The 253,085-nt window shown below is 31.4% G+C and overlaps 30 protein-coding genes, 1 non-coding gene and 1 pseudogene across 45 annotated transcripts; 16 read left to right on the forward strand and 16 right to left on the reverse strand.

Moving 5' to 3' along the window:
• Window positions 1-3,985: 3,985 nt before the first annotated feature.
• Window positions 3,986-9,848, forward strand: Bma-hsp-43 (Uncharacterized protein; the record flags this gene model as incomplete). 3 transcript variants are annotated; one of them, XM_043075109.1, is made up of 7 exons in its annotated part: window positions 3,986-4,126; window positions 7,409-7,486; window positions 7,948-8,133; window positions 8,334-8,483; window positions 8,839-8,974; window positions 9,168-9,347; window positions 9,646-9,848. In XM_043075109.1, the coding sequence occupies 7 exons, from the start codon at window positions 3,986-3,988 to the stop codon at window positions 9,846-9,848; spliced, it is 1,074 nt and encodes a 357-aa protein (XP_042931043.1). The 3 variants fall into 3 exon arrangements, with proteins under 3 accessions (XP_042931043.1, XP_001897871.1, XP_001897872.2); XM_001897837.2 differs by lacking the exon at window positions 3,986-4,126 and having other exon boundaries at window positions 7,466-7,486; XM_001897836.1 differs by lacking the exons at window positions 7,409-7,486; window positions 7,948-8,133; window positions 8,334-8,483; ... (1 more) ...; window positions 9,168-9,347; window positions 9,646-9,848 and having other exon boundaries at window positions 3,986-4,177.
• Window positions 9,849-11,091: 1,243 nt separating this feature from the next.
• Bm9503 (Uncharacterized protein) lies at window positions 11,092-14,897 on the reverse strand (the record flags this gene model as incomplete). Its single annotated transcript, XM_001897838.2, has 12 exons — window positions 11,092-11,199; window positions 11,365-11,415; window positions 11,596-11,661; window positions 11,841-11,945; window positions 12,248-12,415; window positions 12,525-12,613; window positions 12,750-12,909; window positions 13,014-13,135; window positions 13,323-13,451; window positions 13,597-13,719; window positions 14,501-14,635; window positions 14,741-14,897. The coding sequence occupies 12 exons, from the start codon at window positions 14,895-14,897 to the stop codon at window positions 11,092-11,094; spliced, it is 1,413 nt and encodes a 470-aa protein (XP_001897873.2).
• A 2,529-nt stretch (window positions 14,898-17,426) lies between these two features.
• Bm3378 (Uncharacterized protein) lies at window positions 17,427-21,232 on the forward strand (the record flags this gene model as incomplete). Of its 2 annotated transcripts, none has more annotated exons than XM_043075110.1 (12): window positions 17,427-17,470; window positions 17,676-17,756; window positions 18,187-18,367; window positions 18,598-18,692; window positions 18,765-18,897; window positions 18,965-19,132; window positions 19,290-19,427; window positions 19,729-19,824; window positions 19,893-20,064; window positions 20,244-20,378; window positions 20,534-20,763; window positions 21,071-21,232. In XM_043075110.1, the coding sequence occupies 12 exons, from the start codon at window positions 17,427-17,429 to the stop codon at window positions 21,230-21,232; spliced, it is 1,635 nt and encodes a 544-aa protein (XP_042931044.1). The 2 variants fall into 2 exon arrangements, with proteins under 2 accessions (XP_042931044.1, XP_001897874.2); XM_001897839.2 differs by having other exon boundaries at window positions 19,893-20,016.
• Window positions 21,233-23,059: 1,827 nt separating this feature from the next.
• Window positions 23,060-24,191, reverse strand: Bma-dpy-8.2 (Uncharacterized protein; the record flags this gene model as incomplete). Its single annotated transcript, XM_043075111.1, has 5 exons — window positions 23,060-23,205; window positions 23,325-23,513; window positions 23,629-23,801; window positions 23,882-24,062; window positions 24,128-24,191. The coding sequence occupies 5 exons, from the start codon at window positions 24,189-24,191 to the stop codon at window positions 23,060-23,062; spliced, it is 753 nt and encodes a 250-aa protein (XP_042931045.1).
• Window positions 24,192-30,834: 6,643 nt separating this feature from the next.
• Bma-fax-1 (Uncharacterized protein) lies at window positions 30,835-35,379 on the forward strand (the record flags this gene model as incomplete). Its single annotated transcript, XM_001897841.1, has 10 exons — window positions 30,835-30,958; window positions 31,125-31,350; window positions 31,633-31,784; window positions 31,965-32,135; window positions 32,204-32,291; window positions 32,626-32,740; window positions 32,832-32,975; window positions 33,088-33,298; window positions 34,899-34,995; window positions 35,247-35,379. The coding sequence occupies 10 exons, from the start codon at window positions 30,835-30,837 to the stop codon at window positions 35,377-35,379; spliced, it is 1,461 nt and encodes a 486-aa protein (XP_001897876.1).
• Window positions 35,380-37,378: 1,999 nt separating this feature from the next.
• Bma-lyst-1 (Uncharacterized protein) lies at window positions 37,379-61,743 on the reverse strand (the record flags this gene model as incomplete). Its single annotated transcript, XM_043075112.1, has 59 exons — window positions 37,379-37,505; window positions 37,705-37,776; window positions 38,047-38,200; window positions 38,508-38,745; window positions 38,862-38,957; window positions 39,285-39,419; window positions 39,695-39,880; window positions 40,074-40,247; window positions 40,355-40,511; window positions 40,803-41,004; window positions 41,291-41,514; window positions 42,029-42,157; window positions 42,535-42,656; window positions 42,894-43,046; window positions 43,314-43,490; window positions 43,777-43,980; window positions 44,357-44,482; window positions 44,756-44,898; window positions 45,302-45,449; window positions 45,598-45,690; window positions 45,874-46,044; window positions 46,218-46,417; window positions 46,722-46,880; window positions 47,324-47,481; window positions 47,608-47,703; window positions 47,819-47,919; window positions 48,278-48,365; window positions 48,442-48,593; window positions 48,759-48,922; window positions 49,431-49,533; window positions 49,772-49,923; window positions 50,204-50,293; window positions 50,481-50,703; window positions 50,938-51,049; window positions 51,341-51,462; window positions 51,582-51,755; window positions 52,000-52,198; window positions 52,408-52,621; window positions 52,896-53,052; window positions 53,302-53,391; window positions 53,670-53,757; window positions 54,112-54,275; window positions 54,419-54,571; window positions 54,880-55,047; window positions 55,181-55,363; window positions 56,029-56,195; window positions 56,475-56,634; window positions 56,808-56,925; window positions 57,173-57,359; window positions 57,872-57,984; window positions 58,115-58,285; window positions 58,549-58,643; window positions 59,009-59,093; window positions 59,456-59,556; window positions 59,701-59,855; window positions 60,047-60,211; window positions 60,582-60,660; window positions 60,832-61,034; window positions 61,482-61,743. 59 exons carry the CDS (start codon window positions 61,741-61,743, stop codon window positions 37,379-37,381), a joined length of 8,802 nt encoding a protein of 2,933 aa, XP_042931046.1.
• Window positions 61,744-62,209: 466 nt separating this feature from the next.
• On the forward strand, window positions 62,210-64,019 carry Bm5863 (Uncharacterized protein; the record flags this gene model as incomplete). The annotated part of the gene is made up of 5 exons (XM_043075113.1): window positions 62,210-62,342; window positions 62,728-62,998; window positions 63,109-63,210; window positions 63,464-63,778; window positions 63,971-64,019. The coding sequence occupies 5 exons, from the start codon at window positions 62,210-62,212 to the stop codon at window positions 64,017-64,019; spliced, it is 870 nt and encodes a 289-aa protein (XP_042931047.1).
• A 17,887-nt stretch (window positions 64,020-81,906) lies between these two features.
• On the forward strand, window positions 81,907-88,250 carry Bma-mbl-1 (Uncharacterized protein; the record flags this gene model as incomplete). 2 transcript variants are annotated; one of them, XM_043075114.1, is made up of 6 exons in its annotated part: window positions 81,907-82,020; window positions 82,615-82,737; window positions 83,837-84,238; window positions 86,212-86,532; window positions 87,025-87,184; window positions 88,222-88,250. In XM_043075114.1, the coding sequence occupies 6 exons, from the start codon at window positions 81,907-81,909 to the stop codon at window positions 88,248-88,250; spliced, it is 1,149 nt and encodes a 382-aa protein (XP_042931048.1). The 2 variants fall into 2 exon arrangements, with proteins under 2 accessions (XP_042931048.1, XP_042931049.1); XM_043075115.1 differs by lacking the exon at window positions 86,212-86,532.
• Window positions 88,251-94,247: 5,997 nt separating this feature from the next.
• On the reverse strand, window positions 94,248-96,108 carry Bm4403 (Uncharacterized protein; the record flags this gene model as incomplete). The annotated part of the gene is made up of 6 exons (XM_001897847.1): window positions 94,248-94,302; window positions 94,476-94,657; window positions 94,781-94,889; window positions 95,089-95,248; window positions 95,602-95,768; window positions 96,029-96,108. The coding sequence occupies 6 exons, from the start codon at window positions 96,106-96,108 to the stop codon at window positions 94,248-94,250; spliced, it is 753 nt and encodes a 250-aa protein (XP_001897882.1).
• Window positions 96,109-97,101: 993 nt separating this feature from the next.
• Bm4603 (Uncharacterized protein) lies at window positions 97,102-100,325 on the forward strand (the record flags this gene model as incomplete). 2 transcript variants are annotated; one of them, XM_043075117.1, is made up of 8 exons in its annotated part: window positions 97,102-97,215; window positions 97,369-97,505; window positions 97,733-97,887; window positions 98,261-98,444; window positions 98,701-98,852; window positions 99,017-99,176; window positions 99,621-99,785; window positions 100,085-100,325. In XM_043075117.1, 8 exons carry the CDS (start codon window positions 97,102-97,104, stop codon window positions 100,323-100,325), a joined length of 1,308 nt encoding a protein of 435 aa, XP_042931051.1. The 2 variants fall into 2 exon arrangements, with proteins under 2 accessions (XP_042931051.1, XP_042931050.1); XM_043075116.1 differs by having other exon boundaries at window positions 97,733-97,872.
• Window positions 100,326-107,086: 6,761 nt separating this feature from the next.
• On the reverse strand, window positions 107,087-107,941 carry Bm7214 (Uncharacterized protein; the record flags this gene model as incomplete). Its single annotated transcript, XM_001897849.1, has 2 exons — window positions 107,087-107,281; window positions 107,753-107,941. The coding sequence occupies 2 exons, from the start codon at window positions 107,939-107,941 to the stop codon at window positions 107,087-107,089; spliced, it is 384 nt and encodes a 127-aa protein (XP_001897884.1).
• Window positions 107,942-110,416: 2,475 nt separating this feature from the next.
• Bm2426 (Uncharacterized protein) lies at window positions 110,417-114,710 on the forward strand (the record flags this gene model as incomplete). Its single annotated transcript, XM_001897851.2, has 13 exons — window positions 110,417-110,518; window positions 110,708-110,884; window positions 111,192-111,292; window positions 111,579-111,657; window positions 111,782-111,862; window positions 111,989-112,066; window positions 112,262-112,337; window positions 112,889-113,055; window positions 113,452-113,540; window positions 113,902-113,980; window positions 114,079-114,204; window positions 114,309-114,383; window positions 114,570-114,710. The coding sequence occupies 13 exons, from the start codon at window positions 110,417-110,419 to the stop codon at window positions 114,708-114,710; spliced, it is 1,371 nt and encodes a 456-aa protein (XP_001897886.2).
• A 1,332-nt stretch (window positions 114,711-116,042) lies between these two features.
• On the reverse strand, window positions 116,043-119,341 carry Bm9506 (Uncharacterized protein; the record flags this gene model as incomplete). Its single annotated transcript, XM_001897853.2, has 9 exons — window positions 116,043-116,180; window positions 116,411-116,582; window positions 116,697-116,871; window positions 117,150-117,334; window positions 117,548-117,652; window positions 118,002-118,131; window positions 118,406-118,487; window positions 118,701-118,964; window positions 119,228-119,341. The coding sequence occupies 9 exons, from the start codon at window positions 119,339-119,341 to the stop codon at window positions 116,043-116,045; spliced, it is 1,365 nt and encodes a 454-aa protein (XP_001897888.2).
• A 1,764-nt stretch (window positions 119,342-121,105) lies between these two features.
• On the forward strand, window positions 121,106-123,288 carry Bm2117 (Uncharacterized protein; the record flags this gene model as incomplete). 2 transcript variants are annotated; one of them, XM_043075118.1, is made up of 7 exons in its annotated part: window positions 121,106-121,319; window positions 121,588-121,709; window positions 121,841-121,969; window positions 122,225-122,406; window positions 122,641-122,779; window positions 122,948-123,073; window positions 123,244-123,288. In XM_043075118.1, 7 exons carry the CDS (start codon window positions 121,106-121,108, stop codon window positions 123,286-123,288), a joined length of 957 nt encoding a protein of 318 aa, XP_042931052.1. The 2 variants fall into 2 exon arrangements, with proteins under 2 accessions (XP_042931052.1, XP_001897890.2); XM_001897855.2 differs by having other exon boundaries at window positions 122,225-122,382.
• Window positions 123,289-124,948: 1,660 nt separating this feature from the next.
• Bm13420 (Uncharacterized protein) lies at window positions 124,949-125,053 on the reverse strand (the record flags this gene model as incomplete). The annotated part of the gene is made up of 1 exon (XM_043075119.1): window positions 124,949-125,053. A coding segment is annotated over one exon (105 nt), but the record flags the coding sequence as incomplete, so codon positions are not given.
• A 2,454-nt stretch (window positions 125,054-127,507) lies between these two features.
• On the reverse strand, window positions 127,508-129,212 carry Bm9507 (Uncharacterized protein; the record flags this gene model as incomplete). Its single annotated transcript, XM_001897856.2, has 5 exons — window positions 127,508-127,572; window positions 127,736-127,837; window positions 128,011-128,157; window positions 128,733-128,869; window positions 129,121-129,212. The coding sequence occupies 5 exons, from the start codon at window positions 129,210-129,212 to the stop codon at window positions 127,508-127,510; spliced, it is 543 nt and encodes a 180-aa protein (XP_001897891.2).
• Window positions 129,213-133,198: 3,986 nt separating this feature from the next.
• Window positions 133,199-135,572, forward strand: Bm9508 (Uncharacterized protein; the record flags this gene model as incomplete). The annotated part of the gene is made up of 6 exons (XM_001897857.2): window positions 133,199-133,252; window positions 133,768-133,968; window positions 134,120-134,340; window positions 134,685-134,799; window positions 134,884-134,955; window positions 135,402-135,572. 6 exons carry the CDS (start codon window positions 133,199-133,201, stop codon window positions 135,570-135,572), a joined length of 834 nt encoding a protein of 277 aa, XP_001897892.2.
• A 200-nt stretch (window positions 135,573-135,772) lies between these two features.
• Bm385 (Uncharacterized protein) lies at window positions 135,773-136,183 on the reverse strand (the record flags this gene model as incomplete). The annotated part of the gene is made up of 2 exons (XM_043075120.1): window positions 135,773-135,872; window positions 136,137-136,183. 2 exons carry the CDS (start codon window positions 136,181-136,183, stop codon window positions 135,773-135,775), a joined length of 147 nt encoding a protein of 48 aa, XP_042931054.1.
• A 1,075-nt stretch (window positions 136,184-137,258) lies between these two features.
• Window positions 137,259-142,092, reverse strand: Bm4677 (Uncharacterized protein; the record flags this gene model as incomplete). The annotated part of the gene is made up of 9 exons (XM_001897858.2): window positions 137,259-137,408; window positions 137,832-137,972; window positions 138,041-138,238; window positions 138,370-138,570; window positions 138,836-138,979; window positions 139,404-139,526; window positions 139,624-139,855; window positions 140,860-141,109; window positions 141,945-142,092. 9 exons carry the CDS (start codon window positions 142,090-142,092, stop codon window positions 137,259-137,261), a joined length of 1,587 nt encoding a protein of 528 aa, XP_001897893.1.
• Window positions 142,093-146,529: 4,437 nt separating this feature from the next.
• On the reverse strand, window positions 146,530-159,355 carry Bm5068 (Uncharacterized protein; the record flags this gene model as incomplete). 4 transcript variants are annotated; one of them, XM_043075121.1, is made up of 18 exons in its annotated part: window positions 146,530-146,661; window positions 147,818-147,950; window positions 150,798-150,996; window positions 151,289-151,406; window positions 151,494-151,631; window positions 151,876-152,046; window positions 154,302-154,484; window positions 154,626-154,782; window positions 155,108-155,208; window positions 155,443-155,586; window positions 155,743-155,857; window positions 156,130-156,343; window positions 156,599-156,776; window positions 157,208-157,292; window positions 157,424-157,618; window positions 158,756-158,853; window positions 159,039-159,122; window positions 159,263-159,355. In XM_043075121.1, 18 exons carry the CDS (start codon window positions 159,353-159,355, stop codon window positions 146,530-146,532), a joined length of 2,538 nt encoding a protein of 845 aa, XP_042931055.1. The 4 variants fall into 4 exon arrangements, with proteins under 4 accessions (XP_042931055.1, XP_042931056.1, XP_042931057.1 ...); XM_043075122.1 differs by lacking the exon at window positions 159,039-159,122; XM_043075123.1 differs by lacking the exon at window positions 147,818-147,950 and having other exon boundaries at window positions 146,655-146,661.
• A 2,575-nt stretch (window positions 159,356-161,930) lies between these two features.
• On the forward strand, window positions 161,931-162,642 carry Bm3128 (Uncharacterized protein; the record flags this gene model as incomplete). Its single annotated transcript, XM_043075125.1, has 3 exons — window positions 161,931-162,087; window positions 162,275-162,379; window positions 162,545-162,642. 3 exons carry the CDS (start codon window positions 161,931-161,933, stop codon window positions 162,640-162,642), a joined length of 360 nt encoding a protein of 119 aa, XP_042931059.1.
• A 1,347-nt stretch (window positions 162,643-163,989) lies between these two features.
• On the forward strand, window positions 163,990-168,413 carry Bm18104 (Uncharacterized protein; the record flags this gene model as incomplete). The annotated part of the gene is made up of 12 exons (XM_043075126.1): window positions 163,990-164,175; window positions 164,410-164,550; window positions 164,777-164,944; window positions 165,155-165,280; window positions 165,475-165,625; window positions 166,014-166,134; window positions 166,294-166,459; window positions 166,799-166,975; window positions 167,099-167,248; window positions 167,377-167,548; window positions 167,764-168,026; window positions 168,210-168,413. 12 exons carry the CDS (start codon window positions 163,990-163,992, stop codon window positions 168,411-168,413), a joined length of 2,025 nt encoding a protein of 674 aa, XP_042931060.1.
• Window positions 168,414-168,802: 389 nt separating this feature from the next.
• On the forward strand, window positions 168,803-174,991 carry Bma-elpc-3 (Uncharacterized protein; the record flags this gene model as incomplete). Its single annotated transcript, XM_043075127.1, has 11 exons — window positions 168,803-168,994; window positions 169,413-169,521; window positions 169,949-170,124; window positions 170,527-170,643; window positions 170,850-171,029; window positions 171,446-171,685; window positions 172,051-172,248; window positions 172,597-172,701; window positions 172,773-172,838; window positions 174,068-174,261; window positions 174,943-174,991. The coding sequence occupies 11 exons, from the start codon at window positions 168,803-168,805 to the stop codon at window positions 174,989-174,991; spliced, it is 1,626 nt and encodes a 541-aa protein (XP_042931061.1).
• Window positions 174,992-177,215: 2,224 nt separating this feature from the next.
• Window positions 177,216-181,855, reverse strand: Bm2216 (Uncharacterized protein; the record flags this gene model as incomplete). Of its 2 annotated transcripts, none has more annotated exons than XM_043075128.1 (4): window positions 177,216-177,359; window positions 179,955-180,103; window positions 180,544-180,664; window positions 181,565-181,855. In XM_043075128.1, 4 exons carry the CDS (start codon window positions 181,853-181,855, stop codon window positions 177,216-177,218), a joined length of 705 nt encoding a protein of 234 aa, XP_042931062.1. The 2 variants fall into 2 exon arrangements, with proteins under 2 accessions (XP_042931062.1, XP_042931063.1); XM_043075129.1 differs by having other exon boundaries at window positions 181,565-181,798.
• Window positions 181,856-192,197: 10,342 nt separating this feature from the next.
• Bm9510 (Uncharacterized protein) lies at window positions 192,198-197,709 on the reverse strand (the record flags this gene model as incomplete). Its single annotated transcript, XM_001897864.1, has 14 exons — window positions 192,198-192,338; window positions 192,696-192,936; window positions 193,137-193,281; window positions 193,428-193,562; window positions 193,772-193,865; window positions 194,138-194,220; window positions 194,341-194,518; window positions 194,598-194,821; window positions 195,089-195,274; window positions 195,788-195,887; window positions 195,961-196,014; window positions 196,484-196,633; window positions 197,211-197,353; window positions 197,613-197,709. 14 exons carry the CDS (start codon window positions 197,707-197,709, stop codon window positions 192,198-192,200), a joined length of 1,971 nt encoding a protein of 656 aa, XP_001897899.1.
• A 12,648-nt stretch (window positions 197,710-210,357) lies between these two features.
• On the forward strand, window positions 210,358-215,523 carry Bm12502 (Uncharacterized protein; the record flags this gene model as incomplete). The annotated part of the gene is made up of 11 exons (XM_043075130.1): window positions 210,358-210,447; window positions 210,677-210,841; window positions 211,355-211,545; window positions 211,665-211,830; window positions 212,116-212,256; window positions 212,645-212,811; window positions 213,725-213,809; window positions 213,955-214,029; window positions 214,180-214,325; window positions 214,831-214,960; window positions 215,359-215,523. The coding sequence occupies 11 exons, from the start codon at window positions 210,358-210,360 to the stop codon at window positions 215,521-215,523; spliced, it is 1,521 nt and encodes a 506-aa protein (XP_042931064.1).
• A 5,131-nt stretch (window positions 215,524-220,654) lies between these two features.
• Window positions 220,655-230,918, forward strand: Bm4046 (Uncharacterized protein; the record flags this gene model as incomplete). Of its 4 annotated transcripts, none has more annotated exons than XM_043075131.1 (13): window positions 220,655-220,763; window positions 221,044-221,180; window positions 221,503-221,615; window positions 222,044-222,182; window positions 222,279-222,447; window positions 225,368-225,557; window positions 226,005-226,222; window positions 226,626-226,876; window positions 227,130-227,281; window positions 227,495-227,702; window positions 227,851-227,971; window positions 228,921-229,047; window positions 230,744-230,918. In XM_043075131.1, 13 exons carry the CDS (start codon window positions 220,655-220,657, stop codon window positions 230,916-230,918), a joined length of 2,109 nt encoding a protein of 702 aa, XP_042931065.1. The 4 variants fall into 4 exon arrangements, with proteins under 4 accessions (XP_042931065.1, XP_042931067.1, XP_042931066.1 ...); XM_043075133.1 differs by lacking the exon at window positions 230,744-230,918 and adding an exon at window positions 229,426-229,573 and having other exon boundaries at window positions 227,453-227,702; XM_043075132.1 differs by lacking the exon at window positions 230,744-230,918 and adding an exon at window positions 229,426-229,573.
• A 3,231-nt stretch (window positions 230,919-234,149) lies between these two features.
• Window positions 234,150-241,257, forward strand: Bm2419 (Uncharacterized protein; the record flags this gene model as incomplete). The annotated part of the gene is made up of 18 exons (XM_043075135.1): window positions 234,150-234,170; window positions 235,291-235,529; window positions 235,720-235,951; window positions 236,204-236,254; window positions 236,495-236,564; window positions 236,890-236,954; window positions 237,322-237,429; window positions 237,653-237,761; window positions 238,080-238,211; window positions 238,285-238,450; window positions 238,752-238,912; window positions 239,123-239,286; window positions 239,532-239,719; window positions 239,830-239,930; window positions 240,221-240,277; window positions 240,396-240,522; window positions 240,653-240,788; window positions 241,105-241,257. 18 exons carry the CDS (start codon window positions 234,150-234,152, stop codon window positions 241,255-241,257), a joined length of 2,280 nt encoding a protein of 759 aa, XP_042931069.1.
• A 4,686-nt stretch (window positions 241,258-245,943) lies between these two features.
• On the reverse strand, window positions 245,944-246,541 carry Bm4186 (Uncharacterized protein; the record flags this gene model as incomplete). Its single annotated transcript, XM_001897870.2, has 2 exons — window positions 245,944-246,366; window positions 246,476-246,541. 2 exons carry the CDS (start codon window positions 246,539-246,541, stop codon window positions 245,944-245,946), a joined length of 489 nt encoding a protein of 162 aa, XP_001897905.2.
• A 125-nt stretch (window positions 246,542-246,666) lies between these two features.
• Bm14768 lies at window positions 246,667-246,972 on the reverse strand (annotated as a pseudogene). Its single transcript has one exon. A coding segment is annotated over exon 1 (306 nt).
• Window positions 246,973-248,429: 1,457 nt separating this feature from the next.
• Bm15507 lies at window positions 248,430-248,536 on the reverse strand. Its single transcript, XR_006227903.1, has one exon. It is a non-coding gene; the product is annotated as a small nuclear RNA Bm15507 (small nuclear RNA).
• Window positions 248,537-250,140: 1,604 nt separating this feature from the next.
• Bm9512 (Uncharacterized protein) lies at window positions 250,141-250,905 on the forward strand (the record flags this gene model as incomplete). Its single annotated transcript, XM_001897872.1, has 3 exons — window positions 250,141-250,275; window positions 250,555-250,647; window positions 250,813-250,905. 3 exons carry the CDS (start codon window positions 250,141-250,143, stop codon window positions 250,903-250,905), a joined length of 321 nt encoding a protein of 106 aa, XP_001897907.1.
• Window positions 250,906-253,085: the final 2,180 nt, after the last annotated feature.

Raw genomic sequence — 253,085 nt, forward strand, 5'->3', positions numbered from 1 at the left:
CATTTCTGAAATGGATTGGCATTTATAGTAGAATGATTTATGTTTATACATTTCTACTGCATCGTACCTTTACAAAATGCGATCTAAATCGCAAAAAATGGTGAAATTTTTACTATCGTTGTATACATTCTGTTGAAATCATATACTTGTTTTTTTTTTTTTTAATTTACGACTAAACTACATTTTCTCCTATTTTCATAAATTCAAAATCCCTAATAAGAAAACTTTCTTTTTAAATCATGAGAATCACCTATTTTTTACAAGTAATAATAAATGCATTGCATCAAGCCTTGTACATGTAAATATTCATCAAAATTTGAGTTGTTGAAATTTCAATTCTAATAGAATAAATTCTTATATTTCGTCAAAATCAATATGATAATTAATAAATTTTATAAATTGTATTGTCCAAAATTATTTCACTTTGAATAATATTTTACCGGAAAATAATTTGATTTTAATTTGTTATAATTTTGGTCGTTCTGAAATGAAAGATATTGTTGCAATAATTCAAATTTTCAACAATCTCAACTTCTAACAATTTCTGTTCATTCTTAAATTCGGTAATATTTATTTTCAGTATGATACATAAACCTCATTTGATAGAAGACGAGAAAAGTGACGATGGTGGTAGATGACGGTGATGACAAATGCTCTGAGTCTGGTTGTCGCAGTTTCAATACAAATGCTTCTTAAAATCAATAGGAAACAGTTAAAGTTGGAACACTTTTTCATTTTTTCTTGAAATCATATATTTTGCTCAATCTTCTCCATTTCAATTCTCTGTTGGAAAGCTTTAAAGTACATTTAGAATCACATTTGTTATTACTCAACTAATTGCATGCCCTGTATTCTTGACTTCTTTTACCCAATAAGTTGAAACCTTGCTAAGGTAGACATTCAAAATTCCCACTGTATTTAGTTTAAAAGTCAATCTCTTATCACGTTTTCTTTTAAAGGTAGCAATCTGCAAATTTCTTCTCTTTAACTTTTCTCAGCTTAACTTTCTTTTATCTCATTATTCAGTCTTCACTTGAATAATCATCTTTATCACTTGGTCCTATTCGAAAGGCGAAGTTTGCTTATTTTGCAATTTGTTTAGTGAAAACTTTCTTTTAATTAATTGGTAAAAGTGAAATTTATTAGTAATAAACAAGGCAATATTGAAAATGAGTCGAATTACTTGTGATCATCTAAGAAACACATTGTAATCTCTCAGGACGGAGAAAGGGCGGAAATGGTGTAATTGATTGTTTCATATTCATATTTTATGGTCTGTTAATTCCGCCACATCTCATCACATAATTTATTCATCTAAATTGCATTTTATTAAAAAACTAAGTTGAGCATATGTGCTATTCTTTCGAAAGTTTCCTTTTCAATTAAAATTTGTTATGTTTCAAATGAATGAAATAGAGAAAGGCAGAAGTTGAACTGCGTCATTTATATCCTAAAGAAGTGTCCTTCATTATTTGTTAAAATTTCAATATTTGTCAAAATTGGAACTAAATTTTAAAATTACAAAGTTTTGAGGAGAAACGTGAGTGGATTAAAAAAATTAATATAGTAAATGGACGAATATTGAAAAAAAAAAAAAAAAAAACGCTATTATATCTTTTGATAAGATTTCGAAGTTTTGGGTTTTTTTTTGCATTTTTCAATTAGATTAAGTGTATTATAATATTCAATGAATCACTAGTAGTGTGTAATCTTCAGCTTCAATAATTTCGACAATGTAGAAGAGAGAAGGAGAGAGAGAAAGATGAATTGATGTATCATTTATTATGAAAATATTTCTAAAATATTATTTTGAGGGAGAAAGGAAGGAAACTTTCCCTCAGAACAATAATACTTTACATAGTTTATGTCATATCATACCAAAAATTTCAACACTTTAAGAAAATTTTTGGGAAAATCTTTAAAATAATTCCAAAATTGTTTTGACTGGAAATAAATGTAACCATTTTCCAGGAAATGAATGAGTCATCATAAATGCAAAAGTACAGCAATTGTAGGCGTAGAAAAATGAGATTTTTCTGTTGAAGAGCGTTTTATAGATTTTTCTAGAGCCCAATGAATCATCAGTTGTGAAGTCTAGAAATTACGAGAAATTTGAAAACTTGAATGGAGATGCTTTTCTTCTCGATGTTCTGTACTTTACTCTGTTCTATTATTCCAGTTACTCATTTGAGGAAAACGTATATAAATGACAAGGAAAAAGTGAAAGGACAAATAACGTAAGATTGTTCATCAAATTCCAAAAGACAATGTGGAATGATTAAGTGACAATTTGATAAGTTTATAGGCAAGTTTTCAGTCATCAGTTACTTTTATTAAGCCAATAGCTCGGAATACGTGCCAGTGAGAAGCTTTGGACTTTCGCTTATTTGACTATTTAGCAATAGAGGCAAGATTTTTATTTTAGTGCTAGCTAATACAGTAAGTACCTTATCAGGCCATTATGACGATAAGGTAGAAGAAAGCAAGTTAATCTTGAAAATAAGGCTAACATCACTTTTTGTCAAAAGAGCATTTGATATTGTCAATGCTTCATGTCTGACGTGTTACGTAATAAAATACGTCAGTTACTTGTTTAGGATGAAAAATTGATAATGCAACTTTGTAATTATTATACTATTTGCATTTTATCCTTTTGACTGGTTTTATTTGCTCTGTAACATTTATATTTTTCGTAAGGGAATATGCCCTATTTGTAGACCAAAGTTCAATTTTTTCCCAACCTGAAAGGATAACTGCTGAATTCCCTAAAATTAATGATAGCGACAATAACAGCAACAACAATGTATTTTACATTTAAAATTGTTTCAGTTTCATCGAAACATTTATATCTTTGTATCTTATTTCAAATTATCATTTAATACCTATTTTTAATCATCATAAAATTGTCATAAAAGTGAAAGTTCTTAAGTTCAAAAGTGATTTTTTTTTATCCAAAACGCTGCTATCATGTCAAAAAATTCATTGCATCTCTAAAACATCTCCAAATTTAGTAAATTTTAATTTTTGCTTTTATGTTGCGTTTATGTTATGTTGCTTTTTCTTAGATTTATAATATCTTCAGAACTTCCTTTTTTTTATACATCACTTCTAACATTAATATAAACAATGTTGATAATGATAGGTAATGTTCCATGGTAACACCTCATCAATTATGATTCATGCCCTTTGAATATAATGGAAAATTATGAGTAAATATTTCTGGAATCAACTTATACTGCAAATAATCACAAGTTTACTTTTACTTTTTTACTAGTATACATAGGTTATGATGATTGTTCTTTAAACTCTGCTCTCTCGGATTGCACTGATAAACAATACCTAATCGCTTCAATCTTTAACCTTCATTTTTAACCACAATAAATTCACAGAAAACAATTGATACTAAGACCATTCTTGAGGACCTGTTTTCATTTGCTACTTTCATATATTTGCAATAACTTTTGTATGGCACATTTCATTGAATACAATTCGTTATTATGGAAAAGGACATAAGAGAGAAAAGGAAGAGAAAAAGGAAAGACAGGAGAAAAAGGAGGAATTGATATAGAGGAAAAAGTGTGTCAACAGTATTTCCAATTTCCCATTTCCTGGAAGTTATTTTAACTTTTGCAAGCATCCTTTTTACCGTTTTCATCATATTTCGTTTCATTTTATAATTAATGGTGTCAAATATTCTAATCGGTACTCTTCTTCATTATTTATGACTTTGATACTAGTTGTTCACATCAATTTGTCACATAGTTTTGATTGTATTATTACTATCAACGGATGTAGTTGTCAAAAATAAAAATAAAAAAATAATAATAATCGGATTCATTATATTTCTCTAAATTTTAAAAGCAAAAATTAACTAATCTGAAGCGATGACAATGATAACTTAGTTTTTAAATTATGTGCTTTACGTATCGCATGATTAGTAATTATCAATAATTCTCTATTAATTTCCTGCAGCAGTTATAAGAAAATGACGCTCGTTGAAAATGAATGGCGAAATGATCGTACAATGAAGCGCTCTCGAGATTCATTCTGGGATAGCGATCGTTGGTACCGTGACTGGGATGACTGGCCATTGGACTGGCCTCGACCTGGTGAAGTTGTGCGACGTGTAAGCTCTTTACTTTTATTTCGAGTGAACATTTATTATCAGAAATATTAAATGAATTTGTAACTAAATGATTTTGATCATATGATAACAGCACTTTAATCTTTTCGTGTGCATGATGTCTTGTAGGCAAAATAATCTACTATGATCCTTGAAAGCTATCATGTGTTGTGCTTCTTGTACTTTAGGAAGTATTTTGTATAATGTGCAGGTATCGGTATTGTGTTTATTGTTGATTTCGTAGAAAGAAAGAGGGTAGATTTGTTTATTACGGGGAATCAGTGTCAAGTAATTAAGGAATTTAATGAGATTTATTTACTACATAAAACCAATTAAAGGATTTATTAAGTGAATAAAATGAACTATAGTATCAGATAGACAAACACCATCCCTTCAACATTAAGAAATGCAATTCGTAAAATTAAAGTTTAAAATAACATGATTTCTGTTTACAAAAGCGTCCACAAAAATTATTTGTTTTGTCTTTCTATATCTTAATAAACTTCCTCGATGATTGATTCTGTATAATTTTTGGAAATTTCTCCTGCAAAGTTTATTTAAATCCTATATTTGCTCATTCATATAATAAAATGCATGATTAATTGAAATGTAATAGAACTCGTCCCTTCCATCAGCCAACACTTCGTCCAGTGATACCACGAAAGAATTTACAAATAATAATTTCGTTTCATTCCTAAATAGAAAATATCAAATTCACAGTGCGCTTTTTGTTCCTGACATTCTTCTTCCTGTTTCAGTCCTTTTGTTATGCTTACAATTCATTATTGATTGATTCATTCATTCATTCATTTATTCATTTAGTCATCCAATCCTCCCACTTTTTACATTTTCCTTCTTCAAGCAAGGAATGAAAAAATATGTGAATAGCTCAAAGTTTTTTCTTCTTTTACAATCCTTACTTTTTCCCTGTTTTTTTCCATTTTTTTATATTATCCAATGTGTATTGAGTTTTTAAAAATTTTTCTTTACAACTACATTATGAGATAAAATTCTTGAAGATTAAATGCGGGAGACGAGATATTCATTGTTTATTATGTCATTATATCACAACACTTATATTTTGGGTTGAAGTATCAAAATCTGAGAAGAAAGGCAGAATGTAAAATTTCTTTCCAATGAAAATTGATTTATAGAAATGAAACAATAATTTATTTGAAATGTTTACAGTGCATTTAAATTTCATGTTGTTAATTCGAACATATTTCGAAACGAATTTTCAAAATGGAAGTAATGAAATTACAAAGTAAAAATTGATCTCATTTAATTATGTGTGATAACAGATGTAAGTCCTCGTTGAATTTTTTTTTTTTTTTTTTTTTTTTTTTTTTAGAAAATGATCGAAATTCGAAATTGATACAGTGTTAATGCAAAATCTCATTTTAAGAACTTTAGAGAGAATTAATATTATATCTTATAGTTTTAACAAATGACCTCGAAAAATAAACGCGCCATTTCAATGCGCTCAAAAAAACGATTTTTGTGATATACAAGCTTTTAAATGATTTTAATCATTAAAGTCTTTTTTATGCGAAATAGTTTTTCTTGATTAAATAACAAATTTTAGATAGTAATTTTAAATAACGAATAACCGATTAACAGACGGAACAACTTTATGTTATGACAAGTTTAATTTTCCAACTTTACTTTTTTTTTCCTTCCTTTTTTACAGACTCTCCCATTATCTAGCAATCATTACACTGGATTTAAAAATACTTCTTTTAAAGATATTTCAGGATCCCATAAAAATTAAAGTATCATTTATTGGAATCTATTCTTTTTCAATCATTTTGCCCTGTTTCTGAAACTTTTTTTTCTTTTTTTGGAAAAATCAAAAAAGAAACCAAAGTTTTATATAAGTATGATGTGAAATCAGTTTTGCTGAGAGCGGAAATAATCTCTTTTTTGTTGAAATATTCATATCATGGAAAGACAGGAGTGTTGTCTTTCTCTCTCTCTCTTTCTCTCTCTCCTTTAAATCAGTGGTTAAGTGAAACTTCCCGAAAATATTAAAATTGCATAGTTATATATATATATATATATATATATATATATATGCGCGTATACGTGGAAATTTGGACGGAAGAAACGTTCTATTAATTGGGAATATTATAATTGTCGCAGGATAGAAAGAGTAATGATGGTGACGGAGAAATAGATGATTGAGGGTCATTTAGTTTAAATGGGCGAGGAATATTTTGAACTCTTTCAAAATTTATTGTTATGTCTTTCACCTTCTGCTCCTTTCTTCTCTTACCTGTAATCTCCCCATAACTCCTCTTTACCTTTTTCATTATCTGATTCATCTCTTCTGATAAGTATTTCATAATATTTGCATGTTTTATTGCTATTTGCTAATTTTATTCTATTTCCATTTCTCATAATATTTCGGATGACTGGTTTTCGGATGCCAATTTACAGTGTTATGATTACGGATGTCTAACGACTCATTTACATTTTGTCCGCACGACAATTAGTTCATTTTTTGATTGTAGCAACAAATGACTTAATATACTTGAAAATTATTTCCGCACTTCTTAAATCAAAAGGTTGGAGTGCAACTTACTTAATATATTTTAATATATTTTAAACAAGTTACAATTACTACTTTCAACAATTACTGTCTTTCAAAAATGCGACTTTGATATACAAGTTGGAATAGAATTGACATTGAGGAATTAGGGGCATTCATTTAAATAAACTTCATGAATTAAAAATAGGACAGAAAGAAAAACCGGAATTGTCAAGAACAATTTGAAAGCATTAATTCTTTTCGAGTAAAATTACGCCACCTTTTAAAAAAAAATGAGAAGCTAATGAGTAAAGATAGAAATTTGGGGTTGCCATAAAATTTGAGAAAGAAAAGAAAAGCCAACGTGACATTATTTTTATGGTAAAATGGAATCAATCATTTACCGAATAGGAGGAAATAGCATTATTATTGTTATGTGATCAAATTCATACTATACGTGTGACAGATGTAGGAATAGTTGTAATCATTCACTAATTAGCACTTATGTATTGTATTCGTATATCAGATATATTTCCATTGGCAGGACATTTATATATAGATTTGTTTTAATTATTGTATTACTGTCATTAATTGTCACAGTGATAAGATATCAAAAATGGAAAATGATGTCACTGTTTGCTTCTTTTTTTTTTTATTTTACAGCTTATATACCTTTTCATTCATATATTTCACTGTGATATTTAAAATTTTCTGAACTGTTTATTTGCACATCGTCTTTGCAATATATTTTACAGTGGAGATCCGATTTTGATCGGGATGGCTTCTGGGATTGGCCATCAGATTGGCCTCGAATGGATGCTATAATGCCAAGGGTATGTTTAGTTGAAAGTTGAACGTGTTTCTTTTTTTGCTCACTGATTTGATAGCTTAATTTTTTATCAAGAATAAAAACTTGAAATATTCAAGAGCAGAAAAGGGAAAGCAAACTAAATATGTCACAACTATACATTTTACAATGAACTGTAACAGTTCCATCTCTTTAGTTACAACTGTTTTTAAATAAATAAAAGCCTTTCTTTTATTCCTTTTCCAACCACCTGCATACCGGTTGTGAAACCTGAACAATGTTGTAGATAGCACTTCAAAAAATTTTCATGGGGACAATCTCATGTTTACATCATATAATCAAAGTTTGATTTCTTCATGTGATGTCTCTTATATTTTGCTTCTTATAAATAATATGAAACAAAATGACTTAATGTGAACCTGAATCATTCTTTTGACATGACTGAGATATCGCGTTCGAAATTAATCAAATTCTTGAAATGTTCAGTTTTCCTCACGTCTCGATCATTTGGATCGAAATTGGCGTTCCGATCCATTTTGGCGTGATTTGTACCCACGCTGGGCAGAACCAATTTTCAAAGAAGGTATTGATATTCGTACCAATATCATTAATGATGCGTCACGTTTTGTCGTAGAAATTGACGCATATCAATTTCGACCGGAAGAGATACAGGTTTTCTTCTTGATTTCATTTGGATTTTTCGAAAAAATGAAGTTGTTTGTAATTCCTAAAATAAAAAAAAAGTAAAATTTGTTCCGAGTCCCCATATCTCAGTGGTGATAAATTGAAGTTTTAATAAGGAACCATATGAAAACCTTTAATTTTGTTTCTCGTATTCTAAAGCAATAGTTGAATGATATTGCATATTTGAGGTGAAAACAATAGATGATACGTTGTTGATCGAAGGTCGACATGAGGACGTTCGTGATCGTGATAATTTCACAAAGATGTACTTCGTGCGCAAGTATCAGCTACCGTTAGACGTAAATCCCATGGATATTTCAAGCACCATTGATAGTACAGTTAGTTTTGACGTGTATTATCATTTCGTCAAGCTGTTTATCATCAGTAATTCCCTCTTTGATTACAGTTATTATAGTGACCAATTCCTACCTGACTTTCTATGAATGATAACTAGTTTTCACAAGAATTTTCGCCCCAACTTCAAAATGCAAATGTTGAAACAAAGAAAAAAAAAACGTAAAAAAAGACAAAGATTATAAAAATTGAGAAATTTGTTACGACAGAATTAATGATAAGAAATATTCCAGGTAATGAATTTTAAAAGCAGCAAGCATTTTACGTTCATTTTAAAAAATTGACTTAAAATTTTATCGCTAATCAATAAAATAACACGTTTATCAGTGGCAGTTATAGGGTCGTCTATTTGTTGAAGCAAAAAAGCAGCCATCAATTCAAGGACGTGGACGTATAATTCCAGTAGAAGGATCGTCACGGCGTAGTGAAGTCCGCATGCCACGAAATGATACTACCCGAAGCCATGAAGATTCCGGTAGTTTTTATAATCCTATGTAGACTTCCTTAGATCTCGGTCACTAGTTCTCCGCATGGTGCGCATACGAGAACGTAAATGGGTAGGTCACAAAAAAAAGCACACACATCTGAGTTCTTCAATTTTTTCAAAACCTTAGACTGTCTTCGAGAAAAAAAGAATCCAGGAGTTTTTCAGTTTCCCTTTCTTATAGATTCATACGGATCGCGTGTGCAGCAGCAGTCAATACCTAGTCATCGTTCACACAGTTCCTATTCTTACCAGCATAGTCGGACAACTACCGGTGGCTCACCAAGCGGTACCTATCGCGAACATAGCATTCCAATCACTGAAACTGGAATGAATTCGCGAGCTGCCGAAAAAAAAGCATCTGGTCGCTACCTTTCAACGAATACAAATTGTTTTAATAGAAAAGCTTTCAACTTCAGTTTACTTACAAGAATTAATGATCCTGAGTATTTAAATTTAAATAGGGTAAAAGTAAATGTAGAGACGCTGGAGTGCTTACTTTCATTTCACCATGTCAGCTTATGCATTATGGAATTCAAAGATTATTTTCTATAGTTTATGAGTGAAACTAAGCAAATCCATTGTGAAACTCTTTCAAAAAATAGCTTAAAGTTGAAAAGGGAAATTACAGTAGATTTTGATCATGGTTGCTGAGATTTCAGAACAATTTCATTCTCACGAAAGACGTGAACGTGAAGAGTATCGCTCAGAATCCAAAAATGACTATCGCAGTCAATCATCTAGACAAGATAGCGGTTTCCAGGACAGTGGTTCTTTATCCGTCAAACAGGATGGTCCACGAAATAGTGATACGAATTCCAATAATGTTCGTAATGTTCCGATTCTTCGAAAAACATTTAAATAAATTACAATTCCTGGTCACTTTGGTGTAATATAATCGAAATTCTAGCACAAAAGGGAGGAATGTTATCTTTCGACGAATCACGATTCAGTGAGGTAATCAGTTAATAAGTAAATCAACTTTATCATAGTAAAAATATTCTCCACTTCGTTCGCTTCAGTCCAGTAAGCATTAAGGATAGTAACATCACTATAACCGATCGCTTATTCTCATAATTTTGCTAATTTTCATATAAACCAACCATAAGAAGCAACTGGAAAGATATATCGGAATATCAGAGGAAAAATTAAAACTGCACATAACAACCTGCTTATTTGTTTAACATGTCACATTGTCTTCAACATTATTAAAACAGCAGTGGACTTTTCACTTAATATGATGGTCCATTATTATAATGAATATAAAGAATGCTTGCTTTAATGCAATAAATATTTCTTTATTTAAACTGTACACTTAAAGAAACCTAACAATATCTATGCAATATCATCTTCCCCATCAGTACAACAAATTCAAATACCATTGCCTTGCATCTTTCATAATGGAAACCACACTCCCTGAACTACGATAAAATGGTATCAGTTTACGATTAACAATTATATTCAAAGTATTATGAAAAAAAGGAAAGTATGCAGTATATGATGCATATACCAAAGCTCGAATGACTTCATCAATACCTTTCTGAATGCAAATTACTAACTGCCAAATATGCCATGTCTTGGGAAATGCTGCATGAACTACCAGTCATATGATTATGGTATATTGCGAATCATTCATGGCACAAAGTTTTGAATATATAGATCGGTATAACACCTGATACATGGGCTACCATGATATATGCATTACATACAGATTAACTGTCTAGAAATGTTGAATATTTCAATAAACTATATCATATGCGATGCATCTTTTCTCGAGATATGAGTTATGACGTAATATCACAGTTCAGATTTATCTGCTCAAACTTATTATTTAACCAGGTCAGTTGGGAACAATATTTGTTCTTTCAGACTGAAACATAACGATAAATCTACCTTTTAAAAGGCAAACACACATAATTCTAGAAAAATAAACAACGTTAAGCTGATTTTTATATAATGAGGTATTCACATCAAGAAATAAAAGACCACAAAATATGCCAAAGTGAACAGCAGATCCTGTCCATACCCTCATCATAAGACACATGACTATCGTTTTCCCTACAACATAACATTATACGGTACTAACTATAATAGCCAGTACGTTCATTTTAAAGAAATTTTTGTGAAGAAGATGAAGCAAAGCGAGAATTAAGCTGCCCACAACGCTCCTTGATCGCATCCGCACTCAAATTCTCTGTTCGGCCAAAAGTATGATTCTGAAAAAAACATCAAACTGCTGATTCTAGAAATTAACTTCGAAGAAAAAAAGTTTAGTATTCTACAGCAAATTCAAAGTAACGACTTTACAATAGAAGCATATAAATAGCCACAGTAAAAAAAAAAAAAAAAAAAAAACAGAAAAACATTTTAAAACAACTCACATCTAAATCCTTATTTCGATCAAATGGCCGCCGTGTTGCTACAACCGTTCCCTAGAAAAATAACACCTTTGAGCACTAAAAAGGTTGAAAAAAAATTGTGTACCCTACTGAAATATGATGCCTTAATCAAGTAGCTCAATAGGTGGACACACTAATAAAACATAACACAATAGAATCACGGAATAAAAGAGAACTAAAATGCTATTTGTTGTAGTCATTAAAAAGCTGTACATTTTCGTCGGTCTCATGTTTTCTCTTTCTTTGGTAAACATCCACCAATGACTCTACACGATCTTTCTGCAAAAGAAAAAAGCCAATCGAAACGACAGCAAAATCGATGATCAAATAGATGTTCAAACAGTATAATATAAAAGGATCTTCTAAATTGAAAAAGTACTTTATAAAAATATCCACGGAAAAGATCTTGAAAAAAGCAAGCTAAATAAAAGAATGTATATTAGAAATCATAAACATACTCCCAAAGCTGCTGCAATTTGAGTCTGAATGGCATTAACATTCCTATTACGGTGTGCTTCAAAAGACAGTCCACTTGGCCCAGCACCAGATGGATCACCTTGCTCCTTCAAAATTAAATAAAAATTCAAGTAAGTTTGCCACTCAGTTAAAATGATCAAGAGAGAGACGAGAGAAAATAATTCTTTTCTTGCATATCCGCATGTAAAGAAACACGCAAAGGAAATTACAAATTTTTCATAAATTGACAAGAATTTCAGAGTAGAAAGACAATATATTCATAAGTAGCATAAAGAAAAGCAAATAAGACGATAGTCGTTTTAGTAAACTGTAAAGTAAACTCACTAATAAATATACGATTCACTCAATTCCAACAAAACAAAAGTTTTGATTTTTTTAAGAACGCAACCGTTATCAATCGCCTTTTCCTTTCAACTGGAGTTTCTGTCCAATCACGCTTCGCTTTTTCGGCTGTAGCAAAGTCTTCTCTTAATGAAAAAGTTTTTGATGATAAACCATAGGAACTGAAACACTTCGGTGGTTGCATCATCCATTCTGGCCGTTTGCATGCAGACCTCTGAAAGTCATAACCCGTCAAATTCGGTCAAAAAAGAAAACTATTATAACAAAACTTATTTTCAAAGTGAAAATTAATTTTCACTTTAACAGATAAAATCCATCATTACCTTACTCGTTTGTAGCATCTCTAGACGCACTAATCTCTCTGCATACTCATCGTCTCCATTGCCTTTTTGTTCCCAAGGAGGAACTGGACCTAAAGCACTTGACATTTCAGTTCACCACGAAAAATCTGACAAAATAATTATTAAAAAAACCTCGAAATTTAATTAGCACCGACTTAAAATCAAAAGAACTGTTTTGAACGGCACAATGGAAACAAAGACTCGAACCAAAAACACCACTCGTATCACCATTATCGTGACCACAAGTTTCATCATCAATAGGTACTTCAACGTCTAAGTCTTTCCCACCGGATGTAGATGGCTTATTTTGCAAATCGTAAGGTATCGCTGGGCCGTAGACATCTCTGCTGTCCTCTTCATCATCATTCTGAAGTTAGAATTACACTCAGAAAACTAAGAAAGAAGATATTATGCAATAAATTAAAAATAGAAAAGTTACCGAAAGCAGGTAAACAAAGATAAAAGACGAACTCCTAAATTAGCAACTGTTGGTAGCAGATCTGGCATTGATGGACCAATCATTCTTTTCAACGAGTAGCCTGCACTTGAAGAATGTGCTTCGCCAGGTTCCGGAGGAGGTAGTAAAAAACTTTCTGCAAAAAGAAATTATGCCAAACTGTGTGTAATCAGATGAATGGAATATAATAGCGAATAAGCTTGAGCTAAGGTAAACTGATTATTTAACAGCTGTGATGGAAACATATAAAAATATTTCCTTTGAAATCTGTAAATCGGCATTTTCAAATTCATGATCTAATTTCCACTACACAATGAAATTACCTCGTGAACGCTTTGTTTCTTCTTCCGGAAGCGAAGGTGCGAATATTTCCGACGAATTTGGTACGGTAGGGTCAAAAGAGGAAGACTGAGAGGATGAAGACGGAATATTGTTCGGCATTGAAAATTGGACTGTAAAACTAATTTACAGAATCTAGCAAGCCTTAAAATACTTACTAAGCTGAAATTTACGCTAAAAGCCACTACTGAATAAAAATAAGATAAATAATGAATAAAATACACAACAATGTATTAGTTGCGTTTTGGATTTACTTACGAAATGAGCACATATTTGGCATTGCAGATTGCGAATCGCCTTCATCGGGATCTTCTGGATCTCCAGGATCTTCCGGATCATCTTCTTCGCTGCTATTCGTAAAGCCGGGAGGTAAAGAAGGTCCTAAAAAGATTAGCTACAGAACGATCGAAGTGTGAACTTTTTCTATTCCAAGATTTCTCTTGTTGGAAAAACCGAATTATAATATGTCGAAATAAAATTGTATTAAATCCAAGGGACTAAAGACTATATTAGTTGAATATTCCTCTCACAAAAATATAAAACTGTTCCAGAATTCTGTACCGTAAGCAATCATTTGTTTTTGTTTTTTTTTCACTCATGTTTAGTTGTAGGGTTAGCTTATCTTCATTGTCTGGAATGTTACAGTTGTTAGTACAGAATATGTGCATTATTTAACATGATGAAAGTTCTAAGCCAAATCTACATGCACTGTAGATTTGGCTTAGAAGCTTTTCTAATCTAGCAGTCATTCTTATAAGCAACCGACATACTATTAAACCTAACTCCTACTATGTAAAGAGTAAAGATCATCCGATAGACAGTAATCATGTGCTTGTTGTAAACCAATGCCTACTAAATAAGGATTGAACCCTTTGTTTAGGCAAGCTTTTGAGGATCAACAGGCTTTAATTTGGTTGGCCATGCACCCTCATTTGTTTCTCTTCATTTATATCCTTTATTTGTTTTTCGTATTCATTTATTTCTTACGCTTCATCCTATACTCACAGATAATACCTATACGAATTATCAGTATATTGTCAACATGCATTAATCGTATAAAGTAGTTGTTACCGAATAAAATTCGTTACAACCGAGAAAACTATTCTAACAAATCCCTACGAATTGTCGACACTTTAAATTCATATTAGACAAAGATATGAACCGTATCGTTGTTGATCAGACGATGCTGTGGTTCCAAGTTCGTTCACACTGTTTGGTAATTGATCGAGATAATTACTCTGAGCAAGACGTACTTCATCCACATGCATTTGAATTTGTCTTGCTGTAGCACAAAATCCTTAAAAAAGTAGTTAGGAGCTCTGAACAAAGAAAAGCGAAGAAAAACCAAAAGTGTAGTTCGGTGAGCGCCTTACTGATTATTAAAAACGTAACAGAAATTAACCTGGTGGTGCGACAAGATCAAAGTTCCTCGAACGACAGCCTTGTTCATCAGTTTCGTGATCTGAACCACTGTTGTAATCTAGCTCTTCCGAACGATCAAATTCATCCCATGATGGCCCCTGTATCGTACAATCTGATGGCAAACGAGACGATGACATTCCTTAAAACGAAATAAAATTCCATTATGTATGCTGAACAATTACCGGAATTGGTGATAATCATTGTAATCACAGCAATAAATGTCTATTATGCCTTAGCCAATGAATTCCAACTTTTTTTAGTTCCCAATTAATTTTATCTCATGAACTAAAAAATTCTAGTAAATGTGTGCATATATAAAAACAGGGAAATAAGATAAAAAAAAAAAAAAAAAAAAAAAACAAAATGTGAAACAAAAACATATAAAAATAAAAACGGTAGAAGCAATGCGATTCTGACCTGTTATAACAGAAATATAAGACGAAAACTATCTTAAGAAGACCATAGATAACATCAACGAGTAATGATAAGCAATGTAATTCAAATGCAATTTTAGCTGGCTTATATAACGGCCTAGTTGTCAATATTTCCTTGAAAGGAAAATTTAAAAGAAACCAGCAAAACTGCAATAACAATAACAGTATCTTTTGGTTTGAGAAAATCTAAAGAAAATTTTCCGATAACCAAACTCCCAACCTATGTGGCGTACTCGGAGCTACTGCAATAAAATCCATGATTTAAAATAAATGTTCCCTGTGAATTCTTTCAAATTATAGGTTGAAAATAGCATATTTTCGAAAGTGTTCAAACACAACGTAGAGTTTAAGAGATAAAAAGAGAAGAAAATGTCGTACTACAAGGATTTAAGAAAATCATTGAAAATAATGTGATGTGAATGGGAAAATATTGCACACAAATATGCACAGAGATACTTTAAAAAGATTCCAGACAATGATAAGAATTATAAGACATAATAATCCAATTGATATATAGAAAGAATTGAAGCACCACCTCCAACCTTTATTTTATTAATATCTTGAGCAAAACGATTACACCTTGGATATTACTTAGATAACTTTGCACTTAAACATTCATCAAATTTCCAATCCTTTCCCTTGGTGATGCTAAATCAGAACACTACGAGACTAAGCGTGTCCACCCGAAACCCGCATTGTCCACATTCACTATTTCAGCCTTATGGAAAGAAATGGAAAGAACCCCTTCTTTTTTACAACTCACTTCAATATTACTTTTCCTGCGTACTTTTCCACTGGAAAGTAATATGAACCTTTTAGAACTGAAACGAATTAATAGTAGTGATAGTGACGAACTAACTCTGCGTGACTTACGGTGTGTACGAATGTCTTCGAGATTTCGTCATAAAATAGTGCTAAAATGGGTTACCTATTACGACCAGAAAGCATTTCATTCCCAGTTCATAACTAATTAATAAAGAAAACTGGTAGAAAGGATCACAAGTCTGCTGCACAGTCAAGGAAGGACAAAAGTGCGAAACCCCCAACAGGGGAAACTTCCCCTGTAACTCTGGGCCGTATAGGACGACCATTGAACTCAGTGCAACAAAGGTATCCCACAATGTGCGTTCACAATATTTCACTTCGGGTTTTTTTATACAAATTTTCTCTAATTCCGATAGCATTTCGATATATAATTCATACATTTCTCAAGTTGTGGTCATTCATTCCAATACTTTAAATGATTGTTAGGTAATATAAAACGGTTAATTTGAAGTTGCTTGATTTGCGCAACTAAATTTTTCTAATTTCTTTGATATGCTGAAGCGTTTGGATAATTGATTTTTGAGTTTGTAGTTGCTAAGTTATGACTTCAAATTTTATCGATATCGCCAATGATATGAGTCATTTCAACATAGTAGTGGTAGTTTTTGTAAAAATATTGAAGTGTTAGGCAAACAATTCCTTTGAACGGTGAAATTAAAAAACCAGTCTTTTCTCTTTATGCCATTACCAAATAGCTTATGATTGCAGCTTTCGTTTTTGACGAAGCAACAGTCAGAATAGAAAACAAAGGAAGGTTTGATGGGTGGAAGATGGAAAGGGAGAAACATTATGGATAAAGAGTAGGCAGCAGACGATTTAATTTAAAAATTGTTTACTACTGATGACAAATCATTGTTTTACTTGTCTCACACTGAGAGAGACAGGGAATGATAGATATATCTGGCTGTCTTTCATATTTATTTCTTTTTAGGTACTGCCTGAGAGGGAAATATTCTTGCTAACGTTCCTGATGACATTCTGCAGCACAATCTAAGTAGGTATCACCTCTTTCCTCTTACCGCTCGCTTCAATCGCTGACCTTCAGTTCTTTCCGATAGAATAACTCTTCCTGTGCCTTACATAGTTCGTTAATTAAAAGATACGCTATCATTCCGTTATTTTTTCATGTATAATATTTTGAATAAATTGTAGTATAAGAATTTCGCATTTAAACGTGGTGTTAAAATATATCTGTCGTTTAAAGCACTAATTGTTTACGTACCGTAAATGTGTAATGAAGTATTTTGAAGAAACGATTTGCACGAATTTGTTCGTTTGTATTTTTTGCGCATGGAATAAAATTGGCTTTACAGTAGTAGCTGTAACTTTATTCATCACAGTAGTCTGGGAAACTATTGTTTTCAGCAGGGAACTGTTTGAGAAATTGATGAAGATTGCAGGAGAGTGATGTCGCTGTATGATGAAGATCATTGCAACTCTGAAATATCCAGGTAGTCGCATTTCAGTTAATTTTTAGTTCGAATTCTCCAATATAAAGTTTGGTTTAATGAATAACACTTATTTGCTTTCTTTCTTGCTAATTCCAGGTTTCGTATTGTTCGAATTCAAATGAAATTTGAAAAGTTTCTGTAAGTGCTTAACCGTCGCAGTTAACTTACTGTTTAAAGTCCACTTTCATTTTTATCATTTTCATAGAGATCGGTTCAAATTGGATGCGATTTCACTGAATAAACCACCAGAAGAAGTATTCGATATTGTCGGGAAACTTGGCGAAGGGTCTGACTTCATATCTCTGGACTTTTTTAGGGCTTTATAATTATCTGCTAGGGAATATTACTTTTTGGTTTTCCATGTTAACTTCTTGTGCTTGATTTAAATTTTTAAACAAAATTATTAGCAAGAAAATGTTTTAGGAATTATTATTAGCTGTGTTTAAAAAAATGAGATTCTTGCAAGTCTATAATCTTTAATAAGCCAAAAGTAAAATTTTCAAGAGAAATATAAATTGTTTAAGCCTTAAAGGGGTTCTTACACGCTCTTTTTATAGCTGTCCAATTTATAAAAGTTACTTTTAATGCTTTAATATTTGCTTGTTTTATTTCACATACATTTATTTAAAATTCAAAATTTATGTCCAAATACATGTGTGTAAGAAGTATCAGTTAAAGTTGTTAAATGTTTTCATAGATTTGCAAGAGCTTTTCAGGTCGTATGGATCGGTACACAAAGCAATTCATAAGGAAACTGGACATGTGCTCGCAGTTAAGAAAGTGCCTGTGGATACGGATTTACAGGAAATTATCAAAGAGATTAGTATAATGCAACAGTGTGACAGTAAATATGTTGTTAAATACTACGGGTCATACTTCAAAAACTCCGACCTTTGGGTATATTTTTTTCATTATGTGTATATAGTTTATTTATTGTTGGTATTGTGGAAAGAAATGTAAAAAGCATTAGTGTAGATGAAGACTATTCAACTCTTTCTTTGAGGTGGCTGCTAATATCGGGCAGTATTTTCTATCGTATGAATTTAAATTACTGCTTCTTTTTAAATCATTTTTTGATAAGTGTCACGAATAATCTTTTATGATGTTTAAGAGTTCATATTTTAAAGATTGTTATGGAATATTGTGGCGCTGGTTCAGTTTCAGATATTATGAGGATTCGTAAAAAAACATTAAATGAAGCAGAAATTGGTGCTGTTACTAGGTGAGTAAGTTTCTGTAATTAGTCGGAACAATTTTTGATAACAGTTTCGGAGAAGGCTTTCTTTATTTTCAGGGATGTTCTGAAAGGTTTACGTTACTTGCATGATTTAAAGAAGATCCACCGAGATATCAAGGCTGGCAATATATTGCTGAATGCGGAAGGTCATGGAAAACTAGCAGACTTTGGTGTCGCTGGCCAGTTAACGGTATATCGTCGCGAAATAAAAGACGACTAATGAATTCAGAAGTTTCAATTTGACTGTTTCTTTGCAGGATACTATGGCTAAAAGAAACACTGTTATTGGAACACCGTTTTGGATGGCACCAGAAGTGATTCAAGAAATTGGTTATGATACAAAAGCCGACATTTGGTCACTTGGGATTACTGCCATGGAAATGGCTGAAGGTCGTCCACCACATGCTGATATTCATCCAATGAGGGTTTGTACTACGTGCTTAAAGCAGGAAATTATTTTTGTGATTGTAAAGATTTTACTAGTGTCATTTTTACCAAAATATAGATGTTATTGTTAGCTTGAAAATAATTCATAGGTTGCAATGTTTTATATCTGTAAACGTCTTTTTCTTATAACTTCAGGCAATTTTTATGATTCCAACAAAACCACCACCAACACTGAAACGTGAAGCCGACTGGTCACTAGATTTTGTGAATTTTGTTGGTCAGTGTTTGATCAAAAACCCTGACGAGAGAAAATCAGCCCATGATCTACTGGAGGTATGAAAATACGTCATGTCACAAAGGCAGCAATTAAAGAAATGTTAAGTTTATGAATTCTTTAGTAAATGTTGAAGGACTAGTTAAAAGTATTTTTTCAAGTATATCTGTTATCGTTTTACACCAGTTAATCTATTGTTCATTAAAAAATGAAGTACTTATTTTCGCTAGTTGTCTCTTAAAAAGATTTAGAACTTAGAGGTTTGGGATTTATTACGCTTGATAGCAACTGATTTGATTGCTGGATATTATTTTCGAAGATATTTATATGTGATTCTCATGAATTTCACGCTTTTTTAAGCATCCATTTGTGATTAACGCATCACCATCAACCGTTTTGTTGAATATGATTGATGAAGCTCGAAGCATCGCTGATTCTTCTGTTCAAGAATTCCAGGTGTTTTACTATTAAACTTTTGGTAGTCTTATTCTTTTAGTTACTTTTTTCATTTTCTGTTAATTCAGGAATGTGCTGACGAAGATGCAGGTGATTCCACTTTAATACATGAAAGAATACATGGTGATGAATCTAGTGAAGTGGAGGATATGACACTTATACGGCATGATATTCCATCAACACCAACCAGTGGTATATCACATGTCACTTATTTTTCTGCGATTTTGCTAGAAATTGTAGGTGGTTTTTACAAGTGTCATTTTGATGCGGATCTCGTCTTGTTTGAGTTGATGAACTTTCTTGACTACTTTATTTTTTACTTATTTTAAGCATGAGGAAACTTTGGAGGTAAAAGAAAGTATATTAGGATTTCAAAAGTTGTTCTATTTTGTTTGAATCTATGGAAAATTGAATTTCAGGAGAACCTTATAAAATGGTGTCTTCAGAAACAATTACGCAGCAGGTTAATTCAATGCGACTAACTGGTATTCGTCCTCCAGGTGATACAAGTTACGTGCATAACCCGCAAGAAGCAAATTCAGTAACTGAAGGAGGTATATTTTGCACTAGAAAGATTCTTAAATTAGATATCAGCTTGCTGAACCTTTACCGCATATTTCTCGTGGAATATCAGATAGACTCTTTTTCTGATTTATTGGTAGCTTAGAAAATAAACAAGATTTCATTAATCAGTGCTCATACTTTGCAGGAAAGTCACTGGAATTATCCAGTCATAAGATGCTCTACGTAAACCAGAAAATGGAAGAGCAAAAGAGGGATAAGAAAATTCCAATGAATGGTGGTATTTATTATGGTAATGGAGATATGGTGAATGGTATTGGTATGCCGCAAACATTCTTCAGTGCAGATTCATCTTGCGACACTTCATATATCGATCAACATTTTAATAAAGCATACCTAGATGGCGACTACAGTTTTGTTAGCGACTTTTAAATCTTAAAAGCAAGAAACGTCAAGTCGAGTAGATTTAAATATGGCATGAAGTCACATGCCATAATAAGGTTTTAATTTGCGAGAAAAATCTCGCTTTAAAAAGCAGCGACAAAATTCGATTTTGTTTCAGCTATGTTTTTAATCCACTCATTGCTGTAATGGCATCAAATGACATATACATGATGCTAAAGCCAATTATTTTTGTTCTAACAAATTTGCTTCAAAAAATAAATTTTGTTTTCCAATATCTGTATTTGTTTAAAAAGTTGGAGTATTTGTAAGAAGATTTTAGTTGGCTGAACTTCCACTGGAGGAATTAATGAGAAGAAAAGCAAATCTAGAAGCTGACATGGATGTGGAATTACGCGAGTTGCAAGCGCGCTATCAGACCAAAAGGCAGCCAATTTTGGATGCGATCGAAAATAAGAAAGCCAAAATAACTCAGTATAGATGAGTATGAGTTGTTGTCCTTACAGTTTAGACTGGCTGTTGCGGTTTTTATTGGGCAAATATTTTGTTTTTCGGTCTTTTCAGGTTTGTTCTTATGGCTTCTCATTTTTTGTAGCTTAATAATTTATCCTAAAAATATTGTACTACAATGAAGATTTTTCTGTTCATTATTATTAGCTTAAAGTTTAGTGCTACTGACTTTTTATTTATTCATCTTTCATAGCCATTATATATTTATTTATTTAGTTGAAGCTGATGTCTGATATGAATATGAGGTATAAAAAATAGATGGAATATTTGATTTTTTTTCCTATGTGAGTTGAGAACCTTGAAGATTTGTGGTTTAATAAACTGTCCCTTAAGATTTTGGGTTTTCTTTTTTGATTAATTTATTCCTTTCTTTTAACTATCGTGCTCTGAAATAAAATGGGTTGTAAAATTGATTTTTTCGCAATAAATTCCCTTATCCCAAAACGTTGTTTTTGCAACTTTTGACTGTCTAATCTTGACTAGTTCAAAATTTGTATTAGAAGAAAAGTTGAAAATGCTTGTTACACTGTGATGTTTTGACTTTTAAACGTTTGTAGTTCTTAGTAATGATTCGTTCAAAAAAATATGGAATATAATTTCTCTATTGAGCTAAAGTTAAACTCTTCTTGATATGTTTATAAAAGTTTATTTTTTAAAAAAGAATTGTACAATTCATTATCTTGTGTAAGGTTTTATGTTCTGTTCTATTTCCTGTTTTGTTATCAATAATTTGAATGAAGCACTTAAAGTATTTTTTTATGTTTGTACCATTAGAAATGGAACATATTTTGTTTTCTTTTTTTTTTTTTCTTGATTATTTAATATTTGTTTAAATGCATTTCCGATTCATTTTTTTCATTTGTGAAATGAATTGTAATATATAAATATATTGTGTTTAGTCATTTATTCTGTGTTTACATCTTTCACTATGCATCTCTGTCTATTTGTCTCTTTGATCATATTATTTGAATAGTACAATTTTCTGCGGTTTTTAGAATCTTTATTCTTTCAATTTGATCTTTACTCTGAACACAATTAGGAAAGGATAATTAAGCATGTCGAAATAACGAATAATTATTCGTTAAATGAAAAGAAAGTATAGTTACGTACTGATTAGTTTCATTATGGTACGTCAAAATTAGGATTGCTCTAATCTCCGGATGGATGCATGTGGCTTGTTTTAAGTTTTTCTGATTTATTTGATTTACAGAATGTCTTAGATCTATTTTATGTTTTAGGTAACAACGTACCGCAAAAATTTTGAATAATCAGGAACAGCTTCGAATCATGTATTTTTCAGTCTTGAACTCTCTTTCCAATTTCTTTTAAAAGATTGTTGATTTACTCTCTATGTGATTGCTTGATAAGAAATATTCATTTTATTCTTTCGTCTGCTCTTTGTGATTTCTTTCATAACAGTGCATCTAGAAATTTAATAGATATTTGGCTTTACGCTTCAAATTTATTGCAAGCGCTACATCAAAATTTACTATGTAGAAGTATCGCCCAATAATGTGACAGTTGTTATATTGAACAGGGTGGGAAGAAGAAAACAGCAATACATTTATTAGCTCAAATAAGTTCTGCTTCTTATAGTATATTTCACCTATATTACTAAAATTGGATGGAGAGATTTTAGTGGTTAATGATTTAATTTAGTTGTTACGTCTAAAGAACAAAAGGATATATCAAGATTTATTGAGCTTGTGTTATCGTGGGTATGTAAATTGTTAAAACCATACAGGGGAATATATTTTATGATGTGTGGATTTCTTTCTAATTTCGATCTAATTGCAGTAATTCAAATCCATGCTTCAGGCCATATGTCTGATACAAATCCTTGTTTATTACTGTACTTGTCAGGAGTTTTTTCTTGCTCGGAATCGAGTGGAGGATTATAGATTTTGGAAATTCCGCAGTCTGATGGGCAGTATTCAGCTGGAGTACCTGAAATTAACATAGCAAATTGGGGATAGATTTGCTGACAATTTAGATCATGTGGTAGTAATTGAACTGATGAGACAACCGAATAAGTAATGATTACAATGTACTGGTATTTCGTTTACCTGGTTCACCGGGTGGTCCCCATGGTCCTTCGACCCCTCTGTGTCCTGGATTGCCGTACGGACCAACACGACCGGGGCTACCCGGATTACCGGATTCACCAGGCAGCTTTGAGAGTTTTCCTGGTATACCCATAGGACCCTTTGGACCTGTGGAACCTGCTGGCCCTTTTGCACCTTTAATTCCTTTACCTGAAGTTGATGGTTTGTAACTGTTGATACTTTGGAGTACTTGTTACATTCCAAACAAATGGATCGATGACCGATTATTATTAAAATGAGCAACGGAAATTATAAGTTTCCGAACCTGCAACAACTGAATCGCCTTCTGGTCCTCGAGGTCCTCGTTTTCCTTTTTCCCCACGCATTCCTTTAATCCCTGTCCTTCCAGCATTACCGTCCATCCCGGGCCTTCCATGTTCTCCTATTGTTCCCTTTGGTCCTGGTTCGCCCGTCCGTCCTCGTTCACCTTGTGAACCGCTGAAGTAAAATATCAAATTTGTTATTTTGTCAACTGGAAGGTGAATGAAATTTTTTTATGAATGTAAAAATGTGGTTACCGTTGTCCTGGTGGACCAGTTGGACAAAGAACACATGGAAGATCAGATTCCGGTTTCAAATGTATATCATAACCGTCCGTACCTGGCTTGCCCTGTTTTCCAGCGTTGCCAGGAAGACCATCTAATCCCGAAGGACCTGGTGGTCCAGGTGGCCCATACGGACATGCCAATGAATAGCATCCTGTTTTATGATATATTAGTAAAAACAATTAAACAGCTTTCTAAATGATAGGTTGAAAAGAAAACCCGCCTCGACATGTTCCACCATACCAGAATGATCGCACTGTCCGATAATACAGCAATTTGTCATGAAATCTCTGTGCATTTAAGTTCCTTAGATTGATCCATATTTCGTCTGTCTTCTCCTAATTTCGAATAATTAATAGTGATACAAAGATAATCAATGCAAAGATAAGTTATCATAAATTATAAAGTAAGATGAATGCGAAAGTTAATATGTTATATTTCTTATAGTAATAGCTTGATGATGGATGAGCCAACCTGGAATTTTTCTACCATCATTTGTGTCTCCATTGTTTCATTTTCAATTTTAGCCGTGAATATTGGAATAAAGGAAGTGATGCAAACTATTGTTAGAGTACTTATTACAACATTTCCGATTGCAACGAAACGAAATAAATCATTGTTATGCATTGTGATCTTTCAAAGAAAAGAGCAAAAGAATTAAATAGCAAACATCTTTTCTAAAAGTAATTAGGATCAGAATTCAAAACTGAATCACTGTAGTAAAGGAAGAAGGATCGATGAAATTACATCCGGAAATTTGTTTCATTTAAATGGAACCAGCTTTTTTCTTGATCCATTATTAAATGCTGCATTTAACATTACTTGAACATCGTTTAACATGGCGGATTAAAATGTAGTATAAAATCTTGGAGCATCTTAAATCATGTTGCTGCCAATTTAATGAGATGACTAAGAAAGGGATTTATTTATATGATATTAGGAACAAAACACTCCTCAAGCTCAGGAATTCTTTGACACTCCGACCATACTAAATGCTTTTCTTTTTTAATTTGAAATTCCGTGAGGGATTAGGCTTTTGACTCTCATCTAGCTCAGCTATTCTTCGTTTTTCTTCCTCTTTAAGCGTAGCAATCATTGATTCTCCCCTGTTGCTTTCATCGAAAAAATGGTGAATAAGATAGAAGGATCTTCATGTAAAATGAAAGAACGACATTACCAGTGTGCGGCATTAAGCGAAAAGTAGGCTTAGTTCATTTCTAGTTGACCCGAATACTCATTTTTCATTAATTGGGTCAGTCTTTACTGAACAATTTTCCATTTCTTTCTTTCTTAATTTCATTAATGTAATTTAGTGTCCTTGACATTGGTAAAATGGAATGAACAACAAATTAAAAATTCAAATATACAAATTTTTGCTATAGTGAGATATTCTAACAATATAAAAATGAATCAAATTTATAACGCTTTAAAGACAATGCAAATTCTGAAACAGATTTAATTTCAATTTTTTTAATAATTTTTACTCTAACTGCAAAAGAATTTATCAATAATGTTTGGTAAATGTGATTTTTTTATTAAATTTTATCAACTTATTTTTATAAACTACACCGTTTTTATTAATTTTACCATTTTTTTTTTTTTTTTTCAACCTTTTAAGATGCATTCAATAATTTAGCAAATTTAGATACACTCAAAAGCTAGGAATTCGTTAGTAATGAGTTTCGTCTCTGATGACACCAAAAAAAATATCGGTTTTCGAAGAATTTAGGGAAAATTTTTGATGCTGATATATTTCTAATTTTTAAATTTATCTTGAACTGTTCTTTTTGCAAAAACTACAGGAAATTTCGATTTTCATGAAGATGATAAAAACTGTTGAAAAAACTTAAAAATTAAAATGCAGTTACTTTTTTGCATTACGGAAATGACAAACTTTTTGATTTACTGTTTTTCAGAAAAGCCGTTCAAATTAAAATGTTTTCTCTCTATTGATCAATCATTCGCATTAGGAAATTGAATTTATATTAACATCTGCCAGTCGGTAAATAATGAGATTTTTAAAGTTGTAAAAAGGATTAAAGATACAAATCTAATTTTAGGGACAATTTACACTTCCTGAAAAAATTTCTTTTTTATATCATTCATTTTTAAAAACGATGTTTTTAACAGATGTGAAATTTTCGGTTGAGTATAATAGTTCTTGGATGAGTTCGAATTTAAAAATTGCTAATCGACATAAAGATTATTCTGTCCTTGTGTTTCCAAATGCGAAGAACTGATGCATTGAAGTTGATCGTTTTGAAACGCTAAAAGAACCGAGAAATTCTGACAAAAGTTAAAATTTTTTTATAAAACAAGTTGTCAAGGAATATATATATATTTTTTATATATCATTTTAACCAACTGAAAATCCTTTATTGTTTGAAAAAATCAAAAAATCGAAAATTTTCAATTAGATTAAGATTTTAATGATTTTTTCTGTTGATTTGTTTCACTGATAGATGAATAAGAATTCTTTTGGATAAACATTTGAATTTTGAAACCACTTGTTTTATGGTTGAAATGAATTTAAATTTTATGAATTTAAAATTGTCCAGCATTGCCAGATAAAATAACTTCAACATTGTGTACTATTATAATTTTTATTTGTAGCAACAAATTTAAAATCTCTTTTACTTATTTCATTATTTATTCATTAATGCTATCTCTTTATGATTCTGAACGTAAGTGTTGTTGTAAGGTTAATGTATCTATGAACTTATAATCTCTCATTTTACTATTTTTCAATCATTTCCGTTACCAGTATCACTCTTTATGTGAAGGTTATGCGTTTTTTTTTTTTTTTTTTTGGTGAAAATTGAACGAAGTGTTTTTCCAATTTTTTTAATAAATGATGTAATATGAATGTTAATAATCTAAATTATCAAAAAAGATACCGAAATATTTTAAATAATGAAAATAAAACAAAACATCAGTAAACATTATTTTTATTGCATGCTGCGTCTTTATTATTAGCATCTCTTCATCATTAATCATTTGAACAACCGTTATCGATAATAAATATTCAATTCTTATGCTGAAACCATGGTGTGTTAGTCTTACTATTATGTTACAACATATGTAAGTGTTTGTCAATCGGAGCAATTCATCGAGAATTCCGATAATTAATCATGAAAGAAGTTAATTGAAATACACAAAAGAGCATTCTCATGGGAAGGCTTAATATGTTGCATGTTCAAGCTTGTTGATTGAGCCACTCTGTTGACATTTCTTCTCTCAAACGATAATTTTAATAGTTCCAACTATTAATGATGATGATTATGATATTAATCCATGTGATGATAATGTGGCAAAATGATTGTAATCGTGATATACATTGATAATGAAATTTTTACAGCAGGAAATCTAATCAAAATCATATATATCTAAAGGCTGCATTCAATATGTAAATACGAAAATCGTACAAAATCATACAACACCAAAATGCTTCTAAGCAATTTGTTATCAGCAATGAGAATGATTGCTTTAATTATATTAAAGCAACAATGGAAATAGCAATGATAACAATAATTGAAATGATAACAGACAGACGAAGAAAATAAGGGTAATTATAGTATTATAGAATTATGGCAATATCCAAAATATTATTCCAGTTTCTATTATAAACATTGCAAACGATACGTTCAAGAGTAGTGATAGAGAGAGGAGATGATTACAGTCACGATATTAACTTCAAACCACCGCTGGTTACATTTTCAGAAATTGGTTTATCTCAATGCTTTCTTCTGCACCGATACACCTTCAAGTGGCATTTCATTAGTGTTAGCAATGGAAAATAATGTATCATCGTTGAAGGACCCATCTGTGGACTAATGATTCAATATTAATGCCCTTTGGTCAGCACAGCATTACAAATTGATTACAGAGGTAGAGATGAACTTTTTCAGGTGTTCTTGAGAGAGAAAGACTGTTCAAAAGGTTAACCAAGGTCATTTACGCTTCATTAAAACCATAAATTTTATTTCCAGATGTCCAGAAAAGATTAGATTTTCTTGAGTATTTGGTTAAAGTATTTAACATGCAAAAATTAAGCTGACGATTGGAGTTTAGGTATCTTAAAAGAAAATATAATATACACAAATCTTTCTAATCCTTTAAACCTTTCCATGGTACGCAATATTAGCATTTAAAAAGTAAACATTCAATTTGAGCTACTGAAATGGATAGGATATGAAATAAAATATCATCACTTCAGTATTTCTTAAATTCTATTGTTACGTTTGTTCTCTAATAATTTTTACGTTCTCATCAAAAAATTCCTCTCTCCGCCAAACACAATTGCTTAATTGGCCATCCTCTCATTTATTTCCAACAAAAGCAATTCCAATATACCAACACAACCAATTCATACATACCTATAATGCATTTATTGTCCTTTTGTTGATTATTTTGATGAAGATGAAAAAAACTTTTTTCGTTTTCCTACTGTAGAAAAGGAGGATTTTGATGGGATAATGGTAATGGCCCATGGTTAGTGCTGGTTATGTTGATTAGATCGTCTTGATAATGGATTTTGAAAGAAGAATGAATGGCTGTTGCTAAGTGGTAAGATATAGCAAAAACCACCTCTATTCGCCCATTAGCCTAGGCTCATCTCATAAGGCTGTTATATTACATGTCTATCGCTATCTAATATATAAATACATAAATAAATAAATATAAATATATGAGAAGTAATATACATGTATACTTATACAACGCATATGGGCTTTTTCAATTATCGACACTGCAAAAGCAATAAAATACTAATGCGATTTGTGCGCTCTTTCCATCCATCTTTGCTAATATCATTGAAACTGCCGAAATGACATAGACGACCATTTGATGATGATGATGGTGATAATGACGATGGTGATTATGATATAGAATATTGTTAATAACAACTGTAAATGTAAATAACGACATTTTGTCTAGTGATTACTGTGCAGTACCATAATAGTCAAATCAATCATTAATTGTAGAGCCACGTAATGAATTAAATGATTAACCTACATATTATGAGTAATCATGGTTTCGTACTCAAATATGATTTGATACCAACAAATATATGAAAGAAACCGCGAAGAATACTGGTAATGTGAAAAGGAAATTATCACTAATATTAAGTTTTTTGTTTCATCAGTCTTAGAGAATTTGCATTTTGAAAAGATTTTTAAAAATGGCATCACTTTATACTGATGACAACTTTATGTAAGTCCTTAGCAAAGAACCATTGGAAATTCCGGAGGAATTCTTTTCCTCCTTTTAAAATTTTCGAAAAGTTTCATCAAGCATCTTCCTTTGCACATCTATCGATTTGTGTACAGACTTATCCTTTGGTGATCGCTTGCAATTTGGGATAGCTCAGAGGAATAGGAAGCAGGGACAGAGGCATAAATTAAAGACGAGTGAGCATCAATTCATTCATCTATCTTTCGAGCATTCAAATAATGTAATTACCGGATGGACAACTTGACATCGCATTATTGTTGCCGATTGCTTACAAATACAAATGCACCGCTTGGCATAGAAATTATAGGTTTACCACAATTATTATCCATTCAATTTGCTGAAACTTAATGAATTTCTTACTTAATTACTGCAAATTTTGTTGCAATTAAGGGAATACAAATGCTTTGTGATAATGAAACCAACAATAAATTATACTTTATAATAATACATTGTACTTTGTAATACCTTATAATAGTTGTGTAAAACTGGAAATGATATTTAAAAAACAATTTAAAACTATTACAAACACTTCATCTATGATATTTTGCAGATGCACCTGTAAATATATTTTTCTTAATGCATGTAACCTAAAATGAATTCATAGCACTGTAAATTTTGATAAGCATGAGTATAAGTGATGTATCTTATACCATTCAATATTAGTAAATTTAGCTTTACTAATGATTTGACTCCGATAAATTTCATGTGAACTTAAAATTGCAATTCTTTGAGTTGAAGTCCTATAAACTAATTCTGTGCATAGGGAAGAAGTAAATTGTAGCTTAAGCCCAGCGTTTTGAAATGTATTATACGAGCTGATGAGGTGATTGATATTGAGCGCTGATCTACTCAACTGTATATTAGAAATTCTATTTAATCTCAAATTTTTTACTTAAGAAACTTGCAGACAAAAGGGCAATAATCCAAATTGAAAAAACTCAGCATAATAAGCAGTTTGTTAGTAATTCTTGTGTTTTAACCTATTCATCAGTGGAGCTGAATGTACTAAGTATAATCTTTGATTATAAAACGAAGTAGTTGCATTACGGTAGAAAAAGAAAAAAGATTTACTGTAAGTGTTCGCTCAATAAAATTGCATTTTGCTGCTAATAAGTCAAACTTACCTCAACGTCAAGTCTGGAAAATTTTTGATACCATTTGAAAAAAATAATTTTTTTATTCTGTCTTGCAGTAGCCTAATGTAGGCGCTTAGCCAAAGGCAAGGAGTGGTCATCCATTACTGACCTTTATCCCTTATGACAGCCAATAATATAGCAGTGGCCAGATGCAGTGCGTGCATAAGCATCATGCTTTCACTTCTGCTATGTCGACGTTACCACCTACCTTCACTCTCGAGCAATACCGCATGCTCTCTGCTTCTGCCTCGTGGCTCCTTACTTCTTCATGCTTGTTGCTCCTCAACCAAGCTATCCAGTTTTCTGCCATACTGTAGCATCGTTCGTCTCTATCGGTTCACTGTTGGAATTTCATTTGTCTTATTGGACTGATGCTGCTAGTACGACGACCTTCAACCTTTTATGCTTTAAAATTTATCATTCCTCGTATTCATCCTATCCGGTTTACCTGAATATCGCTAACTTCATCTTTGAATTCTTCCTAACTTTTCCTCCCAATTTCAATCTTTTCGAAAATTTGTTTTGAAATTTTGACATTTAAAACTTTTGCAAGTAATTATGAATACTTACAAATCAATAATACGGCAATCTTCTAATGAGCAGCTACAAGAACAACCACTAAATTTTTCAACTAATTCAACTAATGATATTACAATACCAGCAGCAACAACGCTTTGGCAAGGTATAAAATATGATTTGTCTTTGTTTTTCTTAGTGAAATTTATTCAAGGGAATGGAATTCATCTTAGCGATTATTCAGATCTAAGTAAGACCAAGTTCAAGAAAAAGTTATGGCTAATCAGTTTTCCTTTCAAACTGGAAGACATTTTATAGCAAAAATTTTCCAGAATTCGGTCAAGTTGAGAAACACAACTTCGATAATCAGTGTAACGTTGTAGCTTCCGGCATAAACACAACTTCAGTCCCGGTTCCACCAAGATCCCTGCTCACTTATCAACCCCCAATATTTATGGCACCAGGATTTTTGTCGTCATCTTATATGTCTTCATTTGCTGCAGCGGCCGCGATGTCAGCCGCAATGAATGCCGCAGTACATCGCCTTCCGCATCAGTTGTAAGTAATAAGCTTTGTAAAAGCATTTTAAATATATTAAAAAAATTTTCCTCGTAAAAGGTTTTCTAATGAAGGGAGTCAAAAAATTTCACCAAATTTATTTAAATGAATTTGGCTGAATTATTTTATGAATTTCAAACAATTTTGTAGGAATCAAAAAAAAAAAAAATTATTTTTTCAAAAGCTTGGTACAAAAATTAGCAAAAAACTGACCCTAAAATATCCTTCAAATTACAATTTCTTTTCAAAGTTGGATTTTACATATGAAAATTTCTCTTGAAGATCATCAATGAGTAATAGTGTGGTGGAATCAGACCCAGCAACGATTTCAGTAAATTCGTTCTGTTCGATGAATACAGCACAGAGTCCAGCACCAACATCGCCAGCACTTTCCTGTGCGGTTTGCGGTGATGTGTCTAGCGGAAAGCATTACGGTATTTCTTTTATTTTTTCACTTTTCTGGTTTTTCAACTGAATTTAGTTACAGATCTTTTCGAATATTTAGAGTATTAAGAAGTTCAAAACAATCATTTTCAATATCTTTTGATTTTTTCTAAATGTATTTACAAAAATGACTTAAATAAACCCTTAATGCTGCGTAATGTTATTTACAGGAATTCTGGCATGTAATGGTTGCAGTGGTTTCTTCAAGCGGAGTGTACGACGTCGACTAATTTACCGATGTCAGGCTGGTACCGGCTCCTGTATCGTTGATAAAGCACACCGTAATCAGTGTCAGGCTTGTAGGCTTAAAAAATGCCTCAGTAAAGGAATGAATAAAGATGGTATTTTTTTCTTCTAAATTATATTAAAAAGTATTTTTACATTAAAAAGTAACTAAAAGCATTTTTAGCTGTACAGAATGAGCGACAACCACGTAATACAGCTACAGTTCGTACTCAGAATGAGTCGGAATTTTCGACATCATCAAGTTTTTACAAGTAAGTAACTTTGCAACCTTCACATTAAACAACATATTTATTCACAGAATACAATAATCATCCTCCTTTTCCTGATAGATTTCTTCTACCAACTTTTGCAATCAATGAATTCAAATTTGTTAAATATTCACTTTTCGAGAAATTGCAAAAATGGATATTTGCTCGATTATTAAAAGTTGCTTGAAAATTAATCAAAATCATGGAGAGCTTGAGAATTGAAAAGATTTGCTGTACTTGCTTTTAACTTACTGACTTAGTACAGCTACACTTGCAGTGTTTAACTCAGTCTGGCTTTTTTAATACAATGTATTCGCTTAATTAGTAAGTATGATAGTACGGTAACAACGGCACTTTGTGTGAATGGCGAAATACCAGACTCCACTTCCGGTGTATTGATGGCAAAAGGTTCTTCTCCGATTAGTGATTCCGGTAAACAGGATTTCTCAGAGGTTAGTTTTTCAGACTAATTTTTGCATTTCGATGCGATTTTTCCTTCAAACCGAACTGATGAGGCACCTCAAATATTGGTTTTAAATTCAGATATTTGGTAGCGAAAAAATTGATGAAGTTAGACGTGGTGTTGAAAATGAAAATGTCCAAGAAGCTTCTACAAGACTTTTATTTTTGGCCATTAAATGGGCTAAAAATCTTCCATCATTTGCGTCACTGTCACTTCGTGATCAGGTAAAATGGGATTAATACTATTGAATAATATCATAGTTTTTATAATTTTTTGAGAAGAATGATAAGTTACTTTCTCTTTTCAAAATATTTCACTAATTTTTGTTTGCTATAGTTAAAATTGCTGAAAGAAAATTGGTGCGATCTTTTCCTCCTCAGTGTGTTCCAATGGTCACTTCCAATGGACAAATGTCCCTTGCTGAATACTTTGCAAACTGATCCGTCCAGTTTTCGTTATTTGAACGATTTATTCTTTCGGATTCGTAGTTATGGTATTGATCATGGCGAATTTGCTTGCTTAAAGGCCATAGTGTTGTTTAGGCCAGGTAAACTTTTTTCAAATATTTGTTGCATTATTAGATTTGCTTTTCTTCAAATTTCATTTCAATTCTAAATCCTTCAAGTCAAGCGAAATTGAAACGGTAGTGTCAAAATGCTATGACATATGGAAAGTTAAAATTAAATCTGTGTATTAAAGAGAAGTTAGTGCAATTCAAATTCCAATACTACTCAAGTTTTTTGAACTTGTTTAGTTTCTTCTCAAGTGTTTTTACTGCTGACACAAAGTTCAGTTGCTGTAAATTATGCATAAAAATTTCAAATTCTAAGAAACGAGAAGTTAAAAAAAATCAGGAATTCCTTTAAAGAAATCAATTTTTGAACTCTTTGAAAATGAATTGATCAGGAAAATTTTCTAATTTTTCGATGAAATTTCACTTCAACCCACTTCATTACAAGAAAAATATTTCCTACATCTTTAATTTGCAATAAGAAAATGTTTGTTAAAAAAGTTTTTTTAATTATAATAAGAATAAAGTTTGTTTTGAGCAAATAAGTATTTTATATATATTGAGAACATTTGGTTTTTTTATATTATCATTCACATCGGATATGTACGTCATCTACAATGTTTCTTTCAATGTTTATCAATTTTGTTTTTATGCAGCCAAAATGTTTACTTTTGGCTTGTTCGATTATTTTTAATACAAGTCTTCTTCTGTATACAATGCTTTTGCAATTGCTTTCAAATCATACAATATATAGCTCAAAATTCCTTTTATTATATTACCATTTTACATAGAAGGAACACTTCAACTTAACTATCTGACAAAAAAATCTCCTATATTCTTATTTCTAATAACAATAAGCATTTCTCTCTCATCTATAAGTAAACAACAAAATTAAAGTGTAATTAATTTAACGCTCAGAATTTGATTTTGAATTGATTCGGCTATAAGATGAGATGATGTCAGTTTCAACGGATGATTTAATATCCATTTAAGGATTGAATGAATAAAGAGGGAGGTGGGAGAAGAGGAAGACAAGGAACATAAGGGAGCCATTATAAGTGGCAAAATAATTGAGATGACGGCGGGAATGATGGCGGCCTAGGCTACAGTAAAAGAAAGGATGAAGTAAAAAGCTAATTAAATCTATTCTCTTCCATGCTGTCATCCCACCCCTATTTTACTGGATAACATCCTTTCTCTTTTCTTCAAAGGTTTGATTAAAATTGCTATCCTGTTCAGCCAACTCTTTTATCCTCTTAAAATGTAATGAGTTATTTTAATAAATGTTTAGTTTTTGAATTTTTTGGTTTTTTTGCAGTTAATTCATTTATTTACTGTCTTTTTTTTTTTTTTCACTAAATTCGTTGGCACACTTATTTTTAAAACTTTGCTAGTATTCGTCTTGTGAAATATTTGTTAAAATTACAGTAATATAGGAATATAAAACGATCATTAATGCTATCATTCTCAATTAAATTCATAAATTATTATCTCAAAATCCTATTTTATATACTTACGCAAACAACTTCACCTAAGTGCTGATTAAGTTTTGGATTAGGAAATTTCTGTGCTAGTTGGATTTTTCTGTTTTATAAATATTTTCTTAATATCTTGATTTAATCTATGAATACTTTAGAAACAAGAGGATTAAAGAATCTAGTTCAAATTGAAGATCTACAAGATCAAGCACAGCAAACACTGGCCAAACATACAATGAATTCATCACCAGCAAGGTCTTTCTTTTCTTATCTAAGTTTAGTTCATAAAGTTTGCATGAAAAATTTCTCACTTAAAATAAGTTTTTGTTTAAAAAGAAGGAACAAACATATCGTGCAATTATGTATGTATGAGTCAAGTTAGTTATGTTATTTACTAATATTACTTCATGCGTGTTATTTCAATACAACTATGCAGACACACACAGATACAGCAGTGGTGTTAAGACATGATACACTTGAATTTCGTTTAAAAATTGCTATTTCAGATTTGGCCGATTACTTCTTCTGTTACCACTCTTGCGAACTATAAGCGCTGAGAAAATTGAGCGAATGTTTTTCATGGCTACATTTGGAAACACATCAATCGATCAAATCATTTGTAAGATGTATAACGGATGAATGACTATGTTTTTTCAAATGAGTGCGTTTTTTAGATTATTTTTACTACTAAGGTTTTCTTTTTTTAATTGAAGACGGTAGTTTAGTTCACAAAGTTTTAATAGCATTTTTAATAGCGGAATTAAAAGTATTTCCTCGATTTTTGCAAGATTAGATTCATTATCAGCAACATTTACTATACCAATGTAATCAGCAAATGTTAAAATCATAAATCCTTTGGAAAATTGAAAATTGATCTTCCAAAATTCAGTAAACATTAATAGTGATTTCTTTTTCTGAGAGAGCATGATCAGCTTAAAATCGCAATTTATAAATTAAAAGTCGCTAATTATATTGTCAATAAAGTAAAGATGATTGACTGTTAAGAACATTTTTAAAAAAGTGGTAGTATGTGGCATGAATTTGAATGAGTGATGAATATGCAAATCGAATTTAAGCATTTGTCCACTTGTTCCATAGTATCCATCGTATTGTTAAAATAAAAAAAAACCGCAGGCAACAGAAGTGAAAGAAAAAGTAGGTTTGTAATGACAAGTTATGTACTCCATGCATCACTAATTCAATCATACTCAATTTCAACATTGGGAATGTGTCACGCAAATATAGAAATTAATTGAAAAGTGTGCGCCTATTGCATGATGCTATGTCGTTCGAAATCATCATAATAGAAGAGCTATAGCTTTTAATAGAAAAAGGTTTTTTCTCCCTCCCAATAAATCTCTTTCACTAATTATTAAGTGAATGTCATGGAAAGGCATTCCCCTATCACCTTAAATGTCATTGAGAATTAAGTTTCGGGAAAATGTTGTCAGAACATTTGCTATTTGAGCTTCAATATTCTAGCATCAATCGAGAACCTTATAGGAATTTTATTAATTTAAAATATCAAAGATAACCAACTTCCTTAACTGCTTGCCTTGGAAATTTTTTGTAACGTTTTATGATCTTAACATTACTACATGTGAATAAAATCAAATAAACTAAAGATCCCGAAAATAATAGAATTACCCTTTTATATTAGAAAAGCAGATGAGAAAAATTTGTGGAAATTTGATATGTCTTAATTTAACAAAATGGACTTGGGAGGACACTTTTTCAAAAATAAATTCCGAAATGAGATGTACGCCAGCTAACATATTTAAAATACTGAAGAGTTTATTATCTTGAATGCTACAAAATAAAACACAGAACTTTTCGGGTCAATTTCAGTAACAGAAAACAAAGAGACTGATTTGAATAATTCGAATGAACAATTAGGAAATATTAGCCACGCTCAAAACGTAACAATTTAATAAAAAGAACAATGGAAAAAATAAGGGAAGTACATAGTACAAGGAACAAATTTTTCATAAGTTGAGCGAGCTTCAGTTAAACCCAATAAACAAAAGAATAAATTTAACAAAAGAAAAAAGAATAGCACATCCTAAAAGAAATACCAGAGGAGATTAGAAATGAAGCAGTATCCATTTTCCAATTCACTGAAAAAAGAGATACCGCATAAAATGATTTGGTCTGTAACTATTTAACACCTCTATATTTTCTTTCTTTCATTTTAATTATGGAAAATTACAGTGGAACTAATATAATACTTATCGTATTTGTAAAATGAAAAAACCAAAAAAAGAGTCGTAATCTAACAAATGTATATAACATTTTAGGGATGGCACAGTTAATTAATCGGAATGCTACAACAGTAAAAACTAATTTAAATCACTGCAAAGATGGAATAATTTGGGAACAAGCAAAATGGAGTTGACAACAAAGTTGATGTTCCGAACCAGAATAGTAGATCATTATTTGTGGTAATAACGAAGAAAACTGTGGAGGTTACAGCACGTGTTAACTATCCAAATATTAACAGAAAAAGTAATTCGAACCGTAGCTATTTTTAGAAATAGTCAGTAAAATCAAAAAAAAAAAAAAAAAAAAAAAGAAAAAAAACTAATTTACAGTGAACAGGCAATTCATATTATCATAACATAAAGAGACCCAAAAAAGTTCACATATCGCTAATAATGCTCAGTGATGGTGGTCGTTTTGGCTGCAGATTTTCTCCTTGCCAGCACAATACCCGACCGGATGAGAAATTAACGAACAACCTCGTACATCGATTTGAAAAACTAATACTGAAAGAAAGAAACGACAGTAATGACAGCATTTATTTCACGTTCGTACTAAGTCTGCTATCTTATAATACGTATTTTAAACACAAATAGCAACCATCTTGGGAAAAAATGGAAATTTTAAAAGTTATCCGCACAATCATCAATTGGAAATTACAATTCAGATTTACACAATTTTTTAGAAAGAACTGCTCAAACAAACCTGACAACAGGTTCAAGAAACCGATAATCGACGATATCACGTACAAATTTCATTGTCCACATATCAAATATTCTTAAATTTTCTGGCAAATTGAAATAACTTTAATTGAAAAATTCAAAAGCGATGATCTAATGACATTAAACGATAATCCAAAAATCTTTAGATGTTAGTTTAATTTTGAAATCTTTTGAAAACAAAAATCTACCGCAGACCCAAAATATACTGATTTGCAGTGATTTATGAAATATTAACAAATAAATTAAATATATCCTGGGAAAAATGAGTATTTTAGCAGTTTTCCACTCCTATATACTGTTTAAAATAAAAAAAACCATTTCATACCTAATCACTCCATTTTGCATTCCCAGAAAAACACAATTTACGGCAGTTCCTTCCGAAATTGATGTCATAGCAATTGCAGTAACAACGATATCGGTATCGATGCTACCGATTTCTAACCCGTTGATAGTTTTCAGTGTTACATTGCTCCCATAACCTGCAGTTTTGTGCAACTACATAAAAACAACAGGACTAAACTCTTTAGTCCACAAAACGTATATTTTATTGTGTGTAATTATAATAATGGACAATGGTTGGCGGTGGTAAGCAAAACAGTTTACTTCATAAAAAGTGACGACATATAGTATGATCAAGACGAGGTTTTAACAGTCTCATTTATTAGTTAGGAAAAAAGTTCCTAAATAGCTATTACGAAAATCAAAATTTGGAACCCAAAGCCAAAATTTTTAAGCATAAAAATTAAGTAGAAATATTTTCAAATATACAAAACTGAAAAATTATACCGGAATAAGCCACGATAGCCACGTCACAACTAGTTCGACTTATACAAATGAACTGCACTTCTCTTCTATTACCCGGAACAAGAGTCCGAACATACGATAAACGATTTAGATCCCATATACAAATTTTACCCATGTCGCAACCACTAGCCGCAACAGCAAAATTACCACAAACTGCTAATGCACGTACTGCAGTATCGTGTGCATACAGCGTTTTTAGAAGTGCAAAATCTTTCACACCCTGTAAAGAAATAGCTATAAATGAGTAAAATATTTTTCACAATCTCACACCGAAATAGAGAAGAAAGGGAAGACACAAAAAAGGAAAAATAAAATCAAACAATTTAATGAACCTACAAATTCGCTTAATTGTATACGGTAAGTGAGTATAATACCACATGAAAGTCCTATAAACAGCAAATCAAATGAAACACAATAAGCTGTTGTCACCACCTGAAAATCAAATATTTCACATAAAAGAAAAGGATTAAATAAATTCATGTGCATTTCTACTTAAGTTTGTACAACTTAAGTCACATTAAGGTAAATGAAGGCAATATTCATTATAACTACGCCAAACAAATTAACTTAATCGTCAATTTCACTCAACTTGAAGTTTAACGCTAGATCTATAAAAGCTTAATTGAACTATACGAGAAAAAAATGAAATAAGCAGCTCCCTTCTTCCATGTTTTCCAAACACTTTATGCTATAAAATACAACATTTTAAGAGCCATAGTAAAATAAGGCACAGCTTTTATGACAAAAAAATCAACCTACATTATACGTATGGTAACTGGCCAAATCCCACCAAAGCTTCGGTTCATGAAGACGCAATCGAAGTATCCCATCATTATGTCGCCAAGTTACTAATCCATAACTGCAAAGGTTTCGCGGTCGAACTCCTTCCCCATACTAGAAGACAATTCTTCATGTTTTTAGTCGATCAAAATATTAACATAATGTGAGAAAATAAAGATAATATTTTTCTTCAGAACCTTATTTTATGTGTTCATATCATTAACAAGTTAAATTTACTAGTAGCCCCGTACTTCTGAAATTATAAGACTGATGCTTGATCTAATTAAGCATTGCCTTCCTGAAAGATTCACACATACAAAAGAAGTCACATTCATTGGATTATAATTACTATTAATTTTGAACTTTATAAACAAAAAATTATTTCAAACCTTATAAATAAAACATGTATTGCTCGGGAATGCAAAACAAGTTCCTTCTGAGAATGCAACAAGGCGGCCAGACCAATCACTACTCGGCAGTTTTTGATTTAGAACAACTGTTAAGTTTCCGAATTCGGTATCCGGACTCCCTATAAATTCACCCCATCTTATTCCTCTCACCGTGTCCAGTGGATTCTGCAAAAATATATCTAAGTTTTTTTTTTTTTTGAGTAAACTAGTGATACAGTAAATCAGCACCCAACGATGTTACTAAATAAGGACATCTAATTTTGGATAGCTTAAAGCTTTACTCAACAAAATATTCTAGGTTACCCAAATTCCCAGGCGGAATATAAAATTTTACAGTATCCCAAATTTAAAACTCTACCAATGAAATGCTGGGAATATTTTGATGCATTTTCCCACACAAAGGTGGAAGATGAGGTGAACGAAAAAGCTGTAATGGCATTTGTCCGTAGGTCTGTATCATAGTTCTTAGGGCGGAGATCGAAAGTTCGTCATATTCGTCGTTTAAGCCATGCACCGTATTCATCCTGTATGTCTATAACGTTTTCAGTTACGAACAAAACACTCTTCAGGAACACACCATCCTTACCATTTATGTCAGTAAAAAAAAGGAGAAATTAATCACAAGACTAAACAAAATACCGCGGGATGGAACACGTTGATTGCATCGATCGCAGCTTTCCCCGTTTGCTTATAGCCAAAAATTAGGTCGATCCAGTAATTCAGCGCTGATGAAACAAATGAAGATTCAAGTGCCTGTCGATGAATAAGCACAAATAAACGTGCTGATCCTTGACACCTAAAATGATCCCAAAAGATAATTAACACATATTTTGTATTAAGGTATCCTATTCGAGAGACAATGTACCGCAAGAGAGAAATTCTGAGATTTCAGGCCTATAAAATACTTTAGTACTATTTTTTTTTTTTTCATTTTGACAACCTTCCCGGTAGTTTGTCAAATAGTAGTTTGTCACGTGTTCAAACACTACGTATGGAGTACTGAATTTCCCTATGGCTCATTAATTTTTGAAATCTAACAGTCATAGTCGACATGAAAAATTCTTAAAATTTGTAATAAATTTGATACCATTTCGGCAGAATAACATCATCCACAATATCACCATTCTGACGCATTCCTAAATTTAGATTTTCCTTATTCATCAAGAAATCAGGCAAATAAAAGAATTCAGGAATAAGTTCCTTGAAATCAGTGGTTGAATCAAAGCTTGCCAAACGCCATGTGGTTTCAATTGAATTGAATAATCGATCAGCAATATCGAAATTGTTGTCTGTAAAATAACAACGATAATGAGTTTCCTTCTATTAATTTGGAGCATTTAACAGTCATTTTAAATGAACTTCCAACCCAAAACCTCGCCACTTCTCTGCAAATTCTAAAATTTCGTGCACTCCTCTGGTTATCAAAAACTTTAATCAAGTATTCGGTCGCGGGGATAAACTCCCTTTCATTAGTAGCGTAAAGCTTTTAGAACAAAAACATACGATTGCTGCCTCTGAAAATTTGGTTTCAGAAATTCCACATTCAAAAAAGGGCGAAAGTTGGGGATAATTTACCTTGATATTCTAGCGCAATGTCGGTAAATGGTGGCAATCTAACAAGATAATGTGCGACAATACCGATATTCGAGTAATGACTTCCATAATGATAAGGTCCAAACATGAATGGTGAACCGCAACCAGATACTGCTTGAACCTCCTCTCGAGCAAGATAACTGTATTTTCGGAGATAATGTTTCTCTAACCGTTTATCCTGAATTGCCATTGGGCGGCTTAAATCTCTGCAAAGACACAGTCTTGAGTAAGAGAAAAGTAATGACTTACAGACCACAATTAAATTTGCAATAATTTGCAACATTTCAGCTATAACACCATGACATTATGATATAATTACCGAAGACCCATTCAGTAATATAAATTGCTTTATGCACTTCATTATAGTTCTATTGACAAATAGCACTAACAGTAAGTTTAAGCAACAATCTATGAAACATATTACAATTACTATAAGACTAGAGTTCCACTTCTGCTTATTGCGTCTTGAATAAAAATTCTAAATATTCGTGGATAAAAAAGTTTATACTTATAAAAAAAAGTCTATATTTATACTTCGGTATGTAACCAAAATGTGTTGCAATGTTATATAAAAAACCAAATAAAACCTTCAAAGTTGCCTACTACTTACTCATTATAGCTATAATGTCAAGTGCGTCAAGCATCATCTTAGTAAAATAATTACCTTTTTAAATAGCAATGAACTTTCAAATGATCACGACTCTAAAAATTAAAATGAACCTAAATGAGATTGGATTAGTGAGATCCAATACAGTGGATTTATAATCCGAAAGAACAAATGGAAATACTGGGTACTGCATAAGATCATTATATGAACGACCAGCCAACTTGTTTAACTGCATCAGATACCTACAAGAAACGCAAGTGACAAAGCGAATGAAAGATTAAAGATGACAGAGTTTAAGTGAATTCAAAAATTCATTGTAATATACTCTAACTTACTTGATTATTTATTAAATCCACAAGTTAACTTTGAATATTAATAATATTTTACTTCGAAAAGATACTGTTGGTAAATAATAATACTTTCAAAACTGGTGAAATGAAACCATCGTAAACCAAATTAAGTCTTTACAAACTAAGTTTAAGCAATTCTGAATAAAATCGGACTTTTCCCAATAAAGAAATCAAACAGTGAGTTTGTAAGAAAACACAGTGAAACAGATTTTATAGAGAAGCTTAGTGGGAAAGAACAGTTTTTATTCTGTTCTGTAATAAAAACTAACTCAAAATTGGTGATCGCTCCCTCCCGCCATAACTGTGTGGCTGATTGTACAGATACATTCGAAAAACTGGACAATTTGCATAAATCGGATGAAAGTATTTGCAAACCAAACTGATCCCGCTTCTGAAACACAATTTTTTAGATTATGCGCACCCAACAGCTAAGTAGTACCTTGAAAAATATTTTTATATTATTATTTGTAATCAGAGAAATGAAAATGACCAGATGAAACAGTTAAAGAAGCAAAAATCACAACGACTATTAAAATAAATATTCCTTTTTCTTAACAAACAAAACTGATTTTAAGCAGAAAAATAATAAGAGTCATTAGGAAAATAGATAAATTAATTGAAAGCTGACCGCTTGATCTTCAAAAACAATAAGATAAGTTTGGCCATCTGACAAGAAAATTTCTAAAGCGGTATCTTTCAGAAGATGATGCCGCTTATAGATTTCGACCAAGTCTCCATAGCTCCATCGAATGAACAGTGTATTGGTACGACTTAACCTCTTCTGGAAGTGAAACTGTTCGATAAATTAGAATACCATCATTTGAAAAGCAAGAACACTAAAGAGCACATGCATAAATTAATTAGCAAAGCAATTATTTAAAGATATTTAAGAAGGAATTCAAGCAAGAATTTGTTTTGCTAATTAGTCGTTATAGAACAGCAGACATGGTAAAATTAAACATTCCACATGTTCTTACGCAATACTGTCAGTTTATCAAACAGATATTATATATATATTAAACATAAAATTAGCAAATGAAAAGCAAACCTGTACGGATCTTGTGTAATCACTGTGAAAGTAAAATCTTTTGTCGCCAGCAAGAATTTCACCGCTACTTTCAACTGTCGATCTCACAACCACAGCTGAGAGTGATAAAATGATGCGTTCACCAGGTACTAAACCATCTTCTAAGCTCAATTCATTTATGTTTCCTCTCAGATCGCTCTGCAAAAAATAATCACACGAATTTGGTGTATAAACTAATCTCTTAACTTTTTCGTAGTTAACTACATAGTTCAAAATGTTTTATAGCAATAAGTTATCTACTATTACACATATTAGTATTAAAATAATGTTAAAGTCTTTATCAATCAGGCAAATTGGAGGAGAATAAACCGTTTATTTTATCAGCTTAATTTTCACATCTTTTACCAGAACGGACGTTGGGATAATCACTTCAGATTTTTTATAGCTTTCTATTTCATGCCAACATTATTTGTTTTAAACTAACCAGTAAATGAAATAGAGGGGGAGATTTTTTCCGCTTTTTGATCTTGTTTATCGACTGTGGCCGCAAAAATTTTATGTCAAACGATAAATGTGAAGGCATCAATCTACGACGCTCCCTATTTGGTCCCTCTGTTGGGTCAAGTGCCCAACTCGATGGCCATGATTCTGCATCATAAAAAAGACCTTCCGGATGACAAAGCTCTGTCTGGAATATTGAATACTTTTATGAAACAGTGAATAAAAATTAATGCAATGATTTGAAAGATAAAGGACAATTAAGAATTCTGTGATATAATGAAATACAAGAACTTAAGTTTATGTCTTACATTAAATCTTCGTATGACAGTCTCTGTGACCCATTTTGTTTGGTAATTTAAAATAACATTTTATTAACAAACTCATTAGATCGGTAAATGTATGACACGAATTTATTATGTTTTAAGACAGTATGAGAAGAAATGACAAACTGTGTTTATTTAAGAAATGAGTGGGTCGACCTAGACAAGTTACCAAATATATACCATGCCTAATCAATCACAATCAACAAATACTGCTTAACATTAATTATCAAACAAAATTACCAATAAACCGTCTAAAAATACGTTAGCAGCCATATTTTTTAGTTCTGACTCTCGACAAGTTTTCATAAAGTTCTTTCGTAGCAAATTCTGATCTTCTACAACTCGACATGTCATTTGCATTGCTACCTATAATATATAATAATACAAAGCACAGCATAAACTTAAACATATGTGGCTATATACAAATGATTGAATTAGAAAAAAAAATAACATAGTGCAGAATGAGAAGCAGTATTCTATACTTAGCTTAATGCCATATTATAGTCGCCTCACACACGAGGGAAATTACTTTTTTATTTGGAAGCAGACATGTGAACATCTAATTAAGAACCTGATAGAACTATCTAAAAGTTAAACAACTTAATAATTCCAGAATAAATGAAAAAAAAACTTTAAAACCTCGCTTCGAATCTTTGTTTGTTGTTTCTCTTCAACAATAAAACGAATTGCTCTTTGTTGTACCCTCGTTAAAAATTTGTTACTATATTCCAGGTAACCATGAATAGCCAATGACTCATCCATATTCAAAGACATAAGTCGATCTAGAAACATAATTTGTAAGTCAAACATCTAAAATACTAGGCTAAACTATGTAAATACATGAAAAAAAAAAAAATTAATTTGTCTAATCCTAAGCCACACCATATTAATAATATAATAATGTCAACTTACTATCTTTCATGAATACATTAAAAAATCTAGCGCCAAATTAAGAGTGAACCATTTTACAACACTATTTTTAAAGCACTTTTTTCCATTCAGTATCCGTTCTAGCACTGTGGATAAACGCATCGATAAGTGAAGTAAGATTATTATAGCAGTTTATAAATTATTATAGCGGTCTCAAATTATAACAGTTTTCATTCTGTAAATTAGTGAACATCCTTCGAAGCGCATTTTACAATACCATTAAGCGATTTTGTAAAAAAAAAAAAAAACTAATACCAGCATCTAAAGTCGCTAGAGGAGATTCAATCTGTAATTTCCTTAAAAATCTAATTAGGTTTTCAATATCTTTTTGAACGTCCAAATCCTCGATAGTATTCAATAATGCTAATTCATGCAACGACAAGTTTAGCGCACACTGGTATTCCTTAAATAAATGTGTATGATCTTTGAAAAAAATTTTGTCGTATTTGAACAAAAACCATGAACTCTAATTTTGAAAATGATATCCATTTTTTTTCGATATTAATAATAAATATTCCAACATTCAAAAAAAAAAAAATTTCAAAGCTAACCAAATTGGCACCAAGAAGGGATTTTAGGTGATTTTTGTTTGACACTAACATCTTCACAATCATTAAACGTCTTTTCATTTCCCAGCTGTTTCCCTGAAAAAGTCGTTGCTAAAAAAATTTTGCCTTTTGGAGTGAAAAATATAAAAATCTCTTATCAAATATAAAAGAAAAAAAAAGATTAGGCAAAGAGATTCTCTCGTGCTTTTAATTTATTTCAAAGAATTATTTTTGAAAGTGATTTCAAGTTCTTTGACAATTTATAATGAGAAAACCAACATTTCTTCCTGTATTGGATGTAACGAAGCTCAATTTGCTAGCCTTTGTTGATGCCGGAAAAAGTACAAAAGCAATAAGTGGACCAAATAAATGTCCAATACGCTCACCACAGATATTCATCAATCGCTGTTTATTGTTGAGATGCTCAAAAGTTACTATTCGTGTGTCATTCTAAAAAGAAATGAATATCTATCATTAATAGGGGTAAGAAAAAGAAAAAATGAAATCGAAATTTCGAGCAAAAATAAGTGAGCTGTTATATGGGATGATGAATAAATAAGATAAAGCATAATTCAAACTTTTGAAATTTTCTAAAAAAATTAAATGAAATAGTGAAAACTTACTTGCTTACAAACTAGAGATAGGAATGACAGGAATATTTTAAATAATTTCATTTCTTGATTTGTAACAGCTTCAAGTGATTTCACTGGCATGCTAGTAAAAAAATGTGAAATCTCAGTGACACAAAATATCAGACGTTCCGCGCGTTCACCTATTGGAGGTAAGCGTTTGCTATAGCTATTTCTATAGAAGAATTTCCTGTCTGAAATGTCATAAAACGATTTTTTTTTTTTACTAAAATTCTGAGTTTCTTTGCCTACACCGCTGTATCTCCTATTTTTCAATGATTTCGTTGTCAAATTCTTGCCTAACTCTTTGATAAAAAGAATTTTTCCAGCTACCTGGAAAGAAAACAATAGGTTAAGCATTGTATAGTGGTCTAACTAATCTAATTCAAATGTTTTGTAAGTTACGACCGAAAATTAGAGTAAGAAAAAAATAGACATGTTCGCAGGTTGCGAAATTTCTATTAAGAGACATGCATTTTAAAATGGGAAATATACAACCTCGGAAATCAGCAATCGTTCCAACTACTGCAGAAAGCGTTTCGGACAGAAAATTACTGGTAGGCGCTATATCACTCTGCATTTCGTTATCCACTACATCATCAGCACTTTCTTCACCAGCAGCTAACAAGTCACTCATTGAATCCCAGTTTGACTTACCTTAAAAGTTGAGAAGAAAGAACAAATGTAACAGTTTGAACGTTTTTCTATGAGTTCCTGCCCCTACGAAAATTGTCTAAACTAAAAAAAAAAATGTCATAAATGACTTTTTACTGAGTCATGTTAGTTCGTTCAATAAAAGGTACTCTAAGTCGCATGGTAAAAAAGAAGATGCTATAGCTATCAAATGATGAGTGAAGAAATGTTTATAACGGAGACGTAGAGAAAGGTATGTAGAAAAGGTATCAATTTTTTCCTATTAGTATAGAAGCTTACTCAAATTTGAGAACGTGAAAATTGTTGGGCATTGCATTCGCTTCAGAATGTGAAATAAATTTCAACATATTGAGAATTTGACTATGCAGTACCAGGTTACTACTCTGTGCATAAAATGAAGTATGCCAAAAATAAAAATTTCCAAACGTCTCGAAAATAAAATTTACCATTACTTAGGTAGAATTCCTGTAGCACTGTGAACCATAGGCTATAAACACAGGTAAGACCTTGACGAGTGATTCTTTCTGATTGAATGTCCACGTTCAGGACTGCCATTTCCAGCAACCATAGCATCTCCTGACACATACTGTACAAATGTGAATTGCTGGAAAGATTTTTTTTACTGAATAACAATCAAAAAAAAAAAAAAAAAAAAAAAAAAGGAAAAATCTGAAAATTCCAAAGCAAAATAACGTAAATTCTTAAACTTTCGCAAACTTCAATATCCTACCGATAAGGCAAACATAAGCGTATAATTCTCCTCACGATACCAAACCAACATTCCATAAACGGAGCTGTTGCGCTTCCGTGAATCAAATCGGTTGTTCTACAGAAAAAATTTCAACATTAATCATGTTTGCACGCTAAGCAAAATTTTTCCTTACCATAAAAATTTGTCATTAGCATAAAATGATTTTTAAATGTAAAAATAGACGGCATACATGGGAGGAAGTGAAGCAATTCGCCTTAAAACGGATACAACAGTAGTGCATAATCCTGAGTTTATCATTGCTTGCATTAGCATTTCGTTTTCGTTGAATAACTAAAAGAATATTTTGGTAATAGACTGAAATATTTTAGGAAATTTATAATACCTCATAGCCTCATGCAACTGCACTCCTCTACAGGAAAGCAAGATTTCGGTACTTCAATTTTTTTCAAAGAATTCATACTGCATCCAAATTATAATCATCCCACGATACATAGGAGATGGATGGTTTAGTATCTCTCAACACTGTGACTAATATGGTGTTTTAAAACACAAAAGTTTCATGGAAACGTTCACTGAAGCGTAATAAAACGTAAAAACGATCAAATTAATAAAAAGTAAAAATGATCAAATTAACTGTTATCAACATGGATGAAATATTCCAGTACGTATGCAAGTTCGAATGACGAACGCTTTCCTCCCATAAAACAAATATTGCTTTCAGTGAGAGATACTTGAACTGATTCAGTTTTAAAAACGGAACATGATCTGAACCCAGCCTGAAATTAGCAAATTTTATTATAAGGCTAGGATCTATCCATTTCTCGCTACATTAACTCGATATCATGAACTTACTCATCGCTGAAACGAATTGGTTCTTCAAAAAGCAACGAGAACAGTGATGAGGCTATTTCATCTGTAATAGGATAACCCCTCATTTGGCTCGAAAGTAACTCAAATCCATCATTTTTTATGAAATCGGATCGCATTTCTGAATCTGCTCGAAGCTAAAACGGGTTGATAGCTTGAAAAATAAAATCCATACCTTTTTAAAGTCTAATTTACGTCTAATGAATTTTTTAGAATATTTATGCGACGAGTGACTCTAGAATTATGTTTCAGCAGAAAAACTAGCTGAGTTACATTTTTATGATGCAAGAAAGAAAAAATACCAAAATGTGTTTCAGTAAATTGAACACATGATCTCGAAACCGTTCATCAGACTGATTTGTTAATAGAACCACTACAGCTTGCCACGATATGCGCATGTTTACAAGTTCAGTAAAAGATGCATCTGGTGCATTCTGAACAACTAATGCTAACTGTTCCAAACATCCTGAAGATGTTTATTGTCTAGCAAAAAAAAAAAAAAAAAAAAAAAAAAAAACAAAAAAACAAAAAAAAAAAACAAGAAAAAATGGAATTAAAAAATTGTTACGAAGTAAAAAAGGACATTGCGGTCAAAATTGTAAAATTATTTCACATCTTCAAAATTATGAATGTGAATACAGTTGACAAAATAAAGTCGTAGCAACAGAAAAGAAGCACCCGTTATTTAATATAATATTATTGCAAGATAAGAAGTGAAAAATATGAGCCACTTTTGAACATTTTGCAAAATGAGAAACAACAATAATCCAGTAGCTAATATCAGGAAAGCACCCGTTATTTAATACAGATCATGGTTTGCTAGCTGTGCAACTCAAATCGGAAATGGATATATATATCAGCTCTCGAAAAACATATTAGGCACTACTATTCCACTTGAAAGTGACAGTGCTTCCAGAAACGTTTGTTAATCTTTCAGAAAAAGATACATTAGAAACTAAAAGGAGGAAACTTACTACAGCGAAGATCACAAAACCAATCGACTTTTTTCTCTTCCTTCATAACAGCATTTTCACTGCTTTCATATGATTCCCCTTTTGCTCTTCGAAGATTGCAAGCCTAAATTAACCCAATCAATTCAATAATATAATCACCACCTTAAACCATTTCAAAAAAAGAATTTGATTCAGTTCCAAATAATCTCTTCTATAATCTACAGCTTTGTAAAAATCCGGAAAAAATTTCCAAGGTCAGTGGGAAATTTTACTCCAGAAGCATGATAGATAATAAAAATACAGATGAGTTTCGAAAATATACCCGTTTGATATAAGAAAATACAACAAGAATTGACACTAACCAAATCCAGCACACCCTTCTTACAAACAGTGGTAGGGCATTTTGAATCAGCAGAATATTCATTATTTTGATTATCAACTAAACATACTGCATCATACATTTGCCGTAATTTTATTACCGAACGTTCTTTAGTCCAAACTTCGACAACACGATCTGCAATTATTATTTTGAAATAGTAAAAAGGAGAACTAATGTCACTATCTTGACCATTATTATTGCTGTGGCTGCTGATTCTTTACTGACTGTAGCCATTTTGAAAAATGTTGGAAAAAGAAATGAGTGAGATCTTTCATTTCTGAAGCAATTAAAAAATTTAGGATTTCTATAAATATTGAGAATTAGTTCTGGTAAAATGAAATGTAAATGAAAGCCCAAATTTGCATTAAGTTTATATCATAATGATGTTGTATGAGAACTAGCACAAAAAGCGAACTTTTCCCAAGTATGTTGCCATAATCTTTCAAACGACCCACCAAATCGGTATCCTTCAACAAATCAAATTTGCATTCCTCTTGTAATAATTCTGCAATCACATTTGGTTAAAACTGATAGGAATTTGATGAGTTACAATAGTTAGCCAAAACCAGAGTGAATTGGTCAAAAGTTGAAAACGAAATGAGTTTATTTGTCTCAACGATTGTAACGAATTATTTCCGCTTTTAAGTTACTTCTAAATTGTCTTCACAAAAATGAAGTAATGAATGATGGACCTTGCTGAAGCCATTGGAAATGATCAGTATGGCCATAGGTGATATAGGTGTAAGCAGCTGCATGAGAAAGGAATATAAAATTCCAAAGATGAATTATTCCTTCGGCTACTGCTAATGAACCTAGCATTATACGAATAATTGTTAATAGAGTATCAGTTAATGGTGTAACATCTTGCATCTCAATTCGGTAATTTTTATCATCTTGAAGCATTTCCAAAATGGCCTGAAATTAAGCTTAAGAAAGCTAATTTTGCTTGACCGACTTTATGACTGATATTATAATTTAAGAATAATTTTAAAATGTCGTGAATGTGAAGATTTTTTGAATATTGAATGAAATCGGTAAATTAGACCTTGTTGAAGATGTTACAAGGAATAACACTGTTCTCTTTATCTATTTCATTAAACATCGAAGTTAAAATTCTGTTACCTGAAAAAGTTTTTTGAGAAAACTGACTCGCTTCAGCTGCCCCCTACTGAATGCAGAACATTCTGCTGTTTCATCTGAGATGCAGTGAGCAATATCTTCTAATATAATACGCCATTGCAACATTCTTTCCCGGCCTCTCCTGCAAGTAAATCGTACAGTTTTTAATAAATCACAGTTTTAATTGTACTGTGGATAATATGACCACTGTAAAATTTAAACGTAATATATCAATTTCAGTTGGAATTAAGAATTATTAAAAAAGAATTATCGTAATTATATTCGATATCTGAGAATCACAAACAACCTCATAGCTAAACACCCAGCATAAAACATCAAGAAAAAAAAATTAGACCTTGCTGAAGATGTTACAAGGAATAAACTTAAAGACATTAGTAAATAAATAATAAAGATGCTAAAGAAAAAAATAAACCATATCCATGGAGCGCAAACCAAACGTACTACGAGCTCTGGATCAACAATGAACCATTGTTTCGATCTTCCACTTGAACATTTCATCCTGGGTGGTAATGAAATACATGTACTTCGAAATTCCTGAAATCTTACAGTTATTTGAAGAACCACATGTAAATCATCATTTTCTGTATCATTTGAAATAAGTGAATACCAATAATTTCAATTAAACTTTGTTAGCAACTGGATAATATGATTACCTCAAGCATTTGAGCACCGAGACAGGCAAGTGACGATGACAGACATCGTATTACGCAGTCATACACATTTGAAAAGGTATATTCGCTTGTGAAAGGACTAACTCGCCGTAGAAATTGGAATAACAGATGAAAGGTAATTGCCTGTTCATATGCACTGTGTTTTAGGTCAATAGCCTGGAATTTTTGGACAGATTTTAGAAAACACAAATTAAAAAAAAACCAGGACCGGAATTCTTCCAGTAAAGTGTTAAAAATTATGACGATGAAGCTGCATATTAAAAACTATAAGGAGAAAGATGTGCGAGTTTTATAGTTGTTGAGTTCAATCTAAACCAACATCAATTTTAGGAAGTCAATATGACATGTATAACTTGATATCATTCTTCACGATTCAACAATCGATAAAAGTAGAAGAAACCTCTGCAAACATAAAAAGAAAAAGATTTTGTGAACCAAGCGAAAGCCAGCAATCAGCGGTAGAGGTTTTCCCCAATCGCTTTACCATTGGACAATTCCATTCCAAGAGATGCCTTTCAGTTGAAGGTAAGGGATCAAGCTCCAATTTTTTCTTAGTGTTGTGTGAATAGCATTTTCGTTGCACATATGCCATTCGGTCTCTAAATAATCATTATTCAGAGATTTGTTCATCCACTCAGGAATTAAGTTTAAAAAAGTTTTTAGCCATATTACAAATCACGCTTTCATCTTACATGGTGTTATGACATCAACGCGTTAGAACGACGCTTATTTTGCACAGCGTAGAGAAATAAGCTTATACTACCAGATAAACAGGGACAAACAATAACTGAATTATATGAACAGACACCTTATAACAAAAAGAAAATCTTGCTGAAGGCAAGCAAATGCAGTTTCAACATCGGCAAAAAGCTTAAGAACGGCATTTTGTTGAACAAACAGATTTTGAGAGGACAAAAGAGACGTCAATCTCAACATCAGAGAACTGATATTACATGCTGCCAAAGAAATGCAATCACAGCCAAGGGCGCGTAAGATAAGCACTTGTGGAGCTTTCAGAGAACCTGAAAAAAGGTTAACTAACAGGCTATAGGATAATTTCATAAACAAATGTTAGGCCGAACTAGTCTTCATTTACTATTCCTCTGAATCTGTAACATAAGTAAACGCTGTGACTATGGCATCCAGCATTCTCAAATGAGGATTGTTGGACAACAAGATGTCATGCAAATAGAAAGGTTGGAAATTTACCTATATTACTAAAAAAGCTTAGAAATAGAATAAATAATATATAAAGTCCTAAGCTAAAAGTCAGTTACTTTATGTTCGCTACATTACCACGAAATGAAAGAATTGGTGATAATTCATAAAATGTTTCCGAGTAAACCAGATCTTTTTGCAATGCACCAAAGCCAAACACAAATGATAATTGTTCTAAAGATACTGCGCATTTATGTTTCACACGCATGATGAAACGCTGCGAATTAATCCAAACCTATAATCTGCAAAATCATAATGCGAAAAGCTAAACAATATGAATGAACAAGAAAAACATCAGATTAAGAATTCTTAACTAACTATTAAAGCGAGTCTGCTTTAAGGTGAAAGTCTAGAACCAAGCTCATTTGTTAGCTTTTTTTTGAATAAAAAAACTAACAAACTGCAGTGAAAAAAAACTGCATAAAATTCCATTGAATACAAAAGGAATTTTTCTATACTTTAAATGAAATAAAAAAAAACTAACATGCACTGAAAGCATCGAGTCAACGACAACCACTGACACTACAATATGGTTCCAGGCATCATCCGTCAATACTGATGGAAGACATCTTCTCTGCTTTACTTCACCGTTGAGAGTAATACTCAAAGATTACAGGATATTTATTATTAATCAGAAATAACATAATACAGGAATAAAGTTTTTAAGCAATGGATGTTAGGTGTTGGTGGAATAAGGATTTAAGTCTTATGGACATTCTCCTATCAATTTTAACGTACGTTATGCTTATTCAAGTACAGAAATTCCCCAGGTAAATTTACTGCCTAAAGATTTCACTCGCACAAAAAATGACATAACAGAAAAAAAAAAACTTTAGGTAAGCAATACCTCACATGTAAAGTGCGGCTATCGAATGACACTTGAAGCAGGAAACTCAAATTATTAGTATCCACTGAACAAACTGGATAAACCTGCTCTAAACTGCCAACAATTTCCTAAATCGATTTTCATCAACGATTTTTTATTGCAACAGAATATGTATAACTTTTTAGAAAGCAACTAGATTAAAAGAGCAATAAATGTTTGACACATATTTACACCATCTATTAGTATCTTAAGCATAAATTTAATAGAAGCATTTACAAAGGAATGTCGAACTAATCAATTCTGAGTTATTAGAAAGTAATATGACGAGACGGCTGGAAATCCAAATCATTATCATGAAGTGGGTCTGCAAAATTCAATATTAAAATCTGAATGTATCCCACCCTTTTCTTGCATTTCTGTGGCAACAACCAAAAAGAAACAGTAAGTCCATCGAATAAACATAATGACCAATCAAGAGCAAGTTTTGCAGCACAACATCCATCGAAAGAATCGTCTTCATGTTTACTGACTGCTAAATTGCTTAAAGATCCAGAAAATAATTTAGCATTATGCATGTCCTCAGTGTGTTCATTACAAAGTGAAGCACTCCATGATGGCGCCGATTTCCCTTTCTGAAATGTATTCAATTATCCAGCAATCTTTAGCGGCTGGCGTTTTGACTTAGTATAAACATGAATTAACTAATTTTCGAAAGAATAATTATTTTAATAAATTATAATAAAAGTATAAGTTCAGTATAAAAAGAGCATTCTACCCAATCACTTCCATCAAATTGTAAGTTATTTAGCACTGTTCCGTCGCAGTTAATTCTCATATGCGCATGGATTTTTTGTGGAAAAACATAGACATCTTTTGGTTCAACTTTTTCGTTTGGCAATAATCCCAATAAAACTTCTGTTAGCGCTACCTTCAAATTATTAGTAAAATTTGTTCCCAAAATGAAAATTTTTGAAAATTAAATTACATTAACATGTTGTCCACAAAACTTTGTCAATACATACTCATCATTTGCTGTTTTTTATCTTCGATGGATATAACACAGATCGTAATTCCGTAACTATTAAACAGTTGCGTTTTATTCAAACGAAGTAAATAAAGTGCTGTACAGATGTAACTAACATATTACTAAAATACTAAAAGCGCTCTGGTAGTTTCCTCTCCTTTATAGAAAAAATATACAAAAAAAGTTATTTTCTAAAACTTTGAATATGATACCTGCAAATAACGAGCATTCCTTACAATTGCAAAAACATTTCGTATATCTGACGGTGTAAGATTTGTAGAAATGAAATTAAAATAGAATGTAAGTGAAACCCGAAAACAGTTAGAAGACACTGATATTTCAGCTAGCGTCCGCAACAAATGCAAAATGAGACGATTTAGCTGTAAATCATTTTATAAGAGTACTTCCGCTAATTAATAAAGAAAATGACTAAAAATTTTCTAGTTGACAATCTCTGAAAAAACAAGATACAAGGCATATTGTGAAAAAAAAATTTGGTAAAGCATGGCTTACTTTACTAAAAAGAACGTTTTTATCAAATTGAGCATTTAACATTGCATGTTGAAGAGTACCACATATCTTGCGAATATAATACTCATTATTCGATGATACACTACGCTTAACTTGAATGTGCTTTTGAAGCAGTAATATTGAAACAACAGATAATTGCGAATAAAATTTATCAGCACCTAGAAACTGGGAAAATATGAGAAATGATTTATAAGTAATTATACTTTGATTTGCTTCACATCACAAATAACTAAAGATTAGGACATAATCTAAATTGAGTAAAACTTATCTGTTATTTTATTGAATTATAAAGCATGAGAATGGTTTTATATTCACTTTTTTAACATTTTTATATAAAGGCTATCAAGAAATGAAATAGTATAAGCTGAAACCACTGAAAATAAACAAGTTGTAAAAAAAGATATTTTGATATATAAATACCTAGTCAGAAATGAATCGTTCCTGTTATAGAAATTAGATACTTAATATAAAATTCAAATGAATTCAAAACCGACTTTTAACTGTATCAATAATAGATGATAGGTCTCTAGAGTGGTTACTCTGAATAGGTGAATACGTCTTGAGAAACAATACCCGTATAAAGCACTCTAACAACCGTATATTGGAAATGAACAGCTCATTATTCAGCAACTTGGATTGTATCCATTCCATTGGATTTTCCTAAATCTTTATTCAAATTATGGAAAATAAGTCACGTACAAACGAATTTCATACAAAACTAGACCTTGGTCTTTCTTTTCCACTTATTTTCTGAATATACTGCTCTTTAAATTTACCCAAACTGAGTCTGCAGAAAACAAAATTTATAGTATCTTCTGCAAAAAGTTCACCTCAGCCACATTTGTTGCAAAAACAATTCGTAATGATACACTAAATAGTTGACTTATCCGAAGCATGTGTGAGTCAACTTCATTGGGTGCTAGCATCCAATCCATAGTAATACAAACTAACGTTGAGCTATATTGTTTAGCGCATATCAGAAATCCAGATGGCAAAACTGCAAAAACTTTCTGAAGTTAATTTGTAAAGTACACTATATTCAACAATAACAATATCTGCAAATATGCAAAATAAGCATCGATGCATAAAATAATTCCACCTCATTCTCCAGCCACTGAACGACAGAATGAAAGATAACTGTTGAGTTAAATTACCATTTTACATAGAAATCCTCATATGTTCATATTAAAGGACAAAGTTTTACCAAATATAATATTTGATTTTCAAGATGTTTGAACTGTATTAATTTTTTCTCAATCAATAGTAACAGTTGAACCTTTCTCCGTGCAGTAAGACAGCAGAAGTAGTAGGAGATCAGCAACATGAAGCAGCGGAATTGCAAAATCAGTAATGCCAATTAACGTCCAGATATCCGGACTAGGATAAGTCAGTTCTCGAGAAAGTCGATCACTTATTGATTTTGCTAAATCTTCAACCTATAAAAAGATGATAAAATACTCCTAAATATGAAAATTTTTAAAATAAGAAAGCAAACTTCTAAAATAAAATTTGGAACGGCTGATAGAGAGAATGATATATGATGTCCTTGTAAAGAATGAATTTATAAAAAAGTGTAACTAAGAATATTGCCAGGACAAAAGACACCTACACTTTTGGAACTGATCAGATTACTTCCAACAATAATAGATCGTTTACAAATAATATATACAAGGTTGAATGATGCAGCAGATGTTTCAAGAAGTGCCATACACGGTAAAATCACATCACTGAAATTCAGCAAATTTTTTGCAAAGTTTATAATCAATATATGATCTACTACTCAACTGCAAATAAACACGTGAATCTTACGTACCCCAATATCACGTTAATTCAGAATGACCAGTGTCTGTTTAACTAGTGATGATGTTGTGCTTCTATTCTACGAATATTAAACAGTTTCTGGAATTTTTTTATACTAACAGAAAAAGCTTAAAGTAGGTATAATCTTGAAAGCAACTTTAAAATTAACTAGACCTAACAGCAAATTCGATAGCCTTTTGTCCGAATAAGTATTCAGCAAGAAAATCAGCCATCGCATCACAATGGATTGAGATATCGTTCAGTTTGGCACTGTCATTCCATTTTTTAGAAAGTGATGACTCATTTTTGAAACGATTTAAAATTGCCAGACAGATAATTTCTACATCTTGTACTAGCAGAACTGAAAGAAAAGAGAACTATTTCAACATATATTCTGGAAAAAATATTCCACTCCTGAACTTCAAATAAAAATGGAGATTCTGACCAAATAATTTTTCTATTGCGACGGTCATGTTAGTTACAATTTTTCGGACCTAAGCTTCGAACTTTCGAATATCGGCATATTGACCTATCTCGTTTCGGAAGTGGATTTTCTTCCGTCTTACTTAGTGGTGTTGATACCAAATATCACTCAGTTATATTGATATCTACTATTCCAGAAAATAAATAAGAATCTATTGGAAAGTAAAATGAGTTTTTCTATCTCAAATTATATCATTCGTACCCAGATGACTATTCGGATGAAGAAGGGAATAGAAATGTAAGAACTGGTATGCTTTTTGCATACCCTTTAATGTTTCAATAATTTTCACTTATTTTCATTGACTATTCTCTAAGTCATAAAAATTAATCTTAATTTGAAATAATTTGAGTGCTGAATTTTAATAAATAATCAGAATACTGAGAAATTACATGGACAAATTGACGAAAGCGTTTGTAAAAGACAAATAAATTTCGCTCCCTGAAAATTTCCAATTCGATTTTGTAATGATACTAGGAATGCGCTCGGCATTGCAGTAACAGTTCTGCAATAATACTTTTTAAAAAATATATTAAAAACCCATCTTTTTTAAATTAAAAAACAAGATAATGCTGTTTTCTCTCTATTTGACTGAATTAATAGATATAATCTCTTTTATTTGTTAAAAAATTTACCGTCTGTCAAAATTATGCTGCTGCTTAGCAATAATTTCTGCACATCGGTCAATAAAATTATCTAGTAGATGAGCTGAGAGGAATGTTGTAAAGACTGATTTAATACCTATGAAGGAATAATATTCATCCGGTAGAGAGAGAGCACAACTAAGAATTTCTGAGAGTACAGCTCTGTAAATAGCTTAATGTTCTCAAGTAAAATTTTTGAAACAACTTCAATTGTCAATTAGAAAATTATATTATGTTTCAAGTCCAGATTACAAAAGAAATTATATGCGTTCACAGAATTACATAAAGCTCAAATTTTTAGTTTATCAGATGCCATTAATAAATAAGAATTTTAGCAGCAGAAGCCTCTATCTAATTTTGCTTTACAAAAAAAAAAAAAAAAATAAATAAATAAGTAAAAAATAAAATAAAATAAAAAAACAAACTCTTCGGAACAGTTCGTTACGATTTCTGTAACGATGTCATGCACGAATTTATATGCACACTGCACATCAAAATAAGGAAATCGTTTGCCATTTTCCTATAAAATTCAATTCTATCAGAAAAAAACTACTGTCTCTGCTCTAAATACTGTTGCGAGAAGTTTCCATATACGCAAAGTGATTTGCCAAAACAGTACCATATCTTATGTAGTTTTTAACTCAATCTCTGCCTCATATTCATCCTTCTTGTGTTTTCCCTCCCTTTATCACTGTAATTTTTTATCTTTTTAATAAGTTCTGCAATTTTTTATTTTAAACTATCTGTACTATTTGAACAGTATTCGCTCCTAATTGTGATTTCTGGAGAAAAAAAAGGTTAGAAAAATAATAGGAGATAGAAACGAATGATTGTTAGGATAACAAGAAAAATTAAATAGCATAAAAAGAATAAAAACAATGTAACCTTAAAATCAAGTTTTGACTTCGGCAATGATTTCTTCAGCAAAGCAATTCGATTAGAATACTGTACAATATAATTGGAGAAATAGCTAATAATACTAACAACAAATGAAGAAGGGAGATATTCGATGAAAATAAATAATTCTCGTACTAATGAAATGAACTGTTCCTTTCTACACAGAAAAATAGAATTTGTTACACTCGAAAATATTCTTTTCGAAGCATGCTTTGATTTGAGAGACAACATAAGAATGTCAAACACTGTGATCAATAATCTGAAAGGAAGCTTTAATATCCACCATATTTTCAGAAGTTAAACATTTTTAAAAATTTGTAACTTTCCAAACGCAAAATCAAAGTCCTTTAAATTTTATAATTATATTTTTAAGACACTTCAAAAACATATTTGTCTTTACAGAAGCTGTGAAATATTACTAAAGTTGTACTTCACCTGTAATATTTTATGATTCCATCGAATAAGCTATAACAATCAGTGCGTAATTCAAAATTCATACTACTGGAACACATGTAAGCATTTATGTTATTAGCTATCTGAAACAAAGAATTTGCTCACTGTAATGTATTTAATTTACGCTCAAATTACAAAAAATAGCAAAGTTAGAACTTTGGTTTTGACATTTAAAACCGGACGCTACTTGAATGTATTACCCAAATCCTCAGTAAAAATATACAGACCTTTGCTGCACAACAAATAATGCATTCGATTACAACCCTTCGAAACGGAAAACCGGAGATATCAGATTCGCTGCGTAAAAAATTTGTCGAGCCTCTTAGAAGTAAAGACAGCATCACTTCCCAAGCAATAATAACTTGTTTATTTTTGCCAGTAACTATAAGATTCAAACAAAACAAAGAATGTGATTAAATTAGAGTTTTAATATCTTAAATTAATTTTGGAACTAGAAGAAATGCACCTTAGGTTGTTCCTTTTTTCCTTTCATTTGTGGAAAATCATTATATTAAACAAAATAACTGCACACTTACCTATTCTTGAAACTATCAGAAAATACAATGAACTAACTTGGAAAATCATGCGACAAAAGTTGCTTTACAACGAAACCATAGATACTACTGTCTTCAATCAATCGAGCGAATATTGACAACGAATGCGCAAAAGTTTCAAATTCAGATATTGCATCAGGCGAATGATCAACCATTTTATAATACATTATTTTCAGAGCCGAATCTTCAATGCAAAATAGTTTATTTCGACTTCTGGTCAAAACGAATAGGTAGGAATGGTGATGGTTTTTGTTCATGTGAAATATTACAATGCAAACTTTCTAGCTTTGAGCAATGTAGTATTTCTTCATCTTTTAGTCCTTTAAAAAGTTGTTGAAAGTAAGATTTCACGAAAGTTTTCTTATTTTAATTTTCTGTGATATGTAAACAACTAGGATCCCTCTAGTCCAAAAGATTTTGCTAAACACACGAAATATAAATAATTTTTCAACGTCTTGAATTGATCCTACTGAATTATTTTTATTCGCTTGTGCGCAAAAATTTCGCACACAAGCGGATAAAAAAAGCAATCGTTTACTACTTCACATAAATACCTTTAAGGATAGCTGCTGATTCCTGTTCCACTGTAAATTCATCCTGATCAAGGTGAAAAATGTTATCCCAGCCAACCATCTATAAAATGCATTTAATAAAGCATGGAACTGATCATAAAGTGAGATATGGACATCATGAAATTATGGTAGAATTTTTTCAATTAGAGAAGTTGTTAGTTCGTATTCTGCACTTTTTTTAATAGGAATTTCCTCGTTCAATAGCCAGAAAAAAAAAAAAACTGTGTCTTACAACACTTCGTTGTTTTCTTTTACAAAATTTATCATCCTTTTCATTTTCATTAATGTTTTCTTCTTCATTACAGCGTTCACACTGCAAGTTTGACAAGAGCTGTGCGTCACAAAAAGATATTTCAGCGAAGAGAGAAGACGATGGAAATTTCCCCAAATAATCAGCCAACTTCGCAGCTATTTCCTTGCTGTGTCCTTCTAATCCTGTAAAGACTCAACAAGTTTTGGAATGACTTACGATTCCCATAACGCTTCACTTATCTTCCGTTAGTGTAGTTTAATATCCCAACTCTTGAGGGAATGAATATACGTATCGTCCGAAACATTGTTGTTTGTACTTATACAAATGTGGAAAAGACTTTAAAGAAGTGAAGATGTAATATAGGTGAAAGTCAAATTTCAAAATGTTAAATTTCAAAACCATTCTGAATTTGTCCACACGTGTAAGTTCTACGTAACTAAAGTTAATGTCAATGTCATATGCACAAGTGTCATTTTTTGTACTTTAAGTATTCAAATATTATGCAACCGGTATTTATCTTTTATCTCCTGCTGCATAAAACACTTCTAGCAATTTATTGTTGAGATATTTTCCTTAAGACTTGATATGATCTTGCAAAATGAAACAATCTGATCATAGAAGGGACCAACCACAGCGTGGATTAAGTGGCAAACGTGCGACAATGGCGAGTAATAAGGTTGTGCGAGGTTCAACCACTTCATTTCTTTCTAGGCTATCTCTCAAGTACGCTAATAGTCCTGTTCGCCATCCCACATAAGCATTTAGCCCCAGCTGTTGCCATCGTTTACAGCCTTTCTCTTCTAGTTCTCGTTTTTTATTCCTCATCGCCATGTATGCATACACCTGTAATAAATCATCCTTTAATTCTGGTTCACAAGTCTCAATCACCATACAAACATTTTCAATGTTGTCATTGATTCATCTATGTTAGTAAGAACTGATCCATCTATGTCAGTAAGACTATTCCGCCTAAATCATAATGGAAAAAGTTTTAAGCACTGACACAGCTGATAGCTAATACCTATAAGTACACACGTACGTACTGTCATGCTTATAAGTCCATCCATACATGTGCAAGCAAAACATAGAGGACAAGGAAAATTAGTAATTTTTTGAACACCTCAAACAGGACGCTCCTTAAATTATTCTCCGGGCATTCCAATACTTCTGTTTTCATTTCTTTGAAGTTTCAAGTGCAAGTTACAATTTACTTGTTCATAAAGTCTTATATATCCACCCATACATGCCATACCTCATTTCTGTACATCCGAAATATTTGGTAGGGGGAGGAAATCTCGGTAATAATGCTACAGGTTGCCGTGCTTTAGGTAACAAACTGAATGCCCTCCGGAGGTCGATGGGTGGAAGAAAAAGCGTTTGTTGCGAACAGAATAAGGGAAAGAAGTGGCGGAAAATATTGTATGAACGACAACCGTTTGAAGATGAATACAGTGGTGGTAGTGAGTTTCTGAAGGAATTGAGAACGAATAGTGAGTTTACTCCAACTACTTCCTGTTCCTCTCTATCAGGATGTAGGTATTAAAATTTATTCGCTTTGCATCTAACCAATGTGATAATATAAAGATTTGACTACTGACGTTTTCAACATTATTTTGTTTCGTTTTAATCAGTTGATAGTTACTGATATAGTCTCCGGACAGGTAGATTTGGAAATATTTCCGAATTTAAATGTCAATTCACAGCAATCTATAAATCAGTATGGATAGGTTTCGTTGGAAGATGTTAACTATATAATTGGTCCGAGCTTTCCGAATTTTCAAATAATTTCTTTCAGCATTTCTGATCTCTTTTCTGCCTTCACTTAAATAATGTCCATGGAATTTATTTCTTTTTCTTGTCGAATTCTAATTTTAGTAACAGTGGTGGAATACTCATTTGTGGAAGCAGTATGCGGTGCCAGTCTTGTCATGCTTCACTCTAATGCTATTATATTTTATTATTTGGTGTTCGATTCCATCAAAAACAGTTCTATAAGTTTCGTCCAGCATTTTTCGTTGATATTTGCCATTGCCTTGATTCTGTACACTATCTATCTGTATATGATCAGACCGAGGAATCTTCAGGATCACTTCTACACTTTCATTACGCTTCTTTGTTTTGGCTATGTGTTGACACCCGTTATTAGGTTTGTTCTATTTTACCATTTGAAATTTATCCATCATTTTAGATATCATTAACAGATTTAGAAGTCTTCGTTTGTGCATAAAAAGCATAATTCGAAAAATTTTTCTTAAGGACATTGACGGATACAATTAGTACAGATACCATATACGCAATGTCTTTCATACTCTTTCTTACGAGCTTTGTTTTCCATGACTACGCGATGATTGCGCCACTGTAAGTCATACTCTCTTTTTTCTAATCAAATGATTGGGAAAATAAAAATTTGTTTGTACCATATGTCTCTAATAGTAAGCCAGTGAAATCAACACTTATTCAAATTAAACATGTATAGCTAATTTCTCCAAATTTTCACACAGAATTCATTGACATAAACACAAATGCTGCATCTTGCTATTGTTATTCCAAATTGTAGAAATCAAACGATTCTAGACTCAGAATTTACTAGAAAAAATTGATAACTTTGCAGGGTTTCAACGATATTATCGGTCAATCTTTCTTTAGCAGCTTCAGTTTGTTTGGTTTCACGGGTATCATCGAATGAATCTGCATTTAGTCTTCTGGCTCTTTCCATGCTTCTTTTTTCATACTGGCCACAAATGCGTAATATATTGTACAGGAAATGGTCAAAATCGTCGTTAATCCTGATCATTTTCTCTTCTCCTCTACTTTTCTGTGCACTACACCAGCTTTCCCATTCACTCAGTGTCCTTTACGTACTTGTGTTAGCATTTGTTCTCCTAATTTGCCCATCGATCTTGATGATCATGCAGCCCTGGAAAAGGTACGAGAGACTTCAAGGTTTTTGCATTTTACCTTAGAATTTTCCCTCAAACGAAAGATATAGTTTTCGCTATGTAAAGAATATCAAAAGTTCAGTAAAATTTAGAATTTGTCCCTCTTTTTATTTTCCTGCGAATGAAGTGTTCATTTTTGTGAAAAAATTTAGTATTTCACCAAATCCAGTATGTTTCAGTACAAAACATGGACCATGGGATGAAGCAATAGCAACCTTCGAACGGTGACATCTTGCCACAAGATTGTATACCTCTGATGCTTTCATAACAGTTAGAACATAATAAGATTTTGAATAGACATTTGCAAAAATAGTGGTCTCCGAATGTTTTAACATTTATTCTCCTAGTTTGTCATCGATCTTGATGGTCGTGCAACCCTGGAAAAGGTACGAAAAATTTCAAGCTTTAAATATGTATCTAGGTTTTTTCATTTTAATGATTAACAGGTTTTCACTTTGATCACTTCGATTAACATATGTCGAGAAAAATTCACTAAAAACTAAAATATGATATAATTGTGATCTTGAGTTTACTTGTTGTGTGGAGTTTAAACAATCTTTCAATACTTACTATTTGGGATGTAGGCTCTTTGGATTCTGTAACCTGCATTTTCGTGGATTATTGAATCCTACACATCTTAGCAACGTTAAATGAGATATATTTTAAGATAAAAATCTGGTTGTAGTGTCAGAGAAACAAAAGAAACATGTTGGATTCTGTTTTTCGTCCCCAACGTATATCTTTGATGGCCCATGTTAACATGTAACGTGATGAAATGGTTGAAAGCAGGAAGAGAAAGGAGAGACAGTAGAAGTCTGTTTTTTCCGCTAAGATAAAAGTAATTTATATGCTTGATTATAGTCGTTGGGATTTATCAGTAGGATCGGTATATTATTGATCTTCGTAAAAGATACATATGTATATAGTAGAGAAATTCGTTGTCGATCGGTTAATTAAAATCCGTTCTATATACATTCCATTGCATATAAATCTCTTGAAAATGTGTTCATTCTGATGGATTGTATCATATGATTGTTATAAACAAAGAAATTTAGGAATTTTGAAAGATGAGCACAGTATCCTTTTTCTTGTATCCATCCTTGCAAATAATATTAACGATGGACTATTTCTGTATTATTACTCGTGTTATTGAAAATTTCTCTAAATTTATTGAACTGTCATAACATGCGCGCACTTCTTTATGTGTCAATTTATTTGCAGAATAAATGTTTCCATCATCATTGCTAATTATTTGATGTTGGATTTGACTGGACTATCAACTTCATTTACTCATTAAAATGAGTCATTTTAATGAGTAAATGGAATTGGTACTCATCCTATTACATCCATTGATTTTATATGAAAGAGAAAGAGGAAAACATGCTTTCTGTTAAGAATAGTATTTTGTTGACACTTCACATTCTTTTATTTTATATTTTATGTAAGATATAAACTAAACTCGAAAATTTTAGCCTGATTTCAATTTCATCAGATTAAATTTTTATTTCTGACTTCATGCGTGTTTTTATTTGTTGTGTTGGCATTTGGATTTGTTCCTAAATGGTTAATTCATAAAAAATTTCTAATTTTATGTGAATGAGGTTGAATGATGGGTGTATTTCTCTGTTTTAGTGGAACTGACACTCGGCTTCTACTTGTTTATTTGACAAATGGAATAAAAGATTTTAATGATTACCAAATAGATGATCTTTCTTTTCAATGAAACTAACATTTAATAAATAAAAGTTGGAACTTGATAATACCAAATTTGAGATAAAGTGCTATGATATTGCCTGTCACTCCTTTTTTCCTGTAAATAATTTCCGAAAGTATAGCGATAATGGCTGTACCATAAATCAATTTTTTGTTGCAATCAGTGGAAGTTTTGTAGCTAAAAGCTGACCATTAATAGATTGCAGAAAGAATTTGACATGAATTAATGCTCCTTAAACATTATTGAACTCTTTTGAATAAAGTAAATAACATGATTCGAATCATTTACGAAATATATATTTGGAATAATTTAAATAGGTCTGAGTAAAGTTTGACCAATTACTTAATTGAAACTACAGTTGAGCTGGAGAACGTTAGCAATCAAACTTTTATGCGGTTTAATTTTTAACTTATTTTCAGAATTTCTTAACAAATATGGGAATAAGAAGCAGAATTCTTTGAAAAAAAAACTTTAAAAATCGACAATTTAATAAAGTATGGTGATGTTATGAAATCTGCATTTGCATTACTGACGGAAATTGAATGAGAATAGATTGTTGGAAGTTCAAGATACCAAGCTGAGAAAAGATAACAGGTTGGATGAAGACGAAAAGTAGAAGTGAAACTGTGTGCTTGGAGAATTGTCTTCTCACATTTGAAGAAAACAACGAAATTGCAAATATCTCGTATTTATATGCAAGCTGGTAATGTCGAAGATTTAATTAAGAAACTGAAAAAGAATTATGAATAATTTTGAAGTTATGCTTACTATCTTATCACAACTAATTTCCCTTTGATATCTCCTTTTCAATCCATCGCTGATTATCAACCGATTCATTATCAATCAATCTTGTTTCAACATAACTACTGGAACATATCTTTTTTCTTTCTGATGCACTTGAAAAGCCATTAACACGTTAGATTTTCAGATGAAACATGAAAATTTTATAAACGGCATCGTCGAAAGTTTGTTGTTGCTTTTGAATACAGGAATTTTCGCTATCGATTCTATCTGTTCAAGTTTTAACATTTAAAGATTAGTTGCAAATCTGAAATAGACTTTCAAAAATAGTATTATTTTTCTGTTCTTTTTTTTTGCAAATTTTAATGTAAAACATGTTATACAATTTTCTTTTACATTTTAATTAACAGCGATTGTACATAATGTGCTTCAGTTCCTCTTTAGTGTTAGAGTTATATTTGGAAGTTTATATCATAACGAAATATAATTTGATAAGTTTAGTGATCGTTTTCATAAAAATGCAAATGTAAATAGAAATGTCTAATATTGCATCACTTGCCTTTCCAACACTTTAACTCTTCCGATAAAGTTTCAACTTGGCTAAATAGTTTGAACCGATCTCTTCTCTTTCTCCTTTTCCTCTCACTCCATGAATTTTTTTATATTTTGCCAAAAAAGAAAAGAAGTTCTTTGCATGATTCATTTGCTAAGTGATATCAAAATTGGAAATGAGCGAAAGTCAGTCATATCAAACTATGCTTAGTGCGGTTGTGGCACAGCGCAACATTTCTAGCAATTGCACATACATATCCATATGTAAATATCAATTGCACAATGAAGTGGCTCACACTGTGTTTATTTTGCAAAAGGGTAATTTCGGAGGTTCCTCGCCATTAATCCTCCAAAATACGTCATTCTCGGCCCACTATTTCGTGCGCTAATGCTATTGCGTAGATGGTTCTATCATCGATTCACATTTTAAACCAACAAAGCGACTCATTCATTATTTCTATGACTAAATTGTATTAAAATTAACTAGAGCAATTCCGTTGCATGCTTTCTGATTGGATGACGGAATTTTTTTTTAAACAATCGGATTATTTTTTTTTTAATGTCAATGATTTACACGTAATTTTAACTTTAATATCAAGATTTTATTCATTTTCAGAAAGTCTAATTATTCAGAAGTTTTAATCCAGTCTTAAATTACGTATTCTATTCATTTGAGAGGAGATGGTCGAAATTATTTTCCTCGTTTTTGGTGTCAAAAATTCTGATATTGTGCGTAATGTAGGATAATTGGAAGTGTTGCACGATGTGAAACTGTGATATGTTCCAGTTTATCCTCTTCTAATCATTTCTTTATCAGTAATAGATTACAGTTTTCCGAAAGCTAATTTTTTGAATTTCACATACGATGGAATTTTATTTCATCGTATGTGAAGGAATAAAAAAAATTATTCGAACTAAATATAAATCACCAGTAGTTCTTCACCAAGATGAATTAATCGAAATAGTTTGGCATCTTAAGCCTTTTTCATACATCTTTCATTGGAAGTAAAATTACTTGTGTCGATAAATATACCTTAAAGAGACTTACGATTATGGCTATTCATGGAAGTGATGTATGAAAAAGGTTTAAAAAAGTCTGATTTTGACATCATATAGCCAAAATTCGCGTCTACCGTACCAATGGTCAAAATTTTCCTGAATTATTTCCATTTGTTGACTCATGCTTTAATTTAAAAACCTTGTATCTCGTCAAATATGACAATCATTTCCTATATTACGAAAAAACAAGCGCATCTAATATCATAATTTGACGAACAGATTTATTTTTCCGCAGATATGAACCTCACAGAAACCTGACACTGCAAGAAAAAATTTTCAATCCTGGATGGATCATCAATCACGGGGAAGGGAAATTACTACGCCGAGAAAAATAATGGAGGCATAGTGGAGAGAAAAGATAGAATATTGAATGAATGTGAATTATTCGATTTCATTCCATTCCATTCACTATTCACAAAAGTGCTCCCCTTCTCACCTAATGTATAGTAGTCCTTTTCCCAACTGCATAATTTAATCTACATTTCGCTGACATATTTGCTTAATTTGTTGCGTAATCAATCCTTTTCCCTAGAAGAGGAAAAAACTGCCACTGAATGAGAATGAGGACGAGAAGAAACTATTCATTCGATAGTAATGGCATTTTCATGTTGATTAGGAAATGAGGGATATTTTGAAGACAGTAGTAGTAGCAACATATCTCCTGGAAGGAATTAATAGTCATTCTATTTGAGATTGAAAAGAGCGACTCGATTCGATCCGATCCAGTTCAATTCGATGAATTAATGCGAAAGAATGTGCTTTTGTTTAAATAAATGTAATTCATTTATAATGAGCGGAAAATACGACGAAAGAAAATAGAAATGAGGATTAAAGGACGCCGGATTCTCCCATTTTTTCTTTCATTTTGTTCATTTTAGTGGCCTTATGTTTACTTTTACATATAATCCAATCTGTTTCTCAATTTAATGGATCTCTGTTCTATCTTATCACAGCATACTTTGTGACTTAAGCTTGGCTTGGACATTAATACTGGAAGCATAGGACCAAATCGAAAAGCACCCGCAGTAGTAATAGCAGTAGCAAATAACTTTAGCAACATGCATTTCATATCCTCAGAAACCCGCTGGGACTTCTTCCATGATATCTTCATCTGAAATGAGCATGCAATTCAGGCCTGATCATCATGCTTTATTTTGTCTTTTTAGTTCTGGACATTCAATTGCAGAGACTCAAAAGGCTCACAAATCTATAGACAATCACTGGCTGTGGTAACCATTCCGCTCCTCCTCTTCCTTCTCTCAATGTGATTAGCTGCTGCTCGATAGAAGGCAAATGGTGACATGCATAACGACATTAAGGATGGAATAGTCATATCCATTTCAAACATATACATTTCTATCGTGTAGAGGCGATGATACAGAGGACCAGAAGCGCACTTAATTTCATCTATTTTACAACCTTCTTGACCACTATTAACAAGCTTCTAAATTATATCATTATGTTGCTTTCCTTTTCGTAAATAAAGCCTTCGTTATTTCGAATTAGCCTATCTTCTTCCAATATTTCAACATCTTTCGAACATTACTTGTCATTCTTAGCATTTTGACAATATAATTAATTTGCTTTGCAGTAACTTCGACTAAGCTTTTGTAAACAACAGCATGGAAGTAATGAAATTGATCTTGCTAAGACGAAATGCAAAAAAAAAGATTGCTAAATGCTTTCGCTAAGCTATAATTTTGAAATTCACGTCTAACTTTGATTTTTTTTTGACGAATTGAAGGAAATTTTAATTTTTGAATGGACACAAGTTATTTATGCTGTTGTATGATAAAAGATTCAAAAGAAGAAGGAAATCAAAAGAAGAACAAAAAAAAATATATGATCAGATTAGTGAAATTAATTAGTGAGTTAACAGTTGATCGTTGTAACTTCATATAGCAATATCTAGGAATTAAGAACGACTGATAATACATGAACGGGAGAGAATAGGCTATGGCTTTGTAAAAGTTTTAAGTATTTGGCTAGCATTAATTTTGAAATTAAAAAAAATGTGTTCAGTGAAATTGAATTATGGAAGATGGGGATAATGCCATAAGGATTTATAGGAAAGCGAAAATCTTAGTCTTTCTTTAAATTATCGCATGCAATAATAGGACAATAAGTCACTTTTGTTAAACAAATTATTGCACATAAAGTTGTGTCAATTTTGCATTTTATTTATTTATTTTTATTTTATTTTATTTTTGTTTATTTTTTTTTTGTTAGGAAGGAACAATAAACTATTACCACTGTGACAATGACAATAAGCTTTTTCTTCGAAATCTGCATACAAACAGTTAACCTTCAAATATATTTCTGACAGTGTATTATGAATGAAAATTCAAATCTCAACTCAAATTCAAGATTGAGAGATAATAGAATTTACTTATGATATTCCAATGAGTAAATTCTCATTATGTTATTTCCTCTTCAGAGTATTGCAATGGTAATTTAAGTGCTAAATTTAGTCTTAATGAAATTAAATGATCTTAAAATAGAAAAGAATCATTCCAGTGTATAAAAATTATTCGCAATGAAAAAATTACACTCCAAATCTCTTAGATTAATTCTCATACTTGTACTTCTTACAGTAACTTCGATAACTCTTTTATATTCGTACTTCTGAATTACTCACTAACTTTTCGTCACATTTCCACTTAGGCAAAATCAAAAAATGTAAAGAATACAGATTCATTTACAATCGGTTCAGCACTATTCCACTGTGTCCATGGGAAATTCCGGTTAAACAATTTTAGCTTTGTTTAATAAAATTAAAACCAGACAAGCCAAAATCATGTTGTCCCAAAAACCTGTCCTTAGAAAAAAAAATTCACTAATCAAAGGAACGGTAATTTTTGGGAGGAAAGGTTTTTCAGAAGAAACTGAAATTTTTGCAATAAAATCATTATGTCAAATCATCTGGAAAAAAATTTTTTTTGAGTAGGAAAAATTTAGCGAAAAGATTGCAAGAAATGCAATGAAGCAAGAAATGAGTGCAATGAAGAAAACAAGCGTTTACCGCTAATTAACTTGCTGCATGCAATATACTATTTCATTGCAAATGATAATTTTAAATTGGAAAATTGGAAACAACTACAATGAACGCTGACAAACTAAATTCATATGTGCACAGTTATTGCACAGATATTTTAATAAGCTTGTCATATTTAATTTTTAGTACTATTAGTAACTTTTTTTGTTAGAGCGATATGCACAGTGTAAGTTTACACGTTATCCATCTTTAATGGTCTATAGAGAGAGAGAGAGAGAGAGAGAGAGAGAAAAGGAAGTTTTTTTCCTTTTTTTCATAGAAGATATTACGACAGTTTAGTACTGTAGAAATGAAATTCATTATAAGCACTCAGCTAGTAATATTTCACTTTTTTGTGAATGAAAGTGACAACCTTCTGTGGAAGATAACATCTTGCGATGAAAGTAGAAGTGATATCTTTGGACTATTTTGTTTGTATATTAAAAATTACGACGTAATTCTCCCAATTGCTGGTGGATGCTATCACTACTACCAGTACCTGTCCTCATTCTTTCCTTCCTTTCTATTTCCGTCGTCCCACTTCGTTTCTTTCCAAAATCCAACGATGTTTTTATGTCTGTCCCCTCTCTCTCTCTCTCTCTCATAAGAAATGATTATCAGAGAAGTGGTGATGGCATAACTGTTTCCTTCTCCAAAATTGTTTTTCTTTTTCTTCGAAAGTCTGAGAGACATTTTGCTTCCCTTTCATAGTTTATATCTTCAAATATTGAATGTTCAAAGTAGAACTAAGGATTCAAAATACATTTTGAACCCTTCCATCACGAAATGTTTACCATATCATCGCAAAACTAAGAGTAGAATTATGGTACTATCTGAATAATTCCATTATAAATTATAAAACTAAATTTTCATCAATAAGTTTTGTGAAGCAAATAATTTCTTTTTTTTTTTTTTTAATTTTATGAACAAAATAAAATCGATTAAATTATGAACATATGAAAAGTGTGAAGTAATTATAATTGTTAAAATTACGTATGCATGTGTGTGTATGTCCGTGTATGTGTATGTATGTGTTTAATCATTTTTAACATTTAATGTTTAATCCCTTTCTGTTTACATGTCTGCCATTGTCATACCAAACATACGTGTGCGTTGTATGTCAGCTGCGGTTCATTCGTTTCTGCAAATTCAGCAATGACTTACTTTTCGTCTGAAAAAAATGTGTGCTGTAAAGGATAAAGTTTGACGGAGAATGATGTTCCGTGTGGTCAATTCCGCATTGCCAGCAAATGTTATATTAGTCTATCTTATTATCTGTTAACTTTAGATCATATATTAACAAATTTGAATTAAGGTGATGTGATATAGCTCTTTGTGATGAGGTCATTGTGATTTCGGTATCTTTTAGAATTTTTGGAAAATAAACAAATTACAGGATTATTTGCCTTTAGTTTAGCGAGATATATACAATGTCGTCATGGTAGTGAAGTACCAGCCTGTGTGCATTTGCGCCCTATGCGTTTTACGTTTAGTCTTTTTCCATTTACCATGTCCGTTCCATTGCCGCACACATGTAGAGATGCCAAATCGGAAACTAACTTCTCTCTCTCTCTCCCTCGCTGCTGTTAGTGATCTTATTTCAAAATGATACAACGACAAGGCGGGGAATAGAGAGAGACAAGAAATGGGAGAAAAATTAGAACCGGAAGAGTGGAACTGAGAGAACGGTGCAATGCACTGAGTGTGGATGATGGGTAGTTGAAATAGGTGCTTGGCTAATGTGTGGGTGGACCATACTAACCGGATGGATCAACGCCGCCACTCAGTGCTTGCTCCCTTAGTGAAATTGAAAAATGCATATTGTTGTTACACGACCGCCCCACGGTCTGCTACACCTCCACTTCTTCACTTTTATCTTTGTTTTTGTTTCTTCTTGCTTGTAATAAATAAATATAGGAGCGAGTGAATGAGTGTTGTACTGGCGCTAATGTCCTCAGATGCTGCAATATGATTTGATAGGATTAGGATGTGTGGTGCATTCCTTTCAGTCTTCTGTATTTCAAGTTTTGCATTTAGGACTCATCCCTAAGTGTATCTCTATATTTCTCTACTTTACAAATAACGAGGGAGAGGGAAGGAGAGAAAGGGAGAGAGAGAGATAGGTGAAACCGCAATCGGGAAACATGTTTTCATTTCTCCCGATAATTAAACAAACCCAGATATTTTTATTAAATCACTTTTAGTACTGATTATCATCATTAGGAACTGACAGTGACTAGTAAAAAAGCGGAAGAAAAATGTCCTTACAATTCAAACTCCACACATAGTCATACAGTTACTTTCCACTAACTCTTCTCATTATCATAATTGTCAATTGTCATCAAACCAGACCTTAGAGATATCATCAAATCAAATCGTACAGATACTTCGTCAACAAAAAAGAGAAAAAAGGATTAAAGGTCCTTATATAAAGTATTTGTAGCATCTATATCAATAGGTCACTGAGTCAGTGGATTAGTAGGTCGAAGGTAAAAATAAAAAATATTAGTTTTTTCTCTTTTGAAGAGTTTATGTCATAAAGTACTTTGTTAATGGCATACTTCTGATTGACTTCTTTATTTGATTTTTTGAACTATTTATAAAGTGGGTTTTTGTTGCACATGCAATATTTATGGATGTAAAACGATATGGCATACTAAAACATGTTGGCAATTTTTGAGAGACAATTTCACATTTAATTTGCATAGAGATGCATGTTTAAATGCATTAGAAACGGAGGAAGAAGGAAAAATTGGAATGATATTTATCAGTTTGGTTGACGGTTGACAGTCATCAGTATCCGTTCGATATCCCTTCATGCATTTCATAAAATCTTAATGTTACTATCTGACATAATATCTAATATATTCGCCGAAACTGCATGAAAGAGAAATGAGAAAGAAGCCATCTGTTTGTATCTTTCGTAGTTATTTTAATCATCGGTCCGCTCCTACAGATATTTTAAGGCATTTCTGAGGATTCTATATATTGATGTGACTCTATTGACATACTGATGTGATATTGATGTGAGTAAATCTATCATTAAATGCTTAAAATAACAAAGGTATATGTGGTGTGATGTTTTTTGAGCAACTTCATTGATAAAGTGATTAAATATGTTAAATGCAATCATGTTATGAGTTATGTGGTATTATATACCTTTACATCCTTTCCCTCTCTTTTTTGGCTCGGTAGCGATGAGATATTCTCAGTTCATATTTTTCCTCCAGCTGGTTAATATTCTCTGAGATTCCTCACAGAATTGTACTACTTTGTGTTAACAAGAGAAGCCGTAATTTGATCAAAATTTCCGACACATATCTATGCATATCATCCATTCAAACTATGCGACACTTAACTACTCAGATACACGCATATAATTCAGTATAAGAAGTTCCTTGTTATTATCTAAACATTAATATTATTCACCTTATCCGTTTTATTTCACCAGTTTCATTTTTGTTACATTTTACACAATGTCCACAGATTTGATTTTTCTTTCATCTACAGATCGGAGATTAAAAAGAGAAAATTTACACCGACGCATATAACGTATGAACAGAATGAAATAGTAAAAAAGAAAATGTAAGTAAGCAATTCGAATCGAACCATTCATTTCACATTTGATTAGTTGTGTTGGAACCAAATTGAACTTAACTCTTACTTATTTGTACCGTCTGTTTTTATTATATCTTTTTTATCTTTTTTCCAGCATGGAAGAGTGAAGGAAAAAAGAAATTTCTTGAAAATTATTTATGACTTTAACCAAATAGGCAAATAGTTTAAAATTTGATTAGGTGATGTTATCACTGATAACGCTGTCCATATGTTCTATTATTATCTGTTAGGAACAAACTCTTGATATATATCGCAGTGCAAGCACTTGCAGTCATTCTATGATCTTGCATTAAAGCTTCCTCTCTTCTTCGGCCCACATCTTAAGGCTTTTTTCATCATTGAAATTTGAAAATTTTAGATTTAGACAGACTTGAGCATATCGCTATCGTGTTTCTCTATTCAATCACAGGAATTAATTTTAAACAAGACAGAAGCGCATGAGAAAGATTAGTAAAGTAGAACTGAGAGGGCCTCGTCATCTCCTACGAATGATAAGATAACCCATTTTGCACTTACTCCTTGCTCTAAAAAATTATCATAAGTTTAGCTGTCCTGTTCCTTTTTTTAATTGTTTCATAAAAGATGACTATGTCAGTATTAAACCCAGCTGGACTATTTAGATAGCTTGTCTTGATCCGCAGTTCATGATAATTTATTTAAAGTTCTTTCTGTTCTTTCGATATTAAATCTAATACATCGTCACTGTTGACGATATGTATTAGATCATCAGTTGATGATCCTCAAGTCGCAATCTTTTTCTTCTCCAAAAATACTAAAAGCAACAAAATTTCAAGCTTTATTCTCTTTATGATACAATAAATTGTGTGTGTGCTTTTTTTTGAAATTTTATGGCTTATTTGCTTGTAACTCTGTCCTAATTTCTCTGAAATTCCTACTATTCAGTTAAATAACATCGGAATTGCTCGAATCTTTTTTTTCTTTTTTTTACCAACCGATTCTAAATATATTTAAAAGAAAAATTGTATTTCTTTCTTAATAATTCATTTTATTTTATAAGAGGAGTTACTGAAAAGAGAATCAAAAGGTCACAGTCCAAATGGTTTTGGATGATGGGTGATGAGATCAAATCAAAAAGAATAAATTAAACGACTCATTAATCACTTCTGCAATTTGCAACTTAATTTGATACTTGTAATTTGTTGATGCAACTGTGTTGCAAGTTTTAGCTAAAGTACTACCATTTATGTCCTTGTTTTTAGCTTCCATTCATGCTAATGTTAATTCTTCCTACGTTGGATGATAGTCTTTCCTGAATTTGTTTTTATTTAGTGGAGTTTACAGATATTTTACATATGAATTATGTCATCTCATAATTTTCTTTTGCAAATTAGGGATAAAGTAGGACTGAGTACTTAAATGAAACAATTTACACTTATCTCAGTTGTTGTGCTGTTGTTGCACAATCATCTTTTGGTACTAACTTATATGAGACATGCGCGACAACGTTTGTAATACGTGATTGCTAACACAGCAACGAAAAGCAAGTATTTATAATGACTAACAAAGACTTGTAAATATCTCTACTATTACGGTGGTATAAAAAATGTTAGTACACTTGGCGTATTTTATGTTTGTCTCTTACCTTCATATTTAAACCTCCATATCTTCCACAGTAATAGATACGTCTATACATATGAAGCTCTTTGTTTTCTTTTTAAATCATTCTAGTGCAGACAATTATGATATAGGATGGACAGGTGTGCTTGGCTTGTTTTGCTCGATAAAAACAACACGCTTTATTTCAATTTTGCAATTGATGCCTAAAAATAAGTCCACTCTTCGCTTCCTCTTTACAACCGCCAACGCCACAACTATTATCATCATTCTCATCGTCTTCGTCATCTTCCCCAAATTTATACACACACATACATATTTCCAATATTGCCGAACAATTGCATTGAATTTTGTGGATAGGCAAAATTAAAAGAGTGTTGGTTATTGAGAGCTTATGCAGGCAAGTACTTTTTTTTAATTTCAATTGTTTTTCCTTTTTTTGTTTAAATGGTGAAATTTAATGAATAAAAAGGGTTGTCCATTGTATAGTGGTGATAAATAGATAACGGTAACAAATTCGCTTGATCAGAATGGAGTAATTAATGGCAAAAGCGGTAATGGTGATATTTATTGTGATAACCATCAATAAATTCATTTTCCACTTTTCAGTTTTCAAAATCATTTCACTTTAATCTATTTTGCAATGCAACTCAATTCCTTCTTTTTTTGTGTCACCATACACATTCATTACTACCAAGTTTGTACAAGGGAAACGGGGCGGAAAATGTAGAGGACTTACTAGCTTTATCACCAAGTGATTTCTCATTTCCTGCAGACTCCACACACACATCAACTCTCCAACTTTCTCTTATCGTTAATTTCCGGGAGAAGAGACATGCTATGAACTGCCTCTCTCCTTAGAAAAACACTCTCATTTTTGGCTTTCTTTCCGTTTAGAGTTGTGGCATATTTGAGTGTAAGCAACAATGCGTTCATTTCATGGAGACTAATTTCTCACCATTCTCCGCTTCCACAAAGAAAGTTACTTAATAAAGGATGAAGCATGTAGAAAGAGAGTTAGTTATTAGTTACCGTAGTCGGTAGATTTAACGATGAAGAGGACCCTCCTCTTCATCGCTTCGTTAAATTAAAAAGCGTTCATCCTCGTCTTGACGTTGCTTTTGTCGTGGTCGATTCCAGTATCATCCTCTCATTCTTTCTGTTAAACATTCGGCCAATTTTCCTGGAAGGCTGCATTTTTTTTTTGGATATAGTTATTTCCTATTTTTGTCGTTGGCTAGCCAAGACAGACGGAGGTTGGAGGACAGAGGCTGAGATAAATGACGGCTCAAATAGAAAGTTATTGCTGTAGCGTCTCATCCTCCCATCGACGACGACAGGAAAGACACATACAAACTGAGTGGATCCTTCCTCATCACCAGTGATTCATTTCATCTGTCCAATCCCGTCTATCTCAATTTGACTTGTTAACTAGTTAGTTAGTTAGTACCTAGCAGCTAGCTGAAGTTTCAGTGTAGTCTGAAAAATAATTATTAACTTCAGTCATAATCTTCACTTAAGACATGTCTTCTAGGCTATTGCGTAGTAGCTTTCATTATTGTCCAACACTTCCTTACAGTGTTCGAATCTATAAGGCAACCTTTCATTTAACAGTAATTATTGAAAGTTAGGGTTAAAAGAAAGAAAATTGAAAGACTTTTCCAATTCTCCTTTTTCTTTCTATGTCGGTTATAGCCCATCAACTTTTTGCTTCACTGGGAGTATTTTTCATTCTCCATTCAATTCCAATTTGAAAGCAACAGCGAACAACATCAGACATTTAAATAAAAAAGAAATTAGGTTTTTATTTTAAATGGCCTACACCATACACTACTGTTGCAAGATGAAGCAACAGTAGTATATTCAATAATGTCTAACAAGAATGGAAGGCGGTATTTAAACTTCCACCCCACCAATTCATATTGTTTAGTTTTGCGATGGAAAAAGAATCAAACAAGTAACGTTTGGTGTAGAAATTTTTTGACGTAAACCGATAGGTTATTGACAGAAATTAATTACTTGTTGTTCTCTACTTGCAACTAATAAGTTACACAGGGAGGGAATTTTCTGCCTTTTCAGGGTTGATTGTTGACTGGTATCAAATCACAGTTTATTCTTTAAAAGTCGCTAAGGAGTTTGTCAATTGTGTTATCTAATAGAATTTAAAATGCATTTTAACTTGTCAGTTGTAAGTATTAATAACAATTAAGTCTTCCACAATTTGCTTTATCTAATCTTTACAACCTAAAACCTGCAAACATTTTTTACAATGCATTCAAAATTCTATTTCACATATTTTTTACTTCATTATTTTCCTGCTTAACAATAAAGCAAAATGCAATATTTATTCCAGACATCTGCTGTCGCCTGTTTTTCGTGTAAACGTTTACCGATAAATTATCGACACAAATTACTTGTTGTCTTCTACTGTTGATTGTCTCTACCACATGTATACTCTCAACGTTAAGGTAATACGTATTTAATTACCTCGTAATTTTTATTCAGTGTAATGTTTCCTTAATAAGTTAAGAGTTTAAATGCTAATTTTTCGACTGCAGCTTCTGCTAATTTCTAATGGAAACAAAGCAGTGGTTTTGAAATATTACCCATTGTTTAAGTGTTACCTGTTGTGATCCATCATTTTCTGGAATGAAATTCTAATGAATACTTCGAGAATGTATGGGTGATAATGAAAGAAAACCGTTCCTTCATTTGCGCAGTTGAAAACGGACGAGAAATACGGAAAACGATTTCTAAACTATTGCACATCCTGAAGTAGGTCTGTTGGGCTATCTGGTTTGTAATGACAGAAAGATTATGTGATGAATTAAGGAACGGAGCTTCACAGCAGTCATCCACCGCTACATGTGGTTAGCGTTTGTGGCAAGGTCGTTCTCTTCAGTGATAAAATTCATCACTATACGATCAAAAAAGAAATTCCGACGTCCTCTGTCCTTTCTATCGGAAGAGAATGATAGAGACCAGAAGAGTGAACAGTGATTTTATAACAGGCGGAAAAGTAGAAGAAGCTATCTGCATCCCTAAAATTTCTCTTCTAAAAATCGATTCAATTCATTTTATAATTTCTTCATTCCAACCGAAATTTCGTATTACATACCTGCGGAGGTATTCGTGCATTCTTTTCCACTCTAAATTATATATAAAATTTTTATTTGACTTTTTTTTTTATAATCTACAACACATTACAGTGCATCCGTTGACACGTTTTACTGTGACAGAGTCCAAGTTCTTATTTATGACATTCTAATCATTCTTTAATAAGATTATTTTTTGATATTCTGAATTATTATCCATCGTTATTGCTAGTATCGTAATGTTTGTGTGAGATAATACTCTATCATATAATTAAAGTATGTTGATAACTTTGTCATAGAAATTGGGATTAGATGAAGTTGATTCGAATAATAAGATATGGACATAATGTTATTAACTCATCAACATATAAATAGTTCTTTTTATACAAAACAATTAAATTCTATTTTCGCATTGTCGTTTAGTCGTTCAATTTCTCCCAACTTTATGTAAAACTGTAACTAGAGTGAAGAATGCAACGTTTGCAAAAATTGAAAATGTACGACAGTTGTTTTGAATGGCAGTTGTTCAAATTGCCTTCCCTAATGCTTATAATATTCAGTAGGATATCTCAAGAGGGCAATTTGGCATGTTGCTGTATCTCCAACATTACCATGAAATGTTCCCAAGGCCTTGCAATATAATAATTTCTTAAAATTCAGGGGAAACATATATTAGTTTTTATCACAGAGGGTGTGGATATCAACCTTTATTAATATAGATTGGCACATAAGATTGTGAGATAGAAACATCGCTTGTTCACCTTTAATACTCTTTCTAATGTGCAGTAAAATTTGTAAAAATTTATTCTTTGTCATAGTATTCTATGGCGTACTTGTTTGTATTTTTACAAGTAGTAACAGGATGATAAAATGATAATCGATATTTAAATTAGTCCTTTAGCTGCAGCTAATAATTTGATCCAGTTTTGTATCTATTATTTGCCAGATATACTTAACGTTAATTTGGATGAATAAAATTATCGCTGAAACTGTCATTCACTTCAATCTTTCGTGAGATCTATTTATTGGCAGTATTTCTCATTACAACAATTTAACAAATTTATTTGTTATTTTTTTGTACATTTGAATGAATTGCTGCTATCGTATTAGACATTGCGAAAGTATTAGACTAAATTAGGTTTTGTTGATCAATCATTAAAATTATCGGACTTTAGGAGGGAGAGGGAGTTCCTCTCGGGGAATGTATTGTAATCGAGGAGAGCATCCTGTCAACAAAGGATCACTTTGCAGTATGTTTTTTTGGATGTGCCCACTGGAGTGAATGGCTCCGCCGTCTTCCAAGCCCTTCTATATGTGTTAATGATGATGAAAGTGAATAATTGGAGTGTGATCGTCAGACATTGTAAGCCGATGATCAGTTTAAGTGGCATTGTTCGAGAGTTAATGTCCATCGATAATACTCTCCAAGCAAGAATGAATAGTAATTTAGAAGTTGAATTAAATATCAAAGGCCCGTTATCTTTTCTCAGCTTTGTTTATTTGTTTACATCCTTCCCTTTGTCTCTACCTCTATCCCCAGATTATGTCCTCTGTCTCGTCCCAATGATAGCTTCAGCAATACAATCAAGCACTGGCTGTCACCAGTATTTCCAGTGTATGGTGGGGAATTATTCATGTCGAGAGTCGGTCACTTAACAGCGCTTTACTTCATTCCTCAATCAACTGATAACGATTCACTGTGATAAGGACTGGAATGAATATCTGGTACTTGATCACTTCATCAGTTTTAACCAAGGACAGAGGACGAATAGATAGAAGACAGACACGCCAAAGCATACAGCAATATTATGTAAATATGACAACGGTCGAAAAGACAGATAGACGGACAAACACACACACACACACACACAAACAATGTTTGGAAGAGGAGACTTCACCAAAACTGGCTTGTTTAACGGTGTGGAGAAAAGACACAGCTGGCTACAGTGATGCTCGAGTTGGTGGTGAAGTGTCGCAAGTACATGCATGTGTCCGCATCTGTACGTTAATGCATGCGTCGACGTGTCATACGACGGAGAGGACGGACATCAAATGTAGATATTACTATTAGAGACATACAAGTGGTAGTGCGTACCTGTTAGTGATCGGTGCTCTTTTGCCTTGGATATAAAACGCCCTGTCGAATTTTAAATTTCATTTGTGGTAGTGGTGGGACACCATTTTTCATCAATTTATTTATACATAGGTCAGAATAGATACATAGATTTGTCATTAAGGAGTCATGTAGCACGTCTGTGTGAGGCTTGATGGCGCAAATATTCTGACTGCAATTTACTGAGTTAACTGCCCTTTCGGACATGAGTCACAGTCTTCATTCTGTTGCTCATTTCCTTATCGCATTTCATTTATTTAAGAAGTTATGGGATATACCAACAGTTATTGTGTAAATGAACTGGGAAAATTTTCTCGATCTTTTTTTTTCGCGAAATTTTTTTTTTGCATTTACTGTAACGGTTAGATATAATATAATGACTGCATAGTAGTAATCCCTTCATCTTTTATTCATGAATCAGACTTTTTTCTTTCTCTAAAGGTCACTATTGAGAGTGTGATCGGTCATTTTTTCTGAAAATATTCTGAAATTTTATGCAGACATAAATTTGAAATAAGATCATGAATCCTATCGTTTCGACAGTATTTCGTGATTCGTTGTACGATAAGATATAATTAATTACCATAATTATTTATTTGTAGGCATTTATTGACATGTACGATGAGAACAGCAACGCAGCAGCAGCAGCAGCAGCAAGCAGTACTTCTTCAACGGGTCTTATGTCGCAGTTGCTTAATGTTAAAGATTCCAGATGGTTACAGCTGGAGGTAAATTTCATTTTACTCATTATCCTAATAATTTTTAATTAAGTTAGCTTCAGACATTCACAGTTTCTTAGTGTTAATATTTATTGGATAAGGATCAGTAAAAACCGTGGTAAATCGATCATATTTCTTTTAAAAAGCACATCACCACCCTTTGAATCAGCGAACAATATATTCCACTTATAAGCAGAAAGAATTCCCTAAAGAATACAATCTTTTGGTATCATTTGTTTAATTTTCCTTTCCGACTTCCTTTGTACATCTTTATTTTATATATGTTCCAAAACATAATTTTTTCAGTGTAAGAATTTCTAACGCATTTTTCATTTTGACTTCATGGATTGGGAGCGTCAGCTGTTTCTTGTCCCAGTTGAACTCTTTTGTAGTTGTTTTTTTTTTTTAAAGTTTTATAAGATTAATATGTTCAGTCAGTTGTATACTCTTTCCAAAAAAAAAAATAAAAAAATAAAACGAGAAAACATTTTTGCTTCGAGAGCAAATAAGTAAATTTGTGATATTACATAAGTTTGAAAAAGTTGTCTTCAATAAAAGTGTTAAAAAGTGAAGCAAGAAAAGTCGCAAATACTTGAATTCTAGGTATGTCGCGAATTTCAAAGAGGTCAGTGTTCGAGATCAGATATAGAATGTAAATTTGCACACCCACCTCCACACGTTGATGTACAGAATGGCCGTGTTACTGCTTGTTATGATTCCATTAAGGTTTATTTTTCTTTTCTTACTTTCTCTATTTTTCTAGAATTTATCTTTCTTTATTTGCTCACTCATATTAATAAGCATTTGCCAGCTTTTAACAAAACAAAAGGGCAATTGGATGATGATGCTGATGATAACAATGATCGAAGCCAACTGCATTAATCCTGTAGTAGTAGAATGCTAGGAAATTTCAAAAATTTTAAACTTATTTGCTCTGGCTACTTAATTTTTTCCTCGAAAAATTTTCTACTGTTTAGTTTCCTCACTATGATTTTTAAGTGCAAACATAGGTTTTTTGTCTTTTTGTCAATTATAATTTTATCACCTTGCCTATAGAAATGTTGGAATGAATTCTGCTAAGCTAGAAATAAATTATCTTCGCTAAAACGTTTTTCTTTTTGTGGTTTTGTGGTTTTGTGAAGCTGAAGCCTTGACGTCTAGCCTCTAGTTCAGAGAACACTGTGATGATTTTCCTTAGTACCTCTTTTTGATGGCTACCAAGTCTACTAATTGTTCTATTCAAAAAAACTTTTCTATCGTCTGTGAGAAAAAAGTGGGATACACATATATATAATAACATTATTGGTAGGTCTAAATTATAAAATATATTATCTGTCAACATAGCATAATAATGAAAATGCAGAAGGAAAGATGATTTGAGATATCTAATAAAATGGGATATATTTTCTGTATTTGCAAATAAAATTTCCGTTTCTTCATCTAAGACTTTCATGTATTTATTAATAAAATAGATGGAACTCTTCCCACTTAACAATCGTTCAAATAGGAATTCAAGTAAATTCATGATAAATTAATTTACTACTGATATTATGTGTAGTAGTTGATTCTGTCATGCATTATTGGTAATAGGAATGCACCCTGGAACTTGTTTGTTGTATCTATGTAACAAGAAGAAAAATGTATGCTCACGTTTAATTCATTGTCTTCCGGCGTCTTCTAGCATCACACGTAAAATGTCATAATGGTTAATTATGAGGTACCTAAAATAAGATTTAGGAGAATGTGAAACTGATTATGAATCAACGTGACTATGCATATAGTCACGTCTAAGTAATTTATTGCTTCGAATATCATTTTGTTGTAGGGTCGATGCACTCGGGAAAACCCAAAATGCAAATATTTGCATCCGCCACAGCATCTGAAGGATCAGTTACTGATAAATGGTCGAAATAATTTGGCTCTCAAAAATTTAATTTGTACACAGTTGAATCAGAATGCAGCAGCAGCAGCAGCAGCTCCTGCTGCACTTTCAACAATGAATCCATTAGCGCAGTTGGTCGTCAGTGGTCAGGCTAGTCCTGCAGCACTCAATGATCAGCTTCTCATCGTTCAACAACAACAGCAGCAAGCTGCCGCTGCAGCTGCCGCACAAGCTGCAACTTTAGTCCCAGCTGCACTTCCTTATCAGTATTATCAGGGTATCACCACCATGTATCCAACACTTGTGCCTGTTCCAAGCAGTGATGCTGCAGCTGCTTATCAAGCGGTTAGTACTTTTTTATTTCTCTTAAATAATTCTTTTATGAAAGAAGAGTAAGCACAGGTAAGTCTCACATTCACACTGATGATGCATAACAAATGTTATTTCTGTCCTGATGATATTTCTTTTGAATTCTCAAAAACTTCGGTTGAGAACGAATATCAAAGAAGCTACCACAATGATCTATGCTTTCTGGGAATTTGCAGTCCCTGGAAGTGGCAGAACTTTCAAGGAGCATGATTTCCGGAATACGCCCGACACTTGTATGCACATTAACTACATACGCAACAATAAGTAGTAATTTGGTAGTTGATAATGATGCGTTTCACTTCGTCTAATGATAATATATGCCCTGATAAAGGCCACTACTGACTTTTTTTATTTTATTCTCTCATGCCTTGCAATGAAATAAAATTGTGTGATAGATATAATTCATAGCTTAAAAGTTCAAATTGGTAAAAGTTAAGTAACGCTCATGCGTTCGTACTTCCTTGAGATTACCGGGATAACTGGAATTAACGCGTGCGTGCAAGTGTTGGAATGTTTCTCATATTTTTCAACCTTTTTTATACTCCTCGAATCTTCCGCCCCTTCTCTTCCCTTCCATTTTCTCTATTGCTAAAAAGTTGAAAATACATATCTCAAATCAGGATTATACGTTTACTGCCTCGCTTCTGTGTACTGTGAGCTCGACCAAAAACGTTGTGTTTTTTCCCTCTAAATAATCTCTTTATTTTTGCGTGTCAGTTTTTCTTTATTTTCTGTTGCTTCTAAGCTCTCTATTACATGTTGCTGCTACTATTTATTATGTAGAATTGGTCATTATTACTGATCATCCATTTTCCGCCATAAAAATGTGTAAATTTCACGTGAAATGAATGTGTTCCTTTTTTTTCTCTCGAAGCAAAATGCTTTTATGATATATTCGAAAGAAACTGCTTGAAGCATGACTCATTTCTTTACGTCCATTCATTCATCCATTTAAACCACCCGATAATAATAATAACAAATAATAACTTGAACCGAATTGCCAGCTGCGGAAGTAATATCACCTAGGATTTCTGTTTTAAATGTACGGAAATATAAGATTGCATTAATTGTGGCAGTATTAGGGCAGTCACATGGATTTTACAATGTTTAAATGTTTAAACTGTCTTCTAAAGAGAAATCATTAATAAATGTTACGATGATTTATGCAAAAAAAGACCTCAACAATATTAGTTCCATCACCTTATCGTCTCATCTGAATTAGTTAAATAGGATTGAGAACGAAAGTAAATTGCGCATTAACACAAAGTTTCGAAGCAAAATGAAAACTGCAATGCTGGTGTAGTTTACTATTTATGTTGAAAATTCAGGTAATGATCCCACTTGCATTTCATTGATGCTACTTTTTCCGAATCCATCCATACTACTACTGTTACTTTTAATTAAATTAATACGTCAACGTCTCTGATCGATTTATCACAGGAAAACGATGAAGCTAACGTAACGTATCCAAATCTTCGATCAAATCAATCGTTTTAAATATTTGTCATCATCATGCCTACCTTGTTAGAGATAGTGATTATCGATCGAATTTATCAGGAAAAATCTGATTTCAATTTGCTATTCAGTATTTTCACTTTGGATGATTAAATTTCTTATCTGCCTGTTGTAATGGGGAATATATACGAATCCTTCTCTTTGGCCACTTTGCCTATAAGAAATGACATACGTGAAGTATGTCTCATCTTGTCATTACTTTATTCAGTCGTTATCTATAAAACATAATAACTTTTAAGCAAACAATTAAAAGAAATGTATTATGCACGCCGAACTGTTTTTGATGTGAAAATTATTTTTTTTTTGTGTGGTGGCTTCTTAAATATATGTGTGAGTGTGCGTGCGTAGGTGTGCGTGAATGTGTACGTGTGTGTATGATTATTGCATGGCTTAATGCGGCTGTTTATCATCCATTGCGAATATTTCCCTTCCAGCAAGTTCAAGCCCAGCTGATGGCGCTTCAAAATCTTGCTGCTATGTCGCAAGCAGCTACGGCTGCTGCTACCACTACCACGTTACCACCACAGTTGGCTCCAGCTACCGCAACATTACCACCATCGTTAGCTGCGGCTGCTGCTGCTGCGGCAGCGGCGGCTGCAGCTGGATCAGGCGGAACTGCTACTACCGGAACAACACTACAGAATAGTCGAAAACGTGCCTTGGAAGAGGAACAAGCTGCTGCGGCTGCCGCTGCTGGGCCATCAACGGCGCAACAGTTCGATCAGAATTCCTTTCTCCTAGCTGCTGCTGCTGCGGTACCGATTTTCCGTTTGTTTCTTTCTTTCACACACACACGCATCCTTTTTTTTTTTTCAGAGTGTCGACCCAAAGAAATCATACCTCTTCAACGGTTCCCCGGTACTGACGGTACCAATTTTCATTTAAAATGCATTGGTACCTTCCTTCTAGTTTTTTTTTTTCTGTTCGTTTTTACACCTTAATTTTGTTTTTGTTTAAATTTAACTTGAAATTCCATTTAATTTAAATTTATTTGATGTCTTCAATCGTTAATTCTAGAGTTCCTTCCTTGTTTTTTTCTCGCCTTCTCACACGATACTTTGTTATATGTTGTGTGCCTTTAAAGCATGAAAAGCTACCAAGGAAGAGAACTTTATGCTCCGCCACCGTCAAACTGCTTCGTTTTTTTCAAGCTAACTTTTTGTTTTTTCTTTTCAATTATTCGAAACCATTTCATTTCCCAACGCATTATACTAACTTTAGTATAAAAAACGCATGTTTGGTTCCAGGCAGGTGCTGTCCCATGTAAACGTCCAGCTGCTGAGAAAGGTGGTGTGCCAGTGTATGCAAATGGTGCTACAGCCCAACTTGCTGCTGCGGCTCATGTACCACAAGCTACCTTCAATCCATATTTGATTCCCGGTATCGGCTACATGCCAACTGTGTCATGTAAGTATACTCTTTCTTTTTTATTAACCGTTAAAGATCAGTTTTCCGGTGTCTAATGATGATTAGAAAATGCAGTTCTGGTGATATAGTATGATCGCACATGGGAACGATCGCTCTTTTCGCATTGCTGATTATTAATTTTGTACCGTTTAATTTAAACATTAGCTTTGCTATTGTTTGAATGATTTGGCGGCATTTAGCGAACACATATAGTATGCCTCATCGTTTTTTTCGATGCTAATGCTCATGTGTCAAGTTTGGTCGTTACGAATTGGCAAAAAGTGTTATCTGAATTGAGCGATAACACCTTATCATGTATCCCTCATTTTTGTTTCACTGTCGCAAATGGGATGAAAAGCTTACGCTTCATTCTAAATTCAACACCTATTCTTTAGATGCACTGTACTGCACAAAATTGTTTGTCGCTGCTTCACTTTTCTCCCAACTTATTGCTACCAGTGATTAAAATGATTTAATGATAAATTTTACCTTTTCTAACAATTATTTCATCCACATTTTTTCCTATGCAACAAAAATATTATTCATTTAATTTTAAACACTTGATTTTTAAAAATCTCATCTTCCTCTAAAAGACACATTAGTGATTCTAAGATTTGTAATGGAACATAAATGATGTTTCATTCAGAATATCTAGCATAAATGGAAATATCCTCTCTGTGATCAGAAAGTAAATTAATTATTTATCATTCTGTTACTACTGTCTGCTCATTATCTGTTCATTAATTAAACCTTTTTAGCAGGTTTAGTCAATGAAAATGATTAAGTATGATATATTAAGCACATGAGGAAACCTTTTTTATACCCAAAATAAGCACGGTAAAAGGGGATAGGTAATTAGAGAAACAGCAATCAAAAAATACTCCGTTCAGTGAAGACCATTGTATTTTTTTGAGAGTACCAGTACTAAAAAATTGATGCCAAAATTGATCAATTTCTCTTTTAAAATTAAAGAAAAATTGCGCATGCCGCTATCGCTGCTTCAAGCCAAAATGCTAATATTTTGCTTTACTTTTCAGTTAGTGGCCAGATTCCTCCACGTTTCTAATGGTATCACAAAAAAAGTTACACTATCCAATACTACTACTACTACTACTCAAAAACCACCCTATTACTATTGCTATTATTATTGTACTGTTATTATTATTATTCCTACTATTACTATTCTGTCATAGAAATCAACAACAACACCACCAACAGCAACAACAACAACAACAAATATCTTTCATGTCATATACGTATCTCTCGTTACCCGCGCGGTTTGTGCTGCATTCTGTGATCCTTTTTGATGACGGTGATGTTCAAACGTATTTAGTGTTGTTTTTCCTCTCATTTTTTATCTTTGCTTTTTTTTTTAAAGAAAATTCTTTTTTCTGGATGATTTTTTTTTTCAAATGGTCATTCTTTCCTGTTTCGATGTTTTTATTATGTTTATATGTGTGCGTGTGTGTCTGCGTGCGTGTGTATGTGTGTGTACATGCGTGTATATTTGTATGTGTATGTGTGCGTGTGTATAGTTAAGAAGAATTTGTTCTTCACCTTAATAAGCATAGTGGCAGGCGGCTTTTTTTTCGCTCCCACTTCACATTCCAATTTTTTTGCTATGAATGAACGAGATTTTTCAGGAATTTGTAATTAATTTTGAGTTAGTCATGCCAATACAGCAACAACAGCAGCTCGCCCAAAGTCGTTCCTCATTTTGGGAGTAGTGCTTGAAAATCAGAAATACTTGAAAAGGTAAAGTAATAATAGAATACATTTAGTTATAAAATATGATTTTATTTAATCCTTCTCTCCTACTCTGCTCTTTCCAGATATGCTTTATCGCTTTGGGCAATGTGCTTTAACCATAAAGTGAGGGTAGACTTTTATGCCACTTTTTAAATTAACAATTTTTTTTGAAGAAATTAACTAACGGCAAGTTTAGTCAGGCAGTGGTATTAGCGATTTTTGCATTTTTTTTTTCTTGAACGCTTTGATTTTTATTTTTTATTTTTGCCAGTTTCCCTTTTTAAAAATTTCTTTACTGCAGCTTTCGACAATTTTTTGGATTTTGCATAACAGTTCTAACTGCTAAATATTGTAGAAACTGCTGTAAAATTTTATACTCGAAAAAATAACATAGCAGAATATATAAATAGTCGGAATTTTATTTTATAGTTCTAAAAATTTTTATTGTTCGGATCTAGTTAAAAATTTTTTGACTTTTTGAAAATAACTCAGTTGGTAGATACATACTAGTTTAGAATAGAGCTAGTAATTAGGTCAAAATATGATTAGACATTATATGATTATATGGAAAACTATGTAAGTAAACATTAATATGCGGTATAATATTCATATCCTAGGAGTGGTTTAAAGCACATTACTGGGGAACAGAGAGTGCTGTTGAAAAGCGGGATTTTTTAAGACAGGAAGAGAAAGAGAGAGACCGAGAGAGAGGGCGAGAGAGAGAGAGATCTGTCAGGAATCTTTAAAAAAGTACCGTCTAAAGCTTGCTTGCTATTTTTATACGAAAAAAATTTGATATTTTGTTATGTTGTCAAAGTATATTGAAAATGTGATTTCGAAAAAGAAATGTGCGAAATTCAACCAAGTATTCTTTGCGTACACTATTACTAACAAATGATTTCGGCACAACTTCAACTTTAAATTTGATCTGATAATATGTATTTTAAAAGTTGGGAATCTTTCAGGGAGTATAAGGGTTCAAATCACATGCCTGTATGATGTGATAGTGATATTAACAGCTTATATCGGATAGCGATACTAAACGTCACAGTTACTGTTTTCAGCTATGATATCAGTTCACTGAATAAGCTGGCTAATCTGCTTCGGAAATTTTACCGATAATGCTGCTTGCCTTTGCTTTAGTCTTATTAGTTTAGATTGTGAATATCAATCGTTGTTCTCAAATGACTGAAGTAATTACTTGATGGGTAATTAAACAGGAAAAGGCTCAAAATGGCTCTGAAAAGTTTGATAATGCATGCAATAAAATTAAGAATTGCAATTTTGCCTCTATTTCCGTCCGAAGTCATATTGAAACGTTTGGGATAACTACTAATAATTTTTTTTCTTACATGGAAATCATTTCCACATGCGTCTTTTGTATTGGTCTTTGATAACCTTGTCATACCTGCTATAGTTTTGTTTGGGTAGTTTTGGAATGGTAAATACCAAAAGTTTTTTGCTTTGTCTCTTGCAGGATTTTATAAGTAATCAGTTCTAGATAAGGGGAATTAAGGGAGTGTTCATTCCATAACGATTTTTTCATTTTTCTACAATTGCTTCGAAGTTTATCTAGACAGGTTGTTGTGTTGGAATCTGAGGAATGCCAAGGATCATGGAAAAGTGAAGATTCTAGGGTAATTGTTATAAAACTTCGGTTTTCAGACCTTATCTATGGTCGCGGCCACTAAAGTGGTTTTGCTGAAGAGGAAGTCGGATCAATTGGAAGAAATAAATTTGTTGAAGGCTTTCGTCTGGTATGCATTTGTGCTGAAATGATGCTCGATTTCTACGGTTTTTAAACACTGCTACTTTCTATACTATTTAGGAGATGTTCGGTGTCAAAGAAAGGATTTGTTATATCAAAGTAGAACTGCATTTAGGTTTTCATATAATAAAATAAATTATCGTCTCCGTATCGATTTTAGCGTAGTTTACCGAAAAAAGGCATTGTAACTGCGAACCTGAAGTTGTAAAACATACTTTATCACTGAGATTAGCAATTGGATAAATCTCTTGTACACACTGTAGTTTTTAAAGTACATTATTATCTGTCTGAAGTTTCAAGGAATATACTGGCTACTTGAAATTCTTCTTATTAGTATTTAGGAGAGAAATAGCTTTTGTTGATAAATTTACTGACAGTGTCCATTAAAACATACTTTTCGATTCGCCTCTCCTCGGTAAAAGAAGTGCCTCCATTACATGTAAGCTGGTTTTCACTGAATTTCAAATCAAAGTGACAGAAGCAAAAAACATTATAGATTTCTGGATTTTCTTTGTCAAAGTATTTGATCGTGAGGTTCTTTCGACTGCTATTGAATTTTAGATATTATTATGCTACTTCGGAAATTGTCATTAAATCAGTTAAACTTCGTTCTTTCTTTACGCCTTATCCTTTTTCTCTTCTTGTTCCGACTACTCCTTTAAGATACGCTGTAATTATATGTTTAAAAGCGATCAAATCGATGAAAATAAATTAGACTTTGAATCGATTATTAACTTTTTGTCTTTAAAATCTTTTTTAGATTGCTTCAAATCTTTTGTGAAGAAAATCTTCGGGAAGTATTGTCCTTTAATCGTCCTCGGAACATTGTTATAAGAGAGGAACAATTTATCAACCTTCAGAAGTGCCGACAAAAGAATGGAAGAAAAACGAAATAGATTGAAAAGGAGTGCGACCGAAATCTTATCCCTTTTTTTGTTCATGCAGTTGTGGTAGGCTTAAAAATCGAACTTTGTCAATCCATAAGAAGAAATTGTTCTTCATTTCAGTATAGATCTTATATGCAAAATTTTCTTGAGGGAAGAGCCGAAAAGATATAATTGAAGGTTTTTTTTGTGTTTTTTTTCTTTTTTTGTTGAAGTTTTGAATGAATTTGGGCGTGGTCTTAAAAGTAACATAATTTGGTCTTACTCTAATAATAAAGAGTTCATGAAGATTTGTAACTGTGCTATATTATTTGAGAATCTAAATATCACATGCTATATATCCGGGATTAGAAATAATCATTACTACTTTACAGGGTAAAATGACACTAAACTGATAAGACACCTGCAATATTGAGGAAAGGATGGATGACACATTGTTCTGGCTTTTCAAGTATTGTAATTGAAGGTCCTGTAATAACAGTTGAGCTGAACGAAGCAAGGTGGAAGTTGTTAAGCATCAAATCAGAAAATATCGATCTCTTATAAACTCATTCCTTGCAGCTTATATGATGCAATTCGTTCCATGCTTGTCGCATGGTTTTCTGTTATGTATATTGCAGTGAATAAAAAGATTTAATCGATTACAACATTTTATCCAAAAATCATGTTAGATCAACTAAAATAGACATCAGTATTGCTTAAGACCAACTTGGGTCGACACTCATACATTTTCTTTGATTTTTAGTTGTAAATTCGAAAATTGGTTGAAACAGTATTACATGAATTGCAAACTGAAGTGGGAGGATTTGGGTTTTCTTTAATTTCCTTACTGGTAATAATGAAAGGAGTGTAGTCTTTTTTATTATAGAATCCTTGATTTCTGCATCTCAAATACATTATTGGACATATAGTATAAATTGTTCGGTTCTGTGCATCTATGATTGTGATTTTCAGCGGGAAATAGTAGAGCTTATCCATTAAGTTATTATTCCTTCTCGATTACAAATGTAAAAGTTGCAAGATCTGGGTTGCATAATTACACAGGAAGGTCAAGTAATTCCGCTTTCTCATCAATTTTGAAAGTCTTGTGAAAATGACTTTCACTCACTTCGAGCGTTTAATGCTAATGCCATTCAGTCGCTTAAATGAAGAATGTTATGTGAATATTCTTTTGTTGGTTATTCCCTGACCGATGATATGTTAAAGTAGCGTCTAGAAATGTGCCTAATATGTACGGTTTTATGCACAACCATAACGCAAAACTTCATATACCGCGAGTTCTTATCGATTTTTTGATATAAAAAAAAAAACAAAGGATTACATGATGGAGTCCATACGACGGTCCTTTACTGTTATTTCTTGCAGTTATTTTTTACGATCATCTTTTACTGAAGTCTTTTTTTTTTCTAAACTAACGAATGAATGCCAGTCACATCATGAAAGACAATCTGCAATGGTACATTTCCATCAAATTTGAACCTTCCAAATAAATATTCCAGCTCTTGTAACCTCATAAAAGTTTGAAAACATCACTACTGCAAAACAAAAATATAACGTTACGATAGCTTAAATTTGCTTCGTTGTATTTCTTTATTGATTTATCTTGTATTTTGTAACAAATATATAAAGCTCTTGTAACCTGAAGGGTGACGTATCATTACCATAGCACAAAAAATAAAGATTTTTTGTTCAAAATGTGCAGACTAACAAAGCGTTAGTTTTTCGTTTATTCTGGTTCTTATTTGTCTTTCGTATTTAAGAAAAATATAAAACCCCCTCTCCTTCATTTATCTGCACAAACCTACACTTTACGAATTCCAGATGAAAGAGATAAGTAAAAGTGCGCAAAAGTAGTCAGCAGACCTTACTAAATAGTGAATTAAAGTTTAATTTTAAACAAAAACCTTTTTAGAAAACAACTAAAATGGAAAAAGGAAAAACTCACGATGTATCAATGTTTTTCTTTGCGAAAATATGAGCAAATGAGAAATAAGCAATAACGTACACATATTACAGGAGAACTGAACAAACAAAATTATATCAATTTAAAACTGAAATAAAGTGAGATTAAAAAAGAAATTGAAAGAATTTCTAGCACATTTTTTGCACAAATTCTTTTTAAGCATTAACAATTTATTGCTGTAAATTTAGGACTTCAACTTCTAGATATAACTGATTTAAACTGAGGTGATTTCTTAACGTCCCGTATTACAGCAATCAAGTTTTTTTCCTAAATGATATTGAAAAATCAAACATTCACAGTTTGCAAAAATTTCCCACTACTCAATATTTACTTTTAGACATAATTTGAGTACTCCTAGATCACCCTGGTTTTCTAAAATGTGAGTAATTTAATACATTTGCATTTAGCATTCATCGGACTACACTTAGAATGCATACTTCACCGAAAAAAGACTATAAATATACAGAAAGAGAATTTCGTAAATAACTAATTAACAAAGAATCCGACTAAAACTATCCATTTACAAAACAAACCGAGCTAATTTAAACTGTGTATTGGTACTTCTCTATATAATCTGCGGATGAAATAGATGAAGTTTTTTCATCTATTATCAGAACTGATGACATATATCACACAAGGAAACTTCAAAAGTTAAATCCTAAATTGGACACACTTGACCAAATATATATCCATAGAATATTATTCATCTACTTCTGCAACAAATCCTGGCTCCACAGAAAGTGTATCCATAATCCTAAAACCATTCTTATTCTTGACCAAGAGGTTTTATCACGGAGATTTAAGAATAAAATTATCAGCAATAAAAGGCTTCTTTCTAGTGTCATGAGTTATCCAAATTTTGCTATATCTGGTCATTCCATCTAAATGTGTATAAACAACTTGGAAGGTAACTAATAAAAATGTTACCTCTGTCTGCCCCAGAGCCTAATATACATGGAAATACCAGAAACGGCACTCAATCCAAGGGTTATTGGTAATAGAATTCCTCGACAGGCATTAACACCTACTTTCCATCGAAATAAATAACTCAGCCAGTTGTTAGTTTTCCTTAGTTTCGGTATTGCATTATCATCTCCTTGAAGTATAGCCTAGAATATAATAACAATACTTCAGAACATTCACTGCTATCAAAAATTTGCTAATAAATATAGAATATGCACGGAAAAGCCTAAAAATAATCGAAACAAGGACGGAAAGAAGAAAGGACTTACTGCAGCTGCAGTCAAATAGGGTGTTGAAAGCATTGGGAAACAGAGTCCACCTAACAATGCAGTTGTTATGCTGCCCAAAACTAGACATGTGTTGCAAAGATCGCCATGACTGAAACATAAATTTATTCAAATTTGGAAAGAAATAGTAACTGGTGAAATAAGTTCTTTTATATTTACGGTTGTTTTCAGTGCTAAATAAGCATTCATTCAAAATTTTCTTTTATAGCAGCCTTTTTATATTCTCTTTGCCCACAAACTTCTAAGAAAACAGTACTTCCCTACGTGGTTTATATGAGTTTAATTTGCACCTGTACAAATATCTAGAAACAGTATTTTCATTAATACCAAAATAAAAAAGGCCAGAACTGTAGAGAGCAATCAACCAGGTCAGTCTTGGACACTTTCGCAAACTTTTGAAGTACGAATGATTTGCATTTCCAAGAAAAGTATAAGAATTGACACGAATTCCTGAAACCCATATTGTACATTAATCTTTCAGCAAACCACTTCAGTTTCTTCAGTGAGCAAAGCTGTCAAAGTGGTTAAGAAAACATAAATACCACATCAATAGCAAGAAATGATTCAAGAAACACATTAACGACTGAAAAACTGGAATACTAAATCTTTTAGGATTAATGATCTCTTAGAATCTCTTAACTTCACTATGTTGTGGAGATTCTAATGAAGTTTTCACCCACAGAAAGTAGTGAACATGTGAACATAAATAATATAAAGTACTGACCGAAAGTTCTATAAGCCATATTGCATAATACTTAAGAACTGCTTATGTTTCAGATACAATTTTTAAATCAAAAGTTTACCAATTATAACGCCAGCAGTACCGCAAGCTATAAACGTAGCATGTGCTGGCCAAAACACAGCTTTTTTTTCCAATTTAATCGGCCATGCTTTGAAAACTTTTCGCAAATAGTTTGCATCACCCGAAAACGATGAAATTATAGGCGACGTAAGGAACAATGGCGTTGTACTGAAAATGACCAGTCGAAAATGGATTAGTAAACTAGCCATTTGTTCAATTCCTTATCACATTAAACTCATGAAAGCATTTGTTTACAACTGTCATCGATATATCGATATTCGTCTAATTTCACATTTCATTCCCTATTTTTCCCGAGTAAGAAAGACGAAAATGCTTTCATGAGTATAAAATCACGTGAAGTGATGGGTCATCCACATTAAGCACCCATACCTATTAATATAATGAAAACGTAGTAGAATATTACTTACTTGACGTCAGATCCCGCAGATGATACTTTACTATTTAACAAAGAGTGCTTCCAGAGATCGACTGGGTTAAACGTGCTCATTGCGTCAGTTAGTGTACGTGAAAAATTGTAATCCCTAGAAGTTTCCTACGAGGATAATAACATCATTCATACTTCATCCCAGAATAGTTCATTCCATCTTCAGAAGAGTGTTCGAAGCAGTCTCGCCACCGACTACAGAAATATGTTGACTGTGTTTGGGTGTTTTTAATTCATCTGGTATTTGGTGATCAAGGTTTTTAATTTTCACTTATACCATGAGAGCTTGTTTATTGGATGGGTTGATGTTGAAGAAGTGTCTTAGAATAATTAGTAAGTTATTTTATACAGTTTCTCACTCTAATATCATGTCAAATCTTATTTGACAAATAATTGACATATAACTAACAATTAAGTAAATAAGATTTGCTGTGACATTAAAATGAGAAGTTGTATAAAATTACTTTCAAGTGCGTATATACGTTTGAGTAATAATAATTTGCTAAATCCGAGAACAGTAAATGTTGGAAAGTAATGAATGTGTGATTTAGTCATTCATGAATTTATTAAAGCTCTGAATCATAAAATATATCAAAAACATTTGCTTGTTGCTTTGTTAATGGTTTTTTGTCTCAAGTATGATTAATTATGTATCGTTTATAATTACTCTATATTACTGTGTATGGTGTTACTGATTTAGACATTATAGCTTATAATCTAAATTGCTCATTATTTATTCATTACGCGATTATATTTAACTTGTGCAGTTCACTATATTTAGGTTTGTGCATCGACGCGCTCTAATGACTTCCCTTATATTTGCGCACAAATGCATACCATAAGAACTATTTCAAATACGAATATACGGATGTATTTATCATAAGGATCATATGTTTGGTACTTGAGAGTAAAAGGATGCGTTGGCATTGCTTTTTGTTCTGGTGCGGATACCGTTTTACCTTGGCATTTTTGGCACATTTCAATTGGTTTACGTCTATATATGTAAATTGTGTGTATTTTGTTTTATGGAAAAGCTATGATTTGTTATGGTTTTGGATGCATCTAATCCTGTGCATATGTTTTAAACCACTTCGAGCTAGGAATTATTTGATTGTTTGGTGCAATTTAATCCGTAAACGAATTACTGTTTACTGGAATAGCACGTATAAGGTGAAATTTTTTGATTTCGAATTAAGATTTTCCAAAAAGTTTTTAGACAATAATGATATTTTTTATAGTTGATTTTTCAAAATTTTCAGAAGTTCAAATCAAATATTACATTCAGATTTCACAGACATTGTTCAGCCAGCAAGACTGCTTCAGGAAATTTATGTGCTTGAATATGGAAAAATTAAATCGAAGAGAAAACAAAAGTCTAATAATGGAACAAATATATCTGATGGAGAACAAAAAGAGCAGGATTCAGATGATAATGATCAGGACATCGATGTTGTGGAAATGTTGGTGTTTTATAATATTTCAACATTTTAATTATTGTTGAGGAAGGTGATCTATTGCATTTTCACTAGTTACTTGGATCAAAGATTTAAAAAATTCAGACTTTCTGTTGCATCACGCTTTGGAAATACGATTTTGAACTATTAATAATATAAGATGGATCAAAAGGGTAGCGTTGTATTTTGATCTATAAAGCTACTGAAATTGTTTTTATAAGAAATAAGTTTAGCGAACGAACGGAACCGGAAGAACTGAGTTCTCAAAATATAGAAATTAACAGTGCATTGAATTTGGCTGGAGTGATGCCAGATGAAGAATGTAAATGCATGAAACAGATATTCCTGAGTAGAGCGATACCATCATCTTCCAGTATGTTGAGACAATGTGATTATAATGTTCATCCTTTATTTTTTCTTTGTTTAACTTAAATCTAATTTATCAGTCTAGATGTGGTTTATTGGACACAGCCCGGTGTAATGTGGCCATGATATGACGGTAAGTTAAATAATTTTCAGAATCGAAAAATATTAGAAGCGAAGCACTGAAATTATTGAGGGTAATATAAAACTAAATAATAATAGGTTTTCCTCACAACGCTTATAAAAACAATAGCATCTTCCATTTCCTCGTCTTCTTTCCACCTCATTCCTTTAAGAACATTAATTGTTGCATAAATTAGCTTTAAAAAATATTGCCAAATATGGATTTCAAATTTTTCGAAAAATTAATCAAACATTTATTTGTAATTGATGTTTAGCCCATATAGAAGTACTCGTACCACCTCCTCGTCTGAAGAAACAAGCAGCAAATTCACAAGAACAGAATCGAGAAGCTGGTGCGCATGTACCCATATGCGGTCGCAGAAATCAATTTGTTATTCGTAACATGATCCTAAATCCTTTAAAAAGTTGCAAGCATTGCGGATATTGTGTTCACTGCAGGTGAAACATTTTATTATTCAGTTTATAGCATGCTTAACAATTTCATTTTTTTCTAATATTTCTCGATTCTCAAAATTATTTCATAAACTTCAGTATTTTGAGCTAAGTTTTGTGCCGAATCTAAATCATTCGTAATCAGTCAATGATATTGTAGAAACTCGGATACTCTTATTCATAATTTGTTATGTTTGCATTATTTTTAGATTTTTTAAATTTATTTTCACATTTTTTTATTTTTTTTATTTTTTATTTTTAGAATAGAAAGGCATTCCTTAGATGATGCTGTAGAAATGGAGAATGGTGCAACAGGTAATATATCGAATGCCGAAAGTCGTATAGGACTAGCTAGTCGAATACGTCGGTATCTACCACTTATGCAAGATGGACGTGACTCATCAGGTATCAAAGGTAATTTGGATTTTTGTTTATGTCTAATGTTGTTTTCATTGCTTTAGCGCATTCTGGGTTTCTGAATCCGAGCGAAATGAAATACTTACTGAAATTTGGGATGTCATGATGATCTATCTTTTTTCGTACTTCGCCATTTTTTTTATTATATATTTTTATTCCAGATGAAATGGATGTTCTCACTCCTGATTTCACAAATAAAAGAGACCTTATTGGTGCGAAAGAAATTCTCTTGCGTCAGAAACGAGATCGGAGAATGTTGAAGAAACGGCTGCGAGCTCAAAAGCGAGCTGAATTAGCCGTCATTGCGAAATACGAATTGAGGTAAGAATTTTTGCTTTTTTGTATTCTTGGATTTCATTTTATTATGCTTTGTTTATGTCTGATATTATTCCTTGGTTTAGCTCATTGGTTTAGCTTATTTTGGACTTCTGAATCCAAGCGAGTTTTGGATATCTTAGATGTTACTAAAATTTGGGATATCGTAGTGATTTATCTTTTTCTTTGTTTCTCATCAATGCTTCGATGAAATTAGGTTTTGTAAATAACTACACCCAACCTTCACTTCCTTTTTTTGTGGAATGGACTATCTCTCACTTCCATTTTCACAAATAAAAGAGATCTTACTACTGGCTATTAACCATCGTCATTTTTTCTTCGCTGATTTCTGTACTCAGTTTAATTTTTTATCTTTGCTAATTGTACATAAACATCTGCACAATTCTTTTGCAGAAAGTATATCTTCATTATATATTATTAAATTTTCAGGCAAAAAACGATTTCCAGCGCAGTTGAACTTCTTCTGCAAATTTTACAGATGATGACTTCATTTGCAATTCTTGTTGGTAATATTCGCAAAACTTTTATTCCTGCTCATTTCAGTTGGCTTAAGTATGGTCGTAAGGACAGTCTGGATCTAATGATGTTGTGGAGGTTAATGGTGTTGATGATTATTTACTTTAAAGAAATAGAGATCTTTTTTTTTTTTTCTCGACTAGTCTTTTCGATTAAATTGAGCTGAGACAGTTTATGATTTATAGAGAACTGAGAAATTTTAGATTTAGTGAGCGTATCAGTCATCGAAACGTGTTATACCTTGAATGATTTAGCACTTTTAGTGTTAATAACTGTCAGAGATTTCATTCTCCGAAATCTTATGTTTTTCAGATGAAGACATTGAATGGATGATTTCTTATTCTTTTCGTTTTTTTGAAATTTATCTTCTATTTCAGATGCACAGTATTTCTTGATGTACTTCTGTTTTGGACTAGTGTTATTTGGGCTTATTGTTTGCAATGGCATTTATGTTGTCGACTTGGTTTGCTGAAATTTTGGGTATGGTTATTGATGTTAGGATTAATTGGAAGTATTTTCGTATTCTATCCTATGTCCTACGTTCAAGATAATCTGGATATAAGCTGGTGTCAGTTTAAGCCTAATAGTACACTTGCGCGGTACCAACCGAATTGGTAATTTCATTGCTGTTCTTGTCATTTCAAATTTTTAACTTTTAAATATTTCTTTGGTCGATGAGAATCCAATCCAACTTTTGCAAGTAGTTTGGAGCGATTGATTGGTAGTCTAAACATTTTGAAGTCCATCATTTATATGTCATAAAATTGTTTATAACTCGTTTGATTTCTGTTCTATTCCTTTTTAGTGGCTAGAACTTATGTCTAATTTTTGATAAAGTATGGGTAATTCCGTCATTATATAATTCTTCATGTTTTTGTTGTATAAGAAGTTTTGCAACTCGATAGTGCTTTGGTAGATTGCTTTATTTCAACTCTAATTTTTTAATCGACTCTTTGATCTCCAAAAATTTTCTTTATTGTAATGGAGATTTATCTATTTTCTTCTCGGTTGAGTCATCCGCTTAAGTTTGTCTAATTAAAATCCATTCTTCAACTTTGTAATCTTCGCTTATGAGTTGATTTTCCTTAATTGAAATTGGTTATATGCATATGCATAGGGGGTTTTGTTTTATAGTTAATTTTATGAATTTGAGAATCCAGGTAGTCTTTCTTAGTCACTTAATCATTTAATAAAGCGATTTTCATCAGTAAGTTTTAATTCTTGGATTGGAATTTGAGTAGTAATTACTTTTATGACCGATTTGTCTCCCTCTGAGATATGTTGGTCCTCGAAACGAAATTTATGCTTTCCTGATTTTTTTTGCTCGATTCTTTATAAAAGTTAGTAATATTCGAGAATGCTCTTGCAATGCATATTGGGAATCCAACCATAGAGTTGTTCATATGTCATCGAGTTCAAATTATTTTGTAACATTTAGATGAATGTTTAGATTAGCTGAGAATTTATTAAGTATATGAAACATTGCGAACCTTCATTTAAATTTTTTATAAGTTATTATTAATCATCAAGTTTGCTAAAATTATTTCGGTTATCCAACAATAACGATTAATGGTCTTTTCAGAAGGGATCTCTTTCTTGATCTTTTTGATGCAGATGTTGATATTGTCCAATAATACGGGATATTTTGATAAATTTATTAATGGTTATAATACATGTGAGAGTAGAAGCTTCCTGCTGTCGGCGTTTACATAGAATACGTATACGTGTCTAAAATGGGAGCGATTAACATAAATTATCCTATAATTTTCATATTATACAGATCTAATGAGAAAAAATGGGTGTTGTGAGAAATTTGTTATCTTTTGATTGGAAGAATACGTTTCAGGCAGAGTTGAATAACTGTTAGCATCTGATACTTCTAGATATGTCTCTTGATTCGTATCTGGAATGAATCGCTGAAAACAGAAATATCTTCTATATATGTATTGCCGACTACAGTATAACAAATTCCGTTGTAAAGAAGAGTCGAGAAATCAAGAAATTCGGTGTAGCAGAAGTACTGAGACAAGTCGCTCGTTGTCCATAAAGACTGCCTCAATCGGCCCAGGTAAAGGACTTTACTTTTTATATAAGGAACGTTGGTTTCAGAAGAAGACCTCTTATTAAACATAGTGACATTTTTAGCTGACAAATTTAAATGAAGATCGTTGGTCTTAGGACCCTATTAAAATAAGAGTATTTAGCCTAGAGATTTCCATCTTAGACATTTGAACAAATTGTTTCGACATATTATGAAATCGCTTAAGTTTTGCAGCAAAGACTGCACTTTGCCACTTATTATTGGATTGATAACCTTTGCCGATCCCTTATATTTAGTATGAAGAGAAACGCGTTTCCTTTTATTGCAGTTGTATCCTAATTGAAGATAATTTGGACAGGCATTATTTCTCTTCGGTTGTTCCATTCTTTGTTTGTAACTAGAATAATTTTGACATTCAATGGTTTTTATTGCAAATGGCACAAACTCTTCTAGTTCTACTAATCTTTTTGAATTCACATTCGTTCTGCAGTTATATACTTGTGGTACCGCTATAGTCAAAGCTAAAATTTCTTCTGCAGCTTACTTTCAATTATCTTTTGTTCTTTCACAGTAATAAAAGATTGGCTCTTCATGCCAGGGAAGCCGAATATGATATATCGAAATGAATTTGTATTAAATCTGATTAAAGATTGTCTTATTTGAATAGTCCTTAGATAAATGTTTAATTAGGAGATCCGTTATTCAATATTTGTCCGTATTGTCTGGAATTTTACAGTTTGTTAGAATATGTTCAGTGTTTATTGTTAAAAATTGTTTCTGATTTTATTCCCAAGATCTTCCAGCCTGATAGCAAGCTCTGACTTGGCTGTTAACATAACGTGTTAACAGTTGTCAATTTTTTGTTCAACTACGTCTTTTGTTCTAATCCAAATTTACTTGCAATATCTAAGAGTTTTAGGGGAAATTGATATATGCTAAAGTCCAACTTGTACTGTATGAAGAGTAAAGATCAGCGCTAGAGATAGCTTTTTACTCACTATAATCATGAGCTTTGTTGTAAACCACTCCTATATGCAGATTAAAGAAAGTAGTGGTTGATTGGCTAATATTGCTCTGTACATAGTGCGCTTTTTCTATTCTTCTGGATCTACTTCTTAAACTTTCCAATATTATTCAGAGCAAAGCATTACCTATTCGGCTCTGCAATTTATTAGTTTCACGAAACCTTGTGGCTTCTGCTTTGAATTTTCCCAAGAATTGTCTTAATTTAGCAACTGGCCATCTTTATGTTGGTAAATCCTGTCCAGAATCCAATCTTACTTATTGCTGTCGTGGACTTTTTTTTTTTTGTCTTGGAAGGTTTGTTATGGATCAAGAAAACAAAAGAATTTTAAAGGCTTACCTTAATTGTAGAATAAACCGTTCAATTACATAGTAGCAAAGCTGTTGAGTTTGCCGTAGAATCAAATAACTTGACGTTGAGTACACTAAGTTTTATGAAACAGCAGTAAGATTAATGGTTTCTTATTCTTATATGACGTTCAGTACCAATAATCAGAGCAGTAAAAATAAAAAACGGGGATAATTCGCGTTGTTGTCAGTTGTTTTGGGAAGAAAAAGAAGTTACGAAAAATTGGTTTTGATAAGGGACTTCTCATGTTTATTAATGTCGGATATATATTATATGAACGAATTACAGCCTAAACATAAGAGATTGAAAACAGGGAGTTTAAGGTTTAAACATTGTATTGCAAAGAGTTCATAGAATATATTTCGTATTCATATATTCTCTGCTCTCATGTAATACTCTGGAGTTCAGGAAATTTCGAATGGGAAGACTATATATATATATGTTGAGAATTGGATGTGTTTACAACAAAACATTATGATCAAAGTTTACAGTATAAGAATTATGACAAGACCAAATTGGGAAATAAACATATCGTTTTAGTTATACAAAATTAACAAACGGAAACATATGAGAAATTAAGGAATCAAAAATCAGACGTGTGGTTTGCAGCACCGTCAATAACTGTCGTGAAACCTCAAACTTGGGTAATTAAACCTTTATTTAACATGAAGGAAATAATAGCGCTTTATACATATCGTACGGATGCTACACCGTTTAACAAACGCGTAAACTATATAAATGCAATAATATAAAAATGGTGAAATAATACGAAATTATAAAGTATTAGACGCATCCCAAACCACCCAAAACATAAAGTAAATGATGGTTATAGAAGGATTGGTTGGTTTATATATAAGACTGATTTAACGAATGGAAATTAGATGGAAGAATTTCTCATGGATGAAAAAACAAGATTAGTTTTAGTGTGTGAAAGGAGGAAATAGATTAGTATGAGGCATAGCTGAATTACAAATGTAAAAATATTCGGAAATTGAATCATCAAGTGTGAGAAGAATTTTGCAAATGTAAATTGGATTTAGGAAATAGATAAGAGGAATTTGTTAGTTTTGGGTATAATAATTTAAATATTTCGTCTTTCACGACAACAACTATTTATAATTTAAATGATTAATCTTTACTTAAATTTATTTATTATTCTAGTTGAAGTTTCGCGATATAAAAATTCACGCATTCCCAGAGGGGGAAGGGGAGAAATTTTTAATGTTAAAGTTCGACTGAGAGATTTTCAGATATATAGCAAAAAGTTTAGTAACTGGTACTTCATTTATAAGTTCGTGATGATTCCATAAGAAGAACAATAATAGTTTTTTAATTTGGATTTCTTTTATGTGAAGAACAGAATAGGGATTGGGATAATCCGAATTTCAATTTAAGAGCAGTTAATACAATGATATCGTAACAATACTTATACAAATGTTTATTAATCTCCAATGTGTTATTACGCTTTCAAGTTCTTGTATCGGTCTAACAGTTTCGTTGAATTCGCTTCCCAATTGTTCTTTGAGTTTCTCTTGTTCAGAGATTTCTTGCCAAAGAGAGTGAGCTAGGATTTCCAATTTTACATTAATTCTTTCAACTTCGGACTTATTTATTAAACTACCTTTCATATCTTCAATTGTCAGTTCTTTAGACCGAACTCATTACAAGACGCAACCATTAAATTTCCATCAACTCTCTTAACTATCACACTGTTTCTTTATATCATTAATCTCGCTGCGAGGATGGGATTGCTACCAGACAACCATTCAATCAATAACAATAGGTTGTTTGTGTTTTCATACTTAACACGCAAATTTTTGGTGCTGACAGGAAGAGCTGAGGTGAAGCGTATTTATGTAGGTGTAACCTTCGAACAAATTGGAACGCTAAAGCATTTAAGTTGCCAGCAATGTCAAATCTGTCGTAATCTGAGTGAAACGATTCAGAACCTTCGAACAAATTGGTTTAGACTACTTGAGTCATCTTTCAATGAAAGCAAATACCAGAGTAGTTAAAAAATGGATCGCTCTTTTTACATGTTTTACTACAAAATCAATACATCTTGAAACGGCGGAAAACTTATCCGCTGAGAATTGTTTGCATCTTATGAGGTTTGAGCAGCTATCATATAACTTTCAGTGCTATTTCTTATCCAGATGTTGCTTTTAAGGCATTTCCTTTGAGACATGAGTACAAGTGGTTCAATTTTTGAATTTCCGGAATTGCTTGTGAATGGACTGCTGATTGAAGCTGCTCCAGAATTGTCATCATTGTCTGGGATTATCATTAAAAGTAGATAGAGGACAAAGGAGAAAGATTGACAGTAAAGTTTAGTAGGGCTTTTTTTTTCACTGAGTAACTACTTTGAGAGTCGCTTCCTTTCCTTCATTCAGCATTCGGAATAGTCCATGTGATTGATTCGTATTTTTCTTCCCTTCTTTTTCCTATGGCGATTTGTTGAGTGTATTTGAGCACTTATCGTTTGTAGATTCAAGCATAACTGATGCGACCTTATTTGATTCCACGATAAGTTGAATAGCTTTGTTACTATATTAATTGAACGACTTATTCTATAAAAAAGGAGAGATGGACATTCAATATGATAAGTACCAGATTGGGAACATTCGATAATAGTTTATGCAATAAAGCATTTGAGTGCAAACATTTGCAACACATTTGTTATAAATGATTTGGAGGTTCGAGACAGCATTAATAAGTTATAAAGTTATGTATTTGTTTAACAACTGCTATACTTAAGATTTGCTTCCCACTGTTATCGCGTTCATCTTTTGATTCAGGTTATATGTTCCGGTTGCTTTTCTAATTTTTTTTTTTTCACCAAGAAATATTTATTTGTTGGATTGGATTTTTTCAAATTTGAATTTCGAGAAAAGTTTCAAGTTCCTAGCAGAATTAGCGCTTCACACTTTATAATGCGTGTTGATGAAAGTAATTAATTTCTTTCACCGCTGAAATAGTATCATCATTATAATTTCATGTGAAAAATTCGAGTTGTAGGTAACCTAATGCATATTGCCAGTCTTTCGAGAATATTGCAAATGTGAACTTCATCCCTCGCTAAAATTTAGTTTTCATTCCCCGCTAAATTAATTTAAATTGTGATTTAAATTAAATTGATTTGAATTACTTATTTATGGACACTACTCTTCCATTCATTTTAGTAACTATTCGTTTCTCTAATTGTCATCACTATAATAGCGGTAGCAGAAGTGGTAGTAATGATTTTCTTTTTTTATGAGAAATACCCAGATAAGCAGCAAAATCCTTGTTCAAGCTGCATTTCGGACTACGAAAGCCTAGTGCAGTCATCGTCCATCACCATTCCAACTGAAAGACATCGTTATGATTTGGGGATTTTATAATTCTTTTCCGAAACATCAGAATTTTTTGAAAGAATAGAAAAATTCCCGAACAAAAATTACTCAATAAAAAATGAGAAATATATTTTTGATTAATTAGCAGCGTTGTTTCCTTTTCATACGTCATTTCAATTGCATAGTTAGCTATCATCATTCCAAGGAATCGATATATCATTTTTTTAAGATTTATTTTGAGATGCCATAACGTATGCCATAACGAAAGTGATTTCAAACCTACCCGGATATAAACTAAACTATAGTATTTACAGCATAGTTCATAAGTTGGGATTAATTTTGATAGCAAAATTATTTTATCATCAGAAGGCGCCAATCTAACGAAAATATCAAAGTAAATATGAACAAGTATAATAAAACAAATTCTTAAATTTTAAAATTAACATCAAAATGAAATAAAATCTTTTTTAACTCCATCTGCCAGCACTTTAGCAAAAGCAGTATAATGCGTTGTGTGAAAAATGAGCAGAGTTATGCGAAATATAATTCTCATATGGTAAACAGTCCATTTGTTCTTTTCATTGTTTTAGTTTCAAATTTAATTTCAAATTCAACAATGTAAGGTATAAGGTTAGCAATTGCCTTCTGAACATGCAACAGCAAAACGGTTCGTTATTTGAGGTAACAGGTCATCTTTGACAGATATCCCGAATGAACCAAGTCCTTCAAATTTTGCCTTTGTTTCTTTCGCTGGAATCCATTTATTATCTATTTTCTTCCACGTTTTAATGATCCAGTGTTTCTCATCACATTTTTCACCTTTGATCTGAAGAAGATTTCAAATATAACTTCATATTTTATTGTATGAATTCTAACTTCCCAAAAAAAGCTATGAATTTTTGAATTGTATTGATGTGAAACATAAAAGCTAATTAAACATATATAAAAAAAGTAATGCTGTCTTACACAAATAAATTCATAAGATTAACTGTTTTATCACTTTTATCAATCAAATACGGTTCAATTAAAAACTTTTTCAGCATTGCATACTATTTCAGTTTATGAAACGTTTCAATTTAACTTATAACCAAATCACTTTTATTTTGTCGCACTAACTAAATTGACTGTATTCTAAAAAATTGAAAATTATTTGAAAACAATTTTTGACTGCATAGAATTATGATGAAGGAATTAATAATTCTTTAAAAAACCGTGGCTGTGAAAAAATATTGCATCATTGATTTCAAAAGATTAAAAATTATTATAGATGAATTAGACAAAGAAATTAAAAACAAACTAGAGCGGTACGAATTTCATCTCTATTTGTAAATATTACTCGTTCGGTTTTCATTTTAATTGCCGGCACATAAATTTGAATTTGAAATGGTTTATCCGTTTTCGACTGCATTTTAACCTTAATTTTACATGATGTTATTGACAGAATGTAATTAGCCAGGGTTATTATGGTTGCCAGTGAGTACCACATCCTGCAATTACTCCTATATTACAAATAATGAGTTCTTTTTTCAGTTTTTTTTTTTAAATTGAGTTTGCTAATGAAATGATCATTTATCGTGTGATTTTTCAACAGCACCAGAATTCTGTAACAGATAAATTGAAGCGAACAAGAAACAATTTCTTACTGAGTTTAAACATTTTTGTTAATATCGAGTGTTAAATTATTTTAATATTATAAACATTCAGCTGTTACTAAATCTTTCTATTGCTTATTGAAGAAGAATAGTTAATTAAACTTTACGCATACTTTAGAGTTACCAAAGGGTTGATTTTCTTACTAGTAAAATGAAAAAAACTAATGATAATAGTAATTAGTAATAATAATGATAATAATAGTAATAATAATAATGATAAATAATAATAATAATAATAAATAATTTGAAGTCGAACCAACAATCTTTAAAACAATCATTGCTCATGATATAAACCCACGAAATGACCCTAATTGGAATGATTTCTCCGATTCTAGTATACGTTTAAATGTTCCACAAATAAATTAGGTTAAATTCAACAAAAAATTGGCGAAAATTAATTACATACGAATTCAAAGATAACTTTCAATACATTTTGATTATACCAGTTTTGAATGCCTATAAGGTTCTAACAAGCATAGTTGATAAAATTCTTCATTGACTTCTTTTATTTAGTTAAATTAGGAACTGTTCAAAATATATCCCAAACAAATATATCCCGAATATTTGTAAAATAATTGCAATAGGAAAATGAAAATGTTGTTTATTCCTGTTCATCCTTAAAAGTTATTCCTTAAAAGGCTACAACTTTTCGAATTAGAATTTTGTGGATTTAATTAAACAGTTTGGTAAGTGCTTTTTTAAGTCATAATGATCTTCGGTATTTTGAAAAAGTTCTTGAATTGAATGAAGTGCGAAGTGTTGATGCAAAATACACGATATTTGTTAATGTGAATCATTACCGCATTTATTTTCATTATTCTTGTGCAATAGAAATATAGAAACTATGACAAAGCTTTTAAAGTTGATTTGAAGTATGTGAAAACATTGCATCGAAATAAGGAAGAAAAAAAGCGATGCAAATTTCCTTCCTAATATCATACTTCCAATAGTTGTTATACAAAATAAAAGTTTTCATTAAGACATATAAAAATATCGGTGTGGTCACTAACCGTTCATTTTGCTCTGCTTTTTCTGTCATATCTACTCATTGTGATTTACTTCTTTCCACATTGATTTTTTACTACAATTCCTACTATACATCTGAAAAAAATTCCGATACAAAAGACAGTACTGAAATCAATCGCAGAAACATTGTACAAATCCTTTTCGATTATTGTTGTCACATATTCTCTATACCAGCTACTTTTGGTAGTTGACATTCGATGTAAAAGTAATGTTTTCGTTGAAAAGACATTTGAAATATCTGAAGGAAATGCATTGTTTCAATTGACTGTTATCTTTTCTAACAAATTTATCTCTTCTTTCTGTCATTGGTGATAACAACTTGCAGCAGATGTTTCCAATGGAATTTGAAGGTGAATTCGACCCTGTTTCACTTGATAAAAAGAGACTTTTCTAAAATATCTATTTTAATTACAATGTTTATTTAGTGATGTATAAAAAACAATCATCAAAAAACAGTGAATTATGTTTACATTAAAGTATCGGAAAGAAAAAAAAAATCCAATAACACCAATTTCTTTAGCGTAAATTGAATCGGGTCATTGAAAAAAGGAGGATGGAAAAAAGAAACATTGCGTTTTTTTTTTTTTTTTTCAAGAAATCAGCAGTTACTGGAAACAAAATTTAGAACAACTTTTTTCTTCACCATTTCTTGTAATTCTATATGAGAATAACTATGCAATAAATAAAGCATACGTAATTGATTTAGGCATTTGACTGTAAGCTTTATAAAATATTAATGAGTAATTTAGTTATAAGCTATACAAGGAATTTTCAAATATTAACTCAACTTTGCAAAATGAAATTAATTAAATAGTAATTAGAATGATACTCTTAACAATAAAATATGAAAAAAAATGGAAAAAATAAAGTAATTTTCACAAGAATATGCAAATAATTTTACTCCATTTATCATTCACTTTTTCCTTCAGAATGTTGCAAATGGTTACAAACAGAGAGATCCCCATAATTTCATTCAGGGCTCCTTTGATTCCTGCTGCTTTGGTGGCGAGTACCGGTGAATGATGATAGGTGCATGGGAGCGGAGGGCGAGGGAGAGATGGTTGCTGTTTTAAATTGTTGTTGTGTTTCTCTGAAGGTTTAGGGGAATTTGGATGGTCCTTCAGTATTTGGGGTAAAGTTGCTTAGTAGGATGAAGTATTGCTGTGAGTACTGCTATCAAAGAGCAACCATTTATTCCATTCATCATCACTGTTTAGGCATCATTGATTCAAACACATGCTTTTCCTAAAAAAGTTTTTTAGAAAAAAGAAGATTTTGCAACAATGCTGTGGAAACGGTTTGTGTATCCACGATCAGTCATTGTTTTTCGACGAAGTTGTTCGTTGGTATCAGTACCCACAGTACTATTGTCATGCTTTTGTTGGGTAATATATTAGAGCAAATAAATTTCGAAAAAAGGAGTTTTCGTTTACTAAGAAAGTTCTAACTGATCGACTTTGATTTCATATTCGCAACTTCCTAGTATTTCTAGTATATTAATATTTTTCAATTTTAATGGTGAAAGAAGTATTTTGTACTGCACAAAAAGTCTTCCTAATAATACATTGTTGCAGGAATCTTCTTGCTACCGGCCATGTCGAAGATCAACATCATCTTTTTTGGACTCAGTCCGATATGCGCACGACACTTTTAGTAAAAATCCTTCAACTTCAGCAGGTGTCAGGATTACTAACGAAGAGTTGCCGACCAAAGAGCAATTATTTTATGTGGATTTCCTTACCGATACGTTGGTGCGTTCATCTTAAAATGTTAATTTCAGTTATTAGTTCCTTGTCATTTTTAGTTTCACGAATTTCAAATTTGATTTTGATTGCATCTTTTCGGCGTCTTTTCTTTTGGTTAATGTTATCTTCACGTTCATCTTCCATATGGTCACTTTGAAAATTCACTGGAATTTGAACAAAGTAAAAATAAATTCGAAACTTCTCTGTTTGTACATTATGATAGGTGAACAAATCTTAATATTATTCGTTAACATGTTTGAGTTGCATTTCGTAGAAACATGGATTGAAGTAGTGCAAACTGAATATGCTTTAGGTGCCGGGATTTTTGAGCAATCGAAAGCAGTTTTTAAAATTTATGAAATTGTGTACCAAAGATGTTGTTTACAGCGATTCAATTTTTAATCAACACACCACGTATCTTTTGTTTTTGTTTTTTTTTTTTTTTTTCATAGTTTAAATTTTATTTAGAGGTTTCAACATTTCATGCCGAAATTTGCTAACGTTTTATGCTGTCCGACTCTATTTCGTAACACTATCAAGATCCTTAAATGTTCTTAAGACATAATTTCCTGGCCAATCCTTTTATTCATTCTTTTAAGCCAACTTTGGGAAGCAACTTCAAATATATATATAAGTGTGATTATTCTGCCGAATTTTTATTGAGATGATATGAACCTTCAATTAATTTCTGTATTTACAGAGGCATAGATAAATTTATAAGACGTATTTCACTCTCCAAATTATACTTCAGTTTGATGCAATCGAGCAGTAAGTTTGAGGTATAGTTTACTTTTCTGAAATTCGAAATCCCTTTTGCGAGCACATGATTTGCACTATATTTGTAATTATAAAGCATTTTTTGTCAAGAATTTTTTGTTTCTGTTAAGAGTAGTTGTTTTTTAGAAATTGGGGTCATGCATCTACGAAAACAGTGATGTCATTGTAGTTCTTTGGCGGATTATGACCATTAAATTATATCATCAGGTATGAACTTGGTGTTCATATCTATCCATTAATTTATTCTTGCTAATGAATGTTATTTCCAGACCTTTATGTTTGTTGTATTGATTCTTATTAATTTATTATGATTTAGTGAAACTTTTTTTATAGCAAACAGATATCGTTGAAGGAGCGCTAGATATTCACCTTGATAAAGATGGACGTATTTACAAGATTAAAAATCGACCGGTAAGTTGGTTGTAAAGTTTAATAGTTTCTTGAACTCTGAGAACTCGTTTTTTGGGACTTATACATAATTTTGAAATTTTACTGCTAGGCAAACATTTTCTGATATCTCTTTTCTGTTATTTCAATATCTGTTTTCTTGATTGTTACCGAGATGGATTTTAGAAATGATTTATAATTTAATTCAATTTTTTAAAGGTAACTCGAGATGATCAGAACGATGCATCTTCCCTATCAAAATTAAAAGAAGCTTCGAAAACTGAAAACGGCGAAGGTCAGCAATGAACTGTCCCTGCATGGGATGTTGATTTCTGCCATACAGCCTTTTTTTTGAAATTCTCTTTCATTTTTTTGCTATCAGGTTCCTGAAGAGAAACATCAGTTCTTTCCTCTACGGAAAAAATAATTTTGTGCATGTTGCTTAATTTTCATTCTGTCGTGACTTCTCAATTATCATTACTTTTTATTTATTTATTATTGGTAACTACTACTGATTTTTGTGCTTTGCTCAATTTTTCTAACTTCTACTATTCGCTGTTCTACTAAAGGTGTCATTTCTCCGATCGATCGGTTGATCCTTTTTGATCATCTTAAGTTTTGATTCCATATATAAATCACTGAATTGGAATTATTTGCAAAAAACACTGCTATTTCCGAGATGTCAGGGATAAAGTTGCTGCATTATGGAGTACTGACTTTCTGGATCGCGTACTTATTCCTACCTATTCTTTTTTTCGATTACAGTTTTTTAATTTAGAGCATGTAAATTTTCGCATATGGTTAATACCATGCGCGTTCTCATGAATTTATATCTTACCTTTGCAGCTTTAGCAACAACAGTACAAATGCGAACGACACTACGATGTTTGTTCCCTCTTGCTGCTCCCTCTACTGCCTATTTTTTATTTTCACGTGCGTATAGTAACGGAAGAGGTAACAGAGGACCAGAAATGTTTCAGTTGGAACATGTACGAAAGAGGATAGAAATGACGGTAACAACTTTCCTTAATTTTGTTTCGTGTGAACCGGATTTCGGACCGGAGTTTTCACTGTTACGTAAGACGACAGTGAATAACATTTATGAAGCAACTTAGAATTTATGTTCTTTGCTTACTTTTTAGTTTCACATGTATATAGTAGTGGAAGAGATGCGGAAGAGCTTTTGCGCAGTTTGAAAGCTTGGACATCTTGGATTATGAAGTGTAGTAAATCGCCGTTATTCTCATCAACAAATGATTCTAACATGGTCTGAATTTACTGTTTGGAGCTTTGAGCACTTCTCAGCTCCATCATCTTTTTTGAGGCAGATAGTATTGTTGTATCACTTATGTTCGGCTGCGAAGACATAACACATAATTACATAAAAAATATTAGATGTTGCATTTCAGGCTCCACATTTCTTTCGGGAACGGCCAGATTATACATTTTACAGGCCGGATGTGTTGTATAAAGATGAGATTTTTCAGATTACTATTACGTGAGTTATTTTATTGTGATAAAATCTTGTTATTTTTCGTAGAGATGATGCAGTACCAATGTTTGGTGGGGAATTTTGGCGTGATTTTGAAAGTTTCTAAGCCAGAATGATGTTAGTAGTGGTCATTTTTACATATTATTTCTTGTTGAGTTGAGATTTGAAATTTTCAGTTTCGTTTCTTGAGCTCTTTTCCTTGTTCATGAATGCTTTTGAATTAATCTAATCCACTAAATGTTAGCAGAGGATTAAACTGATACTGGAATTTTGAGTTAGTTCACCACCAGTTGTGTTCGCTGTCCAATTATTCCAGTAACAGGACCAGCCAATTGCATTTATTGCAGTGTGTGATTTGATTTTTTAGGGGTCGAGACAAACTCATGATTTATTTCGGCTCGATTAGTGTAATATGTCTATTTTGCTTTCCTCACATAGAAATGGAAGTAAGCCTATTTTTCTGGTTGTTTTGTTTGTATTTTTAAGGCTGCTCTTTGTGAATAGTTAATGGAATGAAAACTTCTTTTTCTCGATGATGTTTTAGGTTTTGAATATATTACCGATCTCAGAAGATGGAACAGTACGATTAAGGTGGCGTATAAAGCATATCTCATTGATACGATCGCTGTTGAATCCTATGTTGTTCAGATATGATTATCGTATCAAGAGGGTATTCCCTTGATTTTATGATTATTTTCGTAGTTTGTTTTGCAGTATTTTTGTGCAGTAGTGAAATTGTGAGATTTCTCCAAGAGTTCAAACTGCATGTTTAAGTTGAAATGGTACGATGGTCTTACAATATTTTACGTTGGTGAAGATGGGCTTGTATATCGAGCGGTTACACGCAGAGTATGTTCTCGAGCATTACAAGATTACTCATTTGGAATAATTTTTTTGACCATTTTCAAATACGCCTATGTTAATATGGGCTGACTTGTTTTGCTGATTAGAGGATTAGCATTATCTAACATAATTTTTTTTGTGAAACTTGCTTTCTTCCATAAGTTGTTTTTAACATGACCAACCATTTTGCAGACGATTGATGATGAACAGAAAACTCCGCAAGCAAATCGACTTGCTGATTTAGCACAAAAAGTTGGCGTACTACCGAAAGGTTCCGCTACATTTGTAACCAACAAATGGAATAATACGCTATTTGTTAAACACACTTTCTAAATGAAAATTGCTAGATTTATAGAAAATTTTGCACTCCCTTTTTTGTAGTTAGTAAATAAAAGTGGAAAAACTCACCTGTTAATGCTTTACTAGCTACCAAACAAATTATAATAAGTCAAGAAAAAATGTTGGGACTTTATCTTGCTCAGACACTGCCTTGGATAGATCATATAATCTCCTTACTCGTCACTTTTCCATAATCGTTTTAGTGGTAGCTCCAATGCAAGGCTTGATAACACTTCCAATTTTGAACAACGATTTGATGAAGTGCCATGCGTCAAAATTTCCAATTTGAAATTTCAAGAAATCACTTGGGCATATCATCTTACACTGGCTGATCTAATAGATTTGCTCAGAATTTCATAGGAATAATTGGATTTTCAAAAATATTGCATGCCATCTACTTCTCTCTTTCACAGTAATCTTACTGTCTGTACTCTGTTTTGCTATTCATGAATATTTTCTTTTATCATCGCATAGTGATAGTAGACAACGCTTTGTCCATCCACAGTCTTCATTGATGTCACGAACATTTTTTACCAATTTTCAAACTGAGCAACCAAGTTGAACTAAATATAAAAAATAACGATGTAATGAATTTATACATCATAATTCATGATTAGGTTAAATAATATCCCTACTATTTTTGTCGCTCAAAATGATTGGAAACGTTAACCGAATGATTTCAGTCACTTTCGTACAAGCCACATGCAAACCACATACAAACTTCTTACAAATCCTCTACAAACCTGTTTCATTTCATGTAATAAAAAAGGGCGAAGTTTTCTGTGTAGTTGATAAGAAGTAAAATGAGCTTTTTGTGCTAATAATATTTCATCTAGAAAACAATCCTTATAAATAAAGCAGTGAATTTAAAAAAAAATATGGTTTCGGGATTCTAATGAAGTTGTATAGCAATGAAATGCTGGGTTAGGAGTTGCCGATCGATAAAAATCTCGATAATTCAAAAGATTAAAAGCAATAAATCATTTTAGCAAATTTAAATTGTTTGATTTTATGATTATTTTCGTACTTGATTTTATGATTATTTTTCGTAGTTCACTTTTATCTTATCATGGAAACTGAGCAATAAAAGATGAACTCATGATATTTGTCAAAAAAAAATATTGTGGGAAAGGAGTTAGATGAAGGGTTTTTGATTTTTGACGAATTAATACAGATGATGAGTTTTTCACCTACGAAAGTACTTTGTTTTTATAATGGTTTTATCTTCTCATTTCATATTTTCTTTACTACTTTAATCTCCTAAGATATCATTGTTCTCGTAGTTTCAATATTCATACTTTGTATGTGAATGACTATTGATCAATTTTAACCCAACTCTTTCGACAGATTCTGATTTGCAAGCACTGCCTGTGCTTCTCTTCGTTCTTCCCGACTATATGCATGAAAGAATTTTCGTCCTCGTTTCCCTCTTCGCTCAGCATTGGACAGCCACTGTCCTATAACCTAAAAGTAGTAAGTTAATAAACCGTAAATAAAAGTATTGAAAATGTATTCAATATCATTAGATTCTGATCGGCAGCTATTTAATCAAACGCTTAAGAGAAAAAATGGATATGTTATTATTTACTTGTTAACATAAACCACTGTGTCTCATAACTTAATATCTGAGTTGAAGTTTGGCTCCAAGAACTTCATCCTGGTGAAATATGCTGAAATATAAATAAAGGAGGTACTTGGAGGGTATCTTTGTCGCTGCCGTGGTTTCGATACATATCACTGGCCAAGATATTGAAGTAAGGTATATGCTTCTCGAATGCTACCCTCCAGTCGCAGTCATTTGCGTAGACGTCCCGAATTATGTTTGCTGTAATCCGTAGAGGCATCGTAACCGCTGTTTGCCCCAGACTGTAAATATTTCCATTTCTGAATTTGTTGGAAAAGATCAGAGCGGTTATGAACTCTGACATCAGAAGAGTGTCGCTAAGTGGTACTACGCTACTGTAAGTGAGTCCTGTTTACTTTAAAAATTTAGTCGTAGGCAGTTTATAAGAATTCAATTGCTCAATCCTGGCCGCCTGAAACGCAGAATTCAATAATCTATTGTCGGGAGTGGTGCACAATACGAATGCTTTATATTTCGAAAGTGGAAGTGGTAAATATTCTGTAGCTCGCGGGTTAACATAAGCAATTTCCTCTGAAAATAAATGCCTTGGTATAGGTATTAGATAGCTAATAATGGTCAGTAGGATTTGAACTGGACCCAAAACTAAAGCTACATTTTGGAAAAATATTAGTTTTGATTTTCATGAAAAATAATTTCCTAAAGATCCTTTAAAAAGTGCAAACAAAAGTAGCAGTCCATTTAGAGGCTATGCTCATGGAAAGAGGCGAGAGACTAACATATATAAAATTCGATATAATTCAAATCCACAGAAAAGATAAAAATACGATACGTTAAACGCTAAATCAAACCAGGATTGGTGCAGCCAAGACATTCACGAACTGTGGCTGATGTAACAACAGGCACAAATGGGGCAGAAATACTATTTTGCGTCCTTTCGTTACTTTTCTGGTCGGAAAGTATTTCGGCCCTTCCTTCACTTCCATTAGCAGTGGATGGGCGATATTTTGACAAGCAACGCTTCCGAAGCCATGAACTTAACATCAACACAATTTGGTTAAATTCATGTTTCTTAAAGAATTTTTCCTTCGGTTATTTACGGTTGAAAATTTTTTCTGTTTACTGAGTCCATTTTCGTTGAAATTATTAAATAATCATTTAAATTTATATCCTATTATGAGTACTATCGACTACATTATTTATACAAGTTACAAAAAAAAAAAAAAAAAAGACAACATTTGAAACTTACTTCACAATCTCTTCAGCGATGTTGATTGTAGTATGATAATTTACAAAAATGATTGGAAACGGATTTCGCTGCAAGCTGTTGTCAAGTACCAGATCTTTCATCTGCCTTAAATCGGTCACATAGAGTGTAGTTTGAAAATCTACGTTTTATCATCACAAACCATCATTTAATGAACAATTTTCGTTAATTCAACAAAATGTCACATCTTTCTTATGATTGACTTACTGGGTACTTTTATAATGATGATATTGGAAAATGTATCAAAGTAGTTATCAAGAGTAAAATTAAGGAAGAAAGTTTTTACTGCTTATATTATAAAACGAGAAAAATTCCAAAATTAACAGAGCATTCTTCAGCAGGAGAAAGTTAACAAGCAGACAAACTATTGATATAGTATTTGGAGAAGTTATCTAAGCTCAATTATTTTAAATTTCATATAAAACGTAATGAATACTTTACTAAAATTCTTTGTGTCGAATGATTCAAATCGGCTAGATAACGGCAATCAACTAGCAATGGCGGGAATGAATCTCTACAGCGCCAGGCAGCTAATAATCGACAACCGAATACTTGGTAAGCAAACCCTTCAAAATACATTAGCTTTGAAGATTTAGCATAATAACAGCTTTTTTTGGCAGCTGTTGTATAGAAACCCCACTTATACTCCAATAAAAATAGATCCATTTTTGATATTTTCTTACCCACACAAATTTTCGGAATAAATTTATGTCTACATTCAAGTGTCAGTCTGCTAGTCTGCTCAAGCAAATGTTGCAATGCTGAGAACGGTATGGTTTTAATAACCTAAAGAGAGATGAAATTCGTTTGAAGCTATGTGAAATTATTTTACTAAAGTACTTCTGAAATCTTCTCTTTCGAAATAATAAAGAGTACTGATAGGAAAGCCTCCATTATGAGCAGTTTCCATTTCTCGATGCATCTGAAAAATAAAGTATAAAATACTCACGACAAAGTAAGACAAGCATATTATTATTTTCATGGTGCACGGGATTTATAGCCAGGAATATCCTGGCGTCACCACTGCTAAATATATAAGAAAAAATATAGATCTTGAAGAAGATGAGGAAAGTATTGAAGTTGCTAATATCCCGAATCCTTTACACCAGTCCACTATTTTCTTTAATAAATATACCTTCATCTCATGTTTTCCTTCAATTTCTTTTCTGCTTTCATAAAGCTGATGCAAGTAGCAGCATCTTTCGACAATACTAGTCATTTGCATATATTTCACCCAATCACTATCTGTGAAATACGTCGGCAACCTTGCTTTAGCAACTCCATACAGCAATTCTAATTCCAATAAAAGGCGTAAAAAAATGTTATTGTTTTCAGATTTCGCAATCAAGCGAGGTGAAGGTCGTAGAGCACGGGGTATCGTCACAGCAACTTCGCTTTTCTGAAACAGATGAATAAATTTGCTTATTTGAAATTATTCATTCACTGCTCGAAAATTTTCTTCCTTACCATATCAATTCAGTGAAATGTTCTATCGGATTTTTTCACCTAAATAAATTACAGCATCCGCTCTAAATTATGTCGGAATAGGATCTTACTACACTACATAATCTTCAAGGATAAACAACCAGTAAAATAAAAACGAATATGCTGATATCATCTTCTTTACTTACAAACAGAACCAGATTTGAAAGATAAACGAACAATGCAGTATTGACGATTTTTGACGCAAAAACTTAATCTGATTGCCAGTGATGAGCTCTGAATCCTCCAACCAAACAAACCATAAATGGAAGTGATTGACGAAATTTTTACCATCAGATCCTCAATAACAATTATGCTAGATGAATTCCTAAACAAAACGTAGATAATAATAGAAGATGCCATTGCTATATGACATGGAATTTTCCTTAAATAGTTTATAGAAGCTAATCCAAAACCTAACCAGTACTTTCTCTTCTCACTTGATCTTACCTCTTGTTAACTCTTAAAAAACTGAAAATTTCATGTGACCCTCCTTCTCACCAAATCTTACAAAATAGAAACCCGATCCTGGTCACAACTATTATATTACTACCCATTTCATATCATTCGATGTAGCATGCAACAGATATATGAGATGCAATTGTGCTACGAGTTATTAAGACAATTGCTAATAGATTCTGTTCCTGAGCGGTGTTGGATGTGTCAATGAGAAGGTTATTTAGTTGTCGATTTGTTGGAATTGAAATTTACTCGTGAATTTATCATGATTAAAGTATGGAACTTACATTTATCAAGCACAGTTTTAAACTGATTGTTCATGTCACACAGTCTATGTGTAGGAATAAAGTGATGAATAAAAAAAGTCGATGAATTGAGGGAAAAATCCTCCTTGAATCTATTCTGAAAATTTTGTAAATTCTTATTTGAACTATTAATTAATAAAATAATCTTCGATAATTATTCTCCTGAGGAGGAGTAGCTTAATTATTTCTTATTGGTCAAACTCCAAAATTGTCAAGCAATCATTGTTACTTTGGAATCTTGATTGTTAATGACTTTTTATTTCTGTCTTAACGGCACTATAGTGTTTGATTACTGAAGAGATACCAAGAACCTTAATTAAATGATGTGTATGCAGTAAAACAGTTCATCAGTGACAGGACAAAAAATCCTGAATGCATTAATTTATATGAGATCCATTGTAATGAAGAGATGGTCAGTGGAAGACGTGATATTAAAGCAAATATAATTTTCATGAAAGAAATCCAGCAAGTTTTCGAATATCCGCACATTTCAAGCAGTGAAATCAACAATGCAAATAGCATTAGTGGTACAGGATATTTTGTTACTTCTATGAATGAGTTACAACTTCATGTGGAGGTTTCTTTGAAAGAATTAATCTTTATATAGAGATAGCTTCTCATTTCAAAAAAAAAAAATTTTACGAAAGTGAACTTACTTATTGCACTGTAATATTTTAAAGTTTTAAATATTCTAAAAAAACATGATCAAAGAAGATTAAACCTTTTGAAATACTGAAATGTGTTTGAGAAAACTGAGCTATTAAAATATGGAACTGAATTTTTTCATTTATTCAACCTTTCATGATTCGTGGTTCGCTTATATTTTTTTCAATATTTTTCATTTCACATATTTGCCTTGTCCAAGATTTCGCGTCAATTTTAAGACTTTCATAATCTAGGCATATATTTTAAAATGTATAAAGTGAATGAAATTATTTATTCTTCATTTCAGGTTTTTGTGAGCTTTCGTGCAGTTGTTGTTTCGGGTACAGATTCATTTCATTTACTTCAAGCAAAATTTTTGAATAGCCCGATTTTTTTTTCAGTTTACAAATAAATGTTCTGATAAAATTTTGCAAATAATTCAGAATATTATTTTTAAACTTTTATTTCATCGCATTTCTTTTTCCTCGGATCTCCTACTTGTCTTTCAAGACAGAAATTTGTGAATATCGACAAATATTTGAAAATGAAAAGTGAATTCAGTATATGATATAAATAAGTGGAAATTTAGAAAACTGATTAAAAAACTTGGAATTACTATTCGATACAATGTTACACTGATTTCTACAAAATGTTAAGTATGGCTCAAAAGTTGGACTTGGACGAATTAATTTGCAAATTATTGAATGTTGGAAGCCCGGGATGTAGTTTGACGAAAACAGTTAAAGAGCAAGAAATTATGCATTTGTGCTCGCTAGCTAAGGAGGTTTTCTTATCGCAAAATTCATTGATTGAGGTTGATCCACCAATCCGGATTTGTGGTGATACACACGGTCAATATGCAGGTCAATAATATTTCCGGTTCCAATTCAGTTTAATTACTGGATACGGATCAAATGAAATCCTAATCATCCACTGATTGTTTTCTTATAACTACCAGTTTCCTATCTTTACTTTAATCGGTAAACACTTATAATCATTTTTTCCCAGACAGGAACGCTTCCTCCGGGATTACTTCATAGTACGTCAGTTGTAAATACGAGGTCTCATCTACTTATTTTTACCTGTAGTGAAGAATAGAATTGCTTAAAATAGAATTTCATTTAATTACAGATTTACTTCGATTATTTGATCGTGGTGGCTTCCCACCTTTTGTTAATTATTTGTTTCTCGGCGATTACGTTGATCGTGGAAGACAAAATCTTGAGACTATATCTCTGCTTCTTTGTTACAAAGTATCTTCTACCAGTCAGTCTAATCCAATTAATGCTTTCATAGATGCTGTATGATGTTCTGACACAAATTTTTGGCTTCATAATTTAACTTGTTTCATCATCATTTGCAAACAGCTTTTGATATTTTTAAGGTAAAATATTCCGAGAATTTTTTCCTACTCCGCGGTAATCACGAGTGCAGTGTTATCAATCGAGTCTATGGCTTCTTCGAAGAATGTAACCGTCGTTATCAAAGTGTACGGTTGTGGCAAACATTTCAGGTTTCCTAAAAAAATTTATTTCAAATAAACTTGATTCAGTAACTTTCATCTGTTTGTTAAGAGCGTATTACATTCGACATAACAATTTCATGTTAGTGCCTTGTTTAGTTTTTAAACATAGATTTACATTCCACGTTCTTCAACATCGTAAGCGACATCAACATTCATTCTAGTTTGCCTGATTTACTTTAAACGATTCCTTATTCTCCTTTTTTTTTTCAACTTTTTTCTTTAAAATTCATTGCATCTTTTCAGGAAGTATTTAACGCGATGCCATTTACGGGCCTAGTTGCTGGTAAAATATTATGTATGCATGGTGGTCTATCACCACAACTGAAAAGTATCGATCAGCTTCGACAGATTACTCGACCTATCGATCCTCCAAATCCATCTATTCACATCGATTTGTTGTGGTTTCTATTCTATAATTACTTGCAGTTAGTAATGGAAAAATATAACGATTTCATAACCTTATAGTAAAAAATTGTGTTGTATGTGTAATTTTCAGAAGTGGAACAAATGTCAAAATTCACCAATTAAAATTAAGTCAATATATAAATTTCAAAAAAACTTGAATTTCAGAAGAGGAAAAACTTAGCTTGCTTTTTTTTTTGCCACTTCATTCATGCTTCTCTCTGAAAAATGGTAAGTGGTTTTAAATTACTTTGTAGGTCAGATCCAGACCCCTCTGTAAAAGGATGGCAAGCAAACAATCGCGGATTATCTTACACGTTCGGTCCTGATGTTGTCATGGAAACGTGTCAAAAACTTGATATTGATCTCATTGCTCGAGCTCATCAAGTTGTTCAAGTACTTAACCATAGAAATTTTTTCCAAATTACTGTAGAAAAAAATTTTAAGTGACAAAATCTACAAATTATCCAATTTTAATGGTTTGGTAGTAAACAAGTTATTAAAAATTCCCTAAGTAATTCCTCACTTCATTCCAAATTGAAATGATTAAATTAATTTCCCCAGGATGGATATGAATTTTTTGCGAATCGTAAATTGGTAACAATATTTTCTGCTCCTCATTACTGCGGACAGTTTGATAATGCAGCTGCAATGATGAATGTAGACGAATCGCTTGTTTGCACATTTCAAGTTCTCATTTATCTATCGAAGTTTTAAACTTTATCCATTGTTTTTACATCGGAACAAATCAAATCAGCTTTCTAATCAATTCTTACTAGTTGATTTTGCTTAAATTTGCTTATTTTTTGTTATACTGTCGTAGCACGCAATTTTTAATTATAAATTTCCGCTTCTCTTAGATTCTTCGCCCATCGATGAAATGTGGAAAAGTTGTGCCAAAGTAATGAAAAAGATGAACATGTTGCGCATATCCTTCGTGTCATCATTTCTAATATTGTCTTTATAAATTATTTTTGCTAAATAAATCTATTTCGACAAATAAAAATGTCAATATGAAAATTTATTTTCGGAGTAGAATTTCAAATATTGAAATACCAATACTCTGCCTTAAGAAATAAAAGTCGTTTAACTTATTTTTCTCAAATTCCTAAGATTTGTGAAGACAAGAAATACAGGAAACGAGTAAAGATTATTGTATGGAGTTGTCATTCCTTATTCACTGTTACTTGATTTTTATAGCCAAAGTTACTTATCTATGGCTATGCTTCCTAAATGTGGGTCAAAGTTCATTCAAATAATCAGTTCACAGTGAACATGAAGCTTTATCGCAGTGCATTCAGCATAAAAAAATTGTAATCTTTTATTTTCAGTTTTTTATACTTTACATCAATTTCGAATTCATCAAAATATAATTCCAGACAATGAGTTTCAAATTTCTCTTTTTAGGATTCAAACTAAATGTTTACATTCTGTGATACGAAATCTGGCTTTTTAAAATAACCGAAATTTAATAGAAAATTTTATAATAGTGACTAGGACATTTATAGTTTTACTCGATAATGACAACAACGTTGAAGCATTGCACAAAAAATCCTGCAATTTTTTTCCCGTAACTTCTCAAATTAGAAAAATGTAACATTTTCCTTGATTTAAAAGAGTTTCAAAAAATTTTCTTTTGTTTTTCTGTTTTTTTAAAAAAGATTAATTAACTTTATTCTTCATAATCTATTGAATTATAAATGATAGTATGGAGTGAAAATCGCTGTAAATTCTTCGTTTCACAAAAAGTCATACCATGAAATTGAAATTGCACTAAGAAAATTTTATCCATTTAAAGAACTATATATTTTACAACTTTCATGGTTTTAAATCAGCTTATTTATAATTTTCAACTATTTTATCTGCAAAAAACATCTCAGATGTGATTGGATGTAAATTTTTTATTTGTTATGAAATGGGCATAATAGTACATAGTTTAATAAGGTTGCTGCATATTCAATAAAACTTTTCCAATTCCATCACCTGTCTTAAGATAGTCTTTTTAGTTTCGAAATAACAACAAATTAATATTAAGATTAAGAAGACATTGAGATTTCGACCACAGTCACTACAGGGCCAAGATTATTTGCATGTATAAGGTAATACTGATTGTAGTGATGTCAGCCCAGTTGTTTGTTAACACGATGATCTTTTGTAATATCAGCCAAACGTGTAAAATCTTCCCTTAATTATATGTATCTATTTAACTCTTTTATTGATTGAAAATGAAACGAATTCTTCAAAATTGATATTGTCACTTCATTCTTTTCTGGCCTCACTTTCTTTTTACTGTAAATATTATCAATGAATGAATTATTCCGACAGAGTTAGTTAAAATATTTTCGAATTTTAGATCTGCAGTTGGGCCTTTATTTTTTAATTAAAAATTCTAGAACTAAATAATGATACTTTGTCATTTTGCTCTTTGGTAGCTTTCAGATCTGATATTTCATTAACAGTTAAATCAGAAACGTCCTTTGCAGTTCGCTAGTCAATTTCTTCTGTTGAAACTATCTTTGATCACTAATTCTATAAATAATCATCTTTAAAATAGGACTAATTAATACCAATTAATTTCGTATAGCAATTAATTCCTGGAGTTAGCAGTTTCATGGGATTTCCAATTATTATTATTATTATTATTATTATTATTATTATTATTATTACCATTATTATTATTGTCATCATTATTAATTATTTAAAGTCAAATCTTTCCCTTTTCGAGATCAAATTACATTGTGCTAAGTTGTTAGGAAATCCTTTAGGATCTTTAATGCATTTCTCTCTTTTCAACCTGAAGAAGAGGCGTCATTTATTTTAAATAAAAAAATTGATTCATTTAAATTTTTACAAAAATTTAACATTATGTAATTCTTTTTTTTAATTTTCATAATCAAAATCTTTTCCTTTACTTCTCTTTTCGTCGTTTTTTTCTTTTATCTGATCGTTGCTTTTCGAAATTTAAAATTGGACGAAGCTTTACTATACGCAAATCAATTAATTTTCAAGTATTTTATTCATTATTACAGTTTGCTGCAAAATCATTTAATTTCAAGTATTTTATTCATTTCATTCACATTTTTCTGCAATATGATTTTAAACGGTACTAATTTACATAATTATTTGTGTTAATAAGCAAAAAATTTTTTGTGGCCATTTATTTCGTACTTTAAATCAAAATCAAATGCTATTTTTTAATAAACTTACAAGGTTCAATGGCAATACTATTTTCAGCACTTATTTGGTTTCTTTGACCATTTATTATTCTTTCTAGTAATGGACATTTCACTGATATTAAAATTATTGATATGAACTGAAGAGCATTTTCCTTACATTAATATCAAATGAAATGAAATACTAATTAATTTTTTGCGCAACTTTGAAATGTTTTTCAAAATTTGACTCAGATCAGTTATAAAAATACTATTACAAGACAAAAGAAGTAATCATCTTTAATAATATGGCTAGCACTGCTAAACATCAAACTTATTGAATATGAAGGTCGAAATAAGAAAAAATGTTACTGCAATGATTCTTCCCAAAAGATTCACTTTTTGTAAGAAGCTTATTTTAACCTGCCAAGATACGGTAAACATGGTAAAGTATGCACGCCAATCGTTAGAGTGATAATGCATGTGAAGCAGCAATACACAGTTGGACCAAAACAATTCAATGAAGCCACAGGTTAATTGTGTCCAACCAAAAAATTTCAAATTTTCTAGCCTATTTTAAATCATTTCTTTATGTTTGCAATTTTACAATCTGATAAGTAATTATCTATTTGCTTGCCTTCGTGCTGATTAGAGCACAATGTTGGAAAAATAGGAATGAATAATAGTATAGCCATAAGTAGCATAGGCCAAGGATTCAAATATTCAACAATACTCACTGCCAATGCACTCAATATATTAAATATAATAATAAGAGCCTGAACTAATAAGAATAGAGCTGGAGCCACAGGCATCCATAAATCGGATATTCACTTACAACATTTCTCAAAGTGCTTTATTGAAATACACACCGTTAATAACATCACTTCTCTTTCTTTTGTCTTTATAAAAGAAGATAGTTTTACCTGGAAGGAAATGGCCCACTCAAAAAGATCCCAGTTGCCCAGCTGACCAATATAATCCTGAGCAGCTCTTTATTCATTGACAGCTTTATTCAAACATGATCGAAATCCAGGCCGGGAAATTTTCCACAGTTGTTCTCTAAAGCTTCCATCGTATATCAGTTAATGTAACTCTCTCATAAGATGGTTTTACTTGGAAAGAAATGGTTCAGTCAAAAATAATCCTGAGTTACAAGTGTGTGCAGGTATGCCAGGATTTACTTTAAAGAATACCTTGGGTGTTAGCTAAGTAATATATAATAAAATTAGCTGGCAAGCAGCAATTTCTATTTTGCATCAAAACCAAAGTGAAGTTTTTTAATTCTAAAGATGTAAATGATTAATTCAGCAAATAAGCCAGTTGAGAGTTTATCAGTAGGATAAGGTGTGAATATTGGTGCAACTGATCATAATTGATAATAATGGAAAGATTAAGTTTTGTAAAAATTCTGAAATTTTTACCCGAAAATTTAGAAACTTAAGGAAGCACTTTTTTTCTTTGAAAAAAAGACAGCAATTGAAGTTTTAGCTAAGTTTTTTTTTTTTTTTTTGGAAACGAATTTTAATCCATTTCCAGTTGTGTTGAAAGCATTTGATTCTCGATATGGCTTTTCACCTATCCCGTGCATTCATCTCCCGCGGTGTCGAAGCTGATAAATCATATATTGTGTTGGTGATATTGCCACCCTTTGTTTTGTGTTGTCATATAAATTAACAGCATATATGTCATTTATTATATCGTTTCAAGCAAAAAAATTGCATAAATTTGAAGTTATTTTTATGCAGATCGAAGTTATTTACTCATAACTGTGTAAGGATGTTTTCGTCAGACATCAAAAACATTCACATGTTTTTTTTTTGGAATTTTCTGAAAAATTTGCGAATAAATCAATAGATAACACTTTTCTCATTCTTTCGGATAACAAGAATTGTCCAAAGCATTCCTTAAAAAAGTTATGATAGATTCGGAATGGATTATAATTGGAGAATTGAAATGCTTTAATGTCTATTTGTCAACTGAAGCGATTTTTTTTCAGATGTTTCGTTTTGCTCTTTTTTGATTTTGTCGCGTTAATATCTGCAAACAATTTTTGTTTTCCTCAGATGGAAAGGTTTCCAGTGATGAAATTGAAAAGTGTTATTGAATTTTCAATTTCAAACATTCAGTCCACATTAGGCATTTAAAGCAGAAAAGTCTAAAATTGGATATTTAAATAGAAATTATTATGATTTTGAAATACCGTAGCAACGACTATTGATCTGCCTCCTACAGGAATCCCAGATACCATAGCCAGCTTTCCAAGGACAAGAACATGTTTCGACGGCTGGACAAAATACCGATTCTGTAACAAAAATTACTCCAAATTTTGAAATTTAAATTTAATTGAAGAGAAAATAGTTTAAAACTTATTTTAAATCGGGATTTTAACAAAATTTGATAATTTTTAAAAGTCAAAAAATTTTATTACTTTCATTTCTTGTATATATAGGAAAAGGCTATAAGATGAATACTAACTATCGGCGTGACAGAAGGGGCAACCAGGATGTAAGTGTTCCGTAATGCAAACGGAACATCTAGCGTATCGACACTCCAACCTTCCTAAATGTGTTGCATACTTCTTTTGGCAGCGGCGATAAAAATTATAGCCACGGCATGCTCGTGCTATAATTAATATACATATAAAATAAATTTTTAGTTGAAAATATAAAATGTATCTTTTTCAATGACTTGCATTTTGCACAGTTGCATTCTGCACTGCATGCATTAAATGCGCTTGTGGGAAATAGTAGAAAAAGTGCAACACGATCAAAAATAGATTTGAAAAATTCGAATCTATATGCAACGAATTTTTACTTAGCAATAATCACATTACAAGAGTAAGAGATCTGAAATTGTTTTAGTGAATTTCTGTTTAAATTTTGAAAATAAAAAACAAAAGAGAAATGAATAGTGCAATTAGCGATGATTTTAATCTTTTCAGGAAACGAATGCAGCATATTTCAGACATTCATTTTCTTTCTACAAAACGAGCATAAAAACAGAAAGATTTTATCAATTTTCTCTCAGCTCAAGTGAAAATGGACGGAACTTTTCTTCAGTTTACTTTTTTCAAAATGTCCTTTCAAAAGAAAAAAAATTTTTATCATAATAATTTACTGACTAGTAATTATTTATAGAATCACAATAATGAAATTTGCAAATCATTGACTAGGAATTACGAATTGCAAAAAAAGTACGTTTTCTCCGAGTTCGGCCTAGTGAGATTTCTTGTCGTTTAAGGCTGACTTCCATATCATAAATCGAATTTCGGCCAATTTTCGGATCAACAAAGCGACCTTTGTTGAGATCAAAGCATATTCTTTTCTCATTCAAGCTGGAACAAACAAATGATAGATATTCTCAATGTCCTTTTATGAAGAACAGTGTTCCCTTAACACACTGCGTTGGAATAAGCGTACTAGAAGAATTCACTCCAAATGTTCAATAAATATTGGAACCAGAAGCATTACTGCGATATCATTCGCTTATCAGTGATAAATATCTTTTATATCATATATAGGCAAAGCAAAATTATCAGAATTCACGGAGTTTGAACATAAATCAACATTAGAAGTAACGATTTACCCAGAAGATTCATTGGTGCAAATGAGTTGACAGGTGGCAAGAAGATTCTTTGATACAGCAACAAGAAAGAGCGCAATCAGGACGATTGACATTTCACTGACATTTCTTCATACTATTCCTCGGTAAGAACTGCGTCTTCTCAAAGACATTTAATATTTTCCTCAGCTTGTGCTGCACTATAAATACAATACAATCCCTAAAATTATCAAAACAGTACTAATGGGACATTTGACTATTTGCTTAAAAAAGTGTTTTCTTCATCTTTTAGAATTAAAGGAAACGAAAGAAGGAGGAAATGCTGCAGTTATATAAAGGTTTAATGAGGAAAGACAAGTGTTAAGATTTGATTATTATTGATAAAAGGTCACATCAAAATGTGAAATTTCGAGTATAAAGCGATATTTTTACTCAAATACAAATAATGTATTAGAAAAGTGTTAGAAAAGTCCGAGCTTTTCAGTTACATATTATTAAAGTGACAAAATACCTAAAGTTAAATGCTAAATTCTATCAAATTCGTTTATGATTGATATAGTATACAATGCAAATAAATATTTATAGACTTAATATATGTACATATATTAATTAGTTGATCCTATCAAAAAGTGGTGTCTGTTTAGAAATTTACAGATATTTGAAATTAAAAGATATTCCTACAAATTGTGCTGTTCTAATGTTCAAAACATAAGTAGTCAACAGTAACTGATCTTATTAGGTTTAAAATGAGTAGGCTAATTAGCTGATTAAGGAGGAAATCATTTCAGCATACTGAAGTGTTTAACTATAATAAATTAGTATAAATTTTTTATTTAATTGGAATAAAACAAATTAAAAGTCTCAAAACAGTATAATTTCATTCATATTAAAAATAGTTTATGCATGCATACTTCAATATCCAGGGAAATTTGTGGAGAAACTGAAAATAATAATTAGAATATTCGAGATGTCGCGGTAAAACAATTCAGATTTGCTGTTAAAAAATGGATGTAATATTAATACTGTTGCTAGTAGTACGATGAGATTGATGATGCTGCTTGTTTTACAGCTTAAATGTCGTTAAAAAATGTGGTGAGTATTGAAGTGAAGGAATATTTGTTTTGAAACAAACCATCGATAAAAGGTGACAGAGTACTTGTTCCATACAAGATTTCTGAGAAATTTTTCAAATTCCTCAGAGTACTCGAAGCGAGTGGTAGGATGATTGAGAATAGACTGTTCAGAAAATAAATAATAGCGGCATTTTAATTGTCACTCAAGAAAAAACTTAATGAAAGGGAAAAATGTAACAAATGTGTATTCATTTATTCATTTCAAATTTAATTGATGGAAAAAAAAAAGCTGAACTCGTTTAAACATATTAATATATAATGCATTTGCAGAATGGTCGCCATTAGTGTAGTATTTTAGTTGAAATACTAAAAAAATTGGCTTGAATTAAGTAAATTCAAATTGAAATTTAAAATTTTACTTTTCCGAATAGAGAAAAAGAGCAAAGAATGTCTTAGCAATATTTCCTAACATATGCTAAAGAAGGATAAAAATGAGGAATTCAACAAAGTTTCCATTCCGATATACTGAAAAAGTTTCCTTTTTTTTTTTGAAACACCGCCGAGTGATATAGGATACTGAGGAAAAAAGTCAATGATTTTTTTTGCCCACCAGAAGTAGTGGATATAACTAAAATGAAGTTATTTATGCAAGTTAATCATGAAGATTTATAAATAACGGAATAAAATCATCAGCTGGTTTAAACGAAAGCACAGAAAGGAACCAAAACATTGTGTGTGTCATGAAGACGGAGGTCTGTACCTCATTTTTGCTCAGTTACGCTTAGATTTTAATCTAATGCCCCTCTAGCATCACATTTTTTTTTTGTTGCCTTCGCAGAAAGATACATGGTTGACAGACATTGTACAGTGTTAGAATGATTGATATTCATTTACTACTACTGTTCTACTATGACCGGTTTTTCGTTTTTCTAGAATAAAATATGTTTAGAAAGATGAAGCGTTAATTGCATTTCATGGATGTAAATTGTTGAGAGAGATGAACTACTATTGATTGCTTAAACTGATGATGATAGCTTATCTAGGATTTTCTTTTAAATGAAGAGAGAAACAGCAGGGAAAATGAAAAAAATTTAATGCATAATGAATTCATGAGAAAGATAGATTAAAATTGTTAAGCTTCTTCTTTTTGTTTTGTTTTTTCAAGTCTGTTGATTGAATTTTCTTTCTGAAATTCATTTTTGCTTTCTTAAAAAAAAAATTGTTAAACTGAGGTAACATTTTTTCTCTGGAGATTCCAGTTGGTGTTATATGTTTAGAGACATAATTTTTTTCTTTTTGGGAATTTAAATTTCATAACAGTCATTCATCGGTAAGATTCAGAACTGTATAAAATGGTTGAATTTAAGTGAACTCATTTATGCTTTCCAAATCTTTCCTTCTTCAGTGATTTGCAACAAGGAATAGTAACTTTTAAAAATTTCCATTTTTGTAACAGGAAATTCTTTCCTGCTAACCTTCTATTGTGACCAAAAGTTTTGGCAATTTTAAAAGTAATGGGAAGAATTTTTTGCATGCATTAATCGAATAGATCCGAAATAATACTTAGGTGAATAGCAGTATAAAATGATAGTACTTTGGAAAAATAACTTTTTAGTGATTCTATGACTTTTTCAGGCTATTTAGACAAAATGAAACTAATTCAAAAATCTATCCTGAAAATTTTCATGTGTTCCTTTTCCTAAAAAAATTCTGGAGACTTTATTTTCCTATTCCCAAATGAATTATTTTGAAAATGTAATTAAGGTAAGTATAACATTGGAATTTATGATGGATGTTGAAAAGGAGAAGGGATGGGGATTGGAAGATAAAGGAAGAGCATTTAAAACTTCAAAGTGTAACATAAACGCTTGTGATTGAAATTATCGGATGCAATTTGTCTTTTGGGAAAATTCTGGATAATGAGGTCAAATCCCCCTTATGAATGAGAAGAAAAATTTTTGTTTCCAGAAAGACTCCAGAAGGTAATGATGACAAGATCAACTCTGATAACAACTCATTAAACATCCTGTTGCAATTCACGACCATCCTTAAAAGAATCCTTTACTTTTTTTTTTGCTTTCTTATCTTTTTGAGAAAATTGTGAAAATTAGATCAAAACGGCATTCTGTCGTTTTTAAATATATCATCCAGTTAAGGTTTAGAAAGAAAAAAAATATTGGACTAAATTAAACTATTGCGCTTGTATAAACGAAAAAATTATTTCCTCTTAGTCGAAAGCAACAAAACCTAGTCGAAAATTTTCTGATACATAATTATAAGAACCGAGGACCATATCTCAATGGGAAAATGTGAAGTTGTTCTGAAAAGATCAGTGTATCTCAATGAAATAAATCAGTATTAGAATATTCAGGATATCATAAAGTATCCATTTTATTTATTTTGTACTATATATAAAAAATCCTCTACCAAATTAATCTGTATAAGTTAAAAGTAATAATTAAAAACTCAACAAAGCAAAAATTGTACGGACAAAATGAAACATTTTCAATAATTGTAATACTCGAATAATTATTAACAGCAACAATAACAACGACAACAACAACAATAGCAATAACGGATAATTTATGAGACAAATTTTCTTTAGTCCTTAGTTAAGGAATCTTTTCATCTTTGGATAAAAAAGATGAAAAGAAATTCTTCCTTTTATTTTCTCAATTTATCGATGGATGAAAATCTTTGATGTTATGAAAATTTACATACCAATTAAGATTTGTGACCTATTTACCCTTAATATGAACGGCGAGATGGAAATGGGATTTTTTTTCCATGTTTTGACATCCCTAATATCCAAATAGGAGCACATTTGTACCTTTTCCTTTTTCTCAATTCTTTTTTCTTCTCTTTCCTCTATTCTCCTACTGATGTCCTAATTGATAGCCCAGCTATCATATATATGCCTTTTTGGGATAGTTGAGTTATATGTGAATTGTTTTAAACAATAGACGCTCAAAATTATGCAAACTTCGAAGGTCCATCATATTATCAATTTATTTCTGATATATAATCTCATGAATGCTATATTAACCGCTACAATTGATAACGAATTGATAGGAAGTCCAGTGGTGAGCTTTTCCCACTAACTTTCTTTTTTTATTACCTATTGCCAATATAATATCGTTTCTAACAAATTTTATTTACTGAAATACACCAATGGGTCGATTATCACAAAACAAATCCTAAAACTTTTTAACCGTTAATGCATTTAATACTTTTTGAACAGTGTGAAGCTTCTTAACTGTTACTTTAATGTGTTGTGATGAGCAATGTTAGCTAACATCAAAAAATAATGAAACTGATGGACAAATTTGAATATTGCTTATAAATGTCAGTTGAATATCAGTTAAATGTTTTTTTTAAATACTTTCTGTTTAATCATCAAAATTAATTGACATTATATTCAGTCATTCGTATCCCCTATTGCTGTTAAAGCAGTTAAAACTATAAGGGAGTCTTACTATTTACTTCACTTGTTATCAGTGTTATTCTGGTAACAATGGAGTTACCTAGAATTGAGCAGATCCTGTCATTATGATATGACCTATGCTATATCATTCATGTATATCTCATTTATATTCAGGTAGATTGTGAGGACACCATGGTATCGCTAACATTCAGAACCAGAAAACCATTTACCGGACGTGTGTATGTACGTGGGCTAGCTGATGATGACCGATGCTCCAGGAATTTTGCATCAAATGTCGATCAGAACAAATTTTCAATGATGATTCAAAATGGTGATTGTACCATGCAACGGCAGCGAGTTACTGGTTCTTTGGAGGTACCTTTAAGAAGCTTCAGATAATTATCTCTGCTATTTTGCTTACATCTAGCAATGTATATTGGCGCAATAATTTAGCATAAAATTTGAGCCTTCCACAAAACATTTTAAGACTTCCATGTAAAAATTTAAGTATTTTACATAATTTTAGGGTATTATGTTCTCTCTTACAATCGTAGTATCGTTTCATGGGACATTTGTAACGCGGGCTGATCGTGCCTATCGTTGCATGTGTTTTTTCCGAAATATCAAACGGTTAACATCCGGTGTGGATATGTCATCAATTGGCACTACTGAGCTGATGGATGCGGTACAAATGCCCAGTTGCACATATAGCATTCATGCTGGAAGCGCAGATGGACCACCAGCTGTGTAAAATTTCTTCAGAATTGAAATTAGTTCATACTAATAAAATTTTTTCAAAGTTGGAATAACTTGTACCAACTTTTATAACAACTTTTCTTGTTTATTAGTGTCCTATTGGTTACTTGTTTGTGTCAATTCACCAATTTGATTTATTGTTAATCAAACTGCCGTTTTATGAATTGAATGTTTTGGGAAAAATAACTTGAGCAAGAAATCATTCTAAAATATTTTAAGAATAAATTGTTTTTATACATTTCTAATCAAATTTAGACGATTACATTCAACTTCTTTAAAAAGAACTAAATCTAAACAATTTGAATAGATCTGATACAATAGTTTATACGTTATAGTTACGGCCAAGTCGGTGAAAAAATTTACCATGTTTGGGAGTGTGACGATGACACACAAGGCTTTTTGGTACATTCATGCTTCGTTAACGATGGACGAGGAACACGATATGACTTGGTATCTGACTTTTTTTACTTTAAACTATTTAATATTTAATTGAGTTATTAATAAGTTGAAATTTTTAATTAATAATTATTCCAGCTTGACTTGGATGGATGCGCTATTGATCCAATTATTCAACCTGATGTGCAATATGATGAAGATCTGAAAAGAGTAAAGTATTTCTATGTTTTTACAAATTTAAAAAAAGAAATCAACATAATGATCTTTTCTTAAATCTTCTAATGCAGAAGGCGTAGTAGTTGAATAGAAAACTATTCAGTTTTAAGGCCCTTACTCTTAAAATATAACAAAATTATTGCAAAGTGGAACCAAAACTATTTTATTAAAAAAAAATTTTTATCATGTTTATAGGTTTAATCTGTATGTTTTGTTCTGATACACGATTACTTAGATCGATTGATAGTTCTAATTCATCATAACATTATTGAACAAAATGTCTTTTCTCCCTTATACAATGAACAACTAATTTTAAATTTAAATGTCAAAACAAATACAAATGAAAAATATTGAAAAGTACAGATGAATTTCAGGGAGCTGCATTCCAGTGTTTTTAGCAATTAATCATTCAAATTTTAGATGTTGAGTGTATTTTATAGGCAGTGGTGGAGACATGGGGATATAAGTTCAGTGATACTTCAGTCCTGAATTATCAGTGTGTCGTTGAGTTGTGTAAGAAAAGTGCTGGCGAATGTGAAGGCCTTACTCCACCAACATGCACTAGTAATAATCGAATTCGGCGCAGTATAGCTGACAACAATTCTAGGTGATATTTAAATTTTTGAGTGATAAAACTGTAATCATTACAGAGTGACTGTAATAAGTATTCTAAAATTAGCAACATTTTAGCATCATATTAAAAAAAGATGCGCATGATGTATCAGATTTACATAACAGTCATCAGATTGATTTGGTTGCTACAGTCAGCATGCTCGATAACATTGAGGAAAACGGGGCATCTGATCCTCGATCACGATATTTGGTGCGAGAAGTCAGTCAGGTATTGTTTTTTAGCTCTAATTTTTGCTTTTGAATAAGTCGTAGCATTGCAATGATTCAAAAGTATTTTCCTGAAATTTTAACATCAGACATACATACTATCATATGCCTGAGCAGACAACATACTTATGATCTTTGCTTTGATACTTTTTTGTACTATACAAATTTCAATAAATTATCCTAGATCTACCGAGAATATTGAAGCAAAAGTATTTATTTAATTAATAATATCATTAAAGAACTATAAATAAAATAGTCAATTTCAGTCCAATTATGGATCAAAAATTGGAATGGCAGTGGCATTGGTAGCATCACAGAGAGTATGTCTAACCTACCCGATTCTTGGTGCACTGCTTATTGCTACTTCACTTCTTCTTACCATTTTGTTAACTGCTGTAGTTTCCTTGTACAGAAGGAATAGGTACAAGCTTTTAAAATTTTACACCTGAAAATAAAGACGTGAAACACATAGCTTTTATTAGTACCATACAATCGGATTAGCTCATAAGTTAACAAGTAATAGAATTCAGATTTTCGATCGAAATCTTTTTTAAAAGAAAGCTCTTTCGTTTTTACTTAGAAATCAGAATCCGATTTCATAACTGATTATGTGAACTCATGCACAAGTTATGAAGCTTAAATTCGCAAAGAGTAATAACATGTTAATATGTTTTAGTGAAATATCCTTTTTTCTTTCTTTCTTTAAATTGATAAGGAAACTAAAAATTTTGTGCGGGAACTAAAATAGGTTTTGAATAAATAATTTTCAAATAAAGTTGATAATTATGATTTTTTTTTTCAGAAAAACGTTGAAAGAATGAAAATATTTACCTTCATCTTCAGCGACGAGCTTAATTGAATATAATAACCGCTAAATGTAATATGACAGAATTTTGTAGTCGTAATAATAATGATTCAGGTGCTAATGTTAAATATTATGGAACATTGATCTAATAAGTATTGTGCGGAACTTAAAATAAGTTTTGAATAAATAATTTTCAAATACGCTATGCTATTATTATGTATCTCAAAGGATAATGCTCAACACTGAGAATCTTCAATAAAAGATGACCAAATTAACTACAATTAATCATCAAATTAGTAACTAATTTTCAACTAAGTGATTGGCCGTATCTTTTTGTAGCTACTTTTATCAGACTGAAAAGAAGAACTGTTTAATAACAGATCTGGTTATTAAACTGATTAACAGTATATCAAAGGGCGCTTTTTATAAACAAATGCTGGAATTTGGCTCAGCGATAAATGTGCTCATTATTTATGTGATGTAAAGAAGTTATATTGCCAAATAATTTGTTAACTTGACGTTTAAGACTGAACTTCAAGACCACCCAAAATTTTACTGAATCCCATATTGCGATAATAGAAACATCGAGTTAAAATAGGATTAATCTCGAAATGTGCAGAATTAACAGTTGTAATCGAAATATATAAATACATTAAAATTTCATCATGTTAAGATAATATAAAAACTTGTTAATCGGTTTTGATTTCATTGTCTCAGTAGTTTGTCGTGTGCGAGAATTCTCGAATGTCCGTCTCGCCATACCTAACAATGCATCACGCGCTCCAACCCATGCATATGGACCCTAAAAAAAAGGCTACAAATTAGTTCCAGTTCACAAAAAGTAAACTGATCAAATACAATAACTGAGGCAAAAACAATGGAGAAACTCAGATGACACTTTTATGCATGGAGCTATAGCAGAAAAATTCTACCGCATAAGTTAAAAGTTTTTTCTAGAACAACAATGCTCGCAGAGGGGTACTGCTATCAAAGCAGGGAATATTGCAAAGCGTAATCAAACTATTTTGCTGATTCCAAAAAAGTAATTAGAGTTAAATTTTAGAAGAAATTCGTGAAAAAAGCACAAATTTCCCATAAAAACATAAAACTGATCATAAATATTGCTAGTGACAAAAACACATCTAATTAGTTGTGCAAATTTTGCAATTTTGCAAACTGCATATTCTCCAAAATTTACGCTAATTTTATTAAAAATAAAACTAACATTTAATCTAAACTGATACGGTGCCAAGCCTTCAAATAACAGAATATATGCCAAACGAGGATCAGTGAACCAGTACTTCAGCAAATTCGGTTTCACGCCAACCATCTTCGCTAGTTCATCCATATAGGTTGCATAATCTACCTTAAGTGAATACAAATAATATTTTATTTATTTTGTGAGTTTTTTTATGTGATATGATTATGATAAACCTCTAAAGTATGTCGTCGACTTTTCAGAAATCTTTTTTCTATTTGCACTCTCCTTCTCTCAACATCCTTTTTCATTTTATCGATTGCGGGTAACTTGCAATGGCCAGCAAATACTTCACAGTAAAATCGAGATTGCATTTCGGAAACAGGCATTATAGATCCAACCGGTTGGATAAGACCTATTACAGCCAAAGTGTTCTGCAAATGTGAATAGTTTGCTTGAGGAAAATGATGAAAGATGCAAGAATAAGAGAAAAAGTATGAATCATGGAAGGAGAAAAAAATAATTTTGAAGATTCCAAATTTCCAAATTTAAAAAAAAAGCAAACCTTTGGTGATAATTGTGGTGGAAATATATGCAGATATAGATCAACTTTATTATCAGTAACAGGTATGAGATTACCATCTTCAACGATTGGAAATTGAAACGAATAACCAGTACCAAAGATCACTGCATCAACATTACACACCGCTGTACCATCTTCGAATATCACATCATGTTCAGTAAAACGAGCAACATTCGGTTTAATCTAAAATATCGTTTTTCTATACAAAATGAAATAAGTACTCATATATTCTTCATGCCATTACGATTATTCAATTAGTGAGAGCTAAAGAATAATAATAGAATGCAGTATGCACATGGCGTTCTTAAATTATAAGACGTAGGTTTAAGAAAGCTCACCTGATCGTCATCAATCAAACTGATTCAGTTTGATTCAATTGACTCAATAATTAGCCAGATTGGAACTTTTTTATCAATTTTTGTTTTTTAATAGGTTTAACTTTACTTACAATAACAGTTCCGCATGCGATACGACTCGGCAACTCATCACTGATAGTAGCATGTTGTGCAAGAGCGTGATGCTTCGGTTTTAAACCATATCGCCCATGATCAAACTGCAGATTAAGTTTCTTTTCATATGATTTGTTGACCAACTGCAATATACTTTATTTTAAGCGTCCATAACAGATAAATTTAAATAATACAAATAAAGTTAAAGGAGTTTAGAAAACTAAAAAAGCCGAAGATGGCTAACAAAAAAAAACTTAAAAATTTAAATCCATTCAATAATTTAAGTTCATTTCTTTCCGTCTGGTTGTTCTTCTATATATAATTTTGCTTGAGCAGAGGAAACTCTGTTTTATTAACACGTGCTTTTTATAATGTTTTTTTAATTTTACTGATTATTGGGCAATATTTTTAATTGTCCTATCATATGTTTACTTTAGAGTTTCCTGCTAAGGGACACTATTGGCGAGTTTCGCAGGAAATTTAGCTAATAACAAAATTTAATGGTAGTTTACATTAAATCAGTAACATTGAACAAAAATGAATGAATTCACTTTGTCAACAACTTACCCATGATGGCATAATTTTTGTTACTGTCTGCACGTAGCGACTAACAAAAACAAGATCGATCGGTTCACCCTTATCCCAAGTTCTACCAATCACCCAAGTTCCATTACGAGTTGATATGTAAACCTGAAATATTAATTACTGATGAATAGAAGTTATTCTTTAAGGCAAAATATCTTAACAGTTTAGGACTTAATTTTGAAATCTAAAAAAAGAATCGTACCTCTTTGGAAATTCTACTTAAATCGACTGCAATGTCACCAGAAGAATTACCAATTCCAATCAATACTACAGTCTTGTCAATGTACGAAAATGGTTCACGATAATCGTGGCTATGAATAATTTCGCCACGAAATTTGTCCTGTCCTGGGAACGGTTTAGGCCAATATGGTATTGTGTGGTGACCACAGCAGAGCAATATTCCCTCAAATTTCTCAGTCTGCGTTGTATTATCGCTATAAAAAAAATTTTTTTTGTAAATGTTTCTTGTTAGCAGTTTTCTCCATCTTCTAGCTGCTTGTTTACTTTCTTTGAAGTCTATTGTTAATGCAAGTGGTAAGAACAAAGGACTGAACGGCTATAATCAAGCGGGCAATCATTCTTTCTGAGATATGAACAAAAGATAAAGAATGCTTTTCAGAGAAAATATGTAATTATTAAAGGATTTCAGACATTAATTTGTGACATACCGAAACAAACATATAAGCATCTTTGCTTCATTCCAAAAAATAGGACTTTCTGTAACACGAAGCTTAAAGGATTTAATAAAGATGAAGGAAATTTATAGTGATGTGAGCGGAAATAGTAAGGGAGATACAGACGGCTAGCAGGTGAGGAAAGATAATGTAAGGCAAGAATAGGAAGACGGTCAAAAGAATAAAATGAGAAAAGGAAGGATAGATGAAAGAAGCTGCTGAAGTTCAAAAAAAAGTCATTTAAATTGTGTAGGAGGCAAACAGGAAAATTGGCTTTATATGTTGACATGGTAATTACTTGGAGAAATTAAAATGATAGCTAGTGCATATGATGGATGAAAGACATAAAGCTGAATCTTTTTTTAAAATGTTTAATTGATAACAGAAATGATGGTCAACAAAAGAATACTTGGGACATCTCAAAAAATAGAACATAATGGCAAATTATAAAATGATAACATCAGTTGTATGTAAGTAGCAAAAGCGGGAAAAATAATGAAATACTCAAATAAAAAATTGAGGTTTCAGAAAACGAAATGCCAAAAAAGGTTGAGCATTTTCATTGCAAATCGAAATGAAGGAAAAACATATTGGTAGATCAAATGATTTAAGAGTCGAAATTTGAACGTTGTAGTAAGGGAGTAATCGTTACTCCACTGTAAAGACAATCTATACTTCCTTATCATGTATAGCAGCTTGGCATTTATGTCAGTGTCTACAAGTGAAAAAATAAATGGATCAATAAATGAAATAAATTAATTCACTTAATGATGCGATAAGTAACATTCCATCGTCCAGTTTCTTCATATTTCTCATCTCTTTCAATACGTGTTACTTCATGACTCAAACGAATATGTTGTAGCAAATGAAAATGATTAGCGTAAGATCGAAAATATGCCAACATTTGAATGTGACTCATGAAATTAGGCATTTCAGGTGGTGGCACAAAATCACTAAAAGCTGTCATCTCCTTTGATGTATTGATTGTCGTGTTTTTCATCACGGTACCCTCTCCTAAAGAATAAATAAATTCGATGAAAGCTTAGAAATACTAAAGGAAAAAAAATAAATGTAAAATTTGTTTTTATTAGTACATTTCCGAAAATGTTGATTATTAAGATCAAATGGTTATAAAAGCAAAAAAGATTAAAAAATAGACAATAAAGTTTAGTTTTAAAGATTATTATTGAACAAAAGATTTCTTTATTTCCACTCATTCAAAAGACTGTGACTGTTCAAAAGATCATTAGCTGAATAATTTTCAGAATCTCATAAGCTTATAAAGTTAGTTTATATCAGGAAAAAAAAAAACTAGTTTACCCAAAAATAAGTATAATCATATCTAAAGCATACTTATCCATTTGCTATTTCCGACTCTAATAACCGAATATTTCCCAATTTGTCATTTTTCTTATCCTCGTGTATATTATCAATTTCGTTTCTTTTTTTTTTTTGTTCTATTTCACCTTCATCCTTAAATTTCATTTGACACTCATTTAATTTTATCATTTTTCATCCAATTCAGTACTATTGGACCAAACTGTTTGATCATGAAATTTAATAAGGATAAATAGGGCATGACAACAGTCAAACTGTCACAGCAGTAACTTCCTAAGATGTTACATCAGTCAATATCCTCATTATTTTAAAGATAGTTTGTATATTAAATATTGCGAAATTGATATGATCAAAAACGCTTCGACTTCAATGATAGATCTGAGCTTAATATGCGTACTATTTTTAATCCCACTAAACACAGAGATTAAAGTCTTTTTTCAGCTTCAGAATATGCTATGAAGTGAAGATTTAACTCTTTAGATTCAGATATATAAACTTTTTAAATCCAAACCAGGACAAGGTTGTGATTTATATCGCCATAATCCACCAATATCACAGGATTTCTCGAAACATACCACTTGTAAGCCATTTTCAAGACATGTTTTAGTAGCAGTCAGACCACTTGCTCCTGCACCTACCACACAAATTCTTTCAGGCATTTATAGCTTCAGTTAAAAGTTTTCAAACTGAAAAGTTTCAGTTGCATCCACTGAATATCAAATTCAGTTTATGGGATAAGAAGACTGCAATAGCTAAAATTCACTTTGTATTGAACTTTATTATCAAACTGAAAAAAAGATAAATTTACGAAATGTGAAAAAATCATTGTATCAAACTATGAAATTGCTATTTGTTACATATATAGCACGTTTTGTGCAATTTAGGACTTAAAAAGAACTTTTACTCAACTAATTAATAAATTATAGCGTGACAGGATAAATTTGACAAAACAACAAACTTGTTGCAAACTGAGAGAAAACAAAAATAATTTACCAATTTTCAGGATTTTTATTCTTATATATTATCTGGACGGAAACGAATACTGCCTTTAGAACACATATTATTTTGAATTATTCTAATTATTATATGAAACATAAACTATAAAATCCTGGATATTGACTGTTAATAATTCACCCTCCTCCGCCGACTTCAATAATTCGCTCCAAAATCAGATGAAAATTATATCAATAACTTTAAAAATTATAAGTGCTCAATAATAATTCACCCCAAATGTTGTACTAAATTTTCCAAATCTTTTGCTGATCATCGATGAAAAAGCAAAATTGAAAAATTATTCTCAAGAAAAATTGGATAAAATAACTGTCGATGGTGAAAAAAAGCGTACCACTGTGAAAGGAGGACCCCATTTTTTTTCCTTTTTTTTTACAAAAATACGCTACCGACAGGTAAATACATTATGATATGACAGTATATGAAAAAACACGTTACATTACTTATTTCATTGTCCACAATCTACAACACATTTTAAAAGTTACTTTCTTGCGTTATTGTAATAATTTCAAAGGATTATTTCTGAAGTTTTCTCATTCCGTAATATTTTATACAAAAGGAATGATGACTGTTAAAGTGCAATAAGAAATGCAAAATAAAAAGCGAAATTAGAAGAAATGCTACAGTAGGTGAGTTTAGAAAATGGGAAAATAGAAGTAACATCGAGGAAAGACCATTTATTTTATACTTTTTGTAATATTTCTTCTTGTACTACTTATCTGACATCAAAAATATACGAAAAACACTAAACGCAGTAATAGGAAAAGATGGAAAAATCATATGTGTGACACGGGAATGACAACATTATCTCTTACTTTTTTTTATTATTATAGTTCATTCTTTTACAAGTGATAACTGTCAGAAAAATGAATGCTGAAAGGGAAATCGGAAACAAAAGCGCCTTAAAAACATGTTTTGCTCATTTGAAGAGATCATTTTTCATTCAATTTCGTCTACACTATCATGTTAGTAGAGACGTTAATTTCAACAAGTATTAACTGAAAAGATTCATTTGAAAAACTAAAACTAGTTTTGAAATTAGAAAAGATAATTTCAGGCTATGATACTCCTGTAACCATGTTGAAATCTCGGTATGATTTTAACTAAAATCGGTACTTAACTTGAAAATATTTGAAATTCATTAATGTTTTTACATTCATATATCGCAGTAATAGTATTATCTCATCGACTTCCATTTTCAACCAAGACATAATTTAGGGACCACTTTTCTCGTACCAAAATAATTCCAGAATATTACCGTTTCTCAAATTGTTTCTTTCGAGATATTTTTCACAAAAAGTCTAAAATTTTCAAGCTGAAAGTGAAAAATGTAGAATGAAACGAGAAATGAGAATCCCACATCAATTGAACACCAAGAAAGGTTCATTTGTCTATGTCATGACCATTTCTTTTGTACAAAGTGTTTTCTTTTCATTGCAATGAATTCTCGTTGTGAAAAAAATATCGGCAAAACTTTAAAAATAATTACCAATAATGATTCTCCGACATTTAAACTCCTAATACATGGGATATGAAAAAACTGAACAAGTAGTAACTTACTACTGCCACTAAATTGTATCACGTCAGTTTAAAATGAATTTCATGATCATACATTCGCATAAATCACTCTTACCTAATTTTTCTCGACACTTACATATTAGAAGAAAAAATTAATAAGAAATCACAACATAATTCTTTATGTCAGTTTCAGTAAGCAAAGAGAATTCAAACACTTAAAAGGTAGAGTTGTTAAAGCCAATTCTAGAAACTAATGAAAATAATTAGTGGCTACGATTATATGAACGATGTAGTGTGCAGAAACACTTCATTTTTTTTCTCATTCAATAGTTACAACCCATCCAATTATGACCCTAGTCTGAGACACATTTTTCAATTTAAAACGTTAAAGAGAAGTGGGCAAGCTAATTGTTTGTATTGACAAATGATTAATGATATCAGTATGGCAGTGGTTTAATGGTAAGATATCAGCTTCACCCATAGAAAAAAAAAAAAAAGCAAGAAAGAAAAAAAGGACTACTTAAGCCCAGGTATGCCATATGTGAAGATTGTAACATATTAACAAATTTCAACAATTATTTGCCATACTTCATACACTGGTCATGATGCGACATTATATTAACGTTTACACATAGACACAATTTGCTACATTACAGAATCTTTTGATCAACGAATCGGAACAATATATAAGCCATCAACGAAGCGCATATAAAATAACCGGAAATTTTCAAACTAATAACAGTTACAAAACCAAAATAAAATGAAAATAATTATTACATCTAGATACAAATACAGTATTTTACAATACATGCAATGATCTCTTCACAATATCTACCTTATCCATTTGTCATTGGACACAACTTCTCATCCATATGTTGCAATTTTAAGATATCAATATCCATCAGAGTTAAAGATTGACTCTGACACATAAATTAGAAGCTGGAAAGAGAAGATTGTTTGAAATATCAAGAAAAAAAAAACGAACAAACTGTTTCATCGATTATTGACAAATGTCGTGATTTTGAAAATCACTATACAAACAATTCATCACTCTTAGTTGAACCCGCTAATTAAATCCAAAATCTTTGTGAAATTTATGAAACTTTTGGATATAGAAATCTGGAAAAAGCAACATTTCCGCTTTTTAGCTAGGAATACAGAACTTAAATCATATCAGTATCAAAAGACAAAACATTCAATATTTTCTCACTCTCTTCAAATATATTATTTTCATCCAAGAAAGGCTGGGATTGGAAAACTAAAATTTAATACGCCAGTCTACACTCCATACTCAACTCCCTTGCATCCCTTATAATTATAGGAATTTTTGCTGCTAAAGAAATAAGCCATGTTAGAAAATTCGATAACAGGAAATTAAGAGAAAATAAATACAAAATGAGAATTTTCCTTGAATTTCTCAAAATTTTATCCCTTTGTGTAATTCGATTTGAACCAAACTAAACGTAGTGACTTGACAGTAATAAAGTGCCGTATTAAACATACAAATTAATAAGTGAAGATAGAATTTAAAAAAAAAAAAAAAAAACATATGCAAATGTCAAAAGACACGGCGTTACAGATTTAACAAGACAAACATGAACGATTGAAGAAATAATTCGGTCTAAATATAAAAATTTAGTTGGAGAAACAAAAATTGTGTGGAGCAAGAAATATATGAATGATCAGGATATCAGGTAAATACAGCATGCGCATCGTTGTTTGAAGACTGCCGAATGAGTTGAATACAAATGATCCAAAAGGATGTTAAATTACGGTAGTAACACTTCAAAAATTCAGCATACAAAAGATTAAGAGGAATCTACGAAGAACCAGTAATAACACGGGAAATTTATGAACAAATACAGTGACATCAGAGAAAGTGGACTTGACGGATACAAAATCAAAGGTTCTTGTAAAGGAGTTTTTCTGGAATTAAGACTTTCTAATTTATTTCATCGTTTCTCTCTTATTGCCAATAGTTCTAAACCAAATAAAGCTTACAAAATAATTTTATACACATCACCATACCGAATCAAAAACTTTCATGGAAATCTCTTAGACTCAGTGCAAAAGCAATATGTTTTCATACTCATTTCTTATTTATTAAAAATCTCAAAAGCCATACTGAATTCTAGTAGTAATAAATACAACACTTAAAGCAAAATACCTGGCAAAGTAAGACAAATGTACAGTTGAAAAGTAGTGCAAACACAAAAGTTACTTACACTTTACTTTCCTTAATTGTTGCAAGACTAAAGTGCGTTTCAGAACTGAGCCATCAAAAATTATATGACTGAAATCCTAATTCAAAAAAAGCAGCAAACTGCAATTATTTTAAATTATCGCTGTTTTAAATTTCTATAGACTATGTTTCTTATTTTCATTATTAAAATGAACATTTACCACATATATAAACTGCACCGGTAGTCTCAAAACGAAAACTGCTTCACAAATCTGGAGATTTTCCGTGATCAAAAATTCATTTCCAAGCTCCTAAAATTTGAGACGTTAAAACTAATAAATCACTTGAAAAAATCAAATATTCGAAAAACAGTTATCTACAAAGACTAGCTATTGCCGAATCCAACGCATCGTTGATATGGTGAGACTGCAGTATCCTCTATATCCGACGTTTCACTGTATCTTTTCTTCCAGTTTCGCCCACCCAACATTTTCACTTTCATTACTCTCTTCATAGTCTGTAAATTTTTATCAAGTTTTTTAAGATGAGATTTTAAGAAAAATTATGAAAGAATAAAAACTCGATTAAATAAATAATAATGAAAATTTTTAACATATCGCATTTTGCATGATTAGTATATGGAGTTTCCCAAATAACACTGAAGAACTACATCTGAAAGCTTTTGTTTCGTTCTTTTTTTCTTTAAATTTTAAATTCAAAATTGCACATGGATACTTCATTTGCAAATGCCATGGGGAAACTTTTAACCCGATCTTAAATCTTACAAATTTTAATAATTTAGACTAGTGGTAAGGTGTTACTTTGGTTAATTACAATAATCCATCAAAAACTTTCTCTCTTAGAATTACAACAAATATAACTTAAAGAATGACTTGCAAGCCTTATGAAAAAGTAAAAGTAATTGACCGCAACATGCATAACGCAGCCCTTTTTTTAACGGAAATCAACAAATTTGGAACAATATGTAATTTTCAACATGATTCTGTACCGTGAAGAAAGCCTTGTTTGCAGACAGAAATTTTTCTAGGATGCCTACCGATACATTTAGATGTCGGTGTTCATCAAGCCCTTAATAGACGTAAGAAGAACCGTTCAGTTGCACCAGAAATAACTCTCGATGGATGGATCAAGAATTTCAAGCAAAACAAAACAAACTTATAAACACAGTAGAGAGTTTCACAATTGTTTAGATTTACTGGAACTTTAGAAGTTGGCATATTCAATCGAAAAATGATTGAAGTATCGCAGTGGTTAAAGAAGCCATTCGTTACCAATAAAAACATCGCAGTTCAATCCCTCTTCTCAATCGAAACCACATTCTTGAAAGTACCTTTATTCATCAGGTCATGAGACAAACTATGCAACCCATGTTAGGGGTACCGTACCTATATTGAGTTTTATCTTTGCCCACCACAACAAAACCAAAGTCAGCCTGAGATGTCTGCAGAAACAAACCATACATAATAAAAGTTAATCTTGACCCAAAGTATAAGACAGATGATACATGCCGAAAAATCGAAAAAAAGAAAAAATCATAGATTTTAAAATTCATTTCAAGAAGATGAGAACTGTTATTTATTAGATGTTAACTAAGTTAAATGGAAGATGCAGCAGATGGAAGCTTTTCAAGTTATGTTCGTCATAAAGCGAACCTGTGAGTTTTCAAGAAGCGGTGAGCCGAGCAACAGAGACTGTTCATCGAGACTTGATCTAGACAGCTTTTTTTGGCCATTCGCTGTGGCAGCAATGCCACCATCCTCCCCTCCAGCTGATGCCAATAATCCCCTAAAAAAACGTCACCATTACCTGTACCAAAACTTATGCTCGAGCACTATCGAAAGATTTTATCCAATTTTCATAACGAAATCCACAGTCAATAATTTGCTTTCTTTCCCATGCTTTGACCTAACGACGCCGATTTTTATAGCGAGTTTTACATAATACTGATGAGTAATCAATTTCCATTGAAATAAGTTTCAGAAGACAAAGAACATCATACTCGTACGCTGTACTAAGTTCAATATTTTAAAATGCTTTGGTATTTTGGGTATCGGTTTAAAATGGTTATAAAACAACAAAAGAACAAGTAAAATGACAGCTCTGAATTTTTTGCTTAGACGTATCCCAGCAAGAATTTATGATTAAACAAATTAATGAATGGTAATGTTAAACTTAAAACAAACTCTAAAATTGTAATCAAAAGCAAATCAGTACCCAAAGCAAATGAAAATAAATCAAAGCCCAACAGTAAATCAGAAGTTTCTTGTAAATTCAGAGAAAAATGTCGATTTTGTGGTTACAAAATGCCGACAATAAATTGTCAAAATTTTTGCTAGTTTACTTCAAAACGTATTTTTTAAAATCTGTCTATAACTTGGTTATTAAATAAAAGGTTTAAACTGGATGATAATCACAGCTATCATTACTGCACAAAAACTAAAACTAATAACCTGCAAATTTCTAATACAAAGGTCCCTGCAAATCTGACAATCAGAAGATCACTTCATTAAACAATTCTCACCAACAATATTCTTCGCGTTTAGTGCAGTAATTTAAGGAGGTACAGGGAAAAATTTTCTCAATTGATAAAATAAAAATCCATGGACCACTAGTTTTTCTGAAACAAATTCTCATGGTAACTCTCCCTGTTGGTAACTCTCCCTGTTCATTTTAAATTAGAAACAGCGCTACCACCACTACCACCATCATCACCCCATCACTACCACAACAAAACTGTCAATTCATATTAACAGATATTATTATCTGATATAATCTTCAAAAGTGCACTTGTAATATTAAGAGTTGAACTAAACTTACACTTTATAAACTATACTATTTTATGACCAAAAATGTCCCATAACACATTTAGATATTTACACAGCGATAATCAGAAATTAAAGTCACTGGAAATGATAAACTGTAAAACTTCAACATTTTTAACACTAGAGCTATCTTAAAAAAGAAAAAAAAAAACCTAATATTTACTCTCCAGATCTCATTTCAGTTCCTGAACTATAGTTTACTAGGGTGATTCATCGATCACTTGACTATTTCCCTAAACTTGAGAACGGAGATAACCTCGTCACAAAACAGTAAAAAAAAAAATACTGAGAATTTCTGGAATAAATCAATGGTTAAAGAAATAACACAAAAAAAGGCAATTACGAAATATTGAGCAAAAAAAAAGAGCATGTTTAAGGAACTGAAATGGAAAGCGCGAACTAAGTTACAAATTCATATGAATCAGATTATGTAAAGCAATGTTGGTCTATTATTTAAAACAGTAATTATACAAAACAGAAGATGCAAAAGAAAACTTCAGCATCAGTATGAGTTACAAATATCTATAAGTGACAACTATCGACAACTGTGTCGGCAGCAGCTATAACACTTAGAAGCTGTACAAGACACTGAAGTACTCATTCCGATGAAATAGAAAACTTGAGAAAATCGAAGTATGAAAAAAAAAGAACCTTAGAAAATGAATCTGCAAAGAGATAAACTGCATGAAGCCTCACTTATGCTGAAAAAAATGTAGAAAGCGAATTACAAATTTGAAACTGTCATCCGATATCAATGGCATCTGTTGGATAAGTGATGAGTTAAAAAATATTATTTTATGAGAAATAAAACAGAAAATGATTGAAACAGATCACGGTAAGTAGTCCGGTCCAATGACCAACATTAAAATGTAACAAGAGCGGAACGATATAGTGATAATTTAACGTGAACAGATAAAGGTATTAGAGAGAGCTGATGTACCTAAATCACACAACTGACTCTACAGATGTTTACAAACAGAACTCAAATAGAATATTAATAAATCTTTCCTAACCAAATTTAATCATTATTTGAATAGCTAATCATCAGACAACTTATAATTTTGAAGAATTCTGTAAAGTTATTGTGAGATAAATTCATCAGCTTAAAACTATTTTTGTATATATATGACAAAAGAGACATGAATAAGTAAAATGAAAATTTAGTTTTCATTTACTCGCTGTCTGATTGACTGGAATTTCATAACGATTCAAAGTATTATTTTGAACTAAATAAGTAAAAAGAGATTTCAAACGAATGCATAGTAAATTAGGTAAAGTAATATTTCAAAAATCAAGCAAAAATCAATTCCATCGCGAAGGAAGGTGTCAGGCATACTACATCTGTTGCTTATCAACTGCTAGTCCAGTAATATATTACAAACGATTATGTGATATACGAACTCTAATTTCGTTTTTGCTCTTCTGCCCAATTAAACCCATTTGAAGTTGTGTTTGACTGGACATAGCAGACAAAAACCAAAGCTGATTAATCAAATCTAATAATCAAACAAAGTTGAAAGCTTAACAACAGTTTGAGATGCATAAGTAAAAAAGCTAACTGTTGCTAACCTAGTTCTTAATTTCAGAAAAAGAAAAATTTCTTTCTTCATTTCAGAAAAAATTTCACTTTTTTCAGCGTTAAAACATATCAGAAAAAGATCATTAAGGTAAAAAAACCTTGTCATCATCAAAAACTTGCTCCATATATATTATGCTGCTATGAGCGGAAATCAATTCCGATACTAATGTTTTATACTCAAAAATTAAGCTTTAAACACCCAAATCAGCAGAAAATAATTGTTCACGAGACCTGCTTCCTTTCGAAATTAATGTTGATTTATAAGCCAACAGGTACGTTTGGGCGGTGATTTCCAAATACGTACAGTCATCTCGTACAACAGCCGAAAAATCAGGCGTAAAAGAAACTGCACTTTTTTTCACTGGTTCCGACGGTGAAACACCAGACGTACTTAAGGAATTGCGTGAAAACGTCACCTGTGCTCCACCACCTGCAAAAGAAGAATGTAGAAGTATACTCGAAGTTTGAAGAGTACCGAAATTTTTGAAGGTCAAAAAAAAAAAAAAAAAAAATCGATTCGACTAAAAGAATTTCACAGTATTTTAGGAAATCTGAGAGTGACTATATACAGACGTGCAGCAGAGACAAGTACTTGATTAAATATCGATGCACTGTCTGAAGCAATCGTGCACAATAACTCATGGAAACTCTACGAAATTTGGATCGCAAAGATGCATGTTAATGATGCTGTAAGAGTTGGCAGTTGGGATACTAGAAAATACCTTGTTGCTGTGATTGAGAAGACGTAGTCCCGTACTGCTGTTGTGCAACTGCAACCAGCTGCTCCAAAAATTCGCCACCGAAACAATGCCATGGACCAGCTTCAAAGGTCATTTCATTCTGCAAAGAGCCTCCCACCATTAGTTTTACCAAATGCTACTGATCCCAGTTAATTTTATTCGTCGGGAAAGTAAACTAACGTAGTACCTGTCCGATAGTAACCATTGCTCTCCCTTCCAAAATTAATATAAATCTTTCAGAGGGCTCTTGCTTGGTGTAAAGTTTCGCAGTCCGCGGGATTACTGTTTTAGGATCGTTCATGTCCGGTAAATGAGAAAATTCAACCTGAAACGAATATTGATATATATCAGAACTGAAGGAATTTAGAACTCAAGCAAAATCAAGTAGAAAATCGTAATTCCGAATTAGGATTAAGCATATTATTCCAGCTTAAGTCAAATCACATAAGTGAGATTAAGATTTGATATGACCTAATTCATCGAAAAAAAAAAAAAAACAAAAATTGGTCACTGAACAAAGCATAAGAAAAATGGAAAAACTAATAAATTATGCATTATAACAAGCAAACCCGTCGAACATGTTGCTTTATAAGCTTCTCAAGAACATTAGGAGATATGAGATCCGGGTTAAAGGCATGCTGATTGGTTGCTAACCATTGCATTGTCACCAGTTGCATTTGCACCGAAATGATACGAGATGCACCATCTTCTTCCAGTAAGCATGCAGCCAAATCAAGTGCCTGAAAGAGAATACGTTGAAAAAAACATTCGATGAATTCGAGGATAACCTTTTGTTTACAATTATTACTTCCATTAAAAAATGTTTCATAGTATAACCTACGCATAATGCATAATGATACAAGAAACTAATTCTCAAAATTAAAAAAATCTCTCAAAGACGAAATTCAGTAGCTTCTACTATAGTTATTCTTTAGACAAACAATGACGATACACCATATTCCTTAAAGATTTAAAATTTAAGTAATAATGAAAGAGAAAAAAAAGCAGACATTGTCCATATATATATATATATATATCAGCAAATCCAAACTGCTAAGAATCCGTAAATCTAAACCCAAACTGCATCTTATACAAATGCCACTTATTTTACCTTAATTCAACTATATAAAAATTAAGATAAGTCTGCTGTATGTTTGCCGCTATGTAACAAAAAAGGAAAAAAAAGTTTCCGGTGTTTTGTTTCTAGAATGTAAGCTTTGATTGTGCTGACATAAACAGATTGCTCAATAACAAAAAAATAAATGATGGTGAAAGATGAGAAAGTGAAATACTGATTAATATAAATTAAAAAACAAAACAAAAAAATCAACAATATAGGAAAAAGGTCGTTTTTTCTTCGGGATCACCTTAAATTTTGTTGATAATTGTTAGCTGTTCCATCTGTAAAGTTTCAGTTGTGCTTTTTCAAAATTCTTTTGAATAGACTGGCATCAATAGAATGATGGGAAAGAAAAGAATATTCATTGACACTAATCACATGCCAAAAAAAGAGTGGATTACAAATAAAAAATGAAAATCAGTGGTAATCAAAATTTTGAAAGTACAACTGAAACTTTACAGATGGAACAGCTAACAACTATCAACAAAATACAGCCACAATATAGTCCATGAATAATTAAGATTTTCATTTTAGCATGGGCATTATATATACAGCGAATGTTATAGCCACTCTTTAAGAATGACTTTATAAAGGCTAAATAAATTTCCATATGAATGACATTTGCAAAGCACACAAAGATAGTGCTTTTCATTCCTTATAATTGAGAATTGCATATCACGCATGAGAAAAGAAAATTTTACAACAAAGCCCACTGATAAAAAATTGATGAACCAACAAAGCATGACAATTTGAAAGGATGCAAAGCTAAAGAAGCGAGTTATGTAAAATGTCATCAGTAGTCACTCCAAGATTTTTCCAATAATGCTTTAAACCAGCAAGTTAAACAAAGAAAGCTTTGAATTTAATGGAGGTAAGAAATAATTCGTAATCTTTTTTTCTTTTTTTTGTCTGGAAAACAAACCATAGGAATGGTTGATAATACTTCCTGAAATTTAATTTAGTAAAATATGAGAAAAACTCGATGCAATCTGCTAAACCGTTTACCAGCAGCAGAATTACAGAAAATGTTTTTCGAAATTTGCAACATTTAAAAAAAAGGTTGGAGAACTGAGAGTGAATCATACGTTGCTTTTTTTTTTAAAGGCAAGCCTACCTACATTTAATTGTTATCATTTGTACTGGAAAAATAAACCTTTCCTAATGATTTTACTACAGTAAAACTTAAGACAAAAGAGAATCTGAAAATATGATGCAATTGTAAACAACATAATTCCTATTTGAAGACTACCTTTCACATCAATATCTGCAATATTTTTATAAATAAGAATAGTAACTACGTATAACTGCTATTAAACTGAAGCGAGAAAAAAAAAAAAACACTGGAATTGAATAAATAATGGTAAAACATTACGATATGCAGAAAAATTAACAATAAACAGTATTTTGTAGCATTCAAATAAATAAAGTTCTGGAAACAGTTGGAAGATTTAATAAGAATCTTCAAAGAAGCAAGAAATCTCTGATTCTCAATAGTTGTTATGTCTCAGAAAATTTAAAACATAAACACATTCATCTTTCATGATTACATCTTTTAGTGAATAATCATTTTTATTTCATCTTCTTGTCTAAGAAAAAAAAAAAAAAAAACTTAAAAAGACTCAGTTTTATGTAAAGATTGTAATCATAAAGTTGCAAAATTTTATAAGAATCTTCGAAAAACAAAAATGATATTATCAACTAAAAACATATTCAAGACTAAAGCAAAAACTTCCTATTTGCATCTAATTTCATTTAATTATTTTTTTTAAATGAGATGAAAATTTTGAAGACTAAAGAATAATGTTAACAGAAAAAATGTTAATTGCAAGGCCTCCTCTGGAAACGCCACATTAAAAAAAATTTTGAAAGCAAAACCTGAGCATTACGTCGACGTATTCGATGAACATTATCCATGACAACATCTGTTTCATCTACAATTTCAGCTTGAAGGATCTCTTCGACAATATCCTCCAAGGTAACAAGTCCAACAAGTTCATAAGCCGGATCAGCCTCTTCTGATTCCACAATACGTTGTACCATTGCCAGGTGGTAATCGCCCTGTACATAAATAAATAGCAACTGCATAGAAATATCTTTCGTAGTTTAACAATTCCTTGAATACTAAAACTATAAAAAGAATACTGTAAGCAGCAAAACAATTAAAGAATGATTATTATAGAAATCACAAAATTAACCTACTTTCTTGAATTCTTCAAGCATTACACGTAAAGGGGTATCTTCCATAACAAAACGCAAAGGATGTTCGTGAAACCCACAAACTGTTTGAATCATAAAATTATCATCTGGGTCTAGCAGTGCCAAATCTTTCACAAACAATAGTGCCACCACTGTATTTCTGAAAGGAACCAATAAAATAAAGTTTAAAAATTCGAAAACATCATTTGTATGACTAAAAAATTAATATATTCTGTGAACAAATCAGGGATTCTAGATATGTTACAAGTTTAGCAACAGTAAAGAATAGCGGTCTTGTATTATCATATCAGAAACTCTGATCCAACTTGTTGTTTATTTTAAGCTTCTGGTTTTTTCTGCAAACTAGCTCATTCGCAATATATTACAGAAGTTGTATTCTATTCTCTGAGATGAGATCGTTCGCATAGCCATTCCATATAGCTCTTTGAAAAAAAATGAGATTTGAATATGAAATAAAGTAATACCTATCACCGGAGAAAACTGGTATACGAGTGTATCCCATACGCAGGATTTCAGCAACAGTCTTGGTATTTAAAACTGTTGTATTCGGAAGCATGAATACATCCTAATATAAAAATCAGTGAATAAATAAAAACAACTACTTGCATAGCTTCAAATTTATATATTTTATTGTTAAGGTCATTTATAAAAACCATTGTCCTTTTCATTTTCCCAAATAACAAAATTATTTGGTTAAAAAAAGGCAAACAGGGAGGTCTTTTTTTTTCGAAAAATCACTTTATATATATATATATATATATATATATATACTGACTGATATTACTGAATATTAGCTTACATCAATTTTGGTCATAACATCGCTAACTGTCTTATCGGATATTTCCATGGCACCAACAGCAATCTTCAATTCTTCCGCTAATCCTTCATCGCGTGTTGACATTTTGATGAGCTCCATCAATCGCTTGCGATCATACGATATTACCTAAATAAAAACTCACAATATCATAAAGTTTGGTATATTTTAAATTAAATCTAGCTAAGTGCCAGTAAGTATACTGGGAAATAAGAATAAATTACAAAAACGTACAAATAAGTCATAAAAACAATTCAGCGATCTAGTAAGAAAAAAAAGACTTACTTCATCACCTAATAAAACGTCCAATATTTTACTAATCGGATAAGCAATGGGAAATGTGAGTACCATGAAAAAACGGGTTATCCATATAGTTCGAGCACCAACTGCAAGCCCTTTCCTAAAAAACAAAGTAAAATTACCAGTTCGTTGCATGAAATTCTAGCATAAAAGAAATTGGAACTCTAAATTTTAGATAATAGTTGTGACGATAAAGGATAAAATGAAAATAAAGATTCAGTTAGCACTGCAACAAAAAATATAACAAAAAAATATTTACAGAATACATTAAAATTTAGAGAGAAGTAACGGAACAGGAAGTTCTTGTTTTAAGAAATTATAACATAAAGCATCAAAGTAAATTTAGAATTTTAAAATAAAATAGATTCATACTTGACACAAAGACTTTGTGGAAAAATTTCGCCAAAAACGACAATTCCAGCAGAGGAAGTTATCAGAGCTACGTAACCACTGGTGAGATCATCGAAAAGTATGGAAATGGCAGAATTAACACAAACATTTCCTATAAGCAAGGCACAAAGGAGCAAATTTCCAGAACGTCGCACAGGTAATATTACTTCTGCATATGCACGCTCTTTCTTTGAACCTGAAACTCATTGTCACTTTTAAAAAAAAAAAATCATCAGTCAAGATTTTGTGTACATTCTAATGTATTCATATCACCTTTTGAAATCAGTTGTTCTCTACGTATTTAGAGATTTTAAACAGGAAACGGAAAGAATGTAACTTCAGCTACTGAGGTCTATATTTTTCTCATGCCTAGAAGGCGACAATAAACTATATGATACAAGTGAACAATAAAAATCAAGCTTTCTAAATTTATGATAAAGTTAAAACACACCCGACTTTTGTATGAGCATCAGTTCCTGTGGTGTGAGTGCCATTAAACCAAGATTCAAGCCAGAGAATAAACCAGAGAGAACAAAGAGACAACAAATTACTGCAATCTGAATACCCATAGGCAAATAATATTGGCGTGGTGGTATTTCAGTCGATATCATAGCTCGCAAATCATCTAGCTAAAGTCGAAATTTTTTTAAAATCGGATAGATATAGATACTCTATAAAAATATTCCCACAGAGTCGATGTTCGCAAGTTCTGCTTTTCATTAGGGCTGCGATGATTTATGTCAGTATTATATCATTCTTAATCTCAACATGTTAGCACATTCTCATTGGTAGAATTAATATTTAGAAAGAAAAACTACTGATTCATTCAGCAGCGGTACTGGACTTAATTTAATGCGACAGATATTTCCTCGAACACTGACATAGAAAAAGTCATCGAATGCTTTACTGAACATTACATTATCACAAACTGTATTTAACAGCATAGGAAATAATCTAAACAAATGTCATCCAACTAAATGAATCATTTCCATCTTAAACAATGTATTACTTCTCTTTCCATTTCATCAGTGTTTTAATTTAGTCTGCGAGGAGAACTAACCACTGAAAAATCCTGCTCAGTTTCTTTACCCTGCGCATTTTCCTTTGGCTTCTGTTTAACGCATATTTGATAGAGGTCTGCCGAACTGCAAATTAAAAATAAAAATAAAGAACTGCAAATTAAAAATAAAAAAAAAATAAATTAAAAAAATATTAGAAATACAGAAAACTATGAAAAGAAACAGGGAACAAAATAATAGAGAAAACTGGAACAAACTCAGGGAATGATGCCTTAACGACCACACGTTCCTTTGTATGGATGGTAAAATCGGGTTGTGTGATCTCAATATCGGACATTGAACAGTTATTTCCGAGCCGAGTAAAAACAACCAGTGCTATATCATCCATACCGAGACCAAACAGTACCACTCGAACTGGAACATCCGGTTGTACTATCGATACTTCTTTATCACTGTAATTCCGTAATACATTATTTATTTGTGAATTAAGAGATCTAGAATATACCACCATCATTTGTGCAGTGTCAACAAGGATTTCTATAGCTGAAGAATTCCCAAAAATTTTTGGATACAATATGGTCGCATAATTAACAAAACTAGTTTACAGATTAAATGCCAATGTGACGCAAATCTGTAGTAGAGAAAAGAATATTTTACACATTTCAAGCCACCATCACTTCCTATGATTTTACTCAAATAATTTGTTCTATTTTTTCGGCTGCAATATCACTGTAAACCAGTTTGACTTCAGCACCCCGTACTGCATACGTTGTTTTACGTCTCATTTCAGCACTGCCTTACTCGACCCAAAAATATTTTTCCTTACTCATTGAAACAGCTGTATGAGAAACATTTTCATCCTTTTTATAAGGAGAAAACTGATTCTTCACCCCTGTAGATTTACAAAACAATTCCCAGCTATCAAATCTCCAGAAATCACTTTTTCGCTTTTTGAGATGATTCACTAACTCCATTCATTAACTAGACACAAATTCCACTAACTATTTACTAATATTCGCTATATGCAAAGCACAAATGCTGATTACTGAACTGATTCAATGACATCAAAGGTCAAAATATACTTGAAATAATAACAAAACTTGCAGATGTCAGCGATATAGGCTACGTTTTTTTAATGAACAGGTTTTAATGATCACTACATCTCAATGTATTAGACGTTATTTCATTTCTTTAAAATGTAATGTACCGCAGTACAAGAAGTAGAATCCTAATAAATCAAATCATTTTTTATTTGAAAGAAGGATATAAAGATCACCAGATATTTCAAACTTCAATTTTGGGACTCCATTCCGCTAAAACACAAATACAGTAAACTGCTAATTTAGTTTATATATTTTTTAATTTCATAAGTTTATATATATATTTTATTTTTCGATTTGTGATTTACGTATAGAATTTATAAACAGTCCCAGTAAAATATAACTATAATCAAGTTATCTCTAGAAATCTTTTTCGGAAGGTAATGATATTGTTTTGTCCAACTGGCGAATTATGTAATTTTTACTGAGAAAAAACATGTAAATGCTAGTGCAAATATGTCACAATATGCTGAACATTATGCAACTTACTTATAACCAACAAAGCCGTTATCCTCGGATGGCAGTCCTTCAACTCTGATTCCAACCAGATGTGCCTTCTTTTCGGTGAAGCTACTATCACCTGTTGGCTGCAATCAAATTAAGGCTCAGTTCATTATACAACTATAACTGGTTTTTCTACAAGTTTGACAAAATTAAACATTAGCAACAATTTCGAAATCAAAATTTTGGTCTCTAATAAAAAGTTGAAAACAGGGAATTTCTGCTATTACAAAAATCTTTCAGCCAAAGCGATTCTAACAAATCTTTGTACCTCAGTTTTTTTTTTTCGAGTTTCACCAATACCAAATTTCATCAAATACCAAAGGAATGTCTCTAACAGAACGGACCATACGTCCTGCACAAAAACAATCATGTTAGAGACTGACTGTGAGGCGAATTGTATTAGTGATGAAAGGATTTATTTCTTTAAGGACATTCGTGTATGAAATATAACAATTATGACTAAGTTTGTAAATTGTATTAAAAATTACTCACTTTTATTTCTTGCTTTTGTGACTGGCAAAATGGGAGTAGGAAGTAGCAGGTAATACAAAAAACGCTATAGAAACGCCATATCCAGATCTGCATTCCCTTACTACCGGATTTTCTGAAAACCGAAATTTTTATTCCACGCTTAAAACAGAGTGACGTCTTTTTGATTAAAACGAAAAAAGAAGTCTTGCAAAGAAAGAATAAAGGAAAAAACCATCAAAGATGAAAAGGGAAAAAGCTGATTAGAACAGTACAAACATAGTTTTCAGAGTGGTAGAAACTTTTAAAAATGACCACAGATCAGGCAAAAGCGGGAAAATAGCTTTTTAGAAAACTTCACTGTACAACCAATTCCTGTTTCTCTAAAATCTTTTTTCTTCTCTACCCATTATTTATATTGCCATAACATTTTTAGACAATGAAAACTAATAACAATAAAGTATTTTGTTTCTCTCTCTCCCTGTCTCTCTTTTCATTTGTCATTGGGCTGTTCAGTGAGTAAAATATCAGTGTCACGCAAATAATCTAAAAATTTCCAGAATTTCGATGTAGGAATAGAAAGGAAAACTGAACGGATCATAAAATTGAATTAATCTCACAACTGACTTCTAATTATTTCGAGTGAAGCAAACAGCGAAGAACTATTTGCATAAAAATACTAAATAGTTCCGTGGTGACAGTGTTTACCATCAGATAGCTATTAGTAGTAGCAACAAGAAAATATTACTCATTAGCAATTCGATTTGTCATAAAGTGACTCCATAATAATGCTTGATCTGACTGCAACTTCATCTGCTCAACTAGAAATTAAACGGGAAGTCACTGAAACGTCAATATGCAGAGTCCTCTTTTTCACTTTCCAATTTTTTTTCTCAAAATTAAACTGGCCTTATGCCTTCGCTTGGAAATTTTCCAGCGTTAATATCATATTTTCCTTCTTAAATGATGTAAGAATAACACTGTGTTCTCTATCACTAAATTTGCAAACCAGTATTACGACTCTATTTGCCAATTTAGACGATACACTTCACGTGCTACATGCAAAAGTCACTAAAAAAAAACATGTTTTTTCGCACATGCGGTTGTGTGCATGCATGAATGTATTATTAAGGACACAGTTATTACTGAATGCAATATACAGAAGGAAAGGAAATGAATAAGATGTACAGGCAGGTGAAATAGAAGATACTGATTTGAATGAGTTTCTCAAAAAGTTTTTGATCCATTTTCACTTCAACAATCCATGTTGATGGAATAAATGATGACGATGACCAAACCTTGGAAAAAAATCTCCAATACGGTCATTAAAGCAACAACACCCACTGCACCCATCCTTCTTTGCTTACAGTGTCTTCTCTCAAAGTCATTATGCAAATTTAACTTCCAAACCTTGGATATCTTGTGAATCAACACAGCTATTGTACTCCTAGGTAACGGTAAAGTCTGATCAGTCTAGTTTAGTTGCAAAGTTTTGGCTGGATTTAGTCAATATTTTCCACATTTAACTCAAGAAGCACAAGCAAAGTTGAATTTGCGTGGACTTAAGTCTTACTTCCCTCAAACTAAAATGCTTTGATTAAAGAAAAACTTGTGCTTCCTTATCCATAAACCGCCAGGTAAATGTTATGTCCAATCTACCCTATCTCACACCACTACTTCGTTGTTCCGACTTCAAAAGCCACGAGTGAAAGGACCACAAAAAGATCACGAAAAGAGCATGGAAAGGTTCCACTCTTGAGAAGGGAAGTGTTTTGCGGTCACAGAAAAAGACGGAACAAAAGTGACAACTAATTCGATAATCCATCCATCATAGGGTATTTTTATCCTTGCCAAGGTGCTCTCAACATTCAACAATACAATTCATGGCCTTTGACCTGGGCAGAGTCCTACAACAACCATGCAAATTGCAAATCCCCCTGCCTCCAGAATGAACCAATCTGTTTGCATGTTCTGTGAAATGTGCTCGTGTGTATTTCATGGTTTACATGATCTTTGGAATTGTTTTTTTAGTGAGAGTTAAGTTTACTTTTGAGGGATGAGGCACGGGAAGGGATGTGTAGTAAGGGGGGGGGGACGTTCTGTGAGTGGGTGTTTTGCTTATTATACTGAGTGAGGCTTGGACTGCAAAAAAAATTGATTTCATAGTTCATTTAACTTTAGTTCCTTTCTAGTAATGATTATTAATCAGACTATTAAGTTAAAAAATAAAGTTAATATAAGTTATAAGTTTTCGCTCCAGTTATGAACACATTATGAGTTTTTCTTCGAGTGACTGAGGTCAGCAAAATTCAGTAAGAAGTCACATACGAATTCTACATACTAAATATTAATATATGTTAAATGCAGCTAACAAAGAGCTGCTCATGACTAGTCCAATAGTCTGGCTGCTTATTACATAAAACTTGGCTGAAATCTGAAAATTTAATAGTTCTTTTACAAAACTAGTCTTCTGTTAGAAAATGGATTACCTCTCTAAGTTGTTCTGAAAGAATACGTAAAAGATTAAGGGAGTACATATTGTGTTAAAATGAGATACATGAACACATTTGGAAGTGAAGTGAGAGTAACACGTGATGGGCATTCAACTTTTTTTCTTCATTAATCTTATTGGTTGAATTGTCGTAAATTGTGACTAATAGCCATTTGTAGAGGTGAGAACAACATTTTTAATATGAAAACGGAATGCGCTGCAGATGGACCGATAAAGACGGATGACTTACATCATTTGAGAGAGGGCGACATTTTCGTAGATTCCGAAAGCGGTCAGAAGTTCCGAGTGCGGAAAACTGCTTTACCACAGCAGTCTATCGGAGGACCACATGGAGTTGGTTTGTATGTCACCTTTACTTGCATCGAATGGTATTAGCCGTTTGCTACTTCATTTGAAGAATATTCAGATTGCCAAACACTGTTGTCTATTTTGACACATATAGCAGACCTTATTACCAATGAAATGCTTTCCGAAGTTTTAACTCACCAAAGAAATTCTCCTCTTATTTTGATGTTTTGTTTCAGGAGATCCGAATGACCGATCGTTACGTCGACTGGAAGCAGATATTTTAATACCGAATCGCATGAATGAACAGGTACAAAAAGTTGAATGTCGCGAGTCACTTGAAGGTTGGATTCCTTTGTGTTTTTGCAATAAACTGCAGTGAATTTTTTGTCACCTCCAGGCATTTGATTGTGCAATTAACTGAAGAGTACTTTGGAAATATATAGTCGTGTGCACTTACAGATTATATTATACCTAGACTTCTTTTAAATTTTATTGAAAGCTTTTAGATCTGGTGCAATGCATAAAAAAAGAAGGCAGTTTTATTGGTATGAGAAAATGCCGGAAAGAGCTAGAGCGCTACGAAACATGTCAACTTGCGAATTAAGTTTTATGCAGTTTTTTTCGAATTGTATGCAGTACGAACTTGCAATGTATTGGATCGTTTGTTGAACTGGGAGTAGTTTTAGGATACTATCGATAACCGTATATATTTGAAAAGTTCGATTCTTATTTTACTTTAAGTACGTGGTTTTACTATAAGATTAACTTTGTATGTGTGTTGCGCATGTACGTAACTTTGTACCTATTCTATATTCTTGATTTTTTTTCTGAAGTCTGCAACTTTGTAGGTTCAATGATCCATGGTTCCGTCAAAAAATCACTGATGAATATATTAAAGAGCGAGCAGAATTTCGTCGAACAGGAAAAAATGTAATGGAAAGAAGGTGGGAAGACTACTGCGAATATAAAAAGAAACGAGGTGATTGGGTTGATTTCGGTGACCATAACAAATAAGATAGCCTAATAGCAGTTCTTAATTCCTTTTTTAAAGTTCTGTATGTTTGTATAAGCTATGCCGCATAAGCCTTGGTATCTCTAAACATTCATACACTTTTATAAAAATCGTTGTTTGTCACCGATACAGTGTTCATTTCCAGTTTTTTTTTTTTTAATGATTTCACGACAAATTTGATAGTGCTAACAATGTTCTTCCATTCTATCAATTTTGCTATGCAGTTTCTATTAAACTTAATGCCAAAAACTTATCCATTTTTGGCGTTCTTCAGATGCGAAATAGGAACGACAAATTAAGCCAGTATGTTAAAATTTAAAATTTTTGATGGCATGTTAGTTACAGATTTTATTTTTTCATTCTAAATTTCTACATTTTCTTATCATATTTGTTTATTTCCAGTTGATATCATAGATAATTTACAAGCATTTTAAAATTAGTCCTCAGTACATTAGCTTTGTTGACTTCGTTATAGTGTAAATGTGTGAAAAGCTTTCATTTGCAATGTTCTCGATGTTATTGCTGTTTATATTTGGTTAAGTGGATATTTTTTTTTTTTTTTATCACTTTAATTATGGTGTAGAAGGAAATATTCGGTCATTGTTCAAGCTTGTGATTGATCTTTTATAAATTTATGTTTTGATCATAATTCGAGCGCGATCTTCCTGTCAGTTTGTAAAGCGTTATTGTGAATTCGAATATTATGCCTTATTTCAAAGTCACAGATCAATTAAAAGACTGATGAAGGTATTGGGAAGACTTGTAAAAATTAAGCTCTAGTATTTAAACCTCGATAATGTTGAAGTGCAAAGTACTTAACGGTATATACCGGTTAAATTCGGTAGATTCGGTAGAAAAGATATAGAAAATACCCAAATAAATTCGATTTCTATTATTTTAGGACATTCTTTTATAAAGTCAGCGAATGATATTTCGAAAATGTCAGGGGTGCAGTGGTGCGATCTATGTAAGGTGCATCTGTCGTCAGAAGCATTGCTACATATGCACAATAATGGCAAACGTCACCACAGAAAGGTTGTAGAGCGTGATGCGTTACAGGCCTTAGCCGCTCGGTCGGTATTTATTTCTGGATTAAATCCTGAAATCGTCATCACCGAAGACGAGGTTTTGTTTAGCTGCTTTCTTTTGGTATTACTTGAATATTACGCAGAAATGATTAAAATAAGTCTGGAGATTGCATGCTTTTTTGTTTGCTTAATGTGGATGCAGTTGTTTTGAAAACTATTCATCTTTCAGGTTTTTGCTTCCTTTTGTAAAGGATCGGTTCACAAGCATTTTATTTAATATTCACTCAAATCTGATTCCGAATTCGTGTTTTTTAACTAAAATTCCTTTCAGATTTCAGAGGCCCTGAGCTGTTTTGGAAAAGTAGAAAAGATTCATTTAGATATTAGAAGAGGCAAATATGTGATCGTAGAATTTGATCAGGAATTTTCGGCTCATAAAGCTGTTTTTGAAGATAAAATCCATATTGGGCATGTAAGTTTCACTACGTTATTTTCTGCTTGATTTTTCTTTAATCTTTCCTTTATCCTTAGCTGCAGAAGGAAACCACGATATTCAGAAACTAACTTGGAAGCTGAGGTTTAAATGAATTTTTATGAAATCGTTCTACTTTTTTTTTGGCTGCATGTTAGTTTATATTTTGTTGTTTTTTGTTTCAAATACATTTTTTACTGCATATAAGTTATCATTGAAAATCCAGCAAGTCGTACCTATACGAGCACGAAAAATAAATTTCGACCAATGTAAGACAAAGTCAAAGATATATGCGATCGACACTAATAAACTTATTAATGAAATTAATGGCTTAGCCACATTTGCTGGGCAAGTAGACAATTTATTGGAGCTGTATTGTCTTAGTGATGTCGAGGTATGCTCATAAAATTCATTCTTTATTTGAAATAGGTGCAGTGTTATTATACTATTTATGCCTTCCTTGGAATATTTGACCCTCGTCATAGATCAAAAGCATGTATATGGAAACAAAAACTTGGGTGGAAATATAGACACAGTCTTTTTTATCACTCATTTTTTGGTCAGAATAAGTTTAGAAAATCAAATATGCGAAAAGCTTTTTCAGATCGCAGAACGAATCAAATGTACCCATACGCTTACAGTGGCACTTAGTGATTACTTTTCGTCAGATGTTCATATCCGAATTTTTGGCTCTTCATCAACATCTCTCGGTACAAAGGGTTCTGACATTGTATGTCCTACATTCGTTTCAAAATACACTGATTATTAATACTTGATTTCCGGCAAATAGGATTTTAAAAATTTTTGATATTTCATTGCAAAAAGCCTTAGATAATTTAATGTATTTTGCCATGAAAGTAGATTGAAGAACCAGAGATATCTAATAAATTTAAAGTAACATAATTTGAAAATCGGGTTTTTTAGGATGCAAGTTTATTTTTCAATATATCACTTACGAAAGCACATTGTGCGGGAGATTTAGTGAGGAATAAATATACATTGATGACATGCGATGTTACTGCATTAAGAGGACGTAAAATTTGTGCTGAAGAATATTCTAGGCTCACCGAGGCTGGTTAGTTTATATGCTTTCATTTGATCAGATCCAGATAATACCGAAAATATAAATGAGATCTGTTGTTCCTCATGCTATGGACATCTTTTTCAAGACTCATTACTCCTTGATCATTTTGAAGTATTTGGCCTTAATATTATTAAAAAATTTCAATTGCTTATGAGTTTTGCTTACTTTTTAATGTGCCATTTGCGAAAGCACACTTTGCGCGAGATTTAGCAAGTAATAGGTATATATTGCTCACCTGCGATATTCATTAAGAAGGCTTATAGTTTTATTATAGAGCGACAAATACGTTTTAATAATTGTGACATTTTTTTATTTTCTCAAGTTTAACTCAGGCTAGGAATTTTATTTCACTAAACTGATTAACTAACAAAACCTTAAGATCGTGTTCGTTTGCTGAATAAAATAATGAACGACATACGAAAGCGTGGTACAGCACCTGTCAGTGATCAATACCCAATCTTGGATGCTCGTTGTCCACTTGTACGACTTACTGTTAATCGGTATGTTGTAGAATCAGATATCTAAATATGTAGTAATTTTATCGGTCCAATATTTGAATATAATTAAAACAAATTTTCCACTTACGAAGAAAATGTAGAATTGTTTAGTAGATATTTCAAAATCGTCTTTAATTTGGAGAGCAAATACGGCATCTTCAGGAAGCATATTGTGGACTTATCTGTGGATAATTATCTTGGCTACGCAAAATCTAGTTGGCTGAGAAGTGTCGCACATTGTGATTCCTCACAACTTATTCGAAAATTTCTTGTATCCTTCAGGTTTTGGGTTCACACAAATGAGTTGTTGAAGACTGATGAAAAGCAGGTATTTCCAAATTTTGTATGTAATTTGGTAGATTATTTTTAAGACTTGTGAGCTGTTTTTAACTTTCGTTTGTTTCTACTAGGATTACTGTGTTTCACTAACTTATCTAGTGAAGTAATGTTATACCCCTTTGACGGACTTTTCTGTGGTAAGTTCAGAATTGGTATTTGTCAAAGTGATAGTTTGAAGCGAAAAACCTTATTTTTTGTTTCCTTCCTATATTTTTTCTTTTTATTTTCTTCCTTACTTCATTCTATGGATGAAAAATTTTTTCTTTACAAAACACTGTTGATCGAAACGCTTTGCGAAAAAATATCATTAATATAAAACTTTTTCTAGTGTTCACATTTCAACGCCTACATATTGAACTTACTATGCGTAACATATTTGCAACTGTGCAATTATATACCACCTCTTCAACGTGCTGAAAAAGAAGTGATTGTAAACGGGTGGAGGATTGATTTTATTGTTGTTGATGTGGATTTATCCTGTCTGACACTTGACAAATTGTTTAAGGTTACTATTTCTTACCGTTCATTGATGTAGACTGGAATCCTTGAAAATTGATTGCTTCAAAAAAGTAAGAAATTTTTTATGGCATTTTTTTACAATTAGCTTGCTAAAGTTATTCTCTTACAGGATTTTTTTATTTGGTTCATTCAGCTGAAGTTGAAAAACACCATACTGTGTCCCTATGTAGGTAACGCAGTTTCATTCGATCAGTTCCAACAGCTGTATCCAGACAGCAGCATTCAGGACGCTTTCAAACTTGCACATTTGAATATACAGGCAAAAACTTCCCTTAATTTGCATGAAAATTTTGCAGTTTTGTGTAGTGGTGAAAGCATACCGTAATTAAATAGTGTGATACGAGATTTCCACTTCGATTTGAAATAATTTACTGTGAATTGTTATAGGATCCATTGGAATGGTCGCATAATGTTTCCATATTGGTTTCTGAGAAATGCATCGGTGCAATGCGTCGCAAGATGATGTTTGCATTGTCGCGTATGAAAATAGTTCCTGACTCATTCTTAGCCATATTGCAAGAAGCATGTAGTACTGATGCTGGAACGAAATCGTCTTTAGGTTTACCTTTTAGTTTTACTTTTCTGTGCTGTATTTCTATACTGTAATGTATATCATTTAATATGATCAACCATTGGCTGGATACTTATGGCCCCATATTTCGAATATTACCGCAAGGTTTTAGGAAATGCTTAATATATATACTAGTTGCTATATTTCTTTGAAAAATTAGACATTTTACATCGTCAGCATTTGAAGGTACTTATGATTTGCAGAGTGTGTACTGAAAATCAACGTTGATGATTATCAAGCGAATCAATGCATGGATGCAGTAAATTATATTTTCGTCAATATTTTAGCATTCTCACCAGCTGTGGAACCATTTGAGAAGCGACCACGACTTGATAGTACACTCAATGAGTTGTCTCGTATCTATTTGGCTAAGCAACGTACTTGGGAGGGTCGGAGACAAAAACGGCGTCAAATAATGCGAGAAAATCCCATAGTCTCAAACGATTCATTGGCTTTGGAGGAGGCAGTAAGTTACCCTAGCTAGGATTTCAATATTTTGATGCTCACTATATTATTTTGAACTTTAATTTTCATGATTTTGTTGTTTAGTTCTTTACTAAAGGCTCTTGACATTAAAAAATGACTAAACTTCTGATGCTAATTTATCGGGCTGTTTGTCTCAATCTTACAGATTTCAGTAATTTTTCAGGTTACACAGCAAATTAGCCAGATCAGTGAGGAAACATCTCTTTGTTTCAAAACATATGTGAAACAAAAAGCTGCAGAATATTTCCTTAAATTCGTTTTGATCAGTGGATCACCGGTTGAATTTAACAGTCTCATTCATTTTTTACAATACTTTATTCCTGCTCATCTCAACAGTTTACTCAAGACTTACTCAAGAACCATTTGAACATTGCTTTTTTGCAATGGATTTTTTAGATTTAAGCTTAAGGGAAACCTAAAATGATAGGAAATGTTGTTTTCGAAATTATTACTGCTGATGAAGTTATGTATTTCCTTTGTATTTCTGTATATAATGCTTCTTGTGACAGGAGCGCCTTTGATATTGTAAAGAACACATGTTTGTATTTTATATTTATTTTCCCAATAAATTTTCTGATAACGTCTTTCAAAATGTTTGCCAGAGTTTACCAGTTAAGTAGCAGGTTTACCAGAATATCTCTATTTCTAAAATTTCACTGTTCATAAATTTTCACTGAAGACAACATTGTGATACCCTTTGTTGGATTGTGTTGCTTGATGTTTATTACTTCAGGAATTAGCTAACTGCGGTCCAAGATGACTGCGGGAGAGATTTCTGAAGAGGGGACGAAAGCAGTGAATGTGATCATTGCTCACTTAATTAAAGCTCATCAAGAGGGAAAAGACGTTGATTTGAATCGTCTGAAGAGTAAGGTCTCATCAGTCTATGCATTAAGTCGTCAGCCGAAATTAGTTGATATTATTGCAGCAGTGCCTACGGAGCATAGGGTACGCACTCAAAATTTTTGTGAAAATTTGCAAACGTACGTGAATTACATTTAATTTAATCCAGTTTTCCGAAGATTCATATATCACTTTTGGTAAATTTTTAATTAGGTTTTGAGAATTTATCGGATTTAGTAACAAACCACTAATAGATCTAGGGAAAGTATAAAACAGATTTGCAAGAACATAAATCAGAAAAATTGGTGCTGGTGAGAACAGAGCTATTACGAAAATCCTTATTTGATTTCTTGCTGAAAAGTTTATTTAATTTTAACACATTTCAATCTTTAGGCTTTCATTGTTGATAGTGACTAGTAACTTTAGATTTTCATATGTTTTATATTCAGGATCTAATTTTATTATTGATGTATACAAACAATAGTATTTTTCAGTTTGGTAGTTCCTTCACATTAATTTACAGAATTGGTTGGTGCCAAAACTGAAAGCTAAGCCAATTCGAACAGCCAGTGGTATTGCTGTTATTGCTGTTATGTGTAAACCTCATCGTTGTCCTCACATTAATTTTACAGGCAGGTTTTCAAAATTTAGAACCTTATAATTTTACTCTCTAAAGTTAGAGGGGAGGAGCTGTTTTATAATTGTGGCAGGAGTATTTGCACAGAATTCAAGTGGACTTTTTTATTATTAAGTGAATCTTCTAAATGCTGAAATAATTTGCCAACTAGATATCTTTTGTCAGTTAAGTCAATCATTTTTAAAATTACGTAATCGTAAATTCAATCTATCTTGAGCTAAAGAATCTTATGTGAAAATGCCTGTACTTATCTGAAGGTCTTCAGAATTCTTTTTGTGGACCTTTTTAGACACCTGCTTTAGATACGTGTTTATGTTTCAGTTTATGGTTTATGAATAATGGATTAAATTATTGAAGCTATTTGGATTATTTTAAAATATTTAAAACATTTGAAGATGTGATTAATTAGTTTCAACATTCAGGTAATATCTGTGTATACTGTCCTGGTGGACCAGATTCCGACTTCGAATACAGTACTCAGTCCTATACGGGTTATGAGCCAACTTCGATGCGAGCAATACGTGCTCGTTATAATCCTTTTTTGCAGACAAGAAGCCGAGTAACACAGCTTATGCAGCTTGGGCATAATGTTGATAAAGTTTGTTCATTTGTTTTAATTTATAGTTAAATATATATATCATACATTAAATACTGATAACTTGCGAAATACTGATAACATACTGATAACTTGCGAGATATTTAAAATGAAATTTCTGTGAGTTTGAAAGCTAAGAGAATAAATGAAGTTAAGACTAAATGTTGTAGATGTACCAAAAGTGGATGAAAAAATATATACATGTATTTATTTATTTACTTTTTTTGAATTCATTATATTATAATTGAAAGCCTGGAATTATTATTATGGGTCTGTTATTTTCTTCAAATCTTGTTTCAGTTTCTGATAACTTTCCTAGGTCTTGATTTTTTTCAATGTTTATCAAGAACTATAAAAAAGTATCAAAGAGAGGCTCTATGATTCGATGTTTTTTTTTTTTTTCAGGTAGAATTCATAGTAATGGGAGGTACTTTCATGTCATTACCGGATGATTATCGGGACTATTTTATTCGAAATCTTCATGACGCATTGACTGGTCATACTAGCAGCAGTGTGTCTGAGGTTTTTTTATTTCAATATTTTTATTAGGTGTTACGTTCATTTAAACTTTCGTTTTAGAATCACAGCTATCATAATGTGGGAAGTAAATGGCAAAATTACCACATTTTTCCGTGTTATTTTTCCTTTCGAACTAAAAAGAATCAAATGAATTCACATTCATTTGTAGCTGTTTTATTTTATATGAAGTTATACGATTATATATACAGGCAGTAGAATTCAGTGAACGAAGTCGAGTGAAATGTATTGGAATAACGATCGAAACAAGGCCTGATTATTGTTTACCGAAACATTTAGATGAAATGTTGAGCTACGGTTGTACAAGATTAGAAATTGGTGTTCAGTCAGTATACGAAGATGTTGCTAGGGATACGAATAGAGGGCATACTGTTTGTTTTTTTTTTTTTTTAATGTTATTCGTAAAATCTATCGTCACGAAATAATATATAAAATCAAAATTTGGGAACGGAAAACTAGAGAGATTGTAATCATTTTGATAGCATAGCATAAGCAATTATTATGCTAAATTTCTGTGTTTATCCAACGAGAAAAAAGAGATCTGGCAGGTTTTATAATGGGAGATAAAATTAATTCTTTGATATCGTCTGCGTTATCTAAATCCTCATCTTTAACAAGCTCATTCAAAATTTAATATCAGTCTAAATCTGTTCCTTCTAATCCACTGTTTTGTATGGAAATTTTGATAAAAATAATAAATGTTCATCCATATTCATTTGAAATACAAATTTCCGTTACAAAAATGAAAACTGTAAACTTGGTTCTAAAAGTAGAACTCTCTTTGCAGGTCAAAGCAGTATGCGAATGTTTTGAAATAGCAAAAAATGCGGGTTACAAGGTGGTAATACATATGATGCCAAATCTCCCTAATGTTGGGATTGAACGAGACATGGAACAGTTTATCGAGCTTTTTGAAAATCCAGAATTTCGACCAGATGGTCTTAAATTATATCCAACGTTGGTCATTCGTGGCACTGGCTTATATGAACTATGGAGAACTGGACGTTATAAAAGTTATCCACCAGAGGTTTCGTTGCTAGAATATTTCTAGAATTTAATCTAAGTCATTGGATGGTTGAACTGATCATTCTTTTCTTACTTTTTCTGTTTCTGTTGTTTTCACAACAGAATTGCGGCTACTCAAAAACTAGTTAGCGGTATGAAAGTCAAAAATTCCTTTAATACCGTTGACTAACTTTGGGTTATTTGGAACTTGCTAAAATTTGAAGATATGATTCCATCATGCTTCGCACTTTACTATTCCCATATAAGATTTTCCGTTCGGTTTTTGCAGAAGTTCATAAACAAACTGCAGATTACGAGTTTTGCTAAAATGCACATGATTTCAAAAGTTTTTCCAAATGGAATTTTAGATGCCTGACTTTTTTAAAGATTTTGGTGGATTTGACGGCTCGTATTCTCGCTTTGATCCCTCCATGGACTCGTGTTTATCGTGTACAACGTGATATACCAATGCCGCTTGTTACTAGTGGAGTACAGTATGGAAATCTTCGCGAACATGCTCTTGCACGTATGAAGCAACTTGGTACTGCATGTCGAGATGTTAGGACACGTGAAGTTGGAATTCAGGTATCATTTTAAAATTCTTAATCATTATTTGAATTCCTCATTCCTGAATTTGGAGTAACTTAAGAAGTCTAGGCCCCATAACTCCTATGATTTTAGGCGTAGCTTAAAATTGATTTGTTCAATGAATTAAGTAATTTATTTACTGAAAAATGAGTGAAATGCATCATTTTATGTTCTTCATTTGTGTTGTTTCCTAGCAGAATTTATATTTTGTCGCAAATCGCTTCAGAAATTTAATTTTTGAAAAAAAGTTCGAGGATTTTTGCGAAATAATTCTGATAAACATCAGTTTCATTTTTTTCATAAAAAATTCCGTACTTTATGAAGTAATTTATGTTAGAATTTCAGGAAATACATAATAAAATCGTTCCTTACCAAATTGAACTGATTCGTAGAGATTATGTCGCTAATGGTGGATGGGAGACATTTCTTTCTTACGAAGATCCAGAACAGGTTTTTTCTCGAAATCCCTAATAAATCAATCTGATGTTCATTTCAAATGTTGAAAATTTCTATTCTTTCAGGATATTTTAGTTGGTCTGCTAAGATTACGAAAATGTGCAGATAGAGTTCATCGATCTGAGTTAAAGGTATTGTTTTTGTTTCTTCACTAAGAGTTGAATATTTAGACTATGAATTAGAATCGAATAATAAATATGCATTAATTCAAGCTGAAATTATTTTTAAAAAATTATATTGTTTATCTTTTTTTTTTACTTTTTCTGAAATCTATTGTCCACTTTATTATTTTGCTTTATATCGTACTAGTATCATTCTTTATATATATATATATATATATATATAGTTTGGTGCAAAGACGAGACGTTCATCGAAATAGTAATGAAAGAGTAAATTAACTGGATTTAACCGTTATAGGTCTATTTACAGTTTGGGCTTTTCTGAACGATACTTTTCCAAGTTGCATAAATGTTGGATTTTACGTAGATGATGATTGATTCTGAAAAATATACTTCAACATAACCTATTTCGCCGTAGAGGGCTTTGAAACATGAGAAATATTTTTTAACTAGAGGCGAAGTATTTAATTTCTCTTTTTATTGGAGTGGGTCAGTTTGAGAGAGGATAGTGGCTTTGCGCTGAAAATACAGAAATCAAGAAAAAAATTTGGACAGTTCTCAGTAATGGTATTTGGCAGATTTTAGAAATTAAAGATTGAAGAAAGAGTTTTGAATCATTTCTGTATGACTGTAAAAATTATTTTTTATGTATGAATAGAAAATTTTTCGTTGCATGGTAGGTTATTCCACTATTCCTATTTATGGCAAAAAACAGACTAAATACAATTAAAGTTGGTACTGTATCTGGAAACTAAAAATGTGGTTCAATATTTTTCGAAAAATGCTACTGTTTAAATGTGTTTAATCTCCTTTTTCAAAAAAAAAATTTGGAGATATTTACGCAACTTGTTTGTGTATATTTTAAGTTTTTTTTTTTCTTGTTTTTTTTTAATTTGATATCAATATCCACATTGCTTTTTTAATTGTTGCATTTCCACGGTATGGTGGGATGTCGTGAGATCGTGTTTTGTAAGGAGGCGTTTATACGAATTGTTCAAGGCGTTAATTTTTGTTTAAAATATTTTAAGATTTAGTGGTAAAATTCAACGGATTCACAAGGTTTCAACATTACATTTTTTCATTTAAACATTGTTACTGTTGTTGTTCGAACAAATTGTATTTTGTATTGTTTCAATCTATTTTAATTTAAGATAACTCTGAAAATTTATAATTAACAGACTAGCTTGTTAGATGAAAGTTTTTTTCCCAAAATTTTTTATTTAACAATGAATCAGTTGTAGGGTGGAGTATCAATTGTTCGTGAACTGCATGTCTACGGTTCAGTAGTACCGGTATCGGCTCGAGATCCATCCAAATTTCAGCATCAGGGATTTGGCCAATTACTAATGGAAGAAGCAGAACGAATCGCCAGAAACGAACATTACAGCAGAAAATTAGCAATTATTTCTGGTGTAGGTACAAGGAATTATTATCGGTTAGTTTCCTCAGCTATATTTCTGCGGTTTTTTAAGAGTACTTAAAATCTTATAGATTACTAAACATAGTTACCACAAGAATATTAATTATGAATATTATATCCTTGGACTTGTATTGTCTCGTACCTGTAAGTGTTGAGTAACATCTTCTAAAGAAAGGAAACATATTCTAGAAAATGAAAGATAGAAATTTAGTTGGTGGGAAATCAACAGTCTTAAAAATAGATCTCGTATGTGGAGCAAATTTAATTTTCTTTTTTGTGCAATAGTTTTGCTTGTTTTTTCTTTTATCTTAATATTGGAATGTAAGCATTAAAAATTTAGAACCTTACGCTGCTGGAAGGACCTCACCAGTTATAGATTAGAATTTTAATATTTTATATATATATATATATCAAATAATTTTTATAGACCTCAGATCTTTAGGCCAAAAATTCCTGATAATTATCAGTCTGGTCCGGTATTGACGTGTTATTAGACTAGATAATTTGCTTCATCAGCCTCGTTTAGTTGTTGTTTATGAAAGTTATGTTGTTGGATTTCTTTGAAGGAAATTCTGCAATTGAAATATATTCTTTTCATGGCGATTTTACCAAGCAAAAAATTCTTACCTCGATGATTCCTTACAGTTTTCCAGCTGTGCTGTTTTTTTGTGAGAGGTTATGTAATATTGTTTCCAGGAAAATGGGGTACGAACTGGATGGTCCTTACATGTTGAAATCGTTATAATCGTCACTTTCTACAGCCTTTGATCTAAATGTTGTAAATGTTATTGCTATGTCTATGTTTATGAATGTAATTTGCAATAGATTTACAATCTTCCAAAGTCTTTTTTAATTCTAAAGAAATTGTAATTCTTGTTCTAAATATTTTTAATATGTTCCATTGTATTTTGTTATTTTAAAGATTAATTTAGTTTGTGTTGTCTTGTTGTCTTGCTATGGTGTCGTTTCGATGCTCAAAGATACTCAGAATTTGATGGGTTTTGTTTATTGAAATTTACCAGTTTCATATTAATCTTAACACTACAGTTTACTATCTACTGATATGTAATTCTGGATTTTGAAAATTAAGTGGTGACGAATTCAAAGTTGCCGATTTAAATATATCTATATAGGAAGTTCAAACTGACGAATTACAAAGGTTTGAATTTCTGAATTAGCTGTATATTTGTAGTAACACTTCCCTAAATGTCAGTAAAAATATGTCCCAAACTGCTTCATTTCGAAGCTTTGTTCGAAATAACGCGATCATTTCTTGAAAGTTATGGCTAGGAATTTAGTGAATGATGCGGGACCAGAAGCTAATTTAGTGAGAGTTGCATGCAGCGCGTGATCGCAGAACAAAAAAGAATTACTTAGTATGATTTTATTGTCTGTTTTTCTGATCGAGTTGTAAGATCTTCGTGATTTTGGTGAAATGATCATAAATGTATTGCATTTTGTGGACAGTTGATTTTTGTTTAGATATCAATAACTACAGCATTATCATTAGCGACAATTGGTCTCTGGTTAGGAATATGAATATTGAGTTGAAAACAATTCTTCATTTTAGACAATATCCATATACATGAAGTTAATATCATATAAGAAATACAGAAAGCTTGAGGTCCGGGTAATGATTTTGAAAAAATTATCGAAATTATACATGGGAATGTATATCATTTCTCAGGTATCAGGTCAAATCACACTTCATAAAAAATTGGTTGTTATTCAGAGTTCACGTATGGCGTGGATGTCTTATGAAGACAGTGACAATGTATGGTTGATTGTGTAGGGAGGGGGGACATGCATTTCGTCAAAGTAAACTCATAAAATGTTTGACACGAGGAAGTGAGCTTCAATTAAGATGGCTTATTTAACACAACTTTTATCAGCAGACACTCCTGAAATTCGATCATGTTCTGAATTCAATTATTTTGTACATTTTTTATCCATCTATGGTATTTGGCCCATGCTTTGCTCCCAAATGTATTGTAATTTATTGTATTGTTAAGATGTGAAAAGATGGTATAGATGTACTATCTAACATCGATAGCTAATTAAGAGGGTCATAGTTATCATTTGGTAGTGATTTTGTATCCCAAATGTAATTTACATGTTGAAGAAAATTTGAACTAGGATAATTAGGTAGTCTTAAGTTTAGAACCAGAATTGCACTGAATTGATTTTACTCATCAAAAAAAAGAAGCGCCATTGAGAACTAATTTTTAGCACTGCTTTTGAAATTGTTAAGTTCGAAATGGCAAACTGTTTTACTTCTGTATGAGTTTTTTTTTCTTTAGTAATCTACGCGATATTTAATTAAGTTGCAGATGATGAAATCAACAGTACTCTTAACACATCGTTGTAGCATGACCTAAACTTATACATTTAGATCAGTCCAAACAATCACATTTTGTTGCTGGAAAAAGTTGTTAACGGTGTTTTATAACTGCTGAAAAAGGAAGAAAAGCTCTCGGTATTATTTGTACATAAAAGTACAATGAAGCGGCAATAGCAAACATTAAGGTATAATATAATGTGAGTACATCGAACGATACAACACTGCAGGTGCACTACTTGAACTATGTTAATAGTTTCTTGATAACAATTGTTTCGGGTGGTGTTCATTATGAAAAATTGCTTATGTTACACAAATGCAATAAAAATGTAATCAATAAGATCACAAAATAAGATAATACAGTTTGGGAGTACTTCAAAAGTTAGAATTCAATTTCTTCCAACTGATAATTTTATATAAGTTCCAAGATAAATTTAAAATTCCTAAAATTCTCATTCATTAAAATTAATTTACAAAAACTGCAATTTCAAACAGGAACAGTTATTTTATAAGCGCATAATATAAACTACAGAATAAAGATATGTAGATATCAAAATGTCTTAAAATAATAGAACAACATTTCACGTTAACTTTTTATCATTCAGCAATTGCAACAGCAATCTCCAGAAAATTAGTGTCCGTTTGGTTTTGGGATTTCCATCTGGCTGATAATGTCGTACATTGATGCACGATTCTTCGATATGTCAACACGACTTAGGAGAGTTGAAATTTGTCGTTGAAAATCATCATCTTCTTGTTGGTTCAATGCAATACGCTGCAAAAAATCTTTATCGTCTCTAACTCTAAAACCATTGAGATTCTAAAAGTCTCGGCTCGATATAATCATTTCAAATGAAATGAAACTGAGAATAATTAGAAAATCAAAGAAAGCAGGACAAGAACCAATGGTATGAAGTGAACAAGATCTAGATAATATTAGCAATATCACTCAATAATGAAAATCAACCACGTCACAGAAATCAGATTCTGTCATTAAGTCAAAAAAAGAATGGCAAAATGAAACGAACAATAAATATGTGAGTGCGTACATCAAACCATTATAACGTTCTCAAAACAGAGATAATATAATGGAAATAGGAATGCATGAATTCACTTTAGAAGATTAAGCATTTCACTTAATTCATCTCTTTTTTAGAGCATTAGAAAGTTTTCAAAATGATGAACAGAATACGAATTTGCCGACATTAATAATCAGTAAATAAAATTTCTTTTAGGCAAGGAATCCCATCAATTTCACAAACGCATTTTGAAGTGAAGGGTCTTAAATTTGAATAAGAAAAAAAAAAAAAAAAAAAAAAAAAAAAACATGATTGGAATTTTTATTGTATTGCAAGGAAACAAGTTTGATAAGTTGAATGAATGACATTCCAATAAACAGACTTACAACTAATATACGAAGCACAGAATTAAAAAACTTTCCCTAACGTTTCTGTTTCTAAAAATGACAAATGAGCTCCTAACATCACTGGAAAAAAAACATATAGATTTCAAAAAGTGTTATTTTTTCTGGGACCAACTGAAAACGAATAAATGTAATAAACGGAATATTAAAAAACCGCATAGCGCTGATCTACTAAATGCATAAAGAAAAAGATTTTTAATAATCTCATAAACATTTTTTAGTAAGCTGCAGAGTTTGTTAATAGGCAAGTGAACCGACAACTCTTCATTAACCTAAAGTTTCGGTTCAAAATGAAACCCTTAAACTTTAGGCATGAAGCCTATATCTCTAAAACATTTGAGATTGCCAACAAAAGTTTTAAAATATATCAACAAATTTGAGTGGTAAACAAGTCTAAATTGTTTTAAGATTACCTCGAAAAGTTCGTAGTGTGCCAGGAATCAAAATCACCAAAGACTATGACATTAACGCTATTAATTTCCTTTAAAACCTTAGATGAAAGAAGACTAGAGTCATATTTTCCAAAGTTTGAAAACCTCAGGAACTATTCCTAAAGTTCCACATCACTGTCATTTCCGAATATTAATTAATTGTTTCAAAAAATGTGGAAAGCTCGAAAAAAATTACCAAAAAATATGATAATTATGAAAAGCGAGTACATAATGACAGATATTTCAATTCTATTTCCTTAGAATGAACTAAAAGTTAGGAATTGAGTGGATAATAATTTTCTGATAAAATAAATTAATTTAATAATTTTTATATAGTGCAGTACTCAAATGAGATCGAAAATAAAGTCATTATTGTCTTTTTAACTAAAAATCATTATTTGTCTTTTTAATTTTTTAATTAATTATCTAGTACGGTATGTCACGATTCAATGGATACACATTCATATTTTGGAATTATGCAAGCATTAAAATAAAACATAAACAAAGGTAGTTCTGGCAAATAAAGTTTCTTCATTTCAATTTCATATGAAATTATAATGAACTGAATGAAAATCGTGCGAAATTTTTTTGTGAATGTTGAAAACTATCTGTTCATGCATGACATTCTACTGATCTTGAAATAATTCAAAGGAAACGAAATAATCTAGTTTTCTGTTTTTTCTTTTATCCTTCCAGTTTAGCATTGAAAGACCGGATTTTTAGATATAAATGAAATTTAATTATGTCTATGAAAACGGGTCGTTGGTCCATCCAGCAAATGAATACGTCATGAACTAATTATTTTGAATACTTCAACTCAAATTAATACAACAGAAAGATCTGTACTTGAAAAATTATTCGAAGATTTGATGAGCAATACATATTCCTATAACCTGTTGTTGTATTTCATTGAAATCCATTTTTTAAAAGATGTTGAAGAATGATTTATTGATTTTTTTGGAGAAGAAATCGAACTTTGATCCACTTGCTTACTTTCAAGAAAACTTTGCTATAACTTTTGTAATATCGGAACAAAAATATCAATGTGTGGAAAGAGAGTGATGTAAATGACATCAAAGCTTCAAAACAGAAATTGAATCCAGAATTCCTAACCAACTATTCAAAATTTTCCTAACATAATTTTTTGTGATCTGCTTCCAAACTGGAAACATTATTCACATAATAAATTAACACGCTGAAAGTTGCATTCGAGTAATATTTACTGTTTCTTATTGAATAAAATTTAAATTTAGATAACTTGTACTAGATAATTCGATATTCCAGTACTACTACTTATGCGAAACTTAGCCAACAAAAACAAATCTTTGAAATATAACTTGAAAAGTTATATTTCCCAATAAATACAGATAAAATCTAATCCCACGAGCCATTGACGCAAACAGTCCTGGTACCCTAGTATACCTATCCCAAATTCATGTTTACATTTGTAGGAAAAATTTCCACTTCTCTTTATTACTTTCGTTTTTTTTTTTCAATTACAGAGAAACAATCTTACTTCGTGAAAAGAACGACGTCTTTTCTCGCGTTCTTCTCTCTGATGTTTCAAAGTATCCATCAGTTTTTCATTGTGTGCTTTGATCCTTTCCTCAACTTTATCCATGTAATGGTTCAAATGATCCAATTGCGAATCCAATCTTCGAATCTCTGCAAAGAAAAATCTACAATATACTAAAAATACAGTAAAATAAAAATTCATTTTGCAAGAAGTGAAATATTTCTCTCAACAAGTATTAGAAAAACATAAATTTCCAGATTAAATGAAATGAGAAATGATTCATAAAATGCACATTTATACGCAGTTACTTTTGTTTGGCCTAGAAGAAAAGAAGAAAAAGACTGGTAGTGCTAGTTTTACTCATCTATCCGTTATAAACAAAGACAGTTAAAAATGTAAAAAGAACAACCATAATTTTTTTTGTCTTTCTAAGACATAACTTTAGCTTTCTTTAAAAAAAAATCCCTTGAACAAGCAAGCAAATGGTTTCAATTTTGATTAGGAGAGAAAAGTCAACAAATTCCATTGACAAGTAAATGATCTCAAACGTCTTAAAATTCAGAAAAGTAGTCTTTTTGCTAAAACTTACCTTCATTCCCATCATCTTCAGGTGTGATTTCGTTCAGAACTTCTAGACCATGTTGCAATACCGCAAGTGAACTATTTTTATTGTTTTCATTCCTTTCTGGTACAGTACCATTTGTTGTTACCTGCAATATCTCAATATTTTAGAATCTGACAATTGGAAATTAACTTCTTTAAAGTGATTGGAAACTTACATATTTAAAATGCAATTAAAATTACTACTTACGATAATTAATAAAATGATTAAATCGAAAAGCCTAAAGTCATTTTTAAATTTATTAATCTTCATTAGATATTAGATAAAATTGAAATCTGAAAATATCTGCGAACCAAGACAACTGAAAGTATCCGGAGATAGAAGAATAGCAAAAACAGCTGGAATGGCTATATATAAAATAATGGTTTTAAGATTCCTTTACACTTAATAGATTATTTTGGTAACTCTGAAATGTGACATAGAAAGAAATAGTTTCAAAAGCTATTAGCAGTTAGAATTGCTGTCTAAAATCCATGTTATTCGAGTGCTTAATTAAAAATTAATGAAGGGAGGATATGAGGAAGTGATTCAGTTTTTTTCTTCTCCAAATGGAAAAACAGTTTGGTAATGAAAATAAAGAAATACTAAAATTAGTAGTCCATTTGTTGGAATCATTTTGAAGGTTCTTATGAAAAGAAAGGAGTAAAAAACATCATATATGAGTAAAAAAGGAGTAAAAAAAAAACATTATTAGCAGCATTCAAACTTCTAATTTAAAATGACAATTTATAAATGTGTTAGTAAAATATCTGTGTGCTTGCAAACGGTTCTACATATACTTTATATGGAATATGTGTTGATACCAGTTTACAGTATTTTGCACAAGAAGTACTATCCGGAAGCTAAATTTGATTATCAGAAGGTAAAATCCAGCACGGATTCTCGTTTTTTCCTTATCTAAACAATCAAACTAGCAGCATAACATTAATACTTCACTTTGAAACTATGTTATTTTTCTAGGATATAATTAAATAATGCACACAAATACCTGCTGTTGAATTTTGGAGAGTGGTCTGTTCCTCATTCGGACGACGGTTACAGTCTCTTCGGCTTCCACTGATGGCAGCGATAATTTAATGGTCTGACCACTGCTCGGTTTATTTTTATCGTCCGTTACCTGGCTTTGAACAGGTTCTAGCAATAGTGGTTGTTGCTGCTTCTGTTCAACATTACTGGCTAATGTGGAGGAGGATGAAATGGAGGATAATGTTGATGATGACATTAAACCCTGATGAATATTGTCAACATTAATTATCCTGTTTGTTTCATCGCTGTTCATTTAAAACAAATAGCTGCTGTTATTTCAGCTAATGCTGTTGCTTATTTGGTAATGAATTGTTTCCTGCAAACTAAAATAAAACTAAAAATCCTTCGACATTTTTCCAATGACAATAATAACGCCAGAAAAATAATGACTAATGTTACAACAATAATAACAATAAAATAATAATAATAAACTTGGACGATCCGACGATTATCAACAAATCACAAAAGACACTCAACACATTTCTAACTAATCCAGATGACATGACCAATCAGTAGTACGATCAGTAATGTATTTTCGGTTTCGTCAAAGAATGAATACGGATATGGAGAAACAACTCAAAAATAAAAAAAAAAAATAGCAATAAAAATAGAAAGATAGAAATGAGAACGATTTCTATTCCATACCATTACATTCCTTCAGACTGACCGATCTTGCAGTAACAATTGATGAATTGTGTCCAATAATCAATCAATCCACTGATGTGTAGAAGTTGACCTAATAGTGCGGTGACATTACTTCTGCTAATATTTTCTCTCATAACGGATAAATCCCTCAGTATGTGCTCAACTCTTTCAAATAATAACGATACATTCTGACCGACATCAAATGCAGTTCATTAAAGAAAATTAAAAAAGTGAAAATTGCAGTTGTTTGGAGCGCAAAGAACGACATGGAGTGACTGATAGACACATATCAACCAGACAGAGGCAAGTCTCACAAAAAAAAAATTTCCATACAATTCACGCAAAATCATTTCGTTGTAATGTTTCTTCTTTCAAGCGCACAGAGAAAGGAGCTGGGCTTGACGGCTGGCATAAGAACCAGTAATTATCATGATGATGGATAAGTCGGTAATTTTTGTAGATTTTGGAGAGAGAGACATTTGTAGCAACAAACAAATGCAATACAAGGAGCCAAGACATAAGATTAATGCTGACCCACTGATAATTGTTTTTCTTTTCAAAAAGCATGAAATGGAAATGCAGTAATAAATTATATATACTGTCCAGGGACATCTACAAGTACTGCATAATCATTCAACTTTGTCGCTGATGGTAGTTGCAACAATGAGAAAAACTGTATTTAAATGTTAGCACACCAACATTATTCCCAAAGATAGCTTCTGATCATTTCCGGTATTTCTTCGGGACTTGCAACAAGGACAGAAGAGAGGAGTGCCAGTCACATGTGCAGCAATCAATACTTTAATTTGCGACACTCTCAACTGGATCAATTTGGACTGTTATACGAGAAAAAGAAGCAAACAAGTTTTATAATATTCTGAAGGATATGGAAATTTCAGTCTAACATCCTCCAAATTTTTCTTCATCCATACACAACAATTAGTGACTACAGTAATCTCTTATCATGGTCATTTATTACTAACACTACTCCGTTGCTAGTATTCATACTAATCAAAATAACACTTTGTAAATAAACAAACAAATGAGAGATGAATGATTTATGACTTTGAAAAAATCAAACAGAAAAGCTTTGAATTTGCTAGTAAGTGGAAATGTGAGCAATGACAACAGTCCACACATTTGTCACCAACCACTACTATCTGCATATGTGCGTATGTGTATGCGTGTGTGCGTGTGTGTGTGTGTGTGTGTGTGTGTGTGTGTGTGTGTGTGTGTGTGGGTGTGTGTGTGTGTGTGTGTGTGTGTGTGTGTGTGTGTGTGTGTGTGTGTGTGTGTGTGTGTGTGTGTGTGTGTGTGTGTGTGTGGTGTGTGTGTGTGTGTGTGTGTGTGTGTGTGTGTGTGTGTGTGTGTGTGTGTGTGTGTGTGTGTGTGTGTGTGTGTGTGTGTGTGTGTGTGTGTGTGTGTGTGTGTGTGTGTGTGTGTGTGTGTGTGTGTGTGTGTGTGTGTGTGTGTGTGTGTGTGTGTGTGCGTGTGTGTGTGCGTGTGTGTGTGTGTGTGTGTGTGTGTGTGTGTGTGTGTGTGGGTGTGTGTGTGCGGGTGTGTGTGTGTGTGTGTGTGTGTGTGTGTGTGTGTGTGTGTGTGTGTGTGTGTGTGTGTGTGTGTGTGTGTGTGTGTGTGTGTGTGTTCGGCTGACGACGCACACGTAGGTGACAAATCTATGATGCAACCAATTTCGATGCTTTTGAAGTTGTTTAAATCAATGAAGCTATTTGTCTCATTGAAATTTTAATTAAGAAACTGATTAATTATTAAAAAAAAAATACTCAGATTTAAAGCAGAAAAAAATCGCTATATGATAATTATGGATTCAATAGATGAAGTATATCAGGCATTAATGATAATATCAAACAAATTATATGAGTAGCATGACACAACATCGGGTTGCATACATATAACAGCTATTGTTAAGACTGATAAGACTGAATCAATATTCTGTAATTCAATTCAGATATTATAATATTTCGTCTTCCTTTTGCTTTTCTCTGATTTTGAAAACCTATTGGGATGGAAGTGAAAAAATGATGTATCCATTTTCTATTTTTCACTGGAAAATGTGTCCACCCTAAAAAGACGTGAAGTGTTTCGTTTCAGTCACAGCATTTCGTCATAATCATGACTAATTGCACTAACGTACATCTAAATACGAATAGGCTTTGCTCCTCAAACAAAATAATATTCGCTCAGATCGATCGGCAATTCTCTTATTGGTTATATTTTCAAATATTTTAATTTTCCTTCTTCGAATTAGAAAAAAAAATCCAAAATTCTAATTCAAGAAGAACTACTGAAATTTCAGCAAAACCGGATAAAAGTTTCAGAACTAAAAATACTACTACTACTTACTACCTAACTACTTACTACTTACTACCTACTACTTACTACTTACTGCTTACTGCTTGCTACTTACTGCTTACCACTTACTACTTACTACTCAAATATCTTCTGATCAGATAAGCCGTAAACAACATTTTAATCTGTCAGCTCTTGTTTCTCATTAGTTCCAAGAAAAAACAATGATATTCAGAACAATCCCTAAATTATGTGTCATCTATCAGTTGATAATTTTTACGATCTACATATGAAAGGAGCAGAAATGAACTAATCAAGTCATTTGCAATCGTTCATTGCAAAAATGCAGATGGATGAAAAATTCAAGTTTTGCTAAAACTGAATGAAAACGAAGGGGAAAAAAAAATCAAATTAAACTAATATTTTTCGTTGCAAATTACAAAAACAAGTCCGAACTTGGTAACTTACAAATGAATAAAAAAATAATAAATTATCCAGAAATGATGTCAATATTCAGGGTTGAATGACATTTCCATCAAAATGAAATCAACGCATTCATATCCTACCACCCCGATGATACCCGTACCATTAGATAACTATAATACTACACAGAAGGGAATTTTTTGATAATCAAAGCATCGAAATAGAAAGGAGTTTTTGGTAAAACGATGATGTTTGCTACACTGCAAACAGTCGCTACCACTGCTGTTGCTGCCGTCGTTGGCGGTCGATCGAAAAATATACAAAAAATGAACAAAGGAAAGGAAAGTTATATCACTTAATCTGCTTTGTATTGATTAACGTTTTTTATCTTTCAAGCAGTACTTCTAAGTACTCTTATTAAACAGAATTTGTACAAAATTAGGAAGAAGAAATGAAGCTGTAGAGATTATGGAAATAAAGTTATTGAAATGATTGACACATATCGGATACACTTCGATTTTTAATTTAAATTTGCGATCAATTTTTAATGAAGTTTCCTAATAGTCTACGGACAATACACACAGTGGGAGAGAAAAGCGCTAACTCAACTGTAAGTTTGATATTTGCCTCTTACCTGAAAAGTAAGTAGGTTTAATCTCAAAATGTTTGTCTGTTTGTCTATCGGAGATGTTTACATTGGGAATGCTCATTTCACATATTTTGAAGTAATTTTCAAGCTTTGAATGGAGCAAAAAATAATTTGTTCAGCAAAAAAAACATCAACTTTTCAAATTTTCAAGTGCAGGCGCCAAATCACTCTATAAGAAGAAACATTTCATAAAATTTCTACGAACTTTATACTGAAAGTAAGAAATTTAGGAAATTCTTAAAATGATTTAAACAAACATTTATGGTCAAAAAGTTAATATCAAAAAAGAAAGATTTTCTGCATATCAAAACGTTGAAATGCAATTTATGACAAACACATCTTTGAATGATGTCAAGGTCTAAATTATTTTCGTACCTTTTTACACCAAGCGTACATCCTTCGAATATACGTAGACTTGTGGTTTAGACTGAAACAAAACTGTCTATGGCTTATTTTTTATCAAATGTATACAAATATAATGTATTTTAATCTATGGTTTATTGTGTTACTCAGAAATTATCTGGGATAAGGTATTTCTCGTTACTCTAAATCTTCTTACCACTTCTTCTTTCAAAAATGAACTTCGCTTTCTCTGTTTTGATTAGCAAGGAAGAGAAATAATGATAGCAACGTAGTGGAAAATGAAGTCTGATGGAGCATGAGGACATCATCCTACATTGTATTGAAAATGTTAAGGTTAAAAAAGAGATTTTCTTCTTTTTGACAGTTGAGAAGTTGACACCTAGGCAGTAGATCGCATTGACTATCGATATTGGCATTAAAATATGAAGTAAAACTTTAATCTGTTTAAATTTATGTTTCCTTCTTTTTTTTTTCTTGTGGTGTGTATTGCTTTCGTATTCTTAATAAACACTTAGACCAAATCCACACTTAATTTATATTCTTTTTTCCAAACTTACTGATGATTCAACTTCCTAAAATATTTCTTAAAGATATTCGAAATTGCAATTTAAATGCAGTCTTTAATTTTTTGTCGAAATGCGTAAGTCATTCAACTTTAATTTGCAAGAACCGGGGATTTCAAGAAAGATTTACTTCCATAACTCAACGAATTCTTACTCAATAATCCCGTTTTTAAAAAAATTGAATATCGCACATGCTGGTCATCCTATGAATTATTTTTCTCAGAAATATCGAAGAGCAAATAATTGACTTTATTAGACTACAGACCTTACAGTCTTTGTAATTACAGGTATTTGCTCGCCTACTGTTGTTTCCTTTATATAAATTATATCCTATTCGTATGTTTGGCGCATTATTCCTCTAAATGAGACGAAATTTGCATTTCGATATAAATTCGATTTGCATGAAAACTGATTGCAGATAATTACAGTGTGAAATGTTCGTCCTGAAGTTTCTTCTACTTTGGATTCTTGTTTAAATTTACCAAATCTTCTATTCAGAAGAAGCACAAATTTAGTATCCGACCCCATCATACAGAAAAAAGATCTTCTGATTGCATTAAGGCAATGCATTGGAATGTGAATGACTTGAACGGACGATTTGACTTAGCAATATTTCAAAATGCCACTCCTCAACAAAAGTGCCATCTAAAATAATGGACAATCAGATGTCTACTCAACCAGAAATCTTAATTTTTGGACAGGTAGTAGCTTCGAAATAACCAAGTGTATTACTTCGATTTAAGAATAAAAAATTTTTTGTTTTTAGTACTCTCGGAGAGTACTCAGTAAATTCGTCTTTCTCATTACAAAAAAAAAAAAAAAATCCTCCATCAAGAAGGGAAGCAGTTATCGAATCGAGAAAAACCTTCAATTTAATTTAACTTTGTCCATAAAAAATTACACTTTTCACCGTTCTACATTTCGTCCCATCGTCTCCTAAAAGTCAATAAGTTTTCTCACAAAAGCAGAGCTTTAAAAAAATTTCCTACAAGGCTTTTCTGCTTTTTGAATGAATAAAAGCAAATGAAAAGATGGAAAATTTGTTCGTCCTATTATATTTCGAAATATATATGAATTGAAGTGAAATTAAACAATAATAGTAGTAGCAAATTTTTAATTTTGCGAATTTAAAGGAAAATTTTCAAAAATCCTATAGCATAACAGCAAAAAAACCAAAATTTCTTTTCCAGAAGTGATTTTTTCTCCCTACTCAATTTTTAAATGACGAATAAATTGAACCGAGGAAAAAAATAAAAGAAATAAATCTTTCAGAAAAAAGACGAAATCAGTTGATATTACAAAGTAAAACTCAGAGTAGTACAAAATTGTTTTCTACGAAATATCTTTGCTAAACAATTGAAACAGACCTGGAATTATGAAAATTGCAAAGTTAATTTTATCCTAAAACTAATTCCTCAAAGTGAATCATTTGAAGTATACGTTGTCATTGATTGTTATCTATATATTAAAACAGAGTGGAAAATTGTAGTTAATCTCAAGGTACTTAGATTTTTAATATACTCATCACAGTATATAAATTTATGTTAACTGTTAGTCGACGAATAATTCCTCAAAAAGAAGCAATAAATGAACAAATATCCAAAGGTATACTGAAAATTGTGATAAAATTAATGTTTAAATTGAAATTGTGAATGATGAAGATATTGAGGAACAATGGAGTTTTGCTCAGCACTATCAGTGAGCGAAAGTTAGTATTTCATAAAGAACTGTACCAATGACTTTTCATATTTTCTAAAACATGGAAGCTTATCAGTTTTAAGGATTGTGGCACTTACTAATTGATAACTAAATAGTCAAAAAGATCAAAGAAAATGGTTATCAAACAAATACATTCAACTGGAAGAGATGAATGGTAAAACACCAGTGAATTGCCAAGTGACTAGAAAGTAACTTAGCAATTTATGAGAGATAAATGATTGAGATATCAGTGAGCTGTTAAATTACCAGTGAACAAATGCGGCAATATGGAAATAGAAACTAAAAGATGAGATGTTAAAGATACAGCGGTTACAATAAATGGAGTTTGCACAGATGGATGAGTGAGTAGGAGAAACAAAACTATCACTTGCTATTTTTTAGATTTAAATAGCATATATTCAGATGAACATAAAGGAAATAAGAAGGAGAATGAAATTAATTAAAATGTGAACTTTTATAGTGATTTAAAATTTTGGTTCCACATTAGTCTGATGTTTGCTATATTTTGAAACAATATCTATCACGTATGATTCACCCTAATCGATCATTAAATTAAACTTAAAAGTTGGTTAAAGAAAAAGAAATTAGTGTTTGGATAACACTGAGAGATACATTAATGTTATTGAAAAGGGCAATCAATTTGTCAAACATTTAACGAACGATCAATGAGAGGTTAACTACATGTGTCTTTTTAACATAATGAAACATAAGGAATATGATAGCATTAATGGTTTTCACAGCCTTACTCTGACTCATACCTGTTACTTCCTTCGACTCCTTTATAAAAAAGATGCATGCGCAATCTTTTTGTAACTTCAATTCAATAAATTCATGTTTGAATTTATTGAAATAAAATCAAAAAGTATTCTCAATCCTTGTCAAATAAAATGAAATTCAATGTGACCACATAATAATTAATCAAAACGGAAGATAAGGAAGACATCTGATTAGTTAGTAATTAGACTATAGATAAGGGTTGAGTTTCTCGGCAAGCGTTTTTATCATTAGAGGTACATCTGAACGATGATTCACACTCTCATTATTTCCCGTTCCCAAAATTTGAAAAAAATCTGCGAAATTTATTGCAGAAATGGATTTCTTTCCTTCTTTTTAACTTTTCATCTTCTCTTTGTATTTTATTTTTTTTTAACTTGTACTTTTCTTTTTTTTTTTTTTTTTTGGGGAAAGCTATAAGACATCTGTTAGTTGAATAAAACAGTTTGTTGCCCGATAGGAAGCTTCACGAGAGATAGGGAGAGAGAGAGAGAGAAAGGAAGATGAAAAAGAGAGGAGGAGATGGTGTAAAGGAAGGAATAGGGCGAAGAAATGAATGGGGTTTTTAACCTCCCATTTCGATGAGACATTATTAAATATCTTAATGAGATATACAAGTACATTAAATCGATGAATCAAAACTATTCATCATAATTGCTTTTATAAAAATAAGCATTTGCTGTAGCCACAATATTGTTGATATCAATAGAAATTTTATGTTTGATTTTACTCATTTAATGATGAGCTTTTTCCTGCAGAATCGGAACTTCGGGGAGTTTAAGAGAAACGCTAATTTTTACTTGATAATGAAACACTGTTCAAATAAATTCCTCGGCTACTAATGAAGAAGAATTGTAGCTCATAAAATGAAACGTTTTTTATAGAAGCAGTCTACAAGTCAACTAGTGCTTTCTTTCCAAGCAGTTTTTTTTAATATGTGAAAAATGTTTGACACGAAAAAAACTGATAAAAATTCTCAAATTTTTATGAAAAGCTTAAGACAGTAAAAATTTAGAATGCATTGTAAAGTTTTTAGCTCTATTTTCTGATGCATTTCAAAAAATTAAAATGATTGCTTAGAATACTGCCATTTATGTAAAATAGTTTCTAGTGAATAAAAGTAAAAATTTAAGACAACACAAACTATTTGAGGAAAAAGAACAAACTTTTGGCCAATTTAGTTGCTTTTCTCATTTACTAGTTCAATCCTTTTTTCTCAATCAATAAAATCATAAATGATTATTTGAGCATTACGTCATTATTCCTTTCCCCTATCCTCCATCTTTCATTCCTCCTTTTTCTCCTGTATCTAAGGCTTTCCAAGCTATTCCTTTTCGTATTTTTAAGTTATTCATATACGAATTCAAGCTAAAAAATCGACAGTTATCTTCAAAGATAAACACGACATCTCTTTGAGATAAATTTCGTGAGGCGTTAAGAAAACATAAAACCTTTTCATTCCACTGCAAATGCAGCGCAAAATAGTAAAAAAAAAATGCGAAAAATATCACTTTGTCATTTTGCTTGCAGTCAACCTTATCAAAACAGCACATATTATCAGTGCCAGTTAATGATAAGGTTACTTTGGAACACTATTTTAAGAATATCATACTCAAAGCATGAACAACTATTATTTTGAAGAAAAAGTCATTAAAAGAAGCTTATAAATCATTTGTGTAAAAAATTTTAAATTTCAGAATTTCAAATGGTTTAAATTTGGAACAAATAGCATATCTAAACAAATGATCTTGTCCCATGCTTACCATTTTTCTAATTAAGAGATATAAAGAAATATCCGGCAACTGGTCTTTGAAACTTTCTTAAATTTTCAAATTAACATTTTTACTAACCCTATCATTCTTATCCACCATTTTCAAGCGAATGTAAGAATAGTTCAATAAATAATAAAGAAAAACGATGTAATTAGGGTGGATTAAACTGTTGAAAAAATTCTCATTTACAATGTCTATCAATATTATTCATTCATCTACGCAGAAAAATTGCTTCACAGCGGTCCAATCATTATTTTGCATATGTCACACAAAAGTTGACGAAATGTACGGAATGATTGGTTAGTGAATAAGTAAGACACATTAAATGAGAAATTTTTCAATACTCAAATTAAATGGACTCCAATGTTTAAATTACTAATTTTTAATGTTAATGTGCAAGTTGATCCACGACATTTTTCTACCTTGTTCATTTGGATCCTTTCTTCCTCTCTCCTTTCCCTTTCTCCCTTATTCGTTTTATTCTAGGGAAATTTCTTGCTAACAGCCCCTTTTTCTCATTTTTATATTTATTTCTGCTAATGAAATAGCTCAAAATTTGGACATGACGACTTCTATATGTGTTCCAAAATACTTGAGGAAGCCTAAACTTCCTTGAGAATTTATTGTTGTAAAAAATCTTTTGAAGAGGCACAAATCAAAAAATTACGCCGCCGTAGTTTTACTTCATAGTTCCACCAAACTTTTAAGAAAGCTAAGTTGCAGATTTTTCAAACCCAGAATGGAAACTTCGCACTCCACTGAAAAAACTGGAAGGAAATCCGGATCATTCTCCCTCAAGGAACAAATATTGATTTGAAATCCATTTTGGCACACAATTATTTCGGAAGAATTGAAAATAATAACTGTATAGCAGTGTAAATTACTATGGTAGAAAAATGACCATTCGGAAACACACTTAAAACAGTAAAGTCAAAACAGTAGTGTTAGTAAATATAAATCGACCATTACTTCAATAATAATCTGTCCAAAGAATGCAAACATTAAAATATGAATAACGACAAAACCATCATTACTTACCGATTTGGAAGCATATGTATTCTTTGGATATAAATCAACTGTGTAATTAGCCTTGTTTGAACAAGTGCATTGCTTCTAGCTCATATTAGTTCAATGATATCAGTTTTACCACACACAGATTGTTAAACTGAGGAATGAAATCTCCAAAATGTGTATATTTTTCTAACTGATCAACAATTAAATATACAATAGGAAATTAATTGATAATGAAGAATACAAAAAGTGAGAAAAGAATTGTACTGAAGGTATTATTGTATTCAAAAAATGTATCTTATAGAGGGCACACAAAATGAAATGAGATCTCGATATTCAATACTCGGTGTTACAAAAGAAATTTTGTTAAGGCATTTTCAGCTCTACCTTCACTTTTTCATCACTTTTCAAAGCTTGCAACTCATGTACAATAGCATATGTTGGCTTTTGCCTTACACGTTGCTGACGATGAATGCAAATGCTTAGTAGACCAATCGTGACCAAAATCTGAAATAAGCAGGCATTTGTAAGCTTTTATATCTCTTTTTAAACCATTATGATTCTCCACATTTATTATTTCTTTTAAACCATTGTAATCCTTTGAATCTTACAGAATGTAATTTGGCATCTACTTACTATCTCCTATTCTCAATTTCCTCAAACTTAATCAACTTTTGTGTAGCTTTTAGTCACCAGAACATGACAGTAAATGAGCTAACCCATACATCATGATGGAAAATTAATAGCAAAGTTGAACTAATTAAATTAGTGAAAGAGAAAGGAGAGACAGTACATATAAAACAATGTACATAGAAACATGCATGTTTGCATGTTGAAGAACTGATGTGAAAATGGAAAACTGACCAGTGCTGCTAAGATAATGTAGAATGGCATTTTATATGGGTACTGACACATAGTACAAGGTTGTAAAAGCACTCGATATTGTGGAGTAATGTGTAACTGCTCGATAGTTGGGATCACTTCATGCCAAAAATTAGTTACATTACTATAGAATTCCACTGGAGCATTAGTGTTTCGATGACTGATCGGTGTAGCTACGCGGTAAATCATTCTGAAGCGTTCAAAACCATCTCTACTAAGATCCCTAAAAATCATCGATAGAAGTATTGAGAATTTGTTTGGATCATTTCTGCAAAAGCTCTTTCTTCATTCGCCTATCAGAATTGGAAAAGATTTTTTTTTTTTTTTTTTCATGGACATTAAAGTCTGATGTTCTGCTTCCCACAACTCATACAGTGTTTTCATCCTTATTTTCCTCCAAATTTAAAAGCTATAACTTCTGACCTTTCACGAATAAAGTTAGTCATTTGGCTGATAAGTTGCTGGGTGATTTTTCGATCATCATCATTCCATTCGATTGTTTTAAGTGAAGAGTCGGAGAGCTTAGGATTGTTAAATATAAATGAACAATCGTTACCGTGCGAAGCTCCTGAAATGCTCATCTCATCAATCATCAAAATATTTTGCAGAATGTGAAAAATTTGAAAAGCTACTTGATTAGCACTTGAAAACATATAATGATACGTACAATATTTTAAAACACGACACAGTAAGCATTTCTAACGTGGAATTTACCTTGTTGAATTCCATTTTTTCTTACAGATGCCAACAATTGAGCATTTTCATACTGAAATATGTATGCATACACAGTACGATTTTTTCTCGCATAAAGCAATGCTTCACGTGCTGCAGGAGCAATGAAATATTGATCTGAAAAGATTTGAAATAACCATAAAATTTTGCAAATTTTCACTAAAAAATGAATTTCGTTTTTTCGAAATTTACCAGAAATAAGCATCTAAGAATATTTCTAAAAGCATTACTACCAAAAAAAAGAAAAAAAATCAAAGCATACAATTTCAATTTCGTGAATTTATGAAAAAAGTGCAGATTTCATGAACGACAATTTAATAGCTTACCAGATAAAATATTAAGAATTATATTACGCCGTTCAGCTTCATTCATATTTTGTGGATAATCGGTTAGGTACTGATATTCAACAGCTTTTCGGACCTCAATTTTAAATCTGTAGAGTTATCTTGTAAAGTTGTTGTATATTCTTGTCTGCAAGACGAACTCAACATTCGTCCCAAATCAGTGAGACGGCTGAACAGCTATAAAGGTGGGAGAGCACATTCATTTCACAAACTCAGTCTTTCTAAAATTATTCAGAATTAAACCAAATCATTAGCGTGATAACAAGAATATATAACATAACTCAGACCTCACTTTTCACATAACCATATTTCAAAGTTAGAATATATGAACATGAGTATTATTAGTACCTGTTTATAATTAGCGTGCAGATAAGAAGGTATAACATGACTCAGACCCCACTCACCACTTTCCATATAACCATTACTGCTTGCTAAAACAAAAAAATTTCGATTGGAAGAATCGAAATTTTTAAATTCAAATTAAGGACCCAACTTCCGTTTGAAGAAATATAAAAGAGTTTAAGAGGAAAAGGAAATAGTAGTAAATATACATATATATGCGCTATTCATTTGAGCAACTTCTCCATTTGTGACACCGATCAGCAAAGGCATTCGTGGATTCTGAAGCAAAATGGACATAGGATCGCCGGGAAGAACACTGGCCTCGATGCGGTATGGATCAGTGGTTGGCGTGAAATAGGTAGGGTCCATAAAGGGGTTCCCATTACCCTAAACAAATTACTTTAATGAATATTGATCAGTAGAGAGTTGAGGTATCCGTGGATTGTGACAATTTGGAAGTACTCACAACAATGGCAGTAGCCAATTTGGCGATGTGCTTCCATGCTTTTTGCAATTGTGCTACTGGGATTTTTTTCAGGCATTCTACCGTGCGTGGCATTCCCAAACTTTGGTTGTAGTCACAGCCACAGTAATCGATTAAACGTGCTGAATAGTTTTCAGTGGACACAGATCTTACTGCCCACGGAGCAATAGAGCTTCCGCTCCGTAATATAACACCACTGAACAGTCCTAGAAACGTAATGAAGTTAGATGCAGTAAGAACGAATCTCGAACCACCCAACTAAGAAGGCTTACTATGTATGCTGTAGAAAAAAGATACTAAAAACTAGTTGTGCAATACAAAGATAAGCTAGAAACCAAGCTTATGTCATACGAATTTCTTTCGATAGTATATATTTTTATATGTTTGGAACATTTAAATATACTAAATGTGAATCCCATTATATATATATATAATGGGACTCACATATATTTCCACCCCAAAAACAAACCCACCCCTAGTCTTCGGTGAAACAGCTAAAATACTTGCGCAAGCGGCACCGGCACCTATGCCACCAACAACAATGTTATTCAGATTGCCATCGAAATTCCGAGCATTTGCCCGAATCCAACGAATTGCTTCAATTTGATCATCCAACCCGTAATTGCCATGCAAATCTCGATGACTAGCTGTTAAAAATCCTGAAATAATAAAATATGTTGTTTTTATCCTTCACTCATCCATTTTGCTTATCATTCTTTTCATCATTGGTATTCTTGATGAATAAGTGTTATGGGTTGTCAAGACTGGGTAGAAATAATCTGACAAGAGTTCATAATTTTGATCTCTACTTCTAAATTAGAAGCACCGGCTCGGAATTTTAGTTGTATTTGTTTATAAGGAGAATTGTCCCAGTTTAGTAGTGCAAATAAGTGAGTAATTTTCAATTATCTCAATGCCTTTTTCATCTTGTGTTCTGCAAGAATGAAATTATCTCTAAATGATGAAAACTACAAACAGAACCACTTAAAAAATCATAATTTCATGGAAGCATTCTCTTTCCTTTTTTTCCGCTTTCTCATTATTCAAATAGTGCAAACTTGTTAAACCTTTTAGACTTAAAGTAACCTTTTAGAGGAATAATAAATTTATAAGTTAAAAATTATGAGAAAGAAGTATGAATTCATAGAGAGGAAGTGAAAATAACCATTTACCAAGCGGGCCTAGTCGATAATTTATGGCCACAAAAATAATGCTTTCTGAAGCAAAATGTTGCACGATTGACTCGGTCGGAAAAATAGTTGTATCGCCTGTCTAAAAAATTGGAAATTGTCAGCAAGACAGTTTCCATCTAAAAAATAACTAATTTAGTAAGAATTGTTATTACCTGGAAAGAACCTCCATGTATCCAAATTAATATTGGGTACAGTTTGTTTGCTTCCTGAAAAGCAAAAAATTATGCACATTTTGGTTGCGCCTGACGTTGACGTTTACGAAATACACTTGTCAGAGAATATTTTTTCAAGTGGAATTTTGCTTGACTTGTCAGATAATCGAAGAAATCAAAAAAGAAAAAAAAAATGGATAGAGAAAAGAAGAAAATTCTCCACTACGTAAATTGATTTGACTATCAATTGAAGTTTTTTTATATCTCAGATTAATAACGAGCAAAGTAAGTATTAAATTATTTTTCCAAGTTCTGAATAATAGAATAATTTTGATGATACAATTAAAAAGCAAAGTTTAAAACATCTAGTTTGTTGCATCCTACTACAAAAGAGATTTCTATAATTTTCTCTCATAAATTGCCACTTTTAGAGACCAAAAAAAAAAGAATTTCATTTTATCTGGTCAATTTGTTGGTATACACTAATTAATAAAGTAGACAATTTGTTTGAGTTAGCAAATACCATTTTTTTATGAGGTATAACAATGGTAGCATATAGGCAGTCCTCGGTACCATCGTATTCGTTGGAATATTGTCCAAATTGCACACAACGTACTACTTCACGCTTACCACAGTTCCTTGTCTTATTCCAGCCGATCAGAGTTTTTGTGGCCTACAGTTTAATTTTGACATTTCAATTTACATTGAGCATTAAGCAGACAGACTTCAAAAAATAATAAAAAATAATATATATATATATATATAACATAATTACGAAAGAGATTAGTAAGAAATAAACAAAAATTCATATGAAACTTTGTTAAATCAATAAAAAAGAGCAACCAAAGAAAGTTTTAGACAAAATTTCTTCACGGAAGTGTATTTGAACATAACCATTTTTTTCTACATCACATTCAGTATCTCTTCTTTCATGTTTTGAATTTTATGTTTCTTTCATTTAGGTACTATAATTGAAATAAAATCTTAAATTTTAGGCAAAAAATTTCTACTCTGAAGGAGTTTGAATTTCGAATGCCTTAAACAATTGAATTTCAAATCTGTTGAATGTTTTAGTCTGAGAGCGTTAATATTCGTGTTCTTTACGAAAAGATTTCATTTATACAAATATATGAGTTTTTCTAAAATCAGGATCAAATTTGTAAATTGTATACAACCATTGCATTTGTGCTTTGCAAGTACATATTTGCATCATAACCTACCACGTTCAGATATTATCATGTCAAATTTACTTCAAATCGCAAAGATCCGATAGGTGGCTGAGCATATGGAACATTTTCGTAAACTTCGGCAAGTATTCCATTAAATTCCATATAGTATCCTGAGATTCCTCCATGAGTTGTTTGCCGTGATGGTAGAACATCGGTTGCTATTGCTGAAAGTAAATTTCTACTCTGAAGGAGTTTGAATTTCGAATGCCTTAAACATCAATTTTAATAAAGTAATTTTTCTTTGCCTTTCATAGCACTATTATTCAGGAATAATAGGATTTTTTTTTTTATGCAGTGATTTCAATCCACTAATAATTCATTTCCAAAATTTTAAACAATTGGAAAAATTATGAGAACATTTCCCTCCCTAAATCCAACTGACCAAATACCATCAAGTGACAAAGCTTAAAATGACAAACTTACATGCTTCAGCATTAAATGATTTATTGTTCATAATTATATTGGCAGTTGCAAAAGTTGCGTGCAGTAAATGTAGTAACAAAACATGTTCAATGCGCATTTCAATTCAAATACCTATAACTCAAAACTTTGAAGCTAAGTATGAATGATTGTAAACATATTTTGAGAATATTTTTTCGTCATTTTAAATCAAAGTAATGATAAAGTGGACTTAAATAGATGATTTAATGAAGATTTCATACTGACTAAAAAAGATAAGACTGGAAATCGAAATCAAAAAGATTTCCAAAATGCATGTCCTTTCTAAATCTTTTTTAATTATCAATTTAACTCCTTTTTCAAAATCTCCTCAGTAAATAGATCGTGGGATTTTCATAAGTTTGAGAAAAGATTTTGAAAGGTAATCATAAAAACCATAGCAGTACGAAAGCATATTAACACTTATTGGACCAGCTTTTTGCTATATTTTTTACTCATTTTAACTGTGTATGACGACTTACTCTCAAACTGTCGTAATAAAGAAAGAAAAATCTAACTGATATCACAATCTTTAGAAATTTTTTTAAAGCTTATTCAAAATTAGAGATATCAAGAACAAAATTAGAATTTTAGCTTTGCTGCAAACAAACATATTTATTTTTCTCATCTTTGCATGAACTAATTGTAATTCCACTCATTGATAACTTTTTCTTCAACTTACGAATTATTGGGAAGAAGTCGGCAATAGTGAACTAAAAAAGAAAATCGCAAACTGCTAAGAGTGGTGAAAATAAAAAGATTAAGGAAGGTTCAGAAATTGAAAAGATGATAGGAGGTACAAGTGAAAACAGAATTAATGAAAACGAAAAACATGAAAAAGAGTAATGACCATAGAAATTATTTTCCACCTTATTCAAGCTGAAGAAATAAAATAACAAAGGACAATAACCACTAGTAAATAACCATTGATAAAAAACGGGTAGATGCGCAATTGTTACTTGAATTAAATTCATCTAAAACATCGATAAATGCGAAGACATGCCAACGAAAAGTACAAAAATACAAGTCGAGTTTAAAAGTACCACATAATAATTTCAGGCCTTCAGAAATTTTAGAAAAACAAACGATTTTAAAAAAAAAAACCTGCATTTGGAAAATTTGAATTATCAAAATCGTGCAGAAAACGAAAAACTATTAGCATGAATATCGAGTGAATATTTTGCTTTCTTGGTTCTACATTTCAACAATGAGATTTCATAATCAAATTACACCTGAACTTTACTTCGAATTTGCATCATTAAATTATATTTTCATTATGAAAAACTTAGAAACAACTTACATTACTTAGAAGCTAAAAAGACATGAAAACACGAAAAAGCAGATTCATTACATTTTAGAAGTAATTTTTTAAGAAATTTGACAAAGTCTAGTAAGAGTAGAAACTGATGAATGTATGATGAATCTCTGATGAAACAGTTACCTTGAATTGGTGCAAATTAGCTAGAAGTCGGATTATTGTGAATAAACTCGGTACTTGCTTACAAACAAGTAATTGTGGAAAAAATCTGTTGTTTATGAATCATAGAAATCGGAAAAAATACATAAGTTTTCTGCAAAACTATGGAAAGCAGCATTGTTTTATTTCTCATTATTGTTAAATATAGAATTACGTGATGGGAATTTCTTTCCCGAACTTCTTGTGTTTAAGATTAATGACCTCTTATTAGATAATTCGTTTGAAGGTTACGATATTGAAAAAGCGTGGATTTGATCCCGAGTCAAAATCATCGAAATGTTTCATACAATCAAAATCTTAACTTTGTACTTTCTAATGTTCCATAAGGCTAAGTGGTAATTGAGAAAGTAATAGGAATTTGCTCGAGTAATTTTCACTTATTGTGAACTAAAAATATGAATTTTCCAAATACCTTCAGACTTTGTTGCAGAGCTCCAATTCAGTGAATAAGTCGGAGAATAAATACCTATATATAATGGAAATCCTATTTGAAAAAATATTTGTAATTTAATAGTTGTTATGAAACCAAAATACATATATATAATGTATCTTTAGGCTTGCTTCTATTCTCTTAAAGATTGATTTTTTTTTTTTTTTTTCTGGAATATGCACTAGAAAAGGATTATTCTATGCATTACACATTTAGATTCATTAGTAATCGAAGTTGGAGGGAACTTAAACGAACCTGGAAAATAAGACCATTGCATTGCTAATGGAATACCAAGGATGTTTTCTATTTTTTCTTCCAGTTATTTACGTTGTGGTAATGAAATCCCGACTTTTCAGAGAAATTTTGGTGAAATTCGATTGAAACAAATGTTTTGTTTTATAACTTCCGTTCTTTAAATTTTTTTCTTAATCCAACATTTGGAGATGCACTTTTTAATATTTTTACGTAATAGGAAAATACTACTAATATATCTAAGAAATCTTGGCTGTTGAAAAACTACGACCTAATTTCGATTGAGGTTTAACAGGCACGGTTGAAGAAAGAAAAAAGAGGAACTTGTCTTTCTTTGCAAGAATTCAATTACAGTATCAACAGTTTGTGGCAAGATTAAATTAGCAAAAACTAGCCAGCATAAACAGATAAACAGAACGAAAAAACTATTTCTCAGAAAGAAATAAAAGTGAGAACAGTTAATAAATAAGTTAATATTTAATAGTTGAAGGATAAGCATACTATAAAGCAAATAAGAGAAATAATGAAGCAGTAAAAAAGAAAAAAAAAGATTAAAATATGGTAGCAAAGGTGGATAAGCACAAGAAACAACCCGAAGAAGAATGAATGGATGGAAGAGGCATATGTTCATCTATTACATCAAACTAAGAAACTGACAACAAACGAAAACGTTTGTTCCCTTGTTGAGAGCGCAACTGCCGGCTGTTTATTGATGCGGATTAGAGATATTGCTCATTTTTGAATATTACTTACAATTGGGAAAAGCATATTTTAAACACGATGTTGCAAGCAAACAATTAAAGTAAACGACAATCCTGAAAAAGATCGCTTAGGAGGATGTTCAGTAGAGTACAAAGTCAGCAAGTGTATTATTTGTAGTACTCACCTAACAAACAAACAAACAAAAAGCAACAGATATACGTTAGCGCTATTTAAAAACAACAGCGTATAATTTACGCATTTATTAATAGCTATTTTAAAAAAATTTTATGCATTATAGTTGGTCACAAACTTTTGCAAAGGGTAAGAAATGTCCACTTGCACTCAACCAACAGATAACAAATGCGTATTTGCGCTAAAGTCAATAGCGCACGCACTGCTATCTTATCACAAGCACAGAACTGTACTTCTTTAAAATTTAAAAACTTAAAAACATGCATTCTTACCCCTACAGAATCACTAAATGCACATTTGGGTTTATCAAGGCTATCAAAAGAGTCAACAAGCGCACATATGCATTATTAACTTATCACAATGATTTTCAAAAGCTAGCAGATTTACATTTATGCGTTGTCAGTTTATTATAAATTATAAACACACATTTACGCATTCTTAGATAAGTAAAAATACAATTTAAGTGACATTACTTAAGCATACTTCAGCACTATTAATTTACAACAAGTGGACATCTATGCTAGTGGCAACCCACACAAACACACATTTATGCAATAATAACCTTCACAAAAACACATTCATGTGATGAAAAATGTAGATGTGCGCACTACTGATCAACAACTAAAAAAAATGTTAACTGACTAAAAGGCTTTAGATAGTCCTTATCTTTTTTTATTACGAAGTTTCACCATCGATAAATTTCATTTTAATAGCACTGGATATGGTACACCTGTGGTCTGGCATATGAATGAACTGCTTAGAACCTTTTTGGTTGAAACAAACATTTCAGTTGCTTATCTACTGAAAATCGGGAATCGATAGCTTTTTTCAATAATTTTTAAGATGAGAAACTGGAAAAAGCTCAAGGTATAGTTGTCATATCGCAGAAGAAAAATATGCAAATTTTAGAATTACCGGCCGCCGTTGGTAATAGTTAAAACTGAAGAATAATGCAGTCTTCTAACTTACAGTATTTTAATTATCTACTGAACATAAAAAATAATGCTATTAAAGGCAAGTATGAACGTAATCAGTTGATCATATTCATTTCAAATGATGCGGGTTTTGAAACGATTTTTGGTTTCTTTTCAAAAGATTCCTTCGGGCGAACTCGGTATGAGAAGTATGAAAAAGCGATACTGATCCCAGCTGGAACCTTTATTACAATTGGTTTTAATTTAAACACATTGTTCTACTTAAAATCCCAGTGAGGGGAAAAAAGACATTTGGATGATTAAACTATAATACCACTTGCAGCTTATGCGTATAATATAATGCTTTGAAGTTACAAAACCTCCAATCATATTTACACGTACTGTTTGCCACTTACGCGTTGACTCCAATTGCGGAACGATATGCACTTTTATTCTCCCTCTCCTAAAAATGAATTTTGTCGTGAAAGACGAAATATTTAAATTATTATATCCAAAACTAACAAATTCCTCTTATCTAATTCCTAAATCTAATTTACATTTACAAAATTCTTCTCACACCTGATGATTCAATTTCCGAATATTTTTGCATTTGTAATTCAGCTATGACTCATACTAATCTATTTCCTCCTTTCATACAATAAAACTAATCTTGTTAAATAGCGATAAGATGTGATAAAAATAATTAACACCTGCAAAATTGTTTAGGGAAATCATTACATTGTTAACAATCTTGTTTTTTCATCCATAGAAATTCTTCCATCTAATTTCCATTCATTAAATCAGTCTTATATATAAACCAACCAATCCTTCTATAACCATCATTTGCTTTATGTTTTGGGTGGTTTGGGATGCGTCTAATACTTTATAATTTTGTATTATTTCACCATTTTTATATTATTGCATTTATATAGTTTACGCGTTTGTTAAACGGTGTAGCATCCGTACGATATGTATAAAGCGCTATTATTTGCCTCATGTTAAATAAAGGTTTAATTACCCAAGTTTGAGGTTTCACGACAAATTTCATTTTACTGCTGAAGGCTCACAAAGAAAATGCCATATCCCTTCTTCTACTCCCAACATATTATTCCTCTAATGCCTACCGTACTACTGTTGTTTGTTAAGCGTCTTCGCATTGGCTAAAATTGCGCGTTGGGGATGATAGAAACTTTGGTATTCAGAATTAGGGACAAAGAAGTTTAGGGTGGCTTTCAAGTGGGATCTAGACAATGATAAAGTTTAACTAATTTCTGGGCCAGGAATTTTGAGTTTGTACCAAAAATCATTCAAAGCTTGCGCTCATGCATAGTTTGTTCTTTTAGGCATAAAGTAAATGGATGGCTTCTCATAAATGTTGCTAAACAGTTTCTCAGTGTTTGCCTTGTTTAGTTTCTTTTGAATAAAAATAATTCATAGTAGCTGACGATACGTTGGCACTAACAGCACAGAATACTATAAAATAGAAAGATAACCATCGTTCTATAGGTTTCTGTTAGTATAATTCAAAAAAGTATTATGGTTGGACTCTCTACTCAGCTAACTCAGCTTAATAAGATTTAACAATTTCTGTAACATTGCTTAAAGTGTCATGAAACGATGTAGCTTTTCACTGTTTTCTTATGGGAAAGGATATTGCCAAGATTTTGAATCAGGCAGGAATGCAGCGTATTGTGAGTTCACTACGCTGAAGCTGTCGGAAAACCGAAAATTTTTTATTACACAGTAAGTGTTTAGAATAATACTAATGATTCATCACTACAAACCACTTCGTTATTCCTTTGTTATATCCAATTTTTTTTTTTGAAACAATGAATCCTTTATCTAAACCTCAAATAGTAAATGTACATCTGTCTTCACTGTAAATGTTAATCTGCTAAGCCAACCCAGCCCACTTTCTACATCCTTAAAAGCCTTCTTTAATCTGATAACAACAACGAAACGATCGGTGCAGTCTTCTCTTCCTCCTACTCACTCAACAGTACCACTTACTCCTTTGCTGTTTCAATTACTCCACTATATATTTGTAGGTCGATCTCGCTTGCAGATAAGAAGCAAAAGCTTCAGTTCAAGTTCTACAAACTTCACGTAAGTCAAGTGAACTTAACTAAATCATCTACTCTTCTGACCAAGAAGTTCTTCAAAATCACGACAAAATTTTTGGTGCCACGAACCGGACGGAAAGTAGAATTACAATGGCTTTTACTATTATTGGAAGTATTAAAACTGTAAAGGACCGTCTAGAAAGATTATTGAATGAGGTAAAAACTATGGATATCCAATCTCCAGACCCAACCTTACCGAATCACGAACGACTCGAAATTAACAAAACCAAAAATCGACTCATAGATGAAAAAATTCTTCGACTGCAAATGTGCACTGACTCTATCGAAGCTTTAAATAAACAGTGGATAGAGGTGCCCAAAAATCCAAAACGAAAAAAGAAGATGAGGAAAACTACGCACAAATAGCTACGGGAGAGCAAAATATCTTCATTCTGAAGCACGAAGCAAAGGAGGCCACTATCAGCTGATTATGTACAAAAGGGAAATTAATAATGAAATCAAATAAATAACTTCTAAACTGCCAATAACGGAGTTGACAACGCCGACATCCTATCCCAACATCAACCTTCCTCAGCTATCTCTACCCAATTTCGATGGAGAACCCGACAAAAGCTATCATTTGTTATGGTAATGTTTTAGGGTCACCTATACTTCATTTTATAGCATGAGAATTTTAGATGGGCAAATAGTGGTAGTGCTCAGATTATTAAATATTTAGATTAGGTTTGGAGAAGGGAAAACACTTTGTCGCCCTGAAGTTATAATACAATTTTGACAACTATTTTCATTTTATAAATAGAATTATAGCAAAAGAAATAACTTTGATAAAGCTAATCGGCTGTAACTGCAAATTTCTCTTTATTAGAATTTTTGTTTAACTACGATGTATTAGAATACCACCACTACTATGACTTGTCGAGGACTGATAGGTTAAAAGGTATCAATTGGAAAGCATTAGAATTTTCGCACAACTGTCTGTATGCACCAAATTCATAATAAAATTTCGCATTATGATAGTTCACATTATGATAGGGAAGCAAAAGTTCTCCTGGATTAAGCTGTGTATGATCGTTACATTATTATTTTTATCTGGTAAAATGATGTTTGGAAAGAAATTATTCAATGGGTCCATGTGACTAGCACAAAATCAAGCATCGGAATCTAGTAAAAAACATCAAAATAGAGTTTGAAGGCATAACGAATTCTTCACCTTTTGCTTTTTTTTAGTGACAGTACATATCGCAATAAAATGATTTACTTCTACAAAGACTGTTTATGAGTTTTGAAATGTCATCATTTTATAAAATTTTAGTGATTGGTAGGGAAGCTAAGATTAAAGGACTAAATATTATTGCCAACTACCTCAGATGGATACTTCAGAACTTTTCACTCGATAGGAGGTTGCTGATGAATCTTTTGTTCAGGTAATATTACATTTTTTAGAATACATCCTGAAAAGATATTTATGGGAATGGACGATTGGAAATTTGTTTTCAGCTTCAGTTTTTTTGGTACCGCAAATGGAATAGGAGCAACTGTTGGGTTTATGAATTTCGACTGATTCTAAGTATCATTTGCGTGGGAACCGCTTGAATTTCGGAAGGTGTTGTCTATGAGGTGCAACTAATTTGGCATATTTTTTTATATTTGATGGCGCGTTTCCTTCTGTGTACAACATGAGGCAAGCAATTGGTTGATGGCTTTTGATAATACCGTTATCAGATTTCATGCTGAGGAACTAAACTGGAAGCAAATAGACTAGCAGAATTGGAAAGAAAAATGCACACCTTGGCATGGAAGTTTATTTTTTGTGGAGAGTTGTTGGTCTGCAAATAAACTGTTAGAAAATTGTATATTGACTTCTAAGATTAGATTTCTTATTGAATTCTTCATTTTTTTTTTATTGAAATCTTTAGTATGGTTTTTTAGATCGATCAGCTAAGAGGGAGCATGGGAAGAAATAAGCATATCACAGCGACGAAGCTGTGGCGATCACAGGAGCGAATTTACTGCATCGCTCAAATTCTTCCTCCTGGAAACACATCGAAGTATCTATAAGTCCTTGAAGCACGAGTGAGGTCTGTAATTAGATCTCGAGAATGGGGAACAGTTCGTACTCCATTTCTTTAACGAGCGAAGCAGGAAATTTTTCAGGAGAATAAGCCAGTGCTGACACCGGCGTAGGCGGTTGCGAAAAGAATATGGCGGAGTGAAGATAGGTAGTACCCAAATCATCCTACAATGAGGAGGGTATAGATGTGGCATCAGGAACGTTGACAATCTTCCGGAAGAAGAGAACTGGAAGCGGTTTATGAAATTACACTGTAAATTTATTTGCACTTGTGCAAATATTGGTGTGGCAGAAAGTGATAGTAACGAAAATGACACCAAAGATGTTTAAGAATATTTTTCAGGAGTTCTTGAAAAAGCCTGAGTTATGGAAGAAGAAAGAGAATAGGTCTTCCATGTGCCGGTAATAGGAAATTTACCGGTTACTGGAATATCGTTAACTGACTCGAGCGCAGTAGTTTGGAATACTAGTGAGCCTACTGCAGTTGGTAAATTTTATTTCATTAGTATATTAAAAAATTTCGTGTGGCTTTGAATGAATTTCGAAGATGAATTTAAGTATTTGTTGTATTTCTAGAGTATGGTATATGCCTAAGGAAAATAGGAATTGAAGGGATGGACGAATCCATCCCAGAAAAATGCATACAGGGGATTTTTTTTTACACTGTTAGGATTAGAAGGAGTTTCTGAAAGTAGAGAATTGTTTTTTGTTTTGAAATAATGCAAAACTCCACTCCTTTTTGGTCAATCTTTGTCTTTTTTAAAGGGTACAGCAATATGGGATTTCTACCTGAGCTCAAATGAAGAAATTTTTTCTGTGCATTCAGTTGAAAAGCTATCTTCATTCAAAATAAAATGATGATTTTATAAACTGCTTCTATTTCTCTCTGTTCCAGAACCACTGCTAAGGATGATTGGCTTTCACTCCTCCATCTCCTTTTTGCAACTGCCTTCGTTGTTAACCGATGTCGGCACTGGCTTATTCTCCTGAGAAATTTCCTGCTTTGCTAGTTGTTAATAATCGTGAAAGTGAAGAACGAACTGTTCTTCATTCTGAAGCCGAAGTATTGGATTTGTAAGATGAAATTAATCTAGCTCTTTTTAAGTTTTCACAAATTTTAATAACCTATAATTTATAAATACTTTCAAACACAGCAACATCGTTTCACACATCTTATTCATCGGAACTTATTCCCATTCATTTTTTTCAGAGAAACATTAAAACTAATTCAAAAAAAAGACATAATATAAAGAGAAACATAATGAAATATTCGCTCTTTTGCTTACAAAAGAAAATCCCTCTTAAATATAATCACGAACAAATATAATATTTAAACACCGTAGCATAGGTGAGGTAATGAATAGCATTCTGTGTGTTTATTGAAAACACTCACAGCTACTGATCGCCTACAAGTTCAAGCATGTCCTGTTTGTCTGTCCTGTTCGACAAGATATACTTTCTCACAATCTAAAGAAATAATTTTTCTTTTTGCAGTGTTCCTTTACCAGGAAAAATTATGAAATCATCTGATCCTCTTAATTTTTGTAGCCCTTTTTGTAATTAACAAACACATTTTTGTTTGTTTTGTGGCAGTTATCCATTAAAAAAATCAAATATAAATTTGAATTTCGACCAAGATTTCCTTACAAAACATGAGAATACTTCAATAGTGTTTGCTTCATCAAGGAAAGACGATATCCTCTTTACTACAACATTGTTCATTTTCTTGACTGTGTATCAAATTCGTCATTTCTCAGTTGATATTCCTCTAAGTTAGTTTTTATATATCTCTTTTGGAAGAGCAAGGAATTTTAAATTTGTGAATTTACTTCTGCTTTTATCATCTGTTGTATATGTTCTCATTGTTCATTCAGTTTTCAAATCATTTTTATAGTGGTAACTTCCTCTCCATCTTTCATCTGTTAGATGAGTGATAAGTAATCCGTTTATATAAATTACTTATCAGTCAGGCATAATGCACGATTAAACGCTTGGAAAATTGAACAAACTGAATGCTTGGTGTTTATTCCAATGTTTTTCGCTCAGTGAATAATGATTTTTCTTTGTTTGTCTTCCATGTTACAAAGCTAAATTTCCTTGGATATGAATCGTAAGTAAATGTCCTATTAAATTTAATAGCCTTTGCTAATTGGTAATTATATACATTGGTAATTTTCGATAATAGATATTTTAATATGAAATTTTTTGATGTTATTGTATAATAAATCTTGTTTTACTTTTCTACCACCCAGTGACGTGTAATTGATTAATTATTGCTAGGACATTAGATGACCCTTTAATTTTATTGCATTTCATGTATTGCGTCTAAATCTGTATTAGTTTGATTTTTGGTGCTTTAATTTTATTGCATATATATGTATATGGCTAGATTTGTATTTAGTTCTGATTAGTTAGATTTTTGTTGCTTTTTTTTTTAAATTCATTAGCTGCATTTTATTAAATCCCGCGAATTTCATGATCATTGTGATGTTTGAGAGCACCGTTATCTGTACTGCTTAATTTTGAAAAATTATTTGACCATCACTTTTGATGTAGTTGCAAAACAGATTGCGAAATAATTCATGGAACTAACAATCATGAATAATCTAAATGTTGTCTATATTTAGTGAAATGACTCATTATGTCGAATAAATTGTAGTGAGCAGTTATGAAGGTATTCATACAATGACTACTTTAATGTATTGATAATCTCCAAAAAACTTTGAGTTGTTTTATAATTTTCATACACCAGTCTTGTAACTGAAAGGTACATGACATGCTTGCGTACCTCTTTAATGCAAAGTTTTTTCAACTACAAGAATCCGTTAAGTAGAGGGAACTGGACTTATTGAGCACAGAAAGTAACGCTCTGCTATCATTATTTAGTAATAATAGTTTTAATGACTGGTATTAAGTTTCGTAATGGAATGCAAGCATTCATTATAAATGATAGAATTTATTCTTAAAATATTATTCAGTCTATACTATTCTAATTCACCTAATTGCATTCTCTCTGTCCCATTTCTCCTTATATGATGATCAGATTGCTATCTCATACTTGGAATGTAAACTTCAAATCTGTGCACGACTATGCTTTGATTTTAATGATGCATTAACATAGTAAGATGTCGAGCAATACCATCTTAAGGTTATCCTACGCTGCTCTATTTACATGTTTCAGATGTCATCTATAAGAAAAATAAATGCAACGATGTTAGCTTTGATGTAGAACTTAATCTCGAGAAACCATGTATTGAAAAATATTTCAATCACCGAATATCATTTCAACACTTTACAAAACTCTGCAGCACTTCAAATTGAGAGAACGTATAAAATAGTCTTAGCAGCTATATTTCGTCCACCCTTATTTCATAAATTACTATAATAAAAGAAGAAAAAACTAATAAAAATTTGAAGTTAGTAAAGCACTGCCATTTCAATTTGGGGTCTGTAAAAAAGTAACTGAAAAGAAAGTTATGGCTGTAACTATTCCAAAAGGTAAGATTTCTTCTGGATGAGCCTATCATGATTCTTCAATTAACAAATTTAACTTATCTGATGAGCGAATCACTCTATTTATTCATTTGACGGATTCATTCAAATTACTGTATATTAATTTGTTCGACTAATGAGAGAAAAAGCTGAACTATATTATCCTAAAACTAATTTGATTCTCTGTGCATTTGAAGAGAGATGTGGGAAGATTTAACCATGATTATATAAAGCACTTGAAAGAAAACGAGAAAAATGACATGTCATGAATTTTGATTCATTTTTAAAATCCAATTAAACTAATTTCAACAAGGGATGGAATTCTGCCTTCTGTAATTTTCATCCAAATAATTCATTATTGTTTGAATTACTGCTAAAGTTGATAAAACTATAGCAGTAATTTCGCTGTATCATTTCAGTATGAGTTGATAAAGGAAAAAGGCAAATTTTACCATGTTTATCTTGACTATAAATATAGCACTGTCTTCATTTCCTTGATTTATCACATGGACACGGAGTAAGTGATTAAATACATGAAAAAGAAAAAAGTTGAAATTATAGTGTTAATTATGCTATATGACTTTATTGATGTACTCGTAACGTAACGAATATGCCTCATGCTACCTTACACCAACACTGACACTTAACTATATTGACTCTATTTAGCAAATGTCATGTCCCTTATCAGAGCCATTTAAATAAAAAACTACTTGCTATCTAAAAATCTAATTTCAATTTCAAAGTTTCTGCTCTCAACAACGAATTTCTTCGATTTCTCAAAGAAATGAGTAATAAATAATAAGCTTATCCTTGGCCAAAATACTAAAAAGCATCGACTTTGTCGATCAGTGGCGAATAGCGAAGTACAAATGGGCTAAGCCACTCCTACTAAGACTTACCATGAAACGTCTAAAGAGGAAAAAAGTATAATGAAATTCGCTGAACATTTTTCCTTCCTCTGTTGCTTTTCTTTACATTAGCGTTTACCGCCATTGCCGTTTTCACGAATAGCAAACACTCTTTATAGTCTTTACAGTCAATACTCTATTCTTATCTTCAATACTGACGACTTATCATCAGTCTCATTATTACAATTAACATCTCGTAGCAGTGTAAATGAATTTCTGTGTCACTCTCTTGGCACTGACGCATCATTGTATTACGTGTATAAATGCGCACTACCTCACGGAACACGAATATGAGCAGGTAGTTGTTATTTATTCGCTATTCCTTTGTCGTTTATTACGATAAGTAGTTATACCGCATATTTCATTAATGTTAAGGCGATAAAAGGTGATACAGTAAAAGCAATAAAGACACGATAATATATATATCATAATTTTTAATATATATCATAATCAAAGTTTGGTTAGCCTATTTATAGTATATTCAGTTGAAACAAGTGAACATTTATAATGCATTTATGGTACTTAAGGTCATGATAAAAGTTCGCCAAAAACGTGAAGAAGTAACGGCACGATCGCAAGGAGTTAACAGTATAGAAATACCATCGAAATTACTAAGACTATCAAAGACACATCAATTGAAACAAGTGACAGAACAGCACTGCGAAACAAATAATAACGATAAATTGGCTAAAGTAAAACATTTTAAGATTCTTGAACTATGAGCTATCTGTTGATATTTTGCATGTCAAGCATTTATGTTTATAATAGAAGTCAGAAAGGTACTAAAAAATAGATAGATGCAATTCATCTGCAAAATTTGGAAGATAAATTGCAATTTTTCTATGATCTATTACAAAAACCAAAGTGGTGAATTTCGTGAAACTTCCTCGAATATCATGAAAATTCTAAATAATGAAGTTATGTTATTGTTGGACAAATGTTCAACACTGAATAATCGGATAATCTTGGCTAAACTATAGAAAAAAAATAAAGGAAGAATGAAAATGGTGAAATAGATAAATGGTGGTTGACGTTAGAGAATAGAACATGAAAGAAATAAACGAGGAGGAAAAACTGATATGATCAACATCTTTTAATTCGTGAAATAAGAATGGTAATTAATAAATTTTTTTGTTTAGCTTATTATTATTCTTTCATTCAACTTTAGTAAAATCATATATTAATAGAGTAAAATTCATTTCAAGTCGGTATTGGAACATCTGATGCTTTCGTATGATCGTAAAACGGTACCAATGGCGGATGGTGTTAATGTGAAGGTTGATCTAATGGTTCAGGCTATTTCTAGTATATCCGAAATGACTGCTAGTTTTACTGCAGATGTGTTTTTTAGCCAAATTTGGCTTGATCCTGGACTGGCATTCGAAAATGTCACCAGGTAGATTATTTTTATTAATTAATTGGAATTTCTTAAATAATCTCATACGGATAGAAATGAAGTATGATAGTATTGGTAGTTCTTTTTTCTTTTTCGTTTTGTAATAATAGATATTGTAGATGCTTGGCTAATTTAACGCTCAGCTACCGTACCATTGATGATATTTGGTTGCCAAACGTATGTTTTCAGAATAGTAAATCTACCTCAATACATAGTAGTCCAACCCCAAATATATTTCTTATGATTTATCCTAATGGTACAATTTGGGCCAATTATCGGGTGAAGGTATCAATTTACTAGTCCTTCATTGTTTTATGCAAAATTTTTATGCAAATATTATGATATATTTTCAATTACATATGTGATATTCAACTGCATCCAGTGCGAGAGCTAATTATTGAGAATACAGTCCGTTTGTGTTTATAAAAATTACTGAAAAAGGATGCGACAAAGGATAAAATTTTAAAAATAAGAAAAGTTTCCAAAAAATGTCTAACTTTTTCACTTATCACTTGATAACAAGAAATGATTTTTAAATCAGTTCATTGCAAATATTTGGCGAAAAATTAGGTAGAAGCACCATGTGAGTTGGATATGTCATCATTCCCGATGGATGTACAGCGATGTACTATGACCTTCGAATCTTATTCCTTTAATGTTGATCGTGTACGACTGGACTGGTTCGAAACAGCTGTTATTCTAGATTTGCAGGTTTTTCGTTGATTATTTCAAGTATTGTACATTGGGATTTGACTAAAGTTTTTCCTTTGATTTTAATTCCAGAGAAACTAATCTACCAAGCTTCAAGGGATCATACATTAATAATATTATAGTAATATTGTTTATATTAATTGTTATCAATTCATATACATTGTCAGAATTCTCAGGTGATTTAGCACTCGGTCCTTTTCTTGGTTGTATTTATTGTAAATGTAAGCCGATAAAATCAGTTCGTCGGCTTACATTGCCTTTTTCTTCAATTCATACAGACAATTAGTGAGAGTAATATTATCACAGAACTTTAAGATATCGCTTCTCTTTCTGCCTCTTTATTATAATTAGTGAAGCTATTAAAAAAAGCTTAGTACTCTGTTTGCAGGGGAAATTACCAGATTTTGAACTAACACGCTATACATGGCAGAAACAACAATTTTATTATCCTGCAGGACAGTGGGATCAACTGAAAGCAACTTTTTACTTTCGTAGAACTTACGGTTATTACATTTTGCAGCTATACATGCCTACGTATGCATCTGTTTTCATTAGGTATATTTGTCGAAATCCAGCTTGATATTTGTTTAATTCAAAAAATGCAGTAATCAAAAATTGTCAGCTCTTTTGACTTTAGGAAATTCATTGAATTTCAATTATGATTTCCTTCCTTTTTTCAACGAAAATTCGTGTGATGTTTGATGCATTAATGAACGGTTTCGAATGAATTTTTAAAAAATTCTTCAAACTTTTACTAAAAGTCAATTTTCGGTCATTTATTTACCAAAAAAGAAGAAAATCAGGAAATAAATTCAAAATTTACGCTCTTTCCTGCATTAGTAGAGTTTTCATTGATTTCCATATCCATTAGCTGACACTTTTTAACAAAATTTTCGTTGATTGCTAAAATTTCATTTAAAAGTAAGAAGAAATCAAATTTAATTGTCTGAAGGAAAATTTTTTTCATTCAAAAGAAAAAATCTTTTCTTCGCACCATAAAATTAGATACGTTGCAGAATAATAGAGACACCGTACATCTCGATCTAAAATTGTTGCACGAAATGTCTAACTCGGTCCAAATTGATCAAAAAAGTTTGCATGATTTAAAAATTTGAATTGAACAAACTTCAACTTCGGTTCTTAATTTTCATGAATTATGGGAATTAAATCATTTTGTTGCTCACAAAATCAAAAAATACTAGTAGAAATGAAAAAAAAAATTCATTTCAAAAATATTTACAGAATTTTAAAGAAGTGAAAACTTTTCACTATTCAGATTTATTCATTTAAATCTCTCAAATTCCTTGAATCAACAAACTGTCATATTTGTTCCATTAATTTTTACTGCTTTTCGTCTGTTTCGAACCCCAAGAAAGACAGAAAATTTATTCTGTTATCTTGATTCGAAAATTAAACTGAATTTCATAGGAAGAAACCAAATAGATGAAAAAATGTTTTATTTTTTAAGCTGGATAGCATTCTGGCTGGATCCAAAGTGTTTGCCAGGTCGAATAACCCTCGGTGTATCTTCACTGATGGCGCTTACATTTCAGGTCTTTTTATTTCAAACATAATGGTATTCGAATTTACTTTAATTAAGAGTGTGGCCGTTGGAATAAAAAAGTAAATTGGAACTAAATTCGTCCTACTTCTTTTTCGTTAATTGCAATCTCTAGATGAAAGAGAATTGTGTTTTAGTATGGCAATGTGGCTCGAAGTTTACCTAAGGTTTCCTATGTGAAGGCAGTGGATGTTTGGATATTTGCATCCATGGTAAGCACTGAAAGACTTTAATTATTTTTACCAGGAAAATTTTTATATATCAATATTTTAAATTCATTTGATTCCGAATCCTGATTAGAAATTGAATTTGGAAACAGCCATTATGGAAAATTACGGAAAAGTAGTCTAAACTGTTTTCAGGGTTTTATATTTTTTTCACTGGTTGAATTAGCCATTGCTGGACATGTAGATAAAATGGCGAACGATGGCAAAGACGAAACGTTTGACAAGGTCGAGAAAAGAAAAAGCTGTATCAAATGCAACTGTCAAACAAAAGCCCGAAAAAGGCAAGTTAGGAATTTAGATAATATTTACCTTTCGACCATGACATACCACATCGCTGCAAGATCGGAATGGATGCATTCCAAACAATAATCAGTTTGCCAACTTGATTTTTTTTTTTACTTTTCGGAACTGTTTTCCTGATTTAAAGCGATTCAAAATATAACTCATACGGCCTTTATTGCATTTTATTTTCTGAATATTTCCCAATTAAGCTAAGAGAATAAGAGGAAATGTGTTTTGTAATAAAGCTAGTTGAGAGGTCAGGAATTAAGGATGAGTCAGCAACTTAACTTTAAAACTAGTATTGATCAATGATAACTAATTACAGAAACTTATCCTACCACTTTAATATTTATAAAAATGAATTGCTGAGGTGCTCGCAAACTAAATGACTGTTTCAAAAAATTAGCTATATGAAAAGATAGAATATTTGACGATAGCAAATTGAAATCAAAATACTGCAGACAGAATATTTGGCGATAACAAATCAAAATCAAAATGTTACAGACATAAGGTATCATCGGAAGCATACAAAGTAAGAATGAATGCAAGCGAAGTTCATAAGCTGGAGAAGCTTTGCTATCGCGATTTGTTGAGTGATAAGAATAAATCAAAGTTTAAATGGACGGCTGAAAAGGTTTTTAATCTTTCATTTCAAATGAGATTTCATTTTATTTAATTCATTTTGCTTACATTTACAATTATGGCAAACAAACTAGGACTAGATTATGCAGAAGATAGCTATCTCTTTCGAATATCAATGTCTGTTACCTTATTGGTCTATTAGTCCTGTATTTTGCGACGTTTTGCAGAGCCATAGGTTAAGGCTGAAATTAGGCATATGTATAAAAGAACAGAGTGAGTAATGAAGAACTATCTTCTTTGTACTAATTTTACTTTTAGAACTTTTCGCGCAACACATTTATCTTCTAATGAAATCTCATCATTAACGTTAGTAGAGAAGCTAAAAAATTTTTGATTCTTATGATTCAATTCGTGGTATTGATCAGAAGAAAGTGGAATTCACATTTTCAGATAGATAAACTTTGTCAGTTCATTTTTCCTCTATCATTCATATGTTTTAATTGCTTTTACTGGATATATTACACCACGGAATCATCGAAACAAATGGAAAGATTGTTGGATGATGCCAATTTCACTGGCGGATCTTTTCTACTAACCAAACGAAACATCGGATGACTTTTTTCCCTTTTGAAAATAAAAGTGAATTAGACAATAGAAAAATCATTTTATCATCATGATTACTTTTTGTTATCTAAAAACTTCGAATAGACTTCGAATAAACTATAACCCATTTTCCTCTTGAAATTCAACAGTAAATCTTTGTCTTACACTATCATGAAATATTTGTCCACATCATACGAAGATTATGAAGGATGCAAATATTTTATAATTGTAAATAAAGGTGTGTTTTTATTTGTCAATTACTTGTCAATCTGTAACAAACATTACCATTCTCCTGCTGCAATAATTCTTGCATCTATATATTAGTGGAAAAGGAAGAGGGAAAGTGAATAAACTAGAATTTTTTTATTAATTATGTACCTCATATAATCTTTTTGACATGACAAGAAAAAAATTATATGCGATAAACAGAATATAGTTTATTAATTAGCTAATACCAAAAATAAATATTTTAGAAAAAAGTTTGAAAATATTTAAGGCTGAATATGTTATAATTGAGCTTTAAACTTATACGATGTTCTAATTTTTTATCATTGGACATTTCTACAGTATTTTCTAAGACTATTCGACGCTGCATACCAACAACACCTTGCTTTAGTTTCGTATCACTGAAACTTTAGTCATTATTCTTTAGCCATATGTCATCTTCGAGTAATCTCATATTCAATTCGAGTATTCAATTTGAGCTTATTATACATCAATACCATTGCTATCATAATTATTCTTATCGATATAAACGGTTTTTCAGCAAAAAGTGTACTTTTTGCATCGCTTTTGTTTTTATCTTTGCTTTTGCATTAATTTTTGTTGTCGTCGCTGTCGCCGTCGCCGTCGCCAATTTTTATGTGATTGGCAGCAATAGAATGCTTGTAAACGAACTGATAAGGTCAAATACTGGAAATTATTTATTGATTTTTTAATATTACCTCCATTCAGATTGTCAACATAAAGTTGAATTAGTTGGATAACTATGAAAGAAGAATGAAATCGAACTGGAAAAGACTTTGTTTCCTTTTTTCTTTCAATAAACATTCATTTTAAGGAAAATTGTTGATATGTAATAAATTATATCAGATTTCTTAAAGCACAAAATTCAGTATTCCAATTTTTAATCTTTCTTCAACTTCTCCTCATTCGCTTACCTAGCTGAATTATCCGTTAGATTAAAATCTTATATTCAGCGAATGAAATTTTAATAAAAACAAAAATTTCTCTTCCAGTTTTTACTCTCGCTCTCTGTTATGGTGTTTACATTTGAGTAAATAAAAAAAAAAAAAAAAAGATATGATTTAGATTTTTCTACCTATTTTATAAAAATGCATTCCGATAAACGAATATGATGAAGATAATTTGAAACATTTTTAAATGAAGATACTTCTGGAAACAAAAAGCGAGTTTTAGGCAGTTAAACGCCATGATTTTCAATAATTGAAACGGAATGAATGGAAGGAAGAGTAAAATGACTATGGCAAAGTTAAGATCTTTGGGAACTTTTCTTGAAAATGTTCCATCAAACCTCATTATCATTATCATTCATTATTATCGTTGCCATCAACAGCAGTTTAATTGATTCCTTACAATGAATGGAGTATGTTAAGAAGGTAATTGTAAACGATATTTTTACATCCTTGTAAATATCTACTGTTTGTTTTAAAGAGTACATATTTTTAGAAATAAAAATTTCAGTAATTAAAGAAAAACACTTCTTATTTCCCTGTGCAAGCGATTAAAATAAATTATTATCGTTCATCTAAATTAATCTTTATTTTCCGAATAATAATTCAGCAGTATGATTTGTTTTAAAGGAAACGAGAAATTTTACATAGATAAATTTAAATAATATGAGATGCTTCCAAATGAAACCTGTCTCATTGTTTATTCATTAACCTATGAAAACAGCAATAACATTGGCAAACCGGCTAGGTTGTTGATGAAATTATTTTAAGAATTTTCGTCAATATGATTACCCTTGTATGTTTACTTATTTAGATTATGCTAGAGAAACTTATCACTTTTTGTTTACAATTCGGATACTTTCAGGCCTTTCTTAATTTAATGATTCATATAGCTTATGCTTTCGTTTTTTAATTCTTTTCATTTTAAACGTATTGGATGTCTAAATAACAAAGTCTTCAACTTTTTGAAGTGAATCGACAAACTAAAATATAAAATGATATATCATGATTAAATAATTTAATTAAATCAATTAATTCACTTTTTAATGTTATTGACTCGTTATTGTAGAATGTCACGCAGCATACCTTCCTTTTAAACAATTTTCTTGGTTTCCATGAAAAACTTAGAGGGATCATTCCGGAATGCTTCTCGTTTAATTGTTGATTCTCACTCTTGTTGTTTTATCTTCCCAACATTTATGTTGCTCTGCGGCGAATCATATAAAATTTTTAATTAAATTATAAATTATAGTGAATGATAAAGCGACGTTTGCCATAAAAGATACTATAGAGTAGCGTTAGATGCAGTACATTTAGTAAATTAGATCAAAGACATTAAATAATCTTTTATAAAGGAAACAATGTTCTCTTTAATTTATTTACAATTGTTACAGATCAAAATTAATATCAATAAAAATAACAAAACAGCTACATCTGTAATTTCATTCTTCCAGAAATTCTCCGAGGTTTTCTGGAAGAGTCAGAATATTATTAGGGATAAAAAGGAAGCTTAAAAATATAAGGACGCATCATGATCGAGAGAGAAAAAAGTGGTTTAACGCCTTTTTTACTAATCCTTATTTCAGTTATTAACTGATTTTCAAAATTTCCAACTGAAAAGTGAAATGGAAGAAGAAAACACTTAATTTTCAAATATTGTTTTTTATTAGTAAGTGCAATGATTGCAAAATATTACTACACCTCGTACAACAACAATGTGTTAGTGAACCAAATCAAATGACATTCGATGTTACTATCACATCCGAAATCCATTCATTATTTTCATCGTTTTTATAAAATCTAAAAAAAGGAAAACAGTCCTACATTTTTAAATTACATCGTTTTGAATAATTAACACTTCTTCACTTCCCTTATGCTCTCCTCTCCATTCTCTCTTATACCGTTTTATGTCGATTGATTTTCCATTTTCATAAATTTTCCACTATTTTTTGCTTTGAAATTTACTACTTGAATTATCTAATGCTAATATTTCTTTCTTGCTATTTACCTTTTTGAATCGAATATTTCAATCGGATTTGTAATAATATTTGGTTTCATAAAAAACAAAATGGGTTAAAAATTTTGTTTAAAAAATAAGCAAACCAAAAATGTTATTTACACAGTCAATTAGTTCGAATTGCTGTTGTTCAATTGATAATTCAAGGATGCAGTATCAATTTCCTGAGAGAGCATTTTCTCTCTTCTCTCTTCCTCTCTCCTTCCCTCTCATATTGCAATCACTTTTAATTCTCTTTCCGTTGATCATATTTTTCCCTCGTACCCGTAAATCGTTTATGGCATATTTCACTCGGTTCATTTCATCCATCCAACCATTCATTCATTCCATCCATCCATCCATCTATTTTTTTTTTTTTTAATATAAAGTGTTTTCATCATTTTTAAAGTTTAATTTAATAGCATTTTAACGAATAATATCATATAATTAATTTAATTGTAAGAAAGAGAAGGAAAGAGAGGTGTGAATGAAGGCAAAAAAGAAAAAATTAAGTTTATCAATTGTTACGGAAAGAAAGGTCAAGGAAAATGCTTTCGTCAAAAATGTAAATTAACACATGAAATTGACCTTTTGAATTCCCGTTGGCTTCTATTTGAATTTTTTTTTCTGCTTAAACACAGTTAATGATAATGTAATTTTTGAAAATAATAATTAAAAACAGAAAAAGAGGATAAATAGAAATATCCGTTCTGGTAACGATTATCAGTGATTATTACTGCCATATTTATTGTCGCCATTGCTATCAGCATAATCATCCAATGGCGATAACATTACACGGAGTTCTTTACTTATCACTTCATGTCTTTAACCTTTCTTTATTTCAAGAGATACTTTTAGTTCTAATGGTTAAATAATTTAAATTATTATTTTACACAATTTCTTCTAAAATAACAAGTGATTCTATGTGATTTGTTGTTAAATTGCGATTTAATTCAAGAAACATATTTACTTGTGCTTTATATCTCAACTATCCAGCATATTCGAGGTTTCCATGAATTTTCTCTTATGGTACTGTCATTTTCAGTTCTCATCTCACATGTATGATCTCCCAAATTGAAGGTGAAATTTCTGGAAAAGAATCCTTTCCCGCACCTTTTATACCGATTTTAATAGTTGTTGTGAAATCTATCAGTAAATACCATTTAGAATCTGTAACTGAAATAGCTAAGTGCTAAAAGTCTTTTTTCGTGAAATTTCTTTCTTTTTTCCTATCACAATAAAGGTGAAAAACTATAAAGACTATAAAAATGAAAAGTTTCAAACCGATTTTTCAATTTTTTGTTAAAATTAAGAGGAACGAGTTGTTTTTCGTTGAGACTATCACCACTTATCGTTCTATGAAACGTGCAAATTATTAATTGAATAAAATTACCAAATCCGGTTTTTTGTTGAGTAATTTTGATTTTGAATGTTGAAAAATAAAACGAAACAAAGATTTATGGAAATGGGAAGGTATTCATTATTAGAATTTGACATTACATGTGTTAGATAAATGAATTATCTTGAGTTATAATTAAATATAAAAAAGTTGAAAAATGCATCTATATAATAGGTTCTTTTACCATTTTTTTCCCATGTTACTTCATCATCCATTAACTAGCTGCTATTTAAACTATTTACGATAACAGGTTGTCTTTCATCTGTTATCACTAATGCAAGATTAAAGATAATTTACTCCATGATCTGGAATACTTCCACTTAGCTCACGTAAATTAATAACGGTATTGTTCAGCACAAAAAAAAGGATGGTTCATTAATGTGGTGAAGTTAAAAATTATTTTAGAATTTAGAAATGAGAGATAAATACAAAAGACGAAGGAAAATTTATTTGAATTGTTGACTTGCCTTTTTAATTACTTCAATCGATATTTTTTACCGGTTAACAAAAACTAATATTAATTAGTCCATAATACTGTTTTCAGAAGCTTGAACAATGGTAGTTATTAGTGCAGAAATTTCGACACAACAAAAGATCAGCAAGTTTGCTGGTGAAGAATTTGATGTGAGTAATGTGCGCACTGTTTTCGCTGGTGCTTCTAAAGGTAGCAAATATTTTCTTAAGTAGTTACAAAATGAGCAACTTAAATTTGTGGATGAATTCATAACATAGTAACTTGCCTCTCGAGCTAGATGAAATATTTCCATCCTTCTGTTTCTCGTTTATAACAAAAATTAGTATAAAACAAGTTTTCATAGCTAGAAAAATTCCGGGAAGGAGGATGCTAATGAAGGATAAATAAAATAACTAAATTTGCACATGGTCACTTGAACATCCAAGAATTTTCATTAAAAAATTTTTCAGTTATCATCCAAAATTTCCAGATAACATTAAACGTGCTGATCGCGTTATCTTATTAGTTGGACCAATTGGGAGTAATAAATCAAATCTAATTGATTGTATGTGTAATTATTTTTACGGTGCTAAATTCGATGGCGCTCGATATAAAATTGCTGATGAAGTAAGATTTTTTTAAAGAAATACTTGATGTTTTTTTCTTGACACTTATATAATGATACTAATGCTATTAATGTTTGTTGTTCGCTCCAAAGATTCTGAATAAGGCAAACAAAATTTTCCAGGACAAGCTCTCAATAATCTATACCTTCTTTTATTTAATTAGATAATGAAACTTTACTGCAATATTTTAGCAAATAATCCGAAGGAATTAATTCGTTGCTCAAATTTTATATTCAGGTAGTATAAACAGTAATTTTGGTAGCATTCCTGTTATTAGAAGTAAAAAAAAATCCAGTTGTGCTGGATTATTGCGGTAGCTTCAGATATTTGACCGGCATAGTACGCCGATGAAATCAATCACCAAATATGTTTTCAATGCAACGGCTATGTCATTTCGACCAGTAATAATCGATACGCCAGAAATTACTATCGACAGGTAAACTTCTAATGGAGCAGAAATTAACTGTAACTGGAAATACACCTTTTTCAGAAGTGACAGTTTAAATCAGCAATAATGATTACATTTTATCAAATCCTATTTACAAGTATATGTTGCATAACATTTATTGTTTTCACTTTTTCAAAAAAATCATTTAAATTTTCTTCAAAGACATTTTCTGTAAACACAGGAATTTCTAAAGAAAGATCAGTTTTTCTAGAAACCTGTCTTGCTTCTACAGCTGCAATAATATGGCATCTAGTGAATTCTACTTACTTTCATTAAAGAACACTCAATTCTCATATCGTTATTCATCTCCATCTTAACTCTTATCCTATATTCGTTATTTTCTCTATCTTAATTCTAGAACTATTTCATTATTCTCCTCCAGTCTATTTTTAATATTGTAATTTATCATCTTGCAGCGAACTACCAATGAAAGCAACAGCCCGCACATTACATGACTTTTTAGTTGAAAGTCCACATATACATATCAATGCATTATGTGTTGTCTTAAAATTTGACGAAGCATCTATCAGTAAGGATGAAAAAATAATATCGGAAGTGAGTTATCAAATTTTACTTGTTGAATTGCTAGCTGGCTGATTAATTATTTAATAAAGCTTTTTTACCGAAATTTTTGAGCTAATTTTGTTGCAGGCGATCAACTTGTTTCCACCTTATATGTTACCGAGTACAATAATACTCTTTTCATCAAACGATGAGAAACCTTCTTTACCATCATCGATCAAGCTAGTATTACGTGATCTTAATTTGAATTACAACAAATTTTATTTCTTCAGTGATTATTACCTAAAACACAATAAAGGTTTGATATAAAGTTTCTTTCTTGCTTTTATCCTATTATATCTGATGTTATCAAATATAACTGGTTTTACCGATGATAAGCCACTAAAAGTTGAAGTGTTTAATTTAATTAAAGAAAAAATCTCAGTTCACAGATTCGACTATTCTCCTTAGTATTGCTGTAACAAATTTTTTTAATTTGTAAAAAAAAGTTTTTTTTGCAAACGCTTCTGAAATTGTTAACAACCGTTTTTGATTCTTTTCTCTTTGTCTTTTTACTAAAACAACTCCTGATTCGGTTTTTCATCTTTTGCATTTGTTATCTTTATACAAAGTAATATTAAAAACAGTTTGGTTTTTATCATTTTTTATCTTAACTAACAAAAGTATAAAACATTTTTTTAATTTTCGACTTTTTCTGGAAAAAATTCTGCACTTTCTTTAATAGCAGCAATTTGTAGTTGTCAAATAAATATAAAATCGCAGATGTACATTGATTTTTAATTAAATGAATAATAAACTGAGAATAAGTTTTTTGTCACGTTTTTAAAAACTTTTAAGTTTTGATATAACAAAGTTTCGGTGGTGAAATCAAAAAAATTTTGCCTTACTCATTTTATATTAATAGTAAACTTCTTGCTTTATGAGTTGCGCACTTAATTTCCATAAGCTGTTTTGCTAAAAAATCTTCCAATTCCTAGATAGTTGCCATATGTTAAAGAAAATAATGCAACATTGTTTTTAGGTGTTTAAATAAAATTCCTTTCTTTCCAACAATCTTTTTATTTTTTTCTCAATTATGATATGCACTTACATCGTGTTGCTGTCACATTCTATGTAAACATGTTGCCTGCTTATTTTTTAATCTTTAATTTTTTATTTGTCGTCAGCTAAGTTAGTTGTAAAGCCTTCATAAGGTTGCAACAATACTATGTAAAAGCATTTTGCAATGACTGATGCAATCAGTTGCTAAGTAATCAATACATCATCAATTGCATCATCTTTTCAATTTATTCAAGTTTTTCTATTAAATTATTTTAGAAGTTCAATTAAAAAATAGAACAATAATAATAACATGCTTACCTGTATCTAATCCGGGTATGACAAACTGTTGTGATACATACCATATTAATCACTGAAGAAGGATTAAAGTCGTTCACTCTCTTTTTCTTGCGAAACATTTCTTACTTAATTTTTCATTTGGCTCATTTAACAAATTTGTGAAAATCAAATTTAAACTTAGATTCAACTTAGTTTAATCTTACTTTTTTTCCATATCTTCCAATTCTTACTTCGGTTCTTTAAGGTAATTTTTAATACATAATATTGTATCAGTGTTATTTAACTGGTTCTACTATTTTTAACTTAACACTTTTTCAAATGAACAAACAAATCAAAGAACAAAATATAAAAACTTAGCAAACTATCTGTCTTTTTAAATGATCCTTTCATGTTTCGTTTGCGAAGGTCATTCTCAAAAAACTTCTCGAGATTTTGAAAAATATCAACAAACAAAAATAAAATTAGGTTTTAAATACCGAAATTATTCCCCATTAATAGCTAAAACATCATCATTCTGATAAATATATTGATTGGTGTGCAGGAGAAAAAGGAAAGAAAAAAATAATTCATGTTTTTTTTTTTTAATTTCAGTTTTTGTAACTGATTTTGTTATTTTCCATTCAGATTGGTTTTTTACAAAAGAAAAGGTAGAAAAAAGAGAGAGAAAGGAAATTAAGAAAGAGAAAGCTTTCAGCCTAGACGAATCATAAGGTTCGGTTAATAATGGACTTTCACTATAAAAAAATTAAGAGAAAATTGGGCTGCAATTTAAAATTTCCTTTAACTTTGTGAAAAATATGCAAGTTTTTGAAATTTGTTCAAGCGTGAAATTTGATGATGATTTGGTGTACTTTCTGCCGCCAAAATAAACTGGTTTATTGCTCATACACACACACACACACACTTGTACACATAAACATACACATGTAGAGTTAAAGCAAGCAATTGGCACTGTGATCATCCGTAAACGGTTTCGATTGTATCAAAACATAGATAAGAATTCATTTGGCATACAAATCGGACAAATATATCACTCAATAACATTGTCTTCAAAATTTTTAGATTAATTTTAAGTCTCATATTTCAAATATGTAGATGATATAGATGTCAATAAAAATCTCCATGCTAATTTAATAGAGCAATCGTTATATTTCTTGTGAATATTTGGAAAAACTTTCAATATTTTAAAACAAATATTTAGTAATTTGTTGAAGTATCATTCCTACTATTTCGTACTAATTAATTAGCTGATACTGTATGCAATAAACAATTAGCATACAAAAAACCTATGATGTTGTTGCAAAGTTGTTATGCACGAATATATCAACATTGATGGGTTTTTTCATTATTTATCAACCTATTATTTTTTTCAGTATTTAAATTTGCAATAGTTCGAAACAGCCCTTTTGCTTTTTTCATAAAATGATAGAATTGTTGATGAGATGCTATTGCTGTGATGCCTATTACATTCTTCCATCGCTAAATGCAATTCTTATCGGTACTGGTACTTTTTTTGAGGAATATTTTTCCTATCCATTGTATAATACAAGCATATGGTACATTTCCCTTCCATTTCACAATTCTTCATCGTTTATTTGCTCTTTTTTTGTTTGTTAACACTGATTTAAATAAATAATTCATTATATGTTTAGTTGATTCTCTCATGTAATTTTTAAATGTGTAATTAGAAAACAGAAAGAAAATAATTTTGAACAACAAAAAAATTTGCCATAATTTTAGTATAAGAAAAAGAAATCAATAGAATGTGTAACCTGCATTCAAGTATCAGTTCTTAAATGATAATAAGTGATTATTTAATTATTATCACAACATTCTTTGCTTAATGACATTTCTGTTGCTTCTTTTTCATAATATTACAGAGAACAAACAAGATGATGAAATAGAAAATCAAAAAGAGAGGCAAAGTTGGAATTTGTCAATGAGTGAATTAGATCGTTTCTTTGAACAAGTTAGACGTTTGAATCCGCGACAAATTATTCCTGACGAAAATATCGAATTCCTCGATAAAGAAATGATGCAGCACACATCAGCTTTTGCACCATCTACAAGGTGTATAAATTTACTATTTTCAATTTTTTTTAGGTAGAAATATAAAGTTTTGATTTTTGTTTACTACTTACTTATCTCTGAACAAAAGCTGATATTCCATATTTGAGATTTTTTGACTAGACTTGAGAATAAAGTGAAAGGGATTTAAACTTTCCTATCTGTCATCTGTTCCGGCTATTACTGTGCTTAATCATAATAGTTTTTGTCTCAAAAAGTTATTGTTGGTATTGTCGTTATAACCTTTTTTCTGAATTTTACTTAATACTCAAATACTTCTTGATAGTGCAGTTCACTGACTTTGAAATGTTCTGATGCCATTTCGAGCTTCATAAAACAATTAGGGCAAAAAGCTGGTATGATAATTTAGTCGATGCGAGAGGTAGCAAGCTAGATTTTCATAAATTATGTGTACAAAAAATTCCTAAATATAATTAAAATTTATTGTAGAGCTGTCCCACATGAACGGATTATTCCAATCAAATTGGTCGATCGAGAATCGATAAGTGTAAAGACATCGGCAGCTCTAAAAAATTGGAATTCGCCTGTAATTAAGCGATATTTCTATGATCCGGAAACGATGACACATAGAGAATATGTGATGAGCTTACAAAAAAATGGAAAACTATCGGCTGGGGAGTACGCCAATGTTCATAATTTTGATACTGGTATTTTTCAATAATTTTTTCCATTAATTCAACCTTTTATTCTAATTTTTTCGTTCTACTTTTTCTTTATTTATTTGTACGAATTCTTATTTGTTGACTGATAAAAAGAATTGCAGAAGCTTTATTTGATAAGAAGTACTACAAATGAAGATTTCTATTAAATATTACTAAAGTAATGTTAGTAATATGACTATCCGTTCAATATATTTTTTTACTCCCATTAACTATTGAATTGAGTTATAAATTAGCTTTACCAACGTCGAATTCAGTCATTTCGTTTAATCTATACACTGACTAGATAAATATACACGCTGATAATGCATTTAGAAATAATGATTAGTAAAAAGCTTTTCTTATCTTATTATGCTGAAATATCGAGAGAATCACTGGCTTCATTTTACAGTGACACCAATCTATAAAGCGCATGAGACATTGATAAATGATATTCCACTAGAAAATCAAGCTATGAAAGGACGAGAATTATCATCAGATGAAAATGGAGTAGCATATTTATACGTAAGGAGTACTCCACCACCGGAATATAGCACTGAAGCGGTAGCTGTTCTTCATCAGCCATCAGATGATGCCGAATCGGGAAAAACGAAGATTAAAAAACGACTATCGACAGCGATCGACATGGAATCACAACAAAAGGTAATCAATCTGAATGTTTTTCATCCAAGATTCTCTAGAATTACTCTAGAAATACTATGATTTGGTAAGCATTAAATCCTTTTTTGAACTAATTCTTGAACTATAACATTCTCTGGTAATGGCAACAAAATTTGTAGAATTTTGTTAATATCGAAAGTAACGACAAAACAGTTGTCAAACACAAAAATATGTTTCACTTTAATTTCCGGATTTTCCGAAATGATACAGAATTAAAAAATTAAAGGATTTTTAGGCACATTCTCAATATTCAAAATCAGCAGTTCAACGGCAAATTGCTAGACGTACATCCAGCGGATCGGAACATTCCAAAAGTTATGGTTTGTCACCGCAGCAGCAACAGTTACCAAAACGGCAAATCAAGCAAACGAACCAAGTAATCAAGAGGTTCGTTGTTTGGTTTTCTTTTATTCTTTCTTTTTCTTCTTTTCTTGCTCTTCTTTTATCTTTCTGCTCATGTTTGCCTTACTATCGAAAATTATCGATGTGATGAAACTAGAATTTTCTTCTGCTTACCTGTCATTTCATCGAACTGTCACTTCGTCGACAGAATTTAAGATTAGAAGATACTGTTCCAAGCACAAAATATGCTATTCATAGTAGAGCTTCTCAACGACAGAACGATCAAGAACATAGAAATTACTTGAAAACACCGAAAATGAAACGATCTAAATCACCAATTCTACTACGATTACTGATGAGCAAGAAAAAACTACATCCTTCTACAAGTTTCACTGATGCACAGGAACAGTTAGATAAAAGCTTTGAGCAACCACGGGCACTGGAAACTGATCAAAGCTTACAGTCGGTTGGTCACTTCAACTTACATATTACAGTGTTCATATCTTGTAAATGGTTTGTACAAGAATTTTATTAAAATCTGATATGTATAGTATTTTGACTCTGATAGAGTAGATATTAGTAATCTGTGATAATGAATAAAGAAGATTTTATAGCCATTGAGAAGCTATGGACAATTGATACATGACGATGAAATGGAGGAAGAACGACAAGATGGGACGATTCATTTGTCCGAAGAAAGTCCAACAACAGCAGCAATTTCTCGACAAATACTTCGTAATCTTCTCTTGTCATTTTCTTTGCTCACTATTTTATGAAATTAAAAAGCCTTTAGACTGTCTAATGCCAGTTAATTCTAGCTGTAATTGAAATTTTTAATAATTTCCTTATTTATTGACGTAGTATCTTTAAATCATTTTTTAATTTTAGTTTTTAAAAATTTTACCATATATCGGAATATATGGGTTGACAAAATTCGTATAGCGACATATGGCTCTTGTAAATCACAGTCTGTGCAACAGGTGGAAAGTTTTTCTAGGCTAGTATGATGTGCTGCCGAATTAGCAAGAGATTTTACTCATTTTAGGCATTTAATGTAAAAATGGTATTTATTGATGCTTTCAAAAAAAAGTTAGCAATTTAAAAAATTAATCATTATAGGACACGAAAAAAAAATCATTATATGGTATTGCTATGAGTTAATTTAAATCAAGATGATAAGGCTTTGTAAAACTTGTAGCAAAAAATATCAACAGTGTTGGAAAATCTAATTAGTTTAATACAAAAAACAAAATTTGCATGAGCTAAGAGCATCGAACCAGTCTGACTTTCTAAATTCGATTACATTCAGCAGCAAAGGACACGAAAACATTTTTATTAAACTTTCCTTTTTTCCTTTATATAAGTAAAGAAAATTAGACAAAGTGTATGAAAAAAATGAAATAGATTATATATTAAGTTTTTTTGTTCAACTACAATGCAATATTTTCATTTAACTGAAGAAAGAAAATGAAGAAGTGGGGAAAAAATTTCCGAAACCGTTTGTCTGTTTGTTTTTAATAAAAAAAACCAAAATCGATAGGAATGAAGGATGCGATGGTTTTCAATTCGTTTTGAACATTTCACTGGTGGACAACAATTCTTTACGATTACTTTTTTCTTATTTACACATTTAATTGTTTTATAATTACTATAATAGAATAATTGATGACTGGATGATTTATAGGTACAGAAAAAGCTTGGGTTGGAATGAAATCTGGTCGCGATGTCAATGAACGTGATGAATTGCTTGATGTTAAGGAATTAAATCTCGAAGAAGGCCTTACACCACATCCATACAAAACGGATCCATGGTTAACTTCTTTTTTCTGTTTAAAAAGTTAAATGGAGAAAAATAAAAAGTATTGATAAGCACTGCTAAATTAATCATGATAAATGTATTCCAGTTAAATGATAACTAGTAAAAGGTTGCTGGATTTTATTAACTTCATTAAATTTAAGAAATATCACTAAAATATACTTTCAAATGTACAACATATATTTACATATATTTGAATTATAAATGTACAGCATATATTTACATATATTTATAACAAAACTTTCAAATCTTATTCAAATTCCAATTCAAATGTAATGATATGAATAATTAATTTAAAAAATTGAAAAATTAAATCAAGACTTCGAATATGTCTAGAAATAATCTTGGCAACGGTCAATAAACAAATTTTCAGCATAGCAGTAACAGTCGTAAATCGTAGAAAGGATTGTTCGGCTGAGCGTAAAAAGAAAGTATTGAAGTTGTTCTGTTTCGTTTTTTGCCCAATTTTGTGTTCAATTATCGCTGCTGTTGTACTTTTCATACTTCTTTTCGTTCTTTGACTTTCTTCTGACAATTCAAGTTTTTAAACTCTAATTAAGTATGATGGGTTTTTTAATTAGATCCCTGCGGTTTTGTTAATCGTCATTTTCTAGTAATTCTAATTATATGAAAAACTCTCCAATAGGCGTTATAAACGATTTGCTCGAGAACCAAAAACTCACAATACTGATTTAAAAGTCAAAATAAATAATTCTTAATATACTTTGGAGTGTGTTGTTAATTTGTCAGTAATTTTCTTCAATCAAAACAAAAATTGTATTATAACATTTGACGTGTGATGCTATTAACAAGGAGCAAGTTAAGTATGATTTAGTGATCCTATAGAACCGAATTCCTAAAACCTATCTGACAACATTTAACAGTATTGACGTAATAGCTATATAACTACTGGCTTTTATCACTGCTGCTACAGCTAGAGCGGGATTTATTTTCAGAAAATTCTAACAAATAATAAATCGAACAGAATTCGTAGCCTTCACCAGATTTTTAATTTATTCCACACGTCTTTGCAAGTAGTTCGATTACTTTGAGATACATGGACTTAAAAACTACTTTTAAAAAAAAAAAAAAAAAAAAAAAAAATAGAGCCTATAAAGTTTGTGGTGAGGTAACTATTGCATTTTCAGACAAATGCTAGTTGACTTTATGAACTTGGAATTGTAATGAGTTATTTAGAACTGTAATTGAACAGGTATTAATTTTCAAGAATTCGATTTCATTACAAACCCAACACTTTTAGGTTTACATAGAAGTTAGTTAAGCATCAAGACAATCTGATAAAATGAAATTTTCTCGATCAGCTTATAAAATGCTTAACTCTTGCAATAATAAAAATAATAATTTTAACAGTTGACATTGCTGATTCAAAAGAAAAAAAATTATTTCTCGATTTTTCTATAAGATATTTCTCATTACCAGTTTAGTGGTATATATTTGTTGAACTTAGCTAATTCGTCTTTGATCCATCCATTCATTTATTCTGCATTTGACTGTTTTCATCATTTTCTATTTATAGTGACAAATACCTTCGGGAAGTGCCCATTGAGGCAGCAGTTTTCCTGATAAGTAATCAAAATAGCTATCTTGGGAAAAATCATGTTTTCGTTTTTTCTTCTAACAAATTATAAACCTTTTAAAATAGGCTTGAAATTCCTAAAATGAAATTTAAGGACAATGAATAGAAGAACAGACAAAGTTGGTGCTGATGGAGTTGGCCTGATGGAAGTTAGGAAGACGACCTATTCAACATGGAATTGGATCAACTGTTGCTTTTATCTGCTTGCGCCACTTTTCATCTTTTTTATCATCATCGCTATCATAATAACACTTGCTTTATTAGCATGACTATGCATAAGTATGGATGAACATATATGGGCTTGTTTCTTCTGCTATCGATTAGCAAAAATGCTAATTTCGATTGTTTTCGGAAAAAATTTAATCGATCCTCTATTAGCTGTTCTTTCCTTTCATCAACTTTTTTTGATCATATGAAATCTATTGTTCTTCGATATAACAAGAAAAATTTCATTTTTTTCAGATTTACTGTTAACTATGATATACAGGTATGATGTGATATACAAATGTTCATCCAACTTATGGGTTTAATGGATTAGAAATTTTACATAAGAGGAAAAATAATACCTAAAGAACGGAAGGTATTTACCAATACGTGCGTAAAGTTAATATATGTGGAAGTATGAATTTTTTTTTTAAAAAATTTGCAGCTCCTCAGTGAATTATTAACAGAAATAAATCATTCAAATTTTATTACCGGAATTCTGTTTGATAAATGTTTCAACAGGAAAGACTCCAGCAATCATCCTTTTTGTATAATAAAATTATTTTATTTCTAATTTCTAGTGTTCACTTTGTCTTATTCACGGCATTAAATCTATTATCACTTTACTGATGCTACTTTATTGATTTTTGTTTATACGACGAAATGATTCTATTTCACTTTAATCTATACATTTGCTCCAAACTGTAAATATTGTTTTTACAAAAACTGAATTTTAATTAATTTTAGTGTTGCCATTGTTGAAATTTAAAAAAAAAGAAAAGTAAATAAACGGAATATCTGTATATTCGGAAAGTGTTCGAATATAAAAGAGTATAAATAAACAAGATAGAGTGTACTCCAAGAAATACTAGGAAATGCGTCAACACATTCAAATCGAATATTGTAGAAGAGTAAAGGTCATCTTAAGACAGCAATCTAAGGTTACGCGGGATTTTTCAAAATCAGTCAAGTGAATAAACCGACTACGTTACACAGAGCAAAACAAAAAAAGCACAAAGCAACCACCTGAAGAAGTGCCATTCGTCTTTTTCCCGCGAAATTTGTCGATATTTTGTATAAATCATCAAATTATGTGCTCTATTTCTTAAATTGTATTAGTTTTATTTCTTTATTAAGTAGATCTTTAACTATTCTAAGGTTCTACAAAAATCGACGACTAATCATTCTCTTATCTATCACTTAAGTACTATCACTTTCTTATCCGACTTGTCTACTTTCCGGAATTCTTTCACTCTTCTCGGAGTGGTTTGGATATTATTCATTTTGTTGAATAAATTTGGACATGCACTCATTTTGCTAGCCGAAAATTCATTGTTACTATTTCATGAGCTAAATTGCGACAAGTCAAAATTAAATCATATATAGCTAAAATCAACAAATTTGAAGGGAATAAAAACATTGCATAAGAATAATCTTCAATTTGATTTGCTTAAATTTTCTTAATAAAATTTATATATACTTTATTGGAGCATTAGCAGTCTGATCAAATAATGTAGCTTAGTCTAGAATTTAGAGAAAATCTAACAAACATAAACGGTTAAATTAACAAACTAAATATCGTGAACTTACTACTAAAATCTTAAAATGTATGCACAAACAATTCGCCTCCATTACTATACAAATTTCTTGATTTCTGACCTTAAATAGTTGACGATAACATAATAGCAAGAAAAAGATCCATATGTTTACTTTAAAGGAAATATCTTTAAGTTTTATTTATAATTTTTTTTTCATGTTTTTAATATAGATTTTACTAGTTTTCTTGATAACACTGTTTCAAATTATCAGTAACATTTGTTGTTGGTCTTATGTGAATGCTAATATTATTAAAAAATGATATCAAAAACATCATCTTTTCATGCTATCCTTCCCATGTTTTACCAAGACAATCTATATCGAATTTTATAAGCCTCGAACTTCACCTGTATGGTATTTGTTGAAAAACAATCTTATAAGACTTGATGTTCTTTTCACATCAGTTAGCTCTAATCGACTTTTTAGGGGAATGAAAGCAGCAATTGTCAGTTATAAACTTACAATATAATACCACTTTAATCATTAATCTTTTTTACGATCTTTAAATTCATTTTTTCCCAAATCAAGTTTTTATTTAAGCTTACAACATATACTTTTTATTGATAACACATTTCTTCTTCAACTGTCTTTAATTACCTTTTCCTGTCTCAGGATATATAAAAAAAAAAAACAGTAATGTAAGGTGGATAACCGATTAAACAAACAGTATACTTTCTAGTACTTTTGTTTCGTTTTTATTGGAATTTTGATCCACATCAAATAGTATCATAACAAACGTAGAAGTTTATTACACATCTATCGAATCAAAGTTCAAACCAAAAAATGTATGTTTACAATAATAAAGCAAACATAGTTAAATCTTTTCTGCAATTGTTCATTTTACTTTTCTTCTCCGAAAAGCGCTCCTAAAATTCATTAATAGCTATATTCATTCTTTATTCAGCTGCTTTCTCATAAATATTAATTGTGGGTACATTTTTTTTCTTTTGAGAAGTGACGATTACATTGTTATTATATAAATTTCACATACGAATATATATACATAAAATATAAAAAAAAATATACATAAAATATATATTTATTTTATAATATATGTTATATATATATATGCACTTAAGTTTGCAAGTTCATTAAATTCCTAAATGAGTAGTTCAGTCCAATTAATAATATCTTCTACTCCAAAAAATTCAGTAATTCATTTTCGGTCACGCGGTAATTCATCATTCATTGATAATTTTTCATCCCCAATAAAGGTTATCTCCACTTAACTTTTTTTTAGCAATGCAAAGCACTTTTTGATTAACGAAATAAATTTCACTTCATTTTTAACACAGCTGAAAAATGAAATGAATTCCTTTAAGGAATTGACCTATTCCTTGCAACAATTGCTACCTCTTACAAGTTATTGTTATCGGATAAAGCTCAGCTGTTTCACTTACAGCAATTCATTAGTTAAAAAATTTTGATCATGATAAGTGATTATCAAAAAATGAATAATTGTTTGTCATAATCTTTGCTTTCAATTTTCTGGATTAGTTTGGAGATAGAGATAGAAACAAATGAAAATATGAAACAAATTATACTTTGTTCCCGTGAAAAATATTGAGTGATGGAGTAATGAGGAGTAAATTTGTGATTCAAATTTTACAGTACAAAAACATTTATTGATTGTATTGCGGAATTGGTTGATTCATTTTATTCTCGGCAACATTATCACCAAATAACAACCAAAACAATCAATGGCCACAATTGCACCTAAGGTAAAAATTAATTGCATAATTGTGGATAACTTAATACAACAAAATATAATACTTGTATATATTGTATATAATTTTGAACTATAAAATTAGATTTGTTAATTCATGCTTTATAAAATTGTTATTTGCCATATGATGTGAATTGTGCAAAAATAATTTCAACAAATTTTCAATTTCATCGTTGAGATTACTAAGATTATCAAGAAAAAACTAAAAAAGCAATACAAAAAATTTACATGACAAAATATATTGCTATGTTGTTCACACATTTCATCATATCCATTTAAAAAAAAAGTAAAGTTTTTAGAATTTATTTATCAGTTGAATAGAATAAAAAACTATATATTCAGTATTAATCTTGCATACTCCAGTCATCACAGAAATAGCTTACTTTTGATTTTAGAACTGATTTAGTAATTTATTCAAAAATGTTATTGTGTTAAGAATGATAATGAAAATATTCCCTGCTAGATTGGCGCAGAAATTTGGAATTATCAGTTTTAAATATTATGCTTGAAAAATTTACGGAACAATAATAGTAATTAACATTTTTGCCAACCAGAAATAAGTTTGCTTATTTCTGAAGCTAGCAAATAAATTCGTGTTTCAAGACTAGGTGAATTCTTAAAATACATTTTTGCATCCTAATTAACTTTAAATGCTAAGAAAACGTGTGTGGTTGACGTTTGCTTCGTTAGCAGTTCATCACCTATTTGTAATTTCAATGATCTCAATTCCTAAGTCAACTACATATATTGAAAATTAATCCTGTTGCTTTATGATAATTATTACACTCAAATAAAAAATACAACTCAATTCTTTTTTTATTTAACATTAAACTTAAAAATCATATTTGAGTTAAGAATAATTCATTAGCAAAAAAGTAAGGAATAAAAAACTGGCGTTAGAAAAAAATATAGTACATCTAAAGTAATCAATAATATATTGAAAAAACTAAATAATATATTTAAAAAACACATAACATATTGAAAAATATATTCATAGTAATACAAAGTAGCAAAAATCACATTTTTTTTTTTCATCTGAAGCTAATAGCATATTACCAATGATTTGTTAATTATTCATTGTTAGTCATCAACGATAGCTAAGTGGATACTTTCAGGAGAAAAGTCCAGACGTTCCAGTTTATGAATTCAAGGAAGATATTTCAGTAAATGTAGTAGAAAGAAATGTAAAAATACGAAAGTCCACACTATTCGCATGGGGAATCATAGTACCACTTCTCATCGTTGCTGTCATCATATTCGGCAGCTTATACCTGATCGCAAGAGCAAAACTTCAGAAATACAATGATACTGTCCAGCCACCTGGTCATTACGATTTAAGTGTATGCAAAAGGAAGTAAGTCATTTGAACGCAATAATCGCAATAATAAATTAGTACTGTCTTAAATGATTATCATTTAACGAATAATTTCCCTTAGATATCCTCTTCTGATGCCAACAATAATATTTAGAAAATCAACTATTCGACAGCTGATTTTTGCCGGTAATAGCTTATTGATAAAGTATTTATTTCTTTTATTTTACAGGTTCGATGTACCTCCATTATTCATCCTTAGTTTCGACGGTTTCCGAAATAGCTATTTGGAGCACAATATTACACCATCAATTCAACGTTTGATAAACTATGGCACCCACAGCAAATATATGTTACCAACATTTCCTTCTAAGACTTTTCCCAACCATTACACCATAGCAACCGGACTTTACCCAGCTTGGCATGGAATCGTAGATAACGCTTTTTACGACACACAATTTAAAGTAATATCATTTATTCAACCCTTTTTTAAGCCAATATATGTTATCACATTTTGAAAGTAATATTTAAATGCTCATCGAAAATTTAATTATTAATTAAAAGTAATTAGTGATTCCTTGAGGATAGATTTCTCATTTATTTCTTGCCTTATGAGTGTAATCAATTTACTGTACTGCATGTGACTTGTCAAAGTAAGAGCAGAAATGTATCTACATTTCTCACATACTACCATTGAACTATTCTTTAAATTTCAGGATTTTTTCAAAAAAAGTACTAATCAGTCTGGCTGGTACCTTGGAGAACCGGTAAAACTTTTCTTCAACTTATTCGCTTAAAGTTTTAAAATCTATCAATACTTCCCTAGATTTTTTCACAACATACTCCTCACTAAATCTAACTACCGGCCGTACGCTGACCTTAAAATTGAAATCTTACTCTGACGTAACAAAATATTTGAATCACAGTGACGAAGCATTATGACAAACTTCTTTTCCCATTTTCTTCTCATCTTTATAAGTCATTAACTAACTTCAAATGAAATTTAGATATGGGAAACAGCGCAAAAAGCTGGTCTCAAATCAGCGGTATTTTTCTGGCCTGGAAGTGAAGGAATTGGTAAGAGATACACGTTTCGTATCAATTATAAATGATGAAATTCCACAACTTCCTTTCATTATTCAGCGATTGATCACAGAAATTTATAATAAACAATATAGCCGAATGTTTTGCAATTAGAGTCTTTTTGATTACTCATTTTTATGGTAAGTAGGAAACTTTCGCAAGAAATTGTCTCAATTCACATATTTAACCCATCTACAAACTACACCGTCGTCTTAAACATGGCTCGTCACCAAGACATCAATTCAAGTTAGCTGTGCACTATTCGTTGTCATTATTTTTGTTTTCTTTCCTGAAATTTCATGAAAAGGAACTGTTCCAGGGAAATTACCTAACTTCTGGATGAAATACAACAGTTCTGTACCATTTACATATCGGATTGATACAGTGAGTAATGATTTAAATGACATTCATTTGAGTCCCTTTTTCCTTTGATTTTATTTTCAAAGACAATTTGTAGATACCATTCAACTTTTAACCATCATAATTCACATATCAGTTGTTTTCAGTTACGTGTCACTTTTTTTTTGTTTTGCTAATTGGATGAAATGGAATTTCCTTTACGCTATTTTACTGAATGCCATTTCTTTGAACACATGTTATTTGTAATCCTATAAACTAATTAATAAAATAAAAGGAATTGTTTCAAAGCTGTTTTGAAGAAAAACAAGAATACATGAATCGCTAAATAATTTTCGTATTGTGGGCATTAGCTTCTAGCAATGTTGGATGAAATGGAATCTTGAATTTTCAGCTAATCAAATGGCTGAAGCTTCCGGATGGTGAACGGCCATCACTTATCCAAGCATATTTCGAAGAGCCTGATTATGCCGGACATATGGGTGGACCGGATTCTCAAACGGTAACATTCTACATATATTATTTACCAACAATGTAATTAAATTTGCTGTTTTCAATTAAAATAATATACGACCAATGTAATTTTTTATTCAGCTAATTTGAACACAAATTTCAATGTGTATCACTAATTCTAATGGTATGAGAAATTTTTATGGAATGGAATTAGGCCTATTTTATTAAACCAAATTAGATTTAAATTTCAGCTAAGAAATTTTCATATTAAGGTTCGCACAGCAATGATATTAATGGATGGAATGATTAACTATTTAATAAGTCGACTGACTGAAGAAGGTCTTATGGGTTGCATTAATTTCATTTTGCTTTCCGATCACGGTTCGTCCCTTTACATTTGTTTAAAACTTGAAGCTTTTAATATTATTTTTCAGTGAAGATAAAAATAAAGTAATCACTTATTTACTTTAATCTGTCCTCTTTAGCTGATACTCTCTGTGACATCGTAGAAAAGATAAATTTCATCAAAGTTTCCTTCTTGGACAGTATCTTGCAGTCAAGTAGTTATAATGAAACAAATGGTTTTTTTATTTTTTTCTAATCTAGTAAAGAAGTGGTTCATTTTGTGATCTCATGTAAATACTTTAGTATGAAATAATTTACTATACCAGTATTATTCAATATTTTGGCTTTTATCAGGCATGCAGCAAATGGACAAAAAGAAATCTGTGGTTACTATGAATTACTTAGGACCACAATTCAATGACATGTTTTTTTCTGGTGTGGTAGCTCGAGTAGAAATCAACGAAAGCGCCCATTCCTCTCAAAAAGGCAATGTTACTATTCTTTATGATCACATCAATATTTTTTTGGATGAATATTCTTATCTCTTATGATTTTCCAGATGCAGATAATATTATCAATGATATGATTTCGAAGCTAGAATGTCAGCATGGAAATAATTACATAGCATACAGAAAGGATTTGGTACCGATAAGATTTCATTATGCCGGTTCGCCAAGAATAGGCGATATTGTCATTAAAGGACGTCCAGGAGTGTGCATTTTTAAGTATGCGTTTTTTCAGTGAGATATTCTCAAAATAATCGAACTTTTCGGCTATAGTTCGCATCCTATTTTTTATCATGACTAGACACTGAATATGTATGTTCTTATGTGGATTTTTACAATAGCAATTCTTTTGTAACGCTTACAATAGCAATCGTTAAGTCACTTCACATAATGTGTTATCTGATTAAATTAGTTCAGAATAAGCCTAACCGCCTCACTACTTTTGATTATAAAACTTTTTAAAACGTACGGAATATTAATTAAATGTTCAGAAAGACAGGAAAACTTTTCCCATGTTTAGAACAGATGAGGAGAAAGAATCGTATAAACTTCTCGGTGACCATGGCTATGATAATAGAATTATCAGCATGCGGGCTATTTTCATTGCCGTCGGTCCTGATATTGCGCAAAATCGGGAGATCAGTGCTTTTCAGAATACTGAGCTTTATAATCTATTCGCACGTGAGTTCCTATTTTAAAAGCTAAAATGAATTTAGGTGGAAGAAATGAGTCAGTTATAACTGTATTTTGAATCCGGGATCATAAATTACAGCATGCGATAGAAGAACGTGTAATTATTTAGTATTTTGGTAGAGAAATTTTAACTCTCAATATTCTGACGTTTCTTTAAGTTATGGGAAACAAACCTTTACAATCATTCTTTTAATAAAGATTTATTACGAATTGATGCGGCACCAAATAATGGAACGAACGGTATTTTATTCCCTGTCCTCCGCAATCCGCCAGCTTTACCGATAACGACTATTGATCAGCCATCAGATCAATGCACTGAAAAGATAAATATGAAATTGTGTAATTTCTCACATAACTGCCAGGTAATTCCTTTGTATTATTTATGAAAATTCTCAAAAAACCGAACGACTTAAAGTTGATACAATGTTTTTAACCCAATATATAATCACAGTTATCAATTGAATTAAACCCACTGACCGTTGTTATACTTCCTTTTGCACTTGTCTTTTTTTTTTTGCTGTTTATGAATGACATATGATGTATTGAATTAGGATCAGTAATATATTCTTTCAGTCATTCAATTTTCTAACGTTTTCATATCATTCAGTTAATGGATAACATTTACCAAAATTGTTCGGTGATATTTCACAGTTCTGTCAGTGCTAGTTATCATTTTACGGGTGATCTCTGCAGTTTACAACTTTGCGACGCCATTATACATTTTGATAAGAAGTTGAGAAAAACAATTATGGTGGAAGGTATCATGAAGAACACTATTTGGACGGAAGAGATAAAGTGAGCTTTTATATGATAAAAAACTTATCATTATGAAAAGAACCAGTGGTAATTTCGATTAACGAAGTATTTAACAACATTCCTCAAGTTAAAATAAACATTTGTTTTAGGGAGAATTGTGTGACTTATATTGATAATGTTACACAAACTAATTCATGTGAAATTTCAAAGGATGACAGTTACTCATTAATTTCGCTATTTGGAAGGCTTGGTAACATATCTTTCTGTTGCTTATGAAACAACTTATAGCGATATACAAAATATCTCAAAGACTAAATATTTAAAAAGACTCGATTAAGACCATTTGGTCGGAACGGATGATAACCTAACTATTAGAATAAATTAGCATACTATGAATTAATGGTTCATAGTGTAAACAAATCAATAACAGATTTAGACAATCCATAATAGATCTAAGAATTCCCAAATGTTAAATGATTCTGATCACCAATATAATAATTTACTATTTTACCTGTTTATCGACCATAGATGTTGTTTCAGATAGCTATTATACGTTTGATCTTACTCGATTGGTTGTGCCAAAAGTTTTTGTTGATGGTTAGTTATCGAAAATGGACATAAATTATATTTGTCTCGTAATATCTTTGATGGAACGCTAAATGATTTTAAAATATGCTACAGATTATGCTAAATTGTAAATTAGAGAAGTTTTCAGGAATATGGCAATATGTCTTAAATGAAACAGCTGAATACCTAGTCAAATACGGTAACTTACGATTCTTCTCTGGTGCAATATATGATCAAGATGGAGATGGGGTACGAGACAGTGATGAAGTTATCAGGTAACCACTGTATTGCATGATATGATCCACCCCGCTTACTCTAACTATAGAAAATTTTACACTTTTCCCAGTATACAAACATATTTGATTACATGACACTATCATTCTTACTTCTGTTTTGCTATTACAGGAAAAGTGACCCATCACATTTATTTTTTGTACTTATGTGGTGCAAGAATCGCGCACTTATCGGTCATAATTTATGCAAGGATACTGTCTTCGTCCCTTATATATTACCATTTAAAGGGAAAAATTTGAACTGCTTGGTAAGATAACTTTGCATAGAAAAGACCGCACAGTTATAGTTAGAATATGTAATGTCTTCAAATGAAGTAAAACCCACCAAAGAATGACTTAATTGATAATTGGAAGAGAACGAATAGTTCCAATTACTCTGATCTTTCGAATGAAAATTGTAATTATAGGAAATGCTTTGAATACATGCAGATGTATAGCTTATGTTGAATCACAAGTATATTCATCATTAAATTAATAATAACTGATCGATGTATTTTCACTGCAGTAGAATATGTTGTTCCTCTTCGAATTTTCAGTAATTTCACTGTGAATCATTTTTTACAGAAACCTACGGAATATCTCTATGACAATACAGTTCGAATGCGTGATATCGAACTACTAACAGGAATGGAGTTTTTCACTGACCGAAGCATCTGGTCGAATGAGGAAGCAATCCAACTACGAACTTCGTTGCCGGAAAGAAAACGGCCGTCATGATAACACGTAACATTAATTAGTAGTACTTTGTCTAATTTCTTTTTACTGTTGAAGTTAATAACTGTTGAAGATTTGTTGGAAATGATTGTGAAATGGTGAAGCATGAATTGTTTAATTACTGTATTGTTAATTCCTCTCATCTAAGATTCTTAAATTTTGATCTTATTATGCCTTGCTTTTAGATTAATTAGATACAACTTGCATTTCTGTTAGATCGCATCAGACTAAAAATTTTAAGTACTTTAATTCCAAGATTTGCATAAGCTTATTTTAGGAAATTTAATGATACTGCTATTCTTAGTCTTTACGTACTAGCATACTGTTAATTTACAATTAACTTACATTAAAAATTTACACAATAATTCACCACATTCTTAACTGCTTACTCCTTTATCGTAATTTAATTTTAATAAGCTAAAATGAATTACGAAATAAATAAAACTAATTAAGGGAGTGCTACTAATATACTAACAGCAAGTAGAAAGCATATACTTAACTTATTAACTTCGTTCTTTTTTTCATTTCCCATTTTCTTCTCTTTTTTGTTTAATAAAAATTGAAAAAAGAACAAGCAACAAAGAAAGTTTTGCCAATTGACAAATTGAAAAAGTCTTAAGAAAAGCACTTCTCAACGAAACACTTTTCTTATTAGTTTCAAAACTTTACTCAGGTCATCTACGCACAATCTACACTTACTAAAACCAACACGAAGGAAATAAACCATACAACAGCAATAACAAGAGTTTAAAAAATTCCAAAAAGATAAAGAAAATTAAAAGAACCATAATAAAAACGAGACATAAAATAATTCTTACTAACAAAAGAAAAGAAAATGAAGTACTTTACCTTAGAAAGATGAATTTCGGTAATATCACTGAACTTCAGCAATTACACATTCCAAAACATAAAAAAGGGTCGTTAATGAGTAAAACAGACATATACAAGCTTAAATATCAATCGAATAATTCATTTCTCTAATAAATGTTGATTTAAGTTTGTTATAAAATTAAACAAACTTCAACGTTATGGCCTAAAATAAGTCAGATGTTCTCTAATTAGGATGAACTCTAATTAGGATAGCGGTAATAACAGAAACTTTTAAAACACAATTACAGAGGAATTAACGGATCAAATGGAAAGATCTATGTTACTCTTTAGCTAAATGATCTGAAATTAATTTGATAATTTATGAAAAATGCTAGATTTTAGGAATGATAGCAAGTGGAATTATAGTATTCCTAGCATAATTCAAATATTAGCATTTGAAAACAGATTCAACAGAAACTCAATCTTTCTTGATTATATCAGGTGATCAAAGCAATCCTTAAATCTAACCTTCGCGGCCTGACAATCTGACAACTTTTTCTTTTCTCTTTTTTCCTTACTTATTTTCTTTCTTTTCCACTACTTCTTTTCTTTCACTCTTTCCTCCCTCTTTTCTTCTTTCCATTTAATATTTACACTTTCTACTCTCTTCTCTTTTTCGTTATTTCTCCCATTTCTTCTCTTCTCACTTGTCATAGCAGGAAACAAAAACAGCATAATTTCTTTGCACTGTGTAGTGCTGGAGTGTTACCTGAAAATGTTAACGGTGTTGACCGGAAAAGTATTTTCAGTTTTCCCATTTTTTAAGATTCAATTTCTGAAGCAAGTGGAAATAATTTACAAATATCTGTTGGAAACTGCGAATATTTGTAAATAGAATTCATTAAGATTTGTCTATCATTATCAATCAGTCTTGAGAAACGAATTCAGTCCATTTTGATGATACGAAGTCCTAATTGCATATTCAACTTTGAACTTTGAACTGGGAGTTTAATTTATTTTGTCTTAAGTGAGTTTAATTCAAGTACATTTGCATTAAGCGAAGACTACTTTGTTTTTTTCAAGTATTTAAGTTGCAATTAATAATTTATTATCCATGTGGCAGTGATAGGACTTACCGAAATCCCTGACAATGAGCTTAATGGTGGCCGAGTTTTTTATTTTTTCTGGAATTTTTTACTACGATATAAAAGTAATGTAAATATCAGTTACAAAGGAATAACTTCCACTTCTCATTTGCAGTTACAAAAAAATAACTTTTATGATTCTAAATTTCTATCAATGTGAATGCTTTCATTCAAGCAGAAACTATTTTCCTTCTATTTTCATATTAAAATTGCTTACTTTAAATGCATCTGTTCTTCTAAACATTTTTCAAGTATTGCAAAATGTCAACAAACTTCATCCAGTGCCATAAATTTTTTTTTTTTTTAAAAAATATTGTACATTATAAATTGTTCAATTTACATTCTACACACACATCATATTCTGAAAGTTTATTTGTTTAACACAGAGTAGCAGAACATTTCCTAAAGTGCTTCTTTCTTCGTTCAAATTGATGGATGAATCCTTTATCAGTTGAATCCTTTATCAGTTGTTCTCTATCAGTTGATATATTCTCAGTTTTGTCAATTTGAGAGATCGAAAAATTTTTTTACTCTATTTGTGGACAATCATCAATGTGTACACTTATTAAATTCTTTTATTCAGTAATTAATTATCTCATTGCTCTTTCTCATTTAATTTTCAATTTCATGACTTTGAATTTCGATCACATGCCACGCTTTAATTCAATTAAATACTATTCTCCTGGTATCTAATTAAAAATTCGTATATTTTTATTTCTCTTTGATTTAAGATAAAAGTAAATGAAACAAATCCATGGGAAAAAAATCCATGAATAAATGAAAACTCCTCAAATTCGCAACTTTTCTGAGGATATAAACAGTAACGCTATCTGATATTTTTTTCTTATACTTCAAAATAAAGATTCTTGCTGCTTATATGTTTGATGACAAATAAAATGGAAATTAAATCAAACCAATCATTTTTTTTATTAGCATTACATCGCATTAATGACACTTCATCAAAAATAGCGATGAATCAATTTTTTCGATCATACCAACCTTGGTGGCTCAAAAAAATAAACGTTAATTTAAAATACCGACTAAAAATTTATCTTCAATGCCACTTAACGCGATGAGTATTTTTAGTTGGCGAGTGCACAAGAGGTTGAGTATCTATTTAAACAGTATTGCGAAACATCACTAAGACTAAGAAGCACTCAGAACGTCACGCTGTTCCTGAGCCATGATCAGACTAATAAATCAAATGAGATGTTTTAAAATTGACGGTTTTAAATCTCTTCTTCTAACCGATGAAAGAACAAAAGCAAATTGTCCGGTGGAAGACAATGATTGGATATCCTTTTCCGGAGCATTCTTTCCTTAGTTTGCTTACCTTAGTTCATGACTGATCTTCAGACTGCGTCAGTGATGTGACTCAGAAGAGTATGTCTATGAATGCTACCTAATTATCCTTCAAATTATACATAATCTAAAGACTACTCAGTTAATATTGCATTTTTCATTTGCTTTTTTCTTCGTTAGTCTTTATTTTCAGATTTTTTATCGTTTTTTTCGCAATTAAAACTTTGTGATAAAATTTAAGAAATTGAAGTTACTTAATTTTTGCATACTAATATATCTTCAGACATCCCGATAAACTGTCAATAAGACGTATTATATTTGATTTCATTCATAAGATTTTTATTTGTATTTCTGCAAAGTTCTGTTTGATTTAATTCCCAAAGTAAATTAAATAGAACACCGAAAGTAACGAATTGCTTCTATTCAATTAATTTGGTATCATAAAATTTATTTGATCATTTTGAGAAACAAAAATCGTTAGCTGATCAGCAATAAGTGAAATCAAACTTATTTCGAAATTAAATTACCTTCAGCTGTTGTTTATTTCTCTTAAATTTTCATATTATCTCAATATTCGCAATAGATATAATATCCACTCTCTCTAAGTATGAAATACTACTATCAAATTGATCAAAGCATTTGGAACTTACGAACGAATTTTCCGAATTGTTCTAAGTTTTTAAGCAGCCGAGGAAGCAAACAAACGAATCAAAAATGAAATTTAAAAAATAAGGCATAAATTTTGAAAGCGATTAATTACAGTTTATTACGAAATTCATCATGATCTCTGATGAATTTGTCATAAAAATCTGAAAAGACCTTTGATGAATCATTAAATGCTCATAGCAAGTTGCCTCTGCACACTCTCCTTCCCCAATATAGTTAATATTAAGTAAGGAAATCTTTCATCCTTGAAAAGTTTTTAATGAACTTTAAAATGCTGTAGAAATTAAGAAGTTTCTAGTGGGACATTGAAAAGCTCAGAAAAAAGTATTTAATTTTGCCACTTGAAGCAATTAAGTTTCGACAACCGAATAAAAATATATCGGGGGTTAAAGGTTGCTTTAGAAAAGCGCAAAATATTGGTTAGAAAGTATTTCAGTAAATAAAAAAGCAGAGTTAAAAAAGGGAAAGTTATTTCAACAAATGAATAAGTAAACAACATGCAAATCAACCTCGATTTAAAACAAATAAAAAAATCACTTAATTATTGCTTATTTGCCTGAACAAAAAATATAGTTTGATATTTGGTTCAGCTGAAAATACTTATTTTCAGAATTTTTCTAGGACATCATGCAATAGATGAATTTATGCATATTTCTAGTTAGGTAGCTTTGGTGAATTGGTCTAAGATTTTTGAGAACAATAAAAAGGATGTCCAGTAAATCTTATAAATTCATTACTTACACTGATAAGCATCAACAGAAAATTACTACATCTTCATCCATTTATCAGGTAGTTTACCTTTGCATTCCCGAAGACGCTCTATGAGAAGATTGGGTGAAAGCTGTTGCTTACATATTTGATGTACCGCAATCAATAACGGAAATCTTGATATCAAATTGTGTTTCTTCAGCATCATAAAGATCGCTTCAGCAGTTGCTGGACCCTGAATACTTTGTCCATTCAGCATTTCTCGTTCCAGATCTTGGATCGATTTTTTGGTTTTAACAAATGCTTCACATATTTTGCGATTACGGCCACAGTTGCATATTGCTGTGGTTATGCGCAACTTTCGAAGTATGTTTGAATATTTAATTCGTGATGAAATAGCTCGACAAATACAATAATCGTATAATAGCCGCTTTTGTATTACTTCCATATCCCAAACCATCAGCAAAATCGGTAGCGCATGCTACTATATTTTTTAAGACACCACATAACTCGATAGCATTCGAATCTTTAGTCAAATTAATTCGATTCTTTCAAACAATTTTTTTAGTACCTGCCACTTTCTTTTTGACCTCTATAGCCAATCGTTGCCTCAGAGAATTCATTATTTCTAGTTCCTCAGCCATATTTGCGCCCATTAGTACTGCTGTACTCAGCAGTTCTCGAATTCTTTCAGACACTAAACGAATTACACTTTCTTTCTTATCTATCAGAAAACCTTTAATAAATGAAATCGCCAAAGCGCCCTTTTTCAAATGGCCTTTTAACTAATGTAAACATTTTCTTTAAACTGTTGTGGTATCACAAAGATTAGTATATCGCCGTCCGTGCAAGCTGTCAATAAGTCTGCAATAGCTATCATATTCGATGATAATTTTTTGCCTGGCAGGTATTTAACATTTTCATGCTGCGTATTAATAATTTCAGTAAGTTTCTTCCCATTTACTATCTCTTCATGAATCAACATGCGGACTTCTGGGTCGAAATCATTGTTGTGTTTTCCGGCAATTGTTGTATCCCAATTACCTGAACCCACAAGTGGTATTTTGGCCGGTGCTTTATGTTTCATTACAATGAAAGGCACGAATAATTCAAGTGACGTTGAAAACAAAATGCTTAATGAACCACAAATCAGTTTGCCAAATATCATAAATAAATCGACTTGCGAAAATTTTTTTTATTTGTAATGTTTAAAAATACAGCAGTAAAATTTTCCTAAATAAATGAATTTTAAGAAATTGGACAAATGGCTGTAATTGAGAAGTGCTTTTTGTCATTTTATGTGAAAAAGCCAAACTAAGGAACTGTCAAGCATAAGGTTATTTCAGCGTCCCCCTGAAATAGCATTTATATTTGAATTTTTGATCATCTTATTTTGTCTATCTTCTTTTCATTTCTAATAAACTTAACTATTTAATATTAAAGTGATCAAGTTGTTGTTGTAAATAGTCTATGCGGACATCTAGCTGATACAAAAATGTATGGTAATATTTTTCACCTTTCCACCTTTCTTTTTCTCGCGCAAAGCTTCTATTTTTTATATATAAATTTAAACTGAGAAGCCCCTGATTAAATTTTACTCTTCTCTTTAATGTAATCTTTAGTCTTTTTCTTTTATGCATCTCCTTTCATTTCTTCCTATAAAATTAATGGAATTAAATCTTTTACGAATTACATAACAGATTGAAGTCGACCCTGAAATGATTACTTTGTTCAGTGACTTCAGTGATAAGAATGAGCAGTGCAGTAGTTTGTGTTTTGGGCTAAAGAGAGAAATATCTGCTACTTGAAATTCTTTCACTTGTAATATTATTTATTTGACATATTTAGTCAACTTAAATCATTTTGGCTGCTCCTCAGAAATGGATAATGATCGAAATGCAACTCACTGAGAAAAATTTTTTCGGCGTATGTGAGCTTCCCTACAAATTTCACTTTATAATGATTATGTTTATTAATTCAAAACTCAGTAATTCATTAAAATTCATTAAAGACTGATTAACTCTGAAGGAATTGTCTTAAACGTTTTTAAATACTTTCAACTTAATTTTCACACAATGTCATTTGCAGCAGTTTGCACAAATATTACTTATTTGATGTGATCTTCAGTCTTAGCTAAATGTGTTGCAAGTCAGGCATATTCAATCTGCCATCATCACTTTATTCATGTGTGCTTGTCGCTTTGGTCATGATGCTGTTAATCAGACTGGCAGTGTTTGAAATTAGAGCTGATAAAATGCATCGATTAGCAAAAAATGACAATTGCACTTTTCACATCATTTTACTTTACGATTATAATATCAATCTCATCGTAAGACTACTTTCCTTGAAACATACTTTCCCAAATATAAAGAAATGATAACCTAGAAAATTTCACATCTACCGGATATTTAGCACATTTAAACAAAAAGATAACAAAAAACATCGGAGCAAAGGAAATGAAACTTTTAAGAGTCTCAATAAAAATCGAGCAAGAAACTGCATGATAAAACCTGAAAAAATCTCGTTGTTGCTAACGCATTTATTATTGTCCCACAAACATGCAGGACGTTCCAAAATTTTACTTCAAGCCACAGTAGCCTAAACTCTGGGCCGGTTGCAAAAAACTATGACAAACCTTTTAAGATTATATCAGATTCTTTGGAGTCAGACAAAATTTGCAATGTGATGTGATAAAAAGATTACTGAGGTATAAGGAATGTTTCAATCTAACTGAATGTAACAAATAATGTCAACACTGACAAGAAAACACGTTTGAAAATTGAACATGATAAATGCGCCCGTGATAAGTGCAGTGATAATAAAAAGTGATCAAATAGCTGCGTTGATAACGGCAGTAACAACAATATTATGATACGAGAATAATTTCTCCAACAGTACTGCTTCACAGCAAACAATTGTCCAGATGAAAGATGCTTTTAAAAGCTACGCAAATCAATTTTCTCGTACAATGATTGATTGAAAAAAAAAAATTTATGACATAAGTATGTTTATATGTCGTCAATATAACTGCGCTCATTATTTTTGATTAAAGATATACAAATACTGACGATAGTCTGTTGTTTGTTAATACATTGGAGTTTGTTGTAGAATGATAATGGTATGATTAAGTTCCTTCATTTTGTTTCTACTTCATATCGTAAGCTTAGTACTCAAATTATTGTTTCCAATAGATATTTGAAGTTAGACAAAAAAAAAAAAAAAATGAAAAACTTCACAATCGAATTCAAAAATGCTTCACATAATCGAATTGAAATAATTATTTCGTCTTTCATTATGTTTTTATTTAACAGTTTTTGATGCTAAATACTTTTTAGCTATTTCTAAATACTTTTTAAATTCCCGATATGTCAGACTAGTTTTTCGTCCAGATTACTAGTCTAACATTTCGGGAATCTAAAAATTAGGAATAGCTAAAAAAAAAAGTGTGACTATCTGAATTTTAATATTGGAAAAAACTGAATAAAACTGTTTATGCAAAAAATATTAATGATAAATGGGCAACTCACAGTCTTGTCAATAATGGGTCAAAATTTCATCTTTTTCAATCTTAAAAAAAGTGCTGAAATTGGAAAAGTTATCCTAAATGTCTAAAATTATTCTAATAATCATAAATATGATGTCACATGCATATATAATTTTAATGACAAAGTTTTTTCTGAAATTAAAAAACAACAGTGACAAATAAACAGCAAAGTACGTTAGCGGAAATTGCGCAATTTTTTCTTTTTTTTTTTGCGTATCCTGTATCCACAAACAATTGAAATGTCAATTGCTCATTTATAAAAAAAAAACGTTTGAAAATGAAAATGAATGGGAGCTAATTGCAATATAAGATAGGCGATGCTATGGTTTTACCGAGCTAAATTTCAAAATTTCTACCGAGTTTAACTACTTCATTCATGGCTTTAACTTTATTTTCATTTAATTTTCTTCAGTTTTTTCCATAAGAGTCAGAGTTTGAATTCTTTTTGGGTCTTTGATATTAAACATATTTTAATTTCGAGTTACTTTAGTCTTGCCTTCAGTTTATTTTGAAATTATATTCTGAAGTTTCTTGTTGATTCACTATATATAAAGTTTTGATTTTAATTTCAATTATAATTCTAACCTTTAAAGTTTTCCTTTAATCCTATTGGGCAATTTGACTTTCAAATACAAATATGATAAAAGATAAAAAATAACGCATAGTTTGTTCAGGAGAAAATTTTCAGAAAAACTTACAAAACTTGCAGCAATGTCATCATTTCGTTTGTCGACAATTTATTTCTGCAGGACTCTGCTGGGTACGCTGATTTGCTGCTATTTGTTGACAGATCATGTTACTGCCATTACCGATGATTCGAACATCGCTAAAATTCCTGCATATAGAGTAAGATGATTTGATCACTGATGAAACTAATAAGAATGAAGAAAAAAACAAAACTCATTCTGCCAAAAAGTCCCGACAGTCGAAAATAATAATGATATTGCTTTTTGTTTACTGATTTTTTGCAAGCGATCATTGGTGATCAAAGTCTTTAACTTTGTCACGTTGTGGACATGTAAGAACTGCATTATAGTTCAGGGGCCTTCCAATTTAGAAGATACCTTTAGCAATGCAGTTTAATTGATCAACGAAAAATTAAAGCATGAAGGATTCTTCTTTTAGACATTTCAAGAAACTGGTTATGGTTTGAATGAAGCATCGCATCTACGATCTTTAAGGTCGGCTCTTGGAATGGATAATATTGGTCAGATCACTGTAAGTCTTCCCGATCTTTGTACAAAAAATAGTACTTAAAATAATTGAAATGACAAATAAAAGGATCTGTTGCAGAAAGCACATATGAATAAAATTCCTTTAAAATTTCGAAATTCAACAAAAAAGTGAACACAAGAATCATAACTATATAACAAAACATTTTAGTATCCATTGACATCGCGTTCGGCAGCAATGATATCAGGTCGTGGATTCCGGCCTGGTAAGAGATACGATGCGGAAGTCATATCTTTTATGTAATCAGCACTAGGTTACAGTGCCCGGGAAAGATTTATTGATCAAATAGCATTGCATATTTTTGATAAAATGTTTCAAGACGCTACCACATATTCAAAAAGCACGTGACAACCTTGTTTTGTTGATCAAATATAATTATTTAAGTTTAAAACTTATATTAAGCCACCACTCCTGGCTATTATATCAATTGCTCATGAATGGCAAACGCAGTCCACGTTCACCGGAAGCATAATTTGACACATGACCCTTATTTTCTTAGTTAAGACATGTTTCGTCTGATTACTTTCAAGTCTGCGACTATACAAAACCACAATGAAAAACGAAACAATGTGAAGTAAAATTGCTTACTAAGTATTGAGTATTGGACAGGCATATCACATAACTTATCACTTTTTACCTTACATTAGTACCATCATAAACTTGCAAGTGACTGAAGAAAATGTCTATTAAGTTATGGGAATGACAGTTATATGTGACGTGATACTCTTCTCAAACAGCTCTTTCATCTCTCTGGTAATATAATCGATACACGAAACATACCAAATTATAGCAAATGATTGAATAAATTATAACAATATTTATAAATTCAGGCGAAGAATGTCGAAGGCAGAGAAATAACTTGTAGAGAGAAACGATTTAAGTGGGAGGAAAATCAAAAAGGTGAAGAATAAAATGAAATATAATTTATTTTAGGGGAGTTATCCATGATTTGAAACTGAAGTCATTTAGGATCTAGAACTTTATTCATTAAATCAGATCAGATAAGATTAGAGTAACTCTCAGAACGTCGAACTTCGATCGTTCTTCATTTCGAAATTCGAATTTGGGAGATAGCTTTTAGCGATTTCAAATGCAAACTGCCACATGTGAAATTGTGGGTGGTATCTTATCATCACTTAGCTTGTCTCTTTTTTGACAGCTAATGTGCGTCTCTATTCGTCACTTCTGTATGAGGCATTGCCAGTTGCATTAGACAAAAGACCACATTTTTAAGCTGAACTCTTCAGTGAGGAGTGATTAAAATGAAATGAGACAATATGAAGCGGAGAGAGAAAAGGGGGCGCAAAGGGGAAAGGTTGTGGTCTCGGTGGTATCAAAGTACTCAAAGATGGACCTTTCCACTACACTCCATTCACTTCACAATATTCTTTGACCATTTTATTTTATACATTCTGTCCCCGTGATGACATCGAAACAATGACTACACCGCGCCCATTTCCTCCTCTACCGTTTGCTTTTTGTCGTCAAACTTTGTAACTATTTTGCATAGAAAACTATCATTTTCATTACTTCTTCCTGGCAACATTTATATATTTTTTTTTGCCTATTGAGAATCTTCGAGATATTACCGCCAATCTTCGCCATCGAATTACTTCTGTCGGTTTCATTACAAATGAAAATCTATTTTTTTCTTAAATAACGTTTTCGAAACATTTTACTTACTTTCAAAAACCTTCTATGAAATTTTGAGGATAATAATTGCCTTCTTTTGCTGATATAATTATTAATATATTCTGCAATTGTGGAAAAGCAAGAGTGACCTTCCTAAAAATTTGGCTATAAACCGTTTTTTCTTTCCGACTTTTCGTTTATTTGAATTAATTTTTCTTTAACACTCGTCATTAACTACTCTTGATGCTTTCCTTCGGAATTATGCTTCTGCAGTATGCTGTGTTCCCATTGTATTTTTGAATGAATAATTGATCGATGAGAAAAGGAAACTGGAGGGCAGTTTGACAAAGGTCAACAGCTTAGTGGACAACGTGACCCATTAGAGATCCTTGCTCTTCACTTCTTGTTATGATCTATCGATTATTTATATTTAAGAAGTTTGTGCATTTTTTTTAGTCTAATTTCTGTTTATGACTTTCTAAACCTTTTTGTTTGATAATAATTTTACCTAATTATTAAATTCCAATAGTGTTTTGCGATTGTATGGAGTTTACATAAAATGATTTAAAAAATAAAATATGCGATAATGTATCCTTTTTGAAACTTTTCATCGTTAATCACAAAATAATTACTAAACTAAATTACTCATTATTTATTTCAAATACAAGATTCCAAAATGACAAGAAAATTTGGATGATTGTATAGTTTAAAACTGATGCCATTACTATAAACATCAAGTTTATATAACGATTTTTTTAATTCCATAACTTATTTCCTTTATTCTTCATGGT

The sequence above is a fragment of the Brugia malayi genome (genome assembly GCF_000002995.4).
Source record: "Brugia malayi strain FR3 genome assembly, contig: Bm_v4_ChrX_scaffold_001, whole genome shotgun sequence".
Classification (NCBI taxonomy): domain Eukaryota; kingdom Metazoa; phylum Nematoda; class Chromadorea; order Rhabditida; family Onchocercidae; genus Brugia; species Brugia malayi.